Here is a 269,513-nt window from a genome sequence, read left to right on the forward strand (position 1 = left end):
CGGGCCTGTGTCCTGACCGGGAATCGAACCCTGACCTCCTGGTTCATGGGTCGACGCTCAACCACTGAGCCATGCTGGTCAGGCCACTTTTGCATTTTTATTCAGCTCTTCCCCCCCCCCCCCCCCTCTCTGTCTGTCTGTCCCCTCACGATTTGGACTCTGTCTGCCGTGGGCTGGAACCTCCCCCCATCTCCTGGCTGCTGGGTGGGGGCCAGGATAGCACCTGGGGTGGGGGTGGGGGTCAAGGGCAATGACCCCGCTGGGACCACACAGCCGCCCACGGGGGGGGGGGGGTTTGACCTCGGGCCGGCGTCACGCTCTCTGCACGGCTCTCCACCTGCTCGGGGAGCCCCCTTCCCGGCCTGGGGGGCAGTTCTGTGGTTAAAGAGCCAGAGGGCCCGGAGGTGGGTGCCGTTGGCTCCGGCTGGGTGGGCAGGGTGCTGCCAGTTTGCCGTTCGGTGTTGGCTGTGGGGTCTTCAAAGGCTCCCGTGGGCCGGCCAGCAAGGCCGAGGGGTCAGGACATGGGCCCACGCCTCACTGCCCGCAGCGCCGGCGGGCTGTGCCGTCAGCACCGCGTGGGCCCATGTCCTCCGTCTTGCCCCACTGACCGGAGGCCCGTGCCTGCCCAGGTGGCAGGCCTCGGCACATGCGCCCAGGTCCTGGGCAGGTCTGGGTCCTGGGGGAGACGGGCTGTGCCGGCCGCGCAGATGGGACACCACGGGGGAAGCTGCGGGCTCCCTGCTCGGGGCACTGCGGGTCCTGGGGCAGCGACACCCACACACATTCCGGATGAGACCCTCTCCCCAGAGCGACGCTGCCCCCGCAGACCATGCCCGTCCCGCCCTGTCCTGTCGTCTCACCCCAGAGCCCAGCACTGCCCTCCAGCCGTCCGAGGGCCCCATCGCGGGGGAGGGAGGGCTCGGGCCCCGCTCGCTCTGACCCTGAGGGGCCGACAGCAGACGCTCTTGCCCGTGGGCGGCTCCCCCTCGGGCCTGCGGTGGGCGTGCTGGCGGGTCCACTCTGTGCTGCCCACCGGCCTAATGAAGCCAGCCCGCCGTGCCCGGTGCCCACGGGGAGGATATAAACCGGGCCGGCACCCGGGGCGGTGGCTTGGGGGTCCAGGAGTGGGTGCAGCCGCCTGCCGCCTGGCCATGAAGGGGCCCGCGCTCCTGGCCCTGCTGGGGCTGTGCGTCACGCTGGCGGCTGGCAGGCGGAGCTCGGTGGTGAAGGACTTTGACTTTGAGAAGGTAGGGAGCTCGGGGCGCCCGCCGCGGGGGGCCTGCCGCCCGGACATGCCAGGGAGTCCTCCAGGCCTGGAGCCCCCTGGACGTTCCGGACGGCTGTCCGCTCGGGGAGGAGGGGTGCCCGATCCTGGCGCCTGTGTCTGCAGCCGCTCCCGCCCCCCCCCCCAGTTCTCAGGCTTCTGGTACGAGATCGCCTTTGCCTCCAAGCTCCACGAGCCGAAGGCGAGGAAGGTGGTGGCGGTGCTGGTGGAGTGGGAAGGCGGCCACCTGGCCCTGACCACCTCCCATGAGGAGTGAGTGAGGTGCGGAGCCAGGGGGGGCTCTCAGGGCACGCAGCAGTCCCTGGGGGTGAGGGGGACCCTCACGCTCTCCTCAGACAGTTCATGGGTGACCTCTGAGCTTAGGGGCTCAGCCTCCAGTCCTTCCCCTGGGACCCCCCCCCCCCCGAGGTGTCAGGGCCCCCAGATCAAGCCTGGCGCGGCCGCTATTGGTCGGCTGCCCTTCCCCGCACCCTGGCCACGTGGCCTGGACGCCGTGAGGGTCGGGGAGGCAGGAGCGGGGGAGGCGGAGGGGGCCGGGCAGGGGTCCCGAGGCGGGGGGCTCCCGGTGGGCTCAGGGCGGCTCCTGCCCAGAGTGGGGGCCGGGGGGGGCGGCTGCTGCAGGCTCTGTGCTCCCCAGCGAGACGGGCTGTGTGAAGGACAAGAGGCTGGCCATGAAGGGGGACGTCCCGGGGAAGTTCAAGCTCCCCAAAGAGTTTGGTAAGGCGCTGCCCGGCCTCGTTCCTGCCGACGTCCAGGCGGGGCCGCGGGGGCCTCTGTCCCGCCCTCCCGCCCTCAGCCCTGCAGGCCACAGGGGTCTGGGAGGGGCGGCCCCGTGCCCTCCCGTGGCGCCCCTGGTCCCCTGGTCCCCTGGGCCGGAGCCCTCTGTCGCTCCGTGCCTGGCCTGCAGCCTCAGCTCCGGGGTCTCCCTGAGGGCTGTGCACCCTCCTCTCGGAAAGGCCTAGAAAATGTCTAATTAGTGTCTTTTCCTCCCGGTCAGCAGGGTCCCCTGTCCACTCTCCTCAGGGCGGTCCCTTCAGGAAACCCAGGAGGCCCACTCCGCTGCTCCGGGGTGTGTGTGCGTGCACAGGCGTATGTGTGCACACAAGCACACTCACGTGTACACACACGCACACATGTATGGCTGCTCATTCACACATGTGCTCACATGTATGTGCACACATGTACATGTGCGTGTGCATGCACGAGAGAGAGTCGGGCAAGCTCTGGGGGGCACGGCCTGCGGGAGGCGGTGAGGGTGGAGGGGCCCTGCCCAGCCTGGGAGCCTGCACCTGGCTTGTGTCCAGGAGACAAGGAGATCTCGGTGGTGAGCACGGACTACGAGACCTACGCCATCATGGACGTCCAGCTGCACCGCGGAGCGGCGAGCATCGGGGTCCTGAAGCTCTATAGTAAGCCGCGGGGCCGGACGGGTGGGTCTGCTGCTTCGTGGGGACCCAGCTCTGACGGGGCAGAGGGTGCCAGGAGCTGGGTGGGGCAGGAAGTGGGGAGCGGGGAGCGGGGAGCGGGGAGCGGGGATGGGAGGGGCTCCGGCCCATGTGGGAACCCCGTCCTTCACAGGCCGGGCCCTGGAACATGACAAGGAAGTCTTGAAAAAGTTCCACCAGGCGGCCAAGGACTATGGGCTCTCCCCGAAGGACGTGCACCTCAACACCTGGGACAGTGAGTGCTGGGCCCCGCCGGCCTCCCCGCCCCCGCCCCCCCCCCCCCGGCTCCGCCTCACTCTCCCTCTCGTCCACAGTGACCTGCGCCAACCTGCTGCGGCCGGTGAGCTCTGCCCCCCCCCACCTGGGGCTGCATCCCCCCTTCCTCCCGCCCCCCCAGTCCATCTCCCCTTCCTGTCCTCCCCAGTCCATCTCCCCTTCCCGCCCCCCCCAGTCCATCTCCCCTTCCCGTCCTCCCCAGTCCATCTCTCCTTCCCGCCCCCCCCAGTCCATCTCCCCTTCCCGTCCTCCCCAGTCCATCCCCCCTTCCCGCCCCCCCAGTCCATCTCCCCTTCCCGCCCCCCCCAGTCCATCTCCCCTTCCCGCCCCCCCCCCCCAGTCCATCTCTCCTTCCCGCCCCCCCCAGTCCATCTCCCCTTCCCGCCCCCCCCCCAGTCCATCTCTCCTTCCCGTCCTCCCCAGTCCATCCCCCCTTCCCGCCCCCCCCAGTCCATCTCCCCTTCCTGTCCTCCCCAGTCCATCTCCCCTTCCCACCGCACGTGGAAGGAGGGGTCTGGGGTCTGAGGGGGGCAGTTCTCTCCATGGCAGAGCCAAGGTGGGGGCGGCAGGCCTAGCCCGCTGGCCAGCGGGTGGGGTCCGGGCGCGTCCGTAGCCCCTCACACGCCCCGTCCACAGGGAGGTGAGCCGAGCTCCTGAAGGAGGTGAGCATTCGCCTGGCCGCTCTGCCCGCTGAGGCCCCGCCCCACAGGACCCGGCGCCGCTAGACCCGGGCCTCCAGGGTGGTGACCACAGAATGCAGGCGGGGACCCGGAGGCGGGGTGCAAGGGCAGGCTGGCTGCGGGGGGTGAGGGGAGGGGTGCTGGGCCCGGGTCTCCCTTTCCATGTAGCAGGCGCCAGGGCTGCTGGATGCTGACGTCCGGCCTGGAGGGGCCCTGTGGCACCGTCTCAGGCCCCCATGTCCCACCCTCGCCCAGCGCCACCCGTGGGCCCCTCGGCCTCCACACGGCCCCGAGGTGGGGCTGCCAGCTGCTCTGCAGGCAGAGGAACGGCTGGGCTCTGCTTGACCCCCGGCAGCCGGGACGCCCAGCCCCACACACGGTCCTGCCCGCTGCCCCGGGGCCCTGGGAGCCGGCCGCCCTGAGCGCCCCCTTCTGTGTCGCAGGAGCTGATCTAGGAGCCCTGTCCCCAGGCCAGATGCTGGGAGCCCCTCCCGCCCCTCCTGCCCCTGCCCCTGCCCCTGCCCCTGCCCCGGGCCAGCAGCACTGGCCCCAATAAACCCCTGACCACACCCGCTGCCCTGAGTCTTTCCTGGGCCGCGGGGTGATGGGGGGTGCGGGGCGACGGGGTGACAGCCGGTGTGTGTGTGTGTGTGTGTGTGTGTGTGTGTGCCCCATGACTGCCCCAAAGAGGACTCCATCGCTGCCCAGCGTGAGCCGTGTGGGACGCCGCCCGGCTGGCCTCAGCCTGAAGGGGCCGAGTTGGGCCCGTGGCTCAGACGGGATGGCGGTCCCGCTCTCCCTGCCTCCTGCTCAGAGCCCTGCCCAGCCCTGGCGCTCAGACCCGCGTCAGGCCGCCACGGTCCCCTCCCTGCGAAGTCTCGTCCTGCTCCCTGAGCCCAAGCCGTCCCAGGCTGGGCCCCTGAGAGAGCTCCTGGTTCAGGGTCCCACATTCTGCCTATGGCCCCAGCACCTGGCATTGGCCGGCCCGGCTGAGCACAGGCCTGGGGCCCCCCACGCCCTCTGTCACCACGACCCCCGCTATCGCCCCCCTTTGTTCCACCCCCAGGGCTGGGGCCGCTGGGCAGGAGGCTGCTGGGGTGGTGGCCAGGGCTCGTGGTTGAGGCAGGAGGGAAGTGCTGGGTCCTGGGGGGGCCCTAGGTGGGTAAGGGCCACCCCAGGGGAGGGTCTGCCCAGGACTGGCCTTAAGGGGCCTTGAACCCAGTCCCAAAAGACCTGAGGAGGGATGTCTGGAGGCTGACGTCTGACCGACCAGGTGCTCAGGTCCACGTGGCCAGAGCTCGCCAGTCAAGGCGCCGGCCTCACCGAAAGCAGGCTCGTCTGCCGAGCGGCCGGGTGCCTGGCGGGGGCGGCGGGGACGCGTCTTCTCGGTCCTGGGGCTGCACATCCGAGGTCGGGTTTCTGCCGAGACCCCCTGGCCCGTGGCCGTGGGCTCCGCCGTGTGCACCAGCCTCTGCGCCTGCGGGGAACTGCCCGTGTCTCCCCTGCCCCAAGGCTCCGCGTGACCTTGCCTAGCCCCCCGAGGGGCTCTACCTCCCCCGCGTTTCACGGTTCCCGGCTGTAAACGGAAAATGTAAAATGGAAATATCGTTTCCAACATGGCTCTCAGCTCGGGACGAAGACGCGTCGGCCGTTTCTACCGTCCGTGCTGCGGCCAGAATGCGTGTCCCCCAAAGTGCATAAGGAATCCTGACCCCGGGGTGCGGGTGCTGGGAGGTAACCAGGTCATGAGGGTGGGGCCCCCAGATTGGGTCAGTGCCCTATGAAAGGGCCCAGAGGCCCCCCAGGCCACCCCCCCCTGGAGGACCCTGAGGAGGGCCCCCCCCCCCCCCCCCCCCCGCACACTGTGCTGTGAACTGGTCTTCCTCTGCAGTGTTTTGTCAGGAAACGGACGTGACAACACAGTGGACAGGATTAACGTGAAGGTGAGGGTAATGCTTGTTTTTTAAAAAAATGTGCTTTTATTGATTTTTATTTTATTTTTTAAAATATGTTTTTATTGATTTGAGAGAGGCAGAGAGAGGCAGAGAGATATCAATGATGAGAGAGAACCATTGATCATCTGCCTCCTGCACACCCCCCACTGCGGACCGAGCCCGCAACCCGCAACCCGGTGCCCTGACCGGGAATCGAACCGCAACCTCCTGGTTCCTAGGTCAAAGCTCAACCCCTGAGCCGAGCCGGCCAGACCAGGAATAGGAACCTGGGACCCCTGGGGGCATGGGGCCCTCGGACACAGACGGGTGAGGTTTGTCTTCCTGTTTCACTCCCTTCCCTCGGGCGTCTGGCCAGCGGGCAGTCAAGGGCATCCTGGCCCAAGTTCAAGGCCGGAGACTTCCTGGGCCGGAGGCGGAGGGAAGCTGAGCCGCCAGCTGGTGGGAGGGCGGGTTGACTTTGGTTCACCTCCACCTTCCGTTCGTCTCCCACGCGAGGCTGCGGTGGGGCCTCCCCCGAAAGCCCCGCCAGGACTAAGGACTCGTCTTTCCTCGGCTCCCAGATCTGGTCTGTTCCTGTGGCAGCAGCACCCTGAGCGGCAGCCAGCCTCGGGGGCTGGGAGCAGGGTGTCCGGGTCGCACCCACCCACCACCGGGAGGGTCCTCCCACCTCCTCCCGGGTTTGGGGGCTCAACGGATGCTGCTGAGGCCTCTGTGCTCTGTCCCAGGGGACCCCGAGGGGCCCGGCCAAGGTCACGGAGAGCAGAGGTGGGGGTCGCAGTGTGGGAGGCAGCGTCGTGCGGGCGGGAGACAGGACGTCCCCAGGGCGGTGCGTGGGGGCCGGGGCCACGGCCCGAGGGGCAGGGGTGGGCGGTCCAGCAGGGCGTGGGCACTTCTGTTAAGTTTTGGGGGACGTTGTGTATTTTTAATGATCGAAACAAGAAGCACCCAGAACCACTCCCTCTGGAAGAGCCAGCTGTTCTCGCTTCGATTCCTGCTCAGGGCACAGGCCCGGGTTCGATTCCTGCTCAGGGCACAGGCCCGGGTTGCAGGCTCGATTCCCAGCGAGGGGCGTGCAGGAGGTGGCCGATCCATTATTCTCTCTTGTCATTGAGGTGTCTGTCTCTCCCGCTCTCCCTCTCCCTTCCTCTCTGAGATCAATAAAAAAAAAAAAAAAAAAAAAAAAGAGCAGTGTCTGTTCTTTCCAGAAGGGAAAAGGGAGGGTGTTGGGCCTCGGGGAGGGTGTGGGGAGGGTTTGCGGCCTGGGATTAAGGTGCTCGTTCTGGAACCTTCCGGGCGGCAGGGAGTGTTGAGACGGAGGGATTGTCAGGGCACACTCCCCGCTGTCCCTGTCTGGGCCGGCACGTAGCCCACGGAGTAATGAGCCCCACCTCTGGGTAATGTGGCCACCTTGCCAGGCGTGTGGTTGCTGGCCGCCCACAGCGACTCAGCCATATAAGGGCGCCCCGGGGCCGGGGTGCGGACTGGGGAGCATGAGGGCTGTGCTGGTGACCCTGCTGGCTCTGGCCGCGGTGCCCAGGGCCCCGGCCGTGTGGCTGGGGAAGCTGGACCCTGGGCAGGTAATATCCTCGGGGGTCCCCCAGGGCACGGTGAGGGGGGGAGGGGGCTGGCCTGTGCCAGGGGCGCCGGGCTCCCAGGTGGACAGGGGGCCTCTGAGTCTGGGGGGCCCCTCACTCCTGCTCCTCCTCCGTCAGCTCCTGGGGTCCTGGTACGTGGTTGCCGTGGCGTCCGGGGAGAAGGGCTTCGCGGTGGAGAAGGCCACAAAGAACATGGAGGGCGTCGTGGTGACGCTCACGCCCAAAAACAACCTGAAGGTGCTGGCCTCCCGCCACCGGTGAGCGAGCTGCGGCCCCGCCACGCCGGGCCGGGCCGGGCAGGCCAGGCGGCGGCGAAGGTTCCGGGCTGAGCCCCGTTGCCCGGGCACAGAGGCTTGGGCGCCCGCACACGCGTGCCCAGCCCGTGTCTCCCTCCCTCCCGGTCAGCTGTGCTCTGAGCCCCGCCTGGGCTTGGCCTCTGGAGTCTGGGCCCTGGACTCCGGGCATGGTGGGCTCTGGGCACGGCATGGCCCCCCGGGTGCCCAGGCCAGGCAGCCACCCCACGCTGCGGGCGGCCCTGCTTTAGAGTCCCGCTGGCTCCCCCGGGACCCTCAGGCACACGGGACACGCGAGTCAGTGCACCACGCGTGATGCGGACCGTGCCATGTCAGCCCACAGAGTGCCGTATTAAAAAAATATATATTTTTATTGATTTCAGAGAGGAAGGGAGACGGAGGGAGAGAGAGAAACATCAAGGATGAGAGAGAGCCATGGACGGGCTGCCTCCTGCACGCCCCACACTGGGGATCGAGCCCACACCCCGGGCCTGTGCCCTGACCGGGAATCAGACCGTGACCTCCTGGCTCATAGGTTGATGCTCACCCGCTGAGCCCCGCGGCCGGGCGAGCCCTGTGCTTGCTCAGGTGCTGTCACACGTGGCTCGTCTCCCGCTGGCCCCTCCTCCTCCCAGGCCTTCCCTGCCTGTTCGTGTCGCTTGGGGACGCGACGCAGGGACGTGGCCGCTCTGGAGGGAGTGGCTTTGCCCGATGCGCAGACGCTCCGCTTGCCCGCGCCCTGATGCCCTCAGCCTCGCTTCCGCTCCCCCCGGACCTGGCGACGTGTCCCGGGCGGGGCAGGGCGGTGCCTGCTCTCCCAGGCTCTGGAGCCAGCCCAGACGTCCAGTTCGGTGGGGAGCAGGGGTTCGGGCAGCTGGGGCCACCGGCAGGAAGGCGGGTCCCGTGGCCACACTGGCCGGTCAGCAGAGGGTTGGGGAGCAGAACTGTCTTCTGTGGCCCTGTGTCTGGACCCTGTGTAAACGGTGGGTCCTGAGTGGACGTGGCCCTGAGTGGACGTGGGCCTGAGTGGACATGGGCCCTGAGTGGACGTGGGCCTGAGTGGACGTGGGCCCGAGTGGACGTGGGCCCGAGTGGACGTGGCCCTGAGTGGACATGGGCCTGAGTGGATGTGGGCCCTGAGTGGACGTGGCCCTGAGTGGCCATGGGCCCTGAGTGGACATGGGCCTGAGTGGACGTGGGCCCTGAGTGGACGTGGGCCTGAGTGGACGTGGCCCTGAGTGGACGTGGGCCTGAGTGGACGTGGGCCTGAGTGGACGTGGGCCCGAGTGGATGTGGGCCTGAGTGGACATGGGCCTGAGTGGATGTGGGCCCTGAGTGGACGTGGGCCCGAGTGGACATGGCCCTGAGTGGACATGGGCCTGAGTGGACGTGGGCCTGAGTGGACGTGGCCTTCTCCTCCCCAGGCTGGAGAGGTGTGAGCTGAGTGCTGTGGAGCTGCTGAGACAGAACTCTGCCTGGGTATTCGAGAATCCCTGTGAGGAGGAGGCCACGCGGTCTTGTCCGGGACAGGGGGGGTGGGTCCGTTTCTTGGGGCCTCAGCCCTCTGCAGCACCCCCAGAGCCTGCAAGGCCATGTGGTGGGGAGGCCCCAGCGAGCTCTCCACCTGGAAGCGAGGGGACCCCATTTTGTGGGAGGGTTGGCACCGACCCTGAGGACAGAGGACTGGCCTGCCCCCGCCACGCTCCTCCGGGACCCCAGCCCCTCCATGGGGTGCAGGGACGTGGCACTTGGCCCCGGTGGGGACAGGGTCGGGGGAGCAGGGCCCTTTGCACCCCAGTCGCTCCCATCCGTCCCTGGCAGCTCTGGGCTCGGTGGCGGGTGGGCAGGGTGGGGACGGCTGGGGCTCTGGGCCTGGGAGGGCCTCTGAGAGCCTGACGCCCGCCCGGGCCTGTGCCAGCGCTGGGCGTGCTGGAGTACCGCGTGCTGGGCACCAACTTCAGGGACTATGCCATCGTGTTCACGCAGCTGGAGCAGCAGGACGAGGCCTTCAACACGCTGGAGCTGTACAGTGCGTGGCCTCGGGGTCGGGGGTCGGGAGGGCAGCTTCCTGCGGGCCCTCAGCCCCCCTGCAGGCCGCCCCCCAGCCCGGGCCGGCTCTCAGGGCGCCCTCCCCCCAGGTCGCACACACCGGGCCAGCCGGGAGGCCCTGAGCCTCTTCACCAGGTGGAGCCGGGGCCTGGGCTTCCTCTCGCAGCAGCAGGCCCGGCTGCACCCCGACCGTGAGTGTCCCTCTCCGTCTCGGGGAGCCTCGGGGAGTCAGGCAGAACTGGGGGGGGGGGTTCAGGGGAGACCAGGGGCAGGGCCTGGGAAGCCCGGGGCTGGGGCGGCTGCAGGCTGGCCTGGCCCTTCACCGCCCACCTGTTCCCCTCTAGTCACCTGTGCGCACAAGGCCTTCCAGGTAAGCTGCCGTCCGAGCACCGCCCGGTGGGCGGGGGAGCCGGGCCCGGGGCCCTCCCATCCCCGTGGGCAGCAGGGGAGCCCGGTGGGCGGGGGAGCCGGGGCCTGGGGCCCTCCCATCCCCGTGGGCAGCAGGGGAGCCCGGGGGGCGGGGGAGCCGGGGCCTGGGGCCCTCCCATCCCCGTGGGCAGCAGGGGAGCCGGGGCCTGGGGCCCTCCCATCCCCGTGGGCAGCAGCGGTCGGTGGCTGGGGCTGGGGCCCTCCCATCCCCGTGGGCAGCAGCGGTCGGTGGCTGGGGCTGGGGCTGGGGGGCAGATGCCCTTGCGGTAAGCCTGGGCCCCCTGTTTGCCTTGGTTTCCAGTGAGTGCTGTGGCCGCCAAAGGGGACGGCGCCCACCGTGTCCTGGTGGGAGCTGCCAGGCCTGCCCTCCCCGCTCGGCGGCCCAGGGGCTGGGCGTCGGGCCTGCCGCTCCGGGGTCTCTGGCTGAGGATTCAAATAAAGCGATTTCACAAGCCGCCCCCGGCCTCGCGTGTGGGGCACGTGGACCGCTGCCCAGCCGCCTTCGGGGGCTCTGGTCGGGACGGGGAGGGGGTGTGGGGGGGCTCCCCCAGGGCTGACCCCCGGGCGGTGAGCCCGCTCTGGGACACGAGGCCCGCCTACGGCCTCGCCTCCACCTGGGCCCGAGGGGCTGGGCGGGGAGCCGCTGCTCTTTCTCAGTCACCAAGGCCCCTCGGCAGCGGGGCTGGTCCGCCTGGGCTGGAGCAGGGCCCGGGTCTGGGTGCCGTCCGGTCGGGATGCTGGGCCGAGGAAGCTGGCCAGCGCCCAGGGGCTTGGCTGGGTGCACAGTGTCCTGGGCTCGAGTTTGGCTTTGCTTGGCCTGGGCTCTGGGGCAAGGGTGGGGGTGAGGGCAGGGGCGGGGGCAGGGGCAGGGTCAGGGGCAGGGGCGGGGGCAGGGTCAGGGTCAGGGGTGGGGGCAGGGTCAGGGGCGGGGTCAGGGTCAGGGTCAGGGTCAGGGGCGGGGGCGGGGGCCGGGGCAGGGTCAGGGTCAGGGGCGGGGGCAGGGGCAGGGGTGGGGGCAGGGTCAGGGTCAGGGGGGGGGGCAGGGTCAGGGGCGGGGGGCGGGGGCGGGGGCGGGAGCAGGGTCAGGGTCAGGGTCAGGGTCAGGGGTGGGGGCAGGGTCAGGGGCGGGGGCGGGGGCGGGGGCGGGAGCAGGGTCAGGGTCAGGGTCAGGGTCGGGGTGGGGGCGGGGGCGGAGCAGGGGCAGCAATGGTCCTGAGCCCCTCGTCCTGTGAGCTGGGGCCCTGCCTGAAGTCCTGGCAGGAGAAGGCCAGAGGGAGCTGAGGGAGAACCGAGGGGCTGCCTGTCTCTCAGGGTCGGGTGCCCGCGGGCCTCGCTCCTCGAGGAGAGCACGCACCCACATGCTCGGTGCTCGTGTGCACACGTGTCTGGCCGTCCCGGCCGTCCGTCCAGGCCCTGGCATCGAGGAGGCAGCTCCCAGGGCAGCGCAGCAGCCCCTGCGATGACCACCCGGTGAGGCCGCTCCGGGGGCACCGCCTGGTGACGAGGGGCCCGCGGGAGGGACGGCGCGAACATGACGGCCTCCGTCTCAGGGCCCCCAGCCGGCCCTCCCAGGGGGCTGTGCAGCTCTGAGGGCCGAGAGCCGGGGGCGGGCCTTCTGTGCGGGGTGGGGGGTGGTGGGGGGGGGGGGGGGCAGGGCGGGCCCTCTGTGCCGGGGAGCGGGGAGAGGTGGGGGAGGACCCACAGCCCCGCCCTCCCCGTCGCCCACCCCTGGCCCTCTGCAGCTCCAGACGGGCAGGGAGATTTAAACTCGGTGTCGGCGGCTGAGCGAGGAGGGCGAGCATGGGGCTGGGGCGGCTGCCGCCGGGGCTGGTCCTGGCGCTGGTGCTGGCTGCGGGGGCCCAGCCTCAGGAGCAGCGCCCCAGGGAGTCCCACAACCTCAACTGGAACAAGGTGAGCCTCGTGCCCGTCCCTGTGCCAAGTGCCCGGCCACCAAGGGCCGGGGATGCAGGGTGGGGCCATCCTGAAAACATGGCGGCCCGAGGTGGCAGGGACCGCACAGGGCCCAGCGGGCGGCCCAGCGGCCTCTCCGGGGGGTGGACGGCCTCTCTGGGGACGTCTGGAACGGCAAAACTCAACAACTGTGGCCCCTGGGCCGGGACCCCCGAGGTGGGGCAGAGCGGACGCCCAGACAGGTGTGGCCCGAGGTTACCTGGACATGGTAGGTGGGCAGAGGGGGGTGGAATGAGCAGGGAATGTTCTGGAATAATGAGACTGCTGGCCCGTGGCGGGTTCCGGTGGGGGTGGGGGTGGGCACAGGCCGGCCTGGGAACGCGGGTTTGCAGCAGGAAGTCGGCGGGACGGGGTGCAGGGTGAGTCGGGAGGAAAGAGCCCCCAGGAGGCCCCCACGGGACGGAGGCTCGGCCCTCGGTGCCCAGCCCTGTGCCACCTCCGGCCCCGGCCCACAGCCCTGCACGAGGGCCGGTCACTTGTCCGGTGAGTTCTCGGGGCCTGGGAAGTGGGCGAGCGTCCAGTCTCCCCAGCACCCTCTCTGCAGTTCTCAGGGTTCTGGTACATTCTCGCCATCGCCTCCGACGCCCGGGGGTTCCTGCCGGGCCGAGACGCGCGGAAGCTGGGGGCGGCGGCGGTGCAGGTGCACGGCGTGGGCCGGCTGCGGGTGGTCCTCGCCTTCCCCCGGTGAGGCCGCGAGCGGCGGGCCCCCACTCCCTCCCGGCCCCGCCCCGAGCAGCAGGAAGGACGTGGGGGCGGGCAGGGTCCCGCCAGGACTGACAGGCAGCCCCCTCTCCCCCACTTCCTGCCCCTGAAACGCCAAGGGCTGGTCTGGGAGAGGCCGCCTGGGCGGGCCCAGGGCAGCAGCGGTGCCTGGAGGGTCCCCTGAGCGCAGAGGGGCCCGACCCCCCGGGGAAGTTCTGAAACGAGAGCCCCGAAGGCACAGGAGCCCCCATCCCCGCTCCCCCCGGGTCCCACGGGGCAGAGGTCGGAGGAGGGGGGCGGGAGGGTCTTCTGGGGGGAGGGCTGGTGGCTGCGGGTGGAAGCGGGGCTCCCTGGCCGTGAGTCACAGCCCCCCTCCCCCCGCAGGTCTCAGGGGTGCCGGTCGCACACGGTCATCCTGAGGAAGGACGGGAAGAAGGCCGTGTTCAGGAACCCCTGTGCGTGTGAGGGCCGGGGAGGAAGACGGGGGTGCGGGGGGGTCCAGGGCTCGAGGCCACAGACCCTGGGCCTGACGCCCGCCTGCACTGCCCCCCGTGGCCCCTCTGCCCCCTGGGGTACGGGCGGGCGGGTGGACCCCGAGAGAGGCCGGCGGCAGCCCCAGAACCTGTCCTTCCCAGAGCCCGGCTGGTGCAGTCCTGGGGGCCTGGACCGGGGTGGGGGTGGGGGACCCCCAAAGCCTTCCCCCCGCCCCCCGTGTGGGCGGGGGGTCAGGCGGCTCTGTGCTCTCCTGTCCAGTGAAGGGGGTGGCGGGCTTCCGCGTGCTGACCACCGACTACAGCTCCGGCGTGGTGGACCTGCGCCTGGGGCGGGCGGGCCGGGGCGCCAAGGCCCTTCTGCTCTTCAGTGAGTGTCCCGGGCGCGTCCAGGCGGGGGGGGGGGGGGGGGCGGGGACGTGGGCAGACACCACGGCGGGCGCACACAGGAGGCCGCAGGGTGGGTGCTGGGGGGCCCTCTTCCCGGGGGGTCCTGGCAGGGCGGGAGGCCCGGCCACTCCCTCTCCTTACGGGGGCACCAGTCCCGCCCGAGGACCCTTCACCAGCTCCCACGGCGTGGGGGGGCCGGGGAGGGGAGGGGACAGCCCCAGGCGCCCGGACGCTCTGAGGCCATGGCGGCCTCCCGCGCAGGCAGACAGAACGAGACCACCTTCCCGAGCTGGAGGAAGTTCGTGGACATTTGTGAGATCCGGGAGCTCACGAGGGGCGCGACCGTTCTCCCGAAAGACGGTAAAGTACGGCTGCAAGGCTCTCGTGCCACGCACTTCCGCCCCTCCCCCCGCCCGGCTCCTCAGAGAGACGGAAGGCACGGGTGCGGGTCCCGTCGGCTCTGCACCGTGGCTGGGGGACCGGCATACGTGCGCCAGGGAGAGCCACCCGCCTGTGCACTGTGCACGGCAGCCGCGCCCCAACCCCGCGTCGCTGCCCCCCTCCCACAGCCTCCTGTGCGCACACCATCCTGCCCTGAGCCAGCCGTCCGCTCTTTCCTTCGGCCGCCGTGTGGCCCCCTCGACCGGGAGCCTGGTCCTGAGGCAGGTCTTCCATCCAACCGCCTGCTGAGAGCTGGCTGGTGAGCCCAGGGCCCGGAGGCTCCTCTGCGGTCACAGCCCCTCCTGCCCGTCCCCCCCCCCCCGCCCCGGGGGGCGTGGCAGGAAGACGCTGCCGTCCCCTGTCCGCTGTGAAATACACCACGGCGGGTCCACTGCCAGCCTTGTCGTGTGCTTTCCGTGCAGCGAGTCCGCCACCTACTCCGCGCTCCGTGACCGTGTAAGCACGTGCTCTGTGCCGGGCGCCGTGCTAGCTGCTGGGGGTGAGCCGTGAGCAAAACCGGCAAACGCTCTCCGCACAGACGGACTCCTGGTTGGGAGGGCGCGGGCACCCAGCACCCAGCGGCAGCGGGTGTGACTCCGGGCTTCCTGGGGGAAGTGCCACTTGAGCCGAGCCGTGAAGATTCGGGGAGCCCGGCGGCTGGCTCAGTGGTTGAACGTTGACCTGTGAACCGGGAGGTCACGGTTCGGTTCCGGTCAAGGGCTCATGCCTGGGCTGTGGGCTACCGTGACCCGTGACATCGCCGCCTTCCCCAGCGAAACCAAGAGCAGGGAGAGTGGACGGAGCTGAGCTGTGATCAAGCGGAAGCTCCTGTGCCCCTGGCCTGCAGGGGGCGCGGCCCCCACCCCCACCCCATCCCCCGTCAGCGCCTGCGGACCTGGGAGTGAGGCCGCGGCTGAGGCACACGCCGCCTGGGAGGCAGGGGGTGCTGCACGCCCCAGAGGCACATTCTGCTGCTCGTCCAGGGGCCTCCTCGTCGCTGGACGTCAGCCGTGCTGCCCACGGCCTGTGTGGAGCCTCAGCTCCCACTCCGGCCTCGCGGCCCGCCCTCCCTCCCCGTGTCCACTGTCCCCGCACGGCCGCCCCAGGCCCCTCACGGCCGCCCCAGGCCCCGCACGGCCGCCCCAGGCCCCGCACGGCTGCCCCAGGCCCCTCACGGCCGCTCCAGGCCCCGCACGGCCGCCCCAGGCCCCACAGGCCGCCCCAGGCCCCGCACGGCCGCCCCAGGCCCCGCACGGCCGCCCCAGGCCCCTCACGGCCGCCCCAGGCCCCACACGGCCGCCCCAGGCCCCGCACGGCCGCCCCAGGCCCCACAGGCCGCCCCAGGCCCCGCATGGCCGCCCCAGGCCCCTCACGGCCGCTCCAGGCCCCTCACAGCCGCCCCAGGCCCCGCACGGCCGCCCCAGGCCCCGCACGGCCGCCCCAGGCCCTGCATGGCTGCCCCAGGCCCCGCATGGCTGCCCCAGGCCCCACACGGCCGCCCCAGGCCCCGCATGGCCGCCCCAGGCCCCACACGGCCGCCCCAGGCCCCGCACGGCCGCCCCAGGCCCCACACGGCCGCCCCAGGCCCCACACGGCCGCCCCAGGCCCCACACGGCCGCCCCAGGCCCCTCACGGCTGCCCCAGGCTCTCAGCTTGGCCTCCCGCTATGGCATCAACCTGCCAGGTGGGCGGGCGGGCGCACGTGGCCGGAGTCTGCACTGGGCAGGCTTCGTGACGCCGTCGGGGACCTGGGTGCTGCCCGCTGTGCTCGAGGCCCAGGGCCGGCTGGTCCTCACAGGGTTCTCGCGCCCTCTGCGCGCCTCTGCTCGTGTCTCCCCGGCCCTCGTGCAACAATCTCCCACGGGGGGGGGGGGTCCCCGGGGGATGAGTCAGAGGCCCTGGGCTGGGCGGACAGTTGCCGGCTCCTGAGGGAGGTGGACGACGGCGAAGGGTGCCGGGCCAGCACATCCCGCCCCCTCAGGGCCCCAGGAGGGCGCTCTGAATGGGCCCCTAAGGTTCTCCGTTTCCTCGCTCCTCTGGTTCCCCGAGCCCCTGGGTGATCCCGTCGGTGATGAGGTAACAACCCTCTGGTGGGGGCGGATCAGGGTTTGAACGCCTCCCTTTGAATTCCAGCGTTTTCGGACTTTTGTATAATCAGCATCTAAGACGGTTCTTTGGGTTAAATGGATGGAAAGGTACTTGCATTGTGATTTTACACTTAAAACATGCAAATTGCCTCTAATCTCACGCCCCCCAAACTCCCCAGGTTGCATTAAGCACATGATAAATCTGGGGATAATTCAACTCGTTGCCATGGTTTCTCATGTGCTCTCTGCATAATCTGTGCCCACTGAGGCCTCCAGGCAGTGGGTCCTCTCTTTGTAGGCACTGGGGGAGGAGGCTGTGCGCACTGGGGCCCATGTGCACAGGGGGTGTATGCGCTGGGTGTGTGTGTGCACAGGGGCATGTGCACTAGGTGTGTGCACTGTGTGTGTGTGCACAGTACTAGGTGTGTGTGCACTGTGTGTGTGTGCACAGTACTAGGTATGTGTGCACTGGGTGTGTGCACTGTGTGTGTGTGTGCAAAGTGTGTGTGTGCACTGTGTGTGTGCGCACTGGTGTGTGTGCACTGTGTGTGTGTGCACTGTGTGTGTGTGCACTGTGTGTGTGTGCACTGGGTGTGTGCACTGTGTGTGTGTGCACTGTGTGTGTGTGCACTGGGTGTGTGCACTGTGTGTGTGTTGTGTGTGTGTGTGTGTGTGTGTGTGTGCACTGGGTGTGCGTGTGCACTGGGGGCATGTGCACTGGTGTGTGTGCACTGGGGTGTGTGTGCACTGTGTGTGTGTGTGCACTGGGTGTGCGTGTGCACTGGGGCATGTGCACTGTGTGTGTGCACTGGGTGTGCGTGTGCAAAGTGTGTGTGTGCGCACTGTGTGTGTGTGCACTGGGGGTGTGTGCACTGGGGGTGTGTGTGTGTGCACTGGGGGTGTGTGCACTGGGGGTGTGTGTGTGTGCACTGGGGGCATGTGCACTGGTGTGTGTGCATTGGGGGGTGATGGTGATCAGAACATCTCCATGTGCCCCTAAATGTGCATCTGTTGACAAACGAGAGCAGATCACTGTACAATTAAAAGTTAAGCCCTGGCCGGTTTGGCTCAGCGGATAGAGCACCGGCCTGCGGACTGAAGGGTCCCGGGTTCGATTCCGGTCAAGGGCATGTACCTTGGCTGCGGGCACATCCCCAGTAGGGGGTGTGCAGGAGGCAGCTGATGGATGTTTCTCTCTCATCGATGTTTCTGACTCTCTATTCCTCTCTCTTTCTCTCTGTGAAAAATCAATAAAATATATTTTAAAAATAAACAAAAATTTAAAAACGACGGGAGCCACTTGAACCTCGAGGGAGAGAGGAAGTGGGATGACGCCCAGCGGACCCCGCTCTCCACAAACCAGGCCTCGCTCGGTCGGTGTGGTGATGGGGCGTTTGCAGGCTGCCCTCCTGTCCTCTGTGGTTAGAGGGACGGCGCCCTGAGGGTGGCACGGCCCACGGCCTCGCCCCCCCATCGCCTCCGCAGGCGGTGCTCACCCGGGGCCTTCGCGCCTCTCTGGCCGCCTCCACGCTGAGGGTCGCCCTCCAGGAGGGGGGTCGCGGGCCTGCCTCCGGTCTCTGGGCCAGCTGAGCCTCCCCGGGGGGACTGCCCTCAGGAGGTTCCAATGGGCCTCCCGGGGACGCCTCCTCCCCGAACGAGGAGGCCACGCCACGGCCAAGGCACTTGTTTACGGAGAAGCACTTGCACCTGACCTGGCGGCGGATCGCTGAGGGTGGGGGAGGGGGCCGCGGACAGGGTGCGTCTCTCCTTTTGCCCCTCAGACAATTAGCTGTGAGGCCCAGAACCAGGGGACGGATCCGTGGAGAAAGTGACTTTAGGGGGTGAGTTTTGGCCTCGTGGTCGGCAAACTCATTAGTCAATGGAGCCAAATATCAACAGGACAACGATTGAAATTTCTTCTGAGAGCCACATTTTTTAAACTTAAACTCCTTCTAACGCCACTTCTTCAAAATAGAGTCGCCCAGGCCGTGGTATTTTGTGGAAGAGCCACACTCAAGGGGCCAAAGAGCAGCATGTGGCTCTCGAGCCGTGGTTTGCCGACCAGCCGGTGTGGCCCGATTCCCGGGCAGGCGTTTGTCCGGGTTGTGAGCTCGATCTCGGTAGGCGATGTGCAGGGGCAGCCGATCGGATCGATGTTGCTATCTCTCTCTCCCCCTCCCTTCCCCTCTCTCTCTAAAAATCCATAAAAACATTTAAAAAGAGGGGATTTTGGGGAGAAGAAGTCAAGACCTTCGGACCCACCGCGGTGACCCCAGGCTTCCAGAGGGGGTGCTGTCCTGGCTCCTGTGGCCGGTGGGACTCGGAGTCCAGAGAGAAACCAGGTCAGGCTCGCTGTCCAGAGCCCGGCCCCCCCAGTGTCCCTCCCGCTGGCGGCCTGCCCGGCCCCCCCCCATCCTTCCCTTCGGGGCCCTACCGGGAACTGGGGGTCACGGCGGACCTTCCGGTTTCAACTCAGAGGGAAGAAGGCCTCCCATTGTCCCCGGGGAGGAAGGAGCCTCGGGGATTCGGGGAACCCGTGGCAGGGGGCCACGCGGGCCGGCCCTGCTCCCATATAAGGCCCCGCGCCCGCCGCCTCGGCCTTCTCGCTCGGAGCTGAAGTCCCGCAGCCGCAGCCATGAAGTGCCTCCTGCTCGCCCTCAGCGTCGCCCTGGTGTGCGGCACCCAGGACACGGGCGTCCCCCAGCCCATGGAGGACCTGGACGTCCAGAAGGTTTGGGGACGGGGTGCCCTGCGTGGGGAGGCGGCGGGGCGCCGGGCCTCAGACGCAGGGAGGCTGGGGTGTTGGGACCCTCCCCTGCTCTGGGTCCCCAAGGCCCAGGTGGTGCCGGGAAACCCAAGACGTGGCTCTGAGCCACCTGGCTGCACAGGGTGTCCTTCCGAGTGTGGGATGTGCTGCAGCCCCGTGTCTGCTGAGCGCGGGGGCCGGCGTGCTCATGACCCAGTTAGACGGGGCCTGGCCCAGATGGGGAGGGACGGAGAGCCCCCCTGGGAGCTGGGGGCCCTGCCCGCCCCCCGGTGCAGCTCACGGCCCCTCCCCAGGTGGCCGGGACCTGGTACTCCGTGGCCATGGCGGCCAGCGACCTCGCCCTGCTGAGCACCCAGAGCGCCCCCCTGAGGCTGTACGTCCAGGAGCTGAGGCCCACGGCCCAGGGCGACATGGAGATCATGGTGCACAGATGGTGGGTGTCCCGGCTGCGGAGAGGGGCCGGGCTCCAGGACGGGGGGCAGGCAGGGCTCCTGAGGGGACCCGGCTTCCCGTGGGCGGCATGGGGTTGGGGGTCGGGGTTCGGGGACAGAGCTGGGAGGTTCCGGGCCCCTTGGAGCCCCTGCCCAGGGCTCTGGGCCCACAGAGTGACCCGGGCGGGGTCAGTGTGGGGAGAGGCCTGTGTGGAGGCCGCTGGTCAGGGCAGCGGGGTGGGGGCCGGGCCCTCCCGCCATGGCCCCGTCTGCAGGAGGGGTGACATGGCTGCCCGCGGCCTCGGTGTCACCGTTACGCTGTCACCGCCTTCAGGGAGGGCGGCCGGTGTGTTGAGAAGAAGATCTTGGCTGAGAGAACCGAGTGTGCAGGGAAGTTCAACATCGACTGTGAGTGGCCAGGGGGAGTGGGGGGCCCAGGCTGGCCCTGAGCTCAGCCTCTGCCCTGCGGGAGGCGGGGGCGGGGCCTGTGGATGCCATGCGGGGGGGGGGGGGGCCCGCAGGGGGCAGCGCTTTGGGGGGCGGCTGCATCTGTTCACTCTGGCGGCGGGAGGTGACACCTGAGCTGAGCCTGCACCTCTCCACGGACTCTCCAGGGCAGTTCCACGTTTTGCTGTAATTTTTGGTAACGAAACACAAAATAGAGACGGCGCAGGGTCAGCCTCGTGTCCTGGGCACCGGCACCGGCGCTTTTATTCTTCATTTACTTATTTTTTAATGCGTTTTCAGTGATTTTTAGAGCGAGAGGAAGGGAGAGGGACAGAGAGAGAGAAACATCCATGATGAGAGAGCATCACGGATCGGCTGCCTCCTGCACGCCCCCCACTGGGGATGGAGCCCCCGACCCGGGCCTGTGCCCCGACCGGGAATCGAACCAGTGGCCTCCTGGTTCCTGGGTTGATGCTCAACCACTGAGCCACCCTGTTTGGGCGAAATTTTTAATTTTTTTATTGTTAATCCTCACCCAAGGGTGTTGCTCCACTGATTTTTAGAGTGAGTGGGAGGGAGGGGGAGAGACAGAGAGCGGAACATCGATGTGAGAGAGACATGGATTGGTTGCCTCCCGAGTGCACCCCGACCAGGGCCCAGGGATCAGGCCTGCAAGCGAGGTGGGTGCCCTCGGCCAGAATCAAACCTGGGACCCTTCAGCTCGAGGACCAACATTCGAGCCATGACCCTCCAGCAAACTCTGTGCTCCCGTCAGGCGGCTCCAGGCTGTCCTGCCTCCCCCCACTCCTCACTCCCAGGGCCCCAGACTCAGCCCTCCCCTCCCCTCCCCTCCTCTTCCCTCTCCTCCCCTCCCCTCCCCTCCTTCCCCTCCCCCTTCCCTTGCCAAAGTGCCCCCTGCCCTCACCCCTCACCCCTCACCCCACCTCCAGCTCCTCCTGTCTGCCTCTGCCCCTTGGGTCTGAGCCCACCTGCCGGCCGCACACCTGGCCGCACACCTTCAGCAGGAGCTGTGTGTCCCCTCCTCTCCCTTCCTCTCCCGCCGCCGCAGGGCATCTGGTCGAGGGGTCGGTTATGGGGCAGGAGCCCCACAGCCCGCGGGGACGAGGGGGCCTCACCTCCCTTCGCTCTCTGCGTCTCGCCCCAGACCCCGAGGAGGACCGGCTGATGGTGCTGGACACCGACTACAACAACTTCCTGTTCGCCTGCGTGGAGGGCGCGGCCGCCCCCGCGCGGAGCCGGGCCTGCCAGTACCTGGGTGCGTACACCCCGCCCGCCAGGCGGCTCGGTCAGAGGGCAGCTGGGAGCCTGGCCCTGCCGGGCCCCAGGGAACTGCACTCTGACCCCCGCCCCCCGCAGCCAGGACCCCCGAGGTGGACCCGGCGGCCATGGAGCAGTTCGAACGGACCTTGAGGCTGCTGTCCATCCACATCCATATCATCCTCACCCCGACCCAGGCGGAAGGTGACCCCCCCTCCATCCTCCTTCTCCCCCCCTCGGCCCGGGAGCGTCTTCCTCCCAGGGCGGCCTCCCCATCCCCCCAGGCCTCCCGGGGGTGGGTGGGAGGTAGGGGTCCCCCTGCTGTGGTAGCCGACCTGTGACCCCCCATCACCCCTCCTCCCGCAGAGAGGTGCCGTGTCTGAGCGCGTCCTGCCGACCGCCTCCTGGGTAACGTACCTGCCCCGCTCCGCGTCCTGGTGTGGGGCCCCGGGGGGCCCAGGCTCCCCTCCGTCACCCTCTCCCCCCGACCCCGTGGGAGGGCTGGAACCCGCGCGCCCACCCTCCGAAGGGCCTGGAACTGCCCGTGTGTCTCCTGCGTCCTGGCCACACGCACAGGCGGACGCCCCAGGGTCCCGGGCCGGGTGTGGGCGCGGGGGGCTGGGCGGGGCTGGCGGGGGGACGGGCACTGGGCCGGAGGTGGGTGAGGGGGCTCCGTCTCCCCCGGGGCGCTGGCAAGGTTCGTCCCTCAGGGCCCCAGGCTCATGGGGGCCCCTCGTCCATTCCAGGACCTCGGCCTCCCTGCAGGACGGCGTCACCCCTCCTAAGACGTCACCCCTCCTCCGACGTCACCCCCTCCTCCGATGTCACCCCTCCTCAGGAGGGGCTGAGGCCACGAGGCTGCTGGGCGCCACGCCCCTGGGACCAGGCCCCTGGGGTGCCGCCTGGACCGGCTGCTCTGAGCCCCTCACAATAAAGAGACACACCAGCGCCGTCTGCCGAGTCTTTCCTGGGGGCGGGGGGGGGGGCGGGCGGGAGGCTCGGGCAGGAGGGCAGAGCTCACCTCTGCCCCAGAGAAACAGGGGACAAGGGACAGCCCCCCTCGGGGTGCCAGCCACTCCCCGTCCCTCCGTCCTCACCAGCCCGGGCGGGCGCCGTCACAGCCCCAGGCCCCTCGCGGGCCGGGCAGGGCTGCCCCCTCCACGCCCGGCTCCACCCTGACGCCAGCCCCTCCTAGGGGCGCGCCCCAGGTCCCGCTGCAGGGACACCAGGTCCCCCCTGGGCCAGGTGCATGTGGGGGGGCCCTCTCCCTCCCCTGAGCCAGTCACAGCCGAGGGCACAGCGTGACGTCAGCCGAGGGCGGGTCCCAGGCCACCAGCCCACAGCGTGAACTGGCGCCCGCAGAGCACACGTTTATTTCATTTTTTATTTAATTAAAATATTTTATTGATTTCAGAGAGGAAGGGAGAGGGAGAGAGAGACATCCATGATGAGAGGGGTCATGGATGGCCTCCTGCACGCCCCTCACTGGGGATGGATGGAGCCCGCAACCCGGGCATGTGCCCTGACCAGGTATTGAACCCTGACCTCCTGGTTCATAGGTCGACACTCAACCACTGAGCCACGCCGGCCCGGCCACACATTTATGTTAGTGCCCGCGGGGCAGTCAGCAGTCAGCTCACATCCCCATCCCACAGGCTCGGACAGACTGCCCCCCCCCCCACACCCACCACAGGCCACGCCCCCTGCACCCGACCCTCCAGCTGCAGCTGGGAGGGTCCCACGCCTCCTTGGACTCCTGGGGTGTCTCACGGGACTCAGCGAACGCTGGAGCTACTCGAGCGCTGGCCCATCGTCACGAGTAAAGCCCAGGGCCAGCCAGACAGGAGGAGGTGCACAGGACAAGGGGGGTCCCTGCCCCCCAGGGCCACGCCCTCCACATCTTCCGTGGTCCCCAGCCAGGAGCCCCCTGAGCCTGTCCTTTGGGGTTCAGCTGCTTTCCACAGTCGTGGCCGATGAAATCGCTGGCGATTGGTCCTGTCCCCGTCAGGGAGGAGGCGGGACAAAGGCCCAACCCTCTAACCCCGGGTTTGCTCCCTTCACCACCAACCCCCTCCTGGGGGGCTTTCCGCGCCCCTCACATGCCCCGGGTGGTGGAAGGGGCTTGTGAGGGATACTGAGACACGTTTATCACTCAGAAATTCGGCGGGGTTTGCAGATGTTCGTATGGAAATCCTATATAATAAAAGCCCAATATGCTAAGTGTCCGGTTGTCCAGTCACTTGTTCAACCAATCAAAGCGTAATATGCTAATGATATGCTAAGGAGCTGGGAGCCAGAAACGTGAAGAAGGTGCCCGGCCAGCGTGGCTCAGCGGCTGAGCATCGATCTAGGAACCAGGAGGTCAGGGTTCGATTCCTGGTCAGGGCACATGCCTGGGCTGCGGCTCGATCCCCAGTGTGGGGCATGCAGGAGGCAGCCGATCCACGATTCTCTCCCATCATTGATGTTTCTATCTCTCTCTCCCTTCCTCTCTGAAATCAATAAAAATATATTAAAAAAAAAAAAGAGAGAGATGGGAAGAAGGCCACATGTACAGGTGGGCAGAGGAGTACTGGAGACACAGAGCTTATTATTGTGTTATTATTAATTATGGTATTGTGTTATTATTAATTACGGTATTACCAGAGGCCCGGTGCACGGATTCGTGCACCAGTGGGGTCTCTCGGCCTGGCCTGCGGGATTGGGCTGAAACCAGCTCTCAGACATCCCCAAGGCGTCCCAGATTGCTAGAGGGCGCAGGCCAGGCTGAGGGACCCCACGGATGCACAATCAGGGCTGGGGAGGGCTCCAGGGCATGTCCCGATGGGCCAGACCCCAGCAGCAAGCTAACCTACCACTCGGAGCGTCTGCCCCCTGGTGGTCAGTGCACATCATAGCGAGTAGTTGAGCGGCCTTAGCATATCATTAGCATATTATGCTTTGATTGGTTGAACAAATGACTGGACAACCAGACACTTAGCATATTAAGCTTTTATTATATAGGATTTCCATACGAACATCTGCAAACCCCCCTCACCCACCCTGCATAGTTCTTGCTGCAGTCGCCCCACTGGGTTCTCTCTCTGGCCGTCCTCCCTGCCCCCCGTCTCTGTTGCTTTCCTGCTGGTCTTTGCCCACCAGCGCCAGCTGCGCCAGCCTCGGGTGTGGCGGCTTCGCCCTGCTGACCCCGCACAGCTCACTCCTGCAAGACCAGAGAAAAGTGGAGCGAATGTTTCCAGCTGGTGGAACGGTTTCCCGGACGAGGTCAGAATCTCTGTAGGGACACAATGTTGTCCAGACCCCAGAAAGGGGCCACCGTGTGGGCGTTGGTGGAATGACTGGGTGCGGGAAGAATCGAGGAAAGTCAGCCCTGTGGTCGGAGACCAAGCCCCCGGTCTGCCCCCCGCCCCCCCGTCCGTCCCATGCACCTCCTCCGTCTGGCTGGCTGGTCCCGGACGCAGGGTTGGCACCCTCCAGGCCGGAGCACAGAACCCTTATCACAACCACCTGTGTACGTGGAGGCATGAAAAACAGGCAGCGGGTCCAAGTCCAGGGGTTAGCCGTGGCCACCGCAGCGTCTGCCTCTGGAGCCGGCTCCGGGCGGGGAGGGGACGCTGCAGGGCTTGTCCCTCAGGGCCTGGCTTCCTTCCCTCCACGTGTCCTCCAGGCCCACCACGCTGTGGCCCGCGTCAGGGTTTCCTTCCCTTAAAAAAAAAGATGTTTATTGATGTCAGAGAGGAAGGGAGACGGAGAGAGAGATGGAAACATCCTATATAATAAAAGCCCAGTGACCAAATGGCGGAACGACCAGAATGACCGGTCGACCAGTCGGTATGACACGCACTGACCACCAGGGGGCAGATGCTCAATGCAGGAGCTGCCCCCTGGGGGTCAGGGTGCTCCCACAGGGGGAGCAGCCGCTCAGAGGGCGGGTCCACAGCCGCTGGGCTCACCCGGATGAACGGCTGGTCCCGCGTTGGGCCGATCCCCACAGGCCACGCCCCCACCAGTGCACGAACCCCGTGCACCAGGCCTCTAGTCAATGATGAGAGAGAATCATGGACCGGCTGCCTCCTGCACGCCCCACACATGGGATCGAGCCCACAACCCGGGCATGTGCCCCGACCGGGATTGAACCGTGGCCCCCTGAGCCACGCCGGCCGGGCAGGAACTCCTTCCCTTTTAAGTCTGAGTAACGCCCCCGTGTGGACGGACCGCGTTTGGTTTTCCCATCCATCCATCGAGGGACGCCGTGCTGTGCCCGCATTCTGGCTGCTATGAACATGGGTTTGCAAATGTCCCTTCGAGACCTGCTGCCGTCCTCTGGGTGCCCACCCGGGCGGCACTGCCGGTCACATGGCACTCTCTTTGCTGTTTGGAGGAACCGCCGTGCCGTCAGTGGCTGCGAGCGGGGGAGGTTGGAGGCACATCTGGGGGTGGACATATTTGCTGTGATAAGGCTGTGCCTGGGGCCTGGGGGTGGGCACGGTGGTGGCCTGGGGGTGGGCACGGTGGGGGCCTGGGGGTGGGCACGGTGGTGGCCTGGGGGTGGGCACGGTGGTGGCCTGGGGGTGGGCACGGTGGTGGCCTGGGGGTGGGCACGGTGGTGGCCTGGGGGTGGGCACGGGGGTGGCCTGGGGGTGGGCACGGTGGTGGCCTGGGGGTGGGTCGGTGGGCTGGGGGTGGGCACGGTGGTGGCCTGGGCGTGGGCACGGTGGTGGCCTGGGGGTGGGCACGGTGGTGGCCTAGGGGTGGGCACGATGGTGGCCTGGGGGTGGGCACGGGGTGGCGGGCGTGGGCACGGTGGTGGCCTGGGGGTGGGCACGTGGTGGCCTGGGGGTGGGCACGTGGTGGCCTGGGGGTGGGCACGGTGGGGGCCTGGGGGTGGGCACGGTGGTGGCCTGGGGGTGGGCACGGTGGTGGCCTGGGGGTGGGCACGGTGGTGGCCTGGGGGTGGGCACGGTGGGGGCCTGGGGGTGGGCACGGTGGGGGCCTGGGAAGGAACTGGGTGATGACTTGTGTGGGGACGGAGCCCCCACTGGGGAAAGGTGTGCCTCCTGGATGGGCGGTAACCACGACGGCACCTGCTCGGGCCGGCGCTGGGGCCACGGCGCTCAGGGACCCACGCGGCTGCCGGGGGTCCCGTCTCACGGCCTCGGGGGATGTCGCGTTGCCGTGGAGGCTTCCTGAGGTAACTTCCCGCTTCGGCCATTACCAGCCCGACCCCCACCCGGTTCTTAGGTGCCAGGGCCCTGGGGGGGGGGGCCCCCCGCGTGCTGGGGGGCGAGGCCTCCTCCCGGGCCTCCTGATGCCGCTGCCCGAGGCCGGCGGCGGCTCCGTTCCCTCCGTGTCCCAGGTTTTCCACGGAGCTTCATTCCTGGAAACGCGACTCTGGCCTGGGACACGCCACCTGGCAGGTGCGCGGCGGGACTTCGGAGAAAACCTGCAGGAAACGCGTGCGGTTGGCGGCCGGCGTTCCCCGAGCTCCGGGAACCAGGACGCCTGCTCTCCTGGCGCGCTGCCCCTGCCCCGCGTGACCCTGCTGGGCGGCCTCTGACCCCGGGGTCACGGTGGACACCCATCTAAACCTGTGCCCCTGGCCTCGGACCCCACGGGGCGGGCGGGGGCTGCTGACGGGGTTCACCCTCCCGGTGCCGAGGCCGGGAGCCCACGATCGATCGGGCGTGCGGCCGCGTGCTGCCCCCGCCCCAGGCTCTGGGCCATCCTCCCCGCCTCTCCCAGCTGCGGGCGGGCACCCGCTCACGGCCACGTCGCTGCCCACACTCTTCTCCCGTGACCCCTCCCTGCCCCTGCTTCTCCCGATAGGACACCAGGCACTAGACTAGCCCCCCCACCCCCCCCGCCCCCCGTGTGGCCTCATCTGAGGACCCCGCGGACGTGAGCATTTGGGCGACACCAGCCCCCCGAGCTGCTCTTCATTAACCGTGAAGACCGGCCCGGCCGGTGCGGCTGTGGTTGAGCGTCAACCTACGAACCAGGAGGTCCCGGGTTCGAATCTGGTCAGGGCACCTGCCCGGGTTGCGAGCTTGATCCCCCGTGTGGGGCGTGCAGGGGCAGCCGATGCTGGTTTCTCTCGCATCGATGTTCCTCTCTCCCTCCCTCTCCCTCCCTCTCCCTTCCTCTTGCTCTGAAAATCAACAAAAACCCTTCGGGGGCTGGAGAGCTGGGTCCCGTGGCCCCGCCCCCCCCGCCCACCCCCCCGAGGTCAGGCCACTTTCCATCGGGCCCCACCTGGCGGCCCTGTGACGGTCACCGTCCCGTCACTGCTCTTCCTTGGCAGCAAACACGCTCGGGGCTCAAGCCGCCAGCCCCCCGGGCTCTGTCTGAACCTCACTGCACCCTCCGCTGGACAGCGGGGAGGACCCACCAAGGTCGCGGCCTCAGGCTGTGCAGGTCGAGGAGGAGAGAACAGCAGAGACGGGAGGAGGCCAGGAGGGGCCCTGCCTTTCCAGGCGGCTTGTCCAGTGTGTGTGTGGGGGAGGGCGGCCCCTGGGGCTGCGGGGAGGGGGAGGGGCAGATGGCCACTCGGACCCGGTGTCCAGGGGTCCTGGGCTCGCGTGGGCCTCTCAGGCCATGCACCCCCCCACCCCCCGGACACAGCCTCCTCCGGGCTGGCTCTGTCGTTGTCCAGAGCCGGCCCCCCCATCCTTCCCTTCGGGGCCCTACCGGGAACTGGGGGTCACAGCGGACCTTCCGGTTTCAACTCAGGGGGAAGAAGGCCTCCCATTGTCCCCGGGGAGGAAGGAGCCTCGGGGATTCGGGGAACCCGTGGCAGGGGGCCACGCGGGCCGGCCCTGCTCCCATATAAGGCCCCGCGCCCGCCGCCTCGGCCTTCTCGCTCGGAGCTGAAGACCCGCAGCCGCAGCCATGAAGTGCCTCCTGCTCGCCCTCAGCGTCGCCCTGGTGTGCGGCACCCAGGACATCTTTGTGCCCCAGACCGGGGAGGGCCTGGACGTCCAGAAGGTTTGGGGACGGGGTGGCTGTGTGGGGAGGCCGGGGCGGGTGAGCGCAGGGCGGCGGGGCGCCGGCCCTCAGAAGGCGGGGAGGCTGGGGTGTGCGGGGCGGCTGGACTCCGCTGGGGCCGCCCTAACACAGCACCAGGGACGGCGGCTTAGACAACGGGCACTGACCGTCTCAGTGGCCTGTCCGAGACACCCCCACCCCCGTGTCCCCCCACGGCCTTTGCTCTGTGCCGGGTCCGCATCTCCTCCGCTCGTAAGGGACCCGCCAGGCGGCACCAGGGCCCGCCCTCCTTTTAATGCCCTCACCTCTTCAGAGACCCATTTCCTTTTTTTATTTGATTAATATTTTTTCTTTTATTGCTTATCATTATTATTATTTTTAGAGAGAGAGGGGGGAAGGCAGAGGGAGAGAAACATCATTGATAAGGATCACTGATCGACTGCCTCCTGCATGCCCCCCACTGGGAATCGGACCCCAACTCACCCTGACCGGGAATCGAACCCAGGACCGCTCAACCACTGAGCCACGCTGCTGGGCAAAGGTCCCGCCTCCTCATAGTCGTCTGAGGTGCTGGGCTGCACCAGATGAATTTGGGGGGACACCATTTAGGCCCTCCCTGGCGCCTCTGCCTCCCACACTTTTCTCATCTCCAGCCACGTCGCCCCAAGACCCAAACCTCCTCCCTCACTCATGGAGGCGGCTTTCGGGCCCTTCTCTGGGCTGAGAGAGTTTAGCTAGAACATTCCTCAGCTCAGCAGAGGAGGGTCCCACAGTGGCCCGGTGGCGGGGGGTCAGTGAGTGCCCTGAGGACCCAGCCCCCCCCCCCCAGGCCGGCCTGGGGAGTCGGGAATGGGTAGGACTCCACTGGCCAGGACGGGAGGGACAGAGAGCCCCCCTGGGAGATGGGGGCCCTGCCCGCCCCCCAGTGCAGCTCACGGCCCCTCCCCAGGTGGCCGGGACCTGGTACTCCGTGGCCATGGCGGCCAGCGACCTCGCCCTGCTGAGCACCCAGAGCGCCCCCCTGAGGCTGTACGTCCAGGAGCTGAGGCCCACGGCCCAGGGAGACATGGAGATCATGGTGCACAGATGGTGGGTGTCCCGGCTGCGGGGAGGAGCCGGGCTCCAGGACGGGGGTGGGGGAGGGGGCGGGCTCCTGAGGGGACCCGGCTTCCCGTGGGCGGCATGGGGTCGGGGGTCGGGGGTCGGGGGGCAGAGCTGGGAGGTTCCAGGCCCCTTGGAGCCCCTGCCCAGGGCTCTGGGCCCACAGAGCAACCTGGGGTCAGTGTGGGGAGGGGCCTGTATGGAGGCCGCTGGTCAGGGCAGCGGGGTCGGGGCCGGGCCCTCCTCCCGCCATGGCCCTGTCTGCCCCTAGAGGGGGAGGGGGTGGCAAAGAGGGCTGGGGGTGGGGGGAAGGAGATGGGAACCCAGAGCCATCACCCAGCCCCTGTCCCGGCTCCAGGGCGTGGCGGGAACCTGGTCACCTGTGGCCACTCGAGGTCACAGTGGGTGTGGCCCAGAGGGGACCAGCTCTGGCCGGGCGCCTCTCCCGCGGGGGCGGGCTCGCTCACAGCGGAGTCTGAGGCGGCTCCCGGGACCCTGTCTTCCAGGGAGGACAGCAGCTGTGTCCAGGCCAAGATCTTCGCGGAGAAAACCGAGGTCCCTGCTGAGTTCAAGATCAACAGTACGTGCTGCCCGGCGGCCCTCAGCGTGGCCGCGTCTCGGGACCGGTCCCCTCCCTCGGCGCTGAGATCGGCATGGAAACCCCATTTCTTTCTTTCTTTTTAAAAATATATTTTTATTGACTTCAGAGAGGAAAGGAGAGGGGAGAGAGAGAGAGAGAGAGAGAAACATCCATGATGAGAATCATGGATCCGCTGCCTCCTGCACACCCCACACTGGGGAGCGAGCCCCACAACCCGGGCATGTGCCCTGTCCAGGAATCGAACCCGGGACCGTTCAGTCCACAGGTTGATGCTCAATTCCTGAGCCAAACCTGCCAGGTCAACCCCGTTTCTTAACCAGGACACGGGGTGGGGTGGGCCCCCTCGGAACGAGCGATGACTGAGCCAGGTCCAGCAGGTGGCGGGCGCTCAGGCCCCTGTGCCCGGGCACGGCTCGGGGAATGGCCGGCCGGGTCGGGGGATAGGAGCCGCTCTCCTGTCCTCGCCCGGTGGCCGCGCAGGGGGACCCGACCCGCACTCCCCCTCCTGCCGGAGAGAAGGACCCAGACTCACCCCCCGCCCGGTCCCCCCTCCAGGCCTGGGGGACAGCAAGGTGCACGTGCTGGACACCGACTACGAGACCTTCGCCTTCCTGTGCCTGGAGAACGCCGCCCCCACCAAGCAGAGCCTGGCCTGCCAGTACCTGGGTGCGCCAGCGCCTCCCGGAGCCGTGGGGGAGGGTCCCGGGGTCCCATGGGGGGAGGGGGTTCCATGACTGGGAGGGACAGACATGCCGGTGGGGGAGGGGACAAACATTCAGGCCGGGGACGGATGGGGCGGCCCGTCACTGTAACGACCGGAGAGCAGACGTGGGACATTCTCGGGGCACATGCCTCGGCACCACCCCCCGGGCTCCCCGTGGGTCGCGGGCAGGTGGGCGGCCGGCCGGGACCGAGGGGCCTTGTCCTCCTGGGACTCTGACCCCCAGCACGGCCCTGGGGGGGGGGGCTGGGCCGAGGGGGACAGGGACCTGGAGGACAGGTGGGCGGAGCCCTGTTCGACCCTGGGGAGCAGGGCTGAGCTCTGCTGACCTCAGATGTCGGGGTGTCTTCCTGCCTCGTCCTGGGCAGGGTCCCGGCTCCCCCAGCCCAGGGACTGACCCCTGCCCCCCACAGCCAGGACCCCGAAGGTGGACCAGGTGGTCATGGACCAGTTCAGCAGGGCCATGAAGCTGCTGCCCATCCACATCCAGATGGCCTTCACCCCGGCCCAGGCAGAAGGTGACCTCACCCACCGACCCCTGACCCCTGACCCCCGACCCCCCCTGCCCACGGCCCCCAGTCAGAAGGCCATGCGCACTGGGAACGTCTTTCTCCCGTGGCGGCCTCCCCATCACCCCAGGCTTCTCAGGGGGCGGGTGGGAGGTGGGGTGCAGAGCCCCTGAGGTGGGGTCCCCCTCAGAGCCCCTGGTGTCCTGGCCGACCTGTGACCTCCCACGCCGCCCCTCGTCCCGCAGAGAGGTGCCGTGTCTAAGCGCGTCCTGCTGACCCGCCTCCTGGGTAACGTACCTGCCCCGCTCCACGTCCTGAGTGTGGGGTCCCGGGGGGCCCAGACTCCCCTCCGTCACCCTCTCCCCCGGGCACAGGGCCTGAGCGCCCGCCACCTGCCGGACCCCTGGGAAGGGCTGGAACCTGGGGTCTCCCGGGGTCTCGGGAACCAGCTGCTGCACGTCCACCCTCTGAAGGGCCTGGAACTGCGTCCTGGCCACACCCACAGGCGGACGCCCCAGAGTCCCGGGCCGGGTGTGGGCGCGGGGCGCTGGGAGGGGCTGGCAAGGGTCGTCCCTCAGGGCCCCAGGATCACAGGGGACCCTGGTCCATTCCAGGACCTCAGCCCGCCTGCAGGACGGCACCACCCCTCCTTCCAGTCAGAGGCCCCAGGAGGTGCTGAGGCCACGAGGCTGCTGGGCGCTGCCCCCCCCGCCCCCCCCCCCCGCCGGACCAGGCCCCTCGGGTGCTGCCTGGACCCACTGCCCTGAGCCCCTCACAATAAAGAGACACATCGGAGCCCGGCTTCTGCGTCTTCCCTGGGCCGGTGGGGGCGGTGGGGGCGGGCGGCTCGGGCAGGAGGGCGGGAGGGCAGGAGGGCGGGAGGGCAGGGCCGGGCCGGGCATCACGGACCCCGACATTCGGGGTCAGCACACAGCAGCCGCCTTCAGCTGCCAGGACTGGGCGGCCCGGCAGCTCTGGGGTTAGCGCCGGGACCCGCAACACCGCAGCTGCAGGAAGGGCACGGACCCTGCCGGTCACGCAGCCCAGACACCCAACTGCTGGCGCCGAAACCTGCTCAGGTTACGGCCAATCAGGTCCGGCCTCTAGAACGGCAGCCGTGACCCCAAGGTCGTCTCCAGGAGCGTGTGGCATTGCTAGGAGGAGGCTTGGCACCAGGCTCCCTGTGTCTGGAGGCGTCCGTGTCCTCTGCAGGGAAACAGGGCCGTCCGCAGGGAGGAGCTGCAGGAGGGGCAGGCGGACGGACGCTCGCTGGCTCCTCAGACTTCCCAGCCTCCCACACGGAGGGGGGCGTCTCGGGCCGGGGCGGGGCCTTTCTCGGAGGGGCCGCTCGGACGTGGATGACATCATGCGCGGCCTCACACGTCACCAACTTAAAGCCAGCCTGCTCTCTCCGCTCAGGCATGTCAGGAGCCCCGCACCCCGCACCCCGTGCCTGGCAGGGCCAGACCGATGGCTTCACGGCCTCCTACGCCCAGGGGCCCGACGGTCCCCACCCGGGTCTACAGCGACAGGCGCAGGGATTTTAAAATCAGAACCATTTACACGTACATGACAGTGCGTGTGCACATTTAACATGTATAATCACACGCCAGCATGCAAGGCACATGCACCTAAGGATGTCTGCTTGATATCGGGGTCACACAGAGAGAACGGGCACGCTTCAGGAGAAGATCAATGACCAGTATTGGCAGACAGAGACCGCGTAAAGGCACTGAGCAGAGACGGGGACGGCTCCCGGGTTCGGTCTGGTGGGGCGGCGCCTGCTCCCCCTCTGCTCGGCCCGGGGTGCCAGGTCTAAGGCACAGCCGACGGGGCTGGTGCGAACCGGAGGCAGAGGCGGCCGTCCCCGTGCGAACAGACGGACACCCTGTTCTTCTAGCTTATACGTAACTCACTAGCGGGCGAGCAGGAGCGCGGGTGCTGGCCGCTCGGGCAGAGAGGGTGCTGCCGGGAGGAGCCGGGAGGTAGCCCAGCCCGCGGGACCGGCAGACACGCCTCGTGCCCTCTCCCCCGCCCCCCCACGGCTCCCAGGCACGTGCCACGCGGCCAAACCGCCCGGACGGCCCTCGCCCAGCCGATACCCGGCACGCCCTTCACACAGGCGGGCAGGGCACGACTCCGGGACCTTCAGGGCGTCCGGGCGGGACGGGCGGCCGGTGGAGGTCGGACATGAAGACGGGGCCCCGGCTGCCGGGCCGCCCCGCCCTCTGGGCCCCCGTGGTCCTGGCCCTCGGCCTGGGCCTGGCCGGCGCCCAGAGGACCCTGGAGGAGGTGCCCGCGCAGCCCGGCTTTGACGCCCAGAAGGTAACCGCTGACATGGGCCAGGACGCGGGTGCCAGCGTCTCGGGGGCCTCGCCAGGGGCAGGCAGGCGGGAGCGGGCAGGGCACCACGGGAGGGAGGCGGGCGAGGTCACGGGCATGTCAGGCCCTGGCACCGCCTCCCTGGGTGCTCCGTGGGCAGCTGTCCCCTGGCTGAGGGGCCGTCTGTCCTGGCGACCCCCCCCCCCCGCCGCCATTGCCCATCACTGGGCGTGGATGGTGCGGGCAGGGCGGGCAGTGAGCGATTTCAGGACTCGGTGGCCGGTCCAGGGAGACTCCCCCTCCCGTGCTCGGCCAGGGCACACGACCCAGCAGGGGCGGTGGGTGGACCGAGTACAGGAGGGGCTAAAGGAAGGGGGAGACGAGGGGGGCAGTGAGGGAGGGGTTGGGGGCCAAGGTGGCCTGAGAGGGGAGGCTGACCACAGCCCTGCTCCCACCTGGGGTCCACGGGCACCCACCAACCCCCCACCCATCCCCTGGACTGGAGGCTGCGGGACCCTCCCCCACCCTGCACCTGCACCCACAGGTGGCCGGGCGCTGGCTGACCCTCCGGCTGGCCTCCAGCCGGGCAGACCTGGTCTCCCCCGCCGACCCCCTGAGGCTGGCTCTCCACTCCATCGAGCGGCGGGGCGGGGACCTGGAGTTCCTCTTGTTCTGGACGTAAGCGTGGCCCCGGCGGGTCCTGAGGGCGGGGGTGCTTGGGGGGCCTCCCAAGACGTCGGCATCGGCACAGAGTCGGGGCCGGAGCCGCTGCCCTGAGCCGGCTCAGTGTCCCTTAGGCTCCAAAGCTCTGAGGAAGGGCGGGCGGGAGAGACCACGCCAGCCGGTCTCGCGGCTCAGCCCGTCCTGCCCACCAGCTGGGTCCCGGGAGGGCTGGCCGGCAGCACCGGTTGGGTCCCCGTGGAAGAGCTGGTGACGCGACCAGCGTGCTGACTCAGCGATACAGCAGCTGCGCCCGTGGCGTCCAAGACCGTGATGGCCACGTCCTTGCTGGAGCTCAGCCACGGATGCCACAGTCTGTGGGCACCCAGCCCACCCCACCATTAGGAACTGTAGACCCCGGGGTGGGGGCCACGGGTGGGGGCACGGGCGGGGCCTACAGTGTGCTCTGTGCACGGAGCCCAGTGATGAGGACGCCCGTCCTGGGTCCCCACCCGAGACCTGAGGTCCGCCCGGGGACAGGCAGGGTCCAACACCTCGGGGGGTCCGGCTCCTTCCCAGCCAGGAGCCCTGTGCTCACGGCAGCCTCCAGCCCCTCCCGCCCCCGTGGGCCACACTCCTGTCCCTGCTGGTGGCCCTATAGGGCCCTGGGGGGCCGAGAGCCTCCGGGGCCTCAGCGGGGGCAGTCTGAGCCGGCAGCACGTGGGGACGGGGACCGGGACAGGGAAGGGACGGGCAGCCACGGTGAGCTCCTCTCCTTCCCCAGGGGGGAGAGGCTGTGCAGAGGCGTCCGCGTCACCATCCACCCGACGGGGCTCCCGGGCCAGTACCACGGCGCCTGTGAGTCCGCCGGGCCGGGCCCCTCGCTGGGGGAGGGGACCCCGATGCCCGAGCCCGGCTGTGGGGGCAGGGCCGGGGCCAGAGGGAGCCGTCCCTCGTCCTGCCCATGTCCACGTGCGGCCCGCGGGCAGGTCCAGGTGTGGGGTGGAGACGGGCCCCCTGTCACCGGCTGGGTCTGTCCCCACAGTTGAGGGAGGTGCCCGCATGCGCGTCCGCTTCGTCAGCACCGACTACCGCAGCCTCATTCTCTATGTCCGCGTGGAGGACGGCGGGGACGGCGGGGATGCGGGCGAGGTCACCAGCCTGTGGGCGCTGCTGGGTAGGTGGTGTCTCCCCCCAACACTGGACACCTCCCCCCCATCTCCCCAAAACCTGTGTTTAGTGCCCGCTGCTCTGGGCCGCTCAGCACGGCACCCTCACGCCCCTTGGACGGGTGCCCTGGACCCCAAGGCCCATCTGTCCGCCCTCACACTCACACACCCACCCCCTCCGCCCCCTCCGTGTGGCTGCGGGGTGTGTCCTGGAGCTGGAGTCTCCGTGGCCGACGGGAAAGCCTCCTGGGGGAGGGGGCACGCTGTCCTGGGGAGTAGACGGAGGTGAGGGAGGGGCCCGGGCGCCTGAGACTGGGAGGGGCGTGGGCGCCACATCACCAGGGCCCCGCAGGCCGGGAGGGGTCAGCGAGGTGGGGGCGGGCACTGGGTCACAGGGAGCACCCTGTGTGCTGTGGGGACCCTCTGGCTGGCTTCGCCTCAGCGGGTAGATCCTGGCTCCCAGGAGTGGGGAGCCCCCTCTGTCCCTGGAGCACAGCCCGTGTGGGCTAAGGGCCGTGCCCAGGGCGCCAACCTGGCCGGCGGGCATCAGCTCAGGCCTGGTCAGGAGCCGGGAGGAGGGATCAAATCTGAGCATAGCTTCTGGGGTCTCGGCCCCTCACCACCATCCCCTCTGGCTGCAGCCAGACGCTTGCCCGGGGACCCCCAGTGGCTGCGCAGGTACCTGGGGTACGTGAGGCAGTTCCAGCTGCAGGAGGCCCCCGTCTTCAACCTGCAGGGTAAGCGCTGCCCCGACTGCACCCAGGCCACCAGGCGGGGCTACGGTTAGGGTTAGGGTTAGGGTTAGGGTTAGGGTTAGGGTTAGGGTTAGGGTTAGGGCTAGGGTTAGGGCTAGGGTTAGGGTTAGGGTTAGGATTAGGGCTAGGGTTAGGGTTAGGGCTAGGGCTACGGTTAGGGTTAGGGTTAGGGTTAGGGTTAGGGTTAGGGCTAGGGTTAGGGCTAGGGTTAGAGTTAGGGCTAGGGTTAGGGTTAGGGCTAGGGTTAGGGTTAGGGTTAGGGCTAGGGTTAGGGCTAGGGCTAGGGTTAGGGTTAGGGCTAGGGTAAGGTCTAGGACTAGGGTTAGGGTTAGGGCTAGGGTTAGGGTTAGGGTTAGGGCTAGGGTTAGGGCTAGGGCTAGGGTTAGGGTTAGGGCTAGGGTTAGGGCTACGGTTAGGGTTAGGGTTAGGGTTAGGGCTAGGGTTAGGGTTAGGTCTAGGGTTAGGGCTAGGGTTAGGGTTAGGGTTCGGTTTAGGGTTAGGGTTAGGGTTAGGGTTAGGGTTAGGGTTAGGGTTAGGGTTAGGGTTAGGGTTAGGGCTAGGGCTAGGGTTAGGGCTAGGGTTAGGTTTAGGGCTAGGGTTAGGGTTGGGGTTAGGTTTAGGGTTAGGGTTAGGATTAGTGTTATGGCTAGGGTTAGGGTTAGGGTTAGGGTTACGGTTATGGTTAGGGTTAGGGTTAGGGTTAGGGTTAGGGTTAGGGTTAGGGTTAGGGTTCTTATCATTGTGGTTAAACTTATGGAGTAGGGTTGGAGGTTATAGTTATGGTTAAGGTCACTTTCCCATTATAAAAGGGGCATTTCCTTGGCAGAAAGTGAATTTCTGGAGGAGTAAACCCTTCTAACGTCCACCTGTTTGTTTCTCTCTGCAGCTCCGTGTCCTCCGCCTGAAGCTTAGGTCCGGTCCCCCTCCCCTGAGTCTTCCTGCCGCCTTCCCCCAGTTCCCAGGGTCCTTTCCATCCCTGTGCTGCATGAGGCCTTTTCAGCCTGTGCCCACCCCACCCTCTCTGTCCTTTTCTGGCGTCTCCTTGGCTTTGGGTCACCAGGTCCTGCCAACCAATGGCTGAGGGGACCACAGCCCCTGGCAGCCTTGCCCGGGCTTGAGGTCACTCTGGGTGGTGAGGAGCGGCCGGTGGCCTGGGCACATCGTTACAGTCCAGCGGACAGGGCCATGAGGACTTTCGCTGAGAAGGTGACCCTGTCCGGGGCCTGGCTGGCAGCCCTCTGACCTGCCTCCTCCTGGGTCTGCTCTGGGACAGTCCCCGCCCGGGTCGGAGGCGCCATGAATGAGCGAGGAACATGGGCCCTGGAACCTGCACGCAGGCGAGCTGAGCCCGGTCACCGCCTTCTCTGAACGTCAGGGGCCCTCGGAGGGCGGTGCCTGGAGGTGGGTGCCCACCTCTGCCTGGCTGAGCCGGGCTCACGCACCGGCCAGGCAGTCTCTTAGGAAACTGGGTCGGCTCGGGGCCTCCATCCTCACGTCTGGAAATGCCAGCAGACAGGTCTGACCAGGTCCTGCCCCGGCGACGCCCTCCGCGGGGAGGCCTCCGCAGGCCAGCAGGCGCCACTGTGCGGGTTCCCTGCACGAGCAGCTCCACGGCCTCCGCGGAACCAGAACCCACGAGGAAAAGACACGGACACGTTTCCTCACGGCACAGGCCCGCCGAGCGGCCGGGAGCCGCGGACTTGCACGGAGACGGCCGCGGACTTGCACGGAGACGTTCTAATTCCTGCCTCGGCCACGGGAAAGGTGACATGGAAATGTTTAAATGCTGGATCAGTGTTCCAACCATACGTTTCCCCAAACTGCAGGCCCGATCGGGAGCCCCGGGAAGGAGTGAAGGGTTTGACGTGTTTCCGAGAGGAGTCGCGCCCTCGGGTCTGTGTGGGCAGTTGACAGGCGTGCGCGGAGCAGAACTGTGGGCCGGGCGGCACTGTGGGCCGGGTGCAGAGGGCCGCCAGGCACAGAGCCCAGGCGCCGAGCACCGGGCAAAGCCACGGGCCCTGGCCCGGCCACCCCTTAGCATCGGCCCCGGAGGTGACCCTAGGCCTCAGCTCCAGACGCCGAGAAGCAGCCAACCCGGCGGAGGCGGCCCCGCTGCCTGGGACCCGCTGCAGTGACGCAGCCCCGGCCCCGGCACCGCCCAGCAGGGAGACCTCGGCCCCGAGGGGCAGCGGGGAGCTGAGGAGTGCCCAGTAGGTCCCCCAGGTGAGGCTCGGGTCCCAGGACCGGTGAGGCTCCCGCACTGTCCTCACCCCTGGCTCCGATGTCGGGGTGATCGACGTGCCCCGGACCACCTGCGTGTCTTCCCGCCGCGATGGAAATGCTTACGTACGAGTCAGCCGCGGCCGCCGGGCCAAGCACCACGGACAGGCGGCTTCGACCACAGGGTTCGCGCGCCCCGGCCTGGAGGCGGGACATCCGGACCCAGGAGTGGGCGGGGCTGGTCCTCCGAGGCCTTGCCCTGGGCATGTGGCCGTCGCCTCCCTGTGTCCTCACAGGCGCCCCCCTCTGTGCCTGTCTGTGCCCCCATCCCCTCTCTTGTGAGGTCACCCTTCCTACTGGACCAGGGCCACCCTCGTGACCACGTTTTACCGCGGTCACCTCTGTACGTGACCTGTTGAGTGTCGACCTAGGAACCAGGAGGTCACGGTTCGATTCCCGGTCAGGGCACATGTCTAGGTTGCAGGCTCGATCCCTAGTAGGGGGCGTGCAGGAGGCAGCTGATCAAGGATTCTCTCTCATCATTGATGTTTCTCTCTCTCTCTCCCCTTCCTCTCTAAAATCAATAAAAATATTGCCTCCTGCACGCCCCCTAGTCCCTCCCTTCCTGTCTGCTCAGTGCTTAGAGTGTCGGACTGAAGGGTCCCGGGTTCGTTTCTGCATGTACCTCCGTCACAGGCTCCATCCCTGGCCCCTCCCTGTTGGGGTGCATGCAGGAGGCAACCAATCGACGTGTCTCTCTCACATCAATGTCTCTCTCTCCCCCTCCTCCCTCCCTTCCACTCTCACTAAAACTCAATGGGAAAAAAAAAAAAATCCTTGGGTGAGGATTAACAACACAACATAAATAAAATGCCTGTAGCTTTAAGAAAACGAACCCAGGATCAACAAAGGAAGGACATGTTGGCAGAAAGTCCGCCTGCCAGGTCACACGGCAAACCGAGTGACGGAGGGTTAGCGGCAAATAGCCCCGAATGGAGAACCACGCGGCCACGGGCCCCAGGAGTGGCTTGGGGGTTCATCCCCCTTCACACCTCACCTTTCCCCTTTGTGTAGACACAATGGAGTCTTCCTCCATGAAAAAATGTTTATTTTCAAAAAAAATTGTTTATTTTCTGCCTCCAAAATTATCTGCGGGCTCCCTGCCGCATACAGAGCATTGCAGCGTATTAAACATTCAATCAGCATCTTAGTCTTTATCCGGCTTTGGCCAACCTGGGGGTCCGTCATCGCGAGGAGGAAGCCTCCTGCCGGCGGGGTGCGCGTCTCCGTCCGGGCCGGCGGCTGGCGGTGTCTGTGCCGGGAGCCCCGGCGGCCGGCCGAGCGAGGTGGGTGGGGGCGGGGTCACGGGTCCCGCTTGGCCAGCTGCAGCACCTTGACCAGCCGCACCTGCAGGGGCGGGTGGAGGTTGGCGTCCCAGTTGTACTCGGGCGACAGCAGCGTGGTGGGCTTGTGCAGGAAGAAGTACTTGTTCAGGTGGCTCTCGAACGTGCTGTTGAGGCCCCGCCGGGCGTCCTGGAGCGCGCCGCCCAGGTACGCCCGCACCAGGTCCAGCACCCGCGCCGGCGTGCCGCCCAGCACCGCGCCGTCGTAGAAGAAGTCGCCCTCGCCGAAGGGGATGCAGGCGGCGGAGCGGGGCCTCCGCTCGTAGGGGAAGTGGCGCCGGTCCCGGAAGTACCACCAGGCGTGCAGCTGGGCCACGGCCGCGCCCAGCGCCTCGGCCCCCACGTCGCTCTGGAAGACGCGGTCCACGCTCATGCTGAACAGGAAGTCCACCTCGCCCCGGATGTGGCTGAGGATGGACTCGCCCAGGTTCTTCATGCGGGACAGGCTGCGGTCCGGCCACCAGCTGTCGGGCCGGACGGCCAGGACGCGGACGGAGCGCAGGGGCACGGGCGGCAGGGGCGGCAGCTGGTCCCGGTCCTCCACCAGGACGTAGGTGACCACGCGGTAGCCGGGCATGAAGTGCTTGTTGGCCGATTGTAAGAAGGCCTCCAGGTACTGGTCGGCGGCCCTGCAATCGGGGGCACCGGTGGGAGGGACGGGGTGGGGGGGTAGGGGGGTGGGGCGGGGGTTGGGCCTCTCAGGGCCGGGCGGGGACAGCGTCTGAGAGCCGTGGGCCGGGCGAGAAAAGCCTGCAGACTTTGGGGACAACAGCCGGAGAGAGAACTAGTGCTGAATGGGTGTCAGTGCAAAGTTCACGACCCAGCCCTGGCCAGTGCGCTCAGTGGTTAGAGCGTCGACCCCGTACCAAAGGGTCTCGGGTTCGATTTCTGCTCAAGGGCATGCACCCGGGTTGCAGGTTTGATCCCTGGCATCCGTCGGGGCACATGCAGGAGACAACCAGTCGATGTGTCTCTCACACATCAATGTTTCTGTCTCTCTCTCCCCCCACTCTCTCCCTCTCTTTCAGTCTCTCTAAAAATCAGTGGAGCCCGGCCAGCGTGGCTCAGTGGTTGAGCATTGACCTGTGAACCAGGAGGTCAGGGTTCGATTCCCGGTCAGGGCACAGGCCCGGGTTGCGGGCTCGATCCCCAGTGGGGGGCGTGCAGGAGGCAGCCGATCCATGACTCTCTCTCATTGATGTTTCTCTCTCTCTCCCTCTCCCTTCCTCTCTGAAATCAATAAAAATATATTTTCTAAAAATAAATAAAATGAACGAAGATCAACGGGAAAAAACTGGGTGAAGATTCACAACAGGAGAGGCAGTGACCCGGGGGTGCCGTCCGGTCTCGGGAACAGGGCAGAGGGCAGAGGCGCGGCCCTACCTGCCGGCGGCGAAGACCACCAGCCCCACCGTGAGGTTCTGCCTCCGGTAGTGCCGCCCCAGCGCCCGCCTGTCGAAGGTGCCCTCCCAGATGACGGGCGCCAGCCAGTCTGTGGTCGTCACCACGTCGGGCCGCTTCCTGTGGGCGGACGAGAGGCAGCTGCAGCGGGCGGGCCGGCGCCGACGGGGAGGCTGCGGTGGAGCAGCAGACGCCTGCCGCGCCCGTGCCCTGCCAGGTGCCGAGCAGAGGGGCCTGGAGTCACTGGTCCGGACCTGCCGTGCCTGCTGCCCTGGGCACCACCGCCATCCCTGGTCGGCATGTGGGGAAACTGAGGCACGGGTGGGTCGAGGGGCTGCCCGGAGTTGGTGTGTGCGCCTCGGGTGGGAGACCCGGCCGGTCTGAGCCTCCGCCACCCCACCCCCACCCCCACCCCCACCCCCCCCCACCCCCACCCGCCTATGGAGCCGCCTCTGAGCTCTGGCTGCCTCGTGGGTGCAGGGCGTTCCCGGGTCGTCGCCTGAAGCCGGCGCTGGGGACACAGGCACCCCCTCCTGCGCCCCATCCCCCCTTTTCCTACAGGCTCTGGGGTGCTTTTTATTAAATCCTCACCGAGGATATTTTCCCACTGATTTTTAGAGAGAGCAGAAGGGAGGGGGGGAGAGAGAGAGAGAGAGAGAGAGAGAGAGAGAGAGAGAGAAACATCGACCTGAGAGACTCATGATTGGTTGCCTCCCGCACACGCTCCAAGTGGGGCCGGGGATCGAGCCTGCAGCTGAGGTGCGTGGCCTTGACCAGAACCGAACCCGGTACCCTTTAGTCCGCAGGCCGGCGCTCTAGACACGGGGCCTTTCTAACCTTCTCGGCGTGCATCGCACCGAGCCCACCCCTCGTGATGAAAACGAGGAACTCTCAGAAACACGCCAATGGCGGGTCCCCCCGCCCCCCCCCGGATAAAGAACGTCTGCCACACCCGCAGCCATCGTCACGCTTGACGGCGAGAGTCCACGCTTTCTCCCCGAGCGGGCGAGGCAGGGTGCCCACTCCCAGCCCTCACTCGGCAGAAGTGTGCCAGCCATGGCCATAAGGCAAGAAAGGGAATAAGCCCGGCCGGCGAGGCTCAGGGGCTGAGCGTCAACCTAGGAACCAGGAGGTCAGGGTTCGGTTCCCGGTCAGGGCACACGCCGGGCTGCGGGCTCGATCCCCAGTGCGGGGCGTGCAGGAGGCAGCCGATCCATGACTCTCTCCTCATGGATGTTTCTCTCTCTCTCCCTCTCCCTTCCTTCCTCTCTGAGATCAATGAAAAGTATTAAAAAAAGGAAAAGAAAAGGGATAACGGGCATCCGATCGGAAAGGAAAACACGACATGGCCCCCGCCTGCAGGTGGCCTGGTGTCCACCCAGAAATCCTCGGACGGGGAGGCGACCCCCTCCCCACACCGAGCCGCCCGTGCAGGTGCGCAGATGCCCGCCCGTTCCTACCTGGGGTCGAACCAGTCCGAGAGCCGGAGCTCCGCCCCCCGGTTCCTGGGCAGAGGGAGACGCGTTAGCTGTCATCACGCGGTCGGCAAACGCTAGCCCAGCCCCTGGCCTGGCGGCTGCTGGCGCTGGGTGGACAGCTGTGCGGGTCCAGCCCAGTGCCCGCCCCGGGGACGCCGGCCCGGGGGAGCCCAGTGGTCCCCGAGGGAGGTGCTGGCGGGGAGGGGGCTTTTGGGAGCCTGAGAGGCACGGCCCACCCACTGGGCGGGGAGAGCGCCCCCGGCCCGGAGGGAGCAGGTGGTCAGGGACGGGTTAGGGTGATGGCCAGGGCGGAGGGCGAGGGGGGAGGGGGGCGCGTGTTGGGGAGGATTAACCCCCCGCCCGACAGCCGTTAGCGTGTGTGTGTCCGGACCACGTGCAGGCGCGGCTCCCCCTTCGTCGCCCAGGACCGCCTGTATGTGCGTCCCCGTGAAGGCGGAGGTGACTGTGCCTTTCAGGTAATTCTGTGACCTTCACGCTCCGGAGGCCGCTCCCTCCCTCACCCTGGGGCGTTTCGTGAAGACGAGAACTAGGGCTGAGGGGCGTCCGTCCTGACGCTATCAGAAGTGTCCAGCCCGGCCGGCCGGCGCGGCTCAGGGGTTGAGCGTCCACCTCTGAACCAGGAGGTCACGGCTGGGCTCCCGGTCAGGGCACACGTGCTGTTCGCTCCCGGCTCCTCTCCGAGGCCCGGCTCTCAGCCCAAATCGCATCCCCACGCGCCCAGCTGCTTCCAATCCAGGCCCAAGCCGCCCGTGGTCAGCGGGCCCCACACAAACCACTGTGCTCCCCGAGCCTGCAGACCAGGCCCCGCCCTCGGGCCCGAGCCTCGACGCCCTCCCAGCTGCGGGGACCAGGGCTGCGCCCCTGCAGCCGCTCAGTGCTGCCTCTCGTGTCCCGTTTACCTGAGGTGGCGCCCTGCCCACAGGAGCGAGAGGACCAGGGAGACCAGCAGCAGGAGTTTCCTCTGGGAGCCCCTTCTCATCTGGGGGAGCGGAGCGGAGAGAGGGCGCGAGGTACACCGTCGGCCCGACCAGGCCACCCAGACGCTCCGCCCGGGGCAGACCCGGCCTGCAGCCTCCTCTGGGGGCTGAGTGCCCGCCACACCCCTGCTGCTCACGACGCCCAGCTCACTGCATAGGACAAGTGCAGCGGCCCGGCCGGCGGGGCTCCGGGGCTGAGCGTCGACCCAGGAACCAGGAGGTCACAGTTCGATTCCGGTCAGGGCACAGGCCCGGGTTGCGGGCTCCATCCCCAGTGGGGGGCGTGCAGGAGGCAGCCGATCCATGATTCTCTCTCATCACTGGTGTTTCTCTCTCTCTCCCTCTCCCTTCCTCTCTGAAATCAATCCATCAATGTCCTATGTAATCAAAGGCTAATATGCCAATCGACCCAATCGGAACAACCGGTTGCAGTGACATGCACTGACCACCAGGGGCAGATGCTCAACGCAGGAGCCAGTGGTCAGTGGCCCCCAAATGAATTCACCTGCTTCTTCCCCCTCTGGTAACGCGGCTGCTAGGAAGCTGGACGCTGCCACTGTGGCTTGTGGCGTTTCCCTTGGACACGGCCACCCCGCCACCCCGGCTGCTCACGCCCCCTCGCCCTGAAGAAGTGGCACGGGGCTGGGTAGGCCGGGTCCCTCTGCAGCGTGTCTCCGGGACCCCCATCGGACAACCCTCCCCCGAGGGCGCCCTCACCGTGGTTCGAGGCGGCGGAGACGCCCCAGGAGGACTGCGCTCCGAGCTCCGGCTCTGGGTCTCTCTGCCCCCCACCCCCTCCCCACCCCCTCCTGGGGCTGAGCCTTCCGGGCGGTGAGGTCAGCAGCCCCTTTGATGACGAGGAACGAGGAACGGGAGCAGTCACAATGCTCCATTGGTTGCCGGGCAACGGCCTTTCAGGTTGAGGAACTGAAAGTGTTTGTAAAGGTGCCGCTCCCCTGTGCCCCCCTCCACTGACCTGCCCCCAGGAGGGATCTGCGTGGGGTGTGTTCACGCAGGCGGCAGCGGGCGGGTGGGGCGGGGCATCGATGTGGACGGGGCAGGGGCGTGGGCGGGGCCTCCGTCTGCATCCTCTGACAATGCCCAGCTCCCCGAGGGCCCACTCTGCTCTCTTTTTAAAAATCTTTTTTTTAAATTTCTTTATTGATTGAGGTGTCACATATTTGTCCTCATCCCCCCATTCCCATCCCACATCCCTCCCCACGCATGCCCCCCCCATCCCCCATTGTCCTTAACCACTGGTTAGGCTCGTATGCTTGCACACAGTCCTCTGGTTGATCTCTCCCCCCTCCCCCCACCCTCCCCTCCCCTCCCCCTGAGGCCCAGTCTGATCCGTGCCTCCTTGTTTCTGGGTCTGTTCTTGTTCATCCGTCTACGTTGTTCATCGATTCCCCTAGATGAGTGAGATCATGTGCTACTAGAAATACACTTTTTCCAGGAGATCTCTGCCCTTCCGGCTGCAAACTGTCTCACAGCCGCGTCTCCTTCGCCAATTCAGGCTGGATTCCTCTCGTTTCAGCTGCTCCTCTATTTCCTCCTGGACAAGGATCAGGACACATCTGCCTATTCCGCCGCCATTTTGTTCTCCTAAAATCTTTAAAAAATATATATTTGTATTGATCTCAGGGAGGAAGGGAGAGGGAGGGAGAGAAACATCCATGATGAGAGAACCATGGACGGGCTGCCTCCTGCACCCCCCACAATGGGGATGGAGCCCGCAACCCGGGCCTGTGCCCTGACCGGGATCAAAGGGGACCTCCTGGTTCCTAGATGGACATCAACCACGGAGCTCGTCCGCCTTCTGCTCTCGGGGAGTTTCCACGCCCCCCCTCCCCCTCTTCCTCCTCCTCCCCCTCTTCCTCCTGTCCCAGCCCCTCGTGCTGACGTCAGATGCGTGACGGCCGGTGATCCCGCTGTGAGGCGCCCCCTGGACGTGCGCCCCCTTTGAAAATAAAGTCCGTTTTCTTACGGAGAAAGTGACACCCACGCGGTGTGTCCGTGGCCCGCGGCCGCCCTGACAGGACCTGGGGCGTCAGGGCCGTGCTGCCTCCAGCTGGGGGTGGACCGAGCGCCTCCACCTCTGGCCCCGCGTGATGTCCGCTCTGTGTGTGTCCGTGTCCGGGGCGGCCTCCCGCTGTCAGCCGCGTCCACGCTCGCGGCCCCGGGAAGGGGGTGGACAGCGCCGAGGGCATCGCTCTGACGCCTGGGGCTCTGGAGGACCCTGGGCGAGGGCTGCCTGGAGCATGGTCGGGGCTCAGTGAACAAGGCATCGATCGATCGATCGATTGATCAATGGGCAGAGGACCTCTGCTCGGTGCTTCATCAGGGTTTGGGTCCAGTGTCCTGGTCCGTGTCGCTCAGCCTCCCACCCCGACCACCAGCCCCCCTTGCACCTGAACACCGTGCGGGGGGACGGGGACTCCCCGGCACAGCTCGGGGACCCCGGCCGGGACGGGGACAGGGTGGAGGCCAGGCCACCTCCGTCTGACCTCACGGCCCTCACTCCTCAACCCGAGCCTCTCTGCCCTCTGGCCCCACAGGCTGGGCCCCTCCCCCTGGGAGTTATTACGTCCAGGACCCGGTGGAGTTCACCCCAAGTCCCAGTGAGGTCCCCGAGGCCAGGGCACCCCCACAGCGTCCTGCACATGAGGCTGCACGGGGCTCCAGAATGCTCCCCGATGGGCACACCCATGCAGGCAGGGCGGAGGGGGCCGGGGGAGCCCGGGGGGGCCATCGGCCTCCGGGAGAGGCCAGTGCGGCCTCTGAAGGGGGGCGGGGGGGGCAGGGCATCAGGCTGCCACTTCCCATCCGTCCCCTCTTCCCTCTGCGGCTTCTGACCCAGCTGGACGCCCTGTCCAGCAGATTCTGAGCGAGCCCATTACCGGCTGCACCCGGCGGGCGGTGGGGGCGGCGGCCGCAGGGCCTTGGCTGCGTTCCCTCGTGGGGAGGACGGGCGGGGGAGGGCAGCCGGACGGAAGGGACCGGGTATAAAGGGGAGGGACTCAGGCCAGGTGCCCGCCGAGGGGATGGCATTGCTGCTGCTGCTGCTGCCGCTGGGCCTGGGGCTGAACCTGGCCTCCGCCCAGGAGCTCAACCTGCAATCCGTGGTTCGCGGGAGTTACGACCCGGCCAAGGTGGGCACAGGACACTGTCCCCCTCCATCGGGCTCCCTGACCTGCTCAAGGGCACTGCTCCTAAGGGACCCGCTTCTCCTCCCCCCGCCGAGACGGCAGCCTGGGGGCTAGGGGGTCCCTGGAGGGCACATGGGGTCCCTGGAGGGCTAAGGGGTCCCTGGAGGGCTAGGGGGTCCCGGGGGGAGATACGGTCCCTGGAGGGCACATGGGGTCCCTGGAGGGCTCAGGGGTTCCTGGGGGTTAGGGGGTCCCTGGGGGGCTAGGGGGTCCCTGGAGGGCTAAGGGGTCCCTGGGGGCTAGGGGGTCCCTGGGGGGCTAGGGGGTCCCGGGGGGAGATAGGGTCCCTGGAGGGCACATGGGGTCCCTGGAGGGCTTAGGGGGTCCCTGGGGGGCTAGGGGGTCCCTGGGGGGCTAGGGGGTCCCTGGAGGGCTAAGGGGTCCCTGGGGGGCTAGGGGGTCCCTGGGGGGCTAAGGGGTCCCTGGAGGGCTAAGGGGTCCCTGGAGGGCACATGGGGTCCCTGGGGGGCTAGGGGGTCCCTGGAGGGCTAAGGGGTCCCTGGAGGGATAAGGGGTCCCTGGGGGGCTAGGGGGTCCCTGGAGGGCTTATGGGGTCCCTGGGGGGCTAGGGGGTCCCTGGAGGGCGACGTTGGCCCTGGCTGGGCACCGTTTGCCGGGGCCTGGCGCGGAGGGAGGCCCAGGAGCCCAGAGCCGCCCTGCCGGCCCCACGTGGGAGCCTCTCCTGCAGGTGGCGGGGGTCTGGTACTCCATCTCCATGGCCTCGAGCGACATGAAGCGGATCGGAGACGACGGGGACCTGCGGGCCTTCATCCAGAAGATCGAGAGCGTGGCCGGCGGCAGCCTGCGGTTCTTCTTCCACTTCATGTGCGTGCCTGTCGCGGTCAGCCTGGCCGTGCCCCCCCCCCCCGCCCCCAGACCCCTCTGCACCCCCATGACCAGCCCCGATCCTGTGGGGTGCACTGCGGGGGTGGCGAGAGGCGATGGAGATGGGGGGCAGGAGGGGAGGGAGGGGCTTACCCGGGCCGTGTGCAGGCTGCACGGGGACTGCGTGGAGGTGGCCATGGTGTGCGAGAAGACGGAGAAGAACGGGGAGTGCACCCTGGCCTGTAAGTGGGGCCTCAGCATTTCCCGTGAGCTCTGATCCCGGGGCTCTAGGGGACCCCCGATGGCTGGAGCCCAATGATGGGGCCCGCCCAGCACGCAGCCCCAGGGCCCCAGTGACCCACTGGGACAGCCCCTGGCTCGGTCCCCAGGGAGGCCAGGCCACCTGAGCGGGTACCGTGTGCTCACCTGCCCCCCACCAGCCAGGGCCCCCCACCAGCCAGGGCCCCCCACCAGCCAGGGCCCCACACCAGCCAGGGCCCCCCACCAGCCAGCCCCTGCCCCCCCCGCCCCCGCCACCTCCAGCCCCACCCCCACCCCCGGCCACCGGGCACCCAGCCCCTAACCCGGGAGCGGCACGGTGCTGCCGGCCGCTGAGCTGTCTCCACGCAGACATGGGGGACAACCGGGTCCTGCTGTCGGAGACGGACTACGATCTCTACGCCGCCTTCCACCTGCACAGCGTCCGGAACGGCACCCAGACCCACGTGCTGGCGCTCTACGGTACGCCTCCCCGAGCCGCCTCCCGACCCTCCCCTGAGGACGGCCCCACCCTGCCCGGCCCCCCAGGCCCAGGCCCCCCCTGCAGGGCCCCCCAGGCCCAGGCCCCACCGGTCAAGTCCCATTGCAGGGGGAGGTGCCCCGCCCGGCAGTCCTGCCCCTCAGCCCCCCGCTGCCCAGGCCCCCAGAGACCCTCCCCCACCTGATCCCAGAGACGGGGAGGGACCAGCCTGCTGTCTCTCTGTCTCTCCGTCTGTCCGCCTCTCGGCCTCTCCGTCTGTCCGTCTGTCCATCTGTCCGTCTCTCCGTCTGTCCGTCTGTCCGTCTCTCCGCAGGTCGGGTCCCGGAGCTGCCCCACAGCTTCCTGCACAGGTTTGAGAGGCTCTGCAGGAAGCACGGGCTGGGCCCCCAGAACATCGTCAGCCTGAGCACCCGGGGTAGGAGGCCGCCCTGGCCGGGAGCGGGGGCGGGGGCCCCCCGAAGCCCATCTGAGAGCCGCTCTGTCCCCCAGACCCGTGTGTCATGTTCCGGCGGTAGAGGAGACCCGGCGGCGGTGTCGGGTGCGTGTGGGGCGCGGGCAGCAGCAGGAGGCTGGGGGCGGGGGCGGGGAGGGAGGGGAGCACCCGTAGCCCAGCCCCCACCCACCCGCCGGCTTCTGGGGGGGCAGGGTCTAAGCACCCAGGCCCCCCCCCCCCCCCGCCACGTCCCTGCCCTCACGTGGGGTGACTGACGGCCACGGGTTTGTTCTCCGCAGTCGGGGCACCAGAAATCTGACGTCGAGGCGACCCGGCCACGCTCCCTCCACGGTCTCCGGGGCGGGGCTGGCGGCCACGTCCTCGCCTCTGCCTCGGGGACACGCCTTCTCTCTGTCTCTCCCCCTGTCCCTTTAAGGACACCTGTCCCTGGACATAGGGCTGGACAACGGGGGAGATCTCACCTCAAGTTCTGTCCTTAATCCATCTGCAAAGACCCTTTTCCCAGTACAGCACCCCCCCGCCCCCCCGCCCCCCCGCCCCCCCCCCCCCCCCCCCGTGCCTGAGGTGGGGTTTGAACACAGACGCACCCGGGGGCACCACGCACACCGAGGCGGGCGGGGGCGGGGGCGGGGGCCAGGTCTCTGTGTCAGTCCTCAAACCTCGTGTGAACCTGCATTCATCTCAGAATAAAGGGGTCCACCCGCCGGCGTGGCTCCGTGGCTGAGCATCGACCTGCGAACCAGGAGGTCAGGGTTCGATTCCCGGCCAGGGCACAGGCCCGGGTTTCGGGCTCCATCCCCAGTGCGGGGCGTGCAGGAGGCAGCCGATCCATGATTCTCTCTCATCACTGATCCCTCTCCCTTCCTCTCTGAAATCAATAAAAATATATTTAAAAAAACACAAAAGAAAGAAAGTGTGTGTCGTTCCCTCCTCGGATCCCAGCCCGACAGACGCTTCCCCGCTGGCCCAGCCTCACCACCGCCCCGGACACAGGCTCGGCTCCTGCCCCTCTGCCCCCACCCAGGTTCCCTCCCCTCCCCCCTCCCCGTGGGACAGGGACCCAACCTCCCACGCACGCTCCTCCCCAGAAATCCCCAGGACGGGGACATGCTCAGCCCCCTGGCTGGGGTCAGCCCGAGCCCCAAGGGCTGCTCCCTCGTGGCTCACACCCTCGGGGTCCCAGTGGGAGCTTGCCCCCTCACCCCCAGCGCCGGGGTCTGCGGGTCGGAGCTGAGTCAGGCCCAGGGCCCCTGCCTGGGCTCGGGGCTGTGGGGACGCGGACAGCAGCTCCGTGTGGGCGGCCGTGGCGGGGGCGTGGGCACTCCCTCCCCTGCCCGCCTCCAGCTCCCTGTCCAGAACCCCGGTCCGGCCCCTGGGCTGTGGCCGGAGACGCGAGGCAGCTGCCCACGCATCGGGCACCGGGAGCAGAACCGGCCGGGAGGGCGCTCAGGAGGTGGCCGCCGACAGGGCGTGCGGACACTGGACGGCCCTGCCCGTGTGGCTCATGGAGCGTCGAGCGTGGACTGAAGGGTCCCGGGTTCGATTCCGGTCAAGGGCATGTACCTCGGTTGCAGGCTCCATCCCCTGCCCCGGTCGGGGTGCGTGTGGGAGGCAACCGATCGATGTGTCTCCCTCACACCATGTTTCTCTCGGTCTGCCCCTGCCCGTCCACGCTCTAAAAAATCCTGGGGTGTGAGGAACAGCCACCACCAAACAAGGCACCAGGACCCCGGGACGCACCGCCGCCCGCAGAGGTGCAGGGGGCTGAGCCCAGCGCCGGTGGGTCCCCAGGCCCGGCCCAGACCTGTGCACAGGGAGCAGGCGGCGGGCTCAACCCCCAGTGTGGGGTGTGCAGGGGCAGCTGATGGATGTTTCTCTCTGTTGATGCTTCTACCTCTCCCTCTCCCTGCCTCTCTCTGAAATCCATAAAAAAATATATTAAAAAAAAAAAAAAGACGCACGAGGGGACAGCTGCCGAGGTCCGGTTGCAGGCCAGTGCCTCTGCCGAGGAGGCTGGGGGCACCGGGGAGGGGGGGCACCGGGGAGGGGGGGCATTGGGGGGGGCACCGGGGCCTGGCAGGGGCGGGCTTCAAGGCCCTGCACTTTCTGGCCGCCCTGAGGTCTGTGCTGGGTCCCAGGACCCCCCTCAGGTGGCCAGACACCACATGTCCAGCCAGTGTGTGGGAAGCCCAGGTGGGGACAGGGGGGCAGGAGGGCGGGCAGGTGGACAGGAGGGCAGGAGGGCAGGGGGACAGGAGGACAGGAGGGCAGGCGGGCAGGAGGGCAGGCGGGCAGGTGGGCAGGAGGGCAGGCGGGCAGGCGGGCAGGCGGGCGGGCAGGTGGGCAGGCGGGCAGGCGGGCAGGCGGGCAGGTGGGCAGGAGGGCAGGCAGGGGGCAGGGGGGCAGGCGGACACGGGGGCAGGAGGGCAGGAGGGCAGGAGGGCAGGAGGGCAGGAGGGCAGGAGGGCAGGAGGGCAGGAGGGCAGGCAGGCGGACAGGGGGGCAGGAGGGCGGGCAGGAGGGCAGGAGGGCAGGGGGGCAGGCGGGCAGGGGGGCAGGAGGGCGGGCAGGAGGGCAGGTGGGCAGGTGGGCAGGAGGGCAGGCGGGCAGGCGGGCAGGCGAGCAGGCGGGCAGGAGGGCAGGAGGGCAGGCAGGCGGACAGGGGGGCAGGAGGGCGGGCGGGCAGGCGGGCAGGCGAGCAGGCGAGCAGGAGGGCAGGAGGGCAGGCGGGCAGGAGGGCAGGAGGGCGGGCAGGAGGGCGGGTGGGCAGGCAGGCAGGAGGGCAGGCGGGCAGGCGGGCAGGCGGGCAGGCGAGCAGGCGAGCAGGCGGGCAGGAGGGCAGGAGGGCAGGCAGGCGGACAGGGGGGCAGGAGGGCGGGCGGGCAGGAGGGCAGGAGGGCAGGCGGGCAGGAGGGCAGGAGGGCAGGAGGGCAGGCGGGCAGGAGGGCAGGAGGGCAGGCGGGCAGGGGGGCAGGCGGGCAGGCGGGCAGGCGGGCAGGAGGGCAGGCAGGCAGGCAGGCAGGCAGGCGGGCAGGCGGGCAGGCGGGCAGGCGGGCAGGCGGGCAGGCGGGCAGGAGGGCAGGAGGGCGGGCAGGAGGGCAGGAGGGCAGGAGGGCAGGAGGGCAGGCAGGCAGGCAGGCGGGCAGGCGGGCAGGAGGGCAGGCGGGCAGGCGGGCAGGAGGGCAGGCAGGCGGACAGGGGGGCAGGAGGGCAGGAGGGCAGGCGGGCAGGCGGCAGGCGGCGTCCATCCACGGGGCCGGCTTCCTTCCGGAGGCGGAGGCGGGACCCTGTGGGTTTATCCGGACCAGGGTCGGGTCAGGCATGAGCTCCCTTGGACGCATTTCCTTCTCCCCAGGAGGCCTGGGCCGGAGACAGCGCCCCCCCTCGTCCCTCCCTCAGGCCCGAAGCCCGAGGAGCTGGTGGCGCCCGTGGGTGCGCGGGCTCGGGGCAGGACCTCCGTGGCCAGAGGCTGGAGGGGAGGCTGAGCAGCACCAGGGCCTCCGCACCATGTGGTGCTCGTGGGGGCCATCGGGCCAGGGGCAGGGGGACGGGGCGGGTGCCGGAGGGTGGTGGCCGGGGCAGCTGGTCGGCTCCCAGTGCGCTGCCCGTCACCGATGCCCCCCAGAGTGTCCCGCTGAGGGGGGCCTGGAGGGGGGGCTGGCAGTGCCTGGGTCCTCAGCCCCGTGTCCCAGGCCCGGGGGGCGGAGGGGGCGGGGGCAGGGCCGGGGCCTGCCAGCGGCGGGCTCTCTCACCGCCCTGCCTGGACGGCAGCCCACGAGAGCTGCGAGCTGTGATTTGGTTCACCAAGGGCCCCGAGCGAGCGGAGGCGGCGGAAGGAAGCTGTTCCGGGAACCCCACGGCCCGTTCAGCTCCCGCCCAGCACAGAGCCCCCGCCTTCCTCCCCCAGCTCACCTGGGGCTCGCTGTCGGAACAGGCGCCGTCACGCTCCCACGTCACCACCTGCAGCCACGCTCCCTCCTGTGACCGCGGGGAGGGCAGGCCCCCGCAGCCCAGGTCCGGGGCGGCACGGACACCCCCGTCATCTCAACACCCCCTCCCTCGGCCCTTCCCCCCCCCCCCCGCCCCCGAGGGCCTGAGGCAGCACAGTGAGCTCTGCCTGCCCCTGAGCTGGGGGCTGGTCCCCCCTCCATGGGGAGCCCGGGGGAGGGGTCCCATCTCTCTGCCCCCTTGGGCCTCAGGGCTCTGAGCAAGCGAGGCCCCAGCTTCCTGACTTCCCCCCTGGGGGCTGGGTGAGGGCAGATCCCAGGGCTCAGGGCCGGGCACCTGGGGCAGGGACGTCACAGCCCTGCACCTGACCCCACACCTGACCCCACGGAGGCAGCCTGCTCCCACGTGGGCGGGGCCCAGAGAGCCCAGTGACCACCCCGGGCCCCTCCCGGGTCCTGGAACCCAGATCCACAGCGCAGGGCCGGGGGCTGCCAGCAGGGGTCACCGCACGTGCGCTCAGCAGGCTCCGGGCGCTGGGCCCCAGGCAGGGACTGCAATGTTCCCCCCCACAGGGGAGGCGCTGCCTAAACTCAACAACACACGTGTATAAACCCACAGGGCTGCACACACGCACACACACACATGCACACATGCACATGCATGCACACACAGGGTCTTTAAAAATATATATATATATTTTAAATATATTTTATTGATTTTTACAGAGAGGAAGGGAGAGGGATAGAGAGCCAGAAACATCGATGAGAGAGAAACACCGACCAGCTGCCTCCTGCACACCCCCCACTGGGGATGTGCCCGCAACCACTGTACATGCCCTTGACCGGAATCGAACCCGGGACCCTTCAGTCCGCAGACCGATGCTCTATCCACTGAGCCAAACCAGTTTTGGCTAAAAATATATTTTTTATTTCAGAGAGGAGTGGAGAGGGAGAGAGAGAGAGAAACATAATGATGAGAATCACTGATCGGCTGCCTCCTGCACGCCCCACACTGGGGATCGAGCCTGCAACCGGGGCCTGTGCCCTGACGGAATGGAACCGAGACCTCTGGGTTCAGAAGTTGAAGTTCAACCACAGCCACGCCGGCCCGGCACGGGGTCAGACCAGGGCTGTGGGAGCTGACGCGACTGTCGAGGAGCCAGGAAAGGCAGCCGACCACAGGCAGGCCGGCCCCCAGGGCTCTCAGGTCTGGATGCTGCTGGACACTGGCAGCCGGGCCGGGAGGCCCTTCCCCGTGGGGGCTCCTCTGGGGGGGGGGCTGCTGCCACTGCCCAGGGCTGTGCTCAGGGTCTCCAGAACCCGCGGGGGCCTGGGGGCCTGGGGATGGGGGTCCGGGGGCGGCGGCCACCCCGCACCCGCCCGGGCCTGGCCCCGGCCCTCCGGCTCCCAGGGCCGGGCTGTGACGATGTTTCCTCCCGGCGTGTCCTCCCACGCCCGCGGCTCCACCTTTGTCTCAGCGACTCCCTGGGAACGAGCGGGACCTTCACGTGGCGTCGGGGCGGAGGGGAGGCAGGGCTGGGGCGCTGCTCGGCACCCCCTGGGGGGAGAGACCCCTCTGGTCCTGGAGCAGGGACTGCCTGGGGGTCGGGAGCCTGGAGCGGTGACCCCTGCCCGGCCCGGGTCAGAGACCGGAGACCAGCACTCGGCTCTGCGGTGGCTGGAAGTCGGGGGGCTCAGAGCAGAGGGAGCCCGGCCAGACACAGGGGCTGGGCCACCCCCACCTAACCCAGCCCATCCCCCGATCCCGGGTCAGGAGCCACTGGACTGAGTGTGCACACCGGGGTCCAAATGCTGAAGCAGGTGCCTCTACCCCCAGCCCCCAGGGCCTCCCCGATGGAGCCTGGGGGGACCCCTCAGACCTGGAATGGAACCGAGACCTCTGGGTTCAGAGATTGAAGTTCAACCACAGCCACGCCGGCCGGGCGGGGTCAGACCAGGGCTGTGGGAGGAGGAAGGTCACACCCCCCTCTCTGGGGAGGGGCGGGGACACAGGCTCAGTCTGCGGGCCGCACCCTGAGTTCCGGGGCTGGGTTACTCCTGGTTCCCGGGCCCAGACGGCACAGAACGGAGGCCCGGGCAGGTGCCCCTGCAGGAAGCTGTCCCTCCGCCGAGTCACGGCATCACACCTCAGTCCTTCCTCCAGAGACTCCTTCCCTTTAATGCTCAGCCCATTCCCACAGCCCCCTCCCCCCACCCCCCACAACCCCCCTCCCCCCACAGCCCCCTCCCCCCACTGGAGTTAGAACACAGCTGCATCCCAGACCCAAAATCACCCGCCCCAGCAGCACGTGCCGCTGCGGAGCCCGGTCCCGGCCGCCTAGCTGGCAAAGAAGTCGGGGAAGATGCTGTCCACCTCGTCCCGGAAGGCCAGGCTGGGGCAGCCCACATCCCAGCCCCACGGCTCCAGGGGGCCGTCCGGGGTCTCCTGGGCGCTGGGCTCAGGGTCCGCCAGGAAGCCCGGCTCCGTCCTGTCCAGCGGGCTCCCGGCCGGGGCCCCCGAGGGGGCACTACTGTCTCTGCCCTCCGGGGACCCTGGGGAGGACAGGACAGGTCGGCAGGGCAGCAGGCGCCCAGCCCGGCACGCCGGAGCCGGCGGGGCCGCGGGCAGAGGAGGCCCACCCTGCCCGCCGCCCTGCACCCCCTCAGCCCTTCGCCCACCTATGAGATGGGACCGTGCGGGGCCAGGGCTGACGCTCAGGGCCCAGGAGGACCCGTGGGGCCAGACTGAGGGGGCGTTTCCTTCACGCCAAATCCTGCGCGCTCCGCCCAGCACGCGCCCTCGGGCCCTCGTGGGGACAGAGTCTAGACAGAGGGCGGCAAGGCCGACGCACAGGACACACACCCAGCCCCAGCCGCACTCACACACACTCAGTCACGCTCACACACACACACACACAGACACACACACTCAGTCACGCTTACACACACTCACAGACACACTCACAGACATAGACACACACAGTCACAGTCATGCTCACACACACTCACAGATTCTTGCTCAACACACACACTCACACATATGCTCACACTCACGTGCACAGTCACACTAACAGACACACTCACACACATGCTCACACTCACACTCACATGCACCCTCACACTCAGTCACGCTTACACACACACATCCACGCTCACGCACGCTCACGCTCTCTCTCACAGACCCTCCCACAGGCACCTTCCCCTGCTCCAGCACAGAGACCCAGGAGCTCAGACCCGGGACCCGGTGTCGCCCTGCAGGCGGGGCCTGGTCACCCTCCCACCGTCCCTGCCCCGGTCAGGAGGCCGAGGCCCACAGCCGGCCCAGATCGGGGAGGGCGGCCGCCCGCGTCCCCACTCACCCAGCCACCACTTGGGACTGGCACTCAGCAGCAAGGACGGCCCGTCCTCCACTCCACACGTGGGCACGGACCTGGGCGGCAAGGAGACCCCACCCTGAGTGCCCAGGTAACCCGTGTCCCCCGACCTCAAGGGAAGGGCTTGGCCCTGAAAGGCGGCTGCAGGTCCAGGCGCGCTGGGGGCCGCGCCCTCCCCGCCCAGCACCAGCGCAGAAGCCACTGGCTCCGAGAGCCTCCAGCCCCGCCCACGCCCAGCTGTGCCACCAGCACGGCCCCTCGGCCCAGAGACCCTGTCAGAGGAGGGTGTTTTCAAAAACACGTCAGAAGCCACAGGGCCCAGCCTGGCCGGCCTGGCCTGGGCAGCACTCACAGTGAGGGAGTGGGGAGCACCTTCCCATGGCGGGCCTTGGGGGTGCACATACATGGGGTCCATGACTCACACACCGGCAGCACACACAGGCAGACACACATGTGCACACACAGGCAGGCACACACGGGCAGACACACATGTGCACACAGGCAGACACACATGTGCACACACCGGCAGTGCACACGGGCAGGCACACACAGGCAGGCACACACATATGTGCACACGGGCAGACACACATGTGCACACGGGCAGACACACATGTGCACACAGGCAGTGCACACGGGCAGACACATATGGGCACACACAGGCAGTGCACACGGGCAGGCACACATGTGCACACACCGGCAGCACACACCGGCAGGCACACACGGGCACACGCCCGCCGGGGGCCCACCTGGTGCCGGGCATCGCAGCCTGGGTCGTCTCCTCTGTCAGGGGCCCAGCCAGGCCCAGGCAGCTCTGAGCCTCTTCGCTCGCCAGCGGGGAGGTCGGCTGCCAGGAGCAGGGAGGCCAGGCGGGGGGCGGCCGCAGGACCTGGGAGGGACTCGGGCCTGGGGTCCAGGGTGCCAGACCGGAAGTCCCTATGAGAAAAGTGAAGGGTGGGTCAGCCTTCCCCCCCAGGGAGCGGCCCTCCCCTGAAGACCTCAGCCCCTGACCTCACAGCACCACCCTCACAGCAGCCCCCCGAGTGCGGCCTCTACACCCCCGTGTCCTGTGTGCGGGTCCTGCAGTTCCCTGGTGGCCCCGTCCATCCACAGCAGACCCACCCCCCTCGGTGGGCACCCTCAGGTCTCGCCTCCCTGGCATTTGGGCACAGTGACACACGGCAAATGCATGGAGGCAGCTTAAGTGCTGCCAGCTGCCACGGTCCGAAGAGTGACAGACAGCTGGGCGGGGTCCAGTGTGAGGGGGACGCCGGCCTCAGGGGCACCCCATGGGCTTGTCGGGGGGGCGGGCAGGGAACAAAGGCCCCGTGTGGGGGAGGGAACAGCCTGGGGCCATGACTCACCCCACAGAACAGAGAAGCCGCCCCACGCCAAGAGCTGGCAGGGGGGGGCTGCTCTCGGGGAGCCGGGCACAGGGGTGAGAGGAGGCAGCAAGTCCATGCCCCCACACTCTCTGGGGGACCTGGAGCCATGCCTGTGCCCCGTCACACTCACCAGGGAGGACTGCTGGCCTGTCCAGCGCCTCGGCCACCCCCGTGGGGGCCTTGCCCTGGTCCACACCTGTGGTCACACCGCTCGGGGCGTCCTGCGGCCTGGATGGTGCAAAGACAGGGTCTCTGAACAGCCTGCACCCACAGCCCCGGGGCTCCAGCCAGGCAGGGAGGGGCACTCACACGGTCCCGGGTGCTCCCGTCCCGGCCCCGGGTGCCTCTGCTGGGGTCTGGCTCAGCTGCCACTTGTGCCAATCCTCCTCGGTGGGGCCGAGAACCTGACACGGAAATAGACGCGAAAATCACCACGGTCGTGGTCACGGGAAACCACAGGAAAAGCGGGCTGTCCTGCCCTGGGCCCACCCTGAGCACAGACCCTGGTCCTCAGCCCGGGGCCGGGAGGGGCCGGGAGGGGCCGGGAGGTGGAGGCCGTGCCCACCGGGGGCCTCCGGGCAATGGGACTCTGACTCCTTGCTGGCACCACGGACGGGACCACGGTGCCGCGCCCACAGGAGGTGTGATGACTGTGGGATGTGCACCCAGGAGACTCCGGGAATAAGAGCCGCCCCCCCCCCTCCCCGGGCTGACCGCGCCCGCACACTCACAGCCTGCTGCTCCCCGCTGGGCAGCAGGGTGCCCGCCATCCGGAGGAACTGGACAGACATCTCCAGGACGGAGGCCATGTCCTCGCGCCGGCCGTCGAACCGGGGCAGGAGCGCCCGCAGGTGCTCGCAGCTCAGGGAGATCCGCTTCCTGCTTCCGGACAAGCCACAGACGCCCGTGAGCCGGCCGCCTCGGCCAGGAGAGAGGGCTGCAGCCGCCAGCCCCTCACAGCACCCCCGGGGCCACTCGGGGGGAAGGACACAGGCTGGACCCCCCCCCCCCACCCCCCCAGGAGTCCCAGTCCTTCAGGATCTGTGTCTGGGCTTCCCCAGCCCAGGTCGACCCCCCCTGCCCGGGGGAGGGGGAGGGGCTGGGCCTGCAGGAGGCAGCCCAGCAATGATTCTCTCTCATCGTTGATGTTTCTCTCTCTCTCCCCTTCCTCTCTGAAATCAATAAAATGTATAATTTAAAGGGAGATGCCCAGCCTCCAGGTCACAGAGGGGCTCCCTGCGGCCTGCCCACCCCCTCCCCTGCCCACGTCCCCTCCTGGGCAGATGCCACAACCTGTCCCAGGTGCTCAATTTGGTTGCACCCCCGCCCCCATTTAGAAGCCCACCTGCCCCTCCGCCCACCGCCCACCTGCGCTCCCTCTCGCTGAGCACGTTCCGGGGGAGGCAGCAGGCGGGACGCCCCACCTCCGCAGGGGTCTGGGCTGGACAGGCGCCCCCACCTGGGTCCTTGAGGGGGAAACGGGCTCCCGGCGAAGAGCTGCTGCTGCGAAGAGGGAACAGCTCCAGGTTCCCGAACCCCCAGAACGCCACCGCGAACCCCGAGAACGCCGCCGGGGGCCCGGACGAGGTACTGCGCGTGGGGGGCCCAGGAACATGGCCTACGCCCCCTCCCTCCCTCCCACTCCCACCGGGGGTCCGTGGGGGGCTCTGCCCAAGGTGAGCCGGGGGACGGGAACCCCGAGCAGTCCTGGGCACCCCCAGGCACCTCACCACCCCAGCCCCCAACTCCTCACCAGCATGCCCGGGGGATGGGGACTCGGGGGACCTCGGCACTGGGCTGGGGGCCTCGGGACGCCATGAGCGCACAGCTGCCCTCCGCCTGCGCTCCGCCAGCCCCGCCCACCCACGTGCGCTGCCCACGTGCCCCGCCCCCAGCACCTGGCGCTGCCCACGCGCCCCCGCGGTGCGCCCGGGGAGGGGTTCCTGCTCCCCCTCTTCCCCATCAGACCCCTTCCCCCTCGGGTGCGGCCTCCCCCCACCCCCTCAGGTGCCCCCAGGTGACCGGCGGGGGGGGGGCGGCCGGATGCTGGCTGTTTGGAGGCCGAGCCCTGCCCTCAAGGAGTCGCCAGCCGGCGCGGGAGGAGGCGGGGAGGGGCGGCCTCGCGGAGAAATGGTGACTCCAGGGCGCTGGGCAGCACGCAGGCCGGTGCACCGGAGCCAGGCCCGCCCGGGCTGGCACGTGGGCCTGGTAAGACCCCTCTGGGAGGGAACTGGGCCTACCCGAGGGCGGGGCTACCGGCTGGAGGCGATGGACGGCAGGTGGGCAGGACGGGGGGCAGGTGGGCAGGACGGGGGGCAGGTGGGCAGGACGGGGGGCAGGTGGGCAGGACGGGGGGCAGGGGGGGAGGACGGGGGGGCAGGTGGGCAGGACGGGGGGCAGGTGGGGAGGACGCGGGGGCAGGTGGGGAGGACGGGGGCAGGTGGGGAGGACGGGGGGCAGGTGGGGAGGACGGGGGGCAGGTGGGGAGGACGGGGGGCAGGTGGGCGGGACGGGGGGCAGGTGGGGAGGACGGGGGGCAGGTGGGCGGGACGGGGGGCAGGGGGGGAGGACGGGGGGCAGGTGGGCGGGACGGGGGCAGGTGGGGAGGACGGGGGGCAGGTGGGGAGGACGGGGGGCAGGTGGGCAGGACGCGGGGCAGGGGGAGGACGCGGGGGCAGGTGGGGAGGGCGGGGGGCAGGTGGGGAGGACGGGGGGCAGGTGGGCGGGACGGGGGGCAGGGGGAGGCTGGTCTGAGAACTGTTTCGCCGAGACCAGGGGGCTCCAGGGCCGGTCAGGGGCGAGGTGGACGCGACCCACCGGACCCCGCCCAGCCCGCCCGACGCCGCCGCGATTCCCGGCGCGACCAGCAGGGGGCGCGCGCGGACCGGCGCCCGAGCCCGACCCCAACGCGCTCCCCACCCCTTAAGCGGAGAGAAAAGTGTTGATTTCGGGGCCCAACGAAGGAGGAAGTCGCCTGTCGCTCCGACTGGCTTCTCCCTCGGCTCTGGGTCCGAGCCGCCGCCGACCGCACGATGGGCCCCGACAGGGCGCGCAGCCCGGGGGGCGTCCGCAGGGGGGCGCAGGCGGGGGCGCGCGGCGGGGGCCACACCAACCGGACCTTCGTGTTCGATGACGGCCGATGCGCCCCCAGGTACAGTCGGCTGCGCCCTTCCCCCGCGCGGGGCCGGGTCTGGGCGGCGCCACCCCCAACCCTCCCACCCGGGACCCTCATCCCCAAGGTCCCCACGTCCAGGGCCAGGACCGCGAGCGCCTGCCCCGACCACCGTGGGGAGCGCGTCCCTCCGGCCTCCGGGAGGCGGGCAGTTACATCCATGACCAGCAGGTGCCCGGCGGCGTCGGTCTGTCTGCGTCCTGGAGGCGAAGTGGCCGGAGCGCGGCCATGTTAGATGCGGGGCTGTGTCTCCGGGGGCGGGGAGGTGCGGACCCCGCGCGCTGGGGCCTGTGCTGCGCCCGCGGGGGGGGGGTCGGGGGGCTGAGGGCGCCCCTCCCCGCCCCCCGCCTCGGGCAGAGCCCGGGGAGGGCCGCGTGGGGGTGGCAGGGCTGTGCCCAAGGGGCAGGGGCAAGGGTACCCCACATAGAAGCGGGATTTCAAGGGCGTCTCTTCCCAGGAGGAGCCCTGATTGGGGTGGGGGTCAGGGAGAGGGCGGGGTCATGGTCTCCAGCCGCTGATTTTCATCCGGGGACTTCCCTTCCCCTGGTCCCTCTGCTCATGGTGGGGAGAGGGTGAGCTGACAGGGGCTTCCTAGTGGCCTGGGGGCCTTCCCTGTGCGGGTCCGGGGATGTCCCAGGATCCTGCACCTCAAGTGAAAGCTCAGAGGGCACAGCGCTCTGGAGGGACCAGGAAGAGGGGGGCGGCCTCTCTCCCCTGTCCTGCCCGCCCCTGCCCTGGGCCAGGAGCCAGCCCCCAGGTGACCACAGCCTGCCCTGCCTGTGCTCGGACCCCAGCTGGGTGGAGCCCCGTCCCTGGGCCCCGCTTGGCTGGGCTGCTCTGAGGCCAGAGGTGGTGGCAAGGGTCCCTGAAAGGCGGGCGCCTGGTGTGAGGCCGGGGCTGCCACTGACCGCTCATCCTGCGGCCTCGGCTCCCCTGTGTGACGTGCGGGTGGAGGGGGGTCTTTCAGGGCTGTTTCTGGTGGGGACCAGGCTCGGGAGGGAGCGTTCCCAGCCACGTGTCAAAGGTCGGGTGGTCCTTCAGGGCAGCAGGGGGGACAGCCTGGGGAGGAGTGCATGCTGGGAGAGCAGGCTGTCCCTGTGGGTCACCCCTCCTGCTCAGGGACAGGCCCCCCTGCCAGGGGACAGCTCTCCTTCTCCAGGTGCAGCCCGACACGCTGGCGGCAGAGGGGACAGTGTCCCCGCCTCAGGCTCTGCCCGGGCCCCCAGAGCACTGGCCCCGCCCCGGCTCGGGGTCAGCACTGCCCAGCAGCTTGGCTGAGGCCAGTGCTCGGTCACCAGGCACCTCTGAGCAGCCACCGTGCGTCTGGCCGGGGGGTGGGCACTCGGGCAGCTCCAGCCAGAGCACGGGGCCAGCCCGAGGACGGACGGGACGAGGGTCCAGGCACCCGGGGCAGTGCTGGCCCTGTGACTGGACGTGACCTTGCCAGCGCTCGCTGAGTGCCCTCGTGGGGGTGCGGTGGGGCTCTGCCCAGAGGCGGGCTCAGGTGGGCGGGTGGGGGCAGCCCGTGGGCCCGAGGAGGGTCGGGTGGTGACGGGCCCCATGCCCACGCCCGAGTCCTGGTGTCCACGCTGCTGCCGGCCCTCCCCCCGTTCTCTGGGCCAGCTTGGCGCCCTGCGGAAGCTGCTAGAAGCGTCAGTTCTGATGATTGCAGTTTGAATCCGCTCAGCGATGCGTCTGAGCTTCCCCCTGGGACCTGTTGCCTCTCGGAGGTGGGGTGAGCGCCAAGGCCCTTCCCGGAGGCACCGCGCCCGGCGGCGGCTCTTTAATTCCACGGAAAGGAAGGGCCTCGCTCTGTGCCGTGGGCAGAGGGACACTCGGCAGCTTCCCGCTTGCGGGGCGCCGCGCCCAGCAGACCGCCCCCCCTCCGTGACACGCCGTGTCCTCGGGACTCTTCTGGACGCTGGGCAGGACAGGTGAGCTGTGCACACACACACACGTGTGCACGCCTCCACACATGCACACCCACACACGTGCACACACATGTACGTGCATGCATACCCACGGGCACACATGCACACCCTCTCACCCCCGGTTCCTCTGTCAATCACGGCTCTCCAGACTCCTTGGAAAATTTGACCCGAGAGGGAACGATTCGAGAATGCATCTTGGGAGAGGGACTGGCCCCGCAGCCACAGGGGTGTCCCTCAGTCACACGCCGCGTCCTGGACGGTCAGTCTGAACGTTACACACAGCCTGGGCTCGGAGGAGTTTGGGGACACTTTCTCACGACGCCACCTGCCAGGCTGAGGAGCAGGCTCCCCCCCAGGCCCGCCCAGGGACCCGTGACCCTTGGGGCTTTGTCACATCCCATAACACAAGTCCCACACCGCCAGTCTCCGTGTGGCACTGTGACTGGGACGTGGCCTTTAACCCCCCACTGCCCTCCGCACGGAGGTCACGGAGCAGAGGGGATGGTCTGTGCATCGCCCGCGAGCCGGTGGCCCAGAGAGGCCCCCGCAGGCTGGCGCTCCTTCCGGGCGGAGCTGTGTGTCGGGGCGGGGGGCGGCCTTACACGGCTGACGGGTCCCTGCCTCCTGCACAGGGGCGGTGTCCCGGGTGGAGGCTGCAGGTCAGAAGCCGCCGTTGCCCAGAGCGGGTACGCGGCTCTTGGGGCGGACGTGCAGCATTGGGGGGCCGCCCGCCCGCCGTCACGTGGTGGCCTCTCGGCTCTGCTGCTTGCTGGCCAGGGCGGTGGGGAGCCCGTCACGTGAACGGCGGTTTATGTTTTCATTCTCCTCAAAGCCGCCGCTCGCCCCTCTTTTGCCGCCGCCGTCTTTCACGCCCGATCAGCGGTGTTGTGGGGGGGCCCTGACCGCCGCCCCTGCAGACACGCCCGCCCGTCCATCGCTGCTCCTGTCTCTCCGCTGGGCTGTTCCCCACTTCGGGGCTGTGGTGGGTCCCATTTGAGCTCACAGGAGGCCACCCGGTCCCGTGCTGCCGGCTGAGGCCAGGCCGGTCACGTCATCTCCCTGTGCCTCCATGTCCCATCAGCAGACGGGGGCGCCATGCCCACCACTGGGACCGTGTGAGCCCCCGTGTATCAGCCCGCAGGACGAATTGCTGACGCGTCCCCCCACTGCCCCTTCGGACGTCCTCGGTGCCCCTCCCTGCGCCCTTTCTTGCCTCCCCCCCCCCAGGATTCCACGGCCGAGGCCAGCCCCTCCTGGTTTTGCTCACACCCACCTCCACTGTTCCTGCAAATGCTGACTCTTCGGTATGAATTTTGGGAACAGTTTGTCAGGTTCTGAGGAGACGGCCGTGTGTTGACGGGCGCTGATGAGCACGGTCTGCAGCCCCCGGAACGGGCTCGCCTCCGTCAGGGCCGGGTTCCCGCCGGGAACGCCGGTGGGCTCCTGCTCCCACGCTGCCTGGAGCGGGCCCTCCTTGAACGAGACTCCAGGCTCGGCCACGCCGTCAGATGCTCTCATTAGTTCTAATGGTGTCTCCGTGGATTCTCTCGGGTTTTCCGGGGAATGATTGTGCCGGCTGCACACAATTAGAGCCCGCTTCTCGCCGACGCCGCGCTTGCTGCTCTCTCCTTCGTCAGTGCCCTGGCTGGACAGCCCCCGGCCGGGTGGGGGGTCCCCAACTTGCGTGGGAACGCCTCCCCGTTTCTCCAGAGGTGTGATGTCTGCCGAGGTTCCTGGTAGGTTCCTGTTCTTGTTCAATTAAATTAGTCTCCCAGGGCCCTGGCCGGTGTGCTCAGTGGTTAGTGTGTTGGCGTGCGCGCTGAAGAGTTGTGGGTTCGATTCCCAGTCAAGGGCACGTACCTCCGTGGCAGGCTTGCCCGCTGGCCCTGATCAGGGTGCATGCGGGAGGCAGCCGGTTGATGTGTCTCTCTCCCATCGATGTTTCTCTCTCTCTGTCTCTCCCCCTCCCTCCCACTCTCTCTAAACGTCCGTGGAAAAATGTCCTCGGGTGGGGATAAACAAACAAAACAAACCGACACAGGCCCAGCCATTGTGGCTCCGCGGCTGAGCCGTCGTCCCAGGCACCAGTAGGTAACGGGTTCGATTCCCAGTCAGGGCACAAGCCTGGGTTGAGGGTCCCATCCCCAGTAGGGGACGTGCAGGAGGCAGCTGATCAATGATGTTCCTCTCTCTCTCCCGCCCCCTTCCCCTCTACAACTAATAAGAACACGTATCTATCTGTATAAAAGCCTAAGTGACCGAACCACCAGGAGCTGCCCCCTGGGTGGTCAGTGCACTCCCACAGCCAACCTCCCACGGTCCCTCCCCCTGGGCTGGCAGAACCTCCTATGGTCTCTCCCCCTGGCTCGCCAACCTCCTGCAGCCCCGGCTGAGGGACCCCACCTGTGCATGAATCCGTGCCCCGGGCCTCTGGTATACTAGTATACACTAGTGCACACTGAAAGGAAAGTAATTAGAAGGTGGCCGGTGGGGCGGGACTGGGCGAGACGGGCCGGACACACCCTGGAGCCAATCTCCCTCGGTCCCTCCTCGACCAGCTGCACCTGGGGCGGCACTGGGGCTCAAAGGGCGTCTGCGGAGTGAGCGGGGTCCCTCTGGCAGGTGGGGTCCCTCAGCCTGGCCTGTGGGGATCAGGTCGAAACCGGCTCTCCGACATCCCTTGAGACGTCCCGATTACGAGAGGGCGGTTCTCAGGTGATGCACCCCTGGAATTGGGCTCCCTCCTCTCTGGTTCTGGGGTGCATCACCCGAGAACCGCTGCTGCCAAGTCACCGCAGCGTGGCAGCTCCTGCGCTCACCTGGACGGTCAGCGTCTGCCCCCTGGTGGTCAGTGCACGTCATAGCTACCGGTCGGACGGTCGCTTAGCCTTTTATATATACAGATTTTAAAACTGACATGGATTAAGCGCTCACGTGCCGGGCACAGCACCCAGCACCCTGCACTGACCAGCTCCTTGCTTGTTCACCATCACCTGTAAGGATCGGAGTGTCAGGACCTTCGTTACACAGGGGGCAGGGCTCAGAGAGGTGACGTGGCCTCCCAGGGCACCCAGCATGGCCGACGGGACAGGACTGAGCCTCGCCCCAGTTGGCAGGACCTCACTTGCTCCCTGAGCTTGGCAGGTGTGGGCCTAGGGCCCTGAGGGTCCCCAAGAGGAGCAGGGGCTCCCGGCCTTGCCTGGGAGGGGGGCTGCTCTGTCCACTGGGCGGGGCTCTGGCTCAGGGGCAGGAGTCCCACATCTCGGCTCCCCACCTGGCCCTGTGGGCGAGCAAGGACCGGGAGGTGGTGCCTTCCCGACCCGATTCCTTGTAGAGCTGGGCCGTGCCGTGTGCAGCTACCACCCAGGACGAGACTCCCTCGGGGACCCCCCTGAGTCACGCAGGAGGAGGGAGATGAGGGCGAAGACTGCGAGGGGACCCCGTGCCAGGGTCCTGTTCTCAGGCCACCTGGACCATCTCAGCTTCTGCAGGGACAGACCCCCACCCCCCAGGATGCCCAAACTCTCTCAGTGACACGGGCCTTTGGGCTCCGGGAGAGGCTCGACCAGATCCCGCTGATGAGGCTGATGAGCAGATGCTCACGGCCGCCCCACGCCGGGCACCGTGCCAGGAGACCCGGGGCCCTGCCCTCGGCCAGCACAATAAACGGTCACAGAGCTCTCAGCTCTGCAGGGACAGGCAGGGGGCCAGGAGGTCTGCAGGGCGTCAGCTCCCCCTGAGCTCGCTCGGATGTGCAGTGTCATAGTCACACCACGGGGCGGAGGGGCAGCGAGCCCTGGTCACTCCTCAGGCCACATTCCAGGGGTGGGGGCCGGGCCCCGACTCCCAGATCCCCCCTTCCCTGTGTCCCCCTGAAGCCAACCGAGGTCCCACCCTCTGAGGTCTCCCACCAGCCCTGCCCGTCTGGGCTTAGAGGCAGAGAGAGAACCCAAAGCAGCTCCCGGTGGGCCGTGCCGGGGCCGGGGCCCTGAGGGGCTTCCAGCTCCGTGGCTGAGCATCGACCTAGGAACCAGGAGGTCACGGTTCGATTCCCGGTCAGGGCACAGGCCCGGGTTCGGCCTCCATCCCCAGTGTGGGGCGTGCAGGAGGCAGCCGATCCATGATTCTCTCACTCATGTTTCTCCCTCTCCCTTCCTCTCCCTTCCTCTCTGACATCAATAAAAACGTATTTGAAAAAACAAGGAAGGGGGCTTTCAGGGAGAAAGGAGCAAAAGCAAACAAGCACAGCCCCGAGCTCTGACTGCGAGGCTCCCCGCGGCCGGCAGCTCGTGACCGAGGAACAGCGAGCACGCTGATGCAATTAGGAAAATGTTATTTTTCCAGCGCGGCCAGTCCTCGGGGCTGGGCCTGTGACCTGGGAGAGCAGCTTCGGGCTGGATGGTCCCGACGGCCGTGGGATGGGGGTGCCGACACCCCCGTGCCGCTGGCCTGGGGGGCGGGGGGCCAGGGACAGGCCCTGGGTGGGGCCCCTGGGAAGGTGCCTGCCCCTCCCGGCTTGAGGAGAGGAGGGTTTCCCAGCACCCTCCCCCGGGCTCCCGGTGAGCGGCCCTCACTCGGCCTCTGGGCACCGCTGCCCGCAGTTTTCCGGCCGAGGCGCTGAGCGTGGTCAGCAGACCCTGCACCTGCCGGAGGCTGAGGTGGCTCCTCGGTCCCCCTGCTGCCCCAGGCTCAGGGGGACAGCTTGATGGGGTGGAGAAGCCCTCGCCCCAGCTGGTCCTGCCTCCCTGGGAGGCAGGGAGAAGGGCCGGGAGGCCCCACCAGGGTCACCCCCACTGAAGCCACAGCTGACAGACGTGCTTCCCTCCGGGGCCCCGCGTCCTCCCCACAGCACTGGCCGGGGCTGAGGGCGGCACCGAGGGGTGGCCCGGCTGGGCTCACCTGGACGGTCAGCTGATGCCAGAGGCTGCTGGGTGATGCCTGGGGTCACACCTGAGCCTCCCGCTCACCAACAGCCCGGCCTCCACATGCCCATCTGTGCCCTGGACATGAGCGTCCCCATGGCACTTATTAATGGGATGCAGCTGCTGTGGGGGGGTGGGCGGCCCGAGGTCCAGGGTGTTGGGGGCTGGGAGCTGGGGCCCCTGTGCCCACCGGCTGTGTGTGGGTGACTGTAGCCAAAACCCACTTTGATGTGGGGATGGGGGGCAGGGAAGGTACAGGAGCCCCAAAGACAGAGGCTAGAACCCCAGTGGCTGCACGCCACAAGGCCCCTCCTCCTCCCCCCACTGCCAGGTCTCAGCTCAAGTGACTGAGGTGGGGGTCTCTGTCACCCTGGCCCAGGGGGGTCCACCCTCCCCAGGGGCGCCCCTCCCAGGCTCTGATCCGACCTGAGCCGCTGGGTCCCAGGGAGTTCCACAGACCAGGGCCTCGGCCCCCTGCTCACTCCCAGCCCCGCAGCCTGCGGATCGGAGAGGAGAGGAGAGGAGAGGAGAGGAGAGGAGAGGTCTTTGGGGCGCAGGCGGGTGCTCTGGACCCTGAGGAGGCTGAGCAGGCAGCCTTGGCGTAGGCTGGGAGGGGGGGGGAGGATAGGGAGGGCTGGGAGGGCGTGCATGGCGTGGTGGGCACCCAGGGGTGGCGCGAGCACCTGCCCCTGCGTTGGTGGTGACAAACCTCACCCACGCCCTTTGGCTGGAGGGAGCCCAGCAGGTGTGGTGGGCACAGTGGCCAGGGCCTGGCAAGGCTGCACTGCTTGGCCTGGCGAGGGGGTGGGGTGGGGGCGGGCTCCTGGGATGGGAGGGGGCGGGCGGGGTCTGTGCGCCCCACGGGCAGGGCAGGGAGGGAGGCTGCCCAGGGCGGGCTGGCGGGTGGGGGTGGGGCTGTGCAGAGGTGGGTGGGCCGGGACTGCCAGGCAGGGGGGCTGTGCGGGGGCGGGGCGGGGCTGCGGGGTGGTGGGGTGTTGGCGTGGGGCGCCAGGGGCCGCGCGGAGCCGCTGGACGGGCGGCTCCGGGCGCAGAGCGCGCCGCACGCGCTGAGGGAGCTGCTGTGTCCGCAGGCAGCCCGGCGCCGGGGACGGTGGCCGCGGGGACCGTGGCCGAGGGGACCGCGTGCTGCTGGACACCGCCGGCCTCAGGATGAGCGACCTGGACTCCGAGGTGCTGCCCCTGCCGCCGCGGTACCGCTTCCGGGACCTGCTGCTGGGGGACCAGGCCCTGCAGAGCGAGGACAGGTAGGCGGTCTGCGCGCCGGTCCGGAGCGCGGAGGGCGCTGTCCGCGGTGCTGGAGGCCGAGGGCGCTGCAACTTTCCGGACGAAGTTTCGGGCAGGGGGCGGGGGCGGGGCCTGGGGGCGGGGGGCCGGGGCTGGGGCGCCTCCGGGGTCAGCTCCCAGCACCCCAGCCCCGCGCGCACTCAGCTCATTTGGGGGCCGGGCCGGAAGCACCCCGCGGCGGAGCCTTGCAGGGTGGCGAGCGCGGGCGGCGATCATTTATTCATGAGGGATCGTGTCCTTCAAGATCACGCTGTCAGGCTCCTGGGCTTGTCAGGGACTCCAGGACCGGCCGGTTCCTGCGCGGAGATGGGGGGGCCGGTTCCTGCGCGGAGATGGGGGGGCCGGTTCCTGCGCGGAGATGGGGGGGCCGGTTCCTGCGCGGAGATGGGGCGCTGGGAGGATGTTGCTGCTCCGTCTCCTCCCCACAGGGCTCCTAGCTCTCCGCGCTGTGGGCCCTGGAGGCGCTGACGCCTGCCGGGGAGGCGGTGCGAGGACTCCCGCGGGGCTGGGCCCTGTGGTTCCGATGGGAACACTTTCCTCGCAGGGTGTTGGGGGGAGGGGGAGGGGGCTGTGTCTGAACCCGCAGTCCCCCCAACAGTGCAGTTATTCAAGCGAGAGCATAGGGTACCTGAGGCCGAGAACCGTCAGCGTGCAAGCTGACCTCCGAGTGGCCCGGGACACTGCAGCTGGGAAAACACGGCTGCAGGGCGGGAGGTGGGCCGGCGGGCGGGCCGTGCCCCGAGGACCGGGGCCCAGGAGCGGCTCGAGCGCCCGGCAGCCCTCACGTGACGGGCAGTCACACGCCAAGTAGGTCAGGAGGAGGCGGGCGAGTGTCTTCCCAGAGGATCCAGGAATCGGGTCCAGCCGGGTTCGGTCTCGTGGGGCTGAGCGCTGCCGTCACAACTAGGCCGGGGGCTCGGTTGGCTGGAGCGCCCCCCCCCCCCCCCACCCCTGGCACTGGGAGGTTACGGGCTCGGTTCCTGGCCAGGGCACAGACCCAGGTTGTGGGTTTCGATCCCCAGTCGGGGCACGAGGTACCAGAGGCAACCATGGGTGTTTCCCTCCTTCCTCTCTGAAGTCAATACATAATAATGATGAATAGACCTACCAGGAGCATGTGGTCCAGGGGAGATTTGGTTTGACTCCCCGCATGGGGATGGGGGGATGGGGGGTTGGGAGGATGGGGGGATGGAGGGATGGAGGGACAGGGCTAGGGCTTCCCTAAGCCGAGCCCGTGAGCTCAGCGTCTCCCTGAGTCAGCACCCCCCACCCCTCCGGGGCCTGTGCCGCTGGGACTCGGTCGATGATGAAAACGGCAGCCGAGTCTCCCGTGTCCGGCAGGGGCCTCGGTGTCTTGGTAAATGCCAGGGACTGCGGTTGGTGGAACCGGAGTGGCAGCCCTCCGTGGTCAGGGGTGGGTGGCGTGGATCTGCCGGGAGGGAAGTGCCCGGCCCGGGGGGAGGGGCTGGCGCTTCCCCCGCCCTGTCCCAGACCCTGTGGTGTGGGGTTTCTCATTGTGGTGACACATATAAAAGGTGAAGTGTATCTCGACGGACACTTACTATGTGATGCATCAACACCACTATCTCATTCCAGGTAATCCCATCACCCCAGCCAGACAGGCCTCGTACCCGGCCCAGCCTCGAAGGGGCTCTGGGGCCCAGCGGGGCCTCTCCTTCCCTCACTGCGCAGGGCCCCTTCGCCAGTGTACCTGTTCTCGAACCTTCTTTGCCCGAGCACCGTGGTGTCACCGCGGCCGGGCTGCCAGTCGGGCCTGGCTCCTCCCTCGAACCCCGTGTTCACAAGCTGTGCACCCGGGCAATGGGGGAAGCCAGGACGGGGTCCCGGGGGTCCTGAGGCCACCTGAGCCCCATTCGTAAGGACACACACGTGGAGGCTCTCGTTGGGATGCCCCAACCTCGGGGGGAGGAGGGACGGGGGCAGCTGTCAGAGGCCCCCTCAGGGGTGCCTGTGACTTGGGCCCCCAGAGCCTCCTGGCCTGCTCGCCCTCGGCCCGCTCATCCTCCATCCTGTGTCCTCCCTCTCACCTCCAGCCAGGCTGCCCCTGCCCCCTCCACACCCTCCCCTCAGATTCCTGCCCAGAATGCCCCCCACCCCCGCAGCTGCAGCTCTGCTACACCCCAGGGCAGGCTCTGCAGGGAGTGTGCTCTGCTGCCTCCTGACCTCGGCCCCACAGGCCGTGAGTGAGCAGGCGGCAGGGCTGAGGGCTTGCTGTTCTCCAGGGAAGTGAAGCCACAGCCGTGAGTCACCGCAGCCGCTCACGCATGGCCTTGGGGGGAGGGCGGGCTCGGCCTGCGTGGGTGAAGGCGGCTCTGCTGCTGCTCAGGGCCCCCTCTCTGGGAGCCGGGAGCCGGGAGCCAGGAGCCGGCGGGGAGGTGGGCAGAGCCCGAGCCCGCCCCCTTCCCGGGCAGCCGAGGGCCGGGCCAGGGCTCGGGGCACCCGGTTCGTTCGGACGGCTCCCTGCCCTTCGCCCAGGAGCCAGGAGCAGCTCTGGGGGCCCTGGCCCCTCTGGGCAGCGCCCACCTCCCGTGTGCCTGGACGCCCGAGCATGGGCACCAGGGTCCTGGGGACAAACTCGGGGTCACAGGGCCTCCTCCACAGCTCGGGAAGGCTGTGAGACCTTCTCCGGGGGAGGCCACCCCCAAAGGCGGCTCCGATGAGGCCGAGGGGGTGGGAAGGGGCTTCGTCATGGTGCGTGCCCCTCGCCTGCCCCCGGTCTGTGACGTGGGCTGGAGGCTTCAGTCCCTCTCCCTCCCCCCCCCCCCCCGCCAAGACGCCATAGGGGCGGGGCGGGCTCTGGGCAGTGAGGTGGGGGGCATGGCTGCCACACCACAGGCTCACCCCCCACGAGGAAGAGAATGAGCAGAGGCTGGGGCGGGAGCCACAGGTGAGGAGAGAGGCCCTGCCAGCTGGCGCCTCCGGCCAGCAAGCCCGGGACCCGCTGCTCTCCACAGCTGCCTGCCCGCGGGCACCCGGCCCAGCTGCCCAGGAGGTCTTAAAGCCACAGCCAGAGGCCATGGCAGGCTCTGGGCCTGTCACCCCCAGACCAGGCGGGCAGGGGCGGGGGGGCAGTGAGGACCATCGGGGCCCAGGCTCCAGGCTCTGCGGGGCCGGGACCCCCTTCCTCTGTGCCCGAGCTCCGCCGAGAACACAGCACGGAGCTCCTGACGCGTTTCTCCGGATTGAGCAAAACCAGATATTGTTTCACACAACAAGCCGGGAGCGAGCGGGGACAGGCAGGCTGGCGGGGGGGGGCCGGGGGGGGGCCGGGCTGGGGCCGTGAGGACAGACCCCTGCCTGGCCCAGCGGGAGCAGCTGTGGACACAGTGGCTTCTCCCCACCTCGTCCCTGCAGCTTGGGGTGTGCCCCCCAGGCCCCTCCCACCACTGAGCGAGGGGGACCAGGCTGCCCCTGGGATGAGGCCCCAAGTGAGGGGTGGGGAGCACCTCCAGGGATAGCCTGTGCCAAGCCACTCACCTGTGGTTAGTACTGAGCATCGCTGAGCTGGGCCGGCTGCACGGCCACCCCCGGTGATTGGCGGAGAGTTAGAACCCCTCACCCCCACCCCCACCCCCACCCCCACCCCCGGTCCACGGGCTGTGGTCGCCCCTTCCCTCCCTCCAGCCTCAGGCCCACGCCTGCTCCCCTCAGGGCCTGCCTGGTTTGTCCGCCCTGCCCTGGACCTTCCCATCTTGTCCCCCTTCCAGCCAATCCTCCGCCCACCCAGGCCGCCTGAGATGGGGGGCCTTGTCTGCTCACTGGTGCAGGCCCAGGACTGTCCCAGGGCCAGAGAGTGCAAGACCTTGTGTGTGTGTGTGGGGGTGGGGGGGGGGGGGGGTGACTGTCAGCTGGGGGGGTGATGAGGGAGGAGCTGGGCTGTGGGGGAGCCAGGGAGGGGGTGCTCCGAGCAGCACGGGCAGGAGAGAGGCCTGACCCAGGGGTGAGGGCAATGGGACCGGGTGAGGGTGGGAACAGGGAGGGCACACCCAGCTGAGTGGGGACGGGGGTGTGTTGGGGGCTGTGGAGGTGAGAGAGGGACAGGGAGCTGCTGGGGTCGGGGTGAGGGCCGCAGGTGGGTTTAGGGAAGTGTGTCCCCCTGGTGGGGCCGGGGACCCCACACTCCTCCCTGGCCTGAGCCATGAGGCTGGCCTGAGCCTTGTACGTGTGACACAGAGGGCACTGGCACCGTGGAGGGGGGCCGAGGGGCCGAGGGGCCGAGGGGCCAGGACCTGCCCCCAACACGTGCCAGCCAGGCTGAGGGGCTGTGGCTGGGGCGGCGTCATCGCAAACCGTGGCCCTTGGAGGAGCCTCAGGGTGACACGGGGGTGCTTTCTTTTGGGTTCCTCTCTCGGGACGGCGTGGGCCCCTGGAGCTGCACGGGCTCACGTGTGTGTGTGTGTGTGGGGGGGCAGAACAGCACCCCCAAAGGTGTCCGTGTCCTGACCTCCACCCCTGGACTGTGCAGCTGTGACGAAGGGTCTTCAGATGGGAGATGGTCCCCGGCCACGTGGGTGGGACCCCTGGAACCCCGGGCCCTTGGAGCGGGCGGGAGCGCGGCCCGGCCCAGCCACGCGGGGCCTCTAGGAGCCGGACGAGCAGGAGACCGTCTCCCGGGCCCCGAGGGAGCCCTGCCACGTTCGTAGTTCAGGACTCGCCCCCGGAGCGGGGAGGGCACGTCTGTGGGTTTGGAGCCCCTGAGTCCGTGGCCATTTGCCAGCGTCGCCCGAGGATGCGCACACACGTGTTCTAATCGTCTCTGACCCTCCGTCCTCCCTCCTGGGGCCAGGAAGCCCCTTCAGCTGGAGTCTGTACCGTTCTTCCCGGCCTCCTCGCCGAAGGCACCGCCGTCCCCCCACGCCAAGCAGGGGCATCGGGGACCCCCCCCCCCCGCCGCCCCCGTCCTCTCCGGGACTCCCATCGGCCCACACTGGCTCTGCCCACTACACACCACTCCCACCGCCCCAGCCCTGGTCCCACCGCCCCCTTCCTGTCTGGGGGTGTCACTCCTCGGGACCTCCTCCCAGTGGGTCCCACAGGATGGTTCGGGGGACTGGCTTCTTCCACGATGTCTGTGCGTCTCACTCCTGGCGCGGCCGCGTCCAGATGTCCTTCCCGAGCGGGGATGGACCACACGCCACCACACCCACTGCCCCTGTCTGCCGGGCACTTGGAGAACGAATCCCACCCCGCGTTTGACCCTCGCCCCTTGTCCCCATCTCAATTTCGGGGTGTCACCGCCTACCCCACCCGCACCCCAGCCCCGCCCCATGCCCTCCTCAGTGGCTGTCGGTCCTGCGCTTGGACCCGCCCTCCCCGCCGGCTGCTGTGCTGGATGAGGCAGCACTTCCAGGCCTAAGTGCTGGAGGGAAGGGCCCCGCCCTGAGCCCACACTCTGCAGGGCGGGCAGTGCGGGGTCACCCGGGGCCGGGGCGGGGCCCACAGGACCCGTCTCCCCGCTCCTTACAACCAACCGCCTCAGTCCCCACAGGGGACTGCCCTTCCCACCCACAGGGAACACTTGACTTTTTTTTTTTAAATGTATTTCTTTATTGATTTCAAAGAGGAAGGGAGAGGGAGAGAGAGATAGAAACATCCATGATGGGAGAGAATCATTGACCGGCTGCCTTCTGCACGCCCCCTACTGGGGATCGAGCCCACAACCCAGGCATGTGCCCTTGGCCGGAATTGAACCTGGGAACCTTCAGTCCGCAGGCCGACACTCTATCCACTGAGCCAAACTGGCTAGGACTTGACTTTTCAAAAAAATATGTTTTTATTGATCTCAGAAAGGAAGGGAGAGAGAGAAACAGAAACGTCAGTGATGAGAGAATCATGGACCGGCCGCCTCCTGCACGCCCCCCACTGGGGACCGAGCCCGCAACCCGGCCTGTGCCCTGACCGGGAATGGACCCTGACCTCCTGGTTCGTAGGTCGACGCTCAGCCACGGAGCCCCGCCGGCCGGGCCGTCAGCGGTGGTTCTCACGAGCTCCGTTCCACACGAAAGGCTGGCACCTGCCCTCTCTCCTGCCTGAGCCTGGACCCTAGACGCCTCCGGTACCTGAGGACGGACAGCACTCTCAGACACCAGGACCCGGTGGACAGGCCGAGCGCGGAGCCTTCCCGCCGACGGTGACCCGGGTGCCCCTGTGCTCTCACGGCATCGCTGCCTGGGCCCTGCGATGGCCGCCGTTGCTCCAGGGATGCGAGGCCGCGTCCTCTTTGCGAAGCCGGGTCCCCGAGTCCTGCAGCCTGAGATCCTGTCCTCCGGGTGCAGCGAGCGCACACCTGCCATCCAGCCCTTTCCCGGGCACCGGCAGACGCGGGCCTGGTGCTGCCCCGTGGACAGCGCGCCCGGGGCTGTGCAGGGAGCCGCCTGCACCGGGGGTCCCGATGGCGTGGAGCTGCATGCTCATCGCAGGGTGTGCCCAGCAGCCCCCAGACACTGCCAGTCTGTCTTCCTGCCACCGCTCCGTGCCCGTCCCACCTGCTCGCCCCTCTCCCCCGGGGCAGGCGGGGTCTCCCAGTGCAAACACCGCATTCCTCCTGGGCAGACAGGATGGGAGACTCCGGTGATGCTCCCGACTCAGCCAGGTCTGGGCGGGGCCTGCCTTCCTCCCACAAACCTCCCCCAGGGCCAGGCCCTGCTGGCTGGTGGGGCGCAGGTGGGGTGCAGAAGCGGGCAGGCCGGGCTGGGTGAGGCTTCGGTCTGGCCGTCAGGAGGGCCTGGAGCCCTGGCAGCTGCTGAGGACAGCTGTGACCCTCAGCGTCCCCTTCTCCCACACCCACACCTGCCGGCCGTTACCTGGCTGTCACTGGGCGAGTCCCTGCACCTGCCGGGCCTCGTCTGTGAAACGGCAGGACCTGGGCAGAGAGGCCACGTGATGGGGCAGTGGAGAGGCGCGGCTCGGTCAGCCAGGGGTCCTTGCTCCGCGCCTTCTGCTCTCGGCCTCCTGGGGACGCCACTTCCTCCGTTTGCCCACTTGCAAACCGGACAGAAACGTGCCCTGTCTGCTGGAATTCACGCTCAGCGAGCCGGCCAGGGCCGTCCCCACAGGGTGTCCACAGAGGAGCTGCTTTGTCCCTGGCTGGGACCTCCCCTGCGGCCCCGGCCTGGGCTGTGGGCACTAAGTCAGTGCCCCACGGACTCCCTGGTCTGGCACCCCTCCCCGGATGCTGCCCCGCGGCCGCCTCTGCCTGGAGGGCGCTGCCCGGCTCCCAGTGCCCCCCCCCCTGCCCAAGCACGGTAGCCCAGGAAGCTTGCGAGGCCCAGCCTGCACCTCTCTGCCCGCACCAGGGGGACCTGGGGGTAGGGAATGGGGAGGAGGCGGGACCCTGAGTGCCTGCAGGAGGGAGGACAGACAGACAGAGATTTCCTCCAGGTGGAGGGGTGGGGGCTGGAAGGTGAGAGGGCTCGGGCAGGCCACCCTGAGACCCCTGGGCACCCAGCACCCACAGCCCCTGTGAGTCGGGCACGTGGCCCCAGCCCTCCCCCCGCCCCCAGCAACCCTGCCTGCGGAGGTGAGTGGCCAGGAGCCACCAGCTGTCACTCCTCCCTCTCCCAGGGCCTGCCGGTCGCTGTGACTATTGCTCAGAGCACCGAGCTAAGGCAGCCCGGGGTGAGACCCCTCCCACAGGGGCGTCCTTTGCGCGGGGGTGGAGGGGTGGGGGGGCTTCCTGGGGTGGGGGAGGGCAGTGCCCCTGGGCGCTCTGGTTCCCGGTGGGGGGGTGCGTCTCCCCGTTTCCCAGGTTCCCCCCCAGGGCCGATCCATTGCGGCAGCGGCGCGGGGAGGGCGAGGGGCGGTGCCAAGATGGTAGCGCCCGGCGCCGCCCCCGCCTGCCTCCTGCCTCCCGCCTCCCGCCTCCCGCCGCCGTGCGCTCCCGCAGGATGGCGCGGGCCAAGCTGCCGCGCTCGCCTTCCGAGGGCAAGGCGGGCCCTGGGGGCGCCCCGGCCAGCGCCTCGGCCCCCGAGGAGCCGCACGGGCTCAGCCCGCTGCTGCCGGCCCGCGGCGGGGGCTCCGTGGGCAGCGACGTGGGCCAGAGGTAGGGGCGCGGGCCGGGGACCCCGCGCGCGCAGCGCTGCCGCCGGGAGGGGCTTTCCATCCAGCCGCTTGCGCCCTGCACGCGCTCCGCTGGGCTGCACGGTGCCTGCGGCCGCGGGAAGTGGGGGGCTGGCGGCCTGGGTCTCCCCTGGAACCCCTACCCCAGCGCTCCGACCACCCCGAGTGTCTCCAGCCGGCCTCGGGGACCCTGTGAACCTGCTCTTAGAGGTTAACTCAGCGGGCCTGCCGGGGAGACGAGGGGAGACGGGACATGGGGGCCTGGCGGTGCATCTGATGCCCAGTGGTCCCAGCTGGAGCCTTGTCCCGTGGAGACCACACTCACACGTTGGTCCCAGGGCCGCTTGGGGGAGGCCAGGCCGGCGTCCCTGTCCCGGGGTCAGAGGGGAGCAGCCGAGGCCCAGGAGGCCCGGAGGCTGCGGGAGGCTGCCCAGCAGACGAGAGCTGGGCCTGGAGCCCGTGGCAGCCAGGGTGCAGGAAGCTGGTTCCCTGGGGGAGCCCGACCAGGCAGGGGCAGTGCCCACCCCTCCCCGGCCCCTCTGAGTGCAGCGGGCAGAGGGCATCATCCCCATTTCACAGATGCGGACGCTGAGGCTCCGTCTGCGGCCCTCGCACCAGCCAGCACCTCCTGGATCCCGTGGTGGGGGTGGGACGGAGATGAATCAGAGTCACCCTGGTGTCGGCAGAGAGGTGCAGGCTAGGCTGGCAAGGAGAGCTTCCGTCGGGTGCTTCGGGGCGGGGGGAGGGGGGACTGGGAGCAGGGCAGCGCCCTCCAGGCAGAGGGGGCCGCCGGGCCAGCATCCGGGGAGGGGTGCCAGGCCTGTCAGGGCTGGGGTGGGGGTTGGCAGAGACTTGGCCTGGCAGATGGCAGGACCAAGGGTGCCCCTCCCACCTGGCCACAGGCTGCTGGGTCCTCCTCACCTTCACACCCTGTTTCCTGGGCCTCAGATTCCCCTGAAGCGGCCAGAGGGCAGCCCCGGGCAGGAGGGAGGCGAGCACTGGTCAGGGCCCTGGGGACCGATTCCTCTCCTCTCCATCCTCTCCCTGGGCACCACGGGGCAGTGATCCCATGGGCTCCGGTTACAGCCAGCCTGGCCCCCGAAGGGCTCGGCTCCCTGCACTCTCCTCCCATTCCCGCAGGGGTGGCCGGTGCTGCCGGGCCACGGCCGAGCCCACAGAGCAGCCTGTCTCTGCAGCTGGGCGCCACCTCCTCTAGGCAGCCCTCCCACCGTGCCCACCCCCGCTGCCCCCAGTCCTGTGCTGACCCTTCTTGTGGGCAGCCTCCCTCCCTCAATCCCCCAGCAGTCCCTGAGGTGCAGGGTCCTCATCAGCCTCTTTTTGCAAAGCGGAGTGGGAGCTGTCCGCAGCCTATGCCCTGCTGCCTGGTGCCCCCTGCAGCCTGGTGCCCCCTGCAGCCCTCCCCCTGCAGCCCGGTGCCCTGCAGCCCGGTGCCCTGCAGCCCGGTGCCCCCTGCAGCCTCCTCTCCCCGGGGTGGCATGCATGCTGCGGACAGGAGCAGTAGGGAGCCACGGCAGGTTCCTGAGCAGAGGAGGACTTGCATGGCTTTGCCTTAGGAACGGGTCTGATGGAGCCTCCCGCGTGACCTGAGCAGGAGAGGGGCGCCCTCGGTCTCAGGGAGCTGGCGGCCACGGCTCCTGCAGCTGCCCCGTCCTGCAGGCCTGGTGCCTTCTGGAGGCAGCCAGGGTCTCGGCTCGCTGGACCCCAGGTCCCCAGGGCAGCCCAGAGCCCAGGAGGCCTCCCCACGGCTGTGAGCAGAGGGAGAGGGAGGTGCCCGCCATGCCTGAGCCAGGACACCACACCCGCCGCCTGGACGCCATGGGCCACCATCAGCCCCTCCTTGCCCACCCCGCTGGGCTCCTCTCCTTCCTTCTCCGTCCTCCACTCCTCCCCAGCCCCCCGTTGTGAGTGGGAGGGGGGGAGACTGGTTAGGAAGCCTTTTGGGAAAAGAGCCCAGTGAGGGAGGAGCAGCCAAGTGGTGACCCCCTGGGTCAGGGCTGCGCTGGGCCCGGGGGCCCCCAACTACCCTGGGGCCGGTGGCCTTGCCCCTCGGTGCGGGGGGCGGGCACAGCCTCACACCTGCCGGGCCCAGTGCCAGGTGTGCTGACCTGGAAGGAAGGACTAGGTGAGGGAGGGAGGTGAGGCTGGGAGGAAGACCTGGTGCCCCCGCCCCCACTCCCAGGGCTCGGGTTCACCCCGAGGGAGGGGCTCCCTGGTGTATTGCTGGAGGGGACCCCGGCAGGCTGGAAGGGGGTGAGAAGGGGACACAGAAGAGCTAGGATGTGGGTCCTGGGTTCTGGGCGGGAGTCGTGGCCGATGAGGGTGCCTCCGGGCTGAGTTTGGAGAACTGGGAGGCACACCAGGGACGAGCGGCGGAGGCAGGGCCCCGCGGCAGTGGGGACCCTCCTGTGGGGGTGCATGGGGCCGCGGGTGGGGAGCAGGGAAAGGGGGTCCCCGAGGAGCAGGAAGGTGGAGGGTGGGTGCTGCAGGAGGCGAGGCCTCGTCCCCTCAGGCCCCTCCCTCCCCATCGGGCGGTTCTGTCTCGGGGTCCTCGGGGTGCCACTCTCCTCTGTGCCCCAGGACCTCTGGGTTCCGTGTTACCCGTTAGCTGTGACCCCAGCCTGTCAGGGTTCAAGTCTGCTCAACCTCCTACCCTCGGTGCAGGAGTGGCCCTGGGACCCCTCCCACCCCGCCCCCCTCCTTCCTGCAAATCCCACCTGCACAGGCCCCGCCCCTCCAGGAAGCTGGACACTGCCCTCCCTGGGTCTCCCCGCCAGCACCCGCACCCCTCACCCCTCTCATGAGCCCCTGGTCCGAGGCTCTGCCGGGCACGTGCCAGCCCCTGATGCACCTGTTGTTCCAGCTCAGAGCTGGGCAGCGCCAGGGCCCGTGAGAGGGGGCCGGAGCTCGCCCGAAGCTCACAGTGACCCCAGCTCCGGCCCAGCTAAGCCTGGCTCTGTGCTCTGTGCCCAGCCCCCCACCCCACCCTGCCAACACCTCACCCACCCATGCGCCAGAATTTGGGGGCACTGTGGGGGAGCCTGCCCACCCCGAGGGCCCTGCCGAGGCTGGTGGGCGTGTGGCTGGGACCCGCCTTGCAGGCCGGCCCCCCTCGTTGCTGGGGCTCCTTCGGAGGCAGGGGTCCTCTGTGGGCCTTGGCTTCCTCTTCTGGGGATTGGCTGCTTTGAGGACTAGGAGAGGGCCCCTGCCCGGCCGACGAGGCTCAGTGGTTGGGTGCCGACCTGTGAACCAGGAGGTCACGGTTCGATTCCGGTCAGGGGCACATGCCCAGGTTGCGGGTTTGATCCCCAGTGGGGGGCGTGCACGAGGCAGCTGATCCATGGATGTTTCTCTCTCTCTCCCTCTCCCTTCTCTGTAATCAATAAAAAAAAATATTTTTAAAAAGAGGGGGGGGCCTGGACTCCCATGGGTGCATCATCAGCAAAGAGCAGACCCTGCCAGGTCCCCCCAGGGCAGAGGTCTCAGCCCCAGGCTCCCACAGCTTCTTCCCGGCACAGGCCACGCCGAACCAGCCCCCGCTTTGGCTGGTCTGATGGGTAGGCGAGTGGAGGGAAGTCCGCTGCTTGGAGGCCAGGAGCCGTGGCCGGCCAGGCAGACTCGAACCCTGGTTGTCTCTTCCAGCCAGAGGCCCCTGGCCGCCCTTAGCCTCCGGGTGTGCAGTGAGGGTGACGGTGCCCCTTCCTGGACGCAGGGTGCCTGGTGCTGGGCCGGCCGGGAGGAGCAGGGGCCGTGAGCACTCAGACGCAGGTCGGGACCTGCTGGCTTGGTGACGGGGCGGCCCAGTCCTGGGGTGCGGTCAGCTCGGCGTGGTCGTCACCCTGTCTCCCCGGGGAGGTGCATGTGCCTGGGCCACGTGTGCTGTGCTGCTTCTCTGCACCGAGGGCCGGGCGGGCCACCCCCCAGCAGTGACCTCGCCTCACCTCGCCGCGCCTGGGGCTCCACGGGTCAGGGCATGTGCATGGGCACGCCCCCCCCCCCCGAGCCTCCCTGCTGGCCTGTGCCCGCCTGGCCCGGGGTCCAGGCCCTCGTCCGTGCGTCCCCGTGTTGACGTGTCCGCCCGTGTCTGTCCCCAGGCTTCCCGTGGAGGATTTCAGCCTGGACTCGTCCCTGTCTCAGTAAGTGTCCTGAGGGGAGGGGCCGCAGGGGGACAGACAGGACCCCGTGGGGTCTCCGCCGAGTGCCCTGCCTCGCAGAGGGTGGGGGTGCTGCTGCGTCTGGGCGTGGGCTGAGGCCGGGACGGCACACCTGCTCCAGACCTCCCTGGGCCCTGGCAGTGGCCAGTGGGCCGCTGAGGCCTCCGAGGTGCCCAGCCCCCCGCCAGGCCGCCGGCCAAAGGAAGGAGCGAGTGGATGAGTGAGAACGGACACATAGGAAGGACCCCTCTTTGCCTCTGCCCTTGCCCGTGGCCCCCTGTTTGTGGGCACCTCCACGTCCCGTTCCAGGGTCACTGGCCGTGTGGTTTCTTGGGGCTCAGACTCCCCGTCCAGTGCTTCCCCGGCTCCTGAGGGCGGCTTCCTGTGAGTGTGGCCACTGTCCCCTCCCCATGGGCCCTCGAGCCACAGCTGGGCCACGGCGGGGTGGGGAGAGCCCTCCTCCCACAGACCCTGGTGGGCGTCAGCCACACGCGTGGTCTGTGGCTCAGGGGCCGCCTTTTCTGGGCGATGGGTGTGGCCCGCGTCGGGACGCACAGGACGGAATCGGCCCGATTGCCGGCACCATCTGAGCTGACGGGTGCAGCCCCCCGGCCACACGCATGGGTGGTCTCATCTAACCTCCACCCGGAAGCGGACGGTCAGCCAGACCTGAGCGGGGAGCCCGAGAGGCAGGGAGGGACCTTTTCAGGTCTCCGCAGTCAGACCCCCTGCCAGGCACCCCCACCGCCGGGGAGGGCCGTCCCTGTCCCTGCCCGTCCCCAGGGCAGGAGGCAGGGCTCGGGCAGGTGCGGGCGGCCCATGTCTGGCCTGGTGCCCCCAGGCCAAGAGCTGGTCCTCGACCAGCCGTGTGCGCGGTGAGCCCGGGCCTCGGTCCGGCAGCTCCGCGGGCGTCTCTGTGCCGGCAGGGATGGCCCGGCACCGACAGAACTGGGCTGAACTGTGCCGTGGCCGCAACGTGGGAGTTTGTAATTCACTTTTTGTGGTGGTGCTGGAGGGAAGCGGCCACAGCTCATGAAATATTGAAGGGGAAGAGGGAGGCTTGTGAAGGTCGCTGGCCCGGCCCGCCGCTCGACCTCCTGCGCCTGCGGCTGCGGCTTCTCCCTCCCTCCGCGTGGGCAGCACCTCCCTCCGCGTGGATCCTGCCGCCGAGGCCTCGGGGTCCGCCCAGAGGGGCGTCCGCAGCCCAGGGCAAGGGGCAGGGGGTCAGCCAGCACTCGCCCTGCTGTTCTGGGGGTGCGGGGCGGGGGGTCTGGGAGCAAACACATGGGGCGTGGCTAGTCCTGGTCAGCAGCCCTGACCCCACAGGGCCTGGCAGGGAACGCGCTGGGCAGGGGGAGCACGTGCAGGGGTGGGGCTGTGAGGGGTGTGGGGTGGGGTCCCTGGGGAGGGGCTGGGACGGCCCTGGCAGGAGGCAGGAGCGGCCAGTGCAGCTTCCCAGTCTGCCTCAGTTTCCCAGCTCTGGGCTCAGCGGGCGTGGAGGGGACAGGATGGCTGCGGGGGCGGGGGGGGGGTGGTGGTGGCTGGGAGGCCTGTGGGGGACACGAGGAGTGGGGGCTCTGCCTCTAAGGCTGGGCTGTGTTGGGCTGGGTGTCCTGGGGCTGGTGGTCCCCAGGAACATGGGCTGGGCTGTGGGGCGCGTGCCCCGCCCTCACCGACCGGCTGTCTGAGCCCTGACTTCAGAGAGGAGGGCGTTTGACCGACTCCCCCGAGACCCTCGGGGCCTCCCTGACCGGCTCCAGACGGCACCTACAGAGGGTGGGGTTCAGGGGTTCAGAGCTGGGAGGTGGGGAGGGCTCCCAGGAAGGAGGGAGGGTGCGAGGGAGTACCCTGACCTCTGGCTCTGGGTTGGGACCCCACTGGCCTATGGGAGACCTGTCCTGCTGTCCCAGCCCCAGGAGCCCCGAGTGTGGCCGGGTGACCCCCCTGCACCAGGTCCTGAGGGGGAAGGGCCCCTGCCACCCCGTCCTCCCGCCCTGGAGCCCTGTGACCAGCAGTGGCCCCTGTGGCCCGGGCTCGGCCTCCAGGGCCCGCGGGCGGTGTGGCACTGCTCCCACGGCGTGGCCGTGGCCGTGGCCGTGGCCTGGGACTGGTGCTGCCTCACCTGCACGGCTGGCCCCACCCCACTCCCCCCGAGGGAGGCCGGCCTGTCTCGTTCTGGGGTGACACCCACGGCTGGCTTGTGGGTTCCTGGGCTTGTCCTGCCAAGGGCACAGACAGCCTGTGACGGGGGCAAGAGGTCACACGTGGGGGGCGGCCGGTGCCAGCGCAGAGCAAGTTGCCCACCCAGCACCCCGGTGTTGGCCTCTCGGGGGCGTGTGCTCCCCACATCCCAGAGGGAAGCTCTGAGCCCTCCGTGCCGCCCGCCCCCGGCTCCAGGGCCCGCCCCGGCCATCCCGCCTGCTGTCCGTCACTCCTGTGGAGGGTCAAGCCCTCACCTGGCCAGCAGGGCGGCAAGTGTCTCATCGCCTGCAGGACCCACGTTGTCAAGGAGACCAGATGGCCTTGCCTGCCCCCGCTCCCCTACGTCTGACTCATTCCTCCTGGGGCCGCGGGGGTGGCGGTGGGGGGCTGATTCCAGGTCACTGGGAGCCTGGGAGGGGCCCAGGGTGTCTGGGGATCGGCCGGGGGTGCAGGTGAGTCCGAGGGACGGGGCCCACCTCCCCGTCATTCCTGCTGGTGCAGCAAGCCTCCAGGCATGGCCTCCAGGGACCACCATGAAAGCAGCTGCCCAGCGGCTTCTAGAACGTTCTGTGTAGATGATGTGACATGTTCGGAGCCTGTGCCAAGGGCCACACGGGGCACGTCGAATCCTGGTGGCTGGCCGTGACCACCGAGGCTGGGCCCGGAGAGGTGGCCTCCCGGGAGCCTGGGGGCACCCCGGTGTAAGGCCCGGGGCCTCCCCTCTGAGGTGGAGGCGTTGGCCCCGCTGCTGTCCGTCCGTCCGTCCGTCCGTCCGTCTGTCTTCTGGGCTCCTCCAGGGTGGGAGGAGCCGGTGTGCGGGGCTGTGGCTGGCCCCCGGCTGAGCCCACGCCCGCTCCTGCCCGCAGGGTCCAGGTGGAGTTCTACGTCAACGAGAACACGTTCAAGGAGCGGCTCAAGCTGTTTTTCATCAAGAACCAGAGATCCAGTGAGTGTGTCTGCGGGGGTGGGGGCGGAGTTGGGGGGCGGGGGGTCCCCCGAAGGGTCCAGCTATGCAGGGGGCTGGCGGGGGCCTGGCAGTGGGGGTGGGGGTGAGCCCAGGGGCAGGGGCAGTGCCCCCTCTGGGCTTCACGCCACCTTCCACGCAGCAGGACCTGGGCCTGGAACCTGTGGGGACCCTGCTGAACCCCGGGTTGGGACATGGCCGTCAGGGACTCAGCCCAGCCTCCTCCCTGTGGGCCCGGCCCTCCCGCCCTCACCCCGGGGGACCCCTGGCCCCTCAGTGCGGCCCCCACACCCCTGTAGGCTCTGTCTACAGCCTTCCTGGGGAGAGCTGGGCCACTGGACCCTCCTGGGGTGCAGGGCGGGGTGCAGAGGTCATGCCCGAGTCCCGGCCGTGGGTGTGCTCCCCAGCCCCCCATCCTGCCCGTGGAGGGAGCGACATGGGCACCCTGCTCCTCTGGGGGCGGCCAGCCCCGTGTCCAGGGTGCAGAGCGAGGAGCGTCAGCAGGGGGACCCCGGGTGGTCCGGGGGCCCTGACACCCCCACTCTGCCGCCCCCCGCAGGCCTGAGGATCCGACTGTTCAACTTCTCCCTGAAGCTGCTCACGTGTCTTCTCTACATCGTCCGAGTCCTGCTCGACGACCCGGCCCTGGGCATCGGCTGGTGGGTGGCCGTGGGGCGGGGCTGCTGCCGGGGCAGAGGCCATGGGCGTGGCTGGAGGTCTGTGGTCCGCGCCCAGCCGGCCCCCGGGCGCCCTCTGTCCAGGGCCTTGGAGGGTCCGTCCTTCCCCAGTGTGACCCCCCAGTGTCCGTGCCCCAGGACTGCCCTGGACGCTGCCCGCGGGTTCCACTGACCAACCAGTTGTGGGCAGGGGGGACGGTGGCGCCCTTGTCCGTGGCCCGCGCTGCCCGGGTCCTGGAAGGGTGGGTCCTCGATTGGACGCGGCTCCCGGTCCCCGAAGAGCAGGCCTCAGCCGCTCCGCTCCCCGCCTGGTCCCGCCTGGTCCCGCCTGAGCCCGGGCCCCAAGGTCAGGGGTCAGGTTAGCTGCCCAGCTGCAGGGGACTGGGCCTCCCTCCCTCGCTGCGGCGTCTCCCGGCTGCTGTGGCGGCTGCAGAGCTCACGCGCTTCCACGCGGGTCCTGGTGGGAGTGTTTCTCCCGCGGGTGCTGGTGGGTCCGCTCGGCCCCTTCTCACGGCCTCTGTGGTCCCGGGGACGCCCAGCGGGGTCCGTGCAGGGCCAGGATGTCTTGAGTGAAGCCTTTGCCGGCCAGCTCCCCACCCCTGGTGCTCTGGACTCCCTGAACCCCGGGTGGGGATTCTGGGGCGACGCTGTGCGTTCTGGTCCTCGCTCCCGTTTCCGGCCGTGGCTTTGCTCCCCTCTGAAGGCTCTCGTGTCCGCTGTCCTGGTCCCGGTTCCCGGACGCCTTCTGTCCGGGCATCGGTCCTTGCCGTGACGCCCAGGGCCAGCAGGCCACCCTTTCTCCCCGCGTTTTCCTCGGCGGCTCAGGCCCTGCTTGTACGGCTCCCAGGCAGGGTGTTTCCTCAAATGTCCGGCCCCGCCGTGCCCTCTGCCAGGGGCGGGCACCCAAGGCCGCGGCCCCGCAGTCGGCGTGTGGCCTGGTCGTCGCGGTCCGCTGGGTGGGCCAGCCACTCCTCTGGCCGCCGCCTCAGAGCGGGTTCTTTTTTTTAATAAATTTTTAAAATTGATTTCAGAGAGGAAGGGAGAGGGAGAGAGAGGTAGAAACACCAGTGATGAGAGAGAATCAGGGATCGGCTGCCTCCTGCACGCCCCCTGCTGGGGAGTGAGCCCGTGACCTGGGCCTGTGCCCTGACTGGGAATCAAACCGTGACCTCCTGGGTCGCAGGTCGAAGCTCAACCGCAGCCACGCCGGCCGGGCCGGAGCGGGTTCTTCCTGCCTCTCCCCTGGGGGTTCGGCCGGGCCCTGGGCTCCTGCGGCTGCGCCGGGAAGGCCTTCCCGTCTTCATCCCGCGGGCAGGGCAGGCCCCACCGTGTGGTTTTAGGAGGAAAACGGGGGCTCGAACTGCCTCTCTCACCACTTTCACGGTTCACCCCAGAGGCTCCGGGCACCTGGTCCCACCCCCATGGGGTCCGGGTCTGTTGTCCTGGGCAGCACCTGGCCTGGGGCCGGGTGGCCGGGGAGGGGGGAGGATGTGCGGAGGCATAGGGCGGGGCGGATGGCTGGCCATCACAGCGGCCCATAGGGCGGAGGGAAGCGGGTCGTATGAGAGAAGGGGCGGGAGCTGCCTGCCACCGGGGGCTCTGATGGGTCCCCTGGTCGGCGCTGGTACTGGTTACGGTCTGGGGCTGAAGGGGCATGTCTGCCACGCCCCTGCCCTTCTCACCGAGGGGGCATCGGGTCGGGAGGGTCGTCGTTGGTAGCGACAGAGGGTGAGCCTCCTGCAGTCAGCGCTGTGGGCTGAGCTGCTCTCATCTCGTGGATGCTGCCTGGCCTTGTCTGTGGCCTCCGCCTCCAGGAAGCCCCCCGGGAGTTCCCTCCGGGCCACCTGTGCCCACACAGCCCGTCCCAGCAGCCTGCTGAGACTGGTTCTCTACAGGCACCCCTCTCTCATCCGCAGGGGGGGGGGTCCTCCTAGTTTTGCCTGCCCTTCCGAGATGCAGGGGTGTGGCCCTGGGTGGGGAGAGGGTGCCCCCCAAGCTCCATGCGCCCTCGGGGCCGGGGAAGGTCCTAGGGCAGCGCCGGGGGCCGTGGCCAGGCCAGCTCTGTCTCCACAGCTGGGGCTGCCCGAAGGAGAACTACACCTTCAACGAGTCGTCCCCCGCGATCAACTGGTGAGTGCTCGCCGCGCCCTGGAGGCCGGGGCCCGGGGCGGTGGCCGGAGGCTGCTGTGGCCCAGGCAGCCGGACGGTGTCCAGCCTCCGCTTGGGGGCCCCTGGATTCCCTGAGCCTGGGCCAGCATGCGGTGGGCAGGACTGGGGTGTCCCTGAAGGGCACCCCGAGGGCTCCGGGAGCCGATGGAGAGCCAGGGGTCACCACGGCGGCCCGGCCTGCCCCTGAGCCGCTGGAGGGTGGTGGGGGGCCGAGGGGAGACACCTGTGAGCGATGCTCTGAGCCGGGGAGCAGGTGCCCCGTCGGCAGCGCCGGGTGGTCCCTGAGGGGCCGGGCACCTGCTGCGGGAGGCGGGCGTGTCCGGGGCGTGGCCACCGCGAGGCGGGGCCCTCTCCCTGCCGCGCTCCCACCCAGAGGAGGGCTGGCCCGGCCGCGCAGCCTCCTGCCCCTCCCTCGGCCTCCACCTCACGGGCCGCCCCGGTTCTTCCACTCCCACGGCCGCCGTGTCTCGCGGGGACCCCCTCCCCGTGTCCCCAGGCCGTGCGTGCGGAGGGCCCGTCACAGGACCGGGGAGAGGAGGACGGGCCCCCGGCCACCCGGGGCCTCGGAGCTGCAGCCGGCCCCCCGCCAGGCAGGCGCAGCCCGGCCCCCGGCCTCCTGGAGGCCCCCTTCCCTCCGAGGGCCGGGCTGGACGCCCGCCCAGGTCACCTCTCTCTCCCCAGGGCGCCCATCCTGTGGGTGGAGAGGAAGATGGCCCTGTGGGTGACCCAGGTGAGTGGGAGGGGCACTGCCCCCCCAGCCGGCCCCGCCCCCGCTAAGGCGCCCCCTCCCCTAGGTCATCGTGGCCGTAATCAGCTTCCTGGAGACCATGCTGCTCATTTACCTCAGCTACAAGGTGCGTGCCCGGCCCGCCCGGCCCTTTCCCGGAGCCCCCCCGCCGCCCTCCCCTCTGACCCCCAACCCGCCCTGACCTCTGACCCTCCAACCTTAACCTGACCTCTGACCCCCACCCACCATGACCTCTGGCTGGTCTCTCCCCAGCTCACCCTGACCTCTAACCCCTACCCCGCCCTGTCCTCTGGCTGTTCTCTCCCCACCTTGCCCTGACCTCTGACTCCTGACCTCTGGCTGACCTCTCCCCACCCTGCCCACCCGGCTCCCAGGGCAACATCTGGGAGCAGATCTTCCGCGTGTCCTTCGTCCTGGAGATGATCAACACCCTGCCCTTCATCGTCACGGTGGGTGAGCTGCCCCGAGCCGGCCCGCCCCCGCCCCTCGACGCCAGCCCCGCCCCTGACCCGTGTCCCCGCAGATCTTCTGGGCGCCGCTGCGGAACCTGTTCATCCCCGTGTTTCTGAACTGCTGGCTGGCCAAGCACGCGCTGGAGAACATGATTGTGAGCTGCCCCGCCCCCCCTAAACATGCCATCCGTCACGCAGAGACCCGCCCTTTCCTGCCTGGGGGAGGGGGGCTGGGGGAGCAGGAGGGTGAAGGTGCCAGGTGAGGGCAGGGGGCACACAAACCAGGACCCCCCGGCCCAGCCAGCGGGCCACGAGCAGACCCTCCGCTGAGGGCCCCCGCGGTGCTCGCTGAGGTGTCAGCAGGCCCTGGCTGTGTCCCCCGTGCTCACTGTAAAATGGGGTGCAGCGCCCAGGGCCGGCCTCTGGCTGTGCAGGACCCCCGTCCCGTGCCCTCGCCCCACCCCGTCCCGGCCAGGGGAGGGCCCTGGGCTCCGTGCAGGTCCCAGCCTCTGCCCCCGGCGCCCGCCCACAGAACGACTTCCACCGCGCCATCCTGCGGACGCAGTCGGCCATGTTCAACCAGGTCCTGATCCTCTTCTGCACCCTGCTGTGCCTGGTCTTCACGGGGTGAGCCGCCGGCCCCTCCTTGGGCAGGGCCAGGCCCGGGACGGAGGTCAGGAGGCCTGGGGCGGGGGGGGGGGGTGGGGGGCGGGGGGCGGACGGCTCAGTGGCTGGGACTGGCCCCTTTGGTTTGAGGTTTAGCTGAGAGCAAGGCGGGGAGCCCGGCACCCCACATCTGCCCGTGTTCCTGCTGAGGTCCTGCCTGGCGCTGGTGAGGCCGGTCAGGGGGGCAGGCTCCAAGGCCGTGCACTTCCTGCCTCGCCCAACACACAGACCTCCGCGGAGAGGAGGGGCGTCCACAGGGCAGATTCGGCCACGCCCTCCCAGCAGCCAGTCCGCCGTGCGCCCAGGGTGGGGTCCCCGAGCACGGTGCGCGCTGCCCGTGGTGTGTGCTGTGGCCCAGGCCCTGCGTCGGCACCTCTTGGGGTGGCCCTGGGAGGGACTGTCCAGCTCCGTGCCGCACGGGGTCTGAGCACCCCAACCCTGTTTGACCTCCTGGGTGGGGACGAGGCCCTGAGAGGTGGGGTGGAGGCCCCCCCGACCCCAGGCCCACACTCCGCCGTGCGGCTCTGCGTCCACGCCCCTGGTGCGTTATGCAGGGTCTCGGGGGAGCCACCAGGCAGGAGGGACCCCATGCCGGGGTGTGGCTCCGCGGGAAGCACCGGCCGAGCCGGCCCGGGGTCGGGCTGGCGGGGGCGGGGGCACCAGGCTCAGCCCCGTGCCACGGTGTCTCTGGGTGAGGCAGGCCCATGCTTCGCCCGGGCGTGGGGGCCAGGCCCTGCCACCCCCTGACCTGCCCGCCGCCTGCAGGACCTGCGGCATCCAGCACCTGGAGCGGGCGGGCGAGAACCTGTCCCTGCTCACCTCCTTCTACTTCTGCATCGTCACCTTCTCCACCGTGGGCTACGGCGACGTGACGCCCAAGATCTGGCCGTCCCAGCTGCTGGTCGTCATCATGATCTGCGTGGCCCTCGTGGTGCTCCCCCTGCAGGTGAGCCCCTCGGGGGGAGGGGAGGGGAGGGGAGGGGAGGGGAGGGCTGGGACCGAGAGGGCCGGAGAGGGCCCTCACCCCTCCACAGGACCCTCGGCCGTCAGTGCGGAGAGCGAGGGCTGCCCTGAGCCTCTTCCTCCCGGGACCTGGGCTGCGTGTGGGGCAGGAGGGCTGGCCGGGGGTCCCGAGGGCTGGGAGTCAGGCGCCTTCGCCGGTGCAGCAGCAGCCGTCGGACCACGTGAGGCACGGCAGCCAGTGCCAGCGCTTCCCCGTCACACCTGTCTCCAAGGCCAGTCTGCTGGGACGCGGGCCAGAACCTAGCCCGGTGCCCACCTGTGCTCACGCCCAGAGCGGGGCCAGCTGGTCTCTGCTCGGGACAGGGCAGAGGGCACCCCGCTGCAGCCATTGGCCAGTCCACCAGGGGGTCCTCTGCTGACCCTGAGCTTTCCCCAGCCTTGTAGCTCAGAGCCGTCCCCCCCGCCCCGGCCCCCGCCCCCCCTTGTCCAGAGCACAGCCCCGTCCACGGCAGGAAGGCCTGTGTGTGCCGGGGACACCTGGGCCGGGAGGGCCCTCGAGGCAGCCTCACCCCACTTTCCTTCCGGGACCTTGGTCAGAGGGGCCTCGGGCTCAGCCTCCCCACCTCCCCCCACCCCACGGCCACCTCCCCTTCCCAGGACCCCCCCTCCACCTGTAGACGGGGAGTCAGAGACGGAGCCTGGGTTCTCGGCGCTGTGGCCGGGGATTCCCTCGCTCTGTGTCTGCACCGCGGTCTCGGGCACCGAGGGAGGCCCAGCCCCTCGTGAGTGACGCCCTGTGTCCGGAGTGCAGACCTCGACATCCACTAACGGCCACTTGGACGCGGGCTGGGAGCTGACGCGCAGTCTCCCGCGACCCCACACGCCCACGGCGACGCCCACCCTGCCTCTGCGTGCCCCCTGCGTGGCCTGTGCCACTCACACCCCCGGGTCCCAGTCGTGGTCGGGACCCAGCGCACCGTGGCCTGGCCTCCTCAGGCCCTGCCCTCCTCCCTGCCTCCCCGTGTCCCCGCACCAGCTGCCAGCCCGCGCCCGCCCCGCTCTGTCTCGTCGGGGACTCTCCATCTGTCTGCCGTTCCCACCAGGAGAGGGCCCGTCTGACATCGCCGTCACCCACAGCCGGGCCCCGGGTGCCTCCCGGGCCCCCCCCCCCCCAGTCCCCTGGGCCCAGGCCCCTGGCGCTCACCTGCTCCCCCCGCAGTGCGAGGAGCTGGTCTACCTGTGGATGGAGCGGCAGAAGTCGGGGGGCAACTACAGCCGCCACCGGGCCCAGACGGAGAAGCACGTGGTGCTGTGCGTCAGCTCCCTCAAGATCGACCTGCTCATGGACTTCCTGAACGAGTTCTACGCCCACCCCCGGCTCCAGGTGCGTCCCGCCCGGGGCCCCCACCCTGGGGGGGGCCTGGGGGACCAGGGCGGCCGGTGATGTGGGGTCGGCGGGGCTGGCAGGGCCGGGCTGACCCCATGCCCGCGCCCACACCGCGCCGCCCGCAGGACTATTACGTGGTCATCCTGTGCCCCACGGACATGGACATCCAGGTGCGCCGGGTCCTGCAGATCCCGCTGTGGGCCCAGCGGGTCATCTACCTCCAGGGCTCGGCGCTCAAGGACCAGGACCTCATGCGAGCCAAGTGAGCCCCCGCCCCGCGCAGGCCCCGGCCGGTCTCCACGCCTGGCGCCGGGGACGGTCCCCCTCAGGTCCTCGGAGGGGCTCAGAGGGGATGGGGTGGGGGGCGTCACCGCGGTGCCTGGGGGAGGAGGTGGCTGTGGGCGGGTGTCTTTAAAGGCAAGCTGACAGCGTGACGTGAGGTGAGACTGGGTTCTTAAATGGAACTTTCCAGAATGTGCCGTGCCTGTTCCGGGACTTGCAGGAGTCTGACACATCCTTGGTGGGGAAATGTGTGTGTGTGGGGGGGGGGCCCGGGGCCCCTCACCCGCCCGCCTCCTGGCCCAGCCCCCTCCTGTCTCACCAATAAGATCAGGCACAGGAGCCCAGGCCCTGCCAGAGGTGTGGCAGCGGGCACAGCCTCCCGGGTGGTCCACGCCCAGCTCCAGGCCCGAGGGGAGACGGTGGCTGCCAGGGACCGGCGGGCTCCCGGTGATCAGTGGGGAGGGCCGGGCCTCTGACCTCCCCTGTCCTGGGCCCCTCTGCAGCCAGGGGTCCTCAGGGCTGGCGGGCTGGGGGGCGGGGGGAGGTGGAACTGGTTACAGGTCGTGAGACTTGGGCAGCTCACCCCCGGAGCGGACAGGCCGGTGGCCGGGGTCCAGCGTCTCTGCCAACACGTGTTCCCTCCGTGCACCCCCGCCCCGCCTGGGTTAGTGGGGACACAGAGGAGCACAGAGAGGTGGGGTCTCGGCGGCCCCCACCCCTTCCAGCCCCTGACGGCCGGGCGAGAGGGCGTGCGGCGGGCCCGGCCAGCTCAGGTCTGTGCTCTGCAGGATGGACAACGGCGAGGCCTGCTTCATCCTCAGCAGCCGGAACGAGGTGGACCGCACGGCGGCGGTGAGTGCCCCGCCCCCGCCCCCGCCCCTGCCGCCGCCCAGCGCTGACCACACGCTCTCGGCCCCCAGGACCACCAGACCATCCTGCGGGCCTGGGCCGTCAAGGACTTCGCCCCCAACTGCCCGCTCTACGTGCAGATCCTCAAGCCCGAGAACAAGTTCCACGTCAAGTTCGCAGGTGGGGCCCGTGTGCACCGAGGGCGTGGAGCGGGACCCCGTGCAGTCCTGCGGCGGGGGCCGGGGTCAGAGGGCAGCAGCCCAGGGCCGGGGAGGCAGGTGCTGAGCATCTCCGTGGGGTGTCTGAGGGGGCGCCTGGGGGACAGGTGGGCAGGGGATTGTGGCGCGGTGAGGGCTGGGGGCGTCACCGACCATCCTGCCCGCAGACCACGTGGTGTGTGAGGAGGAGTGCAAGTACGCCATGCTGGCCCTGAACTGCATCTGCCCGGCCACGTCCACCCTCATCACCCTGCTGGTGCACACGTCCCGCGGCCAGTGAGTGCCGCCCGCCCGCCGCCCGGGAGACGAGGGGGGCGGGGAGGCCTGTGATGGAGAGGGGCGTGTGCAGTGGGCAAAGGTCTCATCTGAGAGGTGGGTGCTGTGGGGGAGGTCACAGGTGTGGGCCCAGCTGAGGACGCCAGGCCCACTCAGGACGCAGGGACCCTGAGCAGCCAAGTTGGGGGGGCACCTGGGGACTGCTGGGGGCTCCAGGCTGGGACCATCGAGAGCAAGAGGGTGCAGTTGCTGGGGGCGGGGGGGGGGCGTGTCGGCCAGGAGAACTGCACTTGGACCCAGTACCAGCTGGCAGGACCTGGTTTTGGGGAAAAGGTGTGTTTGGTTCAGAGTACCTGGTGGCGGGGTGCGGGGGGATCCCAGCTGAGCCCTGGGACAGAGCAGGCTGTGGTCCTTTCTTTGGGGAGACCAGACTGGGGTCCCCCTGACAGGGGCCTGGGCTCTGAGCAGCCCAGGGGCCGGGTCCAGGCAGGGGAGGAGGACGCTGGCCTGGGAGGGCCCACGGCCGTGGAGGCCAGCCTTGACCCTGAAACATTTCGGGGTCCCCTAAAAATCCTTGTGTTTACGGCTTTAAAAATTGGCCAAGTGACCTTCAGGCTTCGGAGGCCCAGCCAGGCAGGGAGGGGTCGGGGTCTGGGTCAGGGTCAGGCTGGCCACGTGTCTCCCGCCCGCGCAGGGAGGGCCAGGAGTCCCCGGAGCAGTGGCAGCGCATGTACGGGCGCTGCTCGGGCAACGAGGTGTACCACGTGCGCATGGGCGACAGCAAGTTCTTCCGGGAGTACCAGGGCAAGAGCTTCACCTACGCCGCCTTCCACGCGCACAAGAAGTAGGCTCCCTGGGGGGCGGGGCGGGCTCCCGTCTCCGTGGGTCCCGGCAGGGCGGGGCCTTGGGGCTGGAGGTCAGAGTCTGCATTTGGCCTGGGTCCACCCCCCCCACATGGCCTCCGCTTTCTGACCTCGGGTCATCGGGTCAAGTGCGAAGGGAGGGGTCCCACACCGGAGGGGAGGGCCCCCAAACCCTGGCCTCCGAGGACCTGGCCCTGCAGAGTGGACTAGAGGCAAGCCGCTGGGTGGGGCCTTTTCGAGCCACGCCCCCTGTACAGTATTGGTGGGGCCTGACCGCGCCCCCTGTACAGTATTGGTGGGACCCGACGGGCCACGCCCCCTGTATAGTATTGGTGGGACCCGACGGGCCACGCCCCCTGTATAGTATTGGTGGGACCCGACCACGCCCCCTGTACGGTATTGGTGGGACTCGACGGGCCCCGCCCCCTGTATAGTATTGGTGGGACCCGACGGGCCACGCCCCCAGGCGTTGTGGGTGGGGCCCGGAGCCACGCCCCCTGTATGGTATTGGTGGGACCTGGCGAGCCCCGCCCCCTGTATAGTATTGGTGGGACCCGACGGGCCACGCCCCCTGTATAGTATTGGTGGGACCCGAGGGCCACGCCCCCAGGCGTTGTGGGTGGGGCCCACGAGCCACGCCCCTCCCCAGGTACGGCGTGTGCCTCATCGGGCTGAAGCGGGAGGAGAACAAGAGCATCCTGCTGAACCCCGGCCCGAGGCACTCGCTGGCGGCCTCCGACACCTGCTTCTACATCAACATCACCAAGGAGGAGAACTCGGCCTTCACCTTCAAGCAGGAGGAGGCGGGGCGGGGCCTCGGGGCGCCCGGGCGCGGCCAGGCCTCCTCGCGCCTGCCGGTGCACAGCATCATCGCTTCCGTGGGTGAGCTCTGGGCCTGGGCCCCGCCCCTTCCGCCCCGCCCCTGCCCGCCCCCTGCCCCGCCCCGGCTCTTCTAGGCCTGGGCCTCCGAGTGCACCTCCGTCCAGGCGGCACCCCTGCCGCCTGCGGGGCCTTCTCTGGTCGGTGTCACCCTGCCCCGGCCCCTTGTAGGGAGGGAGAAACAGGCTCAGGCCCGGACCCCCTGGGGTGGCGCAGGTGGGCGTGACCCTGGGTTCCTGGGCCAGGCTGTGTCCACCTCCTGGGGAGACCACTGCCCCCTGCAGAGCCTGGGGGAGGGCGTGCCAGCCAGGTCGCCCCCTGCTCCAGGGACAGTGGCCATGGACTTCCAGAACACAGAGTGCCAGCCGGCCCAGGGCGATGGGAGCAGCAAGCTGGCGCTGCCCTCGGAGAACGGCTCCGGCAGCCGGCGGCCCAGCATCGCGCCTGTCATGGAGCTGGCCGACAGCTCAGCCCTGCTGCCCTGCGACCTGCTCAGCGACCAGTCGGAGGACGAGATGATGCCCTCGGAGGACGAGGGGTTGTCGGTGGTGGAGTGAGTGTCGCCGTGGGGCGGCAGCGGAGGTGGCACGGGGCTCCAGTGGGTGGCAGTCCTGTGTCTCGGCGGTCGCCAACCGGTGGTCCACGGACCTAGTTCCAGAAGGTTGGCGACCGCTGCTGTGTCGCACCCACCCTGTGAGCTCCGAATCCTGGCTCCCAAGCAGCTTCCAGGGGCCCCGCAGAGCCACGGGGGACCCAACACCCAGACACCACGCACGGCCCCCTCGGGGGGCTCCTCGGTATGGTCTGCAGAGGCCACCGACGGGAACCTGGGCCCTGGATGAGGTTCCGTCCAGGCCTGGCCGCTGGCCCAGCTGCAGCTGCCGTCCTGCCGTCCTTCCTGCTGTCCGTCTGTCCTCAGCTCGGCCACTAGCCGGGGTCGGGACAGACAGCAGGGCCATGGCCAACTGGCCTGAACGTCCATTCCTCCCAGCCGGGCCCTCGCCGTGGCCACGCTCCGCTCCTGGCCTTTGCTGCTGGGTGCAGTGTGTAAGGACACTGGCCAGCGGGGTGGGGGCAGAGCCGGTGGCCTCGGGGAGCGGTGACCAGGCTGCCGGCAGGCTCGTCTGTGGGTCTGGCGCTCTGGGTGGTCGCTGCTGCCGGCCGGGAGGGTGCGGGGAGCTGGGGGCCGCGGGGGAGGGGGCAGGCCTCGCTGAAGCGCCGTGTCCACCCAGGTACGTGAAGGGTTACCCCCCCAACTCGCCCTACATCGGCAGCTCCCCCACCCTGTGCCACCTGCTGCCCGAGAAGGCCCCCTTCTGCTGCCTGCGGCTGGACAAGGTAGGCCCCGCCCCGGCCGTGTGGCTGCACAGCCGTGACGGCAAGGACACGTGACGGGGACGACCTTGACCCCTCACACCGACTCGCGACCTGGTGCTCATGCCCATGGCCCTCCCGTCCTTCCTGGACGCCCGTTTCCATCCCGGAGGCGTTTTCCCAGATGGCAGTGCACGCACCAAAGTCAGGACACGGTGTCTGGCCCATGAGCCGTCCTCCAAATGCGTGTGGTCCCAGAGTCCTCCTTGTCCTTGATGGGCCCGGGGGTTCCTCGTGGCGGGGGGGGGGGGTCCCGGGAGCCTGGCCGCAGCGTCAGCGTGGTCCCCTCCCCCAGGGCTGCAAGCACAACAGCTACGAGGACGCCAAGGCCTACGGCTTCAAGAACAAGCTGATCATCGTCTCGGCGGAGACGGCGGGCAACGGGCTGTACAACTTCATCGTGCCGCTGCGGGCCTACTACCGGTCCCGCAGGGAGCTCAACCCCATCGTGCTGCTGCTGGACAACAGGTGGGGCCCGAGGGCGCCGGCCGGGAGGGGCTGGCGGAGGGCATGGCCCTGGGAAAGCACCCGGCTCCCCACCTGCAGCCGCCCGGCTCCCCACCCCAGCGCCCCGGCTCCCCACCCCAGCGCCCCGGCTCCCCACCCCAGCGCCCCGGCTCCCCACCTGCAGCCGCCCTGCTCCCCACCCCAGCACCCGGCTCCCCACCCCAGCGCCCCGGCTCCCCACCTGCAGCCGCCCGGCTCCCCACCCCAGCGCCCCGGCTCCCCACCCCAGCGCCCCGGCTCCCCACCTGCAGCCGCCCGGCTCCCCACCCCAGTGCCCCGGCTCCCCACCTGCAGCCGCCCGGCTCCCCACCCCAGCGCCCCGGCTCCCCACCCCAGCGCCCCGGCTCCCCACCCCAGCGCCCCGGCTCCCCACCCCAGCGCCCCGGCTCCCCACCCCAGCGCCCCGGCTCCCCACCCCAGTGCCCCGGCTCCCCACCTGCAGCCGCCCGGCTCCCCACCCCAGCGCCCCGGCTCCCCACCCCAGCGCCCCGGCTCCCCACCTGCAGCCGCCCGGCTCCCCACCCCAGTGCCCCGGCTCCCCACCCCAGCGCCCCGGCTCCCCACCCCAGTGCCCCGGCTCCCACCGGCTCTGGCTCCCGCACTCTCTGTCCCTTGATATCTGTCCATCTTCTCTCATAGCTTCTCATGTCACCGTGGCCCCCCACACACACACACACACACAACCGTGAGCCCCAGGAACGCCCCAGAAGCCGGGCAGCCCAGAGCCCAGGTCCACTTTGGTTGTCTGGCCTGGGCAAGTCCCCCAGCTCTCCCCAGGGCCTCGGTTTCCCCTAAGAGAAATGAACAGCCCACTGGCCGCTAGAGGCCCCCGGCCCCCGGCCCCCGGAAGCCCTGCCCTGTCCAGTCCTGCTCCCCAGGACGGCACCCGCAGGACCTGCTGTCCCCCCAGGCCCGACCACCACTTCCTGGAGGCCATCTGCTGCTTCCCGATGGTGTACTACATGGAGGGCTCCGTGGACAAGTAAGGCCTGGCCCGCACCCGCCATGGAGCAGGACCCGCCCTCCCTCCCCTCCTGCTCCCACACCCCGCCCTCCCTCCCCTCCTGCTCCCACACCCCACCTTCCCCTCCCCTCCTGCTCCCAGACCCCGCCCTCCCTCCCCTCCTGCTCCCACACCCCGCCCTCCCTCCCCTCCTGCTCCCACACCCCGCCTTCCCCTCCCCTCCTGCTCCCACACCCCGCCTTCCCCTCCCCTCCTGCTCCCAAACCCCGCCTTCCCCTCCCCTCCACTCCTGCTCCCACACCCCGCCTTCCCCTCCCCTCCACTCCTGCTCCCACACCCCGCCTTCCCCTCCCCTCCACTCCTGCTCCCAGACCCCGCCTTCCCCTCCCCTCCTGCTCCCAGACCCCGCCCTCCCCTCCCCTCCTGCTCCCACACCCCGCCCTCCCTCCCCTCCTGCTCCCACACCCCGCCTTCCCCTCCCCTCCTGCTCCCATACCCCGCCTTCCCCTCCCCTCCTGCTCCCACACCCCGCCTTCCCCTCCCCGCCCCTCCTGCTCCCACACCCCGCCTTCCCCTCCCCTCCCCTCCTGCTCCCACACCCCGCCCTCCCTCCCCTCCCCTCCTGCTCCGACAGCCCGCCCTCCCCTCCCCTCCCCTCCTGCTCCCACACCCCGCCCTCCCCTCCCCTCCCCTCCTGCTCCCACACCCCGCCTTCCCCTCCCCTCCTGCTCCCACACCCCGCCCTCCCCTCCCCTCCTGCTCCCACACCCCGCCTTCCCCTCCCCTACCTCCTGCTCCCACACCCCGCCTTCCCCTCCCCTCCCCTCCTGCTCCCACACCCCGCCTTCCCCTCCCCTACCTCCTGCTCCCACACCCCGCCCTCCCCTCCCCTCCCCTCCTGCTCCCACACCCCGCCTTCCCCTCCCCGCCCCTCCTGCTCCCACACCCCGCCTTCCCCTCCCCTACCTCCTGCTCCCACACCCCGCCCTCCCCTCCCCGCCCTTCCTGCTCCCACACCCCGCCCTCCCTCCCCTCCCCTCCTGCTCCGACAGCCCGCCCTCCCCTCCCCTCCTGCTCCCACACCCCGCCCTCCCCTCCCCTCCCCTCCTGCTCCCACACCCCGCCTTCCCCTCCCCTCCTGCTCCCACACCCCGCCTTCCCCTCCCCTACCTCCTGCTCCCACACCCCGCCCTCCCCTCCCCTCCCCTCCTGCTCCCACACCCCGCCTTCCCCTCCCCTACCTCCTGCTCCCACACCCCGCCCTCCCCTCCCCTCCCCTCCTGCTCCCACACCCCGCCTTCCCCTCCCCTCCCCTCCTGCTCCCACACCCCGCCTTCCCCTCCCCTCCCCTCCTGCTCCGACAGCCCGCCCTCCCCTCCCCTCCCCTCCTGCTCCCACACCCCGCCTTCCCCTCCCCTACCTCCTGCTCCCACACCCCGCCCTCCCCTCCCCTCCCCTCCTGCTCCCACACCCCGCCTTCCCCTCCCCGCCCCTCCTGCTCCCACACCCCGCCTTCCCCTCCCCTACCTCCTGCTCCCACACCCCGCCCTCCCTCCCCTCCCCTCCTGCTCCGACAGCCCGCCCTCCCCTCCCCTCCCCTCCTGCTCCCACACCCCGCCCTCCCCTCCCCTCCCCTCCTGCTCCCACACCCCGCCTTCCCCTCCCCTCCTGCTCCCACACCCCGCCTTCCCCTCCCCTACCTCCTGCTCCCACACCCCGCCCTCCCTCCCCTCCTGCTCCCACACCCCGCCCTCCCCTCCCCTCCTGCTCCCACACCCCGCCTTCCCCTCCCCTACCTCCTGCTCCCACACCCCGCCCTCCCCTCCCCTCCCCTCCTGCTCCCATACCCCGCCTTCCCCTCCCCGCCCCTCCTGCTCCCACACCCCGCCTTCCCCTCCCCTACCTCCTGCTCCCACACCCCGCCCTCCCCTCCCCTCCCCTCCTGCTCCCACACCCCGCCTTCCCCTCCCCGCCCCTCCTGCTCCCACACCCCGCCCTCCCTCCCCTCCCCTCCTGCTCCGACAGCCCGCCCTCCCCTCCCCTCCCCTCCTGCTCCCACACCCCGCCCTCCCCTCCCCTCCCCTCCTGCTCCCACACCCCGCCCTGCCCTCCCCTCCTGCTCCCACACCCCGCCCTCCCCTCCCCTCCTGCTCCCACACCCCACCCTCCCCTCCTCTCCTGCTCCCAGACCCCGCCCTCCCCTCCCCTCCTGCTCCCACACCCCGCCCTCCCCTCCCCTCCTGCTCCCACACCCCGCCCTCCCTCCCCTCCTGCTCCCAGACCCCGCCCTCCCTCCCCTCCTGCTCCCAGACCCCGCCCTCCCTCCCCTCCTGCTCCCAGACCCCGCCCTCCCTCCCCTCCTGCTCCCAGACCCCGCCCTCCCTCCCCTCCTGCTCCCAGACCCCGCCCTCCCTCCCCTCCTGCTCCCACACCCCGCCCTCCCCTCCCCTCCTGCTCCCACACCCCGCCCTCCCTCCCCTCCTGCTCCCAGACCCCCGCCCTCCCTCCCCTCCTGCTCCCACACCCCGCCCTCCCTCCCCTCCTGCTCCCAGACCCCGCCCTCCCTCCCCTCCTGCTCCCACACCCCGCCCTCCCTCCCCTCCTGCTCCCAGACCCCGCCCTCCCTCCCCTCCTGCTCCCAGACCCCGCCCTCCCCTCCCCTCCTGCTCCCAGACCCCGCCCTCCCTCCCCTCCTGCTCCCAGACCCCGCCCTCCCCTCCCCTCCTGCTCCCACACCCCGCCCTCCCCTCCCCTCCTGCTCCCAGACCCCGCCCTCCATCCCCTCCTGCTCCCAGACCCCGCCCTCCCCTCCCCTCCTGCTCCCAGACCCCGCCCTCCCCTCCCCTCCTGCTCCCAGACCCCGCCCTCCCCTCCCCTCCTGCTCCCAGACCCCGCCCTCCCCTCCCCTCCTGCTCCCAGACCCCGCCCTCCCCTCCCCTCCTGCTCCCAGACCCCGCCCTCCATCCCCTCCTGCTCCCAGACCCCGCCCTCCCCTCCCCTCCTGCTCCCAGACCCCGCCCTCCCTCCCCTCCTGCTCCCACACCCCACCCTCCCTCCCCTCCTGCTCCCACACCCCGTCCTCCCTCCCCTCCTGCTCCCAGACCCCGCCCTCCCTCCCCTCCTGCTCCCAGACCCCGCCCTCCCCTCCCCTCCTGCTCCCACACCCCGCCCTCCCTCCCCTCCTGCTCCCACACCCCACCCTCCCTCCCCTCCTGCTCCCACACCCCACCCTCCCTCCCCTCCTGCTCCCAGACCCCGCCCTCCCTCCCCTCCTGCTCCCACACCCCACCCTCCCTCCCCTCCTGCTCCCAGACCCCGCCCTTCCTCCCCTCCTGCTCCCAGACCCCGCCCTCCCTCCCCTCCTGCTCCCACACCCCACCCTCCCTCCCCTCCTGCTCCCACACCCCACCCTCCCTCCCCTCCTGCTCCCAGACCCCGCCCTCCCTCCCCTCCTGCTCCCAGACCCCGCCCTCCCCTCCCCTCCTGCTCCCACACCCCGCCCTCCCTCCCCTCCTGCTCCCACACCCCGCCTTCCCTCCCCTCCTGCTCCCAGACCCCGCCCTCCCTCCCCTCCTGCTCCCAGACCCCGCCCTCCCTCCCCTCCTGCTCCCACACCCCACCCTCCCTCCCCTCCTGCTCCCAGACCCCGCCCTTCCTCCCCTCCTGCTCCCAGACCCCGCCCTCCCTCCCCTCCTGCTCCCACACCCCACCCTCCCTCCCCTCCTGCTCCCACACCCCACCCTCCCTCCCCTCCTGCTCCCAGACCCCGCCCTCCCTCCCCTCCTGCTCCCAGACCCCGCCCTCCCTCCCCTCCTGCTCCCAGACCCCGCCCTCCCTCCCCTCCTGCTCCCACACCCCGCCCTCCCTCCCCTCCTGCTCCCACACCCCGCCCTCCCTCCCCTCCCCTCCTGATCCCAGACCCCGCCCTCCCTCCCCTCCTGCTCCCACACCCCGCCCTCCCTCCCCTCCTGCTCCCACACCCCGCCCTCCCTCCCCTCCTGCTCCCAGGGGTGGGGAGGCAGAGGGGGCCCAGGTGCACCCGGGGCATCCCGACCCCGCGTGGCTCTCGCCAGCCTGGACAGCCTGCTGCAGTGCGGCATCATCTACGCGGACAACCTGGTGGTGGTGGACAAGGAGAGCACCATGAGCGCCGAGGAGGACTACATGGCCGACGCCAAGACCATCGTCAACGTGCAGACCATGTTCCGGTGAGGCCTCGCGCACGCGGGGTGGGCGGCCTGCCCCCCTGGGCCCCGGGCCCGAGTCCCCACACCCGTGACCACAGATGGCTCTGACTCCCTTCCCTGCCCCCATAGCTCCAGGTCCCCTGAGTCCTCTCCTCAATCCGTGAACCCAGGGTGCCCCCTGAGCACCCTCACCTGTGACCCCGGGACACCCCCACACCCTCCCCGACCTCACCTGTGGCCCCGGGACACACCCACACCCTCCCCGACCCCACCTGGACCCCGGGGACACCCCCACACCCTCCCCGACCTCACCTGTGGCCCCGGGGACACCCCCACACCCTCCCCGACCCCACCTGTGACCCCGGGGACACCCCCACGCCCTCCCCGACCTCACCTGGGCCCCGGGGACACCCCCACACCCTCCCCGACCTCACCTGTGGCCCCGGGGACACCCCCACACCCTCCCCGACCTCACCTGTGACCCCGGGACACCCCCACACCCTCCCCGACCTCACCTGTGGCCCCGGGACACCCCCACACCCTCCCCGACCCCACCTGTGACCCCGGGACCCCTGCGCCCTCCTCGCCCGTGACCCGCCCTGCCCTGAGCGCCTGCCCCCACAGCCTCTTCCCCAGCCTCAGCATCACCACGGAGCTCACGCATCCTTCCAACATGCGGTTCATGCAGTTCCGCGCCAAGGACAGCTACTCTCTGGCTCTTTCCAAACTGGAGAAGGTGAGCGCCCCTCCCCCGCCCGCCCGCCTGCCCGGCCGCCAGGCGCCCTCCTCTGACTGGGCCCCCGTGAGGCTCGGATTGTGTGGCCCCGAGTCTTGGAGACCATGGCCGGGCGCAGACATCAGCCCCCCGTCCTGTTAGTGACCCCGACACAGGTGACCCTGAGTCTCATTTCCTCGGCCTAGACACGGCCCCGAACCTGAGACGTGTCCGTTCTGTGAGCCTCCAGCAAGTGCGTGTGGTCACGTCCACGCAGACCAGGGGCCAGACCAGAGAGGGCGGAACTTGCCTTAGGTCACACAGCAGAGCAGTGCACGCTGGGCCAGCCCTCTGCTCCTCCGGCTCCGGGAGGGCATCAGCCCAGTGGGTGTGGAGCCAGGGGCAGGGGGACCGGCCAGGGGCAGGGGGACCGGCCAGGGGCAGGGGGACCGGCCAGGGGCAGGGGGACCAGGGGACAGGGAGCAGCCAGGGGCAGGGGTACCGGCCAGGGGCAGGGGGACCGGCTCTGCAGGTGTCGTCTGGCACATTCGCTGACCCCGGCCCCTCCCAGGCTCCTGCTCAGGACAGCGGCAGCATCACCCTCCACGGCCGGGGTCAGGGCCGCCTGCTAAGGTGAGGGCGGCACTCAGGTTGCCCGGTGAGACCAGGGAGCCGGCGAGTCGCCACAGAGGAGGCCCCGGACAGCACCGTGGTCGGGAGCAGGTTCCCTGCCAGCCCAACTCCGCTGCCTGGGCTCTGACCCCGGCCACACAAGGGTGACCCCCGCCATACCGCCCGCCCAGGCCGGGCCTGCTCGTCAAGCAGCAGAGGGACAGCCCTGGAGCGCCATCGCCTGGCCCTGGTTGGACAGCGAGGCCGGGCAGGCGGCCCCCTTGGAGGCCTCCGCTCAGCGCCCAGCAGTGCCCCTGCCCCAGGCCCCTGCAGGACGCCTGCGGCCCCTCAGGACTCCGCCCCTGAAACGCGCTCAGGACGGCCGCTGAGGTCACGAAGGATTGCGGGTGGTCACAGCAGAGCAGTGACCCGGCGGGGCCCTGGGTGACGGCCCCGCGTCACGTGCCCCAGGCCCCCCTTCTCCCCACAGCCCCCCGTCTCTCTGCTCCCGAGCTGGGGCCCCAGCGTGACCAGTGGGGACACGGAGCCTGGTGCTCAGGGCTTGCTCAGCTGCTGGTGCATGTACTCATGCACACGCGTGCGTACCACACACCACGCACGGGTGCACACCTCCCACACGTGCCTGCACGTGCGTGTGCCCCTGGGTGGAGGGCCCCAGCCCCGCTGAGCCGCCCCTTCCCACAGAGGGAGCGGGAGAACGGCTCCAACCTGGCCTTCATGTTCCGCCTGCCGTTCGCCGCCGGCCGCGTCTTCAGCATCAGCATGTTGGACACGCTGCTGTATCAGGTCAGCGGGGACGCCGCCTGCCGGCCCCGCAGCCGCTCTCTCCGGCCCGCTGAGTCGCGCCAGCGTCCGTCCCTGTTCTGAGTGACCCGCCTCCCCCTGGGCCCCCTCCTGGTGCCCGGGAGGCCGCCCGGCCCTGGGTGGCTCTGGGCCCCGTCCCTGCCCGGCCCGTGGGGACTCACCTCCCAGGTCCCTCTGACCCGTCTGGCCAAGTGAACGAGGGACGAGGCCGGGGAAGGCCTCCGCGCGGTTGGCTGGCCGAGTGCTCGGGACGGGCACTGAGGCTGGGGCGCCTGGCGGGCGTGTTGGGGGACGGGGGTCCGGGTGCGGGCGTGGGCGCTGCGGCCTGGCCTCACCTCGCCCCTCCTCCCGCAGTCCTTCGTGAAGGACTACATGATCTCCATCACCCGGCTGCTGCTGGGGCTGGACACCACGCCCGGCTCCGGCTACCTCTGCGCCGTGAGTGACGGGGGGCACTGCGGGGACCCCCTGGGCAGCACGGGGCCAGGCACCCCCCCTGCGCCGGCCCCGCTCAGGCGCCCCCCTTCCAGATGAAGATCACGGAGGCCGACCTGTGGATCGGCACCTACGGCCGCCTCTTCCAGAAGCTCTGCTCCTCCAGCGCCGAGATCCCCATCGGCGTCTACCGGACCCAGAGCCACCTCTTCCCCACGGAGGTGGGTGGGCCCCACGTCTCTGAGCTCAGCCGTCTCCATTGTAGTTTGGGGGTCCAGCCCGTGTGCCCCATACATGGGGTACCTGGTGGGGCCTCCCCAGAGCCGCAGCGGGCAGCCTGCCCTGCAGATGCCCATGAGGGGCTCAGGCGGAGTTGGGCGAGAGCACCCCAGGTACCCAGGCTGCCCGTCTCCTTTGCAGCCCCACGACCTCCGAGTCCAGGTGAGCAGCCCCTTCAAGCAAAACCCCGAGGCGTCCTGCCGTCGGCGGAGTCCGGCCTGAGCCGACCCACCTGGCGAGCCAACCCACCTGGCCCGGGAGGTGCAGGCCCTGGGACGTGTTTGCCACGGAGCAGCTCCGAGTCAGGGCATCCCCCTCCTGTGCAGATGGGGAAACCGAGGCCCAGAGAGGGAAGCCCAGGCCGCGAGCCACACGTGCCACGTGCACGTCATGCCGTGGCCCCATTCCGGCGGGACCTCCCCTCCCTGCCCAGCCCCCTGCCTCTGAAGGTGCTGCCCGGATGGGGGTCCCCACGTCACCCCAGAGCCCCACGCGCCCACTGAGCCCACAGGCCCCGTGCTTCCCAGTCCACCATGCTCTGGTTTCTCCTGCCCCACAAAGTGGAGAAACTGAGGCACAGAGAGGCAGGCCCCCCTGACACCAAGGCCCAGAGGTGAGGGAGCTGATGGCGGACAGGCCTGCAGCCAGGTGGGAGCTGGGCCTCGGGCTCAGAAGGGGCTCAGCCTCGCTCCCCCAGATGGAGAAGGAAGGCACTTGTGTCCCTGGGCCCTGCGGTCCCCACAGGAGGCTGGGACTGTCCTCCTATCAGCCAGCTGGCTCCCCAGCTACACCCTCTCCCCGGCCCTGCACCCCTTCCTGGGCCCCACACCCCCTCCCCGGCCCTGCACCCCCTCCCTGGTTCCTCGTCCCTCTCCCGCCCCACACCCCCTCCCGGGCCCTCACCCCTCCCGGGCCATGCCACCCCCTCCCGGGCCCTCCCCCCCTCCCCGACCATGCACCCCCTCCCCGGCCTTGCACCCCCTCCCTAGCCCCGCACCCCTCCCGGCCCCTTGCCCTCTCCCTGGATCCTCGCTCTCCAGCTCTCACTGCACCCCCTCGGCCAGTCCCAGGTCTCGGTGAGCATGGAGGACTGCGAGGACACGCAGGAAGTGAAGGGACCCTGGGGCGCACGGGTGGGGTCTGGCGGCAGCACCCACGGCCGGCACACGGTTGGCAGCGACCAGGCCGAGCACCCGCTGCTGCGGCGCAAGAGCCTGCAGTGGGCCCGGAGGCTGAGCCGCAGGAGCTCCAGGCACGGGGGCCGGGCGGCGGCCGAGAGCATCAGCCAGCAGCGGGTCAGCCTGTCCCGGCGCTCCGAGCGGCAGGAGCTGTCCGAGCTGGTCAAGAACCGCATGAAGCACCTGGGGCTGCCCACCACTGGCTACGGTGAGCCCGGCACGCCGCCCAGCCTCCCTTGTCCACCTGTCCGTCAGTCCGCCTGCCGGCCCGCGCCAAGCACCCCGAGGCTGGTCAGGGCCCTCCCAGAACTGGTGCCGCAGCCCAGACAGGGCTCTCCCCACCCCGCTGGGGCCTCAGTTTCCCCATCTGTAGCAAAGGGGCAGGAGCCGGGAGGCTGCAGGAGGGGTGGGCCGGGCTGGGCGCCCTGAAAGCCTCGGGCACAGATCGGGGTTGGGGACCGATTGGCCACCCCCGGCCAGACCACGGGCCACCAGCACGGCAGGGGCCACTGGTCCTCGCGGAGAACGGACGGGCAGGGCGCCCTCGGCCGTTGTCCTTGCGGGACCCACGGCTGTTCCCACGGCACAGCCACCCCTTTCGCTGCCTCAGGGCGATGCCGCCTTCGTCAGCAGGTCCAGGCCCCCCTTCTCTGTAGCTTGTTTTGGGGAGACGTTGGCGAGCGTCTCCGAGAACAGGCCGGGGTGGCCCCGCTGGCTCGGAAGAGAGCCGTCCCCTCCCTCCCTCTGGAGACGCTGCCTCTGTTGATGGGGCCGAGGGCCCGGCGCCTGCCTGTCCACTCCCCGGGCCGGTCCAGCTGCTGGCCTGCTTTGGGTTCCGTCGGGGCCTCTGCGCTGCTCGGCCCGGCTCTGTCCCGCTCCCCACCCTGCTTCCTGCCGCCCGCCTCCTGGGTCAGGGCCCACGAGCCCCTTCCAGTGGGATCAGCCGGCTCAGGGCTCGTCCGGTGTCGCCCAGGGGTCCCGTGGGCCAGGCTGTCCGCTTGTCGTGCCGCCCCGGGCCTGTGGGGGACGCGAGGTCGGGGCCTGGGGGACAGGGGACCCATCAGGGCCTTCGCAGCCCTGCCCCCCCACTCCAGCCGCAGTTTGCCTGTCCCCTCTGCTGTCCCTGCCCGGCCGGGAGCGTCCCCCCTTTCCGAGGAGCACTGATGCTGAGGGGGGGTGGTGCTCACGGCCCCGTGGGGAGTGTGGCAGGCGGAGGTCCTAGCCGCCACCCCGACCCCCGACCTCACGACCCTGCTGCCCACGGAGCTGGCAGAGGAGCCGACGTCCACTCGGTTCCGACGCGCTTCCCGGGGGCCGGCTCCCGCGTGCAGCCGGCTGCCCCTCCCCGCTGAGCCGGGCCTGCTGCTTGCTGACCTCTCTCTCTCTGTCTCTGTCTGTCCCTCTTCCTGTGTGTTCCGTAGAGGATGTAGCAAATTTAACAGCCAGTGATGTCATGAATCGGGTAAACCTGGGATATTTGCAAGGTAATTCTGCTCCGGCGGACGGACGGGGCCGCCGCCTCGGGGCACGCCCACCCTCTGCGGAAGGGCAGCCTGGTGGCCAGCAGGGGTGAGGCCACAGGGCGGGTCCCTGCAGGCGGGCCTCGCGCTCCCAGGCACCCACGGCTGGGACCTCGGCAGCCCTCCTCCCCCCGCGGCGGCGGCTGGGACTGGCTCCGGGGTCCTGGTTGGTCCGTCCCGGACAATCCCCCCGGCGCGTCCGTCCCTGTTCTTGTCCAAGCAGCACGTTGCGCTGACCTCGCGGGCGGCCCACCTGGCCTGCAGCTGCCCTCTGGACCCCCGAGTCCCCCCAGGTCTCCTGGGAAGCACCCAGATGGATGGTCCCAGGCCAGGGTCCCGCCCTCATGGTGGACGTGGTGAGGCCTGGCAGTGGGGCCGGCTCCCCCCGAGACTCTGGGCTGCCAAGCGGGTGGAGGGCTGGCGTCCTGCCCCGAGAGCCCGGCCACAGGCCTCGCCGTCCAGTCCCCTTCCTTCCCCGGGGCTCCGTGTGGCCCTGGGCGGCCCCTCCATCCAGGGGTGCCAGGAGCTGACAGGCCCAGGCTGGGGCCTCCGGGGCCTCCGGGCCGTGTTGGCACCACAGGTCGCGTGCTTTTCCCTGTGCCACCCTGACGGTGCTCCCAGGTGGCAGGGGCAGCTGCAGGCCAGGTGGGCCGCACCAGCCAGTGTCGGCTCCCACAAACGGGGCTGCGACCCCCCCCCCCCCCCGCTTCCTGCCAAGATCCCTGGGGTGGCCGCCCTGCAGGGTCATTGTGGGTCACCAGGTGGTGTTTCCTGAGCCCCCCCCCCTCATGTGTGGGCCTGAGGGGTGCTCGGGCCGGGAGGGGCCTCCTGGCACAGCCTCCAGCGTAGACGCCCACTCGGCACCTGGCAGCTCCCGCCCCAGGGCCCAGGCCAAGGGTTTCGGGAAGAGAGCGTGGCTGTCGGGCAAAGGGCCCGGAGGCTGGCACCTGGTGACCGCCCAAGGGCCCCACGTGTGTCCTCCGGAGGTCCCCCTGTGCCCGCCGGCCCCCTGCCCCCGGGAGCCACTGTGCTGGACCCGCCCTGGGGCTCGGACACCGCGGGGCCGATTCGCTCTGAGGCTCCAGTTCAGACCCGCAGCCCGTCCCCTCGTCAGTGGTCGGCCTGAGCACTGTACACTCCCGCCGGGAGGAGCGGGGGCAAGGCCACCCAGGGCGGGACCCCCTGGGAAGGCCGTCCCTGTGACCTGACGGCTGCTCTGGGGCAGGAGGTGCCCTCAGACACCCCCAGGTGGGCAAACGCAGGCCACAGCCGTGCAGGGTCCTCGGGCCTCTGCCTGGTTGGGGCCATCCCCCCGTGTGTGGCCAGGAGACCGCTGTGAGGTGACGGGTGTTTCTCTGGAGCCGGTCCTCACCCCTGTGGGCCGCACCCACAGCCGCCCCGGGAGTGGGGCGCCGGGGGTCCCCCCACAGGCCCTGCATGTGCCAAGGGGTCCCACTGGGCTGACGGTCGCAGGAGTCGGTGTTGGGCCACAGGACAGGAGCTCAGAGCAGGAGGAGCAGGGCCCTGGGGGCAGGAATAGCCCAAGGCTGGGCCAGGTGTGCACAGGTGTACAGAGGCGTGTGGTGTGTGTGGCTGTGTGCGGGTGTGCGGGTGTCCACAGCGTGTGCAGGGGCAGGTGTGTGTAGGTGTGTGTGCAGGTGTCCACGGTGTGTGCAGGGGCAGGTGTGTAGGTGTGTGTGCAGGTGTGTGTGCGGGTGTGCTCGGTGCCTCTCTCGGGGCTGCCCCATCTGTGAGACGCTGGCTGCTCTGGCTGAGCAAGCTGCCTGGCTATGGGCAGGAGCCGGTGCCGCTGCCCCTCAGGGCCAACCCCTGTGCCGGCTGGGGGACGGTGTCCATCAGGGGGACCCCTGTGCCGGCTGGGGCCGGGGACGGTGTCCATGGGGGACCCCTGTGCCGGCTGGAGCCCGGGGACGGTGTCCATGGGGGGACCAGTCCTGGCTGAGTTGCCGGTTGAGGGCTCAGGCAGGATGGCCAGAAAGGCCGGGAAGCTCCGTGGCTGGCAGAGCCCTGGCTCCTCCCGGCAGAGGGGTGACCGCCGCTGGGCCCTGTCTCCCCTGCAGACGAGATGAACGACCAGCAGAACACCCTCTCCTACGTCCTCATCAACCCCCCGCCCGACACGAGGCTGGAGCCCAACGACATCGTGTAAGTGCCTGCCCCTCCACCCTGGGCATCCGGCCCACACGCTGGCTGCCTCCTGTGGGGGCGGCATTGACTCCAGGCCCCACCCCACCGCAGGTACCTCATCCGCTGCGACCCCCTGGCTCACGTGCCCAGCAGCGCCCAGAGCCGCCACAACAGCTGCAGCCACAGGCTGGCCTCCTGCAGCCCCGAGACGCGCGACGAGACGCAGCTCTGAGCCGGCGCCCGCCCTGCCCGCCGGCACGCGGAGCGATGCATGAGCGGCATGTTCCGGCCCAGTGCTGGCCGCCCGCCCGCCGAGGCTGCTCCAGAAACGTGACCAAGAGGAGGCCTCCCGTGGCTGAGGGGAGACCAGGCGGGAAGCCTTTTTAACCTGTTTTTACGATGCTCACGGCCCGTGTCCGCACGAACGTACCTACACGGCTGTGACCGCGCACGGTGCGGGGACGGAGCTGCAGATGCCGCCCCGGGCCCCAACGCACACTCACAGGAGGGAGAGGCGCGCCCCACCAGGCCCGTGTTCCCGTTCCCGCTGTGGGCCCGGCTGGTCTCGGGCACAAGGCCCCAGGGTCTGGGTCACGGGCAGAGCTCCTGCACCTGCAGCCGGGAGCCCCGTCCACAGGAAACTCAGAAGCACAGGGGCCCCCGGCTCCACCAGGAGCCCAAAGGGGCGGCTCTGGACAGCGTGTTGGGTGCGAGGAGGGAGGTGGGGCCCCCGGGAGACCCCCAGAGGGGCCCGGGACACACCAGGCTCCCGCAGCTGAGACTTGGGGCGAGGGAGAAGGCATTTCCACGGGACTCTGCGGCCCCGCGTCTGCGGGCACCTGCGGGCACCGGGCGGACGGTCTTCCCCCAGCCTGCTCGACGCCCTTTTAACCCCGACCTGAAGCACAACCGGCCAATGGGCTGTGGCCGCTGGGCTGCGGCCACGTTGCTGGAATCAGGTTTTCTCTCCGAGGGCGGGGCTCTGGGTGGCCCACCTGCCAGGTGCCCCTGTGGTTCCCTCGTGACTGTGACGGACAGGTTTGCGCGGTCAGTGCCGGAACCTTCTATTAAATGATGCTTTCTGCAAACAAGGCTGGTTGTCGGGCTTCTCCGGGTGGCTTCGTGCTCCAGGCCTGGTCTCCCCTCCCAGCTGCCCAACTGCAAGTTAGAAACACCTGCTGTGGCTCCACCCCACCCAGGACCGCAGGGACGCCCACCCCCAGCACATGCCCCTGGCCGAGCGCCTGGAGCAGGAGGCAGCAGCAAGGCAGGGGAGGGCTCCCTGGCGAGCCTGGGGGTGGGCACGGACCCAGGCACTGCCCGCAGCTGTGTGGCTCATGCTAGGTGCAGCCTGGGGCGTTGGGGCAGGGCTGCCGGGGGGGGGGGTATGTGTGGGCCACTGGCACCCAGGTTCTGCTCAGGGTGTGCCCAGCTGCCAAGGGACAAGCCCGACTTGGTTCCAGGTGGGGGTGGGAGAGGGACCAGCCCCGAGGGAGGGCTGCAGGCCCCCGAGTAGCCATGCCGGGGGCCTCAGGAAGGGGCTGCAATGGGATGGGACCCAGAGCCCAGGGTAGCATGAGGCTGCGGGTGTGCAGTAGGGAGGCCTGAGGCCCAGCCCAGGGGGTCAGGGCTTCCGGGTCCCCTCTGGCACCATCACCTGCAGCAGAGCCCCCCACTCCTGGCACCCCTGCCCCAGGTCCCTGTGGGGGGACCTGCCTGGTCACTGGACGGGCCTCCACCTGGTGCTCAGCCCGACCCCCACACTGGGAAGTCACCTGACTCAGGTCCCGGGTGCCAGGGTGGGGCTTGGGTTCCCCTCGCACTGAGTGGCATGCGGGCCAAGTGAGGGAGCGGTGGGGACGCTCAGGCAGGCTGCCGTGGGTCCCGCCCCCTGGGAGCCTGTCTGGGCTGCAGGACCCGGGTCCTAGAGCCGGAACCCACAGCCCAGAGGCAGGCAGCCCTCCCTGAACCTCCTCTCCACCCTGGTGCACCCCCAACGGCCTCAAAGGTGCCTTTCCTTTGTGGCTCAGGTCTGAGCCCTGTGAGCTGCAGGCTCTCCTGGTCCCTGAGGGCTGGGCGGGCCCAACAGCTTGCAGGGTGGACACCAGCTGGGGTCTGAAGTCCAGGCGGCGGCCGAGTGGCTCCAAGTCCAGGATGTCCACCTGCCTGGGGCTTCGCGGGCTGGGCTGGGCGCACTTCCTGGCATTCCCGGCCCAGGGCTGGCCAGGCCCCTCCGTCCCCAGCAAGGTCGGCAGAAGCACCCGGAGGGTCCTGGCCTGAGCCTGTCCACCAGGCCTTGCAGTGTCCGCCTGAGCCCTCGGCGCCACAGGGCCTTCCACCGGGCTCTGGCCTGGGAAGGACACCGTCACGTCTGGAGGGCAGCTCCAGGCCTGGCCGAGTCCGGGGCCTCAGGAGTGGCTACCCAGCCCCTGGGGCCTGCAGAGGCCGACCTGGGGGGCGGCTTGCACAGCTTCGCAGGGGGACGACCACATCGAGAAAGGCCCGGAGTTTGGTAGGGGCGTCCCCCAGAGAACCTCCAGGCCCCCTGGACAGGACGGACGGGAAGAGGACAGACAGGAGCTGCCGCCGCCCGCGTGGCTGGGTGGAAGGGGCCGGCTCCCGGGGCGGAGCAGGTTCCTGGGAAAGGCTGTCATGTCAGCCCCTGCAGGGAACGGCTATAGGGTTAAGCCTCGGACTGACCTGTTGGCAAAGCCACAAACAAGTCCCAGCTTATTCTCTTTGTCTTTTTTTAAAAAATATATATTTTATTGATTTTTTACAGAGAGGAAGGGGGAGGGATAGTTAGAAACATCGATGAGAGAGAAACATCAATCACCTGCCTCCTGCACACCCCCCACTGGGGATGTGCCCGCAACCAAGGTACATGCCCTTGACCGGAATCGAACCCGGGACCCTTGAGTCCGCAGGCCGACGCTCTATCCACTGAGCCACATTGGTTAGGGCTCTCTTTTCTACATCCTTCGCTGCCCTCCCTCAGGCTTGCCGAACCCTTGGCTGTGCTGGCCCGGCACATGTGGCGCCCAGTGCGGGCCTGAGTTCGGGGAACGGCAGTTGTCAGGTGAAAGGACGCTCCAGTGAAGCGCGTGCAGAAAGCAAAAAGGAAGGTGAGGAGCGACGTTTAGTGACAGCTAGGTGTAAAACATGGGAAACTCAGGATCGCAGGGAAAGAATGTATGCATATGCTCCAAGCACGGGGCCGTGCTGTGAGGTATGAACAGCTTTTCGATTTTTTGGATTTTGTGAGTAAAACTTGCCCATGGTTTCCTGAGGAAGGAAAAGTAAATGTAGAGGCATGGGCGAAGGCAGGAAAACGACTTTGCAATCGTTATATAGCTGAAGGTCCAGAGGAAATGCCTGCCTCTACTTTGGGTCTGTGGTCCCTGATTCGGGGCTGCCTAGAGCCCGCTCCAGAAGGAGAGTGGAGCAATGTGGCAGGGGAATCAAGACAGATGGGGGAAGGCTGCCAGAGGCTTCTGACTCCACCATCGGCGCCTCCGCTGCCTCCTCCAGTCCCTGGGGCTACAGCTCCTGTGGGAGAGAGCCCTCCGGACGATGCGCTTCCTCACAAATATGAGCGAGGGTTGGAGGAAGCAAGGGAACAGCGCCGGCGGGTCTGGGATGATGGGGGTTTGATGCAAACATTTGGAGAGCTTACTGTTGCTCATACGCCTCTCCTTTTACCCCCTAAACAAGCAGAAAAGAATGGTGCTTCTGTCTCTACTCCAGCGGACTCTGCATGAGGCCAGGCAGGCTGGGGAAGATACTTCAGGGGGAGAAGGATGTTGTGTTGCTTTTTTAAAAATTGTAATGCAGAGGGTCATACAGTGGCTGAAAGGCATCGGGCCTCCTGTACAACAGCCTCTGCAGGGTTAGCCCGATAGAAGGATGCACAAACTGGACAGTGGTTTGGACCAGATCCAGTAATGATGTGGGGAAGAGGTTGTGTTTGTATCTCCAGAAGGAGCAGCGCAGCCAATTTGGGTGCCAGAGCGTTACGTGCGTCACCACAATGGACCCAGAGAAGCTCCTTGTCCCATCGTTCAAAAGACTCGATGACAGCAAAGCGGAAAAGGAAGATGACGAAGGCTACGCAAGGGACTGAGGTGCCAACTGGGGTCAGCTGAAGAAGTTAACGACTGAGGCCCAGCAGATGGCAGAAAAGCAGGAAGCTACTCCCTCAACCATGTTTCTGGCCATGCCAGCATTGGTCAGCTGCCAGTCTCTGCAAAGTCTTGCGCAGCCAAGTCCGAGGACCCGGAGTAAATCAGCAAAAGGAACTTTCATTTAGTAGAAAAATGTTACTGTAGTTTGATTTCTCTATTGTTGTGTTGCATTGGCATTGTTTTAATAGCCAGAGTTTTGCTCTTGATTTTTAAGTTTTAAAATGTTGCCAAAACTGGTTTGGCTCACTGGATAGAGTGTCGGCCTGTGGACTGAAAGGTCCCAGGTTCGATTCCGGTCAAGGGCATGTACCTTGGTTGCAGGCACATCCCCAGTAGGGGGTGTGCAAGAGGCAGCTGATCGATGTTTCTCTCTCATCGGTGTTTCTAACTCTCTATCCCTCTCTCTTCCTCTCTGTAAAAAATCAATAAAATATATTTTTAAAAAAATAAAATGTTAACATGTCTGTAGTTTGGGTTTTGCATTGGCACTGTTTTATTATTAATAGTCAGAGCTTTGTCCTTAATGTTTACATTTTACTTTCATTATGGTAGTTTAAAAATAAAAAAAGGGTGAAACGTAGGGAGCGGCTATAGGGTTAAGCCTCGGACTGACCTGTTGGCAAAGCCACAAACAAGTCCCAGCTTGGAGGGCACAGCCCTCTTAGCATAATTAAGCTTGACCTTATGGCTCCCTAGATCCTTCCTGGGTAGCTAATGGGCTGTGGGAGGGGCAGCAAGTGCTGCCAAAACAAGTGAAACTCACAAGAACATTGTAACTACGGTGACCACTACCTTGTTTACCTCTGACTACAAAATAAAGGCTCAGCTTGCCGTCTGGATCTGTTCTGTGGCCTCAGCCAGGCACAGGAGATCCACCCAGACCCAGCGTATTCTCTGTCTTTCCTTCATCCTTCGCCGGCCCTGGGAGCAGGTGCTGGGACCTGAGCAGGAACGTGAGCCATGACCACCTCACACACGTGCTTCATAAAAAGCAAGTTGTTCACTTTATTACAGTTTAGTGCTTTCGTAAAATAAATATCATAGAATATCAAACAGACAGTGAGGGACAGCACGCTGTGCAGAGCGTGTACCAGTTCACGGGGCCTCCCACCGCACTCGGGCGGAGCTGCCAGGCGGCCGCACACACGATGCGACCAGCGGCCCCTGGGAACTGGGAGACTGGGGGGGAGGGGAGGACAGGGGGTCCCTACGTCGCTTTAGGGTTCGTACCGTTGCCCCGCCCCCTCTCCACCTACAACTATGGGTCACATCTGACGTCGTCTCTACTGACCTTCGCTTTGTTCTGCAGCTGGAGACAGATTCAAGTAACACTCCCAGAAAACATGTGCAAAACCAACACGCGTGACTCCAGGGTCTTCGGCAGCGGCGCAGCGGGGTCACGCAGGGGCTGGGGAACGTCTGCTCTCAGGCCTGGAGCCGCCCCTGTACTCGGAGCTCCGAGGATACGGCATGTGACCGTGTGAAGGTTCTAAGTCGGCGGCCAAACCGAGTGGCCAGCATGGGCGAGGACGCCACGCTCCAGGCGCCGCTCCGCCCGAAGCAGGAGCCGAGGAGGACACGTCGGACAGAAACGCGAAGGGAGCCACCAGCTCCAGGGTCACGTCGCAGGGAAACATGCTGAGTGGCAAAGTGCTTTCCCCAAACCTGCTTTATTCCCGTGGCCAAGCCCCCAGAGTCCTGCCCACGCAGGGAGCGACCTGCGCCTGCTCCTCGCCCACGGCCAGGCCCACGCCCCTAGCCCCGCAGCCCTCGGCGTGGCCGAGTCGGAGAACCGCCCATGGCTGAGCGTCTAGTAAACTTCTGAGCAGCAAGAACAAGCATCGTTTTCAGAAACCTTAGGATTGGACGTACACGTTGGCAGTTGACACATCAATAAATATCAGTTTCCAAGTGAACAAGACCCCAGACGAGTTCCTTCCCAGAGGACGGTCGAGCGCCCGAAGGAGAACCATCCCCCCCTCCCCCCAGGCCGCCGCCCGCAGGGGCCGGGCCGTGTGCATGGAGGCAGGGGGAGGGGGGCGGTCAGAGACAAAGGAAATCGCTGTGGTTTACGCTGACGGACTTCAAGTAACAGGAACCGGCCGCACGCACAGCCGCCGGCAGCCTTGGGGACAGCGACCGCAGCAGCCTGGCCCGGACCCGGCGTGCACCCGCCCCGCTCCTCCTGGCTCCTGGCGGGGGAAGGGACCCTGCCCTCTGTCCATCTCTTCGAGGTCTGTGACTCTGCACTCCGTACCCGACGGACGAGAAGGAAGGTGGGTGTGGGCACCGCTCGGCCTGGCCGCCTCACTTGCGCGCCTGGGTCTTCTTGGGCGCGGCCGGCCGCTTGGGCTGCCACAGGTGGTTGTGGATGGTGAGCGCGTCCACGCTGACCGACATGGTCTTGGCTGGGATCAGGTTGAACTGCTTGCGGTCCGAGCTGTACTTGTAGAGCTTGTCGATCATCTTCTTGGAGATGCTCCTGGGCCCGGTGCCCGTGAGCTTGCAGATCTCCTCCGAGTCAGGGTAGTAGCAGTACAGCGCCCGGAACTGGCAGCCGGCGTCGCGGAACAGGATGATGTAGTGGTTGGCCTCGCACTTCTCCAGCTCCTGCATCGCAGGGGGAGGGAGAGCCTCAGAGGGGCGCCCACTGTGAGCCGCCCACGAGAGCCGGGCCGGAAGCTTGCCGACGCCCACCACAGCCCCATTTCCAACTGCCGCCAGGCCTTCCTCGCTGGAAGGCCCGTGGACAGCGCTCCTGCGAGGTGGAAGCGGCGTGGCCCTGGGAGGTAACAGCCACCAGCACCCCAAGAACGACCCGCACCCCCTGAACCTCCATCCTCCAGGCTCCAAGCGGAGCCACTGCCAGCCCGCCGCCCCCTCACCAGCCCGGGAGCCCGCCCGACACGTGGGCCCTGCTCAGGAGCCGTCCTTGCCACTTTGCTGTCTCCGTCTCCTCTGCTCTCCACTCCCACCACCATCATCCCGTTCCCACCCCGCCCTGGCACCCAGCCCGGCTCGCCCGGGGCCGCCCCTCCCATTTCTCTGTCCAGCTTCTGTGCTTCCCGAGGCCGCCCAGCGAGGGTGGCACCAGCAGGCCCGGGCACCGCGCTCATGGTGCAAACCACACGAGCAGCGGGTGCGCGTACGTCACCAGCACGCTGCCGTTAGGTCGGGAAGACCTCCCTGCTCCCGCAGACACGGGGGGACGGCGGAGGCTCACCTCCAGGATGGAGTTCTTGTGCGGCTCGTTCACCTTCCCGGCCAGGCAGCAGTGGGACACGGCGTTGTGGATGATGGGCTTGTTGGACTTGCTGCTGGGCTCCTTGAAGAGCTTGGGACCTGTGGGAACAGGCGAGACGTGCGCTGAGCGTCCTGGGCGCGGGCGCAGCACGAGGCTCCGTTAGATGCTTGTGACAGTTTGGAAGCGGAAGACCCAATTCAAGTTTGTTTGAAAGAATTCTGAGTTACAATTTTTAAGTAAACGAAGGAAAAGACTGTTGTTGACCGTTATCCCCTCCTGACGTCAGTCTCTTTGATGTAAGAACGAGACGAAGCCCGGAACTAACTTTAAAAGTCTAAGGTGCCAAGTGCTCAGGACACGCCCGGGCCCGGGCTGCGCAGGCGGACAGGCAGCGCGGTTCTCAGATGGGCACGCGCCCGCGACCCCGAGCGGGTGTGCCATGACCTAAGGGGCGGGCGTCACCTGTGTACTCGGCCACGGAGGCGAGGGAGGACGCGGCGGACGCCGTCTCCCAGTCCCGGTCGGTGCTCCTGCTGGGGTTGCGGCTCAGGATGGGCAAGGCTTCCAGGGACTCAACCCTGAGGAAAGGGACAGAGGGGGATGGGGTGGCCGCGTGCGTCCCCTCCCACCCACAGGTGGTAAGACGTGGGCCCGCTGCACCTTGTGCGAGGACCATTGGCAGTGGGAGGGGACACCACGACCAACGAGGGGTCTGTTCCCCACAAACACCATGATAAACCTGCAAAGGTGCGGAAGCCCAGCCCTCCCACACTAGTGACAGAGCGGACAGGTGCAGGGAGCCACCTGCACAGACCGTCCCCCTGCAGCCCGGGCGGAGCAGCCTCGGCCTGCAGCAGGGGAGGCTGGGCCCCTGCAGCCGCCACACCAAGGCCAAGACCCTGGAAGGAGGGCAGGCACGGGGCCTCACCCACAGGCCTGCACCGACCACAGCCGGGGTCTCCGCGCTGAGCAGAGGGAGCAGGGGGCTGGAGCTGGGATCCAGCTCAGGTGACCCATCCTGGGAACGAAAACCCAACCAGAACCCGGTCCGAGAGGAATCCTCCACGAAGCTCAGGTGACGAGAGGCCACGGACATGGCAGAGGCGGGACAGGCCTGGCCACAGGGCGCAGTGCAGGGCGGGGTGGGGGGACCTGCGACCAGCAGGCCACAGCACACGAGGTTTCCAAGGCCCCAGCACCTCCTCCCGCTCACTCGTCAATCACAGGGGACTCAGGGCCGTGGAACAGCCGCCTTAAACAACCCTCGTCCAAGTGTCCGGTGGCTCTGAGGACACACCCTCCCCACGCTGAGGGGCACTCAGCAAGCACCGGCCGCACATCCATGTCCAGGTCAAGAGAGGGCCGAGGGGGGTGTGGACAGACCCGGCACACGGGGCTGTGGGGACCATTGACGGCGGACACGGCTCAGGACACGGTCCAATGCCGACACCTGACCGTGGCCGCGGGCTGATGGTGCTGGCTCACGTGTGGTGGCGGGAGAGCACCCTCCTGTCCTTACCGTGGGGCGGGTGTGCCCCCCGAGTGGACGCTCTCGGGCTCGGTCGTCGCCGCGGAGGCCAAGGACAGGCTGGAGCCCGACTGGGCCCGGCTCAGGTTCTCCGCTGCCAGAGATAGAAACGCTCTCGTAAGACGTGGGCTCGTGCCGCCAGGTTTGTGCGGCAGAAAGCAAAGGGACCAGCCCTCCGAGTGCCGTCCCGAGCTCTGAAGCCTCATCTCCCAGCCCAGGGAGCCGCCGGCACGTCACACTCCAGCGTAGCGCCCCCCGGAGACGGGGCTGGGCGCTGCCCGCCCACCGGCCTGCTTACGGGTGGAGGAGCACTTGGTTCCCGAGTCGCCGCGCGGCTCCTCCCGGTGGACGGACTTCGGCCGGGGCTTCCTCGGCTTCGACTTGGGGTTGCCCAGCCCCTGCTCCTCTAGGATCTGCTGCTGTTTCCTCCGCAGGTATTCCTGCTTGATGAGCTCTCGCCGCGCCTTCTCCTCCTCCTTCCGTATCCGATCTTCCTCGGCTTTGCGCCTGACAAAACGTCCCGACAGTCCTGGTTCGAGGGACGGCCTCCCGCAGCGGGGCCTGGGGACCGAGGGCCCAGCCCCTCCTGGGTCCGACCCCGCCCCTGCACCACTGCCACCGGCCCCGCCCACGTGCCGTGTCGGATGAAGGCACACAGCTCCCGGCGTCCGGGTAGAGACCAGGCGGAGCAGGACCAGGAGGCCGTGCCGGGAGCCTGGCCCTGCCCATCCCGGCCCCCTCCCCCGCCCACAGCCAGGCTACCTGGCCTCGTCCCTCTTGAGCTCAACTTCCGCCTCCAGCTGCAGCTTCCGCACGCGGGCCTCCTCAGCCTTGCGCTGCTGCTTCAGGAGGAAGGCCGCCCGCTTCTTGGCGAGCTCATCCTCTGCCTTCTGTTCATCCTGCAGGACATACGGTGCAGTGGTGCCCCAGCCCCCGGGGCACCCACCCCGCCCCCGGGGCACCCAGGGCACCCACCCCGCCCCAGGGGCACCCACCCCGCCCCCGGGGCACCCACCCCGCCCAGCAGTCTGCAGCCCAGGCCGAGACTCAACACAGTCCAGACTTGCTCCTCCTCCTCCTACCTGACGAACCAGCCCATCTTTAGGCCAAAACACAATGGAAAAGGCGGCTCACGAAGCTGTCGATTCCCCGTCCGCCCACGTGCCCACCCCAGGAGCGCACCCCCGTCTGCGCCTGCGGCCGGCCCTGAGTGAAGGTCTTGGTGCACCCTCCCCGCTCAGGGGCAGCGGGGACCTGGCCACACTGGCACGGCCGCCAGCAGCTCACCTTGAAGAAGAAGCCGACACCCGACTTCTGGTCGCCGTCCGTGCTGAGGTCCACCGAGCTCTCGGGGCCCGTCGGCCCGTCCTCGTCGGGGGCCTTCAGGTCCGACAGGTCCACCTCGATGAGGCTGGCCTTGCTCCGCGGGGGCCCGTCCGCAGGGACGCCCTCCTTTCCTGAGACAGCGGGGCCCCCGAGCCCCACGTCTTTCAGGCCCAGGCCCAGCGCTTCTTTGAGGCTCATCTGCTCCGACAGGATGTTGGCGTCTTTGGGCGAGGGCAAGGTGAGCGCCCGCTGGTTGCTGGCATCGTGGAGCCGGTAGCTGTCCAAGCAGCCCTTCTCGGGAGGGCCGCTCCCGGGGTCTGCCACCCCATCCCAGCCCGGGTCGGGGGGCGTCCGCGGCGGGAAGGACCGCAGGTGCGGGAGGGCCTCCACGCTGGGCGTCGGGGTCTTACTTCGGGAGCCCTGCTGCCTGTCTTTTGTGACCTTTAGCTCAGCGGGTCGCCCCGCCCGCGAGTTCCGACCCTGCCCCAGACGGGGAGGCCGGCGGTGCCCCGTCACTCCCGTTGGAGACAGAGGCTCCACAAAGTGGATGGACGCCTTGACTTTGGGGTCCGTGGCGTTGTTTCGGGCCCCGGGGGTGGGGGGCACAGGGGACTTCATGAGCAGCTGCTCCTGCTGCTGGGAGATCCTCAGGATGGCCTGCTGCAGCGTGCTGATGGTCTCGTTGAGCTTCTCGATGGAGAGGTCCCCCTCGCCCGCGTCCAGCCCGTCCCCGGCCACCTCCAGGAGGGCCGCGGACAGCGCCTTACTCTTCTCCAGCTCGGGCAGCGCGGCCGGGTCCTGCCTGTGCTGCTGCAGGAGCGCCAGGCCCTCTCTGTCCGCATCCTGACCCTCGCCCACGTCTCCCCGGCCCTGCTCCCTAGCCAGGAATTCCTCGGTCTTGGACACAGCACCGCTGAAGTCCTCCTCGTTGGGCTCCGGCTTCAGGGGCTGGGGGCCGGCCTCGGCCTTGCCCTTCTTGACCACGTGCAGGAAGGCGGCCTTGCCCAGCTTCAGGCGCTGCCGGGCGGACAGCGCCTCCATCTTCTTCTTCTGGGCCTCGATGGCCCTCCGCTTCTCCTCCAGCTGCATGTGCAGCTGCACCAGCTCCGAGGCCAGGAGGCTGGCGTGGTCCCTGCCCTGCCGGCCGGGGCTCTGCTCCCTCTTTTGCTTCCACGTGGTCAGCGGGGCCGGGCAGCTCTCCGAGGCATCCGGCGTGGTCTTCTGGGAGCTGCTCGTACTGGACTTGGTCTCACAGCTGCTGAGCCTCTGGAGCTTCCTCTCTGCGAAGCTGGTCATTCTCGCGCTCCCGCTGGCCACGGAGGCGCCGCTGAGCTGGGAGATGGTGCTCAGGCAGGGGCTGGAGCGGCCGCTGGCGCCGTCCTTGTCCTCGTGCTCCTTCACCTGCATGTCCTCCTGCAGCTTGGCCGACTCCTCCTCGCCCGCGTACCGCCCCATCAGCAAAGGGAGGTCCGCCCCGAGGAAGTCGTGCTCGGCCTCCTCCAGCTCTGCGACATCCGAGTCCGAGTCCTGCCTCAGGACGGTCCACGGTTCCGGGTCGCGGGCGAGTGGGCTTCTCGCCCGGCTACTGTGCAGCCTGCCCTCCGGGGCCTCGTCGGCTCTGGCCACGTGAAGAAAGAAGCCGTCGGGGGACTGTCCCTGAGATGGATCGAAACTGCCGCTGGCCAGAGGCTCCCCGCGGGCTTCCCCGGCCTGCGGCCCCGCCTCGGCGCACAGCTCCGCGGAGGAAATCGGGGTGAAAGTCCTATTCAAGTCACGAGTGCCGTAGCTGCCGGGCGCCTTCCTCCGCCCCAGAGGCGGGCCCTCGCTGGGCCTCCTGGCCGCGCAGCTCCTCAGCCGCCCTTCCCCGCACTCGTCCTCCTTGCTGACCGCCTGCTTCTCCTTGGCGGGCCGCAGCACGGCCGGCATCAGCGGCTCCAGGAAGAAACTGTCGGGCTTGCTCTCCACGGGGCCCGCCGGTCTCTGGGGAGGCCTGGCACTGGTCGCGGGGCCCAGGTCACTGCCGTGGGGAGCCCCGTCTGTCCTAACGATGGCCACGAGCTCTTCGTCCTCGTCCTCCATGTCGACATTGTTCAGGAGGCTCTTCCCGCTGGCCCTCAGGGCGGGGGGTTGTGGCTGGTTCTGCGGGGTCAGGGGGAGGATGTTGGATGCCAGGCTGTCCTTGCTGATGGAGCGGGCCAAGCTGACGCTGTCGCCAGAGCCGGGGTCCGCGTCGCAGCTCGCAGCGTGGTGCAGCGCGAACGGCGCCGGCTGAGATGCAGGCCTGCAGCGGGAGAAGCCAGTCAGCCGAAGGGACTCCAGCAGTGAGCCAGCAGCTCGGCTGGGAACCTCAACTGTGGAGCTAGACCCCCTGCCCTGAGCCGAGGGCAGAGTTGGCTTCAGGGAGCGACTCTCCAACACTTCGCTCCCAGGACCCCTTTACACCCTTAAAAACGACTGAGGACCCCAAAGAGCTTTTACTTGTTACATTTATCCTCACTAGTCAATGTTTATCACACTAGGAATTAAAGCTAAAACATTTCTGATTAAAAATTGCAATAAAAAAACCTATTACATGACAAAGGACCCCATTTCCTAAAACCCAGGAGTTAGTGTGGAGAGCAGTGTGGCCTCACTTCGGCAAGTCCCGGCCCTGCCGGCGGGTCCTCACACGGGCTGACTCACCACCCGCCAGGGTGCCCTCGCCGCTGCCCATGCACGCCCTCGGGCTTCCGTGCTCCCGGGGTCTAGGCCACAGCAGGAGACGCAGTTAGTCTAAGGAACATTTTACACGGTTCACCTGTGTTTTTTTTCTGGCCACGCTACCGCTGCTCCCCGTGGCTGCCCGTCCACGCGGGTCAAGGAGTTGGACCGGTGTCGCTCATCTGCAGGCGGAAGAGGCAGGGATGTGTTCAGCAGGAGGAAGCCAAGGTTATGTCCTCTGAAACTCGTCAGCACAGTAACCGTCTCCCTCGGAAATGCACCACCACGCACCCAAACTGCCCACCGAGAGCAGACCGTCACACACGGTAACTTTCCAGTGTCAGCGGTGAGTAACGTGCACTCAACAGCGAAACAAAATGGCCCGACCTCTAAGTCACCGTGAGCGCACCTCGGTCTGACTCAGGCACACACGGCGACCCTGTGCACCTCACGTGGTTCGTGGTATTCCCACTGAGAACAGACTCCACGGCACATGGGTCCGTCTGAGCGCTCTCCTGCACAGTCCTCACTAACACCCCGCCTGCTTCGCCCCAAGAACTGCTGTTCCAGAAACTGCGTGAGGAGGAGGCAAGGCCGCTCTTACCCGGCGGGTCCTCCCCCGGTGCCGCCCTCTGCTGCCGCTGCCGCAGGGGCAGTAAGGGATGCGATGGGCTGAAGGCAGAGGCCCCTCTCCCCCTATCAGGAGAGAAACCGGTGCGTTAGCAACCTTCACAGCCAAAGGGAACCACAGAGACCATCACAAACTCACACCATCTGTAGGAATTTCACTGGTTCTTGATAAAAATTAATTAGTAAAAAGGAAGAAACCAGAGAGGACCAAGGACGGCACACCTGGATAAGTAACTGAAAACTGCAGCTGGGGACAGCTGGCTTCTGGTCGCCGTCTATGATAAAAACCCGTTTCCAATTTTCACAGCAACATTCGAGAGTGCATCCCGCCCCCTCCTGCCTCTGGGAGGGGCCGGCCAGAGGCTGGGCGGGAGGAACCCCAAGAAGAGTCACAAGACAAGGGGCAGAGCACCATGGCTCACGCTCCGAAAGCCACAGACAACTCACAGGGGGTCAGGCTCCTCGAGGTGCAGGTGCTGCCTGGGGCCGCCCTCGGCCGGCGGCTGAGCAGGGGACAGCGGCTCAGCCGGGCTCGCCGCCCCCGCGGGGCCGCCCAGGAAGCTGCGCTTGGTGGCATTGGAGATGGGGACGGGCGGTCGGCTGCTTTTTTGGTGTGCCACTGTTTTTGCTGCAGAAATAGAAATTTTACAGAAACGTCCATACGAGTCAGTTCCTTACGTCAGCAAGAAGCACCTAAAAACCCTGCCCTTCCAGAAGCACCAAAAACAACATCGCTTTTACTTAAGCCATAAGCTTCTCCAAACACTGGTGTGAGCTCAGTGCTGAGGCCTGAGCCGGGACAGGGAGGAGGGACACGCCGGGAGCCCTCCTCGGGTCTGGCGCGGCCTCAGCGGGCGTGCTGGGACCACAGGAGGTGAGCGCCTTCCGTGAGGAACGGGCATGTGGAGTCCGCGGTCACAGTGCCTTCGCTCACGCTGCAGTGAGCTGCCTGTGTAGCCGGGGCCGTTACCCGCTGTCGGCGTGCAAGTATCTGCGTGTGGACAGGTGATTCTTTTTCTTACTTTTTACCTTCTTTCAATGAAATCAAGGCCTAATTTATTGGGGCTGCATGACCACTTCCCCCTGGGCTAACCTCTCGCAGTCTTTAAGGGGAACCACAGGAAGGAACACGCTCGCCCGCATCGCCTCCTGGAAGCTGAGTCTCCAGGCGGCAGGCCCTTACTCTGGGGAACAGGGGTGCGCCCTGCCTTGTTGGGGGCAAACGGGAGACCCTGCGGGCGGGAACTGCCAGCAGACTCAGCCCAGCTGCCCCGCCTCCCGGACGCTCAGCAGGTCCCGGGGCCCCTCAGACAGGCTGGGCTCTACCCCCGAATGCAGCCGTTCACACCCGCACCGTCGCTGCACAGAAACGAAGGGAGCGACCGGGACGAGGACGGAGACTCACGGGAAACAGAAGCCAGCCTCACTCACCGTCTTTCAGCTCCTGGACGTCCCTGGGCTGAACAAAGTCGGGCCTGACGTTCTCAAACCACCAGAAGAGCTCGGCAATGAAGACCATCACGTTCGGCTGCGAGGAAAACAGAACCAAGGGCGCGTGAGCCGCTGTGCACGCAGGGCGTCGGAAGCGTGTGCTCCGCGGTCACGGTTACCTTCAGCACCAGGGGAGCGTACAGCATGTCCTCCAAGGTGAGGTAAAAGCACCTGTTCAGGTACTCGTTCGAGAATTCCCGCAGCAGCCGGATGTTGTACAGACTGTCGGCCATCGACGTGACCTCCTTCAAGCACACGTCTAACGGAGACAGAAAAGCAGGTCGAGGGTGTTGAGGTCCCGATGCCGAGCGTTCAGCGCCACAGGGACTGACTACAGACAGCAACCACTCGGCACGAAGACCCGAGGAGCCTCAGGATCGGAACCAAACTGTCCAGATCTAATCAGCACAACAGCAATTACTTGCGATCTAAGCCTGGGCCTCCAAAAGGGACAGAACCTCCACCCTTCAGTTTGTGAAGGACGCGCATAAAGCTGGTTCACGTTTAACCACCGGGGACCCTGCAGGAGTGACCTATGTGATGGGGGAGGGGCACAAACTGAGACATCCAGGCGCGCCCGCGGAATGGCACCGGCGGGGGAAGCTGGCTGCCCTGCAGGTGCCAGGCCTCCCGGGGGGGTGCTCTTTGGGGCCCTCAGGCAAGAGCCACTAGGACAGCTAGGACAGCGCAAGACGGCGTCAGAAGCAGCCGCAGCGACAATTTACATGAATTCTGCCCGGAAATAGGGAGGGAGGAAGGAGGGAGGGAGGGAGGGAGGGAGGGAGGGAGGGAGGGAGGGAGGGAGGGTGGGAGGAAGAGAGGGAGGGAGGGAGGAAGAGAGGGAGGAGGGAGGAGGGAGGGAGGGAGGGAGGAAGAGAGGGAGGGAGAAAGGGAGGGAGGGAGGGAGGGAGGAAGAGAGGGAGGAGGGAGGAGGGAGGGAGGGAGGGAGGAAGAGAGAGAGGAGGGAGGAAGAGAGGGAGGAAGAGAGGGAGGAGGGAGGAAGGAGAGAGGGAGGGAGGAAGAGAGGGAGGGAGGGAGGGAGGAAGAGAGAGAGGAGGGAGGAAGGGAGGAGGAAGAGAGGGAGGAGGGAGGGAGGGAGGGAGGGAGGAAGAGGAGAGGGAGGAGGGAGGAAGAGAGGGAGGAAGGAGGAGGGAGGAGGGAGGGAGGGAGGAGGGAGGGAGGGAGGGAGGAAGAGAGGAAGGGAGAGAGGAGGGAGGGAGGAAGGGAGAGAGGGAGGGAGGAAGGGAGGAGGGAGGGAGGCAGGCGGCAGAGGGGCCCGAGGAGGTAAACGCAGGAACTGGCTCTGGGGACGTCCTCTCCGAGGGCCGGACGATGCGCAGGTGAGACTCGAGCGCCCGGACGCGGACGCGGGGCTCCTGCTCCCGATGAGCCCCAGCACTGGGAGCCCCAGAGGAGCCAGTTACGCGCTGAGCACCGGTGCACACGTCTAGAGCTGAGATGTTCCTTTTTAAAAGTTCTGATCACGAAATATGACAAATGTTTAGGATCAGCCCCAGGTGCCCTGTACCGGATGGAACAAGTATCACCGTCATACCGTGTCTGACTCGGATCCTGCCCTGTCGGCAGTGAAACCGTAGACGCTGCCGAAGCCCAGCTCCCCAGGCCGCCCCCCTCCCCCCGCGAAGTGGCGTGGCCCTCCATTCGCCGTGTCCGCACCAGCACGCTCCTGAGCGCTCCCTTACACTCACTCCTGGAGGCACGTGCCTGCCCCTGTGCAGCCCGTTTGCTCCCTCAGCTCAGTACGTTTCCACCAGATCCGGCCGACGGAGGGACTCAGGTGTTCGCTTGGGCGGTTTTACTGTCACGGAAGACGCCATGAAAACCCATCGTGCTCTCTCGGCACCTGCAGCCGAGGTCGCCCAGGCCAACCGCGCCCCCTCCACCCGGTGGGTGTGAGATGCATGTTGCTTTTCCTCTCTGTGAAAAGCCTGCTCTCCCTCAGCTCTGATTGTCTGCCTTTTTCTTACTGATTTGTAGGAGTTCCTTATGTACCACTAGTGGCCTGGTGCATGGATTCGTGCACATTGAAAGGAATTAATTAGAATATTTTAATATTGCTATCCACCCTTTCTCTATAATAGAAGTGTCAACCAAAATCACGATTGACAATGACATACTGAAACACACGCGTGCGACTGGTGCCAGCGAGAGCTTTATATGTACCGCGCATGCGTGAGTCAACTTAGCCTCTTATAGAGAATAAACTTGCTTAATTAGACCCACTTTCTGATTTAGGTAAACTTTTCCCAGCCCAGTGAAGCACCCCAACTTCTCTTCCAGGTCATTGTCAGGAACACAGCAGGAAATACCAACACGAAGCAGATTGTTATTGTAGATCATGCAGGGAGAACAAAGGGTGAAATATTTAACTGCAGCAGTGTCTGACTATATTCTGCGCAGTGAGAAAACCTGAAGTCATTTTCAAGGTCCACCATTTCTTCCTTCTTTTCAGTCGGGTCAAGTTTCTAAGCTTCCTAAATCTCCGTTTTCCGGCTAATGAAAAGAAAATAGGATTCCACCGAGTCTCCTACCTACCTACTCCAGGACTTCTGTGAGGGTCAATGAGATGAGGCAGGGAAAACGCTTCACAGACATTTGGTTAAAGTGTGAAATGTCTGCACCTGGCTGTAAAGCAGGTCGTGTTCCTGGGCTGAAGAAACTGCAAGGCTAGTCGTCAGGGAGAGGAAGCCGGGCATTGCTACGTGACGTCATTACCCGGCGCCCACAGCCACCGTTTGGGGCTGGGCTGGGCTATGGGCCGTATTTTGCGCCATGGGGTCTTGGCAGCGTTGGCTGAGATCTGGTGGGGTGTTGCTCCGGGGTGGTGGTGGGGCCTGTGTCCCACTTGGGGAAGCCGAGTGTTGAATTGTCGGCGCCGTGTCCATGGAGCCATTTATTTTTGCACTCGGATGTCGAGTGTGACTCCACACGGTTAGCATTAGAATAAAGGAATCGAGAAAAAAGCAAGCGAGTGCAAAGGGTTAAATGGCCAGTGCACGTCAAGGCAGCTCCTGGGTTGAGCATCTGCCACCTGGTGGTCAGTGCACATCATAGCTACCACTTTTATATATATAGACTAGAGATCCAGTGCACGAATTCGTGCACAGGTGGGGTCCCTCTGGGTGGCCTGTAGGGATCGGGCCAAAACCCGCAGTCCAATGCTGCCTGCAGCTCCTACCTGCCACTCCCGCTCATCCCGGCCCCACTGTGCCTGCTGTGGGCTCACGCCCAATCAGGCCCAATCAGTCCCTATCGGGAGAGGCTCGCACTGCCGCAGCAGCGCTCGCCAGCCATGAGCCCTGCGTTTGGCGCCCTCCCAAGGGGAGTGGCCTGCGGGATCATGCTGAAACTGGCTGACATTCCCCACGGGGTCCCATATTACGAGAGGGTGCAGGCCAGGGTGAGGGACCCCACTGGTGCATGATGGGGCCGGGGAGGGACTGAGGGAGGGCTCCAGGGCGTGTCCAGCCCATCTCACTCAGTCCTGATCGGCTGGACCCCAGCAGCAAGCTAACCTACCGGTTGAAGCATCTGCCCCCTGGTGGTCAGTGCACGTCATAGCAACTGGTCGACCAGTTAGCTGTCTGCCCCCTGGTGGTCAGAGCATGTCATAGTGATCGGTTGAGCAGCCTTAGCATATCATTAGCATTTACGCTTTGATTGGTTGTTTGGTTGTTCTGCCGTTCGGTCGATTTGCATATTACCCTTTTATTATATAGGATTATTATATAAGACTAGAGGCCCAGTGCACGAATTCGTGCACGGGTGGGGTCTGGCCAACCTACCCCAATCGGGGCCGATTGGCTCTGGGCTGGCCTCGGGGAGGGGATGCAGGAGGTTGGTCAGCCAGCCCCGCCCCAGATTGGGGGCTGGGCAGCCAGGGGGAGGAACCACGGCCAGCTAGGTTGGCCAGCTAGCCCCGCCTCCTATTTGACCAGCTGGCCGGCTGCAGTGTGCGGCACAGCGACCGGTCACTCCGGCTGTCCTGGTCGCTTGCCTTTTATATGTACAGATGGTTACAAAAGGTGTGACGATCCTCTGACAACCACTTTCTCACGGATCCGGTTTATCACGTTTGTTTATAACGTCCTGTGCCAATGAGTTTTAATATGGTTAATTTAAATACAAGAATCTCTTCTATTATTCGTGCTTTTTTGTAGTTTAAGTAAGTAATCCATCCCAACAACGTTATAAAACTGTTTTCCTTCAGAGTTCTCAGTTTGGCTTCTCAGGGTCAGGTCTTTCCTGCACGGGGGGCTCCGTCTCCTGGGGAGGCCGCACTGCACTCCCCACACAGGTGCCTTTGGGCCCACATTCTGCACAGGCCAGTCCCCTCGCCTGTGAGAGGTGGGCCTTCCCACAGTCACATGACTACTCCTGAGCCCAATCACACAGCTTGGCCCACCCTCCTGTTCTCCAAAACCCACCCCCCTGAATCTGGGGCGACCTGAGCAACAGAGCCATGGGGGCGAGGGACGTGACCCCGAGTGCCATCGCGTCCCTGAGGCAGCGCACCTCGCGGGGATGCTGGCAGCACGCGGGAGAGACCGCCATGGACGGCACTTGGGAAACAGGGTGCTGATGGCCTCAAAGCCTCTCCCCCAATTAGCACTAATGACGGAGCAAGAATAAGGCCTCAGAGCGGAGACCCACCCAGCGCCTGCACGTGACCAGAGCGGTGCCATCAACACTGCGCACTTCACCCCCAACCGTCTCCGCCCAGCCCTGCCGTGGCACCAAGGACGCGGTGTGGTGGGGCACTCTGCACTCACCGTCCAGCTTCATGTGCTCGGGGCAGTAGTAGTGGACCACGGCCAGCAGCGCGGCCCCGTCGCTGCCGTCTCGCATCAGGTCCTCCAGCAGCGGGAAGTAGGGCGGCTGCCTCGCCGACAGGTGCTCTCGGCGGTAGCGCACCTGTGGTCGACAAAAGGCAGACTCTACGCATGAGGTGCCCCCTCCCACCCACGTCCCAGGCAGACCGGGTCGAGAGCGCAATGCTCTGGACAATGCTTGGAACAAGGCAGTTGTAGGGGAAAAGCTCAAGTGTCGGGATTACATACTTTGCCCAGAACCCACATGTCAAGATCTGGGAACTGGCTCGTGGCAACCCCGGCTAAGTCATCAGCCGCTAAGGCAGCGGCGCCTTGCTCTAAGGTGCCGGCAGAGGGGCGGGACCCGTCTCCACTCCCAGAGCCGCTGCTGCACGCGGAGGAGAAACAAGTGTGAACGAACGTCCTGTCACTTGAAGCCGAGCAGTCCTGCTCAGTGCTGGCAGCGCTCACCGTGTCGGCGGTAAGAGAATACAAATGGCTTCAGCGTGCGGTTGAGAAATGCCCGAGAGCAGGTCAGACAATTTCGTGCACGAGGTCAGTGGTGCCGGGAGCAGGAGACGAGCTCGCAGGCGGGGCCCACGCAGAACCCGTGCTTCTCAGGGTCTCTGCACCCGCTTCAGGGGAGGCGTGTGCCAGGTCGGGCTGCCCCAAGCCCCATCCCCACGGGCAGGTGAGGAGTGCAGGCCAGGCCGCCTGGGAGGGGGCGCAGTCCTGCTACCCCCGTTTTCTGCATTTACATTCACAAACCACATTACATGGGGGGGAGGCTATGGGGGCCAGGCCGGCGCAGGAGGAAGCCGGCAGCTGCCCTGGCGCGGGGGCTCTGTTACAGAGCCAGCCCAGAAGAAAGGCCTCACCACGGAGGATTCAAGGCGCCTCCCAGGCAGCACAGTGCAGAGCCACCGGCGCCGACACTGCGTGAAAGGCCCGGCAGCGCCCTGCGCAGGTGAGGAGCGGGCTCCCTCGGCTGCTCCGCCGCAGACGTTCACCTGTTTCTCGCCCGTGGCAGAGGCTGGCAGCGGCCCCGCCCCAGCATGCAGACGCGGGCATGCGCCAGGCCAGCTCCCACACGGACACACAGCACACACGGTGATGACCACGGCATGCAGTGAAGCACATGATTTCTCGGCTGAAGATGGATGGAGTGACCTTAGAACCAGGGAAACCGTGTAACTGACCACCGGCCGGTCAGTGTGTGAAACTCCTAGCCGTGGGGTGACGAGCTGAAGCCTCAGAACCTGCCGCCCTGCCAGACCTTTCCCTGCAATCCTCGCCGCCCACTGGCTGGGCGCTGTGGTCCGACAGCGAGGGGTCGACCACGACACGGAACTAAGGGCCGGCTGCAGGCCTCCCTGGTCAGCGCCACACAGCTCTGCTCTGAACCTGCCTTCCCGTAGGACAGCTGGGTTTCCACTAGTCCTTCCTAAACCTCGTAACTTGTAACATTTCGCTCGTTGGCTTTCAAAAAATTAAAAGACATGGAAATATCCATAAAATGCTTCTTCCCTGTTATTAACATCTCAGAGCAAAATCATCAGCTAAAAGCAGCCAGACCACTGCTCAGGGGACCCATCGGCCAGGCTGGCCCAGGGCACCGCCCGGGGGCAGAGTTCGGAGGCTAAGCTGCCCGCCTTCGAAGTGCTCTGTGTGCCAGGACCTCCTCTCGCGGCGCGTGCCCACTCTGTGCCTGCAGGGCGGCACCGCGGAGCAGCCAGGGCTGGGCCAAGTCGCCCCTTCGCTTCCTCTCACGGGAAATTCCCTTCTCACTGTGGGGACCCAGGACCCCTGCCAGGAAGGAGGGTGGCCTCCCCACCGCGCAGGCTGCAGCGGTGATCACCTTTCCCAGAAGGCTGTGCTGCAGGCACTAAGACACGGCAGGTCACCATTAGGGCCGGTCACATCAGAAAGGTCAAAACAAAGAGCGCTTGGGCCCTGGCCGGTGTGGCTCTATGGTTGGCGACTGGCCTGCGGACTGAAGGGTCCCAGGTTTGATTCCTGATCAAGGGCACGTACCCAGGTTGCAGGTTGGATCCCCAGCCCCGTCAGGATGCCTGCAGGAGGCAACCAATTGATGTCTCTCTCACATCAATATTTCTCTCTTTCTCCTCCTACCTCCCTCCCTTCCACTCTCTCTAAAAACAAACAACCCCCAAAACCAAACACCAAACAAACAAACAAATAAAAAGGAAAAAATACGCTCGGGAGAGGGTTAACAACAACAACAAAACAGTCGCCTGGGGTTGGTCAGTCCTTCTCAGAAGAGAAGACCCTGCTTTACATTCACGTTCATCACGGTGTCACGAGCGCCCAGGAGCCGAAACGCAAGCCCTATCTGGCACACCTGAGGGCACGCTGCCTGTGAATGGGACCCAGAACTCCCCGTGCCCACCGCGGGAAGCCAAGCCTGTCAGCCCGACGCAGGCCGCACCCACACGGCACCAAGTGCAACCACACCAGGACATCAGACACAGACAGGTTGGGCGAGCGACGGGGAATGGAAGCAGGTGGCGGCACAGGATGGCGTCTGATGGCAGCAGGGCACGGAGTCCACTTACGGGCACCAGCTTCCAGTACCACTTGGAGGGAGACTGCTCGGGAGGCAGGGGAGAAGGCAGGAGAGGAGGTGGTCAGCGGGACAGGCCCACGTGCGGACGGACAGACGGCGTACACACGTGGGTGCAGTGTGAACACGAGGGATTGGTGCCCGTGACCCAAAGGGGCAGGTACGGGCACCTCTACACAAGGCTCTGGGAGCAATGGACACTCCGGGAACTGGGTGCGGCTGGGCACCATGGCGGACGCCCGGGCACCACGACGGACGCCCGTGCATCGAGGGGGGCACAGCGCGTCGTCTGCCTCGTCGGAGAGCGGGAGGAACAAACACGGTTACGCATGCGGTGCCCACGCATCCCCACAGCCAGGGGACGCGGGCAGACGGCAGCCGTGGCTGGGCCACGCCGTGCATGCATGTAGGGAACGTGGTTCCAGTCCTGCACGTGCTTGACCAGAAAAACCATGTCAGGGAAGAAAGGACAGAAGTGACAGGGACGCACCAAAGCCACCTGCACCATTTCCTCAGGCGCCACAGGCCCTGCCACAACCCCACGAGGGCTTTAGGGCACCACGCCAGCCCCCCCCCCCCCCCCCCGGACCTCGCGGGCAGTGCACGCCCCCTCGCTGGCAGACGGCAACATGCGCCTCACTTGCTGACTGGTAGAAGCTGACTCCCGGGCCCCGTACCTCCCAACACCCCTTCACCCCCCGGGTTACACACTGGACGCCCTGCCAGGGAGAGGGTGCAGGCTGCGTGCCCACTGCCCCCGAGGAGCCGCAGAGCCAGCCTGCCGGCGCAGGAGACTCATCTCTCTGTGAGGAAGGCGTGGCCCCTCTACACGGAGGAGGTGCCCTGCCCTTTACCTTCTGATGAGCCGGACTCTCCAGGAACTGCTGCTTCAGCTTCACTTCCTTCTCTGTTATCTCTCTCATTTTAAGGTTTACCTGAAGGAGAAGAAAACGCACTTAAAAGGTGACTGCTGCCCTAACCGGTTTGGCTCTGGATAGAGTGTCAGCCTGCGGACTGAAGGGTCCCAGGTTCAATTCCAGTCAGGGCACACGCCTGGGTTGCAGGCTCGATCCCCAGTGGGGGGCGTGCAGGAGGCAGCCGATCCATGATTCTCTCTCATCGTGGATGTTTCTCTCTCTCTCTCCGCCCTTCCTCTCTGAAATAAAACAGATACATGTTTTAAACAAGGTGCCTGCTTTCCGACACTGGTAGCCACATCTCCCCCCGGGACCCAGCCTCACTGCTCTCACTCCGACTCTGAAGCAGGCATTACCTAGACTCTCTTACACCCGCAGAAACCGAGGACTCCAGGTGACCTGCGACGGGCGGAAAACAAGATGCCCCCAAGCGCCATGCGGGCTGCCGCCTCCCGCCCTCCACCGCCGACAGAGGCCCCTGAGAGACCTCAGCTGGGCTCCCACTGAGGGGCCAGCGCTGCTCGGACGTCCCTGACAGGACAAGAAGCCCTGTAACCTGAGGCCCGCGTTCACGGCACATGCCTTGGGCAGCTCATACAACTTGTAGAAGTAAAGTGCTCTCTCCTCTCCTGGAATTATGGTAAAGATAAAACAAAACTGCCATTATAAGTAACACCGTGGGAAATACTCGCCATGCTTACAGGCCGCGGTCACAGCCACGGGATGAGAGGCACAGAGCTGAACCTTTTACCGTGAAACAAGGCACAGTGAGTGCACGCAGGCGATGCCCGTCAAGGAGGTGGGGCCCCATACATGGCGGCAAGAGAAGACCTGGCCTTGGTGGTGGGCACACAGGCGTACACAGGTCCTGTGACATGGAACCTACATGTTCATGCTGACCACTGTCACCCCAGTCAATGTAATAAATTTTTTAAAAGGTAGGAAAATGGTTTTTAAAAGAAAAAAACAGCCCAGCTGGTATGGCTCACGAGTTGAACATCGACCCATGAACCAGGAGGTCATGGTCTATTCCCGCTCAGGCACATTCCCAGGTTGCGGGCTCCATCCCCAGTGTGGAGCGTGCAGGAGGCAGCCGACCGATGTCTCTCCGTCAATGTTTCTATCTCTCTATCCTTCTCCTTTCCTTTCTCCCTAAAACACTAACAAAAACATACTTGAAAAAGACAAAAGAAAAATCAATGTAGATCAAATTAACCAAAAGGAGTCCCCAGGGCAGATGGGATGCAGCAGCAGGAAAGGCTGCAACCTCACCAGGAGAGTGGCATCTCCTCCTGCACAGAGTCCACCCCGAGGAGCCTGGACGGCAGGGGGTGCGGGACCTCCCCGTGAGCGAGCGCGCGCACACCTGAGCCGACACCTGAGCGTCTGCACTGGACGTCTCATGTGACAGAGGGTCCATGTGACCACAGCAGGATGGTGGGGCCCGAGGGAGGGTCGAGGTAACAGCAGGCAGAAGGCACGGCCCACCAGGCTGGAGCAGAAGGCGAGGGCGTCTCTTTAAGCCAGAGGCGTCAGTGCTGCCGCACATGCCAGCGAGGGACCGGGAAGCAGAGCCCCGGGGGGAGGGCCCTGAGGAAAAGGGCCCATGACCAACACCCTGACCGATGAAAACTGATCCAGCTGGAAATGAAGACCCTCCCCAAAGAAATGTGGCCAAAGGGAACAAGCAAGCACTTTACCCAAAAAGAAAGATAACTAGCCCCCCACACTGTTTTTCTTTCCTCCGCCCCCTGACCCTCTCCCCTCCGGCAACCACCAGCTTGTTCCGTGTCTCTGGGTCCGTTTCTGCTTTGTTTGTTCACTTCCCCCCAATTCCCCGTATCAGTGAGACCACAGGGCACTGGTCTTTCTCTGACTTATTTCACTGAGCATAATACCCTCCAGGCCCATCCGTGTTGTTGTAAACAGTAAGGAGGGGGAGGGAGAGAAACAGCAATGGGAGAGCCATGGATCGGCTGCCTCCTGCACGCCCCCCACCGGGGATTGAGCCCACCACCCGGGCATGTGCCCGACCGGGAACCACATGGTGCAAGGTTTCTGGCTCACAACTCCACCAGGAGCTGCTCCATCTTCTGTGTCTTTAGCAGCAAAGTGTCACCAACTGAACACCTTGTTGCAAATAAGACTTAATAAACCAAAAGACTTTGGTAAGGGAACCCTGTAATCACATGCTACTAAGAATAACCATTTAAAAAATATTTTTATTGATTTCAGAGCAGAAGGGAGCAGGAAAGAGATAGAAACATCAACGATGAGAGAATCATCAATCAGCTGCCTCCTGCACGCCCCCCCTGGGGATTGAGCCCACAACCCAGGCATGTGCCCTTGACCGGAATCGGACCCGGGACTCTTCAGTCCACAGGCCAACGCCCTAGCCACTCAGCCAAACCGGCCAGGGCAAAAATAACCATTCTTTATATACAGTGCATGAAAGATTACATTGCAAGCTTCTAAACATAAAAGGAAAAACAGCATTTAAGAAGACACGTTTCTCTCCAAACACCGTGTCAAACGGAGCACCTCCTTCATCGCAGGGAAGACAACAGGAGGAGCAGCAATGTGGACCCCTCCAGGCCTGCATTTCCTACCCTCAGCCCCCAGGCCGGGCACCCGCGCCTCAGGGACACCTGTCGTCTGCCCGACGCCGGCAGGCAGTTCTGGGCGCAGCACACGCAGCCTGGGGGCCCCTGTGGGCGGGGACCTCAGCATCACCACGAGGACCGGCCGCCAGGTGCACTCACCTTGTTGACCCAGAACACCATGGCGTCCTCGAGGTCGTACGGAAGCTCTTTCGAGGCACTGAATGTGGAGAAGCGCTTGACGCTGGCCACCACCTTCTCGATGCTGATCATCTCCACGGTGTAGGCCATCATGAGGGCGTCCACCATCGCCATGTGGGCGCTCTGCAAGCAGGGCGGTCAGAGTTGCCACCTGCCTCACCCACCAGGCCCCACAGACCCCCCTCAGACTCCTTCCTCTTTTCTCCCCGTGAGGAGACAGAGAGGCCTCATCTGCTCGCTACCCCGCCTCAGGGTCAGCCAGCCTGGTGCCCTGCAGGGGGGGCTTCGTCCTCCTGCCTCATCTCCCTGACAGTCCTGGGGGCCGGGGGGCCTTCCTTCAGGGCTGCGGTGAAGGTACAGAGGACAGAGAGCCCTGACGAGGCGGCACCACCACCGACGGCCCCTGGGCACCGTCAGCAGCGCTGGCACTGAAACCACGCGGTGCCTTTGCACCGTTTCTTCCCACAGCACAACAGCCACCCGGACCAAGAGTGAGACCACCGAACGGAATGCAGGGAACGCCCCCAGAGGCAGCAGAGGGAGCGCGCACGCGGCTCAGGCCAGGAGGGTCTGGAGAAGCACCTCGGGGCGGGACTTTCTTTTCAGAGAAAGACGGGCGGGCGGGGCTGCTTAGAGGACAAAAGGCATCGACTACTTTATTTTGGCACAAAATACTCAACGTTTACATGAAACAATCAGAGTGCAACACGGACACCTCCCTACGCTGCAGAGTGCACCTCCACACGCCTACACCTCTGAGGGCGGTGCTCACCTCCACACGCCTACACCTCCCAGGGCGGTGCTCACCTCCACACGCCTACACCTCCCAGGGCATGTTCACCTCCACACGCCTACACCTCCGAGGGCATGTTCACCTCCACACGCTTACACCTCTGAGGGCGGTGCTCACCTCCACACGCCTACACCTCCCAGGGCGCGTTCACCTCCACACGCCTACACCTCTGAGGGCGGTGCTCACCTCCACACGCCTACACCTCCGAGGGCGGTGCTCACCTCCACACGCCTACACCTCCCAGGGCGGTGCTCACCTCCACACGCCTACACCTCCCAGGGCGCATTCACCTCCACACACTTACACCTCCCAGGGCGCATTCACCTCCACACGCCTACACCTCTGAGGGCTGCGCTCACCTCCACACGCCTACACCTCCCAGGGCTGCGCTCACCTCCACACGCCTACACCTCCCAGGGCGCGCTCACCTCCACACGCCTACACCTCCCAGGGCTGAGCTCACCTCCACACGCCTACACCTCTGAGGGCGGTGCTCACCTCCACACGCCTACACCTCTGAGGGCGGTGCTCACCTCCACACGCCTACACCTCCCAGGGCGCGCTCACCTCCACACGCCTACACCTCCCAGGGCGGTGCTCACCTCCACACGCCTACACCTCCCAGAGCGGTGCTCACCTCCACACGCTTACACCTCCCAGGGCGCGCTCACCTCCACATGCCTACACCTCCGAGGGCTGTGCTCACCTCCACACGCCTACACCTCCCAGGGCGCGCTCACCTCCACACGCCTACACCTCCCAGGGCGGTGCTCACCTCCACACGCCTACACCTCCCAGAGCGGTGCTCACCTCCACACGCTTACACCTCCCAGGGCGCGCTCACCTCCACATGCCTACACCTCCGAGGGCTGTGCTCACCTCCACATGCCTACACCTCCAAGGGCTGCGCTCACCTCCACACGCCTACACCTCCCAGGGCGCGCTCACCTCCACATGCCTACACCTCCGAGGGCTGTGCTCACCTCCACACGCCTACACCTCCCAGGGCGGTGCTCACCTCCACACGCCTACACCTCCCAGGGCGGTGCTCACCTCCACACACCAACACCTCCCAGGGCGGTGCTCACCTCCACACGCCTACACCTCCCAGGGCTTGTTCACCTCCACACGCCTACACCTCCCAGGACTGTGCTCACCTCCACACGCCTACACCTCCCAGGGCGCGCTCACCTCCACACGCTTACACCTCCCAGGGCGGTGCTCACCTCCACACGCCTACACCTCCCAGGGCGCGCTCACCTCCACACGCCTACACCTCCCAGGGCGCGCTCACCTCCACACGCCTACACCTCCCAGGGCTGTGCTCACCTCCACACGCCTACACCTCCCAGGGCGGTGCTCACCTCCACACGCCTACACCTCCCAGGGCGCGCTCACCTCCACACGCCTACACCTCCGAGGGCGGTGCTCACCTCCACACGCCTACACCTCCCAGGGCTGAGCTCACCTCCACACGCCTACACCTCCCAGGGCTGTGCTCACCTCCACACGCCTACACCTCCCAGGGCGCGCTCACCTCCACAGGCCTCTGAGGGCGCATTCACCTCCACAGGCCTCTGAGGGCGCGTTCACCTCCACACGCCTACACCTCCCAGGGCTGTGCTCACCTCCACACGCCTACACCTCCCAGGGCGCGCTCACCTCCACACGCCTACACCTCTGAGGGCGCGTTCACCTCCACACGCCTACACCTCCCAGGGCTGTGCTCACCTCCACACGCCTACACCTCCCAGGGCGCGCTCACCTCCACACGCCTACACCTCTGAGGGCGGTGCTCACCTCCACACGCCTACACCTCCCAGGGCGCGCTCACCTCCACACGCCTACACCTCTGAGGGCGGTGCTCACCTCCACACGCCTACACCTCCCAGGGCGCGTTCACCTCCACACGCCTACACCTCCCAGGGCGCGCTCACCTCCACACGCCTATACCTCCCAGGGCGCGCTCACCTCCACAGGCCTCTGAGGGCGGCGTTCGGCGCTCACCCGGAGTCAGCCAAGAGGAGCTGCTCTCCCTGGGTCCAGACTACTCAGCCACGCGGGACACGGGCGCCTGCCATGCACTCAGACCTAGGCCAGCTGCCACACATGCATGTGCACCGTGGCACAACTGAGGTTTCAGCGTGCCTCGTCCATGCAGCGCAGCGGCAGAGGGACAGCTGGCGACATGACGGGCTGGGCACCCCCACGAGTGCCCATGGCAATGGAAGCCGTGACATCACTCGCCCCAAACATGCACACGACACCCTGGGTGGGGGTGGGGTGAGTGCGGGCGGTGCGCAGGCACTCACCATCTTTATGGGAGCGTGGCTGAGGTCGGGGTCCGTCACGGGCGTGTCGTCGCTCTCCATCACGTAAATGCCCTTGCGGGACAGGGCCTGGATGACAGACTGGTGCCCCTGCAGGGCGGCCGCCTGGTCGCCCTTCAGGATGAGGCTGCAGACGCGGCAGTACAGCTCGCCCGACAGCAGGAGCTTGGTGACCGGCGGCTTGATGTGCTCCTGCTCGTACTGGTCGATGTAGAAGGGGTCCCTGAGGTCCTCGGGGATGTTATCTGAGCCAAGGAAAGATGACCGAGCGTGACTCGCACATTCAACACGCCCCGGAGGACAGAGGGCCATTAACAACAACGGCCAACGGCATAAAGACACCAGCGGGTCCCTATCCCCATCTTCTCTACTGCAAACCAGCCCCGCACACCCCAGGGGGCGTGGGCAGCTCCCCACTTAGTGACCTCACGGCCACGGCTTCAGGAGCAGCGAGAAGCAGGTGAGGGTCCCCGCGGGGAGAGTGGGCGACAGGAAAGCCAGACCAGCACTGCGCGCTGGGTAGGACAGCGGGCAGGACGGTCGTGGGCGCACCCAGCAGCAGCCCTGGGAGGAGCCACATACGTGTCCCTCTGATGGCAAAGGGGAGACGGCCGTGAGGCCGCCGGCACGGTCTCCGGAGGGGGCACCGGGCCTGCTGCTATGGCGACGAAGCGGCTCGGGGGCCCCGCCCGCCTCCATCTCGGACCAGTGGCCTTAAGCTCCACGTGAGCCTGTTACTTAAGTGTCACAATTCTACTAAATCAAGACTTCTGTCGCCACGTTACAAACAGGGAAACTGAGGCACAGAGAAAGCACGCAGTGTCCAAGGTCACGCGAGGCAGAAACCACTGTGAGCCCACAGCATTACCCGCCTCCCGCTAAGTGCACTAGCCCCCTGGGGGCAGCTGGGGACCCCCTTTCTGGGTGGTGAAGGCTCACCCCCAGGAAGACGACAAACCTCGGACAGGAGGAAAGCGGACGGAGCTGAAGAGGGAAGCAGACAGGGCTCCAGGTCCAGTTAGGGCTTCAACACCCATCAGCACAGACAGGCCTGCAACAGGAGACCCGAGCACCACAACCAGCCACAGGCCTGCCTGGCACGCGCAGAACACTCCGCCCAAACCAGGACACAGCTCTTCAACTGCCCAGGGAACCGTTGCCCAAACAGACCTCGCCTGGGCCGTGAGGCAGGACCCAGTCCGTTCTCTTACCATCATGGAATCGGACGAAAAGGAACAGCAAAACACAAAACAGGGAAATCTCACACTTGGCAATCTCACTTCTAAATAACGCACGGGTCAGTGAGGAAGCATCAAAGCAAATAAAGGAAAATAAACAAAACGGAATGAAGAGACAACACATGGGAAATGAGCTAAGGCAGCACGACTGGGACACGGAGGGCACCCCACGCTCAGGCTGAAAGGAGCAAGGTCTCCAGGCGTCACCTCACTCCCACCTCAAGGACCTGGGAAAGGAAGAGCAAGAGACACCACGGGGAGAGGGGGGAAGGAGGAGGGAGGAGGAAGGGAGAGGAGGGAAGGGAGAGGGAGAAGGGGGAGGGAGGGAGAAGGGAGGGAAGGGGAGGGAGGGGGAAGGAGGGGGAAAGGAGGAGAGAGGGGGAAGGAGGGAGAGGGAGGAAAGTAGGAGGGAGGGAAGGGAGAGGGAGGGAGGAGAAAGGGAAGGGGGAGGGAGGGGGAACGAGGGAGAGGGAGGGAAGTAGGGAGGGAGGGGGAGGGAAGGAAGGGGGAGGGAGGGAGGGAGGCAGGTGTGGCACCAGCAGAGGCCCTCGTGGGCTGGAAGACTGTCAGACGACAGGTCAGTGCCCTGACAGGTCTGTGCTGACATCCTGTTCGATGTCAGGCGGCCATGTTGAGTCCTGGAGTTACTTCATTCTGGTCCACAGCTCATGAGACTCGTGAGCAGCTAAGGAGACGGCATCGATAACTCCCCCGTGTTTCCTGTAGAGCGAAACCCCAGTGTGTTCCTGACACCCCTGCGGTGACCGACTGAATGGATGTGGTGCTGGCTCCATCCTGGCCACCTTCAGATTCGATGAAAAATGACAGCAATCTGAGGTTTCAACAGTTCAACTACGAACGAAAAAGAACACGTGAGATCACGTGATAGGACCCGAAAACAATCAACAGCAGAAGCCTCTGAGCTCTTAGGAAGGTAAATGTGATGCAGAAAAGTATTAAAACGGGGCTTTTGGGAGAACGCTTACACAATCTGACCTCCTGAAGCAGGACCGTCACTCAAATGGAAAGGGCGGGGACCGTCTGAACGTAAAGGTGATCTACTCTGTGTTCTTGGGTCAGTACCGAACCTGTGGCCTCAGGACGGGAAAGCGAAGGTGGGCAAACAGGTCCATCTTTACAGACACCCACGCCCCCACGTCAGCCACCGGGTCGGAACCGAGTCCTGGCCCAAGGTGTCTCCAATCCCTGCACATGTGGCCAGCAGGCGAGCACTGCCTGTCCTGCGGACAAGGCCGGAGGGCAGTCGTAACCCCTGACCCCAGGACCCCAGTGGTCCTAGCGGGCCAAGCAGAAGGAAGGCCATTGGAGGAGACCAGCCAGCCACCGACCCCCACAGGACCTGGTGCCACCGACACATACACTCAGGTGCCCTGTGACCTCCCATCAGAAGCACCCAAATCCCTTGCTGAGAACGAGGCTGTTTAAGAATACCACCTAAACCCATAAACCCATGACCTGAGCGAGTCGCTGTGAAGAAAAGGTGAGCGGATGCCGCGAGGGAGGCTCCCGGCCCGCAGTGGGGGCTCCCCAGCCCAGGGCCAAGGCCAGCGGCTGCGCTCATTCCGTTCTGGGCCTCAGGCTTCGAGCCTGCGGCTCACTTAAACCAGACGCCGCCACCCAGCCAAGTGGTGACCTGCTGGACCGACAAGGGAAGGGCTGTACCAGACTCCTCGCTGTCCTGTGGCCGCGCGAGCAGCAGCACTGGGTCACGGACACCCGTCAGCGGGACAGAGGCCCCGCGTCCGCACAGACTGCCCCCCCCCCCCCCAGCAGGGCCCAGTCAGTCAGCAGCTCTAACGAGAGTGAGGACCAGTGCCGACCCCTCACGAGCAGTCGGCTCGGACAGCCCAGGGCCTCTCCATCTGTTTGCTGCCGGTAAAGGAGAAGGTGGAATTTGGGGGCCCCTGAGGCCCTGCCCTGTCCAGGTGGCTCAGCCCCGGGGAGAGTGTCCACTGGTTCCCAGGGCTCCTCAGGGCGAACCGCCATGTGCACATAGCAACGTGCTGGCAACAGCTGAGTGCCTTCTAGCGTTTTCCCTGGGTTACTTTTCAACATTGTCCTTGAGAGATGACAAACACTATTGCTCAAAACCCCAAACCAAGACCTAGATATCTTTAAGTTTCCTAAGGTCGTGGAGGAAAAGAAAAAAAAAAACAAAAAAAAACAGGAACACAAAAGCCTGGTCCAGCACTCCATTCTAAAATGGACAGTACTCCAAGTCACCCCTTTAAACTTCCTTACCAACTTGTATGACTTTCACCCAAAAAGACATCACAAAACACTCCAGCTAATAAGCAGGTTCTACTTTCTTACAGATACTTCCAAGTGAGTAAGTTTCAACATGTCCAGTATACTATTTATAAGACAATAATTAAAACACTGTCAATGACACGGGAGTTACCCCCAAAAGGAGGGGCAGATTCTAATATCAGCACAAGATGGCCCCCAGTTCCTGGCTGTGGTGCAGCGAGGAAGAAGGTGGGAGGGAACGTCTAACCACCCGCACCTCAGGCCTGGCTGAGGGTGAGCTGGGCTGCGAATGGGGACAGCGGCCCGGGGACCTCAGGCCCGGGGACTGTGAGGTCCCGAAAGGCAAGCGCAGGAGAGGCCGCCTCGGAGCACCTGCCCTGCGCGGCGCGGGCCTCCCATTCCTGCACAACCAGAAAGACTGTTCCGTCTCACTGGGCTAATTCACAGCAGTCGTACAAGTGACACGTTCCAGCCACTCTCGGAGGAACCACGCTGACTCACTGAAAACCAAGCTGGGGAGGCCATGGAGGCGTCCGGGAAAGGAAACAAGGACGGCCCTGGGTTAGAAGAGGGTGGGGGACTCTCTACTGGCTGCCAAAGTCCCCCCCGACCCCGTCTCCTCAGGACTGGGCCCACGGGGGAGCAGCGAACCTCCCACTGGGCGTGGCCCCCTCGCCAAAGACACAGACGGAACCACTTCAGCTGGGCCGAGGTGAGCAGCCCCTGGTCATCTGAATGGGGATCTCCCAAATTTGTAAATTTAAAGAGATTTTCAATGAGAAAAAACGTACATCTGCTCCCCTTCCCGAAGTAGGTATAGACGGAAAAGCAGCCACGAATGGAGGCCAGACCTCCTGACACCGGTGTGAAGGGCCCCGCGCAGCCAAGGCGGCGGCGACGCCGGGATTCAGCCTCCATCCCAGGCTCCTCGGCTCCCCCTCGGCCTGGCCTTCTATAAATACCGCCTGCGGTGTCCGCACTGCAGAGCCTATTTTAACATCAGCTTTGCATTGCTTCTCAGTGAGTCAACAGGTACTCCAGGGCGCTGGGCGCGGGAAATAAAACCAGGCGAACCCAACACGAATACGGGGAGAGGCGCACGGTGACTCCCAGACAGCTGACAGGCCCGCTGGGTGCCAGCCCAGGCAGACACAGGCATTGGCTACGGCGGGAGGGTAGGTGGGGAGACCGCCTGGGGGCCTCGAAAGGGTATCTGGGTCCACGCGTCATTCCCCAAGCCGAATGCTCCGGGTGCAAAAGCTTCATCCAAGAGGGGACCCGGCACGGGCGCCCGGCAGCCACGCACAGAACGGAGCCCGAGCAGGTCGGAGTGGCCTCGCGTGAAACCCTACACAACAGCGCACGGCAGTGCGAGAGCGCGAGGAGGAAAACTCACTAGGAAAGGCGCAGAACACGCCACGCCGCAGGACACGGGTTCGTGATGAATTATCAAGAAAGGCCAAGAACGGCCAGCACCAGGCGTGAGTGGGTGTGAGGGGAGGCCGCAGGTCGCTGCAGAGGTCAAGGTCAGGGCTGGATACCCCCGGCCATGCCCATGACACTTGGCAGGCCTTACTCTATAGTCTCAGACCTACTTTTTATGGATTCCCCCTCTCCCCCTGTCACACGTGTGGCAGCGCTTCCCCACGGCTTCTCCGGACACTGAATGCAGTTCGCGGAGCTTAAGAACCCAACCCCTGACCGCGGCGGGAGGGGTGCTAGCACCCCACTCGGGCCGCCCTCAGGGGTGTCTCCCCGGGACAAAGGCAGTTTTAGGAAATGCTCCCAATTAAAAGGACGGGGTGACACGCTAGGAGCGCGATTCCGTGCAGACACAAAGCACCTGAGATGAATGAGGAAACCTGGGCCCGGCAGCCGCGGGAACCACCTGGTCCGCGGGACCGACCGGTGCGTCCACCGCGGGACTCCCGAGGCCTGAGGACGCGGACTCGACGTCGGGTCCCCGAGCCTTCCGGGGGGCTGACCCGGGGAGGGCCCGGTTCCGCACAACCGGCACGGCCCCCGCTCACTCGGCGGGCGGCCAGCGGCTGGGGGCGGGGGCGAGGGGACCCAGCGCCCTAACCCGCGCGGCTCCGGAGGAGCAGGGAGGCCTGCCCCGCGCCCCCCGCCCCCGCCGCCCGCAGCGCCCCCCGCCCCCGCCGCCCGCACAAAGGCGCCCCCGTCCGCCCCGCGCGGCCCACCTCGGCCGTAGGCCTTGGCGCACAGCCACTGCAGGTTGGCGGCGATCTTGGCGCGCGCCGGGTCGTAGCGGTCCAGCGGCACGACGTCCGCGGCGCCGTCGGGCGCGGCCTCCATCCTCCGCCAGCCGTCCCCGCCCGGGCGGCCGCCCGCGTCCACCATCTGCGCGCTGGCAGGCGCCGCGGCGGGCGCCCGGCAACAAAGGCGCCGCGGGGCCGCGTGGGGCCGGGGCTGGACACTCGGGCACGACCGCCCCGCACGGGGCCCGCAGGCCGCCCCGCCCCCGCCCGGCGCTCCGCCTCGCTCAGAGCCGCCGCCGCCGCCGCCGCCGGTGCTGCTGCTGCTGCTGCATGCTGCGGCCCAGCCGGGGCGCGAGGGCCGGGGGGCGGCGGGCGCGGGGCGCGAGCCGGGCGGGGGCGCGTGCGCGGACTCGGGGGTCGGCGGCGGCGGCGGCGGCAGAGACCGCTGAGGAGGCGGCCAACCGGCGGGAGCGCGCGTGCCGCCCGGACTCTGCGCAGGCGCAGGGGGCGCGGACCGTCGCCCCGCCCTCAACCTGCGCTCGCCCCACCCCTTTCCGCAGGCGCAGTGAGAGCTGCCCAAGGCCCCGCCCCCGGCCCGCGCTCGCCCCTCCCCTTTCCGCAGGCGCAGTGGGCGCTGTCCGAGGCCCCGCCCATTCCCGCGGGTGCCGGGCGCGGGGTCGCGCGGCGCGGGCGGCCAGGCCCCGCAGGGTCCCGCAGCAGCCCTTTGTCTGAGCCGTGCCTCCTCCTCCTCGGCACGGGGTCGTCCGGACGAGAGGTTCCGGCCCTACCCGACGGAGCCGAGCCCCTCTCGAAGGCTCCTGCGTCCCTGGGAGACCGCGCGGGCCCAGCCCCAGCGCCGCAGGCGGCGACCCTCCCCCCCTTCCCGGGGTTTCTCCTCCCAGTTAGCAGTGCTGACAGCCTGCGGTCGGCCCTCCCACAGCGGGGCTAGGAGCCGGGGGACCGCCCTGGGAGCTGCCCCGGGGATGCCCTCCCTCCCCTCTAAAGTCGCGCTGGGAGCCTTGGGACGCCCCCTCCCACAGCCTGGAGGGGACCCCGGGACCCCGCCCAGAGCAGCCTCCAGCATCTGGCCCCTCCCCATTGCAGCACTGGCAGCCGGGAAACACCCTTAGGGGCATCCCGCTCCCCGCTCCCCGCCCCCCTCACTCCGCAGCGCTGAGAGCCCGGGAGCGTCCCAAGTGGTCACCAGCCAGGGTCCAGGGCAGGGTGGGCTGACACACTGCGCGCAGCCACAGGTTCCGGGCCTAGACATGGACCCGGGAAGGGCTGGCTTCATCCTGGTAAAGTGGCAGCCGAGGGCCTGCATCCAGCCAGTGGTTGTAACCGTGAAACCTCGTGGGTACGCGGTGCTTATCTGAGGACCAAACAGGGCTCCTGGCTTCGGTGCCCCCGACTAGGGGCCAGAAAGCCAAGCCTTGAGGGAAGCAGGGAGAAACCCTTTCCTCTGAGTGAGGAGTCCTGGGAGTGAAGGCCAGGGCTCCCAGCCTCCAGGGGGTTTTAAGGCCAGAAAGAAGACCCAGGCTATAAAGTGATGGAAGCCAGGACCCAGCCACCCAGCCAGTGCCAGGTGCATCCAGATCCCCGCCCTCCCGCCCTGCAGAGCTGAGATACTGGCGCTTGCTGCACAGGGCTTGGGGCAGCGAGCAGCCCTGGGGGGGAGGGAGACAGGAGGGCTGGGACCTGTGGGAGGTGAGGCCAGGAGGGCATATCTGGGGAGTTCAGACAGAACCCTGAGACGGGCGTGCCTGGTGTGCAAGAAGCCGAGAGGCCACTGAGTCAGGAACCTGGGGTGGAGAGGCACTGACAGGAAGTGGGGAGGGGGCAGACCTGGCACTGTAAGAACTTTGACCTCTTCCCTAAGTGAGACTGGAAGCCATGGAGGGACTTGGGGGAGTACGGGGGACTCTGTACATTTTCTGTAAACCCAAGACTGCTCTAAAAATGTAACTTATAGCCTGGCGGGTGTGGCTCAGCGGGTGAGCATCAGCCGGTGCAATAGGAGGTTGCTGTTCCACTCCCCATCAGGGCACATGCCCTGGTTGTGGTTGCGGGCTTGATCCCAGTAGGGGGCATGCAGGAGGCAGCGACTGATGTCTCTCTTCCTCTCCCTTCCTCTCTGAAAAATCAATAAAAACATATTTAAAGCCCTGACCGGTTTGGCTCAGTGGATAGAGCGTCGGCCTGCAGACTGAAGGGTCCCGGGTTCGATTCCGGTCAAGGGCATGTACCTTGGTTGCAGGCACATCCCCAGTAGGGGGTGTGCAGGAGGCAGCTGATCCATGTTTCTCTCTCATCGATGTTTCTAACTCTCTATCCCTCTCCCTTCCTCTCTGTAAAAAAAATCAATAAAATATATATATTAAAAAAAAACATATTTAAAAATAAAAATTGTAACTTAACTGATTAAAAGAACAAAGCAAACCTGGGACCCAGCTCCACAGCTTCAGCTTCGAGACCAGCTCCTCCTGCTCCGAGAGGAGCCCGGCCAGCTGAGCCAGCGCTCTCCCGCATCACCAGCTTCCCCGGGGGCTGTCCTGTCCTCTCCTCGGCTGGCCTGGCCCTGCTGTTCTCTGGCCACTCTTCCCTGTGCTCCTCCCTCCAAGACCAAGGGCTGAGGTCTCCGTGGGTCCATACTTCACTGCCGACCCGCTGTCTAACGCTCGTGAGTCACCCACAGACACAGTGGGTTCACCCTGGCTGGGCACAGTGGGGTGCTCACCAGCACTGCGGGGTGAGCCCGAGATGCAGCAGATCTGAGCGCAGACCCGGCGTGGGGAGGCCTGGCCAGCAAGGGCTCCATCCTCGAAGTTACCATGGACCCGATGATCCCACAGCTACCCAACCGCTGGGAGAAACCTGGGGGCACCTGCAGTGATAAATGTTCCCCTGAATGCACGCAGGAGGGTAGGCCCCTCCTAACTCAGACCTGGCCCACGACCAGACACCATGGCACCCAACACTTGGCCCCAGACATTCCCAGGCCAGGAAGCGGGAGGGCTCAGCCGCCCAACCTTTCCTTCATTACTGCTCCCCCAGGGAGAAAAACGCTAATCTGACTGAAACCTACTTAACTGAATTAATTAATTAATTAGAATGTAATTTCTCCGTTGGGAGAGAACACAAGGGGAGACCTCAAACCACTGTCATTCTTCCCGTTTCCTTTGCTTCCCCTCCCTGAGGGAGATGGGAGTTTCCCCTCCTGGGCACAGTATGACCCCCTTGGAGAAAGGACGTAAGGGCTCCCGGGCAGCCGCAGGCCCCGAGGTGGGGTTGGCCGTGCCCCTGGGTTGCACAGTCCCCTCGTGACCTCGAGGCCACCCCAGGCCCCAGGCTGTGCAAAGCCAACCCCAGGCTCCGTGCGACCCTGGAACCCTTTCTGGGGGCTGCGTTAAGGCTGCCCCTTCCCAGAGCACCTGGAGGAGAGGGTGGGTTGTAAGGCTGCAAACTTCATTTTGTACCATTTTAGAAGTGCAAATTACACACCTCTTGGGGATATACGAATGCATTGTTTTTCCTGTTTCTGGGTGCATTATGGGAAGGGCCACCAGAGGCTGGCCACCCTCCTGGCTCCCTGATGGAAGGGGAACTGGATGGGAGGGTCCAAGTGTCACATACTTGTCAGGGCGGAGCACACCTTCCTGATCCTGATGGCCTCAGCAGGGGCACCAACAGCCCACACGCCAGGGCTGCCTGCACCCAGGGCCACAGGAGGGAGGACGGGGAGTCCCCAGGGCAGATGCTCTCTCCCTGTGGGGCTAGGAGTCCAGACCAAGTGTCAGGAGGGCCCCTGAGGCAGACAGCTCCCGGCCCCTCCCTGCTCCTCCCTGCCCCTGTGGAGTCCTCGCCTGGTCACGCCCTGGCTCGTGGAGTCTCTGCCTTCACCTGCACACGACCTTCTCCCTGTGTTCCCGGGGCTGCCTCCTTCCCGCAGGAGGGCCAGGCCCACCTGATGGCCTTGCTGTAACGTGCCTCTCTAACAGCGGTCACATTCCCAGATCCTGGGCTTTGGACCTGAGCATCTCAGCACAGATGACATGGGACACGCAGAGTCACCCCCAGGGCTCGGGCCCCCATCCACCTGCTCACACCCATCATCCTGGTACTGGCTCACGTGTCCCCCAACCATAAACCAGGCTTCCAGGAGCCAAGAGCACCGCCAGGGCCTGTCCCGCTCGCCATCCCCACGCACCCAGGACGTGGTGTGTGCTGGAGCTGAGCACTACACACCCTCACTGCAGAGGCCGTACTGCCTCCTCCCCATGGTGGAGGGGGGCCCTCTGGCTCCTCCACCCTCCTGGGTCAGTCTGTCCACCACCACTCGGGCCACCTGGGGGTGTGAGCCAGGACTGCCCTGTGGTTCCCCCCTGAGCTCCTGGGACAAGAACAGGTTCGCTCCTGCCTGGCCTGTCCTCACTCTGCAGACTCTCCATCCTGCACCACAGCGTGGCCGGCACCTGGGCCATCAAGGGGTGGACACTGCTTCCTGCCAGAGCCCACGCCAGCCCTGGGCTCTGCCCCTCGTGCTGGCAGCCCTTCCTGGAACACTCGACTCCGGCCAGCTGCCCCCAGGAGCTCCTGCCCAGCCGCCCCTGGGACACAAGTGCCTCAGGCAGAACTGCTTGCTGTCATTCCCCCCCCCCACCCCCCCACCCCCCGTTGGGCCCTCTGAATGTTGGAGGCAAAATGCTCTTGAAAAGAATAAATTCTGTCGATGTGCCCGGGGGGCTGGGGGCTGTACCTGTCGACTAGGGCAGACGCTCCACACTTCTTTGGGGCCCATTTGACTTAAAACAGCCCCCCAGTTCCCGTGGGGAACCTGTGCACTCCTGGGCCTGCCTTGCTGGGGACCGGCTGCCCCCGGGCAGCACTGCTGCTCCACAGTCCGAGAAGCACCAAGCCCCCCCATGCAGGTCAGGGCGCCCCCACCCCCGCCCCGCAGGCAGGGCAGTGCCAGGAGGAAGCGCAGACACAGAAGACAGCCTGTGCAGCTCTCTCCACCACAGCGTCAGGGCCTTTCCGTCTTCACGCGGCTGAACATCCTCGCTCAGCGGAGGTGGGTGAGCACCGAGCCGGGGCTCCCCGAGTGCAGGTGGGGCAGGTGCGGCTGCTTCCAAAGAGACGTTTAAAAACACACCTGACAACCAACTCCTTTAAGCAATAAATAATGAGCAGAGTTCAGAAACTGGGGACTAGCTTTCTCATTCTAAGTTACGGGTAGTTTTTTTAAAAAGCAGCCCGCCCCGGCCAGGAGGTCAGTTGGTTGGAGCATCGTCCAGATGCTCCCAAGTTGAACTTCAACCCCTGGTCAGGGCACGACAGGAGTCAGCCAATGAATGCATGAGGAGGGGAACAACCAACCGATGTCTCTCCCGCATGCTTTCTCTCTCCCTACCTCTCTCTGAAATCAATAAATTAAGTTAAAAGGAAGTGGCCAGAGGCAGCCGGGCGACGCTTCAACCCTGCCATCGTAGGCCTGGGACGGGCACCCGGCTCCAGGGACCGTTGGTCCCTCGAGGACAATGAAAACACGAGGTTCTGCCGACCCAAGGTTGAAGTGGCGGCAGCCAGCGCCCAGGTGAGTGCGAGCACGCGGAATGCACTAAGAGGCAAACGTGCCACTTGCTGGCATGAACAATGACCACACTGCGGAGAAGGCCGGAGGGGGTTTATTCACGGAAGGAAGTCGCCCTGACCCTCTGCCTGACCTAGTGCCTGTGCTAACACTGGGCTGGAACATGCGACCTCCCAATGGTAGGTGACAGAAGAGCCGCGTCCACGGGCCATTCAAGTAATGTTTCAGGGACCTGGGGGGGCTCTGGGGGCGCACCTCCCACACAGCCACGTCTGTAAACACTGTGGGGGCTGGGCTGCACCTGGCACACCAGGAACAGAGCATCTAAGCAGTGAGGTCAAAGCAGCACAATCAGGGCTGGGCGCGGGGGAAGGGTTGGGGTGGGGGCGGGGCAGAATATCCCCTCCAGCCCTGGCCCCCACCCCTCTCAGCCCGCGGAGCCAGGGTCTCCACACTGTCCACAGCTGGCTGAGAATTCAAAGGGCCCTCCCCGGGGGCTGCTGGGCTGTGGTGAGTGCAGGTGCCGCCTACGTGCGGTTCATGGTCTGGAAGATCCGGGAGATCTGCAGCATGACCGGCCCCGTCTCTGGGTCATTCATCCACTGGGTGCTGTTCAGGGGGTTCTCGAGCATGTCTTCAAACGCTGTGGGGACAGAGCCGGGCGGAATGAGCCTCCGCCCCTCCACGCACACACATGCACGCACAAGCAATGCGTACACTCGTATGCACACACATGCACACGTGCACAATGCGTACACATACATAAATGTGCACACACATACTGCACACATGAGCACACACAACACACGCATGCATGCGCTGGAGAAACTTTCCACACTTCCTAGTATAGACATGGGCTGGACACCCGCCGAGACCCCTGGCCCCACAACACTGTCTGACCTGCTGTCACACCAGCAGCTCTGAGGTCAGAGGGCAGCGACCCAGCTCTGCAGGGAGCCCGGGCCTGTGTGTTCACCGGACACCAAGTCTGGAAAGCAATTTGGCAACAGCTACCAGGAATCTTAAAAATAGTCAGGCCGTGACTCAGTAATTCCAGTCCCAATCAGATGTGGAAAGGACTTACATATAAAGACATAGTTGCAAGGACGATACCATCTCCTTGGAGAACTGTAAGTGTTCATCTTAAGAATGTGACTTAAAGAAACAGCACACGGGGGGATGAGGACAAATATGTGCTACCTTAATCAATAAAGAAATTAAGAAAAAAAAAAAAAGAAACAGCACACTAACAATGTATCTGAGCAGTTCTTTAACATGAGAACTCTGATTTTTTAAAGTTTTGCAAAATTGTTTTCCCAAAAACCACAGGTGCCTCCAGCAAAAGCTCTGAGCCACAGTAGCCCTGGCCACGGGGGAGATGGGTCAGATCCTGTCCCTCAGCACTCTCTCCCTCTCTCCTTCAAATCAATAAATGTACCCTCAGGTTTAAAAAATAAAATAAAATTGTTTTAAAATATAAATAAACGAAAGCATCAGACAAGTCTGCACAGGAGCCTGAGGGAAGCGGTGTGCCGGGGCGCAATTTTGCAAAACTTTAAAAAATCAGAGTTTCGTGTTAAAGAACTGCTCAGATACATTGTTAGTGCGCTGTTTCTTTTTAATTTCTTTATTGATTAAGGCATCACACATTTGTCCTCAGGTCCACAGACATGGAGCCCCACACGTAAAACCTCGTGATGTCACCACAGAGGGGAAGAGCAGCAAAACTGAGGTGCATTCAGGGCTCCAAACACAGCACCCAAACTGGGGGAAGGGAGCCTCCTTAATCCAACCAAGTATGTCATTAAAAACCACCAATGAGCCCTAACCGGTTTGGCTCAGTGGGTAGAGCGTCGGCCTGCGGACTGAAGGGTTCCAGGTTCGATTCCGGTCAAGGGCATGTACCTTGGTTGCGGGCGCATCCCCAGTGGGAGATGTGCAGGAGGCAGCTGATCAATGTTTCTCTCTCATCTATGTTTCTAACTCTCTATCCCTCTCTCTTCCTCTCTGTAAAAAAAAAAAAAAAAATCACCAATGACTGGCGGCTGGTCGCAGCCTCCAAGACGGCCCTTCAGAAGAGGCTGGGGAGAGCCAGGCCGTGTCCCTGTAAGGGGAGGGGAGTGGAGGTGCTCCAGGGCGGAAGGACCCCAGGGCCTACACAGAGCACAGAGACAAACTCAGCAAGATGCTCACCAAGGGGAAGAACCCGTGTACAGAGGAAGCCCCACCTCCCCTCACGCACACCTTTCCGACCTGGGACCACAGGGCTTCCGTGTCATCGACGAGACACGGACACAGCCCACTGCGCTGGAACCCAGGACCTGTGTCCGTGGGAGTGAGGAAGGCGGGGCCGGGAAGGACCGCGAGGCACTCCCGGGTGAGCCAGGAAAACAGCCCACCAGAGAGGGAGGCCAGAATCGAGCCGACGGCCTTTCGGAGCCGAGGGCCTGGGTGTGCTGGCCTTCAGGAGGGCTCGGCCTTGAGGGTCAGGGAGACGGCAACGCACCACAGCACCTAGGCCTGCCGGGCGGCGAGTGCCCTCCCGTGTGCTGGGGAGCACGGGGTTCTGAGCGCTGCACCCTCCTCCCGCAGCACACGCCCTGCACGCACACACCTGGCCCCAGGTCCCTGCCAGAGACCCGCATGTGTGCACCGGAGGGCGGGCATGAGAATGAGCGGAGTAGCCCTGACGAGGGCAGCGAGAGCCACCTCCACCCCCCCCAACCCCATCCCTCATGCCCCCGCCCCGGGCCAAGAGCAGACCGGAGCCACGGTGCCCTGGCTTCGGGAATGGCCTGGCTCAGGAGACTGAGTGCCCACAGCCAGGTGTGCCCAGACGCGCTCCACTCGCACAGCAGGCCCTGCACGCAGGCTGCCTGGGAAACGCACACGTGACAACACGCCCAGTAGCAGCAGAGCTGAGGGCCTGGGCACCCTGCAGGGAGGGCGCAGAGGGGCCAGCGGCTCCGAGGGTCTGGAATGCTCCTGGCTTTTTAAGTACAGTGCCTTTAAAGCCAAAGGCAAGGTGCACGCTTATTAGCTCGCCTGCACCTGGAGGACCTCTGTGCGGGGTGTGACCCTCCCCTGCACCTGGAGGACCGCTGTGCTGGGCACGGCCCCTCCCCTGCACCTGGAGGACCGCTGTGCGGGGTGTGACCCTCCCCTGCACCTGGAGGACCAGCGTGTGGGGTGTGACCCTCCCCTGCACCTGGAGGACCGCTGTGCGGGGTGTGACCCTCCCCTGCACCTGGAGGACCAGCGTGTGGGGTGTGACCCTCCCCTGCACCTGGAGGACCGCTGTGCGGGGTGTGACCCTCCCCTGCACCTGGAGGACCAGCGTGCGGGGTGTGACCCTCCCCTGCACCTGGAGAACCGCTGTGCGGGGTGTGACCCTCCCCTGCACCTGGAGGACCGCTGTGCGGGGTGTGACCCTCCCCTGGGTGTGACCCTCCCCTGCACCTGGAGGACCGCTGTGCGGGGTGTGACCCTCGCCTGCACCTGGAGGACCAGCGTGTGGGGTCAGCGCACAGGAGCTGGCCCACCACGAGCAGAGCCTGATCCCGGCCCCACAGTGACGCAGGCAGCAGCACACGGAGGGCCCACGTGCACAGGGACTGCTCTGGGCTGGGCTGCAGCGTCTATCACTCAGGAACATCTGGGTATTCGGGGCGGGTCCCAGGGACAGCGTAGGGGAGGCACACGTACCTAGTAGTGTTTTGGGGTTGGTGAGGCCCAGCTGCACAACGGGGTTATCCAGGATGGCTTGGAAGAGGGGGCTGTTGGGGTCGATGCCCTTGTCCAGCTCCTCGGGGGAGGGCTTCCGGTCCCCCAGCAGCCACTCGCACTGCAAGGCAAAAGCGCAGCCGTCAGCCCTGGACCCGTCACCATCCGACAGGCCCTGCGCTGACGGGGAGGGACCTTCCCGGGGAGCATTCCCGTGACCCTACTCATGTGACCGCGGCCTCTGCCACTCGAAGGGCCCAGCCAGCCCACCACTGAGATACCCCAGGCAGTGCCGTCAGCAGCCGGGGTGTTCACAGAACGGGACTCAGCTCAGAACTTACTTAACAAAGCAAGTGGATTACAGAGCCCTGAATGCCCTCAAGTATTTAAACTCTTCATACAATTAGAATCTGCCCACTGTTTCCCTAGGATCCTCCCACCAGGGGGCGCCGCCGCGGCCCTTGCCCCTGTACTCACGGCAGCGCTCTGCTGGTTGTTGCTCACTCTCAGGGCGTCCATCACCTCCTTCTCATCGAAGCCCATCTCCATGAGGGAAATGACGGCCTGAGGAGAAGCCACAGGCCCTCAATGCCGCGTGCTGGGACCCGGGAAATTCAGACCCGGAACACGGGCTCACAGCGGAGGGCTTCACCCCAGCACCACGGTCCACTTCACAGCTGTCTCCTCACGGGCTTCCTGACACCGAGGGACGAGGCCAGGGAGGCGGAGGGCGCCTGCCCTGGGGACAGACCTCGGGGACGGGACGCCACTCCCCCGGGGCCAGAGGGACCAGGCTCCCCTCAGAGCCCACGGTGAGCCCCGTGGTTGTCTGGGTACAGCTGTCTCACCACCCAGGCAGGCCCTAACGTCCGTGCTTTCGACTGCCCCCACGTTACGGTCTAATTCTGACACGCCGGGCCCGCGGGCACGGGTGCTGCCGTGCGGGTGGCCTTCGAAGCGTGTTGGCCTGGCCTGGGTGCCTGAGGCCCTGGAGAACTCGGGAACGAGCCTGTGGAGCCACCTGCTCTGTTGAGCTCACAAGCCAGTGTTTTCTTTACGTTTTTCTTGATTTTAGAGAGAGGAAGGGAGAGGAAGGGAGAGAGACCCAAACATCAGTGATCCCCTCCTGTGGATCGAGCCCACAACCCGGGCAGGTGCCCCCCGACCGGGAACCTGGCCTCTCGGTGCACAGGATGACGCGCAACCACTCAGCCACGCCAGCCGCAGCCATAAGCCAGTATTTCCGCCTCCCAAGCTCTTCACTGGCTCTCTGGCCCCTCCTAGCTCCAGGACCGTCATGAATGAGAGAAGTCATCTGAGTCGTGTACAATCACCGGGAACCACTGCTGAATCAGGACGGGGTGGCCTCTTCCGCTAACGTCATAGACTGTCCTCCATCTCGGCCGGGAAGAGATGCCCAAACGTCCCGGCGGTGACACAGGGACGCCCCCATTCTCACGGGAGCACCGGGCAGGGTCCTGGCACCCAGGGCTGCCCGGTTGCACACGGCACACTTGCTGGGCCTTCTCCCGACTGCACAGATCAGGGAGAGGCCGACGCCCCCTCGTTTACAACAACTGCTATAGGAGGAACACCTACGGGGGTTCCCACCACTCAGAGGTGAAGCCCCACGGCCCTGGTTACGCAACACGGACCTGCTGTGGGCTCAGCAGGTGGCAGATGTGCTGACTGGCTGCTCAGAGGAAACAGCCTCCGGGACCCAGTGAGGACTGAGGTCGGCCCTAGGCCTCACCAGCTCCACTATCTCCAGGGCCGGCGGCTGGGCTCAGTGCGCGGCCCAGGCAATGCAGCCCAAGGGGGACAGCGGCGGGTCTCCCCAGGACACGTACCCGAGCGTCAGCCCGAAATGCCCTTTTCCTTCGGATCTTCTTGAAGATTTCTGTGAGCTCGTCTTTGGCCTCCTCGTCGTCCTCGCTGGAGCCGGCAGCAGCCTCGGCCGAAGCTTCAGCGCCCGCAGTACCCGGCGAGGTGTGTCCTGGAAGCGGCGTGTCTATGGCGGGGTCGTCCGCGTGCTCAATCAGCCACTCCATGGCTTGAGGAACCGACATGCTGAAAGGTAAGGAGACTTTCCAACACGCCCAGGTGTCACGAGGCCCTTTCCCTCCCCCCCCAAAAAGCCCCTGCAATTGGAGGAGGCCTCGAGCAGGCGCTGCCGACCCGCTGCCATGAGGATCGTCACTCAGGCCAGTGGGGGCCGCGGCCAGACCACAGGACCCACTTCGTGAGCAAAAGGAACCCGAGGGCCCAGGACCACAGTGAAAAGGCACGTGGCCACGGCCCGTCCTCTGGCTGACGGATCGTCTCAGCTCTGAAGTCCACGAGGAGACAAGTAACCAAAGACGGGAAACTGCAGGGCTGGTAGAGCCACACAGCCGCCCGCTGGATGCCCGCGCCACCCCCCCTCCCCCCCCCCGGCTCACAAAGCCAGGCCGTCCCCTAGAGGGAGCCGAGTTCTGACCCACATACGTGGTGCCCAGGCCAGTGACGGCGGGGCTTGCGTTAAAGCACCTCTTTGGAATAACGCACACTGGACCTGACTCAGGGAGTGGGGGACAGGGAGGTCCCGCGGGGCAGGCCCTCCACCAGCCCCGGGCAGGCCCACGTACTGGTTCAGCCGAAGCGCCTTCACGGCCCTGCTCTCGGGGAAGCCCATCTCCGTGAGCTGCCGCAGGGCCGTCTCGTCCACCCGCTCCTCCTCGTCCTCGTCCAGCATCGCTGTGGGCGACACGCAGCTGGTGAGGGAACCGGGCAGGGCCGCCCACGCGGAGTGCTTCCCAGGGACCCGTTGGAGCTCTAGGCCTCGTCTGAGCCCCAAAGGTTTGTGGCGACTCTGCTGGACCTCGGGAAACCTGACGCACACCCGTCAGCTCTCACTCGTAGGAACAGGAATGGGGGGTGAGCAGCTCCCCAGCCCATGTCTACTGAGCAGAAACAGCAGCCTGGGCAGCTCCAGCTCCAGGCCGTGGGGAGCAGACGCCCGGACGTGGGGGTCACGCCAGCCGGCTCGCACGTACCATTGGCCTTCGTAAATAGCTCCACGGCGCCGGGGCTCAGCGCCAGCAGCTTCTGCGCCACCTCGATGAGGGACAGCAGGATCTTCCGGAGCTCCGTCTGGAACTGCAGGGAAGGTGGGAAGAGGGTGAGCGGGGAGAGGGTGTCTCAGGGCTGAGTGGAGGGGGAGGGGCTGTGACACAGAGAGCACTGGTCCCTGTACCTTGGACGGGACTGGGAATCGGCCGTCCCTGTCCCACAACCAGCCTCAGCCACCGTGAGACACCACGTGGGGACACACACCCAGGAGAGACAGGGCCAGGGCCCCAGGCCCTGGTCAACATGGAACCCTGGAAGGAACCCCGAAAGAGGCCGCTGCTACAGCCTAGACGCGACGGATCGACGGGGCGACCACCCTGCAGGGCACAGGCGCCCGAGGCCGGGCGCGCCCCAGGAAGGAGCTGCTCCCTCGCTTCCGACTCCCAGGACCACAGCTGGGTTCCTGCCAAACTCGGGACAGAACCTGGACATGTAAGCATCCTCCTTCCTCCTGCCTTCGCCTGTCTTTTAAACTTTTTACTTCAAGAAAATTTCAGGTTTACAGAAAAGGTGCAAAAAGTACACCGAGTTCCAGTATCCCTGTCACCCAGCCTCCCCAGTACTTTTAAGAACTTCTGGGCTGCCCCCCCCCCAAAGGTGACGAGGACCCCCGCCCTGCCCCCAGCGGCACTCACGTCTCGGAGGCTGGTCTGCACCACAGCCCGGTCCATGTTGCAGGAGGGCAGGCCAGCCGTGGCTCGGGCGATCGCGTCTCTGTCGGGGGCTTTCTGGTCTTGTTTCTTCTACACAGAAACGTAATCAGAGTCAGAAATTAACGTGAGGGCAACAGTGGCAAGATCATGCAAGTGGAACAGACAGAGCCTGACACGGGACAGTCGGTCCTCTCTGGGAGCTGGAGAAGGTTCCGGAGGGCTCCATGCCACCCTCACAAACAGACCACGTGCCGTTCAGGACGCGATCCCCGCTCCGTAACTAGCAGTGGTAGGACAGGGGCAGCGCGGACACCCTCTTGTGGCCACGGGAAACTCGCACTCACCTTTTGCTCCTTCTGACCCGCCCCCCACCCAAGGGAAAAGGAAGAGACGGCAGAACTGACGAGCACAAAGGGCAGGAAACCAACCGAGTGACAGCACCGACCAACTCGGAGGCCGCGCGCTGCAGAGGGAGCAGCCCCCGCGGCCAGGCCAGGCCAGGCCGGGAGCAGGGCACAGCGCCAGGCTGGTGGGCACGACAAGCTCCTCCACCAGCCCGCTCACCCCAATGCCCGGCCTGTGAGCAGGATGGGCTCCCTCTGGGGACCGCTCTGTCACACGGCACAGCCACTTTACCAAAAGGTGCCCGGCCCTGGCCGGTGTGGCTCAGTGGATAGAGCGTCGGCCTGTGGACTCAAGGGTCCAGGTTCGATTCCGGTCAAGGGCACATGCTCGGGTTGTGGGCTCGATCCCCAGTGCAGGGCGTGCGAGAAGCAGCTAATCAGTGGTTCTCTCTCATCACTGATGTCTCTATCTCTCTCTTTCCCTCTCCCTTCCTCTCTGAGATCAATACAAATGTATTAACAAGGAAAGAAAAGAAAAAAGAAGGTGCCCGCTGGTGGGCCGACCTAACCGGGCTGGCCGTGGGCCAGAGGGATGCAGCACAGGAGACGTTCTGCCACTGGCCCTGAGGAGACGGGCTGCGTGGCAGGCACACAGCAGCTCCGGAGCTGACAGCAGCCCCGGTTGACGGCCAAGGACTCGGCGCGGACCTGGCAGCCTGGGAGTCGCGGTTTTGCTGGGAAGTCTGGGCAGTGATCGGTGCAACTGGTGCAACCGGACGCGGACGCAGACCTAGAGGCTCCGAGGCCCTGACACAGGAGGGTCCGATGGGGAGGGGAAGTCCGGGCTGCACACAGGCCTGGAGGCAGCGGGAGCGGAGGACCTGGAGGGCGCCCCGGGGAAGTGGGAACGGGCGGGCCCTGCACCGGGACCCCGCTTTCAGAGGGGTTTATCAGTTCTGGTGAGGAAGTGGGAAATCAGTGATGTGCCGGTAGGAACCAGACAAAACGATGAGGCAGCTGCTGGCACTAGAAGAGGGAGCTGCATGACAGACGGGGACCTGGGTGCGTTTACTCGAGGGAAGAGGCGCTTACTGACAGCACTGACGGGCCTGACTCTGCTTTGGAGCGCCCTGATCTGACCCCGGGGGCGGGGGTGGGGGGACCAGATCTTCCGGAGCCAACAGGGTGACCGCTGAGAAGCCAGCGTGGGGTGGAGCTGGGGGAGCGTTAAGGGAACAGGTGAACGAGGCCCGCGGCCTCCGGGATGCCTGGCAGGTGGGAGGGCAGGCTACCCCTTCCGAGAAGATTCGTGGCACTATGTGACTTTTAAAGTGCCTGTTGTTTAACCAGAGAGGGTCGGACCTGCATTACCACCATTTGTCCACCATCCAGAACTGAAATATCATTGCTGTTATGTACACATAAACAACTGTTGGACACAGAAACCGGGACTCAAAAGAACTGTTGGCCCAGAAAGAAACTCACTATAGACTGATTCATTTGCCTCTCGGCATAACCATTATTGCTTGTCTCATTTTTGGTTCCTATAAGTGTATTCCTAGTATCACATGAGCTCACTCATCTAGGGGAAAAGATGAACAACATAGACTGAAGAACAAGAACAGCATTGATCAGACTGTCAGACCTCAGAGGGAAGGTAGGGGAGGGTGGGGACAAGGGAGATAGATCAACCAAAGGACTTGTGTGCTTGCATATGAGCCTCACCAGTGATCACGGACAACAGGGGGATGGGGCATGAGTGTGGGGGGGTTTGGGAAGGGAATGGGGGGGTTGATGACAAATATGTGATACCTTAATCAATAAAGTAATTTAAAAAAATAAAATAATAAAGTGCCTGTTGTTCACCTAAAATTAGTGACGATCCATAGAACATACCAGCATCACGTCGTCCACGCAGAGAAAGGGCTGCAAGTGGCCGAGAGCTGGCGGAGGCTGAGGATGGCCGTCCGCCCGCAGCTCCGGCAGCTCCCGACGGGCAGGCCCACAGGCAGAGGCAGGCCCAGGCCTGTGTCCCAGAGATGGGCGGAGCGGCCTGCGGGGGGGCCAGCTGTGCTGGCAGATAAGAAGGGCCACCCAGAGGGCCCTCCCTCGCCGCCCGGCCCAGGAGAACGTGCAGCAGCGCCTTGCCCTCCCGGCCCCATGCCCAGCCACGTCGGTCGGCCTCCTCCCGGTGAGCGCTCTCCCCAGCTCCGGAGCGTGGATAAGAAACTGTCTGCCCTCACTGGTGTGGCTCAGTGGATAGAGTGTCGGCCTGCAGACCGGAGGGTCCCAGGTTTGATTCCAGTCAAGGGCACATGCCTGGGTTGTGGGCTCGGTCCAACATGCAGAAGGCAGCCAATGATCCCCTCTCATCATTGATGTCTCTATCTCTCTCCCTCTCCCTTCCTCTCTGAAATCAATAAAAATATATTAAAAAAAAAAAAAAAAGAAACTCTGTGTCTGAAAATAAGAAAAAGCTGTGACGTTAACGTGGCTTGGCATCAGGCACAGGCCTGCACAGAGGCCACGTGCACCAGCCTCCTGCACGCAGCACGCAGCTTCGGGCGGCCGTGCACGCGCGCTGAGCCGAGGTCCCAGAGCGAAGGCGCAGGTGCACGGGAATCCCAGGGACCGTGGGGTCTGCCCCAAGATGCAGACCAGACAGGCACCGGGCCCTCCAGGAATTCACTCAGTGACGCCGACATGCACCCCATCCCTCTTGAGCGAGGTGAACGTGCCCCCCACCCCATGCGTACCCCTTGTTTTGTGGGGCTGTGGTCAGCGACGTCCCGAGCTGTCAGCACAGGTTTGGGGGCACACACGGCACACAGTGAATTGGCCGGGGACTCGGCACGTAGGCCTCACCACGAGAACATCCAGACGCTCCTCTCCCCTCCAGCCTAAACTCGGGAGCCAGGTGGTCCAGGGCCAGTCACGTGACCAGCAACCGGACAGGCATCGGTCACCCAGCTCAGCCCAGACAGAACCCCTTGTGCCCACTCCGCCTGCCTGTGAACGACTGACACACAGAACGCTTGTCCCCGAAGCCTCGGGGGGTGGGGGGGCTCTCCCTCACAAAGCTCTCGGTCCCCCTGCGCGGCTCACCTTTTCCTCGGCGGAGACGTCGGCCATCTTAGGAAGCGGAGACGGCGCGCGCCTTTTCACCAACAGCAGGACATCTAGGGAGAAACAGCCCGTCAAGCTGGTTACGGCTTCATGTCCACAAAGTAGCCGCTGACCACGGACAGAGGGGCCTCCTGCCCAGGCGTCCACTCCAGCCCGTCTTCCCTCAGTGCTCACGTCTGCACGCCCCTGGCTCACACACAGGCTCCAGGCTCGGCAAGAGCCGGCTGTGGGTCACAGAGCTCACCGGTGGCCCGGGAGGCACACTCAGCCCCTCCCTGACAACCGTGCAGAAACCTGGTGGGAACCGTGCACAATGCTCTCATTTCAAGGGGCCACTGGAAGTCTGGGAGGTTGGAGGCGCGGTCAGTTCAGCCACAGCCCAGCGTGGGGTCAGCTCCCACCTGGTTCTGGCCTTGACCTCCACACTCGATGGAGGTCAGCAAACACTTCCAATGCTTTCAAAACAGATTTAAGGGCATCCAGGACCCAGATCATCCTTTGAATTAGATAGAAAACCGAGGTTTCGCCCGACCGGCATGGTTCAGTGGTTGAGCATCAACCTAGGAACCAGGAGGTCCTGGTTCGATTCCTGGTCAGGGCACACGCCGGGTTGTGGGCTCGACCCCCAGTGTGGGGTGTGCAGGAGGCAGCCAATCCATGATTCTCTCTCATCATTGATGTTTCTCTCTCTCTCCCTTCCTCTCGAAATCAATAAAAAAATATTTTTTAAAAGAAAACCAAGGTTTCTTCCCCAAATGCCTCTGGACAGAGAACAGTGAGCGACCGAGGGACGTGTGTGGAGGGGAGCAGCTCCCGGGGGCTGGAGCAGCCGCCGGACGTCCCTGCAGCCTGAATGGACCTGCGGCCGCTCTGCACACCTGCGTTCTGCTTCGAACCAGAATTCACAGTGGAGTCACCTTTCCTTCTGAGACGGACGCTGCCTGTTCCCCTCGTTCTCACAAACATCCCGCCACACGCGCTGGTCTGAGTAAAGGGAGAAGACGACCGGTCTCCCACTCTGACCCGACGTGGCCACTGACGCCTCTCCTCTGGGCCCGCCCCGGCCAGGGCTCCCGAGGCGCTTACCGTGGTCCTGGACGTTCTCCTCGGCGATGGTCTTGGCGTCACTCAGCACCCTCTCGGAAGCAGCATGGATGAGCTTGTGGTGGGTGACACTCTTGGGGTCTTCTAAGCTCCCATGAGCACACTCGGGGGGAAAATCAAGTATTTCAAGACAGAAAACAAATAAAGAGTAAAGTCAGCAATCGAGAGCCTGGACCACCAGCCACACAGGAACCTAACAGGCTTCCTTACCAGCCAAACAATGAAATGCCACCACCCCAACCCTGGGCGCAATGTATCCACAACCCGCTGAGGGTCCTGAACGGCTGAGCCAACAGGAAACACTCTGTGGCAATAGGTGGCAGTGCCAGTTGCTTCCCTCTGGTCTGGGAAAATCTGAGGAGTCATTTTAACATGAAGACGGCAGGCCCGTGTCCTGAGGATCTGAAGATCTAAGATGACCGTGTGCTTGCTTGTCTTTCTCTCACGGAAAGGGAGGGAGAGAGAGGCAGTGGAGAGAAGCTGGCCCACAGGGAGGCCCAGCAGGGCCTGACCACTAACTGCCCGCAAACCCGACCGAGAAGACACCTGCAGCAGCTCCGCCCTGGCTCACCAAGCGACAGCCAGAGACCCCAAAGCTGCAGGTGCTGTTGGGGGGCCCCTCCTGGAAGATCAGAGCGACACAGTGGGTCTCACTGACCAGGGCCTGGAACTCCAGAACACAGTGGGGGGACGAACACACTGAAGACGCCCCCCTGCCCCCGTGGAAGGCACTGGAGACAGCCTAAGGAGCAGGGCAAACCAGCCGTGTGCCCCAATGCACACTCAGCCCCTCCCTGACAACTCTCCCCGCCCTGGAGCCACAGCCCCCAGACCCCTGCTCTCCTCTGCTAGGCCTGCCGTCACCCCCACCAGGGCCTCTGCACCAGTAGGCATGGCCCGTGGTGACGTGCACGCTCACTGCCCCGGATGGCGGGTGACGGAGCAGCTCACCTTCCGAGGAGCCAGCAAACACTGGCAGCCCCGGCGTGGAGATGCTGGATATGAGCTGCTCACCTGCACCACCACAGGGGCACCCGGAACACCAGACATGGCACCCACCTGGCCAACTGCGGCCCTTCCCCGAGCCAGAGCCCGGCTGAGCAGAGTGGGCACACCTGGGCACTTCAGGTAGGACCCACAGACGTCTCTACAGGTCTCTACAGCCCAGGCTGACACCCTGCAGCTCCAAACACAGAGGGAACATCTCCTTGCCCCTGTGGCTTCCCCATCAGATGGGGTATGAGCACCAGGAAGCAGCACCAGGCCCTGCTCCCGGGCACTCGGAGCACCTGCTGGCCGTGGCCGAGGGCGGGAGCAGTGTCCAGGCTGGAAACAGCTGCGGCAACACGCAGGACCTGCCCAGCCCCAGGTCCTGGAGAGGCCTTCCCGTGTTAAGCTGGACGGACCCCACAGGAAGCTCCGTCACCCTCCTTGGCCCCGGTGGAGGCTTGAGGAGCAGCAGGAAGAGAGCCTCGCGCACAGCACCGCTTGGCCCGGCACTGTCAGAGGAACGTGAAGTTCCAGTCACCTAGCGCTGAGCAGAGAGGGCCATGGAGGCCTCGGGCCGTCACCCCTGCCCAGAAAACCAGTCAGGCTCTGCCCCAGAACTACTGCGTGTGCCTCCTCTTGCTCCTAATCGTGCAGGCCCGCTGACCGGACACGTTCAGAAGACAGTCTGTGGAGCAGCTTTCCAAAACGATCCTCATACCGGTTCCTGAAAAACACTCCTCTGCAGCACGCCAGGAGCAAACATACGTGCATGCGCACGTCACCCACATGGCGCACAGCGGTTTCACTCGGTCAGAAGCATGAGCAAACCAAGGCGCAGCCGCAAAACGCTCCACAGAGCCCGTGGCCCGGCGGGGAGGCTGACACCTCCGAGCCTGCTCCTCCCCGAGCAGAGGGGGAGCTTCCCTGGCACTTGCTGTAACTTGTCGTTTGAAGATACACCTTCACGTGACCTGAGAAATGCCCCGCCACGTCAGCAGGTGCCACGGTAGAGACTGCAGTGCCAGGGAGTTAACAGACAGGCACACCCCAGCACATCACAGGGGTCATTTTCTTACATTAAGTGCTTATGGACCCCGCACAAGACGGTTCCGTCCCTTCCTGAAGTCCCAGGCAAGGGGGGCTGGAGCCCACGCTGAGATCCCCGTTTGTGTAAAACCAGAGGGGGAGTGGCAACCATGGGGTTAACGTCTTCCAGAATAACCCTCCCCGATAAAGGAATACAGCCCTGGCCGGTGTGGCCGGTGGCTCCGTTGGCTGAGCGTGTCCTGGGCACCAAAAGACCAAAAGGTCACTGGTTCGATTCCTGGTGAGGGCACATGCCCAGGTGGTGGGTTCAGTCTCCAGTATGGGTGCCTATGGGAGGCAAGTGATCGATGTTTCTCTTTCTCTCTCACCCTCTCCATTCCTCTCTCTCTAAAATTAATAAAGACATTTAAAAAAAATAAAGCAATATAGCCCCGGAGGGAGGAGGAAAAGGGACGCCAGTTTAGCACACTCCTGGGAACCCCTGGGGGAGGAACCTGAGCTCACACACACCTGATCACTGCCCCTCAGGCTGCAGCAGCAAGGCAGTCAGCAACCCGTTTCCAGGGTGACATTCAAGTGCTCAGCTAGAGAATTCCTTCCCTACCTCAGGCCTCTGATGGACAGTTCAGCCCTCAGGCCCTTCTTTGGTGTGACACTCCTCTGGGTCAGATCCTCCACACACACACACCCACCCCCCACCCCCGGGGGAGCCAGCAGACTGGAATAACATCTCAATCTAAAGTAGGATAATGCCCAAAAAATCCCAAACGATACATCTCAATACTGGCTGGAATACTAAAGCTCAGAAACAAAATAGCACCATATTGAACCGGGCTGCCTAATTAACCCCAAGTGCTCCTGAAATTCAGCAGCGAGCAGCTGTGGACCAATCAAGCACCCTCACTTCCTGTTCCCTTCATAAAATAACACTACAATAGTTATGTAAATCTGTACCCTCAGTGAGCGAAAATAAATGCCACGTGGGTTTACCCAGACTCCTCCCCACACCCTGTCCCCTGGACAGCTGATCTATTTCCATGTATTCCATGAATCCACGCGTTTGCTTGGGGCCCGCCAAGAGCCTGGCCCTGGACGTGTGGCTGCAAACCCACCCTCGAGGAACTTCCTTCCTGGGGGAGGACACAGCATTGGTGCCGGGGGACACCCCCAACACCCTCTCTCCTCTCCCCTCGGAACAGTACGGTGATTGTGGAGGGAGGGCGTGGAGGTGGAACAGGGTATAGGGGGATACATGGTGATGGGAAAAAAATAAAATAAAGGAGAAAAATAATAATGAACACACACACACACCCCGACTGAGTCAGAAGAAAACCAAGAAAATGGTCAAAACGTCCCTGCTCCTCAAGCACAAGCACGAGCCCCCTCCTCCTGGACGAGACTGGGGGTGGGGGTGGTGGTGGGCGAGGGCCAGGAGGCCGGGTGGCTCCAGGACAGTCCACAGAGCGACACCCGCGAGAGTGACTCAAATCTACCCCTGCGGGCAGTACCACCGCGGAGGTTTACCCTCGGAGGACACAGCACTGTTCTAACGAAACTCCTTGTCGCAAGTCCAGGCGCGCACCTCGCCCGGGACCCACGCTGCGGCTGGGCCTCCTCCAACCTGGCCTCCCAGGAGGAAGCCGTTTCTTGGGGCGGCCAGTCACCTTCCGGTGGAGAGCGTACGGAGACAAACCATCAGAACTGCCTCCGACGCTGAGCTGGGCAGGAGCATTTCCTGTGAATCTACTTCAAACAGGTCCGCGGGGAGATCCTTCCCCTGGGACCCGCCGCCGGGCCCATTTAAAGGCCACGGGGGAGCAGGGCGCTATTTTAGGTGACCCCCGCCGCCAGGTCCCCGCGGCCGGCCAGCCAGCCGGACGCCGCGCCAAGGGGGCCGGCCTTGCGGGGAAGGCCGGGCGCCCCCCCCTAACCCCCGCCCCGGTCTTCCTCGGGCGCTGCGGCCCAGCCCGGGGAGCTGCCGAAAACTCAGGAACCTCCGCAACACCAGTAAACACAACGCTGGGACCCCGGGGCCTGCCCCTCGGCGCCCTCCCTCGGCGAGCCGCAGCGTCCCGGTCGGCCCCTGCCTCCGGGCTGGAGAAGTTACCCGGGAGGGCGGGACGGAGAGCGCTCAGCCCGCTGCCCTGGGCTGGGGAAGGGGCGGAGGGCGGAGGGTCGGAGGCCGGGGCCGCGCCGGCCTCACCTGCTTGAGGCAGCGCTCCTTGAGCTGCTCCACGGAGGTGTCCTCGGTCGCCTCCTCCAGCCACTCGGCGCCGTCGGACGCGCAGATGTGCAGCCGCAGCACCTTGCCCGCGAAGATCTTCTCCTCCTGCACGAACATCGCGCCGCCGCCGCCGCCGCCACCCGAGCCCTGAAGGTCACCGGGCAGGGCGGGCAGGGGCGGGGCCAGGCCTCCCGCGCGCTCGCTCGCTCGCGGGCCCCGCTGCCCCGCCCCGGCCCCGTCGGCCGGCCGCCTGTCACTCGCGGCGGCCTGAGCTGTCGCCTCGCTCCGCCGCCGAGCCGCCGGGGGCGCGCTATTGCCGCTGCGCCGGAAGTGCGTCACAGGGCGCGCCCGGGCATGCTGGGAGATGTGGTTCTCCAGCATCCGGCTTGCATCCGCCGATGCGCCGGAAGTGCGTCATGGTATGCGCCCATAGCTTCCCGGGAGATGTAGTTCTCTTGCCGCTCCCTTCTTCCCCGCAACTGCCTGCCTGCCTGCGCTTTGCAGCTGAGCGCCACACCGGGTCTCCGAGAGTTAGGAGGAAAAAAACAATGTAAAATATATTTTTTATTGTTGATAGTATTACAGATATCTCACATTCCCCCCTCTTTTTTGCCCTCCTCCAGCCCCTCCCCTCTCCCAGGTCTTCACCATGGGCTATGCATGTAAGTGTGTGTTACCTCTTCTCGTCCCCCAACCCCACATCGAGATATGTCATGCCTCCCTGCTATGGGTCTTCAATGTTAAATACTTTAATGTTTTTATATTGACCCCACCTTGAAATAGTACTTTGGATGTCTTGGGTTAAGTAAAATATATTGAATTCTTTATACTTTTTAAAGAGGTGGTTTCTAGAAAACTTTAAATTGTGTCTGTGGCTGCTATTGTGTTTCTCTTGGGAGGTACTGGCCTTGAGCAGAGTTTCTCAAAGTGTGTTCCCCAGACCAGCAGCAGCAGCGGCAGCTGGGGCCTTGTCAGCCATGCAGCGTCTGTTCCGAACCTCCCCTCTCCGGCCCCCGCTCTCTCCGGCCTCTGCTCGGTTGCAGAGCCACTGACGACATTCAGGCCGGCCTGTGGGCACCCGTAGGAGCGGAAGCTGCCCAGGGACTCCGTGCACACCCTCTCTGTGGGGTGACAAACGTCAGTGCTGCCATTTGGGCCCGACCCCGACCAGGTGACCAACCTTCACTCACTCGTTTCACTCATTCAGGAACCTGGACTGAGCAGAGGTGAGCTGGACACAGGACACAGGACACAGAGATGAGCTGTTCCCGGGGGCGGGCAGTTTATGGGGAGCCCTCCCAGCACCTGTCACCCTCAGGCATTTACTCTTCACACAGTTTGTACACATGTCCTCAGTCTCCCCAGATGATCGTTCTGACCAAATCCGAATTCAGTTTGTCTAGTGTTTGCTCTTTGCCGCTATGAGCCAGACCCGCTGCTCACGTAAAACAGTAATTGATCGAGTTGGAAGCCAGGATAGGCTCCTGGGAATGGGGGTCTCTCCCTGCAGGAGATAGAAGTGCTGGCTGCAACACAGTCTCAGAGGACAGAGGAGACCCAGGCCAGCAGGGCGAACAAGAACAAAACCAAGAATGACAGGAATCGCCCCAGCGGGGTGGCAGGGCACGATCAGTGCCACCACCCGAAGGAGGCAGAGAAGGTGGGCGGGAAGCCTGTTGAGCCCAGCCCGGCACGTGGTTACCTGGGGGTGCGGGGACATCCAGGTGGACCTTGCTGGGAGGGACTTGAACACACAGGCCTGAGTCCAGGAGAGCTGGCCGAGCCCACCCGGCCCTGGCTGCGACCCAGCACCCACCGTCTCTGAGGAGCCTGAGCTGCCAAGGGGATGACCCCCTTCCCGTGGTCTCCCCACCCACTGACTCAGCTCCTGGACCCCGAGCATCCACCAGCCAGAAGGATTTCCTGGCAAAGGGGACGCCAAGTCTGGCCCAGGGGCACCCGCCCTGGTTCTCCTTGTGGCCAGTGTCCCATCCTGGGAGCGGGGCCCCTGCCCAAATCCTCCTGCAGCAGCTGCTAGCGGTTCCTCAAGGTGGCCACGAGAGGGCAGGGGCGAGCCGTGTCCTGTTGGGGCAGCGAGGACTGGGGAGGAGCAGGTGACTGACTAGACAGTGGGCTCCACTCCTCCTCTCCGGGGCCCTGCTGGGGCCTGGTGGGGGGGTGGGTGTGCCAAACTGAGGACACGGCAGCTTGGCCAGCACCCCAAGGGGAGGCCATGGAACTGGGCCGTGAAGGATGGCCAGGAGCCCACCAGGCATCAAGAGGTGGAGGTGGGGTGGTTTGGGGGTGCATTCCAACAAGCAGAAGCAGCCCCACCACCCGCTTCAGGGGGGACCCCAGACCGAGAGAGGAGGGGCAGCGTCTGGTCACTTATCCTGTTCCCAGCAAAAGCCAGCACCAGGCCCACTGCCAGGTCCTGGCCCCAGGTCCTGCCCCCACCTCCCCTCTCGTGGCCCCGGGACCCCTTCCAAGGGTCACCAAATGGAGGAGGGTCCTGGGGCAGCAGGAACAGTCTCACAGACCAGGGGACATCAAGCAACAGAAATTCCCTCCCTCCTGGGTCTGCATGCAAAGGTCCACGAGCCAGGTGTCCGCGGGGCTGGGTCCCTGGGAGGCTGGGAGGGGGGGGTCTGTGCATGGCCTCTCCCAGCCCCTGGTGTCATCAGGCACCCTTGGCGTCACTCAGCCTGCCCTGTCTCTCCCCGTCCTCCGCTCTTCCAGCCATTGGATTGAGGGGCACCCTAATCCAGGGTGACCTCACCTTGAGACCCTTGACCAATCACACCTGCAGAGACCTGGTTTCCACATAAAGTCATTGGGAGTTCCCATGCAGTTGAGTTTGGGGGGCCACCCTATCACCCCCTGACTGAGGTCTCGGGCGTTTACTGGTGTGGGGTGTGGTCCTCTGCCCTCAGCAGGCGAGCCTCCCTCCAGCTCCCAACGCTTCCTTTGGGCTCCAGGGGAGGTCAGTGCGGCCACACGTGTGGGGCTGAGCCACGGAGGAGCCAGGCCTCCGGAACCCGGGGAACGCGCGTGGCCCCAAGGTTAATTAATTATTACATTAAATGCGCCCGCTCAGGCCCCGCAAACAGGAAAGTATTAATCACCCATTTCCTCGGAGTGACAGGTCCATCTCCCTAAATTCCTCCGCTGCTGAGTTAACCAAACGATGGTCTTCCGGCTGCTGCCACTTCCCGCCGAGCCACAGCTCATGAATATTCCGGCGTCACCATTTGCTTTATAAAAGAACAGACTTACTATTTCATGTGTACGTTTGCTGTCAGGAGGAGGCATTTTCCAGGCCCCCAAATAATGGGGCCGCGGTGACGGTCCTGGTCAGCCCGACCATTCCCGGGGAGCCAGCCCTGCCCTGCGGGGCCCGGGGGGGGGGGGGGGCAGGCCTTCCTGACCTGGCCCCTGGGAAACGGGACGCTGCTGAACGGGCAGCCGGCGTGCCCTGCCCGGCCTGGGCGCCTCAGGTTGTGAGCAGGTCCGCCCTGGCTCCTGCTTCTGGGCAGCCCCTCCGTGGGCTGGGCCACAGTCTCACCAGCTCAGCACGAGCCCCCCCCCCCCCGCTCCTACACCCCCCGCTGACCCCACCCCACCCCACCGCCCCTCAGCCAGGCTTGAGTTCAGGGTCCTCTTAGTGCCCCCAGATCAGGCCAGGGGGACAGGGTCAGAGCCCCTTCATCGTCCACAACAGGTTCATTCTGCACCCCAGCCCCTAATACGGGGTGTGGGGAGAGCAGGCAGTGGCCAAGTTTCCGGTCGTCTTGAATGAATGAATGAATGAATGAGTGAATGAAAGAAAGAAAGAAAAAAGAAAGAAAGAAAGAAAAAGAAAGAAAGAAGAAAGAAAACTGGAGGGGATGTGACACAGGTTCACCTGGGACGATGCACATCTGCACGTGTGGCCAGGGAATCCCGTCCCTCCTCACGTGGTGAAGATGGGATTCGGTGTCCAGGGGCCCACGGTGCCCTCTGCTGGCAGCCGCAGGGTGGCACCGAGTGGCCGGGATGGGACTGACCAGACGCCCTTCTGGGGTTGGGCACTTCAGGGCCCTCAGCCGGCCTCCCCTTACCCTCGCCACACGAGCGAGCGCACACAGCGCGGGAAGTCGTGCCCGTCGGTGACCCCGGGAGGAAGTGGCTGACTCGGGACCAGAGGAGCTTTCCTGGAACGAGGTCCCTAACCTCCGGGGTGGCCGTGCGGACAGCCCCCGGGCCGGGCCTCCTGGGGCCTGGATCCGGAGCGGCGTGCTCTCTGCTGAAGTGGCATCTGTGCAGCTTGAAGCAGCGCCAGCCCTTTCCGAGGGTCTCAGGGGGCAGAGCTGGCTCGTGCTCGAGGCCTGCCCCCCTAAATGCCAGAGCGCCCTCTTGCTTCCCGGTGGCGAGAACTCGGAGCTATCCCGGGAGCCGGGGCCACCCCACCCCAGGTGAGAATGGAAGGGGGTCTCAGACAGGGGAGCACGGGGGGGGGGGGGCACCCGGACCCCGCTCCCGGGGCTGCCGCGCCTGCGGCCCTGCCTGGGCAGGAATGGCACCTCTGTGGCCCGAAGACCCAGTGTCTGTGGGTGGCGTGAAGAAGCCCCGAGTCTTATAATCTTATTAACCGATGTCACCCCGACACATTCGATACCTTTTTAAAAAGAGGCCCAGAGAGCCCGGCCGGCGGGGCTCAGTGGTTGAGTATCAACTTATGAACCAGGGTTCGGTTCCCGGTCAGGGCACAGGCCTGGGTTGTGGGCTCGATCCCCAGTGGGGGACGTGCAGGAGGCAGCTGATCCATGATTCTCTCTCATCATTGATGTTTCTCTCTCCCTCCCTCTCCCTTCCTCTCTGAAATCAATAAAAATGTATTTTAAAAAAGAAGAAAGAAGAAGAAAAAGAAGAGAGAGAGAGAGAGAGAAGAAAGAAAAAGAGAAAGAAAGAGGAGAGAGAGAGAGAGAGAGAGAGGAGAGAGAGAGAGAGAGAGAAAGAGAGAGAGAGAGAGAGAGAGAGAGAGAGAGAGAGAGAGAGAGAAGGGAGGGAGGAAGGCAGGCCCAGCCCGGCCTGCTCAAGGCTGCCCGGCCCAGAGGTTCCGCCTGCCAGCAGGTGCGGCCGCCTCTCTCCGAGGTGCTGAAACACGGCCGGCACCTGGCCACCTCGGGCTCCTCCCTCCAACCACAGGCTGCCTGCGGGTTCCAGTCGCACCACCACTCCTCCCGCCCCCACTCTTCGCCTCCTCGTCTTGTCTGCTTCTTAGGTTTGTGTCTAAGCGAGTGGCGCTTGCCTGGCCAGTGCTGCTCAGTGATCAGCGTGTCCGCCGCTCACCACGCGTCTCGGGTTCAATTCCCGGGCCAGGGCTGCACCCGGGCTGCCGGTTCACTCCCACCCCTGGTCGTGGCGAATGCAGGAGGCAGCCGAGTGATGTGTCTCTCTCCCTCCCCCTTCCTCCCTCCCTTCCACTCTCTCCGAAAGAGCCATGGAAAAAGTACCCTCGGGTGAGGAAGGCAAAAGGAGATTGTGGTGCAATAAACGTCACTCAAAGTGGACCAACGTAACCACGTCCAGAGCACGGCTCAGCGCATCACAGACGTCCACACTGCTGCGCGGCCACCATCCCCTCTCCAGGACTCTCCGCCGTCCCCTCTCCATCGTCCCCTCTCCATCATCCCCTCTCCATTGTCCCCTCTCCGCCGTCCCCTCTCCCCCGTCCCCTCTCCGCCGTCCCCTCTCCATCGTCCCCTCTCCACCGTCCCCTCTCCATCGTCCCCTCTCCGCCGTCCCCTCTCCGCCGTCCCCTCTCCAGGACTCTCCATCATCCCCTCTCCACCGTCCCCTCTCCATCATCCCCTCTCCATCGTCCCCTCTCCACCATCCCCTCTCCATCATCCCCTCTCCGCCGTCCCCTCTCCATCGTCCCCTCTCCATCGTCCCCTCTCCACCGTCCCCTCTCCACCATCCCCTCTCCACCGTCCCCTCTCCATCATCCCCTCTCCACCGTCCCCTCTCCATCATCCCCTCTCCGCCGTCCCCTCTCCGCCGTCCCCTCTCCAGGACTCTCCATCATCCCCTCTCCACCGTCCCCTCTCCGCCGTCCCCTCTCCACCGTCCCCTCTCCACCGTCCCCTCTCCATCATCCCCTCTCCATCATCCCCTCTCCACCGTCCCCTCTCCACCATCCCCTCTCCACCGTCCCCTCTCCACCGTCCCCTCTCCGCCGTCCCCTCTCCGCCGTCCCCTCTCCACCGTCCCCTCTCCATCGTCCCCTCTCCGCCGTCCCCTCTCCACCGTCCCCTCTCCAGGACTCTCCATCATCCCCTCTCCACCGTCCCCTCTCCGCCGTCCCCTCTCCACCATCCCCTCTCCACCGTCCCCTCTCCAGGACTCTCCATCATCCCCTCTCCACCGTCCCCTCTCCATCGTCCCCTCTCCGCCGTCCCCTCTCCGCCGTCCCCTCTCCAGGACTCTCCATCGTCCCCTCTCCACCGTCCCCTCTCCGCCGTCCCCTCTCCACCGTCCCCTCTCCATCGTCCCCTCTCCATTGTCCCCTCTCCGCCGTCCCCTCTCCCCCGTCCCCTCTCCGCCGTCCCCTCTCCGCCGTCCCCTCTCCGCCGTCCCCTCTCCGCCGTCCCCTCTCCAGGACTCTCCATCATCCCACACTGGCTCTGCTCACAAAGCACCCCTCCCACCTCCCCCAGCCCCGTCTCCACCTCCTTCCTGTCTGTGGTCTGACTCCTCCAGGGACCTCCCATGAGTGGGGTCCCACGGGATGGTTCTGTGTGACGGCTTCTTCTGCTCAGCGCGATGTCTGCGCGTCACGCCTGGTGTGGTCTGTCCAGCTGTCCTTCCTGTTCAGCGCTGGGTAGCATTCCCTTGCGTGCAGAGGCCACATTTGCTCACCTGTTCCTGTCAGTGGACACGGGTGTTTGTGCGTTTGGCTCTGTGACTCACGCTGTGGGCGTGGCTGTGCGATGTCTCCTCAAGACCCACTTTCAGTTCTCGGGGCGGGCGGGGTGGGTGTACTCAGAGGTGGGGCTGCTGGGTCCCATGCCCATTCTATGTTCAATATTCGGGGACCGCCACACGCTCTCCGCGGCGGCGGCCCATTTTCCCTCCCCCCATCGTGGCCCGAGGCCCCCGTTTCCTCACATCCTCACTGACAGATGATGTTTTCAGTGTGTGTGATGGTAGCGTCCAGGGGGGCGTCCCAGGGGGGCGTCCAGGGGGGCGTCCCAGGGGGGTGTCCCATCTTCTTTTTTTCTTTGTTAATCCTCACCCGAGGGTATTTTTCCATTGATTTTTTGAGAGAGTGGATGAGAGAGGGAACGACAGAGAGAAACATCCATGTGAGAGACACACATCGATGGGTTGCCTCCTGCACGTGCCCAACCAGGGCCTGGGCTGGGGAGGAGCCTGCAACCGAGGTGTGTGCCCCTGACCGGAATCGAACCCGGGACCCTGCTGGCCACAGGCCGGCGCTCTAGCCACTGAGCCACACCGGCTACGGCCCCGTCTTCGTTTGTGCCCAGTGATGTCGCATTTCGTGTTTGTTCAGGGTGGGCAGTGGGGGGTAAGGTCCCACAGGTGTGGGCCCGAGTCCTCCCCTGGACGCTCGCCGGCCACACGAGCTTGGACTGTCAGGACGAGGAGACAGAGGCCGTCAGGAGAAGCCCAGTGAGACCACGAGGCCGGGCGCTGCGGTGGCTGACGGGAGGGTGGCGAACGGAGGCGGCCTGGCACGAGGAGATCGCTCACACGGGCGGCGGATGAGGCCCTGAGACGGGCAGTGCCCCCCCCCCCCCCACCTGCCATCCCTGGAGACAGCACTTGGGGCCCAGGAGCCGGGCCGTCTGTGGGAGCAGAACCGTGGGGGCGGCCGGTGGGAGTCGACGCGGCTACGTGGGAGGGAGGCGGCGGCCGCAGCGGAGGCCCCTGTCACCCGCCCCGTCACCCGCCCCATGCGAGGCCGCGTCCGAGGCGATGACCTCATGCCCAGTTCCGAGCTAATGGCCCTGAGACGCACCGAAGAGCTGATGTTCGGGCGCCTGACGCAGGAAGCCTCGGCACCGTTTCTGGGAACACGAGACATTTAAGTGACTTCCTTGCTGAATATTTCATGATTTACATTAATGGCTTTCTGGTGTTTTTCATAACAAAACTCTCCACATGATGACGGGTTAAAATGTGGTTATTCCGGCCACCCTCCCTCCGAAGGCCGCCCCCCCGCCCCGAGCGCCAGGCCCTCACGCCCCTCGTCGCCGGCTCTCCGGCCCAGGCCTGCGGGACCCTCGTGTCCCAGACGAGGCCCCTCCTCCAGGACAGGTGTCACTCACCTGTGCACCGGACGGGCCTGCACGCCGCAGGGGCCCGGACACAGGGAGGTGGGGGACAGGGGCCTGGGGGCTGGGGCTGGGGCTGGGGGACCCACACAGGCTCGGCGTCCAGCCGGGAGGCCATGATTTCCCAAGGGCACGTCTTCCCCGACACCCCAGCAGAGCATGTGACTACGAGGCTGTTGTTTAATAGGTTCTTGTTGATTTCAGAGCGAGGAGGGGAGAGAGAAACATCAGTGATGAGAGAATCAGGGATCGGCTGCCTCCTGCACGCCCCCCTCTGGGGATCGAGCCCACAGCCCGGGCCTGTGCCCTGACCGGGAACCGAACTGTGACCTCCTGGTTCCTAGGTCGACGCTCAGCCCCTGAGCCCTGCCGGCTTTCACTGACCACCTCACCCAGTCAGTCCCCAGGAGGGAGCCCACCCTTCAAGGAGGTGTGCACCCCCAGACACCACAGGGGGGCTGGCCTGGACCCTCGGATCCACCCTGGCTGACCTTTGTCCACACATGGTGATTGCTGGCTCAGCCCAGGCCCTGCTCTTCTGGCCATGGTCCCTCTCCAGGGCCTCAAGCCCCTGCCCGACCCCTCCGGACCCGGGACCTGGCAGATTTCGGGCACCCAGGACCCAGGTCCCTTGGGTGGAGCCCCCCCCAACCCTCTCCCCCCCCCCCCCCCCCCCCCCCCGCCGAGGGAGCATGTGCCTCAGCCCATCTTCCCTTCTCCTCGGGCTGAGAGTGCAGCCGGCTCACAGGAGCCCATCAGCCCGGAGCCAGGCGTTCGTCCCGTTTCGGGGGGAGGACGGAGGGTCCCCCCTGGTCCCACGGCCATGGCCATCGGGGAGTGGAGGCAGGATGAGTGCCCAGGCCACTCGGCCCTCCTGCCCCCGGGGCGTCCAGTCTCTGAGGCCACCTGGCCAGGTGGGGAGGGCCCTGGGGGAGCAGAGTGCAGACACCACTGGACTGTGCCCCGCCATCTCTCCCGTGTCACCCCTCCCCCCGGGGGGACGAGACCGACTGACGGGAAAACAGAGGCACAGAGATGGGGGTGACTGCCTGGCAGGCGGCTTCTAGAAATTAGCCGGCTCCCCCTTCCACCCGCCACCAGCAAGACCAGAACGTTCAGGGAGGGGCGGGATTCTGAGGGGCCCCCTCATCCAGCCGATTCTGCCCTGGAGGGACCTCCCGGGCCCCGGGACTCAGGTGGGGGCTGCTGGGGAGCTCACAGCCTCCCCTCCCCCGCCCGCGCGCCCCTCCCCCAGCCTGGCATCACTGGACGGCCCTGGGCCTGGCACAGGCCCCGCATTCAGATCGGGCCCCTGCCAAGGAGGTGGTGGGAACACGGCGTTCCCTGGTGCCCGGCCAGACGGCCACCACCCCTCCTCCTCCCAGGGCACTTGCAGCCGCAGCAGCTGGTTCGCGGGAACTGCCCCCCAGACACACACTGTCCCAGCCCCGGCCCTCGACCTCTGGCTGGCTGGAGGCGAAGGAAGCAATGAAGACGGGTCCTGCCCACCCTGAGGCTGGGGTGCCAGGAGCCCCTCAGGACATGAGCCTGGCCCCGCTGGCCTGCCAGGCGGGACTGGGCCGAGGTCACCCCTCCATCCTCGGTCCAGCCCGGCCCTGGCCTCAGGCCTGACTCGGGTTTGATGCTGGCTCTGCCCCCTGTCCGCCTCTCTGCGGACACCTGTCCCTTTGGGTGTCCAGGGCCGAGCTCAGAGTGTGGCCGTCCCCTGGCATCCCCCGTGGCTGCTCACCAGCACAGGGAGCTGGGTGGCACCCTCCCTGCTGGCCATGCCGGCTCTGAGCCTGGCACCTGCCCCTTCCACCTGCCCTCCTCTGAGTTCCCACCCCCTGCACGTCCAGGCTGCTCCCCCCGCCTCCTCACACGGACACAGGGCCTTCCCCAGGCCCCTCCTCCAGGAGGCCCCCTCAGATTGCCCCTCCAGCACTCCCGGCCGAGCGGCACCTGGCGCCCTTGCAGGGCCTGGGGTCGGAGCCGGGCCTGAAGGTGGCGTGAGACATGGCTGGGGCTTGGCCAAGGCCACAGACTCGCCCGGCAGGGTGGGTCCTGACCCAGGACTTGCATGGGCCCTGGACGCGGGGTCAGTGGGTCCCCCTCTGCAGGGAGGGTCAGGGGTGGGGATTGGGGAGCCCCTGCCCGAGCGGCTCTGGGGGGAGGGCCTTGTCATCCCCAGGGCAGGCTGGGAGGAGACGGGTGGTGGCCTGGACAGGAAGGGGCCGGGTGCCGGAGGGAACGGCGGATGCTGTCTCGGCTGCACGGAGTATGAACCGTGGTTCCGGGAATCGGGCACGACCTCCTGCCCCTCCCACCACTGCCACCGACTGGCCGCCTTGGGACGTCCCAGAGCCGTTGGGACCCCCAGACCAGCCACCCACCCCCACAGGCAGCCGGGGAGCTGCTGTCTGCACCCCCAGGGCCACCAGGACGGGCCCCACCACTGGGCGTCCTCGGGACCTGGCGAGGAACCTGGCCGCCCCGTGGACGGAGGCCCGTGCGGCCCACTTTATCCCCCGAGGGCCGCGGACGACTCGGGATTAATAACAATATTTAATAGAGAATCAGGATGGTTGGTCTGTAATGCAAAGAGAACCACGCTGCCTGTGAGTTTATTATGAGACATTGGGAGCGGGAAGAAGCAATGATATAAGCTACTGTAGAAATGACAAAAACACCCATTTGGGTCCCACGCTCCGCAATGCGATCTCGCTCGACCCCATAAACATAATCTATGCGCCTGCCTCGCGCTAACTCCGAGCGGCTGCTGGAGTTTAATATCGCCCGCTCGCAGCAGCGCAGGGAAGTGATTAAATAAGAAATAAATTCGGCTGTCATTGCATTTAAAATCAAATCAAGGGCCATTTGTTACCCCAAATGAACCGGCTCCCCGGCCCTGCCCGTAAGCAGGCCGCTGTTTGCCGAACCATTTAGAAATGTATATATAGTCCGCTCGGCGCATAATGGCTTGTACCATAATATCATCTTTATGGGGCTGAGCGCGGAGCCGCGGGGGGCGGGGGGGGGGGGCCCGTAAACACACATGGCTTTTAATTTAAAGTTATAGGTGTGAGGCTGGGCCCTGCCTCAGCTCCAGTGGAGCCTCGCTGTGGAGGCCACAGAAGATATGGGGGTCGCTTGCTGCACCCCCTGTGGCCCCCCTGCCTGCCCTGGAGGGGGAGGGCCCACGGGAGTGTGCCTGGCCCCTGAGCCACCCTGCTGGGCGGGAGCGACCTGGGCCTGGGAAGCAGGCCCTGGGGTGGGGGCAGACCCACGGGGGGCTGTAGGCTGACCTCCAGATGGAAGGGAGCGAGACAAGAGGGGCCAAGAGCCCCCCGCCCGTGCGGTTTCCCCACCTGGAGTTGAGTTAGTGTCTCCAGGCTTGGGGGGGCGGCTGAGAAGCAGACGGGGGCTGGAGGAGGCAGACGGAGGGACAGGGACGGAGGAGCCAGGTCCTATGGTCCTACGGTCCCAGGATGGCCGTTCATGGCGCTTCCCCGATGCTCAGGGGCCTCCTGGGAAGGCGGGCACCAGCGCTCCCAACAGAAGTGGGTGAACAGCCCTGGCTGGTGTGGCTCAGTGGCTAGAGCATCGGCCTGCGGACTGAAGGGTCCCGGGTTTGATTCCCGGTCAGGGCACGTGCCCGGGTTGTGGGCTCGATCCCCAGTGTGGGGCGTGTAGAAGCGGCCGAGCAATGTTCTCTCTCATCATTGATGTTCCTATCTCTCTCCCCCTCTCCCTCCTCTCTGACATCAATAAAAATATGTATTTTAAAAAACAAACCTTTAAAAGTGGTTGAACAGGGTTGAGCATTTCAAGGGGCCAAGGCCCAGCGCCTGCCTCCAAGCCAGGACCTGTGAGAGGACCCGGAGAGGCCCACGGCGCGCTCCCTGCGCCAGGGCGGCCCGCGCCCCACCCCCCTCAGCACTTGCCCAGGTCCCTGTCCCCCACCCACTCCCCCGAGCCCCGGGCTGCCCTCTTCATCAGGGCCTGTGTCTGACTCCTCACCGCAAAGCCTCTGACCTCCGACCCCGGCCCCAGACAGCCCTGCCTTCTGCCCCACCCGAGACCGAGCCTCGCCTTCCACCGGGCCCTCCCCCGTGTCTGCTGGACACGCGGTCCCAGGAGGTCTGCGCCATCCACACCGTCCCGTCCCTCCCCAGCCTGGACACCGGGCGCCCCCAGAGCTCAGGCCCCGTCCCTGCTGGACTGGATGCCCGGGGAGCCCCTGTGCTGGGCCATCCGCAAGTGGCCATGAGCGTCTGGGCGCTGTTTGCCGTGGAGGTAATGCCGCACCTGTCGGGGGCCTGGCACGCATCGCGAGCGATGTGAACGTGGCGTCAGCGCTCACCTTCGGAAGCTCTAGCTGCTCCTGAGGAAACGGGCGAATCGCCGTGACTTCACAGTCAGTTCTGCTCAGAGATACGTTTGACCAAATGCCCTGCGTTATTTCCCATCGTCCCCTCCCTCGCGCAGATCCCTTCTGTGCACGTTCTGACCCTAACGTTCTAAATGCTCGAAGGAAAAGGGCGCGTCCTCCCCACAGGCGCTACCTGCCGAGGCCGCACAGCCCCGACCCACCGCCCTCAACAGCTCCCGCCCGGCGTGGAGCAGGGACCGTGGGCCCAGTGGGCTCAGACCCCTGCAGGCCTCAGCAGCTCCGTCCTCTGTCCCCCCAGGAGGCGGGGAGGGGGCAGGGCATCACCCCTTTGCTGTGGGTGAGAAACTGAGGCCCACGGGGTTCCGGGCGGAAGAACCAAGACTAAACCAGCCCAAAGACGCCCCTGGTAGGGCTCTTCCCCAACCCTGAGAGCAGCCAGGGGTCTAATGTGCCACGTGCATGTATGTGCATGTGTGTGCATATGTGGGAGGGCACAGCACCCAGGAACCATGCACATTGTGTCACCGAGCCCTGAGCCTGAGGCCAGCCCAGGGTCCAGGCTGCCCCCACCTGCCTGGGAGCCCCCACAACCCAGAAAGGTCAGGGGCCACCTCCCAGCCCTCGGGTGTCTGCAAAGAAAGCCAGGCAGGGGTCTCGCAGGCCCAGCAGGGAGCCTCCCTCTTGGGCCCCCCCCTCTCGGGCCCCCCCTCTCGGGCCCCCCCCTCTCGGGCCCCCCCTCTCAGGCCCCCCCTCGGGCCCCCCCCTCTCGGGCCCCCCCTCTCGGGCCCCCCCTCGGGCCCCCCCCTCTCGGGCCCCCCCCTCTCGGGCCCCCCCTCTCGGGCCCCCCCTCTCAGGCCCCCCCTCGGGCCCCCCCCTCTCGGGCCCCCCCTCTCAGGCCCCCCCTCGGGCCCCCCCCCCCTCGGGCCCCCCCCTCTCGGGCCCCCCCTCTCAGGCCCCCCCTCGGGCCCCCCCCCTCTCGGGCCCCCCCCTCTCGGGCCCCCCCTCTCGGGCCCCCCCTCTCAGGCCCCCCCTCGGGCCCCCCCCTCTCGGGCCCCCCCCTCTCGGGCCCCCCCTCTCGGGCCCCCCCCTCTCGGGCCCCCCCTCTCAGGCCCCCCCTCGGGCCCCCCCCTCTCGGGCCCCCCCCCTCTCGGGCCCCCCCTCTCGGGCCCCCCCTCTCAGGCCCCCCCTCGGGCCCCCCCCTCTCGGGCCCCCCCCCTCTCGGGCCCCCCCCTCGGGCCCCCCCCCTCTCGGGCCCCCCCCTCTCGGGCCCCCCCCTCTCGGGCCCCCCCTCTCGGGCCCCCCCCTCTCGGGCCCCCCCTCTCAGGCCCCCCCTCGGGCCCCCCCCCTCTCGGGCCCCCCCCTCTCGGGCCCCCCCCTCTCGGGCCCCCCCCTCTCGGGCCCCCCCCTCTCGGGCCCCCCCCTCTCAGGCCCCCCCTCGGGCCCCCCCCCTCTCGGGCCCCCCCCTCTCGGGCCCCCCCTCTCGGGCCCCCCCTCTCAGGCCCCCCCTCGGGCCCCCCCCCTCTCGGGCCCCCCCCCTCTCGGGCCCCCCCTCTCAGGCCCCCCCCCTCTCGGGCCCCCCCCTCTCGGGCCCCCCCCTCTCGGGCCCCCCTCTCGGGCCCCACCTCTCGGGCCCCTCCCCTTGGGCCCCCCTCTCGGGCCCCACCTCTCGGGCCCCCCCCTCTCGGACCCCCCTCTCAGGCCCCCCCTCTTGGGCCCCTCCCCTCGGGCCCCCCTCTCGGGCCCCCCCTCGGCCCCCCCCTCTCGGGCCCCCCCTCTCGGGCCCCCCCTCTCGGGCCCCCCCCTCTCAGGCCCCCCCTCTCGGGCCCCCCCTCTCGGGCCCCCCCCTCTCGGACCCCCCTCTCAGGCCCCCCCTCTCGGGCCCCCCCCTCTCGGGCCCCCCCTCGGGCCCCCGCCTGAAGCAGGTTGAGCTTTTTTGCCAGAGAACAAATCACTCTCTGACAATAATCGGGAAGAGACACTTAATTATGAGGCCACGTGTCGAGACGGCACAATTGTCCATTTTAAACTGTGCAGCCCAGCCCCGAAGGCCAAGCCGGGGAGCAGCCTAGAGGTGGGGGTTCCAGGCACCAGGCCTGGGGCTCCCAGTAGGGATGGGGGTGGGGGCTAAACCTCCCCCTCCTCCAGCCAAGGGCCCGGGAGACGGAGCCCTCGCCCAGGTCCCGGAGCTGTGGTCTGGCTGCAGGGGAGCGGGCTGAACTCTGGGCCCCCCGGGCCTGCCCCGACCCAGGCCCCAGGGTCTGACGGGGTCGGACTGAGCCAGGACCTCACGCCCAAGGGGCCACCCCTGGTGCTGACGCCCTTCCTGAAGGGACTTGTGACCCCCAACAGCCACCATGGGCCAGGACCCTGGGGTCAACCGGGACTGGGTGGCGTTTCGGGCACAGCCCCGTGCTGACCTCGGGAAGTGGCCTGGCCCCCAGGCTGAGACACTGCTCCCTCGTGGGGCTCCTCAGTGCTCCCCAATGCTCCAGCTCCTCAGTGCTCCCCAGTGCTCCCTCCTGGGGCCCCTCAGTGCTCCCCAGTGCTCCCTCCTGGGGCCCCTCAGTGCTCCCTCCTGGGGCTCCCCAGTGCTCCAGGTCTGTGGTTCCTCCAAAGCCGCCCGCCAGCGCCGAGGGGGTGGGAGGGGGTGGGAGGGGGGTCCCCATCCCTCCTGGGTGCCCAGGGCCCGGGGGCTGCAGAGTCCTGGGGGGCGAGAGGCTGGGACAGGCGGGGGCGCGTGGGGACAGCCCTCCCAGCCGCTCGGGGGGCCTCCAGGAGCCTGCGCCAGCGCGGCAGCTTGTGCGAGGCCTGGGAGCCAAGCTGGTGGAGGCACTTGGCAGGCGGCGGCGGCGGGAGCGGGAAGGGGTGTTTGCCGACTGTGGGCGACAGCTTCCCCTGAAACCCCGTCAGACAGAAGTGAGCAGAGAAGAGAGCAGCGGTCGGAGCTCCCCTCCCCCGCCCCCTGGCCTGGGGCGCCCTCCCTCCCTCCCCACCTCTGGGACGGTCAGCGCGTGGGCCCTGGGACAGGTCAGGGGTCGCCGTGGACCCCCCTGAGGGGTTTCTTCTCAACCCGCCCTCCCAGGCGGCTGCCGGGCTGGGTTGCGCCGGGCACCCTCGCCTGCGAAGACATGTGGGCAAACGCGTCTTGGCCCCGTGTCTGCCTGGCACTGCTCTCCGTGGAAGCCCCATCGCTCTGTGTGGTGGGTGCCCGCTGCCCGGCCCTCCCACAGAGGGGGCGGCCGGTGCCTCCGTCTCCCTGAGTGAGCGCACAGTGTGTGTGCAAGCTCGGCCCCCCGCCCCCGCCCCCCGTGCCTGTGGGGGTACAGCGAGGGGCACCTCAGGGAGAGCCCAGGAGGCTCCAAGGGGCTGGGGGGGTGGCACAGTGTGGGTGGGGGATGCAGGGGCAGTGGAGGGAGAGAAAGAGCCTCGTGTCCTGACCCACCAGCTGGGCCAGCAGCGGCCCTGGAGGGAGCCTTGGCGTCTGCCAGGATGGCCCGTGTGGGGCCCCCCCCCCCCCCCCACCCCCGGAGCTGCTGTGCGCCCTGCGGTGAGGGCCCCGGACACGCGAGGTCCCACCCGGCGGGCAGCCTGGGGGCGGTGCTGAGCTGGAGCGTCCACCTCGCCCCCTGAGCACTCAATAGCTGTGCCGGGAACGCGGTGGGGGATTGGACCTCACACGTGAGGAGTAATTGGTGGGTCCCTGATTTCCATACAGTAACTGTCTTATTAAATCTAAATTTAATGTGCGTTTAGAATCCTTAATTTAAAGTGTTACTGCACCCACCATCTGCTCCGCTCTCGGAACACAAATGCGCGGAGCACGTGACTCAGCCGCGCAGGAGACGAGGCCCCGGGGCTGTCCTCCGGGCAGCACACGCCCAGAGCCGGGAGGAGGCCGAGGGAGAGAGCGGTGCCGGCTCCGGGGCCCCGTCCTTGCCCAGACGTCCTTCAGTGCCCACTCGGGGCCCTCGCAGGACGCCTTTCCTTGACCCCTGACCACAGCCCAGAGCTCTTCCCGCACTCGACACGGCCAGGGTGCCCCACGCATCATCATGGGGCCTGGGGGCCCCCAACACTCCCACCCTGGGCCCTGGACGCAGAGTCAGGGGACAGCAACTCGGCTTCTCCTGCAGGCGCCAGGCCCACCAGGGAGCCCTCCCCACCCCGGGCCCGGCCCAGGCTCTGCCGGAGGGACCAGGGGAGGAGGCAGCGGAGCGCAGAGCCAGTGCAGGTGAGGCCTGAGGGCCCAGACTCACCCCGTTCCTGCTCCCAGCGAGGAGGATGGAGGACTTGACCCTCCTCCCCCGCAGCGTCCGGGTGGGATTTGCTGCTCCATTCGTAGAAGAGGAGACTGGGTTCAGAGTGGCCCAGGGTCTCCCCTTCACAGGGCTTGTCCCCACCCACCTCCTTAACTCTGAGTCATGGGCTGCGGCTGTGGACCCAGCTTTCCTGGATTCTCGGTGCAGAGCCACCTGCCGAGTGTTGGCCGCCAGAGCAGAGCCCACCTGGCCCGCATTCGCCAGCTGTGCACTATGCACGCGCACCAGGCCCCCGAACCCCAAGGGGCGGCTCCCGTATGACCCCATTCTATGGAGGAGAAAACTGAGGCCCAGAGGAGCTCAGCACGCGCCAAGGCCGCGCAGGGAAGAATGGCAGAGTCCGCTTCACCCCCCCGCCCCCCCGCTGTGGGGGGGCTGTGTGGGTCTGGGCGCTCTGTGGGTGGCCTGGCCCCTCCCTCCTCGAGCCCCGCCCCCCGGGAGCCCCTCCCCGCAGGCATCGCCTCAGAAAGCTTCGAGTGTTGTGTTCTGCGGAGCCGGCTTCTCAGGGTGATGGCGGCTCTCTAATCAGATTGGTTTCCGTTCCAGCGAGGCCTGAGCCGCCTCTGTTCCAGGAAGACCCTGTGAGCCCAGAGCCGAGGGCACCGCGTGCCGCCCTGCCCAGAAGGCAGCTGGACGGCGAGCTCTCGTCCTGATCACGTCTGTACCCACTGGGGGGCCTCCAGCAGGGCCTGGGCGCCGGCTCATCTGTGCGTTTGGGGAGCAGGTCCCTGAGGTCTGCTTTGCCGCCAGCCGCCTGGCAGCCGACCTGCTCTGCTCAGAGGCCCTCCACCCCATGTGGACATCGGGAGGGTCCGCCGTGGGGCCCCACTTTGGACCCAGAGCAGGGCAGTCACTCCCCGGGGTGGACGGTGGAGAGACAGGCCCAGCACCTGCACCCGCTCCTCTCTGCAGCCCCAGGACCCTGCAGCCCGGCCCCGAGCCCGAAGGACCCGTCGGCCCCCGCAGTGCCTCCGGAGGGGGGGTCCCCATCCCGCCTCCCCATCCCACCCTGGCCCATGGCCCTGTGGTGGAGAGCGGGGCCTTCGTTTTCACCCCACGAGGCGGGTGAAGAGGGGGGCCGCCACGCCAAGGCCCGGAGGGAGGACAAAGGGCTCTGGTCCTGCTGGCTCAGCACCCTCCTCCCAGGCAGCACAAAGGGCTGGGGGAGGGGAGGCTGGGGCTCGAGGACGAGGGCCAGGGCAGGTTCTGATGCTTCAGCCAGTGTCTTCGGAGGCTGCAGGGGCGGAGAGGCCGCTGACGCACGGGCCGAGGGCTTGGAGCACGGGCAGGGGCCGCTCCGCTCCCAGACCCAGGAGGCCTGGGTTCTACCCAAGACGCCCTTACATACCCCCCCCCCCCCACACACACACCGTGGGCCTCAGCTGGCCTGGCCGCAGAGGGCCGAGCTGGCCTGGCTGCAGAGGGCCGAGCTGGCCTGGCCGCAGAGGGCCGAGCTGGCCTGGTGGGGGACTTGTGGGGGGCTTCGGGGCCCTCCTGACTGTCCACGGCCCACAGGCTGGTGTCTCCACTGGCCCAGGTGGGTGACCCGGAACCCACCCCGCCCACCGGCTTTGAGGCCTGAGGGGAGGGGCTTGCACCCGGCTGAGTGGATGTGGGGGGAGCTGGGCGGGGTGGGGACAGGCCTCCTGGGGGAGGGCTGGCTCAGGACGGCTCAGACCAGCACCCGTTGATGCCGAGTCCCCAGCGAGGGCCCTTCTCCTGACCATGTCCATCCCCTTTCGACCTGTGCCTGCTCCATGCACCCAGGGGACCCCCTCACCTGGGGAGACCCCCACAAAGCAGGGCCACCGAGCCCACCCCCGAAACAAGCAAGCAGTGAACCCCATCTCGCAGACCGGGTGCTGCGAGGCCCGCGAAACGGGGGGAGACCCGGTGGGGGTGGCCACTCTGGACCAGACCTCCCGGGACAGGGGGAGTGAGGCCCCCCCCCGGCAGGTGTCTGCTGTGGGAGGCAAACGCAGGGCCAGCGACCACACCCACCGAACGCCCGATGCCAGGCCCGGCCGCCGGGGCCCGGGGGAGCTCAGGCAGGCCCCCTGGCTCCAGCAGAGAAGAGGGGCCAGGCCTGAACCCCACCCGCCTGCAGGGGGGACACTCCCTAGGCAGCTGGGAGGTGGAGCCCGCGCCGCTCCAGGGCTCCCGGCTCGCCCACCTGCAGTTCCCCCTCAGCCCACCGGGGGCAGGCCGGGCCCAGCAGGAGGGTGGGCGTGGGAGGCAGGCAGGTGAGCCGGGTGAGGTGGCCCTCCCAGGTTGCACACAAGAAGGAAATGAGCCCTGGCCAGTGTGGCTCAGTGGATAGAGCATCGGCCTGCGGACCGAAGGGTCCCGGGTTCAGTTCCGGTCAAGGGCACGCACCTCGGTTGCAGGCTCCTCCCCGGCCTGAGCCCTGGTGGGGGTGCGTGCAGGAGGCAACCAATCGATGTGTCTCTCTCACATCGGTATTTCTCTGTCTTTCCCTCTCGCTTCCATTCTCCCTACGAGTCAATGGGGAATACCCGGGGGAGGATTTAGAAAAAGGAAGATAAGGAGGCCCGTGACCCTGACCCGGCCATCCTGCCCCGCAGCCCCGCCCCTCAGGAGACATTGTGGGGGGAGGGAGAGGGGCCAGGTGTGGGCAGTGGGCAGCGAGCCTCCCCCCGGGCTCCCGGGTCCTGAGGACAGCCCAGGACAGCCGGTCACTCTGCCGCGAACAGCCCAGCCCCCTCCCCGGCTTCTCAGTGCCCCCCTCAACCCTCCCGTCCAAGCACAGCCAGGCCACGCGGGTTTGAACTGACTTTATTATTCTGTAAATGTGAACTTTACAAAGCGCTTTACAATGACCGGTCATGTCCTCCTGTCTGTCTGTGACGGACATCCACTCCACGGAGTGGCTCTGAGCACGCCGGCGGGCGTCTCTGTGGGCTGAGTTATTGGAACAGCGTCAGCCACGGCTAAGAAGCGACAGCCCGGAGCCTGGCGCAGCAAGAACCAAGGTTTCCTCCTTCTTAAAAGAAAGAAAAAAGCAAAAAAAAAAAAAAAAAGGCGAGGGTCTGAGGCCGAGGCGGCCGCAGCGGTACATGCGTGGAGCCGACCTCGTCCGGCAGAGGCGCGTTTGGTTTATTGGTTGTTAACAGTCGAGAGCTGCAGCGCCCCACACCCCACCAGCCTCACCACCACCGGCTCCTGCGGAAAGCCCGGAGGACGAGGGCCTGTTTGCTCCCGGTGTCGTCCAAAGGTTCAAGTCAAAAATATTCGTACGACGCTACACTCAGCTCTTTTTCTTGTCTGCTAAAAATAGTATTGCGAGTTTTGGCTTCTGTGGACGTAAAAATTACAGTCATGTGCAAAACGCGAACAAGGAAGCGACTGGTCGGAATTTGAGCAGGTGGTCCAATCCGAACCTTTAGATTCTGCGTAATTTTCCTTTCCAGGATTTTTTTCCCCCAAAGAAACACAACAAACAAACAAACAACCCAAAACCTTTGCCACGTTAGAAACGGTTTGCACCAGCCCTCACGGTCTCAGTCCCCGGGTGCTGCGTGGGGGTGCCGTGTGGAGCCGCCGGTGCCGGGTCCGGCAGCAGCAGTTAAAGCTCAGGGCACCTGTGCGCCCCGTTCTGCGGGGGTTACCGCAGCCGAGGCAACAGGCTTTCTCCGAGTTTTCAGGTGGTTTGTGGGTCATCGGCCTTTTCCTATGGCAAGGTATTGCCATAAACATCACCCGTCGAAGGGGCATCTGAGCAGCCACTGCCGGGGAGGCCGGCCCTGGGCCGATCCTGCCACCGAGGGGGACACGCCAGGGCCGCACCCCAGAGTCCCTCATCCAGGGACCCCAGCCCCCACTCCTGTCTTCCTCCCAGCTCTCAACACAAACACAGAATGAACTTTCCTGGAGGAGACGCCCACGAGGCTCAGGAGCCCTGCCCGGTCCCCCACCTGCAGGGTCCCCCACCTGCAGGGTCCCCCACCCCGGAGGCCAGGAGGGGCCGCAGGCTCACCCCGAGGGCTCTCCCGGCCTTGCGTCCGCAGCCACGTCCGGTCAGGGCACATAAGACAACAGGATCCAATGCACAGTTATTGACCACAGAGAACTCTGGCCGAGGCCAGACACAGTGCAGAAAACAAGACAGAATTCAAGTACCGAGGCAGCCGGCCGTGGCCGGGGGACCCCGCCGTGCTCACAGTATCCGTCCCATCGCTGGTCCCGCCCGTGGGACCGAGGGACCCTTGCACTCCACCACCCCAGCCGCCTCCTGCAGGAGGGTGGGGAGCGGCCGGACCCCGGGCCCTCGGCCGCCGCGTCAGCTACACACATGGGTGCCTGCTCCTCCCCGAGGCGCCGCTAGGCCTCACTCCGTGACAGATGCGTGGTGGGTGCGTGTCGCTAACAGTCAAGCTTGGGGGGGAGGGGGGGGGGAAGGCGCAGCTCCTCACAGACACTGAGTGGCTTGTCTCTCGTCTACGGGGCGTGGGGTCAGGGTGGCCGACAGGACAGGAATGAGTCGTCGTGTAAACAGAGGAGGGAGGCGGGTGAGGAAGAGGGAGAGGGGAAGGTGCTAAGGCACTCTGGAAGGCCCCGCGAGCCAGGCCGCGCCGCCCCCAGGAACGCTTGGGCCGGGGCGCCAGCACATACAATCATCAGCCACGCCCGCCCGCCCACGCGCCGGACCCACGCCCACGCCGGACCCACGCCCACGCGGGACACTTAGTGCAAAACGCCGGCCTGGCCCGCCGGGCCGGGAGCTCAGACCCGTTCACATTGAACGATTCAAGTTTCACCTCGCTCGGCCTTCCTCCCCCGGAGCCACAGAGCAGACGGCGATGGTCAACCATTCAGGGGCAGAGGTCACGGGACATTGTGCTGGCCTGAGCCGCGGCCAGGCCTTCTCTGTGCGGCCGCCGCCGGCCAGGGCACCCTCCCTTCCTGGCCCTGGGCGGGCGCCGTGCCCACTTTGGGGTGGAGGAGAGAGAGGGAGACAGAGTGAGCCCTCTGTCCGCAGCCGGGACAGGGGGGCCCGAGGGTCCCCAGGGAGCGTCAAATTAAAGTGCAAATTTGGGTGGGGGAGCAAATCGAGGAAACTCCGGCGGGGAGAGGGGGGAGTCAGCCTCACCCACCACCACCTGCAGGGCCCTGAGCCCACCGGAGGGTGCTGAGGGCACGGCCTCCTCACTCCCAGGAGGACCCAAGTCTGGTCCCTCATGGGCTGGGCGGGGGGTGGGTGGGCGAGGCCAGGTGGCTGGTCTGAAGCCCCCAGAGACGCAGTCCCTTCAGGCGCAGGACCCGGGCAGGGACAGCGGTGGAGGGACTGAGCTCAGCTCCAGGTGGCTGCCCACCTAGGGTCCCGCCCCCCAGGTCCCCACCCCTTCCGGAAGCTGTCAGATCTATCTGGAGGCCAGGCACACCTGTGGCGGCGCAGGGAGGGCTTGGCTCTGTGGGTCCTGAGTCACACACGGGTGGAGGGCCGGGGGGCAGAGCCGGGTCGGGGGCACCTGGCAACGCTGCCGGGACTCAGGACTGCGAGTGCGGCAGGAGCCCTGTTCCTTCCCCCAAAACCAGCAGCTGAACTGCAGAGGGAACATCGCAGCCACAGCACCCCGGCCCGTGGGCCCCTCCTCGCCGCCCCTCCCCGTGCCGTCTGAGCCTCTGCACCTGCTGCCACCTGCCCGGCTCGGCCCGTGCTCACTGCCCACCCCCGCAGCCTCAGCGTGGGGCACCCCCCACCCCCGGTCAGAGCACAGCACGGGGGCCCCACTCTGGCCCAGCTGGCTCCTGCCTCACCAAGCAGGCCCCCCACCTGCAGGCTGGCCCCCGAGTGGCCTCCCCCTCAGCACACACTCTGGCTGCCCGTCCGGGGGCCACCTGCCCCCCGACAGGTGAGTAAACCCTCACCTGTGTACAGAGGACCCGCCCCCAAGCCACAGTGGACGGGGGCAGGGACACCCCGTCCTGCCTCGCTGTTCGCTCTTTTGGGTCTGAAAGGTTCCAAGTCGTGCATGGAAGAGCTGAATCCAGACCCAAACACACACACACAGAATCCTAACTAGGCCGAGCGCCGGGCACCTGGGTGGCGGCCCCGCCCCACAGGCCAGCGGGCAGCCTGGCCGGAGGCGGGGGGGCGGGGGGGCCAGGTGCGAGGGGGGGGGGCCGTGGGGGCGGAGCCCAGGTCCAGCCAGGAGCCCTTTCTCCTCTCCCTGGGACAGCAAGGCCCATCACGGCTCCGTCCCCTCCCACACGCACACGGACCAGGCCGGCCTGACCCCGTTGCAGGAAGAAGGAGACACCAGGGGTTCAGCCACAGAGGGGCGGGCGGGGTCCCTGGCTTCGTCCTGGCAGAGGGGCAGGAAGGGGTGGGGCTCGGGCAGGGCCGGGCCCGGGGCCCAGGGCCGGCCCGTTCCGTCCGAGAAGGGGGTGGAGCTACACGTGGAGACCGACCTCGAGTACCAAGGGGCCGGGCCGTTCGGGCGGCAGCCAGGCCTCCTTGTTTAGTGTCCCGAATGCACTGTCTCCTTCATGAACCTTAAATACAAGCAGAATAAAATCACATTGTTTTCAGGCAACAGCCGTTCAGTAGGTGAGTGGCTTGATCACATTTGTTTCTATTAGTAACGCATGCAAGCAGCTAGTCCCGTCCCCGGCGCCGGCCCGCTACAGAGTCCCCGCGTAGGCGCCGTCCGGCCTCCGGGCCGCGGGCGTCGGGGGCCGGGAGCCGGGGCCGCCCTGCTCGAAGGGCTGCGGGGGGCTCTGGCCGTCGGGGGGCAGCGGCTCGGGCGCGGCCACCTCCTGGATGACGGAGCCGGCCCCCTCGGCCTCCTCTCCGGCCTCGAAGGGGGGGTTGGCGGGGGCGCCCAGGTCGACGACATTCACGGCGTCAGTTCTCAGGGCCACGATGGCGGCCGCGTCGCCCCGCCGCTCGGCGTACAGCCGCTGCTCGAACACCTGCGCCGCGGCGGCGGCCGCGGCGGCCGGGAACTCGGGGTCCAGGGCCACGCCGGCGGCCGAGGAGCCCATGACCGTGCGGTACATCTCCACGCCCTCGGGGAGCATGGACTTGATCTTGGGCAGCCAGCGCTTCCGGACACGGCGGGCGTTGGTGCACATGTCTGCCGCGATCACGTTCATCTCGCTCTCCTTGAAGCTGGGCGCGAAGTTCTGGCAGTACACTGGAGGGACGGGGGGACGGCGTGAGGGGCTGCCCTCACTGGGGGGGACGGCGTGAGGGGCTGCCCTCACTGGGGGGGATGGGGGGGGGGCGGGAGGGGCTGCCCTCACTGGAGGGACGGGGGGACGGCGTGAGGGGCTGCCCTCACTGGGGGGGCTGGGGGGGGCGGGAGGGGCTGCCCTCACTGGAGGGACGGGGGACGGTGTGAGGGGCTGCCCTCACTGGAGGGACGGGGGGACGGCGTGAGGGGCTGCCCTCACTGGAGGGATGGGGGGACGGCGTGAGGGGCTGCCCTCACTGGAGGGACGGGGGGGGGGACGGGCGGAGGGGCTGCCCTCACTGGAGGAGTGGGGGGGGCTGCCCTCACTGGAGGGACGGGGGACGGCGTGAGGGGCTGCCCTCACTGGAGGGACGGGGGACGGGTGGGGGGGGGCTGCCCTCACTGGAGGGGGGGACGGCGTGAGGGGCTGCCCTCACTGGGGGGGACGGCGTGAGGGGCTGCCCTCACTGGAGGGATGGGGGGGGGCTGCCCTCACTGGAGGGATGGGTGGGTGGGGACGGCGTGAGGGGCTGCCCTCACTGGGGGGGGGGGGGGACGGCGTGAGGGGCTGCCCTCACTGGGGGGGATGGCGTGAGGGGCTGCCCTCACTGGGGGGGACGGCGTGAGGGGCTGCCCTCACTGGAGGGACGGGGGGACGGCGTGAGGGGCTGCCCTCACTGGAGGGACGGGGGACGGCGTGAGGGGCTGCTGCTCTCGGACTCCAGCCGCCCCTCTGCCCGCCGGCCGCACCCACACTGTGCCGACTGCACAGGCCCCTTTTTGCTCTAAAACAACAGATGTTGTTTAAGCAGAAGCTGTGGCGTCTGCACCCCTGGCCACAGGAGGACGCACGCTGGCCGTGGCCCGCCCGGCACCGCGGGCTTCTCCCCAGACGGGGGGCGGGGCGGCGGCGTCTGCCACGCGGTGCCCGGCCTCACCCCTCGCACCCAGGAGTGGGAGGCAGAGCCGCCGAGCAGATGGCAGAGGCTCAAAATAACCGCCGTGTCAGTAAAGCGTTTTGTTCAAAACGGAAAACCAGATCCATTTCACGTGTTGAACCGTCCCACAGGCTGCACTCCTCACACCTGGGGACCTGGCTCCCGGGCCCCCGAGAGCCATCCTTCCTCCTCCCCCGGCCCCAGCCGACCCGGGGCGGCCACCCCTCCGCCGCGTCCCCCAGGCCCCGGCTTACGTTTCACAGCGTTGAGGACCCGGCTGTCCAGCGGCTTGCGGCTGGGGTCGCTGGTGGACGAGCGGATGCCGGTGCCACAGCTGTTGGCCAGCGTGTTCCTGGGAGGGAGGGAGGCGGAGGCAGTGCGGCCGGGACACAGCATGGCCGCCCGCCCGCCCGCTGCACGGCTCGGGACGCCTGGCCTCCCCAGGGACCGCGCTCACCCCCGGGGGTGGGTACAGTGGGGGGGGGGGGAGCCCCAGGCCCGGCGGGACGGGAGGAAGGAAAGGCCTCGGGGAGGGCTGCTCTGTGCACCCCTGCGTGGAGGCAGCGGCTCCTCGCTTGGGGAGGGTCCCCAGGCCCGGACCTGACCCTCCCCCACGTGCTGGGTGCCCGGGGTGAGGTCAGGAAGGGGGGGCTGGGTGCCCGGGGTGAGGTCAGGAAGGGGGGGCGGGGGGGCCTCCGGGGGGGGGGGGCCTACCTGTCGAAGAAGGTGGCGAGCAGCCTGCGCAGCAGCACCTTGTGCTTCACGCCCGCGCACAGGTGGCAGTTCATGAGCTGGCCCCGCGTGATGCAGACGCCCGAGCCTGCGCCAGACACACAGTGAGCCGCCGCCCGCCCGGGCACAGGGGGGTGGGGTGGCAGGATGGGGGCAGCGGGGCCTCCTGAGCTCTGTGAGCAGCACCTGCCCAGGCCCGGGGCCTGTCACCTGGGAGGCGGCCTCGGGACTCCCTCCAGGGCTGTCCCTGAGCTTCCCGCCCAGCCTCCCTCGAGGAACTCCCCGGCTGGGCCCCGAGATGCAGACACCGCGGTGGGTGAGGGCGGAGGCCCGGGCAGGGCTGCATGTCACCAGCGAGGGCGCCATGCCGTCAGCATCGTCTCCCCCGACAGCCTAAGAGCAAATCCCACTGAAAAGATAAACGCCGCCCGGCCGGCCTGGCTCAGGGGGTGAGCCTCGACCTAGGAACCAGGAGGTTCCGGGTTCGATTCCGGTCAGGGCACAGGCCCGGGTTGTAGGCTCGATCCCCAATGGGGGGCGTGCAGGAGGCAGCTGATCCATGATTCTCATCATGGATGTTTCTCTCTCTCCCTCTCCCTTCCTCTCAGAAATCAATTTAAAAAAAAAGAAAAGATAAATATTCTGACAAAGACATGGCCCTGATGCGCTTCTGACCCGCTCAGAACGCCCGGCCCTCACCCTGCAGACACGGCAAGGGGCACCATGGGGGTCAGGGGGCACCATGGGGGTCAGGGGGCACTATGGGGGTCGGGGGGGCACCATGGGGGTCGGGGACACTCGGGCTCAGGGTCTGGGTGGGGGATTCCAAACTGCGTTCGACTTGGTTCTATCTTCGACCTAAATTGCGACACAGTCGTGGTGGCCGCCCCGCCATCAGAAGCCGGCCCAGCCCAGGGGATGCGATTGAAATGCTGGATTAACGCCCCTGACTAACCCCCTGATGGCACATTCTGAGAGGAAATGACAGGGACAGAAGATGCTCTGTCTTTCCTTCTGGCGGACGGCGATGAGGACATTGCTCATGGCTCTGAAGGGAAAATCATCGCGGGCTCGGCTCCCAGGGCCAGGGGCGCCTCACCTGCCACCAGCTCCAGCTTCTCGCCCGGGTCGCCCTCCGAGTAGAGCTTGGGGTGGCAGCGGTACCCGATCTGGCTGATGAGGCTGGCGGGCAGGGCCACCAGGTCACGGCGGATGAGAACACAGGAGCGGCTCTCCAGCGGCACTGGCTCCGGCTTCTCTGGCACTGAGGGCACAGAACCCGCGGTCAGGGGTCCCCAGGAGCCGCCTGGGCAGGGACGGAGGGCGGGAGCCACTGCCCTGCCCGCCCAGCCTGGCGGAGCTGCTGTGCCCGACTCTGCACCCTCCCTGCCCGCCCAGGCCTGGGGGATCCCTGCCGTCTGCAGGGGGGACCAGAATGAGCAAGTGGGCAGAGGAAGCAGGGGAGGCATGCCCGCCCGGTGGTGTGTGCCCAGAATAAGTCGCCGAGGCCCTGGGGGCTCCTGGGAGCATCGACCTCAGGCAAGGCCCATCCCTACCTGGCCAGAGGCTCCATCGTGTCTGCTAAGCACTTGCCGCCATAAGACAGGCGGAAGCTGGGAATGTTCCTGACAAACCCCCCGGGGGAGGGAGTGGGGGTGCAGTCAGGGATCCCTGAGCGAGCAGGCCCGCAGCTACATGGGGGGATGGGGGCCGGGTGGGGGCTCAAGGAGGCAGGTCTAACAGGGCACTTGCTGGGCACCCACCACGCCCACTGCTGCCCCAGGGCCAGGAGACGAGGGGGGAGGGCCAGGCAGGGTGGTGCCAACACAGGATACAGAGGGCCCAGCCCCACCAGGTCCGAAGCCGCCCCGAATCCCCACCAGGGGCCCCAGGCCACTGCCCCCCGTGCCCTTGGCTCGGACCCTTTGCAGGGAGGTACCGGCCAGTCTGTGACTTCAGTCCAGCTGCGGCCCAATCCCAGGAGGAGAGAGGGGGTCCCCCGGCCCCCCAGTTAGCAGGCCTCTGCCCGCACAGATGAGGGCGGAGTCGGTGGGCATTCCCCAGGAGGCATGTTGGGGGGGACACAGCGGGTTGGGGGGGATCAGCCGAGAGCAATAGAGAATCTTCCAAACCCGGAACCCCCCGGCACTTGGGGTGCAGGAACCCCCGCGCCATTTTACAACAATTCCCCCCCCCCCCCCCCCGCCGCCGTGGGGATGGCGCAGCAGACAGGCAGCCTGGCGCCCACGGCGTTTACAGAGCCCTGGGCCGCCCCGTCCTGGCTTTCTCTAAACAGCACGCCGCGTGCCCTGCGGGCCCCCCAGCCCAGCCCCCAAGAGCCAGAGACGTCAGATCCAGCACAGGCGAGTGCTCGCTATTCCTGCTGGGCCCGTGCCAGTGCCACGCCAGCTAAAAATACCAGCCCCAGGGGCGCACCTGCAGAGGTGCCCCGATTCCTCCCCGTTACACGGGGTTCTGGAAACCGGGGAGCTGTGCCAGGTGTGAGGGGCGGCCGTGTCCCTGTGGCCTCTGGGTGGGTCACTCAGCCTGGTGGCGAGGGGGCCGCCCCTGGTGGGCGGGGGCGTGGCCGCTGCAGAGACTCCGCCCAGGACACCGAGGTCCCCGAGCAGGGACCCAGGGGCCTCCTGCCACCCCAGGACCGGCTCCTGAGTGGGGCTGCGGCCTTCACCACCCACGGCCCCACTTCAACCGGCAGCCACGGGGCCTCCGGGCGGGGGCTCCGAACAGCGGGCACAGGACAGGGGGCGGGGGCTCCGAACAGCGGGCACAGGACACGGCGGGGGCTCCGAACAGCGGGCACAGGACACGGGGCGGGGGCTCCGAACAGCGGGCACAGGACACGGCGGGGGCTCCGAACAGCGGGCACAAGATAGGGGGCTCCGAACAGCGGGCACAGGACACGGCGGGGGCTCCGAACAGCGGGCACAGGACACGGCGGGGGCTCCGAACAGCGGGCACAGGACAGGGCGGGGGCTCCGAACAGCGGGCACAGGACGGGGGGCGGGGGCTCCGAACAGCGGGCACAGGACGGGGCGGGGGCTCCGAACAGCGGGCACAGGATGGGGCGGGGGCTCCGAACAGCGGGCACAGGACATGGCGGGGGCACCTGAGAGGAATGAGCTGTCGTCGGAGGGGAGTGGTGGGAGGGGTCCCGGCGGGAACAGCGCCGCCTCACGAGCGGCGGGCAGTCACACGGCCAAAGAAAACGCAGGTGTGGTCACGGGCACATGGTGGCCTCCAGGGGGTCCAGAGGGTCCCCGTGTGCCGTGGGCCCTGCCGCTCCGGCCTCGGTGACCCCGTGACCTGCTGCGTCCGGCCAGTGAGAAGGACGGGCGGACAGTCCTGTGCGGGTCCCACTCAGCCCAGGCCCTGGCGGACCCAGACCCACAGACACAGGAAGTCGTGGAGGGAGGGGGGCGGGAGGGGGAGGGGGCGAGAGTGTTCAATGGGGCAGAGTTTGTTTGGGACGATGAGAAGGTCCTGGAGATGGTGGTGGCCGCCGCCCAACAGCTTGAACGTACCCAACGCCGCTGAGCCGTGTGCTCAGAAAGGAGGATGGCCCGGCCGGCCTGGCTCCGCGGTGGAGCATTGAACTATGAACCAGGAGGTCACAGGTCAATTCCCAGTTAGGGCACAAGCCCGGGTCTTCAGGCTCCATCCCCAGTGTGGGGCGTGCAGGGGGCAGCCAGCCAATCAGTGATTCTCATCACTGATGGTTCTCTCTCTCTCTCCCTCTCCCTTCTTCTCTCAAATTAATAAAAATCCATTTTTAAAAGATGAGTAGGGCGCCCTGGCCGGGTGGCTCAGTTGGTTGGAGCATCGTCCCGAACGTCAAAAGGTTGTGGGTTCACTTCCCAGTCAGGGCACATGCCTGGGTTGCAGGTTCGATCCCTGGTCGGGGGGAGTATAGGAGGCAATTGATGTTTCTCTCTCTCACATCAATGTTTCTCTCTCTCTCTCTCCCTAAAAAAAAATAAATCAATAAAAACATATTCTCAGGTAAGGATTTTAAAAAAAGGGTAAAATGGTCACTGTGATGTGTATTTTGCCACAAGAAAGGAAAAAACGCTCCAAGTCTCTGGGAACCACTGGTGAGACCTCGGGGCAGCCCCGCTTTGGGGGCCCCACCACAGGCGTGGAGCGGGCAGGGACAGGGAGGGGTGCCCCCTCCGCGGAGCAGATGCCTCCTGTTGGAATGGCAGAAGCGGGACGACGACCCCCTGGTCCTTCGTTACCTAGAAAAACACAACGGAAACCGGGCGGAGAGGAAGGAGCTGACGCACACCAGACGGAGGCAGCCGTGGCCCAGAAACAGGGCCGTGTCCACGAACACGCTCGGCGGGTCTGTGACAGAGCGCACACGCCACTCCACGGGGGGGGGGGGGGGGGCGCGCCTGGTCACCAGGCAACATACACAGAGACGCCCCGGTCTCAACCTCACACCTCGCACAGCGACAACAGAACGGGATCGCAGACCTGAACCTCAGACACAGAAGGACGAAACGTCCCGAAGAAAACAGGAGGCGTCTCTGACGTCTCGGGTTCGGCTAAAAGCGTGGCCATGGCTACAAGCGCCCCCCAGACAACAAGGACCTGACACACGGGGTCGATCCCGACGGACAACTCCTGTCTGGGACGGTGGGAACCCGCTGGGTGTGGCCGGAGGGAGGAAGGAAGGAACGGGAAGGTGGGAACAGCACCCAAACACCTGAGGACAAACACCCGCTCCCCGGCCCCGCCCCCCGAGGTGAGACAGACGGGGCCGCGGCGGGTGCCCAGGGCCCCCTGCTTGGGAGGTCCAGGCGCAGCTGCTGGGGACGACGCAGGGCGGGCAGCCATCAGACCCCCGCGCGTGCTGCAGCATCGGCGTGCCGCCGGGAGGTGGACACCCCCCCCCAAACATGGAGCTAAAGGACCTCGAAACCCAAGGAAAGAGCACATGGACCCCAAAGAAAGAAGCAAAGTGAACGTGGAAGCACATGTGAGAGAGAACGACAACCCGGAGGCTGGTCTCGGACAGGATGGTGGGGGCCCCTAGCAAGTCTCCATGAAGAAAAGGGGGAGACGCACACCCCACCATTATGGCACCACCGGGTCTGCGGCCAGGCCAGCGGGTTCACCGTCAAGGCCACGGGCAGGCGCTCCGGCCACATCGGCTTCTGCTGCACACACGTCCTTGTTTGCTTTTATTTATTTTTATTTTTTATTGATTTTTTTACAGAGAGGAAGAGAGGGGACAGAGAGTTAGAAACATCGATGAGAGAGAAACATCAATCAGCTGCCTCCTACATACCCGCTACTGGGGATGTGCCCGCAACCAAGGTACATGCCCTTGACCAGAATCGAACCTGGGACCTTTCAGTTCGCAGGCCCACGCTCTATCCACTGAGCCACACCGGTTTCGGCTGCTTTTATTTTTAAAAAAAATATATATTTTTATTGATTTCAGAGAGGAAGGGAGAGGAGAGAGAGAGAGAGAGAGAGAGAGAGAGAGAGAGAGAGAGAGAGAAACACCAAAGATGAGAGAGAGAATCATGGATCGGCTGCCTCCTGCACGCCCCCACTGGGGATCAAGCCCGCAACCCGGGCCTGTGCCCTGGCCAGGAATCGAACCCTGAGCCCCTGGTTCCTAGGTCGACGCTCAGCCCCTGAGCCACGCCGGCCGGGCTGAACTCGTGATCATGAAACGTGCAAATGCTCAGCTCTGAGCACTGACCAGGGCACCCCAGCAGCAGTGAGCAAACCCCGCACGGAATCCTGACTCCAAGCCCCGCCCCCACCCCCCACCCCGAGCTGGGGGCGGGAGGTCGGCACCGGGACTGCTTTGTGGAATTTGAGACACTTTAGAACAGAAACCTCTATTAACACCAAGTACATAACAGAGATAAATGAAGGAGTAAAAAAAGAAGTAGGGGCCCTGGCCGGTGTGCTCAGTGGATAGAGCGTCGGCCTGTAGGCCAAAGGGTCCCGGGTTCGATTCTGCTCAAAGGCACGTGCCTCGGCTGCAGGCTCCTCCCAGGCCTGGGCCGTGGTCGGGGCACGTGCAGGAGGCGACCCATCGATGTGTGTCTCTCACGTGGATGTTTCTCTCCGTCTCTCCCTCTCTCTTCCACTCTAACAATCAATGGAAAAAAACCCTTGGGTGAGGATTAACAAAAAAAAATATTTTTTTTTAAAGAAATGGGGGGAAGAGGGACGTGCCGCTCCACAGACGGCCAGCTGATAAAGGCCGAAGGGCCGGTCGACGGCCACTGACGGCCACTGGTGCAGGCTGGGCGGCTCAGCTCTTCTCGCAAAGCAATGGCAGTAACTCTACCCGGCGGAGGTCACCGCACGCACGGAATGATCAAAGCAGCATCGCCCACACGGAGCCAGGCGGGTATCGGGTGCCTCCCCACACGGCACACGGAGACAGACCCAGCGTAGGATCCCGGCCGAAAGGCGCAACCCGCGTCCAATCACGAGACGGAGCTGGGCAGGCTCGCACAGAGGGACGCTCTCCAGAATAGCTGGACCGCGTTGGCCGGGAGGACCGTGTCACGCAGGACGGAGGGTGGGAAGTGATCCCAGGATAACGCGACCGAAGACGACAGCCCGGGGTGCGATGTCTGATTCCGAAGTCAGTGCTGGGTCCGAGGGTCACACTGCTGTGGGGCCGCAGGGAGACAGCCGAGGGTTTAAACCTGGGCTGTGCGTCACCAGCAACACCGCAGAGACAGAAGGTCCTGGGTGTGTTACGTAAATATGTCTGTATTGATTTTAGAGAGAGTGGAAGGGCGAGGGGGGGAGAGGGGGGGGATTTGAGAGAGAAACATCGATCAGCTGAGGAGGAAAGCTGGTCAGAAACAGATCGAGACACGACAAAGAGAATTTTAAAAAGTGTAAACATGGGAACTCAAGGGGAGAAATGAAAAGAACAGATAAGCCAAAACCGGTGTGGCTCAGTGGATAGAGCGTCGGTCTGCGGACTGAAGGGTCCCAGGTTCGATTCCGGTCAAGGGCATGTACCTTGGTTGCGGGCACATCCCCAGTAGCGGGGTGTGCAGGAGGCAGCTGGTCGATGTTTCTCTCTCATCGATGTTTCTAGCTCTCTATCCCTCTCCCTTCCTCTCTGTAAAAATCAATAAAATGTATTTAAAAAAAAAAAAAAAAAGAACAGATAAGAACAAAATGTAATGGCAGAGAAGACCGGTGAACAAGAAAAAAGTCCCAGAACCGTTCCATCTGAAGCCGGGACGGGAACGAGGCTGCACGTGCGGAAGTGCCGGCCTCGGCGGCCAGGGCGCAAACACCGTGTCCAAAAGGCTAAGCCGTGGTCGGCAAACCGCGGCTCGCGAGCCACGTGCGGCTCTCTGGCCCCTTGAGTGTGGCTCTTCCACAAAACACCACGGCCTGGGCGAGTCTATGTTGAAGAAGTGGCGTTAGAAGAAGTTTAAGTTTAAAAAATTTGGCTCTCAAAGGAAATCTCAACCGTTGTGCTGTTGGTATTTGGCTCTGTGGACCAATGAGTTTGCCGACCACTGGGCTACGCAAACCCCGAGCAGAAGGCACACACGTGAAACGACACAGAGTCACGTCACCACCAGGGTAGCAGCTGCTTGAAAAGAAAGACACACCTGGGAACAGCGACGGGGACGCCAAGGCCGCTGAGAGACGCACGCCGCCAGGAGACGAGAGAGAAGGACGGTCCCCCCAGAATTCCATTTCCAGCAAACACAGCCTTCGAAGGCGAGGGCGTCGAGCCGCATGATGCAAATGAATCAACGTTATATTAATGTTATGCTCCCACCAGGCAGATTATGTTAAAAGGCGGTACCATGACATTTTAACACTCTTCCCAGAATTCACCACGAGCCCATCACTAGGATGGTTAGACACGTGAAATGCTCTGAGCAGAAGGAGGGTGCTACCAGATGGAAACGCCGATCGACACAAAATATGTGGAACAGGGCGAGCATGTGGGCAAACAGAAAAGGCTTTTAAAAACATTCTTTAAACGTCTTCAACAGAAGATGGGACATCCACATGAACGCAACGGCACCTGGCCGGCCGGTGTAGCTCAGTGGTTGAGCATTGACCTATGAACCAGGAGGTCGCCAGCTCATTCCCAGTCAGGGCACATGCCTGCGTTCCAGGCTCCATCCCCGGTGAGGGGCGTGCAGGAGGCAGCCGGTCCATATTCTCTCTCACCAATGTTTCTATCTCTCTCTCTCCCTTTCCCTTCCTCCCTAAAAAAGAAAAAAAAAAAATTCAATGAAAAAAAAAACAAACAGAACCTTGGCCCATACTTTACACCTTATACAAAAATTAACTCAGCATGAATCATAGATTAAATGTAACCGAAGCCATAAAATATCTAGAAGCGAACACAGGAAAAAAATTCTGCCATCTTATTTAAAGACCTAAAGTCAACACCAACGCATGGTTTATAAGATAAACAGCTGATCGTTTAACTTCATCAAAATAAAAAACAAAACAAAACTATGAAAGACACTATTAAGAGAATAGAAAGACAACCGTGGTCTGGAAGAATGTTTACAAGTCACATAGCCAACCTAGGCCTTTGGTCTGTAATATGTAAAGAGCGCACAACACTCAACAACCCCAGTACTTAACCCAACAGGAAAGGGGACTCGCTGAGGCAGGCCCTTGACCAGGAAAGGGAGACAACAGGCGTTCATCGTCCGACAAGACAGAAAGACAAAAGCACCACAAACTACCACCCCACGCCGACGCCGGCTTCAGGATCACAAGACAAAACCAAGTGTCGGCAGGAGCATGGCAACGGGCGCGCTCAGGCGTGGCTGGTTCGTATACAGCTGAGCACCCGCTCCCCGAGGACCCGCAGTCTCGCTCCTCGGCTAATTGATGCAGGAACAGGAACTCTGACGCGTGTGCAACCCCTGGGCACAGGGGCCTGCAGCCGCTTTATTCACAACTACGAAAAGCTCGGCCGCCTAAATGCCCTTTAACGGGCGAATAAACCAACGGCGGTACGGCCAAACAGCGGAGCGCGACGCGGCAGCCACCGGGAATAAACTGCGAACTCACACAACACCGATGGGTCTCGAGCGCTTTCTGGCTCAAAGGGACGCTTTCTGTTCGGCTCCATTTCAGGGACAGAAACCAGATCCGCGGAGGCCGGGCGTCAGCAGGAGGCGGAAGAAGAGGCGGCCGAGGGCCCCGTGAGGGGCCTCCGGCCGGCGACACTGTTTTGTGTCTGGAGTGCGGAGGTGATCACGTGACGACGGGCAAGTTTAGACTCAGAGGACCGTCCGTGTTTAAATTTTAAAAGGGACTAAAATGGTGAGAAGATAACTGGCTGTTTCAAGTAAAAACAACAACACGACAAGGCTCGTCGCACACGAGGAAGCAAAATGCATGACAGCGGCACCAGGGCCGGGGCAGGGGCGGGTGGGGGCACGGCGAGGGGCTACGGTTTTGTTGTTAATTTTGGGACGTTTTTGTTTGTTTTTAAAGATTTTTTTAAATTGACCTTTAGAGACTAGGGAGAGGGAGGAAGAGAGAAACACTGATGTGAAAGGGAAACATCGGTCGGTTACCGGCTGTGACGGGACTGGGAAGTGCCGGGGTGAGCTGAGGAGGCCGGCGTACACCGGCACCGAAGCCAACCGGGGGGGGGGGGGGGGCTGGAGGAACGCTAGGAGAACGTCACCCCAACACGCGCTGCTAAAGAGAAACCAGAGGCACAGAAGCCAGCAGCCACATCGCGGACGTGAGCCCAAGTCCATCGGAAACGGTCAGAGGCTCACGGCCGCTGGCGCGAGGGAAAGCCCGCCAGGCCGAGCACAACCGCGGACCTTCCGTGGGAAACCGAGCTGGGTCACAGGTGGGTTAGAGATGGAGACGCCCAGGCCACAGGCAGTAGGTGCACGGGAGCCGGGCCGGCTGCGTTCACACCGAAGTCGACCAGAAATGGAGAAATGGGTCAGTTCCACGAAAGACACCCCCCCACCCCCCCACCCCCGTGGCGGGAGCGAGATGGAAGAGAAGGCCACGGTCTGTATCTCCAGGTAAACAGTGTGTCATGAAGAACGCCCCACAACTGTCCGGCTGCTGTGCCTCCGAGGCTGAGCATTGACCCATGAACCAGGAGGTCACGGGTTCGGTTCCCGGTCAGGGCACATAGCAGACATGTGCGAGGCAGCTGATCGATGGTTCTCCCTCATTGATGTTTCTATCTCGTTATCCCTCTCCCTTCCTCTCTCTAAAATCAATAAAAATATATATTAAAAAAAAAATTTTTTAATTTCCCACAATTGTCCTGTCCAGTGTGGCTCAGTAGTAGTTCGATTCCCAGTCAGGGCACATGCCCGGGTTATGGGCTCCATCCCCAGTAGGGTGCGTGCAGGAGGCAGCTGATCAATGTTTCCCTTTCACATCAATGTTTCTCTCTCTCTCCCTCTCCCTTATTCTCTAAACACCAATTTTTAAAAAATCTTTAAAAACAAACGAACAAGCAAACAAAAACTTCCCAAAATTAACAGCCACAAAACCGTAGCCCTCAGAGGCCTCACTGATGAACCAATCCCACCAAACGCGTGAGGAAGAATGAACGCGTCTCAGAAAGGAGGCAGCAGGGAGCCACGGTGAGCCACGTTCTGGTGCCAGAACCAGGCCAGGACCATGTAAGAGAACTGCAGATAATTCCCTTCAGGAGACAGAGGCAAAATCCCCCAGGAAACGGTTCACGCGCTGAACCCAGCAGCACACGCACACGAAGACAGCGCTGTGATGCAGTGGCCCGGCGGGGTCTGCCCAGGAATGCAAGGATGGTTCACGGTTGAAAACTGGCTGATGCAGTACACCCGCTCAGCAGAAGCACGGCGGGAACCCACGTCATCATTTCCACCGGCGAACAGAAAGCCTCGTTCATGATTAAATGGAAGAGAGAACCGGGAGCTGGGAGTTAAACACTGTCACCTGCACACGATGGTCCCAGCGGCCCCACGCTGGGGGGCCCGGGGGGGGGGTGACAATAGCGCCCCCTGGAAGCTACCCACGTGTCTGCCGCCGGTGGCACATTCCCAGCACGGGGGAGCCTGAGCACCGAGCGCACCGGGGACCCACACTTAGACCCACAGGACGAATCTCAAGGTCCAGTAAAACGTGAGACCTGCTGTGTGCGCTCCCTCAGAGACTCTGGCACGGGAACCTGCGTGGCAGAGAGTGGGAGGGGAAAGGCGGGGGGGGGGCCGGGAAACTCTCGGGGGGAGTCCCGCGTCCCGTGTCTTGAGTGACTGGGATGCCGGATTGATTACAGCTCCCAGCAGCGTCACCGGCTCCCTGGGAATGGGCACGTTGCGCGGCATGCAAACACGTCCATAAACAAAAGGCAGAGAAAAGGCAGGGCTGACCCACGCGGCTCTGAGTCGGAGACGCACTCCGCTGGTGAGAGAAGCCAGACCTCGCTCACGGGACGTTCTAGAACGGCCAGAGGACCCCGCGTGAGGGAGAGCAGGCCCGCTGCCGGGTGGGGGGGGGGGGGGAGTGTCTCGGGGCCTCTCCCCGTGGCTCACACGGGTTCTTTGTTCACTGATCCACTGAAGAGTGTAAGTCACCCCTCGGCTCATCGGTTTGAGGACTCGCAGGGCGTCCAGGGGGCTGAGGGTTACACGTGCTGCTGCTCGGACGCTGAGGCCCCTGCGTCCTGGCAGCGGAGGCCGAGGCCCAGGCACCCGGAGGCCGCCCTGGAGGCTCTCAGGGACGAGCCCCCGCCCCCATGGCACCTGGGGTGCCCGCGCCCTCAGGGCAGCCTCCTGGGCGCTTGGTGGACGGACACAACGGGACCGGCACCGCCTTCACCCAGAGGCGCTGCCAGCGTGTTGTTTCAAAAGGAAAGTCACATCCCCCAGAGGCCCAAGGCCAGGCCACGGACACACACACGCTCCTGCCTCCTGCTGCCCACACGGGAGCACGGGGAGGGCCGGGAGCAGCCGTGCCCAGGTGTGTGTGCCGTGTCCGGCGGGACAGCAGGGCCCGGGCTCACGGGCCCCGAGGTTCCGGCACCACCGAGGCTCACGGGCCCGGTCCGGGGCTGGGCCTGAGCGGCTCGCGGGGGCCGGTGGAAAGAGCAGGAGCGTCCTGGCACACGCACAGCCCCGGGGGCCCCGGCGAGGGTTAACGTGGCAGCCGTGGTTTCGAACGAGGGAGGCGGGCCTGTTCTCAGACCTCCTCGGGGCAACATCTGCCTCTGGTTCCAGCATCTGCTGGGGCAGAGCTGGGCGGGGCCGCCTGCCGTCCGGGCGCCGCGGGAACGCTGGGCCAAGGCAGGTGGCCGGGCACCGGAGGGGGCCCTCTGCACAGGGAACAGGGCCGGGGACCCGGGTGGTGCCACACCACCCACCAGGTCCCTGTCGGTTCACCTCCCCACCTACCTCTCCCCCCGGGGCCCGGGGGCGGCTGGCCCTGCCTCGCCGCCACCCGACCACGACCAAACGCTCTTCCGGTCCTATTGCTGCCTGTCTCCCCAGGGTGAGGGCAGGGGCACCCCGTCTCAGTCACCACTGCTCGCAGCCCGTGAGCACAGACCTGCCCAGGGAGCCGGGAGCCCACAGGGGCAGACCCCTTCCCCGCACCCGGGTGCCCGCCCACCCGAAACCAACACGGACCCCAGGCCCCACTGCCTGGACCTGCAGGCACCCACCGCTCTCAAGCCCCGGGAGCCGGATGGAGCAGGGCTGGCCTGAGCCCCACGGGGCCGGCCCCCAGCTACGCCTGGCGAGGAGGGGGGCCTTGTGAGAGGGGGCGGGGAGTCCCACTCGGCCCCTCAACACCCCCAGTCAGGGCCCGTACTTCGATGGGGCCTGGCACACGGCGTCACTGGCATCACCGGGCACTGGGCATGCTGGGAGACACGGACGAAAACAGGCGACAGGCGGGAACAGGCCGGGGCTGCGGCTCCAATGGAATCGGCTCTCCGCATATTTAATCCCGATTTCCAAAACGAGGGGCTGGCCGAGGGGCACTGCCGCCTGTTCCCCGGGGGGCGGGGGGTGCCGGTGGGGTCACCCGTGTCCCCGCTTCCTGTGGCGGGTGCTGCTCACAGACCCCCCATCCCTCCCATCGGCAGAGGGGAGACTGAGCCAGAAAGGAGAAGGGGGTCCCAGTGTCCTGAGAACATTCCAGATTCGGCCAGCCTAAAGCGAGCCCAGCCGACCCTCGGGGGGCCCCCCCGGCTGGGACCCCATGCTGCTCGGCCTCAGAGGGGGCTGAGAGGGTGTCCCCGGACCTGGCCAGGCCAAGGCACGGAAGGAGCTGGGGTAGGGGGCCAGCACCCCAGGGGCAGCCGCTCGCCCGCTCACCCCCACGGCCCCCTCCCCCACTACCCTCTTCCCAGCATGCCCAGCGCCCAATGATGCCAGCGACGTCACTGCCAATAACCTAGATTTTAACCAAGAAATCACACCCCCTCCCTGCCCCACTTACGGCTCACGGAGGAGAGGGCCAGGCTGGAGCGTCCTGGGCCAGCGTCAGGCAGCACCAGTCCACCCTGCCCCTCGGGTCCCCCAGCTTCCCAACACCCGTCCTGCCTCCAACACCCAGGGAGAAGGGGCAGGGGGCGGGGGGCTCGGGGCTCCCTCCTGCCCCCACCCATGGGAGAGCCTCTGCAGGCCCACAGCTTGGGGTTGGCCCAGGCCCTGGCCTCCTGGGACCGGCACCCTGTCTGGGTCCTGAGTGGGGGCTGGTGAGAGGCTCAGGCACCTCCGGGCCATGAGACAGCTCGGCCTCCCCACCCCCACCCCGGCCGCTCCATGGCCACTTCCGTTGGCTCCTTGGAGACCCCGTGGACATGGGCGGCCACCCCTGACCAGGCTCATCCAGAGGGGCAGGTGGCCAGCGGCCAGCAATCCCCGCCCGGCGTTTCTCCTCCCCGACACGCCACATGGCTGCGGGGGTGCCGGGAGGGCGGTCCCCAGATGTGCACCATCACGGCCCCAGTGACAGAGCCTGCCCTGACCCCCTCCCCCCACTCAGCTGCAGCATGAAAACAGGGGAACTGAGGGGCGCGGGGTCTGCCCTGGGCCGTGCGGCCTGCCTCCCAGGGAGGGGAAGCCATGGCGGCTGCCCAGTCTGGGGCTCTAAGCGGCCCCTCCCGGCCTCCCTGGTGGCTGTCCGCACACACAGGCAGGTGCCTGGTGGTCCCTGCAAGGCCTGAGGCCCATGTGGCCTCAGGAAGGCCAGGCCACTGCCTGCAGGTTTCCTGGTCAGTACCCATGGGACTCGCGCAAATACGACCGCACGCATTTAAGGAAAGCAAAGACACCTCGAGAAACCGCCCCCCCACCCCCACCCGCCTGTGGGAGGGACCCAGCTGGCCAGCCTGGAGGCCGAGACCCGGCCATCCAGTTCTCGATGGCTCCTGGGGCCCAGCCGCCCCAGGGCCCAGCTCCGGCTGCCCTGCCCTCAGGACGGATGGAGGAGCCCCTCAGGGCACGAGGACACAGGGGACGGGGGAGGGGGGCACTGCCCTCGGGCCCAGTGCTGGGCGCTGCTTCCCGCTGGCGCATGTGTCCGGATCCAGTGCCCTGGACACGGGCCCGCATGCAAACCAGGGCAGGCAGCGGGCCCAGGCACTCCGCCAGATTTCGGGGAACACAGGAGACAGGGGGACACCCGATCTGGGGCCCCAACAGCGGGACCCTCTGCCCGACAAACCCTGAGCCCTCTCCAGGGACCGTGACGCAGTCTGCAGCGCAGGCGCCTGAATGAGGGCATCTCGGGTTTGTGGCCCCAGTGGGGCAGCCCCCCTTCAGCTGGGCCCCGGGAGGGGGCGGCCGACGGGATGGGTACGGGGAAGCTCCGCCTTTACTGAGGAGCAGACAGGGACTCTGAGGCCTGCAGCAGGTGAGTGACCGGCCTGGGTCACACACAGTGTCTTGTGAGCCCTCTGGCAGGTCCCTGGTCCACTGGGGCCCTCAGTCTCCTCATCTGTCTGATGGGAGGCAGGGCCTTCGACAGGCTTCACCAGCTGCCAGGGGCTCTGCTCAGCTAAACGCCCTCCTGTGGCCCCTCATCTCATCGAGGATCAAGTTTAAAGCCCTCAGAGGAGGCCCTGGAGCCTGGCCCAGGACCTGCCCCGCTCAGGTCTCGGCTCCTGCTGGCTCTGCTGTCTGGGTTTTGGGGCCCCCTCCCCCCTCAACTCCCGCCCCCCGCACACCTCCAGCACCGTGGCCTCCAGCTGTCCCCGACCACCTGCCTGACACCCAGCAGGGGTCAGGCTTGCTTGTGCCCATGTGGGGCCGGGAGCTGGGCCACGCCGGCCGGGGCGGGCGCGGTGCGTTACCTGCGTAGCTGCCGGTGGCCTTGATGTACATCTGGCCGTACTGCTCCTCCACCATCGTGTCGTAGGCCTCGTCGTCCTCCTCGTCCTCCTCGTTGTGGTAGGAGGTGGGGCTGTCGGTGGTGGGCAGGCTGCTGGCTCCCGGGCTGGTCCGCTCCCCCTGGGGGTAGGGCACCTGCTGGATGCCGGGGATGAGGGTGGCCAGGCTGGGCACCCCGTAGTAGGAGACGCGGGGCAGCTTGAGAGGGGCCGGGCCGGCCGCCACTGCCGCGGCGCCCGCCGCGCCCGCCGCGCCATCCCGGGGCCCGGACTCCAGCGGGCGCTTGGCCGCCGGGCCCGGGCCGGCGGCCGGAGGCAGCTCCGTGGCTTCGTGCTTCACGCGGGTCAGCAGCGGGATGGGCACGGAGGGGGACACGACGTAGGGGGGCCCGGGGGCGGCCGGCGGCAGCTGGTGGCAGGGGCTCTGGGGCTCGGAGCTGGCGTCCTCCATGGCGGCGGTCTGCGAGTCGCAGTGGGGCGAGCTCACCTTGAAGAGCAGGTCGGTGCCGCGCTCCACGATGTGCTGGATCTGCAGGAAGCCGGCCGTGTACATGACCACGAGCTGCTCGCTGGCCGCCATGGTCAGCCGGCCGGTGTAGCAGAAGGACAGGATCTGCTGGAAGCAGGCGGGCGGCACCGAGCCCGGCAGCTCGAAGGCGCTCTTGCTGTTGCCGCTGAACAGGTCGCGGAAGTAGAGGCTGCTGGCGGCCAGCACGGCCCGGTGGGCCTTGAAGGCCTGGCCCTTGACCACGATGGACACATCGCAGTAGAGCCCCAGCAGGCGCTGCTCGTTCAGGCAGCCCAGCACCGTGTTCCCAAAGTTGGGGATCTCAATGTGCAGCATCTGAGACATGGCGGGCGGCGGGCGAGCTGGGGGCGCCTCCGACTCTCAGCGCGGGAGCGGCCCGAGCGGGCACATCTGTGGGAGAGAGGCGGGGGCACCGGGTCAGCTTCCTGGACGCCCAGGGCCCCCCGGCAGGGCCCACCCGCCCAGCTCCCCGAAATGCACACACCCTGCCCGTGGCTCCCAGACCCCCTGCGGCCGAACTGTCCGGAGGTCCTGGGGGGACCTGCTCACAGGGCACCCTGGCTGGGCCCACGCTCAGAGCTGCACAGAGGCTAGAGGCCCAGAGCCCGCTCCGCCCCCAGGGGAGAGAGCGAGCCCTCGGGAGACACCCCTCGGAGGGGAGACACCCCTCGGAGCAGGAGACAGAGCGAGGCCTGCGCCACGCCACGGAGCAGGGCCATCAGCCCACGGCGGGCGGGAGGGGCCAGGGCAGGCGCCGCCGCTCACACAACTCTTTCCCAGGAAAAAGTTAGCAGCAAAGCAGCCCCTCACCCGCCTTTCCCCAGGGAGGGGCCGGAACCCGGAGCGAGGGGCGCAGCCCCCCGGCACCCCCCTCCCAGGCTCTGGGCTTCTGGTTTGTTTTCCTCAGAGCAGCAGCGCAGGGACGGCTGGGGGCGCCCGGGAAGTGAGGGGGAGCTGGGAGAACTCCGGGGCTGGGCTCCGCCAGCTGTGCCCCTCCCGTCCGTCCTGCAGAGGAGACTCCAGGGCCAGAGGGGCTGCAGACCCGGGGAGCCTGTCCCTGCCCCACCTGCACCGCCCCGGCCCCTGCTCCTAACCCGGCCAATCCTCATGGCTCGCGTCCCCAGCCCAGGTGACTGCAGGGTCATGGGGGACTGGAGGCAGGGGCTGGCCGCTGGGATGCGCTGGCTGGGCGCCCCGGGGCTGGGGCCGGGCTCCGGCAGTGGATCCCGCGGGGATTCTGAGGGGGCAGGGGCGGACGGGCCGCAGAGGGCGCCGACTCAACTCCGTGCCGCGGAGCCACACAAAGGGCTGCTCTGTCCGGGAGGAAAGTGCCGGCAGCCGCAGAGGCTGGGCGACCAGCGGAGGGGGCAGAGCGAGGGCGGGGCGCCCGGACCCTGACGGAGTTGGGCAGGTGGGCAGCCACGGAGGGGGCCCCCCGCAGTGCCCCCCGCTGCGGAGAAGTTGCCTGCCAGACCAGAGGGAGACCTACCTCCGGCCGCTGCCGCTGGGGGCCCTGCTGCCCGCTCAGCCCGGCAGGGGAAGGGGCAGGCTCGCCCGCGCGCCGGCCGCCTGTGCCCGCAGCCGCCAGCTGCTCCGGGAATGCAGCAAACGGAGCGGGAGCCCTTGGGGTGGGGAGGGTGAGGAGCCGGGAGGAGGGGGAGGGGGAGGGGGCAGAGCCGCGCGGGCTGGGCGGCCGGCTCAGCTGCACCCAGCCCGGCTCTCCCGGGCAGCGCACAGCATCTAAATGAAGAGGCCGGATGCGGACGGACATCCAGGCCGCTCGGGGATGAATAGCCGCCTTTGACTGGGGAGCCCGAGCCCATGCCAGCTCCCTGCCCGGCTTTAAAAACAGTGGCACGCCGTGCCAGAGGAATGCGCGGCTCCGGGTGTTGGTACAAGACAGACTTTTGATGACTCACTGCAATGCAAACAAAGATGGCAGAAATACTGTACTGTACGCCGGGACGCTCGCGGTGCCGCGGCAACGGAGACAGCCTGGGAATTTATGGTGCAGTTTTGCATATGAATTGCCCAGTAAACGGCGCCCGGCCGTGCAGCTCGGCCGGGGTGTCAAAGCATCTAAACTATTCCAAACAGTCTGCAGAGCTGGCAGAGCCGCGCCCGCCGAGGGGGCCAGGGCTGGGGCAGCGGGGCAGGAGCCGGGCGAGGGAGGGGGCAGAGGGAGGGGAAGGGGCAGATGAGGATGAGGCGGGAGCCGGAGAGCCAGGAGACCCCAGACCCCGAGGGGAGGCAGAGGCGGCGCCCCTTCCCTCCAGTGCCCGGGGGGGGGGGGGGGCGCGCCCCACTCCCTGCTTCTCCTTGGGGTCCCAGAGCAGCAGGCCCAGCAGGTCCCGGCCAACACCCCCACCCCAGTCGCCCAGGGGAGTCACCGTCCCCCAACCCTCACCTGGATCAGAACGTGAACGCTGTGGGGCAGCCAGGGCCCTCGGAGGACCTGCCCCAGCAGACAGGGCGCAGAGACCCCTCCACCCAGGAACAGAGCGGCCAACCAGCCTGTGTCCCCACCGCCGACTGCGGCCCGGGAAGACCAGGGCAGCCACAGGAGGCCGAGGTCGCCACGGAGGTGGCCCAGGTCTGGTCCCCGCAGCGATGCATCACTGTCCTCACCTGAGGGTTAGCCCTGGGCGCCAGAGCAGGGGAGGCCGCAGGGAGGAGGCCGGACAGGCAGGCCCATCCCGCCCCCCCCCCCCCCCCCCCTGAGCCTGCAGGCTGAGGGATGGGGCTTCCTCTCCCCACCCCAACTCCGCTGTGGGCTCAGCTCCTGACACCAGATGAGAAGCAGCGGGGGCGGGGGCGCGAGGAACCCCAGGTGAGAGGGACTAACCACGGGGGGGGGGGGGGGCAGGGGCCGCAGAGGCTGTGCCCCCACACGGACGGGACTGATGACTGCAGGCGGGTCACACAGACAGGGACTGGGATTGGGGCGTTGGCAGGAGCGGCCGGGCTGTACCAGCGAGGGGATGGACTCGGACCCCCAACCCGCTGCGACCCGCAGCTCCACACCAGCCAGGCTTCGGACCCACGGCGGGTCCAGCGGGGCCGAACCTCGAGCCTTTCCTTGCCTGCGCTGGACGGTGGAGGCAGCCCGGGTCCCGTGGGGCCTGAGTGTGCGAGCCCAGAGGGGCCACAGAGGGAAAGAGAGGGACACCCAGAGGCGGGGATGGGGAGGGGAGGGGGTGCACCCCTGGCCTGGGTGCAGGGCTGGGCCCCGGGGTCCCAGGACTCAGCCGGCCTCTGCTCGCGGAGCTACGCCAGCCCCCGATACAGAGCCACCACTGCCTTCAGGCCCTGCTCCACGGCCGCCTCCTCCAGGAAGCTCACCGGGTGGCCTCATGAGCTGGGAGAGTGGGTGATCTGTCCGATGCCTATGGAGCATTTACTGATGCTGGGCATGGCTGGGGGCAACAGGAGAGGGGCTATGCTGCCAGCAACACAGCACAGCACGGAGGGCCCCCCAACAGGCCTGCCAGGCCCTCAGCCCTCACCATGGGGAGCCTCCCACAGAGCACAGTGGGGTCACCTGAGCCAGACGGGGGTGGGTGCCTGGCCGGGGTGCGTGGAGGCCAGCAGAGGTGTGCTGTGCACCGGCCCCGCGGGTCCCAGAGGCCAGGGCTGGGCAGGCCAGGGTCGTCCTAACGGCAGCCTGGGCGACAGCACGAAGACTGGCACCTGTCCCTCCAACAGCCGGTCCTGGGTCCCACGGGCACCACCCCCTATGCCAGGCCCAGGCCCAGGCCCAGCCACGCCACGTCCATGTCCACGTCCACGTCCACGTCCTGTGGCCTCGAGCGAATGACAGAGCCCGAGACCTCGCCCGGCACCAAGACCGCACGGGCACCAGTCAGGTGTGCCCTCGGGCGGTCACCGCAGGGTCCAGGGAGGCGACGTAGTAAAACCCTCGGCTGGGGCGGGTACACTCTCCACCGGGTGAGCTGTTACCTGCCGCGACCTGGCGGGAGGGCGATGGTCCAGGTGGGCGTCTCGGCCACACCTCCACCCCTCCCGCCTGGGCCCTGCGTCTCAGGGGCCCGGCCCCCGGGCCGGGACCAGACCGCTGGCCCAGAGAAGGGACCATTCTTCCCGGGAAGGTGGGGGCTGTCGGGTCCCTGGGGATCGAGGACAACTGGCGCTGTTGCCGCCGTGTCCTCGCGCCACCTGTGCGGGCGAGGCTGGCGCCCGAGGCCGGCCCAGGGGAGCCCGAGGCGAGCTGGTTTTAGGTTGCTTTCTTAGAAGCCTCGGCTGGGGCGGGAACAAAGCTGAACTTTAGGAGAAAAGAATAAAATAAAGGCTTGGTTTACCCTGTGCGCAGCCAGAGGAGGGGGGCCAGGGCCTGAGCGGCCACCTGCCAGGAACGGGGCACCTCCACCTTCCCCTGCCGGCGGGCCTGCCTGGCCACCTTGTCCCTCTGCCCCCCCACTGCTTCCCCAGTGACACCCCCTCTTCCGTTTCCCTCCTCCACGCCCCCCCTGCCCCCTGTTTGCCTACAGAAGGTCAGGAGGCAGGCAGAGATCCCTCAGGTCCCTGTGCCCATCCTCAAAGCGACTGCACCACGGAACCCCCCCGCCCCGAACGCCCTTCAGAATGGAACCCCCTTTTGGCACCCCCCTGCTGACACCACGAAGCCAGAGTCCAGCGCCCAAAGCTGTGCCAGCCTGGGGGGCACCCCCCTCAGACCCAGGACCTCCCCCAGGATGAGAAAACGTGGGTGACAGGGGTCTCTTCTCTGTGGACCCGCCCTCTGGACAGCAGGGACCCCGGCCCTGAGGGGTCGGCCCCCAGGCAGTGCAGCCCCTGCAAGAAGGGGCAGGGCACGGGCTCCAGGCGGCAGGCACACGTGTGCGCTAACACACACACACTCTCATGCACGCACACACACACCCGCGTGCACACACACACAGTCTCATGCACGTGCACACATGTGCGTGCGCACACATGCACTCGTGTAGGCACACATGTACATACTCGTGCACATGCTTGCAAACATGCACGCACACGCATGCATGCACACACGTGCACTCACGGGGCCAGGGATCAGCTGGGCTGAGTCCCACAGAAGCCCAGCCGCCCAGCCCCTGCTCCCCACCTCCGTCCCCAAAGTCTAAACCGCTTCCCGCGGCAAGGGCACAGCAAGGCGCAGGAACGCGGGGTTTAATTTCTGTGGGATCACTACCAGCAGGAAAGGGAGGTGAGATAAATTAAATTAAATAAAATGATTTTGCAGGATTTAATTTTGCCAATCTAATAAGAGGTCTGGACCTCGGCTAACACGCAGTCATCAAACACACCCACAGAAGGGGGAGGGCCGGGTGCCCGGGAAACACGGCGGCCCGAGAGAACGGAGCCCTGGCACCCCACCTCCCCTGCCCCAGCGGGCCCTGCCCCTCCCCGGGCAGCCCCCCCGGCCCCAGCCCTGCCGTCTCAGCAGAAGCCCGCTGGTGGCAGGGACACCCCCAGAAGAGTCTGGGGGGAGGACCCGTGGCCACACCCCCAGGACGGTGTCTGGCAGGGAGGCAGCAGGTTACTCTGTGAGTCAGCATGCACACACGGGAGCACACGGAGCACACGCCTCAGGAACACGCCCAGCTGCTGCGTGGAGGCTGATGTGGGGGGGGGAGCTCACTTCGGACAGCGGCCTGCGGAGCACTGCCTTGCTTTTCCATCGCAGCCCAGGCCCCGGCGCTGCCTGCAGGAGGGAAGCGCCCGGACATCCTGGTGCAGAGCAGGCAGAGGGCGGGGGTGGGCCCTCTGGGGGCCAAGGCGCCCGTTGGCTTCGAGGCTGCCCAGCTCGGACATGCCAGGCCCCGGGGGCTGGGCAAGGCACCCCCTGCCTCAGGCTTCGGTGTGCATTACACTGTTAATGCCCCATCAGCAGGGCTGGGCCCCCACGGCCTCACCCCTCATGGGGGCCAGCCGCGTGAGCCCCCGAGAAGCAGGAGCAGGGCTCCCGGGCGGGGTCTCAGCTGCCAGGAGCCCCTCCCCCCGGGCCCCAGCCCACCCCCTCCAGGTGGGTGCAGAGAAGGAAACTGAGGCGCTGAGAGGGCCAGCCTCCTGCCGAGGCCTCGGGGCAGGGCCTGCACCCCATCCCCACGCTCCCTGCCTCCTGCTGTACCACCCAGCGGCCGGAGGACAGAGCCCGCAGGGCACAGGGCAGCTGAGGCCCAGACCTGCCCAGCTGCCGGGGCTCTGCTGAGAGACAGGGATTCCGCCCCAGCCTCCGCACCGGGCTGCTCTGCTCAGGAGGCCCTGGTGCAGGGAGGGGGCACACGGAAACCTCCATGGGCTCTGCCCGGGGCCCCACCTCCCAGGCCCCGCCCGGCTCCCTGTGTCCCAGCCTGAGAGGCAGAGGTGAGAGGCCTCGGGCATCCGGCCAGGCACCTGGGCAGCCTCCGCCCCAGACCACAGCCTGGACCGGCTGGAAGCATAGAAGCCGGTTTTAACTGCATAACAAATGTCTGCTGGAAGCTGTTCTTCCCAAACAGAGAAGGCGGCGTGCCAGGGTCTGCAAATCCAGAATGCGCTCATCAGGCCTCCCCGGCGCCCAGGAGAAGCACCAGACACCAGCACCAGCCAGGGCACCCCCGCCCCGGCCCCGAGGCCCAGGGCACCCCCGCCCCAGCCCCGAGGCCCAGGGCACCCCCACCCCGGCCCCGAGGCCCAGGGCACCCCTGCCCCAGCCCCGAGGCCCAGGGCACCCCGGCCCAGCCCCAAGGCCCAGGGACCCCCCGCCCCAGCCCCGAGGCCCAGGGCACCCCACCCCAGCCCGAGGCCCAGGGCACCCCCGCCCCGGCCCCGAGGCCCAGGGCACCCCCGCCCCAGCCCCGAGGCCCAGGGCACCCCCGCCCCAGCCCCGAGGCCCAGGGCACCCCCGCCCCAGCCCCGAGGCCCAGGGCACCCCCGCCCCAGCCCCGAGGCCCAGGGCACCCCTGGCCCAGCCCCGAGGCCCAGGGCACCCCCGCCCCGGCCCGAGGCCCAGGGCACCCCCGCCCCGGCCCCGAGGCCCAGGGCACCCCCGCCCCAGCCCGAGGCCCAGGGCACCCCCGCCCCGGCCCCGAGGCCCAGGGCACCCCCGCCCCGGCTCCGAGGCCCAGGGCACCCCCGCCCCAGCCCCGAGGCCCAGGGCACCCCACCCCAGCCCGAGGCCCAGGGCACCCCCGCCCCAGCCCCGAGGCCCAGGGCACCCCCGCCCCGGCCCCGAGGCCCAGGGCACCCCTGGCCCAGCCCCGAGGCCCAGGGCACCCCCACCCCGGCCCCGAGGCCCAGGGCACCCCTGCCCCAGCCCCGAGGCCCAGGGCACCCCCGCCCCAGCCCCGAGGCCCAGGGCACCCCCCTGCCCCACCACCACCAGGCCCCATCAGACCCCAACCACAGGGCCCCGGGGTTGGGTGTGAGCTAGGCGGACACCCCGTCAGGTGGACAGGGCCCTGCGTCCCGCAGCACGCGGCCTGTGCAGGGCTCTGCTGAGGGTCCAGGGGAGGGTCTTTGGGGCTGGGCTGAGCCCACGTCCGGGGAGGAGGCAGCCTGCGGCTCATCTGACACAACTCCCTCTCAAACCCTGACCTGAGTGTGGGTGGGGGTGGGGGTGGGGCCAAGCACACAGGGGTGAACCTAGAGCAACAGCAGCAGGGGTCACTCAGCAAAGCGCCCGCCCCGCCCTGTGGCCCCCACTGGCCCCGCCTCCAGCCCCGAGCCCCACGGAGTCCGCACGCCGGCCACGAAAGGGTTCCAGAGGTTTCCGGAGAATTAAGCGGTGTTGTGAGCAGAGCCGACAATCTCCCCGTATTTGTAATTTAAATAACGTAAGCTTGAAGAGTGTCTCCCTGGGGCGCAGTTTAATAACTTAAAAAGCCAGCTCGCTCCTGGGCTGGCGGCACCTCCTCCTCTCTCATCACCGAGACAGGGTCGCCCCTCAACCCCCGTGTGTGGGGGTCTGGGGCGGGGGGGGGGGGGGGGGGGGCTGGCAATGGCAGCAGGGGCTGCCCAGGCTAAGCTGGCGGGAGCTGGGCTCCCCTCGGGCCCACGCAGCACCCCATTCCCCTCCCTCTGCTAGTGAGCCTTGGGGGTCTGGCGGGGGCAGGGGGGGGTGTCCCAGAGACGCTGGAGGGCAGGGGTCCTGGAGCCCTCCCAGCCGTGGGCGGAGGAGCAGTGGGGGTGTGCCAGCCGGTGGGGTCACTCAGCTCATTAAGAAGCCGCCCCCACACGCTCCCTCGTTAATATTCATCACTCTCCTCATCTGCATATCCTGCCATAAATAGTCGAGGTAAGACACAGCTCCTGCATTTCTAATTACGCTTAAAAATCTGATGTAAATCAGCCAGACACACAAACACTAAATCAGCCACCGTGGGGGGGCGATTACACGGAGACAGGGCCCCCACCCCGCCCACCAGCCCCCACTCAGGGCTCGCAAGGTGGCGGCCGCCGCGGAGCCCACCTGGCCCGGAGCTGGGCGGCCCAGGCCACACCGTGTGGCCCTCAAGTAAGAGACAAGACGAGCGTGGGGCAGGGGAGACGCCCGCAGCACCTCAAGGACACGCCACCCCTTCCCCGGGGGCCCCCCAGCCTGCCCCACCTTCTCCCAAGGGGCTCCTCCCGGCCTGAGACACCCAGCCCTGGGCCCGCCCTGGCTCCGTCTTCCTGTCCAGAGGGCGTCCCGGCCCTCACGGCGGCGCAGACACAGGTTCAGGCCCCGTGGGCAGCGGCAGCCGGAAACCAGGGCACCTGAGACAAAGCACCATCCATGAGCCCGGGAGGGGGGAAGCCCACGGCAGGTGACCGCCCCCCCGACACGGGTCCGGGCCCCCAACGCCAGGGCCGCCCGACCTCCGTCTGGGAGCTGGGCCCTGGGCAGGCCCAACCCGGCTCCTCCTGGGTGGGGTGGTGGGGCCACCTCAGGGACCCGCGCGAGGCACGGGCCCGGGGGACACGAGGGTCACCATCTGCCTTTAGAGAGAGATGCAGAGATGCCGCCGCTGCCCGCCTCTGCCTGGCATCGTGCCCGGACCTATTTTTAAGCCCATTTACTAGAAATCCCACAAATTAAAGGAAATACGGATAATGCAGTCAGAATCCTGGGGGCCGAATAAAAGCTACGCATAATTGTCCTCCTGCTGCCGTGTGAGAATCTTAACCGCAAACCCGGTCTCCCCAAAGCCCTGTGCAGCGGCTGTGTTAAGGAGAGAGCGGGGAGGGGGGGGGAGAGGGGGGGTCTGTGCTCACGGTATCAGAGGCCGTAAAAGGTAATTACTGATATGAAAAATAAAGACCAGAGATACCACCCTGACTTTATGGCCCAGGTACCGACACTCGGCGGCGGTGGCGGCGGTGGCGCGTTCTTTCCAGAAGGCGGGTCCAGGCTGGGGCGGCCCCTCTCCTCAGCGAGGCGGCTCCCGTGCAGGACGAGGTGAGGGTGCCAGGCTGCCATGGGGATCGTCCCTCACCAGCGCCTGGCACCGCCCACCTCCAGCGCCCAGCCTCACCCGGCTGGTTCCTGTGCCCGGAGCCCCCCAGCCTCGCCCCAGCTGGTTCCCATGGCTCCCGGGAGCCCCGAGCCCCGTAGCGGGGGCTGCAGACACCGACTCTGCACAACCGGCGCCTGGGGAGGGGCAGGCAGCGATTTGCCGGGACCAGGGGCCCCACGCTCAGTCCAGAAAGGACCAGGACACACGGGTCCCCTGAGGTGAGGGGGGCAAGGCCTCGAGTGGGTCCAGTGGGTCCCGAGGGTCAGGCCCAGGCCACTCGCTCACCAGCCTCGGAGGCGAGTCAGGACAGAGGCCGGGCAGCCGGGTGCTCCAGGCAGAGGGCATCGCGACGCAGCGGGTGGGCAGCCCCACCGAGTCTCGTCTCCGCTGTGAACCCGGGAGGCGCAGACCGGCCTTTGCTGACCCTCTTACCCTTTTTATTGTTCATTTTCCCCAAGACTTGGTTCTGGTTCTCAGCCACGTCCGTAGGGCCGTCTGTACCCTGGTAACCCGTGGTTTGAACCACCAGGCTGGCCTCGGCCACGGGCCCAGCGCCTGGAGACCTGGGAGCCAGCGCGTGGGGTGGCAGTGGCTGGGGCTGGCCCCGGGGACGCCCTGTGGGGTGGATGACGGCACCTCGACCCTCCGATCGGTCCCGTCTGTCCGTCCACGAGGACACGGCTCACGTCCCCTGCGAAGGAAGCCTCGGGGCCACGAGGAAGCCCAGGTCGCTGGCAGTGGCCTCGGTGGCTCCACAGGTGACCGTGCGCGGTCTCCGGGCCCAGGTCCCACCGTGGCTGAGGCCGGCGCCCTGTGGATTCACACTGCGGGGGGCGCCTTCCCGCCTCCGGGGGTTTCACGACTCACAGACTCTCTGAAAGGGCCGTGTCCTCTGGGGCTGAGATAACGAGCCATAACCGAGTAGGTTAGAGTTCGAGAGGATGGAGAAACAGAACTTCTAACATTTAAAATGGGCATTTCAGGGTCAGGCCTCGGACGGAGGGGGAGCGTGTGGGAGGCCACCAGTCCATATGTCTCCCCCGCTCCCTGCCACTTCTTTCTAAAAATCAATGGAAAAAATACCCCAAAATTAAACGTATTTCTATACAGCTACAATAAACAACCTGAAAATGAAACGTAGAAAACAATTCTGGCTGCCCCAGAACCTGAGAGGAGACAGGGGTGACCCCTGCATGGAGGTACGGAAAATGGGGGAACCCCTATTTCCCTTGGTTTATACCTCAAAAGAAGCCACAGGATGTTATCATTTTGGCTAATTTGCTTGGTTTTGATGAGTTTCTTCACAAGGCAATTTTTACTTATTTTCGTTTATTTATTTTTATTGATTTCAGAGAGGAAGGGAAAGAGAGAGACAGAAACATCAATGATGAGAGAGAATCACTGATTGGCTGCCTCCTGCATGCCCCCTACTGGGGGGTCAAGCCCGCAACCCGGGCACGTGTCCTGACTGGGAATCGAACTGTGACCTCCTGGTTCATAGGCTGACGCCCAATCACTGAGCCACACTGGCTGGGCTGGCAGGTGGGTGACGGGCAGTCCTGGTCCCACAGCCCAGGGCCCAGAGGGCAGCCCTGGGAGCCAGAGGGATGCCTGGGGGGCTGGGGAGCGGCACCCAGAGGGTCACCTGCCCTGCAGCCCAGAGAGCAGGAGTCACGGCCGTCGCCATCACGCACGCCGCAGTCACCTGGCACCTTGGTTTCCCGGCGGGTCCCGAGGGAGCACTGACGGTAAATATGTTAATCTGAGCTCAATCACGGCTTTGAAACAAGGTGCGTGCTCCATTAGTGATGGCTCAGCACCGGGAGACACACCGAGTGTCGGAGCGTCCGTCCAGGGCAAAGGGGACCGAGCACACGGGGGTGGGGGAGGGCAGGCGAGAGAGTCGCGTGGCGGGGAGAGGGGAGGCCGCTGCAGGCTCCCCAAACATGAGCCGCCGGCACCCTGAACCCCGGAGGCCAAGCCTCGCGGGAAATGCCCTTCGGCTTCTGGGCAGGTGAGTTCCCGCAGCGCAGGCCGGACTCCGGGGCCAGGCCGGTGGAGCAGGGCCCGTGCCCAGGTCACTCGGTCCCTTGTCCTCCAGCCGTGACCGTGTCCAGGTGCAGCCGGGAGGCAGGACCTGGGCCCGTGGCCTGAGGGCCTCTGCCTGCCCCACAGAGCCGGGCTGGCAGGAGCCAGTGTGAGCGATGGGCAAGCCTGCGGCGGGCCTGGGACGCCACCCCCGCCCCGTGCCCTCCGGAGGCTTGGGGCCAGCTGCCCGGTCGGTGGCTGCACCTGGAGGCGGCAGGAGCGCTGAGCAGGGACACCACAGCCCCAGGTCAAGGATCTCAAATAATCTCGGGACAGAAACCATCTGTCGCCCGAGCTCGCGATTCCGGAACCGACCGGAAGGAGCTGCCAAGGAAGGAGGGCGCCACACTCGGAACGAGACAGGCACCGTGGTCCCAGCAGCCCCCGGGGCTGCCAACCCAGAGAGAAAGCAGTGGGGTGAGCAGAGGGGGAGGGGCGGGGTCAGCGTGGGGACCTGACCTAGTTAACCTATGACCTGCCCTGCATACTGTACTCCCTGCTGGGGCGACAGTCCGGCTCGGGCATCGGGCACCGGCGCTGGCACCTCCTCCCACCGGCACGGGCGTCCGGCGCCACTCTCCCTGCCCGGCGGCGTCCCGAAGGCGGCCTGGGCACGCGTCCTGGGGCTTCCGCCTCGCGGCTCTAAGGAACTCCCTCGCGAGGCTTCTTGGAAATCAGCGGCTGTAACGTAATCACAGCTGCCGGGGCCCTGTCAGGCCGCTCCGCGTCTCCTTCAGTTATAATTATTACCCAAGACGGTGAAGACACGGCGAGGAGGAACCGAAACCCTGAGGGATGCCCAGGGGCCTGGGGGAGGGGGGCACCCCACTGCCCTGCCCTCCCCTCCCCCGCCGCCCCGGGACCAGGAGCGCAGACCTTCTGCAGGGCCGGGCTGTCTACCTGTGCACCTGGCCCCGGGGAGCGGGCAGAGCAGTGAGGGCGGGCGAGGGGCAGGGCACCTGCTGTCTCCGTCCCGTCCCAGCCCCTCCAGGGCAGCACCTGGAACCAAGAAGGCCCTCAGCCGCGCGGCCCAAGCCCTCTGGACCGGCTCCTTCTGTGAAGCGAGGGGTACCAGACACCCTCCAACGACCCTGGGTCCTGGCTGACCCGCCTGCGGCTCTGGGCAGCTCACCACAGAGCCGGCTGTGACCACAGGACACCGCAGCGAGCAGGGGCGGGTGGGCTGCAGGCGTGATGACGGGGCAGCGGCGGTGCCATCCCAAGCCTTGGCCTCAAGCCCACACCCAGGACCGAGCCCCACGCGGGACGGGGAGAGCCAGAGGGACCAGACCCTAGAGCCTGGGAGGGAGTCCCCTGATTTGGGACTTCGGACCTCAGAACCGGGAGAGCATAAATTTTATTTATTTATTAAAACATGGATTTTTAGAGAGATCTACTGATTTGTTGTTCCACTTATTAATGCTTTCATTGGATGATTTTCTTTAAAAAAAATTTCACTTGTTTTCTTACTTTTCTACCTTTTAAAATATATTTTTACTAGAGGTCTGGTGCATGAAAATTCATGCACTGGAGGGGGGGGTCCCTCAGCCCGGCCTGCTCCCCCTCACAGTCCGGGAGCCCTCAGGGGAAGGCGACGCCCCCATCACATCTCTGCTGCTGCCACTGCCGGGAGCGCAAGCCTCAGCCGGCCCTGGTTACCTGAGCCTCGGGCGGCCCTGGGGGCTGGGGGGCTGAGGGGACTGGGGGACTCCAGAGGCAGGCGTGGAGCAGTTGGACCTGCCTGGGGGTGGGCCCAGCCGTGCCGCACGCCTGCTGCCCCAGCAGGGCTGAGGGGACTGGAAGCTGCCATCTTGTGGCTGTGGGCGCTGCCATCTTTGAGGGCGTGGCAGTCAATTAGCATATTCCCTCCTTATTGGCTGTGGGCACTGCCATCTTTGTGAGGGTGTGATGGTCAATCAGCATATCCCCTCTTTATTAGATAGGATTGATTTCAGAGAGGAAGGGAGAGGCAGAGAGAGAGATAGAAACATCAGTGCCGAAACCGGTTTGGCTCAGTGGATAGAGCGTCGGTCTGCGGACTGAAGGGTCCCAGGTTCGATTCCGGTCAAGGGCATGTACCTTGGTTGCGGGCACATCCCCAGTAGGGGGTGTGCAGGAGGCAGCTGGTCGATGTTTCTCTCTCATCGATGTTTCTAGCTCTCTATCCCTCTCCCTTCCTCTCTGTAAAAAATCAATAAAATATATATATATATATATATGTATTTTAAAAAGAAACATCAGTGATGAGAATTGTTGATTGGCTGCCTCCTGCACGTCCCCTACTGGAGATGGAGCCCACAACCTGGGCATGTGCTATTGACTGGAATTGAACCCGGGACCCTTCAGTCCATAGGCCGACGCTCTATCACTGAGCCAAACCAGCTAGGGCCACTGGCTGATTCTGTGTGTGCCCTGACGGGGATCGAACCCGCAACCTTGGCGTATGAGGACGACCCTCTAACCCACCGAGTTGCCCGACCAGGGCCCACCCCACTGGTGGCACTTTGTTCAGCTGCCCCGGGAGCACACAGCCCCCACCCCACGTGGGCCTCGACCCTGCTGGCCGCGGGCTGACCCGCTCAGACCCAGACCACGTCTGCCAGGACCAGGTGGCCCCGGAGCCGCTGGGGTCGGTGAGGAGACGTGGCCTACGGGAGGCCACCTCTCTACGAACCCCACTTCTCATGCTCGTCGTCCGCAGGAGGGGACGCCAGGCTGGGGACACCTCCCCTCCTGCTTCACCCTCCTGGGCACATAGCCCCGGAGCCCAGAGGAAGGGGGGGGTAGTGCCCCGCAGCCCGGCCCCCGGGGCCCGTTCTCGGGACCCCCCTGCCCTTGCCGGTGGCGCTCGGCTCTCTTCTCTTTGCTGGTTTGGCGTTTCCCCCAATTTCCTGGCTTGCTGTTTTTCTTGGGGGTGGGGGTGGGAGAAACACAGGAAGAGAGGTCAGAGGGCCACGTGGTGGGGTCTCTGCTCCAGTCTGGGGTCCACGGGCCACACGCCTCTCCTCCCGGGACCCCTCACAGGCCACGGGCATGCCAACCAAACCGGGTTACGACAACGAACACGCATTCCGCGTCCTGTCCCCACCCCACGTGACCACGGGCACGGTCTCGGGTGGATCCCCCTCCATCGGCGGCCCCGTTTCCTGCCCTGCACCCCAGCCCCGCCCCTGACAACTGAGCCCCCCGGACCTCCCGCCTGCACGGGCCCTCATGCCCGCCGGGTGCTTGTCCGTCCGTGCGTCTGGCTGTCCGCCTCCTGGGCAAGCTCAGGGCTGAGCACATGCCGTGCCTCAGCAAGTCCCCCCGCCCCCCGCTTCTGAAACAGCGCCCCCTCCAGGCACTGAAGGGTTTCCATGTGCCCGGCCACACTGGGTTGAAGAGGGCCTCCCCGAATTCACGTCCACCCAGGACCTCAGAATGCGACCTTATTGGGAAACAGGGTCTCTCGGGACTAGTTAGGGATCTCACAACGAGCCCCCCTGGACTTAGGGGGCCCGCATCCAGTGCCGGGTGTCCTGGTAAGAAGAGGGACCTCTGGGCACAGACACAGAAGGAAGACGGCCACGGGACCGTGGACACGAAGATGGGAGCCCCAGGAGGAGCCAGCCCTGCCCACACCTCGATGTGGACCGTGGCTCCAGAGCTGAGAGGGTCCCTGTCTGTTGTCTCAAGCCCCAGGTTCATGGCCCGGGAGCTCCCAGGCTCACGCCCCCTCCGCCCCCTCCCACAGGGAGCAGACCTCACTGCCCTCGTCTGGGAGCTGGCAGACCCCACAGCAACCCCCGGGGCAGAGGTCACAAAGTGGGGGGGCCACACGGAGGAGGTGGGCTTGGCAGGAAAGGGGGAGGCGGGCGGGTCACAGGGGAAAGCAGGCAGGGACCCCGCCCACCCTCCAGCCAGGATGTCCGCACAGAGCCCCCCCCCCCCCCCCGGGGACAGGAAGCGGGATGCCCCCCCTTTGTTTCTGCCTCAGAGCTCACCATCTGCACCCTCCACTTCACACGTGGGGAAACTGAGGCCCAGGGCCCCCCAGCAGCACAGTGAGGGGTGGGGTTCAAATCACGAGACAACACTGGCCCTGGGCATGTCTCCACTGAGTCCTCACAATGGTCAGGCCCCGTGCAGTCCCAGCAGCCCCTGAGCCGTGCCTGCCTCTCGTCTGAGCTGCTGGGGGAGGGGGGCACCTGGCACCAGGCCCCCTGCTCCCCGCCTTGCCGTTCGCGGTGGTTTTACCAGGAGGCGCAGTGTGGCACGAAGCACGGCTGGTGGCCGGCACTGGGGTGCAGGACCCCCTAAGATCCCGTGGTTGCCAGGCGGACCACAAAGGGTCCCGCTCTGTGGGGTCAGGAAGATTTTCACCCCAAACCTGCTCTGCCCAGCTTCTTCAGTAAGTGGGACAGAGGGCGATGGAAGAGATCTTGAAGCTGGCGGACTGCAGCCTGCCCCCCATCAGAACCAGCGGGGGGACAGCTGGTGACGGACGAAGCAGCGACCTTCCGACCAGCTCCTGCCCCTCCCCAGGGAGGCGCTGCTCCCCGGGCTGCCCAGGCCCTGCAGGAGGCCAGGTGTGAGTCGGTCACAGGGTCGCCTGCTGCGTTGAGGCCGGTCTGGGACAGGAGCTGAGGAGCAAGTGCCGGGAGCTGGGAGCCCGGAGTCCAGGCCCAGCTTCCTCCACGGCCTGCCTGCCAGGCCCAGCGCGGAGGCGTCCCTCCCTTAACAAGCACCGTGACCCGGCGACAGGCCCGGGGGGTCGGGGACACCTGCTCCGGAGCCTCCTCTGGGTCCACCCTGTCCCGATGCCCCTCGTGTCCTCCCTGAGCCCCCCGAGTCCCCCCGCCCCCTCCCGCCACGGACCAGAGACGAGGCTGTGGGGAGGGGACTGTCCTGAGACACAGCCCAGGGACAGAGGCTGGGGGGCCCCCCATCCCGTCCTGGGAGAGTTGCTGGCGGGCAGTGCGGCCCCTGAGGATGCTCTGGCGGGAGGAGCTGAGCCTGCTGCGTCGAGAGCAGTCCCTTCGATGCTGTTCCCACACAGGAAGGTGTTGCAAACACAGACACGAAATCCGGCGGTTGCAGCCCCGCCAACCACCTGACGGGGTTCCCCACACGGCCAACCGCTGGGCCTGATGCCACTCCTGCCAGCCTCACCCCATGGGCGCCGCCCAACCCCAACCACCGCGGCTCCGGCCAGTCCGGGGCACGTCTGTGCAGAGAGGTCATGGGGCACCTGCTGCCCACCTGGCTGGGTCCCGAACGCCCTGGAGGTGGGCAGAGGGGCTCCCCGCACCCCGCCCAGCATCATGCTGGACACCCCAGGGCCCAGGAAGCCAGGCTCCCAGGAGACACATGGGCGCCACCGAGTCCCGAGAACGCAAGTCCTGGGGCTCCCAGCGCCCCTCCCCCAGCGCCCTCTCCCCAGGACAGTGAGCTCACCCTCACGCGCGCTCATCCACACCCAACTGTGGCCTGCGGCACCTCCGAGAACCAGGAGACATCCCTGGCAGGTGACCGGGCCTGGCAGCGTCCACACCCCAGGTGCCCCCTGGGGCAACAGTGGGAGCAGGGCCCCTGGGAACAGAGCTCCACTGGGGAGGGGAGAGGGCGGGGTGGGCTGGAGGGCAGAGCCTACCACTTGGTACGCGCCCCCCCCCCCCCCAAACGGGGCAGAGGAAGCCAAGGGCTCCCCTCTCCTCCCTACAGTTAGGAGCCAGGCCACCTTCAACCTCTATTTTCTTAAAAGCTTTTTTTTTTATTTTTTATTAAAAAAAATCCAATTATAGCACAAATCTCTCAGCAGGGGTCAGTGTGGAATAAGAATAGCCAGAGTTAATGGACATGACACAGGCAAGATTAATGCCTAAAGGGTTTCCGAAGTTGTATGATGCAGATTTCATTAACATTTTAATTGTAATGTATCTTTTTAATCTTCTCTCACCCTAATGGTTTTATATCCAAAAGAAGAAATAGGAAGAAAAAACTGCTGACAACAACAAAAAGTATCAATATACCAAATTTAACAAAGGCGCTTAGCAGTGCGACGGAAACCAAATTAAATAGCACAACTATGTTAACATTCTGGTTTTCTAACAGCACGAAAGTCAGGACGCAGCCAAAGCCATCCCTTCCCCGTTCCGGCAGGCGCGGGCGAGGACGGAGCCAGGGCGGCCGGAGGGAGGGCCCAGCACCGCCTTTCCGTTCTCCATGGCGGAGGGGGCTCCCTCCGAGGCCCCAGCAGCCCCTGCTCCCCACGGGCTGGACGCCAGGAAATGCCAATCTTCAGAACATACTAGCCATCAGGGCGGGAGCCCCCGGTACCTCAGGATGGGGAGGGGTGCCCCATAAGGAGGGGCATTTGGTGGGGCAAGGGCTGGGCCGAAGAAAGCGGGCACCCGCCCCCCCAGGCCCACGGGGAGGCCCGGAAGGCTCTGAGCGGCACCACTACCTCCAGTTTTCAAAGGTGTTTTCTCCAGAAATACAACCAACCCTGACCACTCAGGGCCCGGGCTTTTATTTATTTATATTTGATATATTTGTAGTGATTTCAGAGAGGAAGGGAGCGGGAGAGAGAAACAGAAACATCAATGATGAGAATCATTGATCAGCTGCCTCCTGCATGCCCCCCTCTGGGGATGGAGCCCGCAACCCGGGCATGTGCCCTTGACCGGAATCGAACCCGAGACCCTTCAGTCCGCAGGCTGATGCTCTATCCACTGAGCCACACCAGCCAGGGCCAGATTTTTATTTTCAATCAATAAACGCTCCTAGAGCAGCAAGCTTGTGCTTGACCCTTCGCCCCCAATCCAGCTCCCCCAGGACCACACCCCCAGGTCCAGGCGGCCCTCAGGGACCGAGGCTGGGCCTGGGACACAGCCCGAACGGTGGCTCACCCCAGTGACTATATATGGGCACTTTCAGCCCCTTCGGACCCGCCCCCGGCACTGCCTGCTTCCCAGGCTCAGGGCAGGCACTGGGCGGGGCCCAGGAGCTCCCGGCCCATCCATGGCCATGTGCCCTCCTGGATGCCAGGGCCCTGGCTGCGGGGGAGGGGCAGGATTCCTTCGGACAGGCCAGAGCCAGCCTCGCTCCCCCTGAGACCGGGGAAGCGTCTCAGAGAAAAGAACACTTCCATCCTCCCTGGAGACTGGGAAGCAGCCTCCCCTTAAAGGAGCATGTCCCTCACTGGCTCCAGCCCACTTCCCGGGGGGCGGGCGGGGGCCCTGGGGAGGCCCCCCAGGCCAAGCCCGTGCAGCACAGGGGCCCCAGGCCAGGCCTGCTCACTCAGCCTCCCAGCACCTAATAAGGAAGCTGCCATGTAGCGCCGTGAGGCACAGGGAGGGCTCAGAGAGGGTGAGCTACCCCCCCAACTTCACACAGCTTCGGGGCGCACATGACCTGGGAGAGACTGAAGGGCTGGTGCCCTCTGCTTGCCTGCACACAGGCCCAGCCAGCGGTGGGGGCGGGCGGGGCCGAGAGCCCAGATGCCCTCCCAGTCCTGTTCCCCGTGCTCCCAGCCCGGGCAGCCATGGGGCACGGGTGCCCCCCCCCCCAGGATGCCAGCCACAGGCACCAGGGAGCCATGCTCCTTCTAGACGCGGCGTGTCCGCCCCATCCCCCTGGGGAGACCCCCACGGGGTCACCTGCTTCCCAGGCCTGATCCTGAAAGACCAAGGCCAGCCCCGCGGAGAGGAAGCCGGCGCCCGGCGCCCACCATGTCGGCAGCTGCAGGTGCAGAGGCAGCCGCGCCCCCAGCATATCTCACTGATGACCTCATCCGGCCCGGCCTGGTGAGAGCAGGAATTCGCTCAGAGAAACCCAGGCCGAGGCCAGGGCCCGCCTGCCCCCGAGGTGAGCCGTGCCTCAGGCCGGTTTTCCCAGCCCGCACCCTGGGTCCAAGGCTGGAGGGCGGGAAGGGCACGACCTCTCTCGGCACACAGAGAGAGGAAACCGGGAGGGTGGGGCTGGGAGAGACACAGGCCTCACCCAGGGGTGGAGGTGGGCCAGACGGCTCCCCTCAGGGAAGAAGAGAGGGTGCCCTACAGGAATGAGGCCCAAGGGAGCCGGTCCCACACAGGCCCTGCTGGCCCCTCACCAGCCGTCAGACCCCGGGCCCAGCAGACGCCATGAGCCCCTACAGTGTGCTCTGCGCAGCCTCTGCTCAGCGGGAGCCGCCGGGGTCTAGCAGGGGCTGGGAACACCTGCCCGGGAACCCCCAGTGGCACCACACCACAGGGTTGACTCCCCCTCAAAGACCAGGCCTGGGAGCCAGCCCCAGGCTCCTGGGCCGGCAGGCCACCCTTCCTCAGTGTCACACGTGGGGTGGGGGTGGGGGTAAGCAAAGGGCCTGGTTCTCCTGAGGAACGTGCCGGAGTCTGGAGCGAGGGCCTGATCAGTTCTCGCTGCGTCTGAGGGGTTGGGCAGACACTCACCACCCGCCCCCCCAGTCCCCCCCGCCCAAGGCGGCTCCTCTCACCCCCACAGCCCAAGGGGACAACACCAGCCCCGAGAGACAAGGCCAACCAGAGCGCAGGTGAGAGAGCGCAGGTGGGCGGCAGGGCAGGTGGGCGGCGGGGCAGGTGAGAGAGCGCAGGTGGGCGGCAGGGCAGGTGGGCGGCAGGGCAGGTGGGCGGCAGGGCAGGTGGGCGGCGGGGCAGGTGAGAGAGCGCAGGTGGGCGGCAGGGCAGGTGGGCGGCAGGGCAGGTGGGCGGCAGGGCAGGTGGGCGGCAGGGCAGGTGGGCGGCGGCAGGGAGGCGGAGGGAGCCGGGTCCCAGGTGTCTGAGGTCTGTGTCCCTGCATTTGGGGAGCACGGGCCTCAGGGGGCGAGGTGCAGAGTGCAGTGTGGGAGCCCCCGAAAGGGCCAATGCCCCGTGCTGACCTTCTGTCCCGTGAGGGGCCCTGGGGCCAGCACAGCCCATGACACAGGCCTGGCGAGCAGGACCCCAGAGGGGAAGGTCCGAGGGGACGGGGCTGTGAGGACCACTGCCATCGTCCCTCTTACTGGCACCGCACGCTCACGTTTGGTGAGAGAGAGGTTTGCAGGGTTCTGCAGTCGCCATGAGCCCACCTCCCCAGGGGCCCCTCGGGCACACGTCTGTGACCAGAACCCGGGGGCATCAGTCAGCCCAGCCCCGGCCCCGCTTGACATCCTGCAGGAGACGGCGTGGCTCCCGTGGAGGGGGGTGTGTGGGGGGGTGGACGAGCGAGTGTCACCAGCTGGGTATCAGACAACGCATCCAGCGCCGTGCCGGCCTGGGTGTGACCACTGACCACGGATCTCCGGCCACTGAGCGGGGACAAGTGATACCTCGTTCTGTCTGCACGCCTCCCGGCGGCTCCCGGGACAGCGGGGCGAACCCCTAGGTCTCATCTTCTGTGTCCCTGGCTGGGGCTCCAGCTCAGGTGCCACCCAACAGGGGAATGGCCCGGGGGAAATGCCCGCAGGCCTGGGGGCACCGTGGAGCGGTTCAGTGCGCCACCGGGGAGGGAGGGTGTGCTGGGAGCTGGGAGGAGCGCGCGCCTGACCCTTCTCCTCCTCCTTGCTGCCAAGCCTCGTTTCCTCATCCGTAAAATGGGCCAACAATGGAGGGAGGCAGCTCTCCGGTCCTGTGAGTCTGAGTAACACAGAGCCTCCGCTGGAGGGGGAGGGGAGCCCTGGAGGGAAACCTCCGCAGACCAGCCAGCCAGCCAGGGGGAGCAGGAGGGGGCCGCTAAGGGGGAGGCAAGGAGAGACCCCTTTACTGATGGTGAGCTCTGAGCTGGGGGGGGGGGGCAGGAAGCTGCTATCCCCCACCTCCCGTTCACCCACCCTGAACTCTCCACCCCCCCCAACCCCCCCACGGGCTCAGGGACCACGAGCAGCCAGAGGAGGCCCGGCTGGGTCCCAACAGTCCCGGGAAATACCCCTGGGAAGAGGGCGCCAGATGCCCATGGGCCCGGAGGGGGAGGGGGACCGAGGGAGCCCAGCTCCGGAACCGCCTGCAGCAGCAATCCCCGGGAGAGCGGGCACTCACCAGCCCAGCGGGGAACCGGAGGTGACCTCTGACCTCGTGACCCGCTCACCCCGCAGACCGGCCCAGAGTTGTGCGCGGCCAGCTCAGGGCTCACACCTGGGCTTCCCGGGAGGGGCCCGCGCCCCAGACCCCCGCACGCAGGACACGACTGCGACGGCAGGTGGGACCCCTCCTGGCAGTGCCGCCGCCCCGGACTCCCCCAGTGTGTGTGTGTGGGGGGTACCCCCGATCCTCCCTCCCCAGATTGGGGTTCGCGCGGAGACGGAACCGGGGCAGTGATGCCCTTAAAGGGGTCCCACCGGGACCGGAAGGAGACGTGCAAGGCCCGACTGATGGGGACCCGCCTCGGACCCTAGCCAGGGTGGGAGGGTGCGTCCCCCTAGCCCTGGCCCCGGGTCCAACGCACCCGGGCTTCCCCGCCCCGCGGGATGCGCTCGACCGGCCCAGTTGCGGGGGAGGAGAAGGCGGGAGGGGGGGCAAGTGTCCCGAGAGGCCGGCGGGAGGGAGACGCCCGAGGAGGGGTGCGGCTCGGGGAGGGCGCCCCCTAGACCCCGGCCCCGCGCACCCCGCTGGGCGGGCGCCGCGCGAACTTGGGCTGCGGGCCGGCGGCGGACACTGCGGCAGCGCGGGCGGCGCGGAGTTCGGGGAAGTGCGGGGACCCCGCGCCGAGGGGGTGCCTGCGGGCGCCGAGGGGGTGCCTGCGGGCCGAGGGGCGTACCTGCGGGCCCGGCCCGGGGCGGCCTGCGGCGGGGCGGCCGCGGCGGCAGGAAGTCTCGCGTCCGCGCTGCGCTCACATGGACTTTCTCCGCCTCGCCCGGCACCGGCCGCACCGCGGGGCGGGGCGCGGGGAGGCGCGGGCGGTTAAAGGGACAGCGCCCGGCCGCGCGCGCTCGCCACCAGGTGGGCCTGGGAGGGGGGCCCGGGAGGGGTGTCCCGGGGAGCGGGGACCCCGTCTAGGGAGCCGGGAGGGGGTGGCCCGGGCGTGGGGTCAGGGGCTCAGTGGGAGGCGGCAGCCCCCCTCCCCCGCCCCCCAGCGCCGCCTTCCGGAGCTCCAGGCGTCGGACTCTGCACCGCGCACTGGGCCGGGGCGGGCAGCGGGGCAGGTTAGGGCCGCGGCGCCCACCTGCACGGACCCGGGAGGCCCCAGGCCCGCCCCCCACTCCCGTCGGTGCGCCCCTCCCCGCGGCGGCCGCGTGTGCACGGAGCAGCCTGCAGGATGCGCGCCCAGTGGGGTTCCGGGCCGAGGGGGTGCGCGCCTCGCCCGGCTGACCCTGAGCGGCCAGGAAAGCTGCGATGCGGGAGCCCGTGGGCACAGGCCTGGCACTGCGGGCGGCGGGACGGGTCTGCCTGCAGGCGGGTGTGAGCCCGGCTCACTCGTGAACTGAGGTGCGGCTCTAAAACAAGTGCAGCAATAAAGCCGCCCACACACCCGGAGGGACCCACAAACGCCGCCCCCAGTTGCCTGCACCTGCCCTGGAGCCTGGGGTCAGGACGGCTGCAATGGTCCCCCAGGGCTGAGGCGGCCTGGCTCCCTCACCCCCACCCCCACCAGGGGCCTTGCAGGAAAATGGGGGTGGCACCAGGACAGTGGTCCCCAGCACGGGGTAAGTGAAGAGCAAGGCACCTCCCCCCCCACCCCAGACTACATTCTGGGGCCCGTGGGGGTCAGAGGCTAAAGCCCTGCAGGACAGTTAGCCAAGGTCATTCCTAGGACAAATGTCAGAGCCTTCGTCCAAATATCCCTGGACCCCAGGCTCATGCTAGGTACTTGACCTTGGTGGTAGACTGACCCCCAGTCCCAGCTTGAACCCTTAAGGACTCTGGGCACCCCCCGGAACCCCACTTACTAGACATGGCCCCAGGTCCCACTGCCATCCAAGCCCTCAGGGCAGCCTGTCTTCCTGAGACGTCAGGTGGTGTGGCTTGTGCTCCTGGCCCAGGAGGTGCCGGTGAGAGAAGCAGGTAAACTGCCCACCCCGGGGCCAGCAGAGCTCGGGGCCAGGTGGGAGGGACCATGCCCGGGCCCCGCAGCTCCGCCGCCCAGGATTCCCGGGGCTCCTCAGTGCTGTTCATGATGTCAGACATGCAGACTCCCCGGGGTCCTGGGAAGTTGGCTTCCACATGTGACAGGTGTGAGCAGAGGCAGATGCTACCTGCTTCCAGCCATAAGCAGCCATCCACTCCCTCAGGTCCTCCCATAGCCGGGTGTGTGTGTGTGTGTGTGTGTGTGTGTGTGTGTCACTGAGGAGGGGACCCACACAGGACCTGGAGGGGTGACTGCCTCACTAGCAGCAGGTGGGGACAGGGCGAGGGGGTAGCTGGGGAGCCTGGGCACCGGGGAGCCGCCCCAAGTGCTGACACTCAGGTTGTCATCGCTCATTTTCTAAATGTCCACGAAAGCCTTCCTTAGAGAGGACATTTGGAAAATATTAGCGTATTTAGAAGACAGCAGACAACCAGAAACCTCAAGGACCGTGGGGCTGGGCACACCTGCCCTACACCTACACCTGCACGTCTTCAGGCCTCTGCTGCGTGTTCCGTGTGTGTGTGTGTGTGTGTGTGTGTGTGTGTGTGTCCACCACAGTTCTCACAATGATCTCTTTTTCCTCCTGTTTTACCGAAATGCAGCTTGGATGGGCTCACTCACACAGGGTCCCCGGCATGCCTTACTGGGCGGAGAGAACCCGAACCCCCGAGGGGTGGGGCTGAGAAGCTCCCGCCCTTCATTTGATCTGTGATTATTCAGATACTGGGGGGGGGGGGTTCCCTCAGCCCCACCTGCACCCTCTCCTAGTCCGGGACCCCTCAGGGGATGTCCACCTGCCAGCACAGGCCCTGGGGGGATCGGACCTAAGCCAGCAGTCAGACATCCCTCTCGCAATCCGGAGCGCACTGACCACGGGGGCAGCTCCTGCATTGAGCGTCTGCCCCCTGGTGGTCAGTGCACATCATAGCGACCGGTCGTTCTGCCAGTCCTTCCACCGGTTGGTCGATTTGCATATTAGGGCTTTATTATATAGGACTGTGACCAGTCAGCCTGCTGCTGGCTGATATGCAGGCGTGGCCCTGAGGGGTCTGATTAGCTCTGAGCCCCTCTGAGGTGCCCACAAGGGTCAGGGAGGCCAGCCTGGCATCTGGGCCTGAGCTTTCCTGCCCTGAGGCTTGACGCCCCTTTTATTCAGAGAGCATCTGCCTGGGGAGGGACATCACAAGAGATAAATCTGCACATGGATGAGCCACCAGGGGGGGTGTCAGGGTTGGGGTGCTGGGTGCATTGGAGCCATGCTTTGGCCTGGTCACCTGTCTGTGCTCTGCCGAAGCCTTTGGTACCTGAGGGGTGAGGGGCTCTGTGTGAACCGAGACCCACTGGGCCACACCAATGCCTTCTCGCTCCACTCTCGTTCCTGCGCTCCAGGTAGTTCAGAGCCCCCCTCCCCCCCCCCCGCCTGCGGCCACCAGGGCTCTGCGTGGACCTCGGGTGCACGGCCTTCGCACTAAAAGCAAGTGGGTGGGACCGCGTGCTGCAGCCCCGTGCTAGGAAGAGCTCACTTCCTCCATCCGAGGCTCATCCCAGAGAAGGACGAGGGCGTCAAAACTCACTCAGCCGCTGCTGCCCTGGCCTGTCTGCCTGGGTGGTTGGCTGCCGCCTGGAATGGGACAGGGCCCCACAGAACCCCTCACCCCACAGGACAGGGCCCCACGGGGCCCCTCACCCCCAGGGATAGGACCCCACGGAGCCCCTCACCCCACAGGACAGGGCCCCACGGGCCCCTCACCCCTCATAACAGGGCCCCACGGAGCCCCTCACCCCAGGGACAGGGCCCCACGGAGCCCCTCACTGCGCCTCAGAACTGCCCTCCCACCTCCACGCAGAGGACGGCAGCTGGTCCTGGAAGCCCCATTCCTCCAGCTGCCGGGCCAGGCACCTGGGGCTTCTTGTCGCCTTTCCGACCCCAGATCCAATCTTTCCCAGGCTGACGGCTCCGCTTTAAAACTGGGTCAGGAACCCAACAGCTATCCCCTCTCCTGGCCCACTCCCCTGCTCAGGCACTGCTGCAGCCCCATAACTGACGCCCCTCTTCCGCCCAGTCTGTGTGCACAGGCAACGGGAGACGCTCATGACCATGGCAGGGCACACCCCTCCCCTGCTCGGGCCCCTCGGGGGCCCCACACTCAGCCCGGCTTGGTCCCTCGGCAGCTCTGGCCCCGTGGGACAGGCTCCCCCAGTGTCCTGTGGGGTGAGGGGCTCCGTGGGGCCCTGTCCTGTGGGGTGAGGGGCTCCGTGGGGCCCTGTCCTGTGGGGTGAGGGGCTCCATGGGGCCCTGTCCTGTGGTGCCTGGCACGGCTGCATCACAAGGGCCCAGACCGCTGCCCACCTGTCAGCTCTGGTGCCTCTTCGCTGTCCTCAGTGTCCAGGGCGCCCGGTCAGCAGGGAGGGAGCAGCAGGCAGGGCCAGGCCTTTGCCCGGGACTGCTGGCCTGAGAACAGACTCCAGCACCACGGACGGCACTGCCCCTCGTCCCGTTGGCCGGTCCTGTGTGGGGACGGAGCCCCCCGCACACCCCGCACCACGGCCCCGTCTAGGGGTGGGAGTGGGTGTTTCATGGGGCAGAGTCAAGGGCGCGGGATGGAGGGCCCTGCTGTCCACAGCGGTCACCTTGGCCCCAAATCTGACAGTGCATCTTGTCGTAATCTCCCCGTTCTGGCCACACAGCTGACCTACCCCCCTCCTCCCAAGACCTTTGTGCGGCTTCCGGAGCCTCCCCTCCTCTGCCCTCCCCTCGGCCCTACCTGAGACCCGAGCGCCCTGCTGACCACCAGCTGTGGCCAGGCACCCGGTGGACGGGGTCAAACACCGGCAGCTCAGACCCCCAGCTCCAGGGAACCTGGTGCCCAGGTAGAGTCTCCAGTCGGGGTCTGCAGGGGCGGCAGCAGGGCAATCCCAGGACCCATGCATTCAGATCGGGTCTGGTCCTGTGAGGCAGACCGGGGTGGGGGTGGGGGGGGGGTGCCCTCGGGGTCTGCAGTGATGTGGCTGTTAGCAGAGCCCCCTCTCTGAGCAGGGCCGGGCTCCCCCATGTTGTATTAGCTGCTGGTGTCCTCAGTCAGGGTCAGCCCACACCATCCACTGACCCAGGGGTGTCCCCAGGCTGAATGCTGGCCCCTGACCTCTCTGGACCTCATTCCCGAGCCCCTGCTGGCCACCCCTGTCACCAGAACATCTTAAAAGGATCTGGTGCCTCTATGCCATGGGGAGTGGGGGTGGGGGGGAGGGGGCATCCCCAGGACGAGGCTTCGGTTCCACAGGCTGGAGCTCAGGCCCAGGAAGCCAGCTCCTCTGAGCCTTGCCTGGGCCCCCCCTGCGCTGCCAGGGACACTGCTCACCACACCTGGTCTGACTGCCAGGAGCCCAGGGATGCGGCTCAGGGGCACAGCCAATGAGCACTCATCACCATGCACCGGGGCACCCAGGGGAGAGGAGCCCACAGGAGAGCCTGGGTGCTGAGGGCACAAGGCCCCCTGTGCCGATGGGGGAGCCTGCCCTGCCCCCCCAAACACACACTGCCAGCCCAGTGCTCCTGGGGCCGGACGCTCACCTGCTCCCGAGGGTGTGAGCAGCTGCAGACACTGGAGCAGGGCCTCTGTAACCACCCACAGAGCTGCCCCCCTCAGTCCCCAGGGGCCGGCTCCCTGGGCCTTACTCGCAGCTGAAGGGTGAACAGGCAGCTGGGTTCATACCATTCACCGTGCAGCCCCTCACTTCCAAAACCTGGGAAAGCTCGCCCGGTTCTTGTTCATTCACCGTACAGACCAGGCGGGAACGCGTCCAGTTCAACGCCTCCTCAGGCCCTCGACCTGGCCTGTAACTCGGGCACAGATGGGCTCCCGAGAGCAGAGGTCCCTCCACTCCCAAGAGGTCAGCACTGGGTCGGCCGCAGCCGCGCCACCCAGACAGGGACAGCTTGTCCTGCACTGGGCCCAGCGTGGGCCACTGTCCGCACCTCCACCAGGTGGAAGGGAGCCTGCACAGGGAGGCCCCCCCCGCCCTGGCTCACCCAGCGGCCACACCGGGGGCAGGCCCTCATCCTTCGGCCGCAAGCTGCTCAAGGCTGCCTTGAAGGTGGGGATTGCACACCTGGTCCCGGGCTCCTCCTGGTCCTGGTCCGGGGGCGGCCTCTGCTTTCACAACCACCTTGTGCAGCCCACGCTGACCACTAGGCACAGCCACCTCTAGGGCATCCCGACCCAGGCTCTGACTCAGGCCCTGCAAGGCCTGGCGCCCTGTGTCCTGGGCCAAGGGCAAGCAGGGCCTGGGAAGGGGTGTCTGCACAGGTGTGTCATGGTCCCTACCTCCTGGGCCTCAGCCTGGCCTGGGGTCGGCTGCCCCGGTCTGAGTGAGCGGGGCGTGCCCTGGCAGCTGAGGGTGCCCGGGGACCGGGGGGCATCTGTGAGCTCTTCCAGGAGGCCTGGACTCCATGGAAGGAAACTGGGTGAGTATTTTGGTCCCTGAGCGAGAATCAGGGCAGCACGTTGCCTGTGTGTGCCTCTTCGGTTTAAATCGGATCCTCCAAGCTTCTCCCTTTTTTGTCCTAAATTTCCCTCCAACATTTGGAGCAGCTGTTTGAGCAGCTGCTGCCTCCTGCTCCGGAGAGGCTGAGGGTCGGGCGGCTGCCGCGGTCACCTCCTCCTAGGCGTGCAGGGTGGGCACGCGGCCTGGACACGGGTGAGAGCTGGGCACACACTCCTGGGGACGGGGCTGGACGGGGCTTGAGCGACCTCAGCGCAGCAGCTGGAAACACCCAGGTGAGACAGGTGGAAGGACTTCCGGGGCCAGGCCCTTGGGCAAGAGACGTCCTGGCAGGGAGGCCCAGCTCCGAGCACGGAGTGACCCTGGACGCGACCGTCCGTAAAGGGAGCAGGGCGCCTACCGACAGGCCGGGACACAGGGACACGCTACTGTCTGCTTGTGTGTCCCCCAAATTCATGCTGAATCCCAACCCCCCGTTGGTTAGGCTGGGCTCCTGGCGGTGAGGCTGTTGGGAGGTGACTGGGATCGGCGCCTGAGGAGGCTCCGGGGAGCCCCTGGCCCCTCGTCCCGAGGCTGGCGGTCTGTGGACCAGGAAGCGGCGCTGACACCAGCTGGGCGTGGGCCTGGGCCAGGGCTGGGCCTGCAGCCTCCAGACTGAGAAGTAAATGTCTGTTGCTCCTGAGCCCCCATCACGGCAGCCGGCAGCCTGACGGACGAAGACCGGGCGCCCCCATCTGTTCATTCGGGGAGAAGGGCAGCGTCCTCCTCCAGGCTGACCCCCAGGGACCTGAGGTCAAACCGGAGAATGGGTTTGGGCCGAGGGCCTTTCTGCCCAGAGCGGGGCCCACATCCTGGGCCCTGGCTGCTCTCCCCCCGGGACGCTGGCCTCGGGCTGCACTCTCCAGAGCCCTGTCCACTCCAGGCTGCGAGGCCCTGGCTTCCGCTCCCTTATCTCACAGGAAGGGGTGGGCGTGGAGGGAAGCAGACACCTCGCAGCAGGCGCCGAACAAGGCCCTTCACGCGGGTCAGCTCAGACACTGGCCGTCTGACCTAAATGCGGGCGCCCTCGCCTCTCAGCACCAGGGGAATATGACCAGGGGTGCGGCCCCACCACTTCCTTCTCTCCAACAGCACCTAGAGGGAGCGCCGAGCACAGAGGTGGGGGCGGGGGCAGGACCCACCACCCTGCTCTGCCCAATTCAGGTGCACAGCCCTGGACTGGAACCTGAGGACAGCGGAAAGCACACATGCGCACAGGCACGTACATGCATGCACACAGAGACATATACAGGCACACATACCCAGGCATGTATACACATGCACACGCACGCACACAGATATATACACGCGGGCATGCACATGGGCGCACACACGCATGCCACCCCAGTTGCACGGCGGGAGGAGTGTGAGGACCCAGGGTCCTCTCTGGCTGCATCAGCTCAGGTGTGGCCTCACAGAGGAAGAGGTGTTCTCTGTCTGCACGGAGGCAGCGGGGAGCACAGAAGGGTTATTCCAGGACAATGTGAAAACATACAAATAATTCATGTCACCATGTCTGTCACGGGTTGTTGTGCATAATGAATGCATACTTCACACCCAGTTTTCCGTGGCTAGAGGTGGCAGGAGGCAGGAGCCTGGGCCTGGAGGAGCCCCCCACTCATCGTGGGAAATGGGGGAGCAGGGCCACTGGGTCCTGGGGCCAGGCCGCCTCCTAAGGCCACTCGGCTGCCCACTGCTGCTGTCCCTGGACATCACGGCCGGGCTGGCTGATGGCTTTCTGTGTAAACATGCACAAGGCCTCTCAGCCAGGGCTGGTGGTTCACATTCTAAGAAAGCAGAGTGGGGCACGCGCTCGGAGTGGGTGCGGACAGCGTGCAGCTGATGGGGATGTGGCCGTGGACATTTCAGACCCACCCTGCGGCGTCAGGGCTCCTGTCTGAGAGTCTCCAGGCAGACCACGGGGCGGTGGGGCAGGACCCACTGTCCATGGGGTGCCCGTGGCCTCTCCTATCCTCCCCCCGTGTCCCCCATCTTCCTGGGCTCCAGGCCTGCGCTGCTCCCCACCCTTCTCCAGGTGTCTGTCCCACCCACAGCCGTCTGCAGCGGGGACACTGAGGAAGGGACCTGTGCCCAGCTCACCAGGGCACTGGCCCTTTCTGCCCCGTGTCCACGGTGGGCTTCCCACCGCACTTAGGAGCAAACCCAGCCCACGCTGGCCCTTGGGATTCAGGCACATGCCCTGTCCCCCTCTGGCCAGGGCTGCTCACATCAGCTGGCTGGTCTCCGCCCTATCCCTGCTGGGTGGCAAGTGACCAGGGTTGGATGGGTGGGGGGTGGAGGAACTCTGCCCCCGACCTGGGCATCTGGGGTACTGCACGGGCCCCCGCGGTGGATCGCCATTTCTCGGCTTAGGACGCACAGTAGCCCGCGTACCCAGGCGCCCTCCTGTGGGGCCCCTCCTGCTGCAGACTGTGTGGGGGCGCTGGCTGCTGGCCCGCCGCAGCCGCCCCAGCACAGCCGCCATCCCCAGGCGCAGTGCGGGCCACACACTGAGCCACAGCAACCTGCCGGAGGCCCGTGTGGCAGTTGCCAGCAGGCCTGGGCACGCTGCCCGCTGGGGCTGGGGGAGGGGCCGGCCAGGAGCTGCTGAATCAGCGGCCCCGTCTGTCCCTGTGTGTCCCGGCCCCTCCCAGGGAGGATGCAGGATGCTGGTGAGGAAGGAGCTCCTCCTGCTCCTCTTTGGGGAGCTGCTGGGAGGCCTGCCAGCTTGCGGGGGTTGGGGGGGCCTCTGGACAGTGGCTCCTGCAGCCAGCGCCCCTGCGCCCCTGCGTGGAGCCTGGTGCAGGAGGGCGGGGCCGTCCAGGGGGCGGGGCAGGGGCTAGCGGAGAGGCCCTTTCAAACAGCAGCAACAGGGAGACAGAACAGGCCTCTGCAGATGGAAGCACGTTCCCTCCCAGAAAGTGCCGAGTCAGCACAGCGCCCTGCCATCCTCTCCCCTCCTCCAATCACAGGCTGGACGCGGGAACGCTCAAGGTCAGGGCACATCAATACCGTGGGCGGCCCTGTCCTCCGCAGGGACACGGTCACACTCTAGGCCGCCAGCCTCCCGAGGGTGGGGGCTGTCCCCCCCCCCCGCTGTCCAGCCGGCAGCCACCACCTGGGGGGGGGGGGGCAGGGAGGTGGGGGACATAGGAGCCTGGACAGCACCCACACTTTCTCAAATAAGCCTGTGGTTTCTAGAAACTTCCAAAGCATCACCCCATCCCGCCCCACCCCCTAGCCCCTCACACCCGGCTGCTCATTTCCATCACCGGGCGGCGGCTGGGCTGGCTCAGCTCTTCCTGCCCAGGCACCGCCAGCATCTGGCCCCAGGGAGCCCCCGCAGCTCTCGGCTTTGTTCAAGGGAGAACTGCTCTCTCCTCCCTGCCCCTTCTCTACCCCAGCCCTGACCTCCCTCCCATCTTGAAGTCAGGATGCCTCCTGTTCTCCTGCCCAGCAACTGCCCTCCCCCAAACGTGACCGTCTTCTTCCTGTGCCTCTCGGCCTCCTGTGCCCGACTCCCACAGCCGCTGCACCCGCTCTCCCTCGGGGCTGCTCCCGCCCGCAGCCACTGCTCTTCCCGGGGCCGCCGTGGTTTGGTCCAAGCTGCCCACCCTCCACCCTCCAGGTTGAAGACAGGGCTCCGGTGCCCAGCTCCCGAGCCCAAACCAACAGCCCGTGGTCTCCAGCCACCAGCCTGCAGGTGCTGCCACCACCAGGTGGCGTGGCCAACTCCGGCCTCCTGGGCACTCCCTGGCTTTGGAGTCCCACCGTCACCCGCCTGCCGTCCTGCTGTGCACTGGGCAGGGGGCCCTCCTCACCCGTCCCAGGCCATGGATCTGACTGCCGTCTCCTGACCACGTCTCTACCTCAGTGCAGCAGGGCCTCTGGGGGGCGAGGACAGAGCAGCAGCTGAGGCCTGGAGGCTCTGCCAGGATCAGTCCTGCCCCAGCCCTGCAGGTGCCCCTGCCCCAGCCCCTGCAGGTGCTGGTGCCTCCCTCCAGGATCAGGAAGCTTCCAGAAGCTCCGACCACGCAAGTCATTTGCTGCCCCAAGGCCTGCAGGCTCTGTCTCCCCCTCCAGCAGAGCTACCCGCCCCCGTGCCTCGAGGGCCCAACCCTGCTCTGGCAGAACCCTAGCTGGCAACTAGAGCCGTTTGGAGACCGCGGCTCTGTGCAGGCCCTGCCTTCCCGGACCGGCCACTCAGTGTGGCGTCTTTGAAAGGGGTGACTGTCGTGCAGGGGACCGGGGCTAACTCAGCCCAGAGGACAGGAGGGGCGTGCGCACACCAAACACGACGCTATCATCCAGGGAGGTGACCTGAGCCAGCTGGGCCCAATCCGTTCAGCCTCGGCTGCTCGGCCACAGCAGCCCCGGGCTCAAGCTCAGGGCTCAGGGTCCGGTGCTCCCACACTGGACAGCACTGGCCCAGAGGACCCCTGGGGAAGGCACTGCAACCCCCCAAAACGAGGCAGAGCGGGTGGGGAGGCCGGTGTGGCAAGAAGACCAACCTGGGATGGCGCCGGCCGCCCCACCACCACTCCAGGGAGGCAAGCGCCGTGGAGGGCTCTCCCCGGGTGCACCCCCGAGCTCACTACGCTTCTCACAGGAAGTTCACCTGTGGCTCCGGGCCGAGGCTTTTGAGGATTTCACCAACTCCACCATCAAAAGCTGGACACAAAATGAGTCCGTTTTTTTCTAAAACGTTTAGTTCCTCAAAAGTCCAGAAACAGCAGACAGGCCTCTTGTAACAGCCCGTCCCTCTCAAGGTCACTTTCCGGCCACTGGGCTGCTCTGAAGGACATCACCCTTGTCCCCTGCATAGAAGCCAGGGAACCTTCCCAAGACATTTTCTGAGGAATCGTGTGTCGCTCATGTTCCAAACCGCTTTCTGGTTGAACGAGTCTGTAACTGGGAAAATACCCTCGACACAGGCAACAGTGTGGTGGTGAGCAGAGGGAAGGTGGTGAGCAGAGGGAAGGGGGTGAGCAGAGGGAAGGGGGGGCGGTGGAAGAGGGTGCAGGGCTCATCAGCAGTGACGGAGGGGATTGACTGGGGACGCCGAGCACAACACGATGTACAGGTGATGTGAGCAGAACTGTACCCCTGAAGCCTACCTGACTGCATTAACCACGTCGCCCCAACACATACATTCAAAAACGTGACTTTCTGTCTTCTTTCCTGCACACGCCTGTCCCTCGGGGTGACTGCCAGACCCCCTTCCCAACCCCCGGTCTGTGAGGGTGTCCCCCGTCTATTTAAGGGCCCCACCCCTCACCTGCTGGTGGAATTCAGTCCTCCGGAGACCAGGCAGGCCCCCTCGGGCCGCTGACAAGTTCTCACTGCCATCCGCCACGTCTGCGGGGCAGGCTCCCACCGTGGACCCGTGGCCTCAGGTCAAGGCAGCCCCCCCCAACACCCCTTCCCAGCACCGCAGGTGACTGTTCTAAAACGTGCCAAATTTTACTTGTTGGTTGTTGTTAATATCCTTAAAAAAGAAAAGGAATAAACTTTTTGAGCCTCAAGCAATCACTCCATCAAGACATTAAAAAAATAAGTTTAATGCAGGTGGCTCGTTTCATAAAGAATTTACAGGCACTCGAGACCCCAGGCAACTACTCGTTGAGCATGTCAACTCCTAGTACTGCCCCGTCCAGACCCTCCCGCCATCCCGATGGTGTGCACACGCCTGCCTCAGTCAGGGGACTTCGAAGGATCCGAGCAGCGAGAGTTAATTAACACAAAACAAAGCTTGTAGGAAACAGCATGACTCAGTGCAAAAGATGCTCTGCAGCGCTGAGGGGTCCCCGAGGGTCAGCTCCTCAGCTCCTTCCTCCGGGAGCCCCCACTGGCCTCAGGCTGACCACCGTCCAGCAGAGCTGGCCGCAAACTGAGGGGCACGGTTACAGCCAAGTGCTTTTTGCTTTCTCTACCTGATTTGGGGTTCCTTCCAGTGGCACCTAACTGTCCTGACAATTCCCCAGGGGCCACTACAAGGGAGATAAGGGGGCAACTTGGGGTGAAGCAGCATCGGCCCCATGCCCTGTCTCCCATCCCTGCCTGTTGTCCCAGCAGAATTATTCAGAGTGCCCGCCCACTGGCCAAGGAGGCCCACGGTGGCCACTGAGCGACACGGCCACCCTGTCCATCACTGCAGAAGGCCAGAGGAAGGTGGACAGAAGCTGGCTCTGGAGTGCGCTCTCTGTGACCTAAACACGTCCCCCAGGACCCCCAGGGGTGCTCCCTCCTGGCCACAGTCCCTGCCGACATTCCTGTTTGCTTTCTGCTCCCAGCTGCTCTAACTGCCCCGGGGCAGGAGCAAAGGGCGGCCTCGCCCCTCACCCAGAGATCCAGCCCTGGGCCACCCTGACTCCAAGTGGTGCCTCACACACAGGTGCACACGCAGCGCGCCGCCCGAGACCTCCGACATCTGCTCCAGACGCACGTCCCATTTCTGTGTTCTGACCAAAAGCAGCCCCCAGAGCCAGAGAGGGATTGAGGCGCCTCCCCAGAAATCCACGTGACACTCCCCGACCCGCCCAGGAAGAAGACGGATCTGCCCTGGGCCAGACCCGTCTCCCAGCTGCTGGGGCTCTGACTCCCTGCTGGACTGCGCCTGCACAAACAAGGTGACCCGGAAGGCTGGCCAAGACCCCACGGTGGCCACTGAACACGGCCACCTCTCAGGGTGCCGTAGGGGCGGCCCTGTGGCAGTGTGGTGAATGGAGCCTGATGCTTCCTTACGGCCGGGAAGACCCTGACAGATTGGCTCCTGGGCAGCACACCCCTACACCTCCGGGGACGCCAGTGTCCTGGGGAGTGGACGGGGACACAGAGGCTCTCCAAGTACAGACTGATGGTAACTGCCCCCAAGCACGGCCTGGAAAAGTGGGGGCTGGAACCACGAGGGTGGCCACGGGTGAGTGCCCCTGAATGAACACACAGGAGGGTAGCGGACGGGAGGGCGCAGCGTCCGTGCACAGAAGTCACAGCCCATTCCTCTCCTGGGCAGAGACCCAGCTACTGGACGTAGCGTGAAAGACAAGGCCCTGACCTACCCCGTCAAGAAGCGGCCGGCGCAGGCATCGGCCCCACTGGTCACAGTAACCGAGCCGGCCCAGGCCGCAGGCGCTCACATATCCACGAAGACCATGAAGCACCAGCCCAGGCCGCCCACCAGCAGCAGGGTCACGTGGATGCCGTAGACCAGCAGCTCGTTGAGCAGGCGGAAGTCCACGCGGCGGCGGCCCAGCAGCAGCAGCAGCACCGACAGCTTGAGCTGGAAGCGCAGCAGGACGCGCACGCCCAGGTACTGCAGGCAGAACAGCGCGGCCAGCGCGCCCCACAGCGCGGCCGTGAAGAGGCTGCAGCTGAAGTAGAGCAGGAAGCGGATGAAGCCGTAGAGCCAGCGCGCGCGCACGTACACGTCGAAGTTGTTGTACTTGGTGCGCGCCAGGCGGGAGGTGCGGAGGGGCCCGGAGGCCGCGTGCAGGCAGGTGGTGTGCGGGCCGTGGAAGGAGCGCACCCGCCGGGGGATGGGCATGACCGGCATCGGGGCCTCGGCGCTAGCTGGCGGCAGACGCAGCGTCCAGGCGGTGGTCAGCGTCATGGGCACCTAGGCCTGCGAGCCCGCGGTGGGGGAGGCGTGGGCCTGCAGGGAGCGACAAGCAGAGGAGCCGAGTCAGCCCTGGAGCAGCCAGCGAGGGAGCCCGTCCCTGCCGGGGCATCTGCCAGCCTTGGGCGCAGGGAAACCAAGCTCAGGAGGTCGGACCTGCCACAAAAGCTAATGAGGACACTCCAAAGGGGCCCACAAGCACGCGGAAACCAAAAGTGCTGATTTGACCAGTGACTGGGGAGAGGGGCCAGGGTGGCAGTTGGGCCCCCTGGAGGCAGTCAACCCTGAACCCGTGGAGGGACAACAGGAGCCCTGGCGAAGCTCCCCCTTCCACAGGCTCTGCCAGTCCGTTCACTAGACCCACCCTCTCGCTTTCATCTGGGTGCCTAGCCCTGCCTGGACTTGAGCCCCTTTCATCCAGGGGGAATAAAGTCCCTCAAGGGCCCCCAACAGGACCAGGATGAGGGAGGGGGTGCCCCCAGGCACACACGGAGCAATTCACTTCAGCAACTTGGCACCCAGGTGTCGGGAGCTAGACAGCTCTGCAAAGTCTAAGAGGTGCGGTGGGAGGCGGGACCACTAAGGACCCACCATGCCTGGCAGGTGACGGCAACCGCCTGCTGGTGTGTCCGCAGGATGAGGGCGTGCAGACCGGCCTCGAGGATAAGAGAAGCAGCAGGGGCTCCAGGTTACGTGGTAATTGCCCTTTGAGGCTGCCTACATCTGTGGATGGAAACAGCTGGAAGGGCAGAATGTGTACAGGTTGCCGGGAAGCACCCTGGGCGTCTGCCTGCCATCAGGGGGGCGGCAGCTGCGGCCCCGTAGGGGGACCTCTCCAAGTGCCCTCTCTGGCCACCAGTCCAAGCAAATGGCTGCCGAGCTGAGCTGTCTGGCCGGAGGCGGAGGAGTGGGGAGGCCGGCATCCCCCCTCCCCCCACTCCGCCCCACAGGCCCAGCCCTCCCCGCAGGGTTTGTCCAGAACCTGGTCTAACAGCAGCTGCCGGGCTCTGGGCAGCTCCATCCAGCTCCACCTCGGCCTCAGCCTCGCCCACCCCCCAGGCACGGCATTCAGAGCCGGTGCCCTGGTCTGGAGGGTCACGCACAGCCGCCCCTCACTTCACGCTGCGGGACCGGCCCACCTCCCATCTCCACTGGGCCCGCGGGCAAAGCAGCTCCTGGTGCCCGAAGACGCCCACGCCTCGGGCTTGGCGGTCGGGGAGGTGGCCGAGGCCGCACGCGGGACCGCCGCGCAGCGGCTCCATCCCGCCGACCGCCCCAGGCCCCATCTTCCGGGGCGCTCAGCCGCGCCGGTGACACCGACTCTCGGATCAACGCGTGCCGGGCGTGAGGCGGCTCTGCCCTCGGGCCTCTGGGGGCACCGGCGACCGCGAGGGCAGGACCGACGCGCCGGGACCCCCCGCGCCCGCCCGTTGCCCTGGAGACGCCAGGGCCACCCCGCCATCCCGCTCACCGGGTGCCCTCTCCGCGCCGGCGTCCCGGCCTGCGGGCCCCGCGGTCCCTCGGGGCTCCCGGAGCAGGGCGGCCGCATGGTGCCCACGCACGGTGGCTGCGGGCCGGGCGGCTCACGCGTCCCCACCCGCCCCGAAGGGCCAGGGCTCCCGCGCCCGGCGGCGTTTGGCACCGCGCGGGAGCCGTAGCCGTCCCTCGCGGCCGCCGTAGCACTGCCCTCGCGCCCTCCGCCCACTCCACACCGCGAGCGCCTCCTGCCCCCAGTTCGGGGCGGACGTCGGCGCACGCGGGGCGCGCTCCATGACGTTACCATCGACGTCTCCGCCTCGCGTAAGCCGCTGGCGCAGCTCGGACTGGCGCGCCGTCCCCGCGCAGCTCCTCTGCGCACGCGCCGCTGCGACCGACGCGGCCAGCTGTGCGCAGGCGCCCGCCCCGGTGGGCGGGGCTGGGAGTGGCGCTGCGCCGAGGGCACCTGAAGGGGCGGGGCCAACGCTGGCCTGGGGTCTGCGCCCCTAGCACTGCGGGGCATTGGGGTGGAGCCGGGCGGAACCCGAGGCTGGTGGGGGGACACCCACATGCTCTGGGGTTGCCCCTGTCCTAGGAGAAAGGATTTTTATGCAGATGTTTTATTTTTTTTAATATATATTTTTATTGATTTCAGAGAGGAAGGAAGAGGGAGAAACACTGATGATGAGAATCATGGATCGGCTGCCTCCTGCACGCCCCCTACTGGGGATCGAGCCCACAACTCGGGCATGTGCCCGGACATGGAATCAAATCGTGACCTCCTGGTTTATAGGTGGTCGCTCAACCACTGAGCTACACAGGCCAGGCTATGCAGACGTTTTATAAAATATTTTAATCCCTCAGAGGTGTCAGGATAGGGAGACACTTCTCCTTGGATGGAGTCAGCAAGTGACATTCGCCTGAATTCCATCAAGTTCAAAGACTGTGCAAGTTCCACACCTTGGGAGCTAAGTGCCTGCCTGCCACCTAGCCGAGTCCTCACGCCCAGCCCCTGTCGTGTCAGAAGGACCCGGTGTTGAAGGGTCTGGCAGGGTCCGATGAGAGGGAGGGAGGGAGAGAGGGAGGAGTGAGAAGACCCGAGGCCCAGAGCAGCTGTGCAGCAGCAGCAGCAGCAGCAGAGGCTGGGCAGGGTTCCTTACAGCGCACCTTCTCTGGGTCCCCCCTGCTCTGCACCCCCACCTGCCCATGGTGGTTTCCTCTCCCCAACCCCGGCCCAGCCCTCTCCTCTTGAGACGCCCCAGGCAGCCCCTCCTCAGCCCCCTTGTTCTAGTCCCTGAGCTGCCCCTGCACACTTGCCTTTGCTGCAGTCACCCCCTCCACCTGCAGAGCTCCTACTCAACCTTCAAAACCTGGATCAAATGACTCCTTCCTGGGAAGCCGCCTCCCACCCTGTGCCACCCCTTCCTGGCCCCCACGACCCCTGGCGGGCAGGATTCTTACTCAGCCCTACTTTCTCCACCCCCAAAGCTGCAAAGATTCCTGTCTCTCCCACCCGCTGTTTTCTCACCACAGTAAGATGTGTTTCTGCCTTGCCATCCAGTCCACACGTGCACGTGTTTAAACAACTCCGGGAGCCTCACAAACAATGCTTCTGACCACACGCTGCAGAAGCCGGGATGGCCCCCGCCAGCAGCCCCTGGGCAGGGCTGTGTCCGTGGGCAGGCTCAGGGGCAGGGCCTGGGGAGCCCCGACGTGCTGTGCTTGGTTGCAGGCTTGCCCTGGTGTGGGGGTTCCCAGCTCTCCATCCTCAGGGGTCCCCTGCCCCAGGTCAGCCCCAGGCCTGCCCAGGCCTCCCTCTGGCAAGGGCGTGGCGCCACCTGCTGGGACAGCATGGGCAGTGCGGCTGAGTTAGCCGCAGGTACCGGTGAGTGGGGCTCAGAGTCTGGGGATGGAGAGGGCGCCCTCAGCGGAATCCCACGGCTCCCCAGCTGTCCATGGCAGAGCTGAGTCGCCCTGACACAGACCCAACGGCCTGCAGGTCCGGAAACCTGGTCTCTGGTCTCCCAGGGACATGTATTGACTGGCCGTAAAGGACATTTATCCTTGCTGTGCCCGGCGCCTCTTTAAGAGCCCTGCAGACACCTCGACCATCGGAGATTTCCCCCCTTGGCTCTGGGCTGCCTTAGTGACCAGATCCTGAGACCCCAGGGACCCCATGGTTTCCCGGGGTGGGGGTCACAGGCAGCTGTACACCATCCATTTCCCTCAGCACCCAGCTGCTGTGCTGTGGAGGGCCGTGGGGGTGTGTGGAAGAGAGGGCGGGGGGGGGCAACTGTTACGTAGAGGGCATGTGGGGATCCTAAGGGAGGCACATGGAAGTCACATGGGGATCATGTTCGGGGACCCGGAGGACATGTTGGGGAGCATGTGGGGTGTCATGGTGGAAGTCATATGGAGGGTACCTGGGGAGCAGGTGGGGACCATGTGGGGGTCTGTGGGGGGTCTAGTAAGGACCACGTGTGTTGTCATGTGGAGGGAAGTTGGGGACTGTATGGAGGTCATGTGGGGGGCATATAGGGGCACCTTGGGGCCACACAAAGGGCACACAGGGGCATTGGGGGGTCATGCTGGGGCAGGTGGGCGTAGATGAGCGCCCGCAGGGGAGGTGATGATGGGGCTCCAGTGCTCGGCCTCGCTGAAGCCAGCCTTTGGGTGTTTGGTGCCAGCGTCGGGCCTGTGAGTGAAGGAGACCCCAGCCCACACCCTGAAGGGTCGTGGGTTCAATTCCCGGTCTAAGGCATGTACCTGGGTTGCAGGTTCGATCCCCAGGTCTGGTTGGGGCACATGCGGGAGACAACCAATCAAGATGTCTCACATCGATGTTTCTCTCTCCCCCCCTCCCTCCCACCCTCCCACTCTCTCTAAAAATAATGAAAAAAAATCCTCGGGTGAGGATTAACAAACATAAAAAATAAAAAAATGGAGGCCTGGGCTTTGGAGAGCAACGGGCCACAGCCTGGCATGTCCAAGTGACGTCCATGGCATTGACCATCCAGGCTCCATCTCGGCCCCACACACAGCCTGTGCTCAGGGTGGGATACCAGGCGCTGGGCAGCAGACTGTGAGCGACGCGGGGAGCTGTGCAGGGCGGCCGGGTTAGAGCTCGTAGTTCACAGTTTGCCCCCATTTCGGAAGTGTGCCCCTCACCCGCCCCCAAGCTCCACCTTCCAAAGTGTGCAGCCTTCTCTGTGCCGGACACACAGGGACAAGGAGGAGGCCACACAGCCCAGCTTCTTAGTTCTCTGCCCTCCTCCCAGGCAGCAGGCCCCTAATTATCCTGAAACCCAGACCCAGGCCATGACGGGGCCACGGGAGGCTTGCCTTCAAGGTTGGCGCCCACTGCCCGGGTCTGTGCTACCATCACAGAACACACACTCGTCCGCCGTCCTCCGGTGACTGAGCAGTGCTGGGCGGACAGGAGGGCAGATCTGTGGCTGAGCTGTCCCCGGCGCGGCGACCTGTCGGCTCCCAGGAACCCGGCCAGGCGGATGTATTTTACTACAGGCTCGGAAGACAAACATACGCATTTATATGTCACTTGTTGCCATATCAATGCGAACCTGTACTCCTTTCAAAACTTTTAATGGATTGTACACATTGCGGGAGATTTAAAGGGTAAACACAATGGCTCAAAATGTTACTTTCAACATATTTGTCACTTTGATAACAGCACCAAAAAAAAAAAAAAAAATCTGGAAGACATTGCCCTCAGAAATCAATTATAAATAGATGCATCTTAAAAGAGGTTTATTTTGGTCATTAATGGTTGATGGGCCCCCAGCGCAGGATTTAAAGTTAAATTATGCAAAATCAAAAACCAACCTTATAATACGTAATCAAACATGCATAAAACTGTCAGGCCCAAATAAATTCTCTCAATTAACTTGCTTCAGACTGTGATTGCATCCACTAATCTAATCAGCCCAGAGCGATCTGAAGGTGGGGAGATGGATGACAGGTGGATAGATGGCCATGAGGGCGAACCCCATGGGGAGCAGGCACAGCACACCCACACCCCCACCCCTGGCAAGCGTAGGACAGGACCTTGGAGGGTGGAGGTTGGGCCCACGTTTACCGGGTGGGCATGGAGGCAGTGCCTATCAGCCAGGCACCAGCTCCACGCCTCGTAGGCCGGCCGTCCTGGGCACATGCGGCCTTCCTCTCGTCACCTGGATGAGCCAGGCCTGGAGTCGCCCTGGTCTGCTGGGCTCCGGAAGCGCAGGTGCTCATGTCAGCTGTGAGCTCGGGCTCCCTCTGTCTTTTCCAGAACATTGAGAACAAAATGGGCTAGGATAGTCCATTCACCCCCACATCTCCCCACAGAGCCCCACGGTTCCTGCCTTAGAGTCCTTTTCAAAACATAGATAGATATAGATAGATAAGTTTCAGAGAGGAAGGGAGAGGGAGAGGGAGAGAGAGAGAAACATCAACGATGAGAGAGAATCTTTGATCGGCCGCTTCCTGCACATCCCCTCCCATCCCCCCACCCCTTCCAGAGATCAAGCCTGAAACCCAGGCATGTGCCCTGACCAGGAATCCAACCGTGACCTCCTGGTTCATAGGTCAACACTCAACCACTGAGCCTGGGCCTGCCTTAGATTCTTGATTAAATGAGGGTCTTGACATAAGCTGCATTTTGTCCCTTTTGGGGTGGGGTGGGGTGGTGACGGGCAGACAGACAGGTCAGGGATGCACCCATGCCCGGCACCTGGGCTGTGGGAGAAGAGGTCCCTGTGGTGGGGACCCAGGCATTGTGCTTCCTGTCTGACTCGGCAGAGAGTCTGGCTGAACTCATGCGTGTAGGTGTAGCCGTCCAGGTGAACCCACGCTCAGATGTGCTGGGATGGCGTCAGGGAGGAGGCAGCCTCCTCCCTCCATCCCTCCTGCCCAGGGGTTCTGAGGCCCTTGGGAGCGCCAGGGTCTGCAGGTGCGGGACTCGGGGGCCAGTGGCGCCTGCCCTGGACCCAGCGGCACCGGCACTCCGCCCTTTGCGTGTGTGCTGTGCGGGCTGCTGGCTCCCTTTCCCGGGGTTGGGTCTGGAGGGAGGCCTCCCGCCCAGTCCTCCGCAGTGGAGAGCCCGCCCCGCACAGGCCGCATCCGGGCGGGTTCTCTTGATTAAAGCGGCAATCGCACACGGGCGCTCTCTCAGGCTGCCCCTCCGTAGACCGAAGGCCACGTGGACGGACCTCAGACCCCATCAACGTGTATGAAAAAGGAGCGCCTCACACCGTTCCCCTCCCCCGGGGACGTGGGAGGTGTCGGCACCCACAGGTGTGCGTGCAGGTGCACAGTGTTCGCGCCTGCGCAGTGTGCCGGAGCGCTCACCACGCCAACCGAACACCAGGCTGTGGAGGCGACACAGGGGCACCCCGCTGAGGGCCGAGGGGGCCGCCGAGACCCAAGCTCCACGTGGGGACCAACCAGGGTCTCGCCCAGCACCCCTCCCCCCCCGCTCGTGCCCCCGCTCCGCCTGCTGTGCGCGCAGCGGCCGGCAGGGGCGCCCTGGGCCGGAGCGCTCGCTCCAGCCGCGGCCACCGAGGCGTCCTCCCAGGGGCTGCGTGGGGACAGGCGGCCAGCACCCCGGGCACCGGCTCCCCTCTCCCTCCCTGGGGGGCCCGGGCGGTCGCTCCCTTTCCTGTGTCTGTTTCCTCCTGGAACCGGCGAAGCTGTGATGGGCCCTGGCTCAGGGGCGTCAGCAAGACGGGGTGCGTGGGCAGCACCAGGGGGGCTGGGGCCCCGCCACTCCCGGGGCCGCAGGAGCTGGCGGGCAGGCCTGTCCCTGGAGCCGTGTCTGCCTCCCCGTGGGCTCGGCAACCCCAGCGCGTGTGTGTGCACACGTATGTGCACCCGTGGGGGTGGTGGGTGGTGGGTGCGCCTGCGCGCGCGAGCTTGAGGCCTCGAGCAACTCCGCCCGCGGGCGCTAGGGGGCGACCAAGCCCTTTCCCGCGGGTTCCTCGGATCCCCGTGGAGGTGGGGGACAGGCCTTCCTCCGCAGCCCCTGCTCCCAGCGCTGAGACCCCTCCCCCCCCTCCCCACGGGAACAGGGATGCCATCAGGCGGCCAGGAGGGCCAGGGCTCACCCTGTAGGCGAGGGGATGCAGGCTAGGGTGAAGGGCCCGCGGCAGGCAGCCAGGCTCCCATGCAGGGGACACACCTGGGACGGACACACACCTGGGAAGTGGGGCTGAGCCACGTCCTGCAGGTGGCCCTCAGCTCCCGGGCACAACCACGGCTCCCGGGGTTGTTCAGATGCTAAAGTGAAGGCCAGGGCAGCAAAAGCTGGGCCCTGAGGGCGGGGGTGCGCCTGGCCAGCTCCCCTCAGGTGCCCAGGGGAGTCAGTCAGTGCTGAGCGGCAGCTCCGAGGTCAGAGATCTCCTGGCAGGGCCCCCTGCTCCTGCTCCTGGGTCTGGCGGCTCCCCTGGGCCCCTGCCAGCACCTCGCTTGCTGCTGTACCCCACACTCTTGGTGGCCCGTGGACATCTGTGGATGAATGAATGGTGCATGAAGGAAGGAGTTTCTCCTCCCATGACCCTCTTCTGCCCTGGAAGGCAGGACCAGAGCCCCCGCCCCCCCTACTGTCAGAGCTGGAGGGAGACCCCGTGACTCCCTGGTGTCCACCCCCCACCTCAGCCATTTATCTGCGGACCCTGTCCCCACAGGGACTGAGCCCTGCAAGGGCCCCTTGGACCAGCAGAGTGCTCACCCACCTGGCGCCAGCTCGGGGTCACAGTTGGGGGTCTGCCACCTCTGGGGGGCTGGTCCTGGCCGGGACAGGGTGCGGGGTGCCCCCTGCATTAGCATTGAGCAGGGTCCCTGGGCTGTTGATATCAGCACTTCAGGGTTATTTATGAATTCATCTATTTGCTGGGACAAGCCTTTCTGCATTCCGTTGCCATGGTTTCCTTAAAGCCAGTATCTTATTAATTCTGCATGTTCTGAAATAAATATACATCAGACAATCACCGTGCAGTCGGGTTCTCAGCCCCAGGAAGGACGCTTCCACACACAGTCACATGGACACACACTCATCAGATTCAGGGGCCGGTGGGGGGTGCAGGGGCTGCTCAGGAGCCTGAGAACAGGAGGGGCAGTGAGGCCGTTGCCAGGGGTAGCTGCGGCTGCAGGACCCCAGGGTCTCAGCACTTCCCGATGGACCTCACAGCTGGAGGGACGTGCCCACAGGAGGAGCTGGGTTTCCTCTGGGCGCTCCAGCCGGGGCTGTGAGCTCAGTGGGCTGGAATCGGCCGACCTGCCGCGTGGCCCTGCCCAGCCGAGGGTGCGGAGTGAGGGGCAGGTGCTGCCTGGGGCGTCTGAGGTCACCGTTCCTGCTGAGTCTCCCGAGCAGCGGTGACAGTTCATGGGAAACGGGACAAGCGCCCTGATGTCCAGGGTGCCAGCCTGGCTCCGGGGCGGGGCAGGGGGCCTGGGAGGGGTCCCGCGCGCTGGGATGGCTTTGGTCAAGCTGCCTGCGTGGGCTTGAGCTCTGTTCCTTCCGCCGTTGTGGGCACCTGCGAAGGGCCCGGTGTGCCGGGCCGGACCCGGGTCCGTTTCCTCCTCCGATTCACAGGAGCTCCACGTGTGAAGTCAGGACTCGGACGCGGTCCATCCACTCCCCATGCAAGGCAGCTACTGGTGCCTCCCTCGTGCACCCCTGAGCGCTCAGCCCCCAAAAGTCACCCCTGGGCTGTGCCTGGCCAGTAGGTCACTCCCCACCCCTCCTCCCAGCACCCCGCTGAGCACCAGGGCTGGGCAGCAGATGGTGGGAAGCCCAGCCCAGCGCAGGTGGCATCTATGGAAACACCCGCTGGGACCAGGCCAGGCCTCTGCATCCACCAGCCACTGGGTCCCAGGGTTCAGAGCCGGGGGAGCTTGAAGAGCCCGGGAGAGGGCCCGCATCAGCAGCCAGGGCCCACACAGAGCTCCGGGCAGAGGTCGGGCTGAGCCCCGAGGCTGCCACTGTGCCAATGACACCCCTGGAGACAGGCACCGGCTGCCCCAGGCAAAGGTCGGGGGGGATGGGTGCCGGCAGCAGCCGGCTGTGTGGCTGGCTCGGGGCCCTCAGCCCTTGTCAGACCCGGGCTGCCTGCAGGGTCGTCCAGCTGGACTGGAGTCCTTGACCCGCTGCGGGGCCTGGGCTTTGGGATAGGAACGTGGGTGCGGTGCCCGCTGCCCAGTGACACCTGCCACACCCGCGCCGCCTCCGGGTGTGGGACCCCTCGTTCCCCTCCCGCCAGGACAGACGTGGTCTCCTCTGAGGCCGCCCCCCCCCCCCCCAGGACCTGATCAGGGCATCGACAGAGCCTCGCTCGCCATGTAATTAAGCCTGGTTTAATTAAAACCTGGGTTCTTCATTACACTCGGTAATGGATTTAATTTTCTGTGGAATTCACATGCCAAACACCTCTACCGAGTGAACTCCCAAATTTTGGGGTTGGGGCGGTGGGCTCCCTCAGCTCAGGTGACATGGGTCCCCCCAGCTGCCCCCTCATCACTGCCCCCCACCCCCTCCCCTCCACACCCTTTAGGCTCTGTCAGTTTCAGGTCCCAGTGAGCTGCGGGCTCCCCTCAACCAGGCGGTTCCCCTGGGGACAGAGGGCCCGGCAGGAGGGTTTCTAGAAACCGCACAGTACAAGTTGCTGCAGCAGCTCAGCCTCCGTGGGTGCCCCCAGCTGGGAGGGGGCAGGGGTCTCCCCACGTGGCCCCAGAAGACAGTGGCAGATGCTCTGACTGGATGGGCCTCTGGACGGGGGTCGCAGGGGAGGGCCATGAGGAACCTTTCTCCCTGCCCAGCTGTCCTGAGCTGGGGTGGCGTCCCGGTCGGTCCCATAAAGTGCCGAATGCCCCTGCCGGGGTCCCGCGCGGGCAGCGTGCCTGGCGGTGGCTGCCTGGGGCCTGATGGCCGTGGGAAGCCGGGGCACCAGGAAAGGGCCGGGTGTTTGCAGGAAGAGACTGGCTTTCTGGGCGGCGGCTGCATGGCCACAGCTGGTCTCGGAAGCACCATCCTGGTCAAGCGCTCAGGCAGCCCAGGGGTACCCGCCTCCCCGGGGCCAAGCCCAGGGCGCCATCCCCTCCCAGGGTCAAAGCCCGGGCACATGGCTGGCGCCCAGAGGAGGCTGGGGGGACCGGCATGGAGCAGGCCTCCTGCCACGTCCATGGCAGGCGCGCCGTCTGCCGGCGGAAAGAGGCTCCGAGGTGCAGAGGCCCGAGGGGCGCAGGGAGGCCCCAGGTGCAGGGAGGCCTGAGGGCACCGGCTCTGGGTCACCCCATCCACCAGCCCCCAGGCTCCCCCTGAGGTTGGGAGGACCCTCCCAGATGTCCACTGTCCACAGTGTGCCCAGCCCTCCCCCAGGCCGCAATCTGTTCCGTCTGCTCTACATCGTAACAGGGACTGGCTGTGCTGTGTCCTATGGCATTGATTTTGCTGTATTTTACTGATTTTAACCTAATGACTAGAAACCCCAACAAATAAAATTTCCTTTAAAAACTCCGGGAGATCAATGACGGAGGCCAGAATCACTCTTCTCAGAGCCAAATGGACCGTCCCCTGGGCTGCCCGGCTCATCGGTCATGGAGAGGTGCTGGGCTGGGAGAGCGTCCTGGGGTGGGCCGTCGTGCGTGCCTGGACCTCCCGCCTCCCTCATAAAGCGAGACCCCCACGCTCACCTCTGCTGAGGCCATTTGAAAGCCGGCTCCAGGTTGTAAAACCGGAAATCCTCACATGTGATTCATGTCCCCACGCGTCCCAGGCGGCCTCTGCCCTCAGCGACCTCGGGGCTGACCAGGGCGCCCAGGACGCTGATGTCCAGGGAGGAGGGGTTGGCCATGGACAAGGGCACGGGCTGTGGCACCCAGAAGGGCCTGGGATGTTGCCCTCAGGGACGTGTGCAGGACGTGCTGTGGCAGGAACTGTGGGTACCTCTGCTGGACCCCAGCACCCAGCTCCCCTGGCCCTGTGTGTGGCATGGACGCCCTGGACCCAGGTTGCTATGAGGGTCCTGCCTTCCTCGCCGATGGGCAGCCCCTCCCACTACCCCTCCACCTCAGAGGTCAGGATAGACGGCAGCCCAGCTCTGCCAGCTGCTGCTCCAGCTGCTGCTCCAGCTGAGGTGCAGGCCAGACAAACCGGAGGACAAGGAAGGAGGTCCTCAGAGTCAGGGCGGAGGTGGCAGAGCCCTCACGGAGGGAATGTGCACATGTGTGTGCTGTGTGCATGGGCGTGTGTCGGGGGGGGGGTGCCTGTGTGAGTACGTACGTGTGTGGGTGTGTGCGTGTGTGTGCGAAGACCCGTGTGATGCGTGTGACCTGTGCATCTGCACGGGTGTGTGTGCCTGTCTGAGTTGTGGGAGCCAGCCCAGCAGCCGGAGCTGAGAACACCTGCCCCTAGCACCCTCACCTCCACCAGCATCGCCCCCCCCTCCCTCCCCCCGCGCCGCAGAGTCAGTCGCACCCGATGCCGCGGGCGGGCACGGGCGCTCCACCTGCCAGGTGTTCTCCAGGTCGACTGTTAAAGCCCATCATCAATTATTTAAGGGTCGGGTCCCCCTTTTCTTAAAAAAGCAGCAGAGTCACGGGCTCAGGTTACCTGCCTGCAGGTGCCCACAGAGGGTCCATGTCAGAGCAGCCACCCACGCAAGGCCGCCTGGGAGACTCCCAGGCCCTGGGTGAGCCCTCCCCATCCTGATCCCACACAGCCCGGACTTCTAGGGACCCACCGGCCCCGGGACACAGGCCTGGCTGCAGCCGGAGGTCCCGGGGAGATGCCGCGTGGCGGGGGGGTGGTCGTGGATCTGGGTGCTGAGACCTGGGCCTGGGACGCCGTGCTGAGACCTGGGCCTGGGACGCCGTCTGGGAGCCACATGTGAGAGGCAGAGCCGCCTCTCCAGTCTCCCAGGGTGGAGGGTATGGCGTGGGGCGGGCAGGTGGTGCCACGGGCCAGCCAGGCTCCAGGACTCCAGCCTCGAACTGACCGCGTCCTCATACCTTCCAGCCCTGAGCAGGGGCTGCCCTGGGTCCTTTTCACAGATGAGGAAACTAAGGCCCAAGGGCTGAGGGTGCGGTGAGGGGCTGGGGTCCACGCCCACTGCCACGCACCCTCTGAGCAACCTGATCACAGGGCTGTGTCTCGGGCCCCCAGGACCTCCAGGACCCCCAGGACCCCCATGCCCTGGGAGGAGCCCACCCACGCTGCTCCCTGCCTGGCCGTCCCGTGGCCCTGATGGGGCAACAGGACACGTGTCCTGTTCGTCGCGTGTCCAATGTCACGACACCCGATCAGGCCAGTCGGGCCTCGTCAATACCGCTTGCTGGGGCCTCTCCAGGCACCTAAATTATGCAGGAGGCCCTGCCCGTAGGTGGCAGATGGCGGTGCCCACAGTAACCGGAGCCCGGGGTGGGCGGGCGGTCAGGGGGGCCACACAGGAGCCCCTCCGCCCCCAGATCCGGCCGAGAGGGATGTGACTGCAGAGCTGGGCCCGGGGCCGTCCTCCTCCATCTCTGGCTGTGCTTTTAGTCACCGCTGAGAGGGTCTGGTGGTGGCCTGGTCCCCACCACTCAGATGGGGACGTGGGCACCCGGAAGGGCAGGCTCCTGGCCCCACCCAGGGAAGGGCGGGGGGCAGGGCATGCTGGCTGGAGCCCTGGGTGCCCTGGGAGAGGTGGTGAGGACCAGGCCGGGGCCGGGCTAGCAGTGCACTTGGGCCTGCATGAGGCTGGGACAGGGGACTGGCATCCAGCTGTCCCTGGAGCTGGTCTGTCTGCCCCAGGTGCCCCCTCACCCCCCAGCCACCAGGAGAGCCTGCAGCACCTGCCTCTCGTGGAAACGCCAAGGTCGCCACGTCCCTCTGGCAGCCACTGGGTGGAGGGCCTTTTCCCAGCGAGCGGCAGCGACACCAGGTCCTCGTGGGTCAGGAGGGCGCCGAGCCTGCAGGGGGCGTGGCTTTGCCTTTCAGGCCTTGAGGGCAGCATGACCCCCGCCCCCAGGTCCAGGCCAGAGTCCTCAGGGGGGTGCCAGGCACAATGCGAGGAGTCTCCTGCCGCCAGCACCCCTCAGGTCGCCCCCACATCACTGGCCCCTCCCCACACCCGGAAGGACTTACTCCTGGGAAGGGCCGACCACTCCCGCCGGGCGGGGGCACGATGCCAGTGCCTGCCCCCGCGTCTGCTCCCCGGGGAGGGCTGGGCAAGCGTGTGTCTCCCCAAACAATGATTTATTCCGGAATTAAGTGTATTACATCGAGAACTTGCCAGTTCCGTCCCGCCAACGTGCGCGGGAAATCTGGCTAATTAAACGTTACGCAGTGTAGCCTTGATTGTTGGGAATGAATCAGTTTAATTGCGGGCGAGAATCACGCATCATAATGAACAGTTATGGCTCTAACGCCCACCCCGGCCCGGGGACACAGGGGCCCCGTGAGACCCGGGACGTGGGCGGGCGAGAACAGGTCTCTGGACGCCACCCATTCCTGGTGGCCGGTTCCCCGCTGGAGGGACCCCTCTGCGTCCCGGGGCAGGGAGCAAAGCTTGGGTTCAGTTCTGTCCATAAAGCAGGGTAATGACCGAACCGAGTGCGAGGGGGGCGGCTGGGAGGATCGGACGGGCAGGGGTCAAGTGCCAGCCCTGCTCACCATGAGGCCACGGCGAAGCCGCAGCCTGGAAGTCAGGGGTGTTGGGAAGAGGGCACGGGCCACGGCAGGGCGGCCCCCAGGGAGGTGACCTGTGAGTGACCCCTGAGTCCTGAGTGGCTAAGGAGCTGCCCCTCGAGGGCCAGGGAGGGAGTGGGGGGTGCAGAGCCCTGAAGCGACGGAGGGCACGTGGGGGTGGGGAAAGCCGACCACCCACCTGGCTCTGCTGCCACCTGCCTCCCTCCCGAGGGGCACCCTCACCTCGTCCAGACGCTCTGCCCCTCATCACGATGCCAGTGCCCGCCCCAGCGGGTGGTCTGGCCTGACCTGTGCGGCTACCGGGGTACCAAGTGAGGAAGGGCCCCAAGTGGCTCCAAAAGGTGACTGTGTCTTTGCAGACCCTTGGGGTCACCTCAGGCCACCCTCAGCCCAGTGTATCCCCATCCTCAGGCCACCCCACACACTGGCGCTGCCTCCTGGCTTGGCGGCCACCTAGGGGAGGCGGGGCCGTGACCCCAGGGGACAAATGGCCAGGGGTTTGGACTTTCCTCTGCCAGAGGCCTGAGGCCAGGGGACTCCCCTGAGCGCCCTGCCCCGCCCCCCAGCCTGGAATCCCACCCACAGAGCCACGGGGGGTGGGGGCGGCGGGGGGCGGGGGGGGGAGAGGGAGCGTCTTAGGAAGCAGCTGTCAGGTCAGCTCTGTGGGGGGATGTCTTTCCTGTGTCTTCAGGGTCGGGCGCCAGGCCCAGGGCAGGGCAGCACGCGGGCCGGGCCGCCTGTGGAGTGAGTGAGTGGGCACGTGGGTGGGCAGTGCCACAGGAAACTGGTCCTGCGTTGACCCCGGGAGAGGGAAGGGAGGAGGGAGGGGGCCCCCAGCAGTCCACACTCCATTCCCAGGCATCACGGGTCCCGCCCCGGGGCCTGAACGCTTCTCCTGCTCACAGGCCAGTCTGATCGGGGGCCACGGCCACGTCGGGGGAGATCAGGTGGGCCCCTCACTTTAGGGACCACAGTGCGGCTCCAGGGACCTGACCCATGGGGGGGTCCTGCAGCAGGCACCCCCCCTCCCCCCGCCACACACACCCTACGGAAGTTCTCAAGGTCAGGGCCATGGCTGACAGGCTCAGGCCCTGGGGTGGCATTGGGGGAGGGGTGTTGGGGGGCCAGGCGGGTGGGGAGAGCCGTGTGGGAAAAACCAAAGCAGCAAAACCAAAGGGCAAACCGAGAGGGGCAGCCAGGGCCCCATTTCCATTTCATTTCCCTGATGAAACAGCAGAATCAATCGCCCGCTAGCAAGGTGTCCCCATTTGCATACTTAAAAGATGCTGGTGGGAGGGGCGGCTGGGGAGGAGGGCCACTTCCTGCTGATTGAAGCCAGGGCCTCTTCGGCTAAAGGGGATGTAATTTCCAAGCCGCACTGGGAATAGATTGGGGCCACCCTCAGGCCGCCCGCATGCCCACAGCCCCCACGCCCGCACGGGGAGGAGCCGAGGAGCCGGCTCTGTGCCAGTCCCTCAGCGGCTCCGTCCGCCCCTGGCCCTAGCCGGGTTATCGTCGATCTTTAGAGGCTAAAGGTTTCCCAGCCTCTGGAGAAAGCAGCTTTCCTCCCGGTGAGGGGGCAGGTGGACTGTCCATGGCTTCCCTGTGTCCCCATGACCCCAGTGCAGGGGTCCCCCATCCTATATCCAGCCCGAGCCCCACAGTGCAGGGCCCCACACCAGGGCCAGGGAGGGCCTGTCCCTGAGAAGGAGCAGGCCTGCCCCCGGACTGCCCGCGGCCACCGCCCACCCTCCTTGTAGCTCAGCCAAGGAGACTCCCTGCTCTGGGCTCAGAAAGTGGGTGAGAAGAGGGGGGGCTAGTGGGGGTTGGGGGGGGGGTCACACACAGAAGCCCGGGGCCCATCCCGGGGACACCTGGACACTGAGCACCTGGTCACCCTCCAAACCCTGCAGACACAGGCGGGCCAGCCTCCTCCAGCCCTGAGGGCCTGCTCAGCCCTCTGCTCAGCACAGGAGCCAGAGGGCACATGGCCTCCGTCTGGCGTCTTCCAGTTACTAAGGACACATCAGGGGTCTCGGTCTTTATGTTCATCATCATCATCGTCATCGTCATCATCATCGTCATCGTCATCACAGCAGCATTAGCATTCTTATTCGTCCAAGGACATTTTTCTACTGATTTTTAGAGAGAGTGGAAGAGAGGGAGAGACAGACAGGAAAACATTGATGTGAGAGAGACGCATTGATTGGTTACCTCCTGCAGACCGGGGTGGGGATAGAGCCTGCAACTGAGGTACATGCCCTTGACTGGAATCAAACCCAGGACCTTCAGTTCTCGGCCGATGCTCTATCCACTGGGCCACACCAGCCGGGGCCACGGCAGCACTAGTCACAGTGGTCAAGACATGGAGACAACCTACGTGTCCGTCCACGCACGAGTGACACAGCATGTGTGGTACCTGAGTGCAGCGGACTATTTCTCGGCCGTGAAAAGGAGGGGAGCCCGCCGTTGTGACAACACGGCCTCTTCGTTCCTCTCTTTTCTGCGGCAGATGCTCTCCCCGGTCTGGATGGGCCCAGCACACTGATCCCCACCTGCTGACGGGCGTCCCGCTGCTCCCGCAGGCTGCTGTGCACGCCGTGGGCGGGTCCCCTGTGGGTGTGCGTTCTCAACGCCTCTGGGTGCAGACGGGGTCGCAGGGGCAGTGTGTGTGGTTCTGTAGGAACCCCCGAACGGTCCTTGTGGGGATGGAAATGTTCCGGAGCGGACGCGGCCTTGCAGTGCCTGGGAGCCCACGGATCCCTGCATGGGCACAGTCCCTGGCAGGTGAGTTCCATCTCAACGAAGCTGTTTTCTTTCAAAACCGCAGCAGCCCTGGCGGACGGGGAGTCGGCGGCAGGGGATGGAGCCCTCTCCTGGTCCTCACCCTCGTCCTCGGGGAAGGGCACCCGTCAGCGGGCAGATGGCGAGGCCGGCCCAGGCCCTGTCCCCCGGGGCCCAGAGCGTCCGGCCGTAATCAGTGCTGGTGACAGGCTGAGATGCCAGATTAAAAGCGCTGAAGGGACCTCCTCGGGTCGAGGTCAATAAATCTTGCCGGCCGCCAGGCCCCCCTCCCGTGCTGCTCGGCAATCTGTCCGGCCGCCTTCCACGGGCCCAGTTGCTCCCCATTACCTCGGGGGAAGAGCCACAAATCACTGTGACAGACCAATCAACAGGCCGGGAAATTTTTATACACGCTGCCTCTTGAAGGATGACCCTCCCTCCGAAGCACATCAGAATAAATCTCTTCAAAACTTTCCCCGAGCTGCCTCCCCGCCCCCCGCCCCCCGTGGCTGGTGGCCTCGCCCGCCTGTCCCCCCAGCGCCCCCTCTCTGCTGGATGCCAGCCACCTGGACCAGGGCTGACCGAGAACAGGGCCCCTCTGACCCGGAAGTCCGCCCGCACCCCATCGCCCAGCCCTGCTGGCGGACTCCTCGGCCCGCAGCCTAATGACGCCCTCGGCAGGGCCGGGACACCCCTTTCAGCAGGAAGAAAGAAAGCTTTATAAAATAATTCATAGGAAACTTAAAACACTGAGACACAGAGAAATTGCAAATGGGGAAATATGATGGATTGTGGGTTGAAAGAAGGCGACTTCTCCAGGCAAAATTGATCCCTCGGAAAATGCTTTTGTCTGCTGTGAAAAATGGGCACATCTTGCCGGGGCTCTGGAGCCATAATCCCGAAAATAATTTGCTTTTGGTTTCCTTTCCGTCTCCGCCGTGCCTCCCTCCCCAACAGCGGAGCCCGGTGCCAGGTGGGCCAGGGGAGGCCCCGTCCTGGCTGTGGGGCCCCACCCAGGCTCTGTGCCTGGCGGTCCCCTCAGAGAGGGTCGCACCCAGCCTGCCACCTCGGCGGCCCCTCCAGCCCTTCCTGTCGTGTTCTCTACCAGCGTGTCCTGTGCTGGGGGCGTGAAAAACAGTAACGCCACGCAAAGGCCCCTCTTCCTCTCCAGGGAGAGCTTGTGCGAGCTCCGCCTCGAGGGTGCACTCGGCGTGGTAGAGCCAGGTGGGCCGCCCCAGCCCTCCCCTGCAGATGGGGAAACCGAGGCCGAGGGGAGGGTTGTCAGCGGTCAGACGCGGAGCTGCCCCTGGGGGCCTGGCTTTGGGAAGGAAGGGTGGACGCCATGGTGCCCGGGCTCCAGCCACGTGGGGCCGGCTGTGGCTGGTGAAGCCAGAGGCACGCGGGGCCTGCTTTCCGGACAATCCGTGAGCCCCCAGCGACTTCCCGTGACCTCCCCTCCTCCCTCCGAACGCTCCTCCCCGGGCGGGTGGAGCAGGGAGCCTCCCGAGACTGATTCTCACCTCAGAGGGCGTCCGTCTGTCCGTCTGTCCGTCTGTCCGTCTGTCCGTCCGTCTGTCTGTCACAGTCACTCTTGGCCCTCGGCTTCGAAGGTGACGGGGTTCAGAAGTCGGTCACCACTGGGAGGCAGGAGGCTGGGGCCCCGGGGATTCCAGCTGGCGCCCAGGTGAGCCCGTCACCCCGACCTCCGTTCCTCCGTTCTCCCGACCCGGCAGCAGGTTTGGGTTCCTGCGTCCCTGGAGAGGACTCTGCGTCTCGCGTGGCCTGGACACGAGGGAGCGGAGCTGGTGCTACCCCCACCCCAGAACAGGGCCCCAACCCGCTGGGCGGGGGGCAGGGGCGATCTTCCCACTGTCGTCAGTCTCCAGGGAGAGGTCTGGTGGGCCTACTGTGCTCAGTGGGCTGAGACCCTGCCCAGCCTGTGGGTCCTTCATTTCTTTTTCTTTTTAAATATATGTTTATTGATCTCAGAGAGATGGAAACATCAATGACGAGAGAGAGTCATTGATTGGCTGCCTCCTGCACGCCCCCTACTGGGCATGTGCCGTGACCCGGAATCGAACGGTGACCTCCTGGTTCATAGGTCGACGCTCAGCCACTGAGCCCCTCGGGCCAGGCTGGGTCCTTCATTTAAAAGGGAGCTGCTTCCAGGAGCCAGGCATGAGCTGTGGGTCCGCCCAACAGACCCAGGTCACGGAGCCCTGGGCTAAGGGGCCAGTGACTCAGAGCGGGGGGGGGGGGGGGGGGGGAGTCACTCCCTGGGTGGGCTGGGAAGTGGGGACAGGTTGGGAAATGCTGCTGGGGTTCACTGCACATGCCTCAGTCCCGAGCCAGCTGGCGTGTGAGTGTGGGGGAGCAGCGCGCAGTGTGGCCGCAGGCCAGGCTGGCTGGGAGCTGCAGAGGCCAGAGGGCCGGGTGGGAGCCAGGAGAGCTGGGGTCAGCTGTGAGCTGGGAGACCGTGGTCGCATTGACGTCCACAGAGGGATGCACTGTGGCCCGGGGGTGGGGGGGCAGGCCCGGGGCTGGCCTCCTGGCTTCCCTCCCGCTGTCACCTGGACGGAGGGCGGCGGGCGGGCGGGCGGAGGCTGGCCCCTCGCTGATTGTATTAGACAGACCATCATCGATCTGGCTCCCGGTTATCCCTGGTGCCTCATTTCAATAAACAGCAGTTGGAAAGAATTAGCGAGGGACGTCGCTCTCTCCCTCCCCCACCCCTCTCTTCCCTGGTGTGTCAGGAGCGGAAGATTTATGAGGATTCCAGTAACATTCTCATTTGTTCTGGGGACACAGGGTTGGCGCACAGAGGGCACGTCAGAGCCCTGTCTACATGCCCTCACGCCGGCCGGGGCAGGGCTGTGGGCACAGGGAGGTGTCAACACGGGGTTGGGGTCACCTTGGGAGGAACTGTGGGGGAAGCTGGGACAGGAGGGAGTAACCCAGCAGCACCTCAAGGTGGGCCATCTGTGGGCCTGAACCGGCCACATCCCCTCGCTCTCAGTTCCTCCTCGAAAAAGATGGGGAGATGCCAGCTGGGCAGTGTGTTGGGTGTGTGTCTGTTTGCATCTGTGTGTGCATGTATATGTTTGTGTATATGTGTTCACATCTGTGTACATGTGTGTGCATCTATGTGAATCTCTATATCTGTGTGCATGTGTGTGCATGTGTATATCTGTGTATCTCTTGTGTGTATGTGTGCACATCTGTGTACATGTTTGTGCATCTCTGTGTGCATCTCTGTAGATCTGTGTGCATGTGTGCATCTGTGTGTGTGCACATGCACAGCCTTGCCGTGTTATGATTTAATCACATGGCCAATTTTATTCCTGCTTTTGCCCATTGTAACAGACAATTTCCCAAGTTACTCAATATTATTTTTGAAAAGTGTTTTTTAAGTTAGAGGCCTGATGCACAGAATTTGTGCAAGGGCCTTGGCCCCGGCCCCGCCCACCGCCGCCGTGGCCCCTGCCCACTATGGCTTTGTGCAGAAGGAAGGACGTCCGGTCTAATTAGCCTATTATGCTTTTATTATTATAGATTATTATAGATGACAGCACAGTCCTCAGTGGAGGGTTGCAGCATAGAACCCTTCCCAGTTTCCCTGACGTGTAGACATTGGGGCGGACACGGTTCTTTGCTCTTATAAGTGACATGGCCAACACTGGCCGCGAGGAGATGGCCTAGCAGCTGTCTTAGCCCGAAGCCCTCTCCCCAGTGCCTGGGGGGCCCCCGGCCTAGCCCTCCTGGAGGCCCTGTCCCACGCCCACCCCCTCTTCCCATTTCTCTGTCACAGCGTCTCCTCCGCTGGGCGCGGGCCGGCGGGTTTGTGCTGGTCCCTCACCAGTGTCCAGGCGGTGCCTGGCATACAGGCTGCCGGATGGTTTGTAAACGGGTTCTACCGTCAGAGCCTCTTTCTTTTAAACAGTGTTTTGAGACGTAGTTCCCACGCCATGCAATTACCCACTGAAATCGTACAATTCAATGGGTTTTGTCCTAGTACATTATTAATTTTTTAAATTGTGGTAAAATACATACAACATAAAATTTGCCATTTTAACCGTCTTCAGTGTAGAACTCAGTGGCATAAATTACAGTCATCATGCCGTGCAACCCACCCGGCTGGGCCTGGCAGTGAGCACAGGGGGGGCCCCGCGTAGCCTCTGGCTCTTGGGGCTCACTGACCTGTGCTCCCTCTCCCAACGGTGGACGGCGTTTCCCATAGACTTTGCTGTTTGTTGTGAGCAGGAGGGAAAGTTCAGCCGTCATTTCATCCTGGAGGGAAGCAGACGCCGTCTGATGGTGCCGTAGGCCCTTCCAGGTGAGTAAGTGCGCACCTGAGTGAGTGATGGTCCACAGGCTTATGGCCTCAGTCCCAGGGGCCAGGTGGGCAGCCCTGCCCGCCTCGTCCCAGCACCTGGTGCGCGGTGGGTGGGCAGGGCTGGCTGGCTAGGGATTGACCCCAGAAGTACAACTCGGAAGTCAGCAGAGGTCAACATCTGTAATGCCCTGGACCCGTGTGGCCCGCTGGGTCCCGGGTCCTCGTGGAATGCCCCCATCTGCAGGCAGAACCCTATGGGGCAGAGTGAGGGTGGGAGAGCTGGGAGGGGTCAGGCCTTGGCAGTTCCCGCCTCGAAGCCCAGGATGAGGGCTGGGGGCTCTCTCCACCACCTGCTCAGGTGTCCAGCGGGGACACCTCGATGCCCAGAGGCCCCTTCCCCAGAGGCAGAGTGTACCGCCTCCAAAGCCGCTATTCAGCCTGGACGCTGGGCTCCCGGTGCGGGGCGGGGCAGGCTGTTTGCGGGCGATGGAGATGGTGCATTTATGGGAATGACAGCCTGAGGCTACACTAGAAGGGAAGTCCGACCCTGGCCAGTGTTCCCCGTGGTTAGAGCATTGGCCCTCGGACTGAAGGGTCCTGCGTTCGAGCTCCGACAAGGGCATGTACCTCGGTTGCAGGCTCATGTGTGTGTGGGAGGCAACCGATCGATGGGTCTCTCTCACATCAGATGTTTCTCTCTCTCTGTCTCTCCCCCTCCCTTCCACTCTCTCTCAAGATCACTGGAAAAAGATCCTCAGGTGAGGATTTAAAAAAAAAAAAAAAATTCCCCAAAACCAGGTGTTCTGGGGCCTGCAGGTCTCCCAGGTGAGTGCGGGGAGCCGTAGAGGAGTCGAGGGATCTCTGGTGAACCCCAGCCTGTGCTTGGGGGCTGGTCCCTCGATGGGGCCCTCATGGGCTTTGTCCCTGCAGCTCGGGGTGGGGGGTGGCTGGAGCTCAGCTGGGTGCATTTAAGGTGCTGCCAGGTCACAGCCCCGAGCTGAGGGCGGGGCGATGGTTGGGGGCACAGAAGTCAGGGTGCCCTGTGAGAAAGGTCAGGGGAGGCGGAGGGTGGGTGGGAGCAGGGAAGGGGGACAGGGAAGGGTGAGAGGGGGGGCAAGGCTGTGGGTGCTGGGTGGGGAGGTGAGCCTTCTGGGTGGCCGAGGGCCCGTGCCGCCCCCTCTGCCCTCCCGGGCAGCTCGACCCCGTGGCGCGTGGCCGTTGGGATGATGGATCGCCGAGGCCGCCCGGTGCAGCAGCCGGGGCCGCACTTGGCCTCAATCGCTCCCCGGGGCCCGATCGATGGCGGCCCCGGCGGCCCAGCAGCCTGTGATGAACGACTCGGCATTGATTTTCACTTAATTGACAATTTGGTGAACCTGTTTGCAAAGTCCCAGGTTGGGCCAGAGGGAGCCTCCAAGTGACACGTGGTGGGTCGATGCCCCTGACCAGGTGGCAGCCAGGGGGCGGCAGAGGCCAGCCAGCCTTGGGAAGGGGTGCCAAGGCGGAGCCCCCTCCCGCCCCAGGGAACTCGCTGCCCTGCGAGGGGGATTTAGGGGCTGGGAGCCCAGCTGTGATGGAGACCCCTCAGGTCAGGGACCCTGGGAGAGTGGGGGGCAGGGGGGCAGTGGTCAGGAAAGCAGGTTGAAATCCCCGGCTGGGATTCAATCCTGGGTCACAGGGCACTGCCTCTGGGCCTCCCTGACCCTCAGTCTCCTCTTCTGTAAAATGGAGCACGGAGGCCTGCCCATCCCCCGCAGAGCCCGTCTCACTGCCGCCATCTCTGACATCACCCGCCCCCGGCTCCCAGCTCCCTCGTGTCCTCCATCCGGGACTTCCCTGCTGCTCCTGGGGCACACCAGGCCCTTCCCCCAGGACCTTTGCCGTTGCTGTTCTGCAGCCAGGACGCCCGACCCGACCACGTGCAGGTGGCTCCACTGGGTCATGGAAGCCCAGCCCGGAGGCCTCTGCCCACATGGACGCTGTGCCGGGCATTCGTTCCGCCCTGGTTGGTGTGAAGCCCGCATCGCGCCTTCCTGGTGTGTGGGGGTCTCCTGGCCTGTCCCTCCCGCTGGACGCCAGCCCCACAGGCACAGGGCACTGCCCTCTGCTCACGCCTGTGGGCTCACCGCCCTCCCTGCTCAGGGCACAGGGAGGCCTCACGGAGCCTGGGAGCCAGGCAGGTGGTTGCCAGGGCGATGTGAGCACAGGCCTCCCCCTCACCTCTGCCACCCGCCCCTGAACTCATTAGGGGGCGAGACGGACGTGCAACAGTGCCCCTGGGTAATCCCCCCCAGGGCCACCCAGACAAAAGCCAAATTAAGGTGACAGGATTGCAGTGCCCAGGCCAGCCAGGCTGGACCCACCCCCAGAGCAAACAAAGCCGGTGCCCTTCTCAGATCAAGTTTGGGGCGTCGGGTTACCTTCCTGTGCAATTCAATGCCACGCAGGAACCAGGGGTGTCCTCCCCCCGGCCAGCGAGGGGGCTGGCAGGAGAGGTCCCTGGCAGAGCCGCCCCAGCTGGGACAAGGCCCTTCTGCCCCCACTCTGCACCCGCACCTGCCCCCCTTCCTGTGCTAGCTGGGCAGGCGCAGGTAGGGTGCGGGGCAGGGGGGGGGGGAGCGGGGCACTGAGGGGAGCTCTGGCTGTGGAGGGTGTCAGGGTGCTTGGGGGACTCTGGAATCTGGTCCCCAGGCTGAGCCCTGGAGCCTGACCCCACCCCAGCTCAGAGCCTGTTCTGGGGAGGCTGGTGGGGGACTCTGGGAGGCGCTGGCTCCCCTGGGGCTCCCCTCTGCTGCGAACTTCATCAGGCGGGTGTGGGAGGTAAGCCTTGGACCTGGCTGCCCCCAGGCCCTGAAGGTCTTTGTGAACTTGAGCAAGTGGCCTCTCCGCTGGGAGGCTCAGTTTACTCATCTGTAAATGGGCTGATGCTCCCCACTGTACAGATCCACCATGATGTCCAGGCTTCTGAACTTGCCAAGTCTGGGAGCATGGGCCGGGCCTGGGTCTGAAGTGGCAGCCGTGCCCAGGGCCTGGGGTCCCGGGTCCGAGGATGGACCCTCCCTCGCTGGGCAGCTCTGAGCGGCTGGGACCCTAAGGCTCTCCTGACCCTTGCCCAGGCCACTCCTCCCGGAGCTCAGCACAGACAGGGACAAAGGAAGCTTTTGTTTAGATCGGCGAGAACTGTGGGCTTTCAAATCAGCCTCCGTTCTGCACGCCAAGGCCTCCCCTCACCAGCTGGGGGGCCAGGGGTGGCTTCCCCACCTCCTCTCAACGCAAAACTGAATAAAGTAAATAGATGGGACTTCCAAGGCAGGGGCGCGGGGAGCTCTCCGAAAGCAATCAGCCGAAAGCCTGAGTGCTTCCCAGCTCGGACTCATCAGCGTAATGGCTCAGCGCCCACCCGCTGCTTTTGTCCTGGGTGCCGGCTCCTAAGCCCCGAGGGGCAGGAATGTGCCCCACCCGGCCTGAGACACCGGACACCAGGCCTGGAGCCGGTCTGGGTTGCCTTTGGCTCCGGCCCCCTGGGCCCTGCAGTTCCGTGCTGAGCAACTTCTGCAGCCCTTTCCCGGACCCCCTCCTACCCGTGGCCATAACTCCTCTCCTTCCAGAACTTGGACCTTGTTCCTCTCAGTTTGCGACCCAGATTTGCAGTTTGTTAAACGAGCAGGCCTGACGCTGGCCTGAAAGACTGAGGTGACTCGGTGAGTCCCTTTCGTGGCAACATCACCCACGCGCTCGCGCTCGACGGCACCATGAAGCCTGCACGGACCCTCCTGGGCTCAGAGGCTGTCTGCCCTCCTGGCTGGAGAGGGCATGGCTGCCCCTGCCCAGGGCCAGGCTGTCCTTGAGCTGACTCCCACGCTGGCCCGGGCGGGCAGGACGGCCTTCCTCCTGTCTCCGAAGCCACTGCGCATGCCGCCCAGTCTTCTCTGTTCTGAAAAGAGTTGGGCAGTTTAAGTCCCAGCCAAACAGCAGGTTCACCGCTGAGCGCTCACCTCAGCGCGGCACCGTGCCTGCCTCTTGGACGGCTGTGTCTTCCTTCCAGACTAGGATCCGAGGCTCGGAGAGCAGCTGGGAGGCTGTGGGAGGGAGGCAGAAGGTCACGTTCCACCACAGCCCCAAGGCCACCCACGGTCAGGGCCTGGGCGGCACCCCCACGGCTCCCGCCCTGCCATCGGAGAAGGGCCAGCTCCGCTTCCTTCTTTATTGCTGCAGAGATTTCTAGAAATTTCAGACCAAGCGCCAAAACGCCCATTGCGGGTGGTGGAGGCAGGGGGGCCGCCCTATGTCGGGGGGCAGGACATTCCACAATGCAGGCCTCCCCCCTGTGGTTCCTGACAGACGTGCAGTTCCTTCAATGGACAGGCCTGATGCTGGGTTTACAGTCCTAGCCAGGTCCTTCCACGCAGCCCTGTGGCCCCCGGCCCCGGCCCCCCAGCCTGGGCCGCCCTCCTCTCCGC

The 269,513-nt window shown here is 66.2% G+C and overlaps 14 protein-coding genes across 21 annotated transcripts; 8 read left to right on the forward strand and 6 right to left on the reverse strand.

The window, feature by feature from the left end:
* Positions 1 to 1,122: 1,122 nt before the first annotated feature.
* On the forward strand, positions 1,123 to 4,210 carry LOC103296084 (epididymal-specific lipocalin-5-like). Of its 3 annotated transcripts, none has more exons than XM_054726788.1 (9): positions 1,123 to 1,247; positions 1,413 to 1,537; positions 1,923 to 2,002; positions 2,283 to 2,354; positions 2,590 to 2,694; positions 2,864 to 2,965; positions 3,045 to 3,070; positions 3,643 to 3,668; positions 4,130 to 4,210. In XM_054726788.1, exons 1-8 carry the CDS (start codon positions 1,152 to 1,154, stop codon positions 3,661 to 3,663), a joined length of 627 nt encoding a protein of 208 aa, XP_054582763.1. In that variant the 5' UTR covers positions 1,123 to 1,151; the 3' UTR covers positions 3,664 to 3,668; positions 4,130 to 4,210. The 3 variants fall into 3 exon arrangements, with proteins under 3 accessions (XP_054582763.1, XP_054582764.1, XP_054582765.1); XM_054726789.1 differs by having other exon boundaries at positions 2,286 to 2,354; XM_054726790.1 differs by lacking the exon at positions 2,283 to 2,354.
* A 2,918-nt stretch (positions 4,211 to 7,128) lies between these two features.
* LCN6 (lipocalin 6) lies at positions 7,129 to 11,597 on the forward strand. Its single transcript, XM_054726878.1, has 7 exons — positions 7,129 to 7,218; positions 7,354 to 7,493; positions 8,954 to 9,024; positions 9,448 to 9,558; positions 9,668 to 9,769; positions 9,923 to 9,948; positions 11,580 to 11,597. The coding sequence occupies exons 1-7, from the start codon at positions 7,132 to 7,134 to the stop codon at positions 11,595 to 11,597; spliced, it is 555 nt and encodes a 184-aa protein (XP_054582853.1). The 5' UTR covers positions 7,129 to 7,131.
* A 210-nt stretch (positions 11,598 to 11,807) lies between these two features.
* On the forward strand, positions 11,808 to 14,194 carry LCN10 (lipocalin 10). Its single transcript, XM_054726879.1, has 6 exons — positions 11,808 to 11,918; positions 12,523 to 12,662; positions 13,065 to 13,135; positions 13,434 to 13,541; positions 13,823 to 13,921; positions 14,131 to 14,194. The coding sequence occupies exons 1-6, from the start codon at positions 11,808 to 11,810 to the stop codon at positions 14,157 to 14,159; spliced, it is 558 nt and encodes a 185-aa protein (XP_054582854.1). The 3' UTR covers positions 14,160 to 14,194.
* A 4,530-nt stretch (positions 14,195 to 18,724) lies between these two features.
* Positions 18,725 to 21,421, forward strand: LOC129151567 (beta-lactoglobulin-like). Its single transcript, XM_054726793.1, has 6 exons — positions 18,725 to 18,820; positions 19,150 to 19,289; positions 19,622 to 19,695; positions 20,900 to 21,010; positions 21,112 to 21,216; positions 21,379 to 21,421. Exons 1-6 carry the CDS (start codon positions 18,725 to 18,727, stop codon positions 21,393 to 21,395), a joined length of 543 nt encoding a protein of 180 aa, XP_054582768.1. The 3' UTR covers positions 21,396 to 21,421.
* Positions 21,422 to 27,888: 6,467 nt separating this feature from the next.
* Positions 27,889 to 31,626, forward strand: LOC103296081 (beta-lactoglobulin). The gene is made up of 7 exons (XM_054726792.1): positions 27,889 to 27,996; positions 28,946 to 29,085; positions 29,604 to 29,677; positions 30,254 to 30,364; positions 30,833 to 30,937; positions 31,174 to 31,216; positions 31,543 to 31,626. Exons 1-6 carry the CDS (start codon positions 27,901 to 27,903, stop codon positions 31,188 to 31,190), a joined length of 543 nt encoding a protein of 180 aa, XP_054582767.1. The 5' UTR covers positions 27,889 to 27,900; the 3' UTR covers positions 31,191 to 31,216; positions 31,543 to 31,626.
* Positions 31,627 to 33,074: 1,448 nt separating this feature from the next.
* LOC114226764 (beta-lactoglobulin) lies at positions 33,075 to 35,866 on the forward strand. The gene is made up of 5 exons (XM_028127138.2): positions 33,075 to 33,253; positions 33,795 to 33,928; positions 34,695 to 34,768; positions 34,956 to 35,087; positions 35,721 to 35,866. Exons 1-5 carry the CDS (start codon positions 33,119 to 33,121, stop codon positions 35,864 to 35,866), a joined length of 621 nt encoding a protein of 206 aa, XP_027982939.2. The 5' UTR covers positions 33,075 to 33,118.
* Positions 35,867 to 39,165: 3,299 nt separating this feature from the next.
* GLT6D1 (glycosyltransferase 6 domain containing 1) lies at positions 39,166 to 44,132 on the reverse strand. Its single transcript, XM_054726786.1, has 5 exons — positions 44,052 to 44,132; positions 43,257 to 43,336; positions 42,319 to 42,363; positions 40,841 to 40,978; positions 39,166 to 40,086 (listed from the first exon to the last, which is right to left on the reverse strand). Exons 2-5 carry the CDS (start codon positions 43,334 to 43,336, stop codon positions 39,417 to 39,419), a joined length of 933 nt encoding a protein of 310 aa, XP_054582761.1. The 5' UTR covers positions 44,052 to 44,132; the 3' UTR covers positions 39,166 to 39,416.
* A 2,246-nt stretch (positions 44,133 to 46,378) lies between these two features.
* LCN9 (lipocalin 9) lies at positions 46,379 to 48,666 on the forward strand. The gene is made up of 6 exons (XM_054726795.1): positions 46,379 to 46,486; positions 47,232 to 47,368; positions 47,537 to 47,610; positions 47,999 to 48,109; positions 48,442 to 48,543; positions 48,618 to 48,666. Exons 1-6 carry the CDS (start codon positions 46,379 to 46,381, stop codon positions 48,641 to 48,643), a joined length of 558 nt encoding a protein of 185 aa, XP_054582770.1. The 3' UTR covers positions 48,644 to 48,666.
* Positions 48,667 to 54,867: 6,201 nt separating this feature from the next.
* Positions 54,868 to 59,103, reverse strand: SOHLH1 (spermatogenesis and oogenesis specific basic helix-loop-helix 1). Its single transcript, XM_054726880.1, has 8 exons — positions 59,039 to 59,103; positions 58,654 to 58,875; positions 58,017 to 58,164; positions 57,595 to 57,689; positions 57,416 to 57,513; positions 56,091 to 56,175; positions 55,889 to 55,959; positions 54,868 to 55,082 (listed from the first exon to the last, which is right to left on the reverse strand). The coding sequence occupies exons 1-8, from the start codon at positions 59,101 to 59,103 to the stop codon at positions 54,868 to 54,870; spliced, it is 999 nt and encodes a 332-aa protein (XP_054582855.1).
* Positions 59,104 to 68,480: 9,377 nt separating this feature from the next.
* KCNT1 (potassium sodium-activated channel subfamily T member 1) lies at positions 68,481 to 109,437 on the forward strand. Its single transcript, XM_054726765.1, has 27 exons — positions 68,481 to 68,575; positions 83,935 to 84,014; positions 84,592 to 84,691; positions 87,560 to 87,608; positions 87,673 to 87,732; positions 88,001 to 88,075; positions 88,150 to 88,233; positions 88,611 to 88,705; positions 89,510 to 89,690; positions 90,927 to 91,091; positions 91,220 to 91,356; positions 92,165 to 92,228; positions 92,297 to 92,405; positions 92,611 to 92,719; positions 93,414 to 93,563; positions 94,232 to 94,464; positions 94,789 to 95,014; positions 95,694 to 95,799; positions 96,131 to 96,303; positions 101,380 to 101,514; positions 102,118 to 102,229; positions 103,526 to 103,627; positions 104,000 to 104,083; positions 104,176 to 104,301; positions 105,424 to 105,745; positions 109,139 to 109,223; positions 109,317 to 109,437. Exons 1-27 carry the CDS (start codon positions 68,481 to 68,483, stop codon positions 109,435 to 109,437), a joined length of 3,378 nt encoding a protein of 1,125 aa, XP_054582740.1.
* A 5,603-nt stretch (positions 109,438 to 115,040) lies between these two features.
* CAMSAP1 (calmodulin regulated spectrin associated protein 1) lies at positions 115,041 to 144,577 on the reverse strand. The gene is made up of 17 exons (XM_054726763.1): positions 144,276 to 144,577; positions 138,548 to 138,810; positions 135,404 to 135,565; positions 132,579 to 132,659; positions 129,102 to 129,243; positions 124,428 to 124,567; positions 124,249 to 124,345; positions 123,265 to 123,445; positions 122,792 to 122,883; positions 122,285 to 122,369; positions 119,449 to 121,768; positions 118,924 to 119,060; positions 118,460 to 118,668; positions 118,153 to 118,255; positions 117,096 to 117,211; positions 116,613 to 116,731; positions 115,041 to 115,999 (listed from the first exon to the last, which is right to left on the reverse strand). The coding sequence occupies exons 1-17, from the start codon at positions 144,433 to 144,435 to the stop codon at positions 115,697 to 115,699; spliced, it is 4,710 nt and encodes a 1,569-aa protein (XP_054582738.1). The 5' UTR covers positions 144,436 to 144,577; the 3' UTR covers positions 115,041 to 115,696.
* Positions 144,578 to 149,961: 5,384 nt separating this feature from the next.
* Positions 149,962 to 166,510, reverse strand: UBAC1 (UBA domain containing 1). 2 transcript variants are annotated; one of them, XM_008152441.3, is made up of 10 exons: positions 166,185 to 166,510; positions 161,927 to 162,047; positions 160,820 to 160,893; positions 157,353 to 157,460; positions 156,642 to 156,744; positions 156,234 to 156,342; positions 155,457 to 155,676; positions 154,084 to 154,170; positions 153,589 to 153,727; positions 149,962 to 150,526 (listed from the first exon to the last, which is right to left on the reverse strand). In XM_008152441.3, exons 1-10 carry the CDS (start codon positions 166,320 to 166,322, stop codon positions 150,411 to 150,413), a joined length of 1,215 nt encoding a protein of 404 aa, XP_008150663.1. In that variant the 5' UTR covers positions 166,323 to 166,510; the 3' UTR covers positions 149,962 to 150,410. The 2 variants fall into 2 exon arrangements, with proteins under 2 accessions (XP_008150663.1, XP_054583343.1); XM_054727368.1 differs by lacking the exon at positions 166,185 to 166,510 and adding an exon at positions 161,758 to 161,824 and having other exon boundaries at positions 161,927 to 162,010.
* A 23,271-nt stretch (positions 166,511 to 189,781) lies between these two features.
* Positions 189,782 to 230,381, reverse strand: NACC2 (NACC family member 2). The gene is made up of 6 exons (XM_054727143.1): positions 230,317 to 230,381; positions 207,457 to 208,411; positions 193,228 to 193,392; positions 192,111 to 192,216; positions 191,651 to 191,748; positions 189,782 to 190,419 (listed from the first exon to the last, which is right to left on the reverse strand). The coding sequence occupies exons 2-6, from the start codon at positions 208,343 to 208,345 to the stop codon at positions 189,905 to 189,907; spliced, it is 1,773 nt and encodes a 590-aa protein (XP_054583118.1). The 5' UTR covers positions 208,346 to 208,411; positions 230,317 to 230,381; the 3' UTR covers positions 189,782 to 189,904.
* Positions 230,382 to 241,703: 11,322 nt separating this feature from the next.
* Positions 241,704 to 245,628, reverse strand: TMEM250 (transmembrane protein 250). Of its 5 annotated transcripts, none has more exons than XM_028127149.2 (3): positions 245,562 to 245,613; positions 244,373 to 244,504; positions 241,704 to 243,817 (listed from the first exon to the last, which is right to left on the reverse strand). In XM_028127149.2, the coding sequence occupies exon 3, from the start codon at positions 243,773 to 243,775 to the stop codon at positions 243,299 to 243,301; it is 477 nt and encodes a 158-aa protein (XP_027982950.1). In that variant the 5' UTR covers positions 243,776 to 243,817; positions 244,373 to 244,504; positions 245,562 to 245,613; the 3' UTR covers positions 241,704 to 243,298. The 5 variants fall into 5 exon arrangements, with proteins under 5 accessions (XP_027982950.1, XP_054583364.1, XP_054583363.1 ...); XM_054727389.1 differs by lacking the exon at positions 245,562 to 245,613 and adding an exon at positions 245,253 to 245,553; XM_054727388.1 differs by lacking the exon at positions 245,562 to 245,613 and adding an exon at positions 245,253 to 245,553 and having other exon boundaries at positions 244,373 to 244,520.
* Positions 245,629 to 269,513: the final 23,885 nt, after the last annotated feature.

Source organism: Eptesicus fuscus, chromosome 15, assembly GCF_027574615.1.
Source record: "Eptesicus fuscus isolate TK198812 chromosome 15, DD_ASM_mEF_20220401, whole genome shotgun sequence".
Lineage (NCBI taxonomy): Eukaryota > Metazoa > Chordata > Mammalia > Chiroptera > Vespertilionidae > Eptesicus > Eptesicus fuscus.

Coding starts and splice junctions, on each gene's coding strand:
- LOC103296084 (XM_054726788.1), top strand. CDS start 1,152: ATGAAGGGGCCCGCGCTCCTGGCCCTGCTGGGGCTGTGCGTCACGCTG. Junction 2,695..2,863: donor CGGGGTCCTGAAGCTCTATA/GTAAGCCGCGGG, acceptor CGTCCTTCACAG/GCCGGGCCCTGGAACATGAC. Junction 3,071..3,642: donor GCGCCAACCTGCTGCGGCCG/GTGAGCTCTGCC, acceptor CCCCGTCCACAG/GGAGGTGAGCCGAGCTCCTG.
- LCN6 (XM_054726878.1), top strand. CDS start 7,132: ATGAGGGCTGTGCTGGTGACCCTGCTGGCTCTGGCCGCGGTGCCCAGG. Junction 9,559..9,667: donor CAACACGCTGGAGCTGTACA/GTGCGTGGCCTC, acceptor CCCTCCCCCCAG/GTCGCACACACCGGGCCAGC. Junction 9,770..9,922: donor GGCCCGGCTGCACCCCGACC/GTGAGTGTCCCT, acceptor GTTCCCCTCTAG/TCACCTGTGCGCACAAGGCC.
- LCN10 (XM_054726879.1), top strand. CDS start 11,808: ATGGGGCTGGGGCGGCTGCCGCCGGGGCTGGTCCTGGCGCTGGTGCTG. Junction 11,919..12,522: donor ACAACCTCAACTGGAACAAG/GTGAGCCTCGTG, acceptor CCCTCTCTGCAG/TTCTCAGGGTTCTGGTACAT. Junction 13,542..13,822: donor CAAGGCCCTTCTGCTCTTCA/GTGAGTGTCCCG, acceptor CCTCCCGCGCAG/GCAGACAGAACGAGACCACC.
- LOC129151567 (XM_054726793.1), top strand. CDS start 18,725: ATGAAGTGCCTCCTGCTCGCCCTCAGCGTCGCCCTGGTGTGCGGCACC. Junction 18,821..19,149: donor AGGACCTGGACGTCCAGAAG/GTTTGGGGACGG, acceptor GCCCCTCCCCAG/GTGGCCGGGACCTGGTACTC. Junction 19,696..20,899: donor AGGGAAGTTCAACATCGACT/GTGAGTGGCCAG, acceptor GTCTCGCCCCAG/ACCCCGAGGAGGACCGGCTG.
- LOC103296081 (XM_054726792.1), top strand. CDS start 27,901: ATGAAGTGCCTCCTGCTCGCCCTCAGCGTCGCCCTGGTGTGCGGCACC. Junction 29,086..29,603: donor GAGATCATGGTGCACAGATG/GTGGGTGTCCCG, acceptor CCTGTCTTCCAG/GGAGGACAGCAGCTGTGTCC. Junction 29,678..30,253: donor TGCTGAGTTCAAGATCAACA/GTACGTGCTGCC, acceptor TCCCCCCTCCAG/GCCTGGGGGACAGCAAGGTG.
- LOC114226764 (XM_028127138.2), top strand. CDS start 33,119: ATGAAGACGGGGCCCCGGCTGCCGGGCCGCCCCGCCCTCTGGGCCCCC. Junction 33,254..33,794: donor CCGGCTTTGACGCCCAGAAG/GTAACCGCTGAC, acceptor CTGCACCCACAG/GTGGCCGGGCGCTGGCTGAC. Junction 34,769..34,955: donor GGGCCAGTACCACGGCGCCT/GTGAGTCCGCCG, acceptor CTGTCCCCACAG/TTGAGGGAGGTGCCCGCATG.
- GLT6D1 (XM_054726786.1), bottom strand. CDS start 43,336: ATGAGAAGGGGCTCCCAGAGGAAACTCCTGCTGCTGGTCTCCCTGGTC. Junction 42,364..43,256: donor TGGGCAGGGCGCCACCTCAG/GTAAACGGGACA, acceptor CCCTCTGCCCAG/GAACCGGGGGGCGGAGCTCC. Junction 40,979..42,318: donor TCGGACTGGTTCGACCCCAG/GTAGGAACGGGC, acceptor GTCCGCCCACAG/GAAGCGGCCCGACGTGGTGA.
- LCN9 (XM_054726795.1), top strand. CDS start 46,379: ATGGCATTGCTGCTGCTGCTGCTGCCGCTGGGCCTGGGGCTGAACCTG. Junction 48,110..48,441: donor CCACGTGCTGGCGCTCTACG/GTACGCCTCCCC, acceptor GTCTCTCCGCAG/GTCGGGTCCCGGAGCTGCCC. Junction 48,544..48,617: donor CGTCAGCCTGAGCACCCGGG/GTAGGAGGCCGC, acceptor TCTGTCCCCCAG/ACCCGTGTGTCATGTTCCGG.
- SOHLH1 (XM_054726880.1), bottom strand. CDS start 59,103: ATGGCGTCCCGAGGCCCCCAGCCCAGTGCCGAGGTCCCCCGAGTCCCC. Junction 57,690..58,016: donor CCAGCGGGGAGCAGCAGGCT/GTGAGTGTGCGG, acceptor TTTCCGTGTCAG/GTTCTCGGCCCCACCGAGGA. Junction 55,960..56,090: donor AGCCAGTGGCTTCTGCGCTG/GTGCTGGGCGGG, acceptor CTTGCCGCCCAG/GTCCGTGCCCACGTGTGGAG.
- KCNT1 (XM_054726765.1), top strand. CDS start 68,481: ATGAGCGACCTGGACTCCGAGGTGCTGCCCCTGCCGCCGCGGTACCGC. Junction 92,229..92,296: donor AGGTGGACCGCACGGCGGCG/GTGAGTGCCCCG, acceptor CTCGGCCCCCAG/GACCACCAGACCATCCTGCG. Junction 105,746..109,138: donor GCTGCCCACCACTGGCTACG/GTGAGCCCGGCA, acceptor TCTCCCCTGCAG/ACGAGATGAACGACCAGCAG.
- CAMSAP1 (XM_054726763.1), bottom strand. CDS start 144,435: ATGGTGGACGCGGGCGGCCGCCCGGGCGGGGACGGCTGGCGGAGGATG. Junction 129,244..132,578: donor AGAGTCCGGCTCATCAGAAG/GTAAAGGGCAGG, acceptor TGTCGACCACAG/GTGCGCTACCGCCGAGAGCA. Junction 124,568..129,101: donor CGAGCACATGAAGCTGGACG/GTGAGTGCAGAG, acceptor TGTCTCCGTTAG/ACGTGTGCTTGAAGGAGGTC.
- UBAC1 (XM_008152441.3), bottom strand. CDS start 166,322: ATGTTCGTGCAGGAGGAGAAGATCTTCGCGGGCAAGGTGCTGCGGCTG. Junction 155,677..156,233: donor AAGGCGCTTCGGCTGAACCA/GTACGTGGGCCT, acceptor CTTACCTTTCAG/CATGTCGGTTCCTCAAGCCA. Junction 153,728..154,083: donor ACAACCAGCAGAGCGCTGCC/GTGAGTACAGGG, acceptor TTTGCCTTGCAG/TGCGAGTGGCTGCTGGGGGA.
- NACC2 (XM_054727143.1), bottom strand. CDS start 208,345: ATGTCTCAGATGCTGCACATTGAGATCCCCAACTTTGGGAACACGGTG. Junction 192,217..193,227: donor GAAGCTGGAGCTGGTGGCAG/GTGAGGCGCCCC, acceptor TGTCTGGCGCAG/GCTCGGGCGTCTGCATCACG. Junction 191,749..192,110: donor CTCGCCACCTTCTTCGACAG/GTAGGCCCCCCC, acceptor CCTCCCTCCCAG/GAACACGCTGGCCAACAGCT.
- TMEM250 (XM_054727390.1), bottom strand. CDS start 243,775: ATGACGCTGACCACCGCCTGGACGCTGCGTCTGCCGCCAGCTAGCGCC.